At 43.0% G+C, this 288,358-nt stretch overlaps 1 protein-coding gene and 1 long non-coding RNA gene across 3 annotated transcripts; one reads left to right on the top strand and one right to left on the bottom strand.

The window, feature by feature from the left end:
• Nucleotides 1-79,181: 79,181 nt before the first annotated feature.
• On the top strand, nucleotides 79,182-230,329 carry Adamts16 (ADAM metallopeptidase with thrombospondin type 1 motif 16). Its single transcript, XM_074077759.1, has 22 exons — nucleotides 79,182-79,449; nucleotides 84,607-84,932; nucleotides 114,973-115,234; nucleotides 118,306-118,505; nucleotides 120,430-120,513; nucleotides 122,499-122,658; nucleotides 123,936-124,041; nucleotides 130,566-130,703; nucleotides 148,165-148,318; nucleotides 152,534-152,629; nucleotides 158,011-158,159; nucleotides 159,196-159,368; nucleotides 161,219-161,349; nucleotides 162,950-163,073; nucleotides 163,438-163,682; nucleotides 165,483-165,621; nucleotides 178,678-178,804; nucleotides 214,618-214,819; nucleotides 214,955-215,149; nucleotides 217,279-217,503; nucleotides 228,172-228,319; nucleotides 229,085-230,329. Exons 1-22 carry the CDS (start codon nucleotides 79,191-79,193, stop codon nucleotides 229,198-229,200), a joined length of 3,759 nt encoding a protein of 1,252 aa, XP_073933860.1. The 5' UTR covers nucleotides 79,182-79,190; the 3' UTR covers nucleotides 229,201-230,329.
• LOC109679461 (uncharacterized) lies at nucleotides 167,887-173,842 on the bottom strand. Of its 2 annotated transcripts, XR_002211760.2 has the most exons (4): nucleotides 173,791-173,842; nucleotides 173,520-173,693; nucleotides 172,456-172,592; nucleotides 167,887-169,112 (listed from the first exon to the last, which is right to left on the bottom strand). It is a non-coding gene; the product is annotated as an uncharacterized lncRNA (long non-coding RNA). The 2 variants fall into 2 exon arrangements; XR_012448715.1 differs by lacking the exon at nucleotides 167,887-169,112 and having other exon boundaries at nucleotides 172,300-172,592.
• Nucleotides 230,330-288,358: the final 58,029 nt, after the last annotated feature.

The raw sequence follows: 288,358 nt of genomic DNA, 5'->3' as shown, positions 1-288,358 counted from the left end.
GCATTAAATCTTTCCCATACCTGAGGTCATGCTTGAAACATAAGGGTTTCTAGTTTATAAAATAGAAATTACTGGTATCTTCTGGCATTTGTTTTCCTGGACTGGAAAGTTTCAGATTTTCTTTTCTGTTGGGCTGTATGTAGGACTTAAGTCCCCATTGTGATCCCATCCTGAGTTCCTGTCTATCCTTTCAGCATTAAACATGACCTTGTTGTTGAGACATTCAAGGTCTGAGGGTGACTTTTCCTATTATTTTCATGGTATGTAATTTGTCATCTTGTTTCCCATAAATGCCATGTCTGTGTTTTATGGGATTTTAAAAAGGTTTAGGGAAGTATTTTGGACAGAAGACAGCCTACTGGATGAGAGTTGGATGGGCCCAGAGCAATGAGGTGGAGGCTGGAGGCCAAGAGAAAGTCCTGAAATGATTCATGGTGTGTTCGCACCATGTGGGGCTGGCAGATCGGGGGAGACAGCCCTTGCTAGCAGACTGGAACTAAATTCTTAGTCATTCCTCTGTGGCCAAGAAATGTCATCACGGGTTTCCTAAAGAAGTCATGAATTGTATGTCAGTGTCTTTCAGCTGAAAGAAGAGTTTGTGTCAGACCCTAGGAGGCCTCCTTAGATAAATTTTTCTAATTGAGACTCTTTTCTCTTGCCCTGACAAGGAATAGCATTGACGCCGAGTGTCCTGAGAGGGGAGGCTCCTAGGCAGAGTCAGATTCCAAGGGACTTTCGCATGAGGTTTAGATGTAGATTTATCCTGTCTGCCAGCTGGATACCTTCATTCTACGTTTTCAAGGGAAGACGCCGTCCTCTGATTTCCCCTACTCACGGTCTTCCTCATGCACTGTCCTGCGGTCAGCTGATGTGACAATAATTTTCACTGTTCTGGGGGGATTGTACCCTTCACTTCTAGGTATGACTTCATTAGTGGTAGACAGCCACCTTCCTTATGGACTTTACCTTCTGGTCTTTGAACTTTGCCTCCACCAGCTTTTTATCCCAACCCCACTGTATCGAAATCAAAATACCCATGCAACTAAGAGGCAAAAATTAGTTCTGTCCTATAAATGCATTCAAACCTAAAGGAACTCAGCTTCATGCTTTCAGTATTGAGGGAAAGTAATCTGATTAACTGCAAATCATCAGCAATTCTAGAACCTTCACTGTTTGTCATGCACTCAATTCCAAGTTTCTCTCTTTATTTGGATTTTTTTTCCCTTGTAAATAGCAGAGCAGCAACACTGGCTGCCATCCCCACATGCCTTCCCCTGTAGAATATGGACTAATTGATTTTCCCTGGGCATGCCACAGCTGGCAAGGTGGAAGAAGGCCCAGAATTTTTCAAAGAAATTGTAACATGTTGTTGGTTACTAATAAAATTTTAAGCACATCTGAGACATGAACTGAAAAATAGACAAGTGTGAATCCCACTTGAATTCACTTTATAATTTGAATAAAAACATAGCCCATGTTAGACAAAGGAGTACCAAGAGGAGCAAGAGCGGAGGCACAGGTCTGGTTTAACTCGATCGTCCTAAAGAGACTTGTGTGACATAATTGTACCATTATCCCATTTTGAAGGTGACAACACTGTAGACTCCCACAATACCCCACAGAGTAAGCACCAGGGTTAGAACAAAAACAGCAGGGTTCCTAATCCCAAATCTTCCAACTTCAGCACTGATCAGTAAAACTCTGCTGGTGGCCAAAAAGATATTTTGTTGTCCACATAGACATTTATTATAAAAATACTCTTCAGGTGTGTCACACACGAGGGTATTCCTCAGCCTTAGAGATGTCCTGCCACACCTGCTTACATCAACACATTTTCATTAAGCATTTATTAAGCACCTTGTGTGTGCCCAGGATTAGAATGGGTGCTGGGCATACAGCACTTTTCCAACATGGAATCTATGATATGATAAGATGCTGGGGAGGCACGGAGAGGAGGTTGATAAAATTATGTCAGGGAGAATCAAATGTCACAAAGAAACACACACAAAAAAAAGCAGGGACAGGAAGGTGATTGGAAAGAAGAGACAAGGGTGGCTTGGCTTGTGTGAGAAGGACCTCAGAGTAGCAGCGTAGGAACGCTGAGGGTGAACAGGGAGCAGGGACATTGTTGGCTCAGGAGGAGGCTGCAGGGAAGGTTCTGAGCCCATCTGACATCCTAGGGTCAGGAAGATGCAGGTTTATTTAGTTTATTTATTTGCTCAGGGTTGATATGATCTCATTCATGTTACAGAAGGTGACTCTGCTGCTGCAGGGAGCCTGAATCAGAAAGAAGAGGGTGGAGCAGAGTGTGGAACCTTATGACCACAGAGACAAGAGAAGAGAGTATAATTTGTCGTGTACCTGGACGTGGAATGGACTGGACAGCTCAAAGCGTGATCGGTTGTGAGACTTGTAGTCATCTGTGTGTAGTCAGCGTCTTGTATGCAAACAGGGAAGACTTTGGAGGGAGGCTTTGGGGACCAAGGGGAGGAGCTATGCCTGTCATAAACTCCTGGTTATTTTCAGGAGTTAGGAAACTCTAATAAAGGTGAGTCCTGGCTCGTGGGTTTGAAAAACGCGAATGTGAAACCCTCCCCTGCACATCACCCATTTCAGGGCCTTGCAGCTACTCCAGAGCCACTGGTGACAGTTCTCCATCTTTTACTCAGGACTTGAACTTGGAGCTGTACAGAGATAGACCCAGTGCTGTTTCTGTAGATGAATGAGGCAAATCACCAGAAGCATGAGCACAGCCCTTGCTCTTCACCTCTCTGAACAACTGAGGAGCTGTCCCTGCCTGCACCCTCCCTCCTCTGGGCTTTCTCAAGTCCCTCACTCTAGCCATGGTTCCTGGCCATGCTTTGTTTAATACTTTCTAAGTGAGGCTTTCAAAGCTACTATTCTACCCATTCATGGGGCCAGAGAGACAGTAGGTAAAAGCCCTGCCTGCCCTCTTCATCCTGGAGGCTCTAGATCTGTGAGTCTAGCCAGTGGATCTGCCTTCTGGCATTCACCACAGAGCATTGAGGATTCATTTTGACCTCTGTCAACTAAGCCTTTTTTCCATGCATGCCACAGCCAGCAGGACTCCTCAGTTCTGCCCCAGAGTAGTTGGTTTTAGACCTCACACCACCCTCACAACATTTGGATGCTTCTCCAGCAGCTGACATGGCAACTGCCTTTCTGGTTTCACTGGTGACAAGAGCACAATGGACATCTGGCTATCAGCACTAATTAAGGCACATGGCTAAGGTTGTCCCAACTGCACCAGTGATGATGGAGTGCTGAATGGGAGGTCTATGACCCAGCAGGGCGCTGAGCACATTCATGGAGTCAGTGAGTTCTGTACATCTGGTAGAAAATGTACTAACCTGGAGGGAAGCAGGAACCCATGCATTTGTCCTGCCATCTCAGACCATTGGGACAACCTTAAATATTGGACTAAAAAAAGTGCAAACAATTTAAGAGAAGGAGGAAGAGTTTGTTTTCACCTAAAGTTTCAGAGGTTCTAGTCCATGGTTGACTGGTTCCATTGCATTGAGACCTGTGATGAGGCAGAAGCATCGTGGCAGAAGAGGATGGTGAGCAAATCTACTCATCTCATGGTGACCAGGAAGGAGATATAGATAAAGAGAGAGAGAGAGAGAGAGAGAGAGAGAGAGAGATGGGGGAAGGAGTCACAGACAAAATATACAATTGAATGGCATAACCCAAAGGCCCATGTCCTTTGACCAGGGCCCACTTCCTAAGTTTCCCTCACTTCCCATAACCTATCAAACTACAAACCTGTCAATGAATCAGTCCACTGATGAGGTCAGAGCCCTCATGACCAAATCACTATCAAAAGTCCCATCTCTGAACACTGCTGCATTAGGGACAGGGCTTTTAACACGCAAGCCTTTGTGGGACATTTAAGATTCAAACTACAACAGAATGGAGCAGCTAGTTTTATACAAACAAGTTTTTCTGGCTTACTATTGGAGCCAGTACACAGCAGCTTTGTGTGTGTAAAAAGTGAGCATAATAAAATTATCATAGCACAGCATCTTGCTACGCGTGTGGATTTCTGTCTATGGATCAACACATAACTTACTCACATGGCTCAAAACCCTCATCCAGGGCTCACTTGATCATTCCAACCAAGCCCCCAACACTTTGCCTGTTGTTCTGTCTACCCAACACTCTTTTGAAGCAGGCAGACTGGCTTCTGCCTTCCATCAACTCAAATTTCTTCGATTCTGGGAAATGAACGGAATGGGACCAGGCTAGAAAGAACCTAGAACCAGGAAGTTTCACAGGGTCTTTAGTGAGGAGTGGCTGCATCCACCACTTGGCTTGGTGGTCCACTCCGAGCATACCTTGGGAGAGCATCCCTGATTGCACTGCGTAATTATTACCCTGCTGTCTGTTCAGTCATATGGCTGTGGCTTATCCAATAAATGGACTTCGGTTCTTCCATAATGACACTGTTTTATAAAGTCCCAAGATGAAAACAAAACAAACACAGACAAAACCCCTTTGTAAAAATGTTGAGAGAGACATTTGGTACAGATACACCAGACAGACTTTTCCAGAAGACACTTCTTGTCTGTTGTGGATGAAGTCACAGGAATTCTTGTTTGCAGTTGTTCATTCTTCTTGCTGATACCTTCTGATGGGCACTGGAACTCAGTGTTCATGATATGAACTTGCTTCCTTTCGCTATTATAAAGCAACACTGCCATAGACAGGAAATTTAAAAAATAAAGAATTCAAAAGTCTGTGTGCCACCACCTTCAGAACAAAACAGCTTTTCTCAGAACATCAGGCCCTATTGTAAACTATTACTTCACCAAGTCACTGTAGCCAAGCGCTCACTTAAATATGAAAATTTGAGAATGATAGAGTGGAATTCCAAAATAGGGAAGTTATTATCAAATGCTGGTGGTTAGAATTGCCAAACCCAAAAAAGAGAAGACCCAGGAGGAAAGAGCAGAGGCCAGCCTTCTGCAGGTGCCAATCATTTCCCACAAGGGGGACCACAGAGCCTGGAGGCTGGACGAAGTCACTTAGTGACTCACAGACACCTGGCCTTTGTTCATGAACTTGAAAACTTCATCTACTGGGCAAAACTTTAACCAAAGAATCACAGGAACCACAGGGATAGTGTTAAATGGTTTTGCTTCCAAAACTTGTATTTCTTAATGATCTTCTAGATTGTTGGTACAAGATTTTCAAGTTGCTATGAGAGGAGAAAAAGATTACGTTAAGATAAACCATTGCCATGTGTGTGTGTCTAAGGACTTTTGAGACACTGAGATTTCAAGCAGCCCAACAGAAAGTGGCTCAAGTCTCAAGGCTGAAGCATGGGAAGTTCCTGTATGTGTCTGCTGGTCTGATCAGCCCCAAGGGTCAAGTCTGCATATCTTCAATTCTCTGTGCAAGGACAGTAGCCCTGGCTCTGAGCCCAGGGATAGAAAAATTAGCAGAAGCAAGCATGTAATTCATTAATCCATTGCACATATCAATACCTGACCCATATTAGGTTGGGAGTAAAACACTTATTTCAATTTTATACATCATGTCTTTATTGCAGGATATACAATGAATATTTTATATGACTCACTGACATGAATTTTTCATTAATTTTGACAGTCTTTCCCATTGTCACAAATAAATGCCATAAGTCACATGTCGGATGACCACCCCCTTTTTCCCTAGTCACGTGATATCCTATATTGGAGCCAATGCTGCCTTACGTTAGTTGAAAATGGCTTGATTCTTCCAGAATGTTTCCCAAGTTATTTGACATAGTTCCTTGAAAATTCATCCTTAAGGTAAGGTGTCATCAAACGTGCTGTTTTATAACACTTGTGATCATCAATTCAACCTATTGTTTTATAGAACCAATAATACACATTTACAATGAAGCCTCTAGTGAAATTAGTCTTGCTACTACTGACTATTCATCACCTTCCATGTGAAATATAACACACATGAGCCTCAGATACAAGAAGTCATAAAAGCCTGGATTATTTCTCTACCTGTGCCATTTATATGAACCAAAATCCTACAGTATTCCTCTAAAGCACATAAAATAACCTGACATATAAAGTGTTATAAGTAAAACCCTATAATTTCTTTTAGAATGAGAAAAAGGTTTGAATAAATTTAGAATATAATCTGCTATTTAAGAAGGACATGTTAGAGATACTGATTGTCTTCAATAACTATGGAAATTAAAGGCAATTTATATCAAAGTTCCCATAAGGCTTAGAAGTTGATAAAATATCCGAAATCGTTTGGATAATCCAGAATCAGTTGGGGGAATCTTGAATACAAACACTAAGGACAGAGACTTGCCACTGACTGACAAAATGTACACTGCAACAAGAGGAAGTAACAATGCATGCACTCGAGAATGAGCAGAGGGCTGGTCAGTGTAAGAGAGGACAGAGACCAGTCTTGGACCAAAAAACGCAAAGCAGCACAGAACATCATGATAGAACACAATTTGATACAGAACTTCAAACCAAGGAGGAAAAACATGGCATAGATTATTTAATAAGCAATTTAAAGATAATTGCCACAAAGAAAAAGACAACGGGTTAAGATTTTGTTTCTCGCACAAAGAAATGAACACTTTAAAAAAGAACCCTGGGCTGTGAAATTTGCCCCTAAACATGAGTGGTTATATAGATTAAGCAAAATAAGACAATAATTATTGTACTACAAATCACACCATGAACAAAATCAAGAGCCACATAACAATGGGAAAAGTAATGCAATGTGTATGATACAAAAATGAGATCTCAAATAAGCATGCTACATCTCATACTCAAATAAATTAAATGAAAACCTATAGTCACACCATTAGAAAAGCATAGTTCAAATGTCACAAATAACTTCAAGGAGAAAAATAGTAACCCCTCCCCCAAAAAAGTACTAGGAGAATTTCAATGAGAATTAGGTATTTATTTTATGAGAACTATAAATATTTTCTGAAAGATGGACAAGGAGGTTTGAAAAATAAAGAAGTGTAATGAACAAGTTTTGGGAGCTGAAGTTGCAGACAGACTTATTTCACAGACTCAGAATGAGGTGTGGTGACTTGTGGTGACACTTTAGAACTTCTAAGTTGGTGCACACTTCAAAACCATCAATCATGCACCTTCCGTACCACAAGAGGCCGTTTGATGTCTTCCCAACCATTCATCTTACATGGGACAACACAGGGAAGATGCCCTCAAATGCTTTTTTTTCTATTTATGTGTGCATTGGGTGCTTTTAATGACATAAATAGAATGAAAGACGATTTAGTTTTCCTTTTATGCATTGCTCTTGTTGTCTGACAGAGGATCTGACAGGAGTATTTTAATTCATGAAAACCGAGATCAAAATACAATTCTTAGCCAGACACGGAGGCTCACACACCTGAAATCCCAGCTACTTGGGAAACAATACCAGGAGGATCTCAAGCTTAAAGTCAGTCCAGGCAAATTTAATGAGACCCTATGTCAAAAGCAAAATAAAACAAAAGGGCTGGAGGCATGGCTCAAGTGGTAAGTATTTGTCTAGCAAGTATGAGGCCTGGTTTCAACCCCTGGTACTGCAGGAAAAATATGCAATTATTGCTGGGCCCAGGGTAGTTTTTGTCAGGTGACTATCAAAACACAACACTGGCTTAATCAAACTAATCCTTGTGTGTCAGGTTTTCTACTGCACATGGAATTCTTCAGCTCTATACTATGGACACAGGGTGCTTAGCTGGATGAACGAATTCCAATATGCAGACTGACTTATAATTAATGGAGATGTCATTACTGTATGTAACAGGATGGTCTTACTTAAAGAACAGTCCTGTTCTATGAAGGAATCTGATTCTTTTCTGGTTGAAACAACATCTTAGCCCTGTGTTCATGCCACCTTATTTTACTTTTATTTGAAATGGGTTGAATTGTGTTACTGAAGAAAGATCTGCTGAAAGCCTAACCTCCAGGGCCCTTACTTGTAAAGAAGTATTTCCAGATTTCACCAAACTAACGTTGTTTACAAAGTCCCCTCTGTGACTTTGTTTACACAAAGAGAAGAATGTCATCCCTTCATTCATTCTTCCAAATCTGCTATACCCTCAGCCTGCTATCTGGAAACCATGGCAGCCCTCTCACTCTCACTCCCTGGAGCTGTCTTCTGAAACCCAACATAGTGAACCCCACAACTGAGGTATCAAATGGATAAACCAGACCCCAGCTAAGATTGTGGCACCAAGGAGGACACCGTAGATACAAATTATCACATCTGAGAATTTCTGGATCCAAACTGAGAGAGATACCTGTTGCTGTCTTTGCTGTCATTTCTGTCCATTTCTTACTTTGTTTGGAGAGCCTGCATGGTCCGCCCCATGGGATTGTCAAGTCACTGCATTCACTGCTCATGCTGGGCTACATGTGCCACTGAGCCTTCTGATCAAGTTCCAAAAGAGCTAAAATGATTTCAGTCTGGGATTCGGGTGCAGCCTCAGTAGGGTCCCAATCAGCCATGCCTAGGGAGCATACCTTATACCCAGAACCACCCCTAAAAGTGGGAGCATTGGGCTGAGGAGACAGAGCCTTTAGTTTGCCACATTAACCTCATGGTTTGAGGGAGGGAACAGGACTTGGGCTAGGGGCCACTCTCCCAGTCAAGATAACTCCTGAATAGCCAATGACCCAAACTGGTTTTTGCAGCTAGAGAAATAGGGACCTATTTTGAAGACAGTGATAGCCTCTGCTTCTGGAGAGACTCAGCAGAAGAAGGTCCAGGCAGTGAACTACAGCATCGGCCACTGGAACTAAACTTAGATCTATACTCACTCTAGCTGCCTCTACTGTCCATCCTGAGCTCCCCTCACTCTTGGCTAACATCTGCCAGTGTGTCTGGCTCCTCCCCCTGAGCTCTCAGTCTCTGTGTACTGTGCTCATTAGGAACAGTTGCAACCTGTCTTCCACCTAGTGTCCAAACAGGAAGAGAAAGGCCTAAGAAATACCAGTGTGAATAGTGGTGCCAGACTTTTTCCTTCCTGGCTCCACCAGGAGGTGACCAAAGTCAGCTTTCCCTAACTCAGGGTATTTCCTCTTCTGTGCATGTAACAGGCAGCACACCACTGTCATAGCTACCCCTCCATAAGGGGAGCCATGTAGACTTATGTGACATCACAAGCCATGCCATATTGTGGGTCAGGTCCTGTGTGGAAGGACTTCTCTCCTTTGGAAAAGAAGTCTGAACTTCTCAGGACTGGCTGTTGCTTACAGTCCCATGGGACTCTAGGTTTGTCCCCTGGGTCTCTAACCAGCAGAGATCTGAATGGTCACGATGGAACTCACACATTCACAAGTGGTTATAGGAGCAGACAAAGCACTCCAGCCGGAGCCTCACGATTTTATCTGTTGGCGATACAATATGAAATGGCCATTGGTTTGGCACATACACTGTATTTTGAAGGACGACACTACCTCCCGGCAAGGTGTCACCTCTGAACCAGCACGGAAGATGCAACTCCATGGACTGTTCCCTAAGTCTATAGGCTGGAGCTTCTGGTGTGGTGTGCCCTATAACCAGTGCTGTGATATACCCACAGCCTCATGTCCCCTTCTGTAACATGGATCTGATGTGATGTTATGGGGAATGTTCCATCAGACACCGAGCATTCTGTAAGCCACCATTGAGAACAAAACACCGTCCTGCGGCCCCATGGACAGAAAAAAAGTAAGCTCATTCCCAGGATGAATGTCCTTTCTCTGCTGAAATGAACTGCAGCTCTGTCAAGGACAGAGGCTCGAATGTGGTCGAATTGTAACTGAGTCTGGCTAGCCTTTGACCAAAAGCCCAAACTTGTTTTCAAAATCCACCCATATGTTGTAAGGAACACCATCTTTATGGTATGTTAACACCATCCCTGGGATTCTCACTAGGAATTAAATCCTTTATCTTGGAGTTGATCCCACCTCAATAGGATCAAGCAGAGTCCATTCAGACTCTACACAATTTGAACGAGGACTTCCAGCGTAGAGACTTTTTTATTGTTTGTACTCAGGGCCTAACACTTGTTAGACAGGCATCTACCAACTTGAGCCACACCCAGCCCTTTTAGTTTTAGTTATTTTTCAGGTAGAGTTCGAGTTTTTGCCTGGGCCAGCCTGGACCACAGTCCTCCAATGCACACCGTCCATGCAGTGGGGGTGAACTTAGTGCAGCTGGAAACACTTTGGTCATCATACAGGGAGTGATAGATCCTTTATAAATCATTAGAAGATTTTTTGGAGTGACACAAAATTTTGGATGTTTTAGAACTTTCCCTAAGTGTTAACATACTGATGTCAAAAGGTTAATTTTTTAATCATAAAATTATTTAATATACTCCTTATTGTATTTTAAGATAATTACAGTTCCACAAAGGACCATTTTCCATATTTTTCTTTAATAAGCTACTCTAATTAATTTACCATTCTAGTTTTTGGCTGACTCATTCAGATTACCTACTCAGCTAATCTGGAAATAATTGTAGCTCAAGGTTCTCATTGAAGTGTTGTTGAAAACATGAAACATGCTTCCAATTCACTAAAAACTGAAACTTGGGTTATGGACTCATACTGTACTGCAGGCACCTGTAATCAAATTAACTAATAAGGTTTCAACTACTGGTTATTGAGGATGGGGTGTATATAAAGAGCCCCATTTTCCTTTGCTCCTGTTGTGCTTCGCAGCCCTGCTGTGTAGCTGTGGGGTCAAGAATGCACCAGCAATGGGGTGGAGATACAGACCACGCTCAGTTTGTGGGGCAGAGAGGATCTGACCTACCCATGCTGCTCTGTAGCCCCAGCAATTTTAAGGGAATTGTCAGCTTTATTTTCATTACTCTAATTAAGCATCATACTTTCATAATAATGAGAGAAAATAAATGAAATCCCTGTGTTTTCTTATCCAGGGGTAAAATTAGTCCAGGTGAATGACGAAAAGTAACCTCCAATAATGAGTACTTACTAAATCTTCAGAGAGTTGTGCGAAAGAGAAGAAAAGAGCGTGGCAGTCTTTATTCAAGCTACTTTTAAGAGCACCAGCAACAGAGTGAATAGGAGAGTAGGTGATGAGAACTAATGGAGGATCTGTGACATGGGGAGGGACAGGCCTCCAGGAGAAGAAGAAAAGGAAGGTTTTCACCAAGGCAGGGATGTCGTTTTGAGAGGACACTCTAGCTTCTGTGTTTAGAACAGACTCTGAGTGGTGGGCAGGAGTTCAGGGTAGGGAGAAGTAGGGAAGGCAACTGTGAGTCCATTGTAATAATTCAGGCATGAGGTATGATTCTGCTCCCTCAGAACACAATACCAGTTCTAAAAATGAGAAGAAATTATTGGACGGCTGGTCAGGGTTTTAAAATAAAGCAAAATATCTCCTGATCCGAAGGATATAGAACGTAGCACAAAGACGAGGGTTAAAGATGACCCCCTGTCAGAGCTAAGAAGTTGGGAGGCAGAGACGTGCTGCCACCTGAGAAGGAAAGGTGATGAATGGACCCAGTTTTGAACATGGAGTCTCAGCTATCAGATCAGACACCGAGTGAGGATGGAAACGTCGGGCGAATGGAATGAGTGGATGTCAGGAAGCTGCGGTGCAGAAGTGTGAATGGGGGTCACCAGTGTGTGAGTAGCATGTGTAACCATGAGGCTGCACGAGGTCACAGGAGGAATGTGTGTAGACAGGTGGGTGGGCTGAGCGCCTGCACATAAAACGTAAGGAAATGATGAGACCATGCCGAGGTGGAATCTAAGAGAAGACAGGGGTCATGAGAGAAGAGGGGGTTGGCTGGGAAATTTTGACTGGCCCCAGCCCCGTTGGGCTTGGCTTCCAGGAGACCATGAATGACTTGGGTTAACACTGTCCTGGTGGAGTGTGGAAGTGCAGTTAGTACAGGTAAGTCTTGGCAGCTTTATTGCAGAGGGGAGCACAGAGAACTGTGATTGCAGGTCTCAGGCATCCACTGTGGTCTTGGAATATCTCTTTCTCAGATAAGGGGGGGCAGAAATGGGGGAAAGTGAGGTCAAGAGCCCAGAGTAGCAGAGGAGGAGGACTGAAAACCAGTGGCTGAGAAGCCTGTGCTCCTTCCTGCCCCAGGCCTGACACTGTACCAGCCATCAGCGTTGACTGTGGAAGTGCCAGAGGACTGCACAGCTAAAAGTCATTGAAAAGCAAATTAGTGATCTTTATAGTTCTAAGTATTTCAGCCACATTCTTGGTTAAATTTCAGTCACAGTGTTGTTTTGTTTGCTTTACATTTCAATGCACACTGTGAAGAAGTGTAAGGGCACACAGTCACACCTGTTTTAGTAGAAAAACTCGAGGTGGTAAACATGCAAACAGTCCCAAGAAGGAATGTGTGAACCATCCTCTGAACTGTATGATAAGGAAGATGTGGTAAAGGAAGCTTGCTGTAGTGACCCAAAAAAAGATGGATTGGGCGTCCATACTGGAATCTAGAACTTGTCACTCAAATTATTTTTTAAAATACATGAGCTATAAAAAAAAAGAAGACAAAAATGCAGAGATTATTTTTATGTAAGAGAGAATTTTTTGACCTTAAACTAGGCAGGATGAGAGTAAGTAAGAGGAAGTATTACTTTACAGAGCAGAAAATAGAATTATGGGACAAAAAAATGCCAAGATTTTTTATTAGTAAGAAGTACAAAATGTAAAAATTATTTGATTGAAATAATGAAAAACAGCTTCATAAAGGAATTGTGGAGGTCAATAGCCAATAAATAAGCCATTTCCAAGAGCATCCTTGGAAAGTCTTGTTGGCAGCAGAATTGGGGGCTTCCAGGGTCAGGCTCAGACTCAGAAGAGTAACTCCTCTTATGTTAGAAAGTAAGGCTCTGGCTTTTGATATTAATCATGAATATATAGATGCAGCTGATTTTACTACATAAAATTTCTCACCTCTCTCAAAAGTTCTGGGCACTTATACCGAGTTAATGACCGATCTCTTAATCGTCTTTATGGGATTCTCACTCGGCCGAGCTGAAAAACAAGAGCTTGAGAAGTGGATGTCATAAGAGTTATTATAGAATTCCACTTGTGAATGGGAAACTGGATAATCCCAGGTTCCGAGCTTGAACTTCAAACGCTCTTGAAAAAAGTGACCACTCTGAAAAAGAATGTAATATGAATTCCCATGATTCAATGGAAAAATGCCCACTGGGAAAGTTCAGGAAGGACCAACTTGTTTCTTAAATTGAATTTTACTTTGCAAATGCATCCTAAATTTGTCCAGCACCCCAGGGTTTTTATACTCCAAGACAGCTGAACAGCAGGATGCCTTCTGCTGTTATCCTTCGTGGTGGCTCCAAGGGACAACTGTGATCCCTTCCTCTTAATTGTAATCCTGCCAGGCTGGGTCCCAGAAACAGTATTTATGATACAGGAAGTGACCCTAAACTCATCTTCAGTTGGATTTGAACTTTTTTTAAAGTTTGGAATGACAATTATTTTATCAACACTTACACATTTGATAGATATACGTAGATACACAGATTTGAGCACACATAAATTTCAAAAGGACCACTTATTTGTATGTAATTTGTACAATTTGCTGAGAGTACATTTTAATTATTCTTACCACCCTAAAAGAAACACAACTATATATCCTTTAGTTTGGCTATGCTAATCAAATCACTATGTATACTATATCAAGATAATATCAAAACGTTGTTTTCCTTAAATACGCTTTAATAGAAAAAGCATAAAGAGGGAAATATTTTAAACTTTGCATAGTCCAAATAGTTGGTGAAGATTAAGTAGGAATTTCAAATATGGTTGATATCTATTTTAGAACCTGCTAAAAACATAGTTACTTTCAAAGGGCAACTTTCTATTTCACTGTATCAGTTTCTAATTACCTTCTGTGTCTCTTGGGAGCTGGAAACACCATCCTGAAACAGAAGCAACTCAAGTCCTTCACAGAAACGTTTTTGTTCTTTTCAAAGTTTCTCTGTCCTTAGCCTGGGTTCAGAGTTTCCCTCCGTCACTGCATTTAGAATTTCGGAGGTTCTACGTAACCACTGCAATTACTAACATGTGAGCGAACCCTCAGCATCTCACACTGTGAGTAGTAGATTAGGAATTCTCTCTCCACTAAGTACTCAGTCATCTAACCATTCCAGGATCAAGGATCAAGGATATTTATACTATGTGTGTGTGAACCTACACATGTATATTCATATATTTTACATATTGTACATGTGTGTGTGTTTAGCTATTGTTCTGTCTCTCCATCTATCAATTTATTTTGCTTAATAGTCACAAGATAGATGATCAAAAAGTCACTCAATGAAGTTGGGTTATTCAGAAACATACAGGCAGTTGTTCAGCCTAAGGGACGCAGTGGAAAATGTGTGAGGTGGTTTCTGTGCAGGTTGTGGACAGCCCTGCAGCCTGCAGTGAAGCAAAGCAGGTTCTGAGAGGGAGGCAAGAGGCATTACTGAACATCTAATGCCCATTGCCTTCTCCTTTCACCCTCACAAAAGTCTACACTCTAGACCAGGGCGGGGACTGACTCTGTGATACTGAGCCTTTGTTTTCTCATCTAAAACCCAGTGGTAGTGATCACTTCTTGCCAAGATAGGAGACAGGATGAAATGAGGTGACGACTTTGGCTATCTTCTCAGTACTGCCACTAGACATTACTGACACGTACCCTTAATCCACAGCTTTGTGGGTTCACAACCCAGCTAATTCTGCTGAGCCCCATTTTCTCTCTGCAGCTTTCTTTTGGATCCTAGGAATTTCCCTCAGCCTTAGGGTTTGAACTGGAAAGAATCCCTTGGAAGAGTCAAAGCAAAGCCTTCACGGTGAGCTGACCATTGACCCTATAACAAGCGACCAGGCCATGTGGGTGAGAAGTGAGTTGCATTTGGACAGAGCTGAGGCTCAGCAGCATCATGGAGCCAGGCTAGCCCAGCAGGCTTGGTACAATCAGCACAGAGCATGAATCAGTGCTGGTTTCCCAGCAGAACAGTGGGCAGTGAGCATCTCAGAGGATGCAGAGGAACCAAGTCAGGGGCAAGTTTTCCCCAACATTAGTGACAGTTGATCTTCAGTTTCAGACTCTATCTTTTAAAAATGTTTTTTAACAATTTTTATTAGGATATAGTCATTATACAGGGGGATTCATAGTGACAATTCTGATTAGATTTACATTGTACATTAGTTACATCGCCCTCACTGGCTCTCCCCCTCAGCCCCCTCCCCGCCCCACTTAAAACAATTGCAAGAGATGTCTTAGTTCTGTTTTATAGAGGTATAGGAAGTCTATCAACCACATACCATCATCTTCCTTTATCCTCCCCCTCCTGCCAGTACCCCCCCACACTGTACCTATCTTACAGTCCTGTTTTTCATTACGAATATTTAATTTGATGTTCAAAAGGGTGTCTCAATGGATGCCTACTGTGAGTGTGCTTTACTTTGGTCCATTCAACCCTTACCATTACTCTCCCTTACCCCGTTACTTCCCACCCCTGCTTTTCCAACACTTTTCAATACACAGCCTTATTATGATCAGTTCTCATTTAGCTGGGATGGGGTAAGAATTCAGTTCAGAGTACCAGGATGGTGAAGCATTGGTCTCAGTAGGTTCTGGCAGTTCTACTGCTTGGTCAAAGGAGACTCCACCCCATGGCTCCATGCCAGCTGTGGAACTAGCCCTATCACACTGTAGTGAGCGAGCCTTTTCATTCTCCTTGCTCTCCTCCAGGCAGTCAGAGCCTTGAGTTGTCACCTCTCAGTGCATCATGACCTGAGTTCTGCCCTTGGGTCATGGTACAGGATATCTGTACAAAATTCCTTAGAAGGGCCTGGGAAAATACTTGCCTACTTAGTCTCTGCTTTGATGTTAATCAAAGGATTTCTTTTTGCTCTTTTATTGTGTGGACTATCTTTTAGAATGTAAGAAGTTTTGGTGAGTGGTTTCCATTTGTGTTTTGTGCTCTCATTTTCATACTCACACTAATAACAACATTTTAGCCTTTGGAATTTGATAGCAGAAAGCTTCTATGAGAGAGGTGACAAGTGTTGTAGATGGCCTTTGAGGGCTGACTACCTTCACAAATCTAGGGCCCTACCTGACCTGGATTCTGTATTTTCTTTGTACTTCTGCTCTGTCCTTGTTAACATAGAGAAGAACTTCTTGAAGGTGGATGTCTTGTGTTAATAGGGTAATTTCAGCCAAACTCTTGTCAAAAACTCAGGGAACTCCACCATCAGTTTTTACCCTGAGTTTTATTCTTGAAACTGCTGTAGAGTCTCAACTAACTGTCAACTTCCACCTTTGTGTTTTCTGTCCTCCAGCAGGTGATAGCAGCTTCATTCTCAGGAATGTCCCTTGTAAGATGCTGGTTCATACACATGCCTCGTGGCCAACTGCTTGGTTGTGGGTGGTGAATCAAGACAGGCAGGATTTTGACATACCGATGCATTTTTTTCAAGAGTTTTGGTCAAATGTGGAAATTTCCTCCATCAAGCTTTCCTCTTGGGCTTACGGCTGCAAATAGCATTCTGAGCAACAGTGGTCAGGTGAGCTTGGGGATCCTGCTGCACACTAGGACAAGAACTCAGCATCACATAACAACTAGGCCCAGAGGGCACCCACATTTTTCAGCTACCTTCAATCATTGTCACTCCCTTTTACTTAACAATAATCTGCCATGAATTGACAAAAACTCCCCAGTTTTGAATCATTTCTGTTCATCAGGGCTAAGGCATAGCTAGGTAATCATGAAATTCTAATGATGGGGGGAGATTTGCTTAAGTTTCAGTTATGGAATAGAGCTGGGAAGAACTTGGTTTGTATCTTAGTCTAAATGTGTCCTGCTATATTTCTATGATACAGAGTTTTTTTGTCTGAAAAGCTGTTTTTAATAGACTTGGTTTGTGTCTGAAAATCTCAGTGGCCTGTGAACACAGAGGGAGTTGATTCAAAGCCTTTGGAAAGCTTTGCAAAGAGGCTCTCACTGGGGACCGGCTTCTTTTGTCAAGTTCCTGAATCTGATCCTGCTTTGTGAAAGGAGTGTGGGAGACTATGCCTGCCTCTAACCAAGGTCCTCCCCAGCCCTGCCTGCCAGTGACTAGGGACAGAGGATACCTCCTAAGCTCAAATCACAGTTCTTTTCAAAGGAATTTTTCCTGAGATTTCTCTTAAGTCTTTTGTAGGTCAACCTCCCTCACCAGCCAAAGAATGCTGCAAGTTTCACAAAGCTAACTAATTTTCCCTAAGAATATTAAATCTTAATCCAATTTCAAAACTACCTCCATGAAAGTCGTTGCTGAAGTGTTTTCAAGACTTAGTTGTATGTATTCATGTAGCAGGATAGTTGTATGCCCATCAATTTGAAAAGAAAACTTTTCAAATTCCAAAGTAGTAGGAAACATTTCTATTCTTTACATTAAACTTTAATATGAAGCATAAATACACCAGACATCTGAAAATAACATTGAATCAAATCAATGCATTTCAGAAACTCAACTTACCTAAATGAGAAGAGTATATGAATCATAGAAACTGCATTGTAGGCTTAGAAAATAGATGGTGTTACAAAATATAACCTTTGAAACATGATCAATGGACTCTCTCTTCATTACTCCCAGTTGGGAAAAATAGACAATAGAAGTAGCAAGTAGCATACATGCATGTATGTCAGATGCAGAGACTTCTCTGGTAGGAGCTAGAAGGGGAGTTGAGATTATAAAAGAGGAATGCCAAGAGGTGCACACTCCAGGGGAAGCTGTCTCCCATGCACATGTGAGCAGCAGCTCCGAATATCTGCTCCATGCTCACGGGCCCTAGAAGTAGAGATTAGAGAGTAAGCATGGAGGTCTTCTTGGACCTGTTTACCTATCCAGTGCAATATGGCCATTTGGTGCTCAGCTTCCACCACAGAGCTGACGCTGATGGTTCAGGAAAGGAAGTCCCAGGTGATGGTACATGCATTTTATTCTCTTCTTGACACAAGTAGATTGCATTCTCTTGTGTCCCCAAATTTCTAGGAGGTAACCACCATTAGAGAGACCTACTTCATTAACCATGACTCTGACCACACTGTTATGTGAACTTGAACCAACACATCGGCATTATTAAACTCCGTGGTATTTTGGAAACAGCCTTCATGACACACTCTCCATCCTTCTCAACCTCTAGAAGGAACATCTTCCTGCCAAGTTGTCCTTACTTCTAGTCCCAATAGGTCTTCTGCTGGGTTCCCACATCATTGCCCAAAACACCATTCAGTCAGTTGGGCACCCCTCTTCCTGCCCTCCTCACGCCCACCACTCCCTTATTCACTCTTTGCTGAGTGCATCACTTGCCAATAATCCGAGTACAACATATTTGATATATTATAAGAAACTTTGTTAATACCACAATGTACCCCTACCAAGCATAATAATAAAATTAAATTAAAAATGCAAGTTGAGCTTCATGTATAATTTAAAGTGACTAAAATATGACTTTGTTAAAATTTAAAGTGTTGCTAATGATAGATATATGTTTCCTCTAACCCAATAAATAAAAAAGTATTATCACTTCAAAATCTATAAAAATTAAGTGAGATGGTTTACATTTTTGGTACTATTTAAAATCCAAACATGTGTTTTTCACTTACAAGACATCTTAATTCAGACTTGTCTGATTTGGAGTACTCGTTACTATGTGCAGCCAACGTCTCCCACATTGGCATTGAGGAAGCCAGTGGTGCCTGCTCTGCTGCTCACAGAAAGTCACTCTCCTGTCCCATCTATTTAAATTCCCCGTGCCATGGCACATTGAAATGTGCTCCACTTTCTGATGATCTAATCAATGTTTGTCACAATGTCATAAAGACCCTTAATGATATCAGCAAACACACTCCTCATTTCCTTCTCTCTTTCTTCCTAATCTTGAGTCAGATCTTCCTCTGACTACTTAGAACGTTCTACTCTCCACCCACTTGACACCACCTGTCAGACCCCCAGAAAGAAACATGTCAAGACCCTACGACCTACCAAGACCCATGGTGGTTTACATCCATCGTCCTGTCTGCTTTGCACTACCTCCTGTTAATCACCTCTGCATGCACACCCTTGATGACACAGAAGGAAATGTGCATTTCCTCACATTGCAGGTGTTCACCTGCCACCTAATCTCACCATTACAGTATAAGCTAAGTGACACTGTACTTTACGGTGCCTGGCACAGGGCTTGAGCCAAAGCAGACACTAATTTAAAATGTGTCCCTTTTGTTTTTGTTATGCCATGTACACTGCTCCCCAGTCTCCAGACTTTAGTAGGAAATCACCTAGTGAAAACTTGCTGAGTGAGTGAGGACCAACACAGAGGTCATTAGAACTTGTAGTGTTCTAGACCTGTATCCAGACTTGCCTACCAGATGGGCAGTGTGCTGTTGGTCCTGCCCCAAGCACCATGGCTGCCTTTCAGAGACCTGTGCATATCACTAGCCACCAGCACAAAACTGTGCCTTCACTGAATGCCTTGGTTGCCTCTGCTGCCTGAGGCCATGTCAGTAGCAGTCAATCGAATCACTGATAGACACTCACTATTGCGAAATCTCTTGCACGTCTCCAGTGAAATGATGAGTTCTGTGTGTTTGGCAGGAAAAGTTAATAGTTTCTTATTTTGTAGCAAAAGGCTAGGTGATAAGGAGCCCGGCAGGCAGGTGGCACACAGACTTTTGGGAGCAGGGTTCACCAAAGTCACAATGGTGTCTCTTCTTATTGGCCACTGCACATCCTGGCTGTGTGTCCTCTGTATAGTGGGACCCATGACTGCTGGGCCTCCCAGGCTTGGGGGCTGCTGTTCCATGTGATCTTTCTCCTCTGCCTCTTCCTCTGCTTGGAAACTCAATACAGAAATCCCAACCATGCTTCCTGGCCTGCCTCAGGTGCTCCTCTCTGGACAACGCTGGACCACTGTTAGCATTCTTTCCTTTATGGTGTAGATAAGGAAGAGGAATGGAGAGATGCCTCATTGTCCTTTGCAAACCTCACTGGGAACAGATAAAGAGCGATGCTCTGTGCAGAGGACTTGGTTTTCCTGTACGTTGCAGTGATGACTGCTACTCATTCCTGTCCTACCCTGTCTGAATTTTATCCACATTCAGAAAAGAGAGAAAATGGAAGAGCGAGAAATATGTTTTTAGTTTTTATACATTTTTAAATTTTTAAGTTCATTTCTCACCCAAAGTCAAATGATTATCCCTGATTTAAAGCCAAGCATTCTGAATACTTTTTTCAGACAATAAAGAATAGAAGATGGGACTGGGTCAGTGCCAGCCCAACACACAAGCACTCAGAAATTAGTAATTACTGCTGGGTCAGTGGCACAAACCTGTAATCCCAGCTACTCAGGAAGTGAGCTCAGGAGAATCAGGGTTTGAAGCCAGCTGGGCAAAAATTTAGCAAGGTGCCATCTCAACAAGTAAGGCTGTGATCCCAGCTACACGGGAGGCATAGGTAGGAAGACTGCAGTTTAGGGCAGCCCCAGGCAAACACTCAAGACCCTATCTGAAAAATAACTTCAGCAAATAAGGGCTAGGAGCCTAGTGTAAGTGGTAGAGCACTGGCCTAGCAAGCCCAGGCCCAGTACTAAAGCCCCCAGTACTGTCAAAAAAAAAAAAAAGATGTAAAATTCTCTAACTTCAAAAGCAAAATAAGAATTCTATTAAAGACAGTTCATATTTTCTCAAAGTACTTGGTTTATGTTTGCCCTAAAATCATTCAACAAAGTTCCCAAGATGGAAACTTCAAATTGAAGCAAGCTCAATTTGATTGGCTGGCTGGCTGATTGATTGATTGGTTGGTTGTTAACCACAAAGATCATGGAGTTGTTCCTGCCATCAGGACACCTGGTGGGAGGTGGAGGAGTAGTATAAACATTTCACAGCCATCTTACAGTCATGTGCACATGTTCAGGCTCCATAGTGTTTATTCTGGAGCACAGTCCCAGAGGATGGCTGACCCTAGACTCTGTGCCTCCAGGAAGGGAGCTCCCATCCCGGGCCCCTCGTGACTCCCCTTCCCCGAGCATGTGCTCCTCCACCCAGGACAATATCCATGTTCTCTTGGTCCTGTGCTTCATTGGACCTATCAGAGAGTCAGGCAAAAGCTGGTTTCTAGAAGCTGATGACAGCTGCTGGCAAATTCATAAACAGCTTCCCAGGGAAGGAGCTGTGAGCAATTCTAACAGGCACTTAATGCTTGGCCAGCAGCATGAGCTTACCCCAGTGAGCTCCAGCATGTCAGCATGCTCACACAGCCAGTTGTGTGTTATTGCTGAAGAGTGAAGGGCAGGGACCATCCATGCCATCCCTGAAAGCAGAGCAGTGGTAACCACGCATACCTGGAGAGGGGATGCCTTAACCAGGCATCGGGCCAAGTTCTCTGTATGCACAATCTGATTAATTCCTCTTAATAAGCCCAAGGAGAGACATATTGTCATTAAGCCATGTTACAAACAAGGAAACTGAGTCTTCAATGGTTAAGTGACTTGTTAAATTAATAGCCAATAGTCAGTTTCTCTGACTTGCTGATTGCTCCTTATCTTAAAGTTCAGTCATTGTTCACTTTTTCTTATATACTCTGGCTTTGATTTCTCATCAGTTCCTCCAGAGTGTCTTTGATTTTGATTTTGCAAGAGGTGTAGGAGCTTATTGTCTCTCTTCTCACTACTGCCTTAGTGGAGCACTGAGCTTGCTATGGGTAAGGTTGCCCTTAACTCCACCACTCAAGTCCTGGAGGACTTGAGCTAGCTGCTTTGAGGATTACCAGCAACTAGCTCAACACAGAAGAGGACAGGAAGAATAGAAGAAGGAAGGAAGGAAGGAAGGAAGGAAGGAAGGAAGAGGTGAGGGGGGAAGGAGGGAAAAAAGAGATTTTGTCATTTTGGTAAGATTAATAACAGCCATTTATCAAAAATGAATATCAGTTAGTCCTATCATATGTATTGAAAAATAAAAAAAAACAGATTGTGACTTGAATTCTTCATTGTGTAAGATTAGTGGGATATATTATAATAAGACCCTCAGGAAGAATATGTTAATACCACCTGTAGACAAAAGGATGTCAGAGAGATGAGAGTCTATTTTCTATCAGTGCCAATTTCTGGGATTTTATTTCCACCTTTTGAGAGTGACAGCCTAAGACTTACATTATTATTGAAAAGATTATCTTTACTGTGAACAAAGACAACAAAAATATGAAAAGAAAGAATCAGTCTATTTTCCAACCTTGGCACCGGGTGTGGTACCAATAGATATTCCATGGTTCTTGTTGGAAGCATGCATAAATACATGAGCATATATATCTGTGAATAAATAATTTCTCCTGACCTTTGTGATATACAAAATAATAAATGTCAAGGCGGCTGAACTGGAGATGGAGTGGAGAACCAGATAAGAGTTGAGCTCCCAAAATAATCCCCAAGTAATAAAACACCACTGAGTAATACACTAAGAAGGGGTGTTTTAAAGACATGCAATGCTAAGAGGCACATATATAGTCTGAGAGACTCCAACAAACTCTCCATGACATCTCGAGGATAACATAAGAAAGGAAGAACAGATGTGGTAGTTTGAGTTGATGGCTGAGACATTTGCCATCTTAAGTCTTGCACCTCTCATAGGACACTCAGCATGAGTTTGGAGTGAGCTAAGAAGAAAATCCATGTTCTGACACATGATAGTGAGATTTGGAATAGCAAAGCAAAAAGAAAAACAGATAAAAGTTATCAAAGCTGACAGTGGTTCACATCTGTAATCTTAGCAACTTGGGAGGTGGAGATGAGGAGATTATGGTTCCAGACCCGCCTGGGTGCAAAAGTTAGCAAGACCACCTTGGAAAAAAGTGGAACACAGTGGCATGTTCCTGTCAACCCAGTGATGGTTGGAAGTGTAAGCAGTACCATTTACCATCAAGGTCCAGGCTGTCCAGGGCTAAAAGCATGACCTGCTCAAAAATAACCAGAGCTAAAAGGGCTGGAGGCATGGCTCAGGTGGTAGAGCACACGCCTAGCAAGGACAAAGTTCTGAGTCCAAACTCCAGTACCGCCAAAAAAAAAAAAAAAGAAAGAAAAACCTTATCAAAGCTGGGTGCAGTGGCTCATGCCCGTAACCCTGGCTAGTTAGGAATTGGAGCTGGAAGGATTATGGTTCAACGCTGACCTGAGTAGCAAAACCCTATCTCAAAGAACAGGCCAGTGTGGTGGCATGCAGCTATCATCTCACTGCCAGGGAAGTGTAGATAAGAGGATCACTGTCTGAGGCTAGCCCAGGAAAAAAAATTGTAAAATGCTATCTGAAAAATAATTAAAGCACAGCAGGTTCATGGGGTGGAGCACTTGGCTAGCAAGCATGAGGCCCTGAATTCAAACTCCAGGAACCACCAAAAAAATAACAAAAAATTTTTTTAAAAATATATTTTAGGTTAACAGCAGACTTCTTACAGCAAACTTGATGAAGAAATCACTGGAGAAATGTCTTCAGAGTGCTGAGAGTAAAATGAGGTATCAACAGGTGATCAGTCACCATCCATCATGACACACCAAAGACATTGCCAATCTAAATATTTTAAAGGAAAGATATCATGAAAAGAAGAAAAAGGCACTTTAATGTATGGGTGGCATTAAAGAAACCATGCTCCATAAAGATTTGAGTAGCAAGCATGCTTATACCATAAATTGTGTGTGTAAATGTGATTTTTGTGTATCAAAGAGTTGATGTTAAATTCTGGACGACATAAACAGGATGAGCATTCTGTGGAAGAAAGCTGAAGAGTATGGTGCTTCTTCTCCAACTGTGGGAGGGGAGAGGGCCTAAATGATTTCAAAATTTTGGGGAAAATTTAGAACTGGCTATGTTTTAAAAGCATGGATAAACTTAAAGATATAAACAGAGTGAATAGATTGTTTTAATATAGAAGAAAGTAAAAGTGGAAAGAAGAAAGGAAGAGAAGGAGCATTCCCTTCCAGTGGATGGCAAATTCTTCACCTTGAGCTGGTGGTCTGCTCTCACAAAGAAGCAAACTCACTTCCCACACTCCTTTGCGCTAAAGTGCAAGCACGTGACCTTGAATCCCCTACTCCATACATTCGAATGAGCATGAATTATGCTTCTGTTCAGAGATCAGAGCATCCACAAAGTAGATGCCTTTGTGGTAAAGATGGGAGCAGCTATGACAGCCTGTGGTATGCAGTGACTGTGTCTCATGAGCAGTGGTGCCCCTCACAGGAGTGACCCTGCTGTGCTGTCAGTATTGCTTCTGAAGGTACCAGCTCAATGGATGTCTCTCTGTGACACACTTTTAATATCTCTAATGTGTTCTCACAATTAAGTTTTCCTGCTGAAACTATCTAGAGTCGATTTGTAATGTGTAACCAACAACTCCAAATGGCATTAAGCATGGTGAAGAAAATATAACTTCACCATGGTAATGGTTGATTCAGGCAGTAATCTTCAAGGTCTCAAAACCTAATGAGTGAGAGTTTGATAAACAGTAAATACTTTACAGGGATTCAAAATTATTTTTAATTACAAAGGGAATATTAACTTTATGATGGTTAATTTAGCACAATCTTAACAAGTAATGTGAGTTGATTTCCCTAACAATGGGACCAACTGACATCATAGACTACAGATATGAAGCCTTGAGAAGGCTTAATGTTAGTGCTTTAGTATCCATGCCAAAAAATGTAATAACCTGAATTCAATGACAAGGAAGCAACAAACACAAACTGAGGGACATTCATTCTACAAAATGAATTCTACAAAATGATTGGATCGAATTCTCAAATGAAGGAAAAAAGGGGCTTGAAACAAAATTTCTGGACTAAAGGAAACTTGACAACTACATTGAAGGTTAAACTCTGGACTGGATTCTAGTGTTTTAAAAACAGAAATGCAGGAGATTCCAAGATGGCGGCTAGAGGTAGGAAGCAGAAAGCGAGCCTCCTATAGTGAAATCTTGGAGAGACACTGGAGACACACTTTGCAGGCATAATCACCGAGAAAAGGCATAACTTTGACTCCTCCACATCTCCAGCCGGCGCAGAGAATCTCCACCTCACTCAAATGGAGAAACAAGGAGGGCCCCCGGGGCCGCCAGTGGCCGGCGCCCAGACGGCTTGGGAAGACGCAGACCAGGTGAGCTTCACGGTACCGCGGTACCCCCACAGACAAGCCTGGGCCAGAGCAGCATAGCCCCCTGGACAGACTGACCTTCACCCGGGGAAAAAAAGAGAAACTGAGTAATAAGCAGTAAGAACAATTAAGACACACTGGAAAGAGGGTGGGGCGCCCTGAGCGCTGAAGACTGGGAGAAGGGAATCCTTCCCGGGACTGTAAATAAACAAGCCGGGCGGGCCGGAGAGCCTCTGGTGGGAGTGGGGCGCGCACCCAGCAACCAAGAGCGGGGAAGCTTGTGAGAGTGGCAGAGGGAGAAAAACTCCACAGGAGAGGAGGGAAGACCCACTTCCCACATGAACTGTAAATAAACATGGCGGCCAGTAGGAGCAGCAGCACCGCCCAGTAATCAGGAGCAGGAAAGCTTGTGAAAGTGGCAGTGGGAGGAAAACTTCAGAGGAGAGGGGGGAAGACCCACCTCCCACATGAACTGTAAATAAACACGCAGGCCTGACAACGCGGGGGCAGTGTCACCTTTCCCAGTGCTTGGAAAGGGGAAAGCTTGAAGCAGAGGCTCATGCACAGGAGAAATCTGAGCAAACAAAGCCTGCAGGGCCAGGTGAGAGCTAAGTTCACCCCAGAGATCTGCATAAATAATGCCGCCAGCTACAGCAGGCTGAGAGCAGCAGGCAGGCAAGCCACAGCTGCAGATACCACTCTCAGAACAGTCTCCAGACTCTTTTTTTTTAATTTTTCTCCCTACCTTTGATGAGAGAACAACCGAATTATACCTGCAAGCTGAAAAACTTACTGAAACTGTATTGCCTTTGAACTTGGGACACTTGGTGGGGCTTTTGTGTGTGTGTGTGTGTGTGTGTGTGTGTGTGTGTGGTTTTGTTCTACTTTATGCATCCCCTTTGATGAGACAACTACAGAACAACATCTGAGGCACCATCTCCAGGACTGGAGACTGAGACAGACACCCAAATTATTAAGATTGAAACTGCATTGCATGTAAACTTGGAGGTTTTTTGGTTTTTTTTTTTAATTTTCTATTTTCCATTTTATTTTAATTCATTTTTATATACAGATATTTCTTTCATTTACTTATTTTTTATTTTTATTCTTATCTTTTTTTTTTATTTTTGATTTTCAATCCTCTCCCTGTCTCTCTAATGTCTGTTCAGCTTACTGTCTATTAGTACACTAAAGCTCCCTGTTTATACCTTTGAAAACTTCTTCTCTGATACCTTGTTCTGTTTTCTCCTTCCAGTCTGTGTATTTGTTTTCCCCTTTTCTTTAACTTCTTGCTTTCCATCTCAGCTCACCCTTCCATTCTAAATATTACCACTGTTATTATTACACGCTAGAAAATACTTAATTGAACACAGTACAGGAACAATAACAACACCAAAGACAATGACAGGAAGACAGAAAAAACAGGGAAACCAGTTTCCCCACAGCAAAAAATTAGTGCAGGAACCAGAGGGGAATGAAAAGAACAGAAACTCAGATCCAAACTCCAACAAAATGAAGATAAACAAAGAACCTAATGAAGCCCACAAGAATAATTTAAAAGAAGACATACTACAAGTACTCAATGAGAATTTTATAGAGATGATACTGGATAGGGTCAACCAAAATGTACAGGAGACACTCAAGAAATTCCAAGACAACAAATATAGAGAATTTGAAAAAGCAAAAGAAGAAATAAAGGAAACCATAGAAGCACTGTATAAACACCAAAGTGAAACAGAGAACACGATTAATAAACAGATAAATGAACTCCGGACAAAAATAGAAAACATTAAAGAGGAAATGACCTAGGATATGGAAAATCTCAGAAAAAAGAACGAAACAGAACTGCAAAACAAAATGGAAGGCAATGCAGCAGAATAGAACAAACAGAAGACAGAATCTCAGAACTTGAAGATGAAATGGTAATTAAAGGAAAAACTGAAGAACTATTAATTAAACAACTCAAGACCTGTGAAAAGAAAATGCAAGAACTCACTGACTCCATCAAAAGACCAAACTTGAGAATCATGGGCATCGAAGAAGGAGAAGAGGTGCAAGCAAAAGGAATGCGTAATATATTCAACAAAATAATAACAGAAAATTTCCCAAATCTAGAGAAAGATATTCCCATACAGATGCAAGAGGCCTCCAGGACACCAAACAGACCAGATCAAAGTAGAACTACTCCACGACATATCATCATTAAAACAACAAGTTCAGAAACTAAGGAAAGAATATTGAAGGCTGTAAGAGAGAAAAAACAAGTAACATACAAAGGTAAACCCATCAAAATCACAGCAGACTTCTCAACAGAAACATTAAAAGCAAGAAAAGCGTGGGGTGAGATCTTCTGGGCATTGAATGAAAATAACTTCAACCCCAGGATACTCTACCCAGAAAAACTATCATTCAAAATAGATGGAGCAATAAAAGTCTTCCATGATAAGCAGAAACTAAAACAATATGTGACCACAAAGCCACCACTACAAAAGATTCTGCAAGGGATTCTGCACACAGAAAGTGAAACCCAACTTAACCATGAAAAGGCAGGCAGCACCAAACCACAGGAAAAGAAAAAGCAAGACAGTAGAGAGTAACCTCAACTTAGGTACACACAATCAAACCTTCAAACAACTAAGACAACTAAATGACAGGAATCACCACACACCTATCAGTACTGACGCTTAATGTTAACGGACTTAATTCACCCATCAAAAGGCACCGTTTGATGAAATGGATTAAAAAGGAAGATCCAACAATTTGTTGCTTACAGAAGACCCATCTCACCAACAGAAATAAGCATAGGCTTAGGATGAAAGGCTGGAAGAAGATTCACCAAGCCAATGGCCCCTGAAAACAAGCAGGAGTAGCAATACTTATCTCTGACAAAGTAGACTTCAAACCTACATTGATCAAACAAGATAAAGAAGGACATTCCATACTAATAAAAGGGGAAATAGACCAAAAGGAAATAATAATCAAGAACCTGTATGCACCCAATGTCAACACACCCAATTTCATCAAATATACCCTGAAAGACCTAAAAGCATATATAAATGCCAACACAGTGGTTGTGGGAGACTTTAACACCCCATTATCATCAATAGATAGATCATCCAAACAGAAAATCAATAAAGAAATCCAAGATCTAAAATATGCAATAGATCAAATGGACCTAGTTGATGTCTACAGAACATTTCATCCAACCTCTACAAAATATACATTCTTCTCAGCAGCCCATGGAACCTTCTCCAAAATAGATCATACCCTAGGACACAAAGCAAATCTCAGCAAATATAAGAAAATAGAAACTATACTGTGCATTCTATCTGATCACAATGCAGTAAAACTAGAACTCAACAACAAAAGTAAAGACAAAAAACATGCAAACAGCTGGAAACTAAATAACTCATTACTTAATGAAGAATGGATCATTGATGAAATAAAAGAGGAAATTAAAAAGTTCCTGGAAGTCAATGAAAATGAAAACACAACCTACCAGAACCTATGGGACACAGCTAAGGCAGTCCTGAGAGGAAAGTTTATAGCCATGAGTGCATATATTAAAAAGACTGAAAGATCCCAAATCAATGACCTAATGATACATCTCAAACTCCTAGAAAAACAAGAACAAGCAAATCCCAAAACAAATAGAAGGAGAGAAATAATAAAAAATAAGAGCTGAAATCAACGAAATAAAAACCAAAAAAAAATACAAAGAATTAATGAAACAAAAAGTTGGTTCTTTGAAAAAATAAACAAGATTGATAGACCCCTGGCAATCCTGACTAAAATGAGGAGAGAAAAAACCCACATTAGTAGAATTAGGAATGCAAAAGGGGAGATAACAACAAACACCATGGAAGTCCAGGAAATCATCAGAGACTACTTTGAGAACCTATGTTCAAATAAATTTGAAAATCTAAAAGAAATGGACAGATTTCTAGATATATATGATCATCCAAAACTGAACCAAGAGGAAATTAATCACCTGAATAGACCTATAGCACAAAATGAAATTGAAGCAGCAATCAAGAGTCTCCCCAAAAAGAAAAGTCCAGGACCTGATGGATTCTCTGCTAATTCTATCAGACCTTTAAAGAAGAACTGACACCAACCCTCCTTAAACTGTTCCATGAAATAGAAAGGGAAGGAAAACTGCCAAACACATTTTATGAAGCCAGGATTACTCTTATCCCCAAACCAGGCAAAGACACCTCCAAAAAGGAGAACTATAGGACAATCTCCTTAATGAACTTTGACGCAAAAATCCTCAACAAAATAATGGCAAACCAAATTCAACAACACACAAAAAGATTATTCACCACAACCAAGTAGGCTTCATCCCAGGAATGCAGGGGTGGTTCAACATATGAAAATCAATAAATGTAATAAACCACATTAACAGAAGCAAAGACAAAAACCACTTGATCATCTCAATAGATGCAGAAAAAGCCTTTGATAAGATCCAACATCATTTCATGATAAAAGCTCTAAGAAAACTAGGAATAGAAGGAAAGTCTCTCAACATTATAAAAGTTATATATGACAAACCTACAGCCAGCATTATACTTAACGGAGAAAAACTGAAACCATTCCCTCTAAAATCAGGAACCAGACAAGGATGCCCACTATCTCCACTCCTATTCAACATAGTACTGGAATTCCTAGCCAGAGCAATTAGGCAAGAAGAAGGAATAAAAGGAATACAAATAGGTAAAGAAACTGTCAGAATATCCCGATTTGCAGATGACATGATCCTATAACTTAAAGACCCAAAAAACTCTACTCAGAAGCTTCTAGACATCATCAATAGCTATAGCAAGGTAGCAGGATATAAAATCAACATAGAAAAATCATTAACATTTCTATACACTAACAATGAGCAAACTGAAAAAGAATGTATGAAAACAATTCCATTTACAATAGCCTCAAAAAAAATCAAATACCTAGGTGTAAACCTAATAAAAGATGTGAAAGACCTCTACAAGGAAAACTATAAACTTCTGAAGAAAGAGATTGAGGAAGACTATAGAAAGTGCAGAGATCTCCCATGCTCATGGATTGGTAGAATCAACATAGTAAAAATGTCGATACTCCCAAAAGTAATCTACATGTTTAATGCAATTCCCATCAAAATTCCAATGACATTCATTAAAGAGACTGAAAAATCTACCGTGAAATTTATATGGAAACACAAGAGGCCACGGATAGCCAAGGCAATACTCAGTCAAAAGAACAATGCTGGAGGTATCACAATACCTGACTTCAAACTACATTACAAAGCAATAACAATAAAAACAGCATGGTACTGGCACAAAAACAGACATGAGGACCAGTGGAACAGAATAGAAGACCCAGATATGAAGCCACACAACTATAACCAACTTGTCTTTGACAAAGGAGCTAAAAATATATGATGGAGAAAAAGCAGCCTCTTCAACAAAAACTGCTGGGAAAACTGGTTAGCAGTCTGCAAAAAACTGAAACTAGATCCATGTATATCACCCTATACCAAGATTAACTCAAAATGGATCAAGGATCTTAATATCAGACCACAAACTCTAAAGTTGATACAGGAAAGAGCAGGAAATACTCTGGAGTTAGTAGGTATAGGTAAGAATTTCCTCAACAAAACCCCAGCAGCACAGCAACTAAGAGATAGCATAGATAAATGGGACCTCATAAAGCTAAAAAGCTTCTGTTCATCAAAAGAAATGGTCTCTAAACTGAAGAGAACACCCACAGAGTGGGAGAAAATATTTGCCAGCTATACATCAGACAAAGGACTGATAACCAGAATATATAGGGAACTTAAAAAACTAAATTCTCCCCAAACTAATGAACCAATAAAAAATTTGCAAGTGAACTAAACAGAACTTTCTCAAAAGAAGAAATTCAAATGGCCAAAAAAAACACATGAAAAATGCTCACCATCTCTAGCAATAAAGGAAATGCAAATTAAAACTACACTAAGGATATACCCAAAAGACTGTGACACAGGTTACTCCAGAGGCACCTGCACACCCATGTTTATTGCGGCACTATTCACAATAGCCAAGTTATGGAAACAGCCAAGATGCCCCACCACTGACGAATGGATTAAGAAAATGTGGTATCTATACACAATGGAATTTTATGCAGCCATGAAGAAGAACGAAATGTTATCATTCGCTGGTAAATGGATGGAATTGGAGAACATCATTCTGAGTGAGGTTAGCCTGGCCCAAAAGACCAAAAATTGTATGTTCTCCCTCATATGTGGACATTAGATCAAGGGCAAACACAACAAGAGGATTGAACTATGAGCACATGATAAAAGCAAGAGCACACAAGGGAGGGGGGAGGATAGGTAAGACACTTAAAAAATTAGCTAGCATTTGTTGCCCCTAATGCAGAGAAACTAAAGCAGATAGCTTAAAAGCAACTGAGGCCAATAGGAGAAGGGGACCAGGAACTAGAGAAAAGGTGAGATAAAAAAGAATTAACCTAGAAGGTAACACACATGCATAGGAAATCAATGTGAGTCAACGCCCTGTATAGCTATCCTTATCTCAACCAGCAAAACCCCTTGTTCCTTCCTATTATTGCCTATACTCTCTCTACAACAAAATTAGAAATAAGGGAAAAATAGTTTCTGCTGGGTATTGAGGGGGTGGGGGGATGAAGGAGGGGGGGGAGTGGGTGGTAAGGGAGGGGGTGGGGGCAGAGAGGAGAAATGACCCAAGCCTTGTATGCACATATGAATAATAAAAAAAAAAAACAGAAATGCAGCTAAGAGAAATTACTGGAAAAATAGTAAAACGTGAATATTAACTATGGGTTAAATAATAGTATTATGTCAATGTTACATTTCTTAATTTTATTTACTGTGGTACATATAAACATATTGTCCTGCTAAAAAGGTCCACTGAGGTCATCAGAAAAGACCTCACAGACATATTGCTAATCTCTACTCCACACTGAGAATTTTATCTTGAATATCTTCTGTGTGATGGAAATCCTAATGATAAGTTGCCATTTTATATCCCAACACTGATACTCTAGCTCTTCTATCTCCCTCAGAACTCTAGGTGCAGAATACTCCCTTCTTCCCCCAGCATAGCCCTTTCTTTTAATACCTTTTGTCCATAGCCAGTGAAGCCACCCAAACTGGCATTATTGTGCCTCAAGATCCAGTTGTTCCAGTCCAATTAGGCATCGCCCAAGTTACCATACATGATGGTTTACAAACTTTCCCCACTGCTCTGTAACATGGGTCACTGTAATTCCAGACTCCCACAGAATGTCTTCATCTTCTTCCAGCCTTGGACCACCACCTCCATCTAATGAGAGGCATTTTAGGTTTCCATTATCAAACACTAGCAGCCCGCGTCGTTGAACACCTTCTCTGTTAGTTAGCTGCTGTCGTGGCAATGATATTATGTAAACTACTCTAAAACACAGCACCTGAAACATGCACATTTGTGATTGCTCATGTACCAGTGGCCAGCTAGATTGTTTTATTGGTCTCCCCAGGGGTGAGGGTCACTGAAGGTTTGGGAGTGACTTTGCTAGTTGAGGCTGGCTGTCTTATATGTTCGTGACCAGCTGGCTGTGGCCCATCTATATCATGACTTTGGCTAGGATGGCTCCAACAATGGGTCCTCACACATGTGCCCCTGGCATCCCTTCCCCTCTCCACACATGTTATTGCAGCATTATTATAGACCCCTCACCTGGGCACATACAACATGGAAGCCAGTGGAAGAAGTCCCTGTGACCAATTGGGGATAGCTCTTCTTGTACCTACAGTTGGGCATAACCATGACCTTCCTACTGCCCAAGTAGCTGGGCTTGTATCTTAGTAAAAGGCCCTGCCAAAAGTACTGCCTGACAGGAGAAGCAATTCTAGCAGAAGGGAGTCATGTGTATCCTGGAGTGGAAGCCCAGGGAGCCACAGTCAGGCAGAAGACACAGTCTCAACTGTCACCAGGCCAAGGCAGGCTCGGAGAAGGGCAATAGACTGCAAAAAAATCTACCAGGCTCTGAGAGAAAGAGAAAGAGAGTGTGCCTGCCTGCCTGCTTGCCTGCCAGGATCATGTGACACCTACAGACCACAGGCCCTATCTCTCCATTCAGAATGCCCAAGCCCACCTGGAGGAGGAGCAGCGTGCAGTCTTCACCCCCTCACACTCCCACAGTGTACTAGCCTCCTCCACAAGGAAGGATAAATACTTTTTGAATATCATAAGAGTTTGAAGGAATGGTATAAAACAGTCTCAACTTTAAGTCAATAAATATATCCTCCTTCAACTAATGGAAAAGGTAAAACCCAGCTTGAGAAAGTGCCCAGGGATGAGGGCACTTTTGAACAGATAGTGAGGTACAAGAGAGTTGATTTACTGGTTATGACTGGAAGTAAATGTATGTGATATGCATCCCCAAATGTGGGGTAACTAAGGATAGGCATTGTGGATTTGTCTTCCTGGAGTCTTTAATAATGGTCCCTTTCAAATAGAGCTAGAGACACACACTCCAAATGTCTGGGTCATGCCTGGCTGCAGCTTTAACATTCCAGCACTCAGAGCTGGGCACAAGAGAAGATCATCTGAGCCCTAAAGGCTGTGTCTGCAGCACACTCAACGGGTTTGACGGGCTAGGACTCAACTAGACTGCTAGAGAGGTGAAGGGGGAAGATTGAAACCATGAAGGAGGGAGGGGGAGAGCCAACACTTCTGAGCAAGCTGGATGTAGGGGAAGACTGTAGAGAGTGCCGCAGGGTTCCACTGGGGTCACTGGTCCTCATGACATCATTGAGAAGATTAGAAAATCTCTTTCAGGGGCCTCTTATGCATAGTGACTGAGGTGGCGACACCCAGCAGGTGCTCACAGAGGTAAGAGCAAATCCAAGGAACAAGAAGACACAGTTCCACACTCAACTCAGGTGAATGATGACTGTGGACAGTGGCCAGTATCACAGGACAGGGCACCAGGAGGGGGTGCAACCAGCCTGGGACACAGCTGGGGGGAAGGGCCATTAAAGGCAACTGGGGAAAATGCCCAGCTGGAGCCTGAATATTCAGTCACAGGATGCAGAGGTGGAGGGTGAGAAGGACCAGTGAGGGAGGGGGATGGATCTAGGTGAACCCCTGGAACTAGTAAAAGAAGTTAGACAAACAAAGTTTAAATGGCTCTCAGAAAGAGAAGCATCCACGCCTTAGACTTCAGATGGCAGTTCTTACTTCAACAGCAGCCCCGGGAGGGCTCCTTACAGCTCAGAGTGCTGGGCCCACCCCACAGTGTCTCAGCTGGTAGTGCTGGGAGGGGCCCAGGAGACAGACAATGAATCTAGGGACCAAACTTCACAAAGTAAGCCTTAGAAAGAAAATGACAGAGGAAGGACAATGGGGAAAACACTGAAAAGGACCATAATGGAAAGAGCCCCAGACCCCAAGAGGAAAAGAGAAAGCTCAGTCCTTCGTTGACCTGGTCCCAAGTGTCATCCTGGTCCCAAGTAGTGTATTTAAAGCTCTCCAGGGGGTTCTAATGTGCACCCAGGGCTAAAAAACATTAAGGAGATGAAAAAAGCAAATAACTTATTGATTTGGGGGAGAGGATAGGAAGGATAAGACTAAAGTTTGAATTCAGGGCTTCCTAATTGTAAAGCAAGCACTCTACTGCTTGAGCCAAACCTCCAGCCCATCTTACTCTGGTTATTTTGGAGATGGGGTCTCACTATTTCCCCAGTCTGGCCTAAACTGTGATCCTCCTGATCTCATCCTCCCAAGAAGCTAGGATTACAGACATGAGTTGCCAGCACCCAGCTTACTGATTTTTGTTTAAATGAGGCAGACGAGGAGCGCAAGTTTCCTGGCATCAGTCTAATTCTGTCTCTGTCTCTCTGTCTTGGTATGTCTCTCTGGCTCTGGCTCTCTCTGACTCTAGCTCTCTCTCTCTCTCTCTCTCTCTCTCTTTCTCTTTCTCTGTCTCTCTCTTTGCAATAGAAATGCCATTATAGTTAGATCGCCCAAGAGTTGTTGACAGCTGTGAGCAGGAATCACTCACAGTCACAGCATCTCCAAAATGTGAGCAGAGACAATGGCTTCCAGAGCACAGAGCACATCCTCTCGAATCCCCTTTTCCCCAGGAAGAATTCAGAAGAACACTGTGGGAATTGGACCTTAAGCATACCTCATATGACAGTCCCAAGACATTTTACCTTAAGAGTATTCAGCAATTTTGTGAACAGATTTAACCTGGAGTTGAATTTAATTGACTTTAAGAGAAAATATATTTTATACACCTATGATTGTACAGTGAAGATTGACTACTCATAAAATTGTTATGTCTGAGCCTGGAAAAGCCTTTACAGAAGGCTTAGACTCCAATCTCATCATTGTAGAATTAAAATGAATGGCAGCCTAGATGAATTAAGGCTAGCCAAGGTCACCCAGCTGAGAAGCCAGAGCTGGTTCTGACCATACCTTACCCACACCCAAACAGCCCAGCTCCCACGTGTCTAATCTCTCCCTCTGGCATGGGTACTTTTCCTTTCTGTTCATCCTTAGAAAAAACTGGGCAAGTTTTAAGTTAAATACTATGGTGCTAAATTGAACCCAGGAGAACTGCAATAGATCATGTTAGCAGACATCCCAAGTCCTCTCCTCTCAGGTGTTGCTCATCCTCGATTCCCTGAGTGCCCAGGGACCTGCATCTACAGGGTGACGAGTAGATACAAGATGCTGCCATTCAGGAGCAGAGCAGAGCCTGCATTCTCAGCACCCAGCTGTGCTTCTGGATCCATTTGGCCATGTGTCAAACTACACATTTTTGTTAAAAACAAAGAGTCTCTAAGTGCAATCAGGACACAATTCATGCTCCTTCTTCCTAACATGTGGGGACCTGAGAGTAATAACAAAGTGAGCCTGACCTCCTCCCTCCCCTGCAAGCCCCTTCCTGTGGGGAGGGGGTAGAGTCAGGGAGGACCCTCTTCTGACTCCAGTGGACTGGGAGGTTGAGGCATAGTCTACACCTGATGTCTATAGACTGACTCAATGAGTTTTGATTTGGAAGAAGGATCCAATCTGAGGAAAGTCTGATAAGAGAAGGCACAGGAAAAGGTGGTAGAGACTGCTACAGATCCTGTCAGATACTCTGCAGAGAACTCTTAGGTAACCAGGCCACACCAAAGGCCTGTCTTCAAATCACATCTTCAGTGTGAGGTCATCCACTGTTCCACATAGGCCACACCCGAGTTAATAATGACAGGGGCCACGGTCAAGGAGCAGATAGGTGGAGAGTAACGCTCTGGGCCTCTGTGTCATTAGTTTGTAGACCTGAATCTGCTCTACGAAATAAAGTCTATTCATAAAAAAACACACTAAACTACACCATCCATCCTGAGGAAATGCTATATAAAACTCATCTAGTTACTTCTTCAAATGTGCTGACCCTCACTGAAAGCCTTTTCTTCCTTTTGAACTTTCTTTCATTCCCTAAATTCCAAGATTTCCCAGAAATCCAGTTTGTAATATATATCCACCATTCCCCACATCAACAAAACTCAAAACTTTAGAATGGGATCCAGGCCAACTAACCAACCAACCAACCCAACAAAATGCCTGCTTGACACCAAACATAGTATACACACACAATACTGTCAACCACCTCAAAGACAAGTAAATGGAAAATCTCAACACATAGCAAAAGGAGAGATTTTAGGAGATGTACTGCAAAAATCAGTGTTGAAAATTGTGTCTGTAATAATTTAACAATTAAATGGCTAACATAGAATTGGAAGGGCAAACCAGGCACATAGGCTCATGCCTGTAATCTCAGCTACCAGAAGGGCAGAAATCAAGAGGATCAAAGTTGAGACCAGCCAAGGCAAAAGGTTAGTCAGACCCCATCTCAACAAAAAAACCCAGTCATGATGGTGCATGCCTTGTAATCCCAGCTTGTGGGAGGCATTAATAGGAGGATGGAAGTCCAGGCTAGCCCAGGTAACAAAATAAGAGGCCTATGCAAAAGTACAGGGGGCTGGGATGTGGTCTAGCAAGCACAAGACCCTGAGTTTAAACCATGGTCCCACCAAAAAAAAAAAAAGAAAGAAAGAATTAGAGGGGCATAAAAGCAGAGACGGAATTTTGTAAGTCCACCAATATATGTATTTTGTTTAACCTTAACACAATGAAGATAGTGTGTGAATTTCCAGAGATTCCAGAGTTCACACATAATAGCAAAATTCTTAGAAGCAAAGTAGGGGCTCTGTGGCGTCAGTTCTCTCTTCCAAGACAGAATTTCTCTGCTCAGCATGTCCTTGCATCTGAAGTTGATCCATGAAGACAAGGACATCTAAGAAGCTCCCTCCCATAATGTCTCTGCCCTCACTTGGCTCCCTCAGACACACCCCGCAACCAGCCAGACCCAAGGACTCAGTGGTAGGCTGCAGAAGCAAATTGCAGGGTTTGTCCTCTGGCAGAGAAGACCTGGGGTGTTGGTGAGAGACAGAAAATTCTGTGAGTCAACGTGTCATGGGTATCAGATAGGAATATCCAGAGTAGGAGCTGGGTGGATAAGCAATCTGATTAAGAAACGGACCTAAAAGTTAAAGCAGAAAGGGCTGGATAGATTGCAGTCTGATGTTCTGTGAGAGGAAAGTCAGATAGCCAGGTCAAAGTGCGCTGGAAGACCATTAAAATATTTCAGAACAGCTGCAAACCTTTTCAGAAGGTGAAGGACTCTTGCAAGCAATGTCTAGGACTGAGGAAGGGCAGTTCAAAGCACCCCAGCCTGTTCTAAATTATCTCGGGCCTCCAAGAACCATCATTCTGCCTGCCCTTAAGACTGCTGCTTGTTGACGTTCAGTGTTTCCAAAGATCCATTGTCTGTAGAAAAGCCTCACCCAGACAAGAAACCAGGGCGGAAGGGATTGTCCTTGAGAATAAAGGCACTGAGAGGGAAAGGAATTCCACCAGAGGCAAGGAACCCCCATCAATGGCTCAATATCGCCTATGTCTATCTTGAAAGCCACCAGGGAACCCGGGCTGGGGGAGGGGGACAACACAATGGCTTGCATTGTAAGTCCCTTTTTTCAGACACATTTTTTTTCTGAAAGCATAAACTCTGCTGCCTAGGATTGTATAAACCCAGTGAGATTTTTTTCACTTTTTCTTGGAAGGTATTTGTCTCCCAGTATCACAAAACTTTACAGTGTGACCTTTCTTCCATTCCCAGTTCCTAAGGGTGTATATTTGCGGTGTGTAACTTCCATTCTTTCCTCTGAATGCTCCTCCCTCCTCCACTGTCTATCTGAATGCTGTTCTCCAGTTTCCTGATTTATCTTCTCCAACCATGCTGTAATTTTGTTTCTTGATTTACACTGTGCTTGATTTCAATGTTGCCACTTTAATTTTAGTATAAAATTGAGATTTATGAGACCATAAGGTAACTGGGTTGTTCACCTTACCTGGGGACCCCGTGTTACTTTGCTGTCTGCTGTGTTTGTGACTTTCTGTTGTACCAAAGGGTTCCAGAACCTTTCCCTTTAAAGCCAGTGGCTATGGCGAGTAAATAAGGACACAGAGAGAAATATCTAGCCAAAAGCTATTATTAAACCGAAACACCCTGTCTCCCAAACCAGGCAATGTACACTGAGGCACTCAGGTGACTTACCGACATGGTCCTCAGCACACTTACATCATCTCACTCTGAGGCTGCGAGGCTGGAAAGAGCAGTTTCCACATCAGAACTGACAATGTCATTGCCATTGGTCACGACACATGTTCTCCTTACCAAGTCCTATTTTCCCCACTGTTTTTCCCACTGGTCCCTTGCTGCCTCCTCTGCAATTTGCATCTCTTTCACTAACACATGGGAAATAATGGTTTTACTTCCCAGTGCCCCTTAAAATTTAGCCAAGTTCAAGACATTTTTTAAAATGTCAAAGATGAGCCAAATAAAACACTTAATGGGGCCCCTTTGGGACACAAACCCTGGGATCCTCCTAGACCTCCTTCCACCCCTTCCTTCTTCCTTCCTTGGGCTCCGTGCTCTGCCTGTGCCTGGTCATGGTTCCTTCCAGACCCAAATGCAATTCCAGCTCCAGGTGTGGACCTGAATTCCTGCTGCCCAGGCAGGAAAGGCCAAGTGTGGAAACACAGGGGAGGCTGGTCTCCTGAAGAGATGGGAAGTAAAAGAAGCTCCTTGCTTTATCTCTTGAGCTACCTGGGGGATTCCCTTCTTTCAGTTCTTCTTGAGATACCTTTGGGGCTCCTGAGGTGCCTATGAAGAAATTGTGTGCATCTACTAGGGGCTTGGTGTGAAGCTGGAGCTTTGAAGACTCCAAGCCATCAATCAGTTATGCTCTGTGTATCCCCTTGCTTCACCTTCTTTTCTCCATTTGCACCATCCTTAAGGACCAGCTCCCCACTTCTCACCTTGTGCTCTGCTTTCTGGTGGACCCAGGTTAAGGCCAATGCTGGTTAAGAAGTCCTTCCTGGATTATTCAAAGGTCACTCTCAGCCTTGGATGCTCTAGAGGCACCCATGCTAGCTGATCCATGCTTTGGAAAAGTGCCTGCTGCTTTGATAAGCCCATGTGCCCAGCCAGCAGTAGAGACTGACCAGAACCAAGATGAAGACAAGGTAGGCACTTCAGAGCCTCCCAGGTACCAGGAGGCCTGGGGAGCAGAGAGGCAGGGCTGTCTGCATGCCCTTTTCCACAGGTTTACCCTATTGGAATAAGGCTTATTTGAGACCTGAGAAATGTAAGTCCTGACCACTGAAAGGCAGCATTTTTAGAACCAAAGCCAGCAACCCTAGTCTCAGCTTCCATCTCCTGCACAGCCGCAGCAGAAAGGAGCATAGGTGGGACAGAGACCTCTCTGGCTATGAGTATCCACCCAGGCACTGAGGCTCAATCAAGTCACAGGTATGGCCATGCCCACGGGCCCTGGTAGACTCTGTTCCAAGTGCTATGTGACACACAAAGAAATGTAGATAGATATATCTGTAGAAAATCGTAGTCCGATTGTGTTCCCGACCTGAGCTCTCTGGAGTCACTGTTTCCACAGCTCTTCATATTCCTTGTCTTTCTCCAAACACTGTGAGCATCCATGCAGCTTGTTTGAGCCTCCATGTTCAGTTCCTGTGGGTGTGAGGTTTCTGGGTCATGTGTTAAATCTAAATTGGGAGACTTTAAACTTTATGCTTTCCGTGAAGAGATGTCACAGAGTCCACCAACATTACAATCATGTCAGTCACCTGACTTCTTTTTTAGCATGCAGAAAAAGAGGAACTAAAGGGCTTTGGAAGGGTTAGAAACAGAACAGTACAAACTCCATCATCAGACCTCACAGGAGCTCAGTTTGGTGGCTCCTGTCTGTGGTTCCAGGACCTCAGGAGGTAGAGGCAGGAGGATTTCGAGTTCAAGGCCAGGCCAGGCAAAGTTAGTGAGACCCCATCTCAAAAAATAAAACACAAACGAAAGGGATGGATGTGGCTTCAGTGATAAAGTGCTTGCCTAGCATGTGTGAAGCCCTCAGCGCAATCTTCAGTATCACGAAAACAAAGCAAAAACTACCTTCTAAAGCCCTGTTCCCTAAAAAAAAGGTGAGCAGGTGAGTCCTGGCTGCTTCTCTGTGCCTGTGTTTGTCCTCACACATGACCCGCAATGAACCTGGGTCTACTGGAAAAGCCACCACACCATGGAGATAAACCCTTTTACTCTATTCTAGTCAAGAGGAAGAAAGACAAAAGACAGCATCAAGGTGTAATAGTGGCTATTTGTACAGAATCCATAGAAAACATTCACTGACCAATGGGACACAGGCCTGCCCGAGACCTACTTGCTCACCACTCGTTAAGTCAGCTTTCTCTATGCCTTCGCATCAGAGAAGGGTGTTGCTGTATGTGTAGGAGTTCACGGTGCTCTTTCTGGAGCACCTATCAAATTGTTTGTATTGCGAAGGTGATACAAAATGAAGGATCATGTTGAAAGGAAACCAGGTTCAAAGAGATAATGGAACAATTCAAATTACATTCAGTTTATGAAGTAATTTCCAGTTTATAAAGTCGATGGACAGAATACATGGGAGAACAAGTCAGGAGCCAAACCGATATCAAAGTACAGCATTTAGTTACTTACTCTTTTCCTCATACAAGGCACCCTTTATGTCTCAGCACCACCAAAAAAACTCACCCTCCCTTCTTAGATGAATATTTTGGTGACCACCAAAGTGAAATGCCAGATTTGACAGCCTGCAGGCAGAAAGCTCACCTGCCATTCATGTGCACAGAACCTTGCGCCCCAAGAGGAAGCACATCGCTTACCCACAGGGCAATATGAAAGGATTTGGTAATGACGGGCTGGGTGGGTGCCAGGCGCTTACCTCATGTATACACCCCCAGGTGTCCAGACCTTCCCCTATGTAAACACATGGTGTCATTCATTCACTTAATTTTTCACTTTGCCTTTTATCTCTAACTAGAATTCAGGAAGCTTTGAGAGCAGGATCCATGGTCATTGCCATTACAACCTTAACCCAGCACATTCTTTCCTAAGTGCTGAGTTAGCAGAGGGAAGCTGTTCCCGTCAACCAAGCCAGAGGCTGCCCACTGCTAGATTTTCCCTACAGCAGCCTGTAGTCTGCCTCACAGGGGAGAGGCTCTGTCAATCTGCACCAGGACCCCAGCTGGCTGGGTCCAGCCCTGCATTGCTGGAATTTATTTGATCAGGGATTGCTTCAATCAAGAAATGACTCCCAGGCACACACCTGGGGAGCCCTGAGCCTGAAAATCTCTTATGCAGCATGGATGATGTCATAATGACGAAGAACCCCAATAACACTCTTTTAATCTAAAAGAAACAAATCCAACCAGACATATGAAGCACATACAAAAGCAGGCACACCCCAAAGCTCGTGGACAGATAGAGCTAAACCCAAGGGCGGCTCAGGAACAAAGTCAGGGTATATGCCATGCGCGTTCCTGCAACTCCGATAGCCTTAAGCAAATCACCATTGCTCACTTCCAAGTCAGCCCTAGACAGCTGTGAGCCTTTCTTGGAAATGATAGGGAAGAAGTTAGGGTTCTGCCTGAAAGAAATGTACAGACATGAACAAGTATTTGGTGACTGCCAGTATGTTCATTGGCAACCTCAGTCACATTAATGAACTAAAAGGAAGCTAGATTTTCTATGTGGTATTTCCTCATTTCTTAGTAGAAAACAACCCCAGCAAGTTAAGCCTTGTGTTTGACATACCATCCATTGCTAGGAGTCTACTCATCAAAAGGCCTGCCTTCCAGAAATGGTTCCTGGGAAGAGTAGAATAGTCATTCACAGAAAGCTGATGTTCTAGAACCATAAGAGTTGGCTGATCACCACAGAAGCTTCAAATCCTGACAAGCCACTCTTCACAGGACATCTCTTGACACACAGAGGTGTGTGGGCATTGCTTGCAAGAGTGTCCTCCACACCTGGGTCAACCAGACCACTGCAATCAACTGGGCCACAATATCCAGATAGCCCCAAGTGGTCCCAGAGAAGGCGATACGCTCCAAAGTCAGGAGGCTTAGCCAAGTCCAGTCAGGGCTGGTGCTTTTCAGCTGCGGCCTTGACCTCGCCTACTTTATAGGTAAATAGATCCAGCAGTGTCCATGTCAAGAGTGACTGGTGGTGACTAATAGTTAATAACCAGTGTCTGGCACAGAGCCTCAGCTTCTCCTTGGAAGTTTATCTTCACATAGAGGAGGCTGTCCCCTGCCTCCTGAGGAGTGGTGTGGCCAGCACCAAGGTTGCTCTTCACCTGCTGGTAGCAATCTGAGGGGCCAGGAGGACACAGCAGGAGGGACCTTGTGGGAAAGAGGAGAACTGGAAACTCCCACAGCGGTGATACCCTACTCACTGCTATCACCTCACCTTTCTTCAGGGCCTACTGAGGCCAAATTTCAAACCTGAAGTGCCTGGTGTCCACAGGCATGTGGCCTGGCTGGCTTTGGGATAGAGAGATGCTAGAGTCATGCTGGGAGCCCTGTGAACAGGTATTTCTGCCCTTGAAGCCTGCGAACAGCTGGATACACATCAAGGCAGCAGCGGCCGCTGACTTTGAGTCACCCAACAGGCAGATCCACGCGAAGCCTAACCAAGTTCATCCCTCCTGTTTATTTTTCAGTATTAATTTAAAACGTTGGCTTTGGGAAATCTGCTTGAGTATTATCATATTTGAAATAGCTAACTAGGTGCTTTACAAAGTTGTGTTCAAAAGCCAGAGCATCAGAGGCACCCCCAACATAGCATTCTAAAAGACAGCTATAATCTCAACAGCATGGAGAGGACCTGGGCACCAGTTTCTCTGCCTCTCTCTATTTGTCCCTCTGCTCTGTCTCTGTCCATCACTCTGTCTCTCTCTGATGCTCTGCTTTCTCTCTCTGTTTCCAACTCCCTGCCTCTCTGTTGATCCCTTTGCTCTTCCCTGCCCTCTATCTGTCTTTCTCCTTCCCACCCCCCGACCCCATGCAGAGGTGTCTTCTGAGGGTGTTTGCACAGGGGCAGCTGCATCTCTCCAGACAGGTAGTCAAGATCCTCCATTTGAGCCCCTGCCACTCCTTGCAGAGGAGGAGCTGGCTTGTTCTGACTGCTCAGTGCTGGGCCACCTCCCTGCCAGCTGAGTGCCTACTCTGCTTGGTAAGGTGTGTATCTCTCGGCTAAGGAGAAATTGGGTCCCAGCCTGATACGTGCAAGGAGGCCTGGGAAGCACTGGAAGGACCCAGTGTGGGCTTTTGTTATGCTGCAGTTACTCAGTGACCAGGGTAGTCACTGGAACACTAGGAAACACCATGCAAGGTCAGAAATAACTTGTGTAAAGAGTGAACAATTAACCCAGGTTTTGAGCAGCACCTGCCTCCATGGTGTCTTCATATTCATAAACAGAAGTCAGCTCTGGTCAGGGAGGAAGCCCTTTCCCATGGTCTGTTGCTGACCGCCAGGTGAAGGGAGCCTCCGTGTGCTCTGCCACACATTGCTTCTCTCACATCCTTGGAGGAGTCTCTTCCTTCACCGGAAAGCTTCATGCAAGGCACAGTATGAAAAATAATGACGCACAAATTGAATCCATTTAAGATCTGAAATCTCAAAGCAGAGAGTGCTGGTTCTGGCCTGAAGCGTCGTAACCAAGAGAAAGTGGCTGTAGGATAGTGACACTGAGCAAAGTATAAACACTCAAAGCTGCCACCCTAATAAGACAACAGACAAAGAAACATCCGCAAATGACGCAAATGACGGCTGACAGGAGGGAAGAGAAAAACACTGTGCTTATTTCAACTTTTAACTAGGGCTCAAAAAGTAACACGAATTCTTTCTCATCCCATTTCAGAAGATCACTGTTCTGTTTGTTTCCTAAAATGTCTGCCCTTTCTTCATTTTCATCTCTTTCTCTACAGATAGCTGTTAGTGGCATTGGAGCTGAGTTTTTCTCCTAACCTGGGAGCGACATAGAAAATAGTCAATCATTAATCACTTCTATCCCTGGAAGAAGCAGATCGGTGTGAAGCAAGACAGACGTGCTCCTGAGTCGTGACAGAGCAGCCCTGGTGGTGGTGGGTGGTGGGGGAAGGGCTGTGCTTGATGCCCTTCCATGGAGGCAGCAGCCTCTGTACACAGCTGTCACCTCATTGTCCAAGCTTATCACCACAGCTCCAGCTTTTGTGTCCATTCTCCAGCCAGAAGAAAGGAGAGACGAAAAGTGAGCACACCTACTAGCTAGAACTGTTCTCTTGACCCTAACAACCTTCAGAAAAACTCTGGGCAATGTAGTTTTATTCAGGGTAGCAAAATGTCCAAAGAAGAATAAAAGTCAAAAGAAAGGAGGTTCGCTAATGCAAGAAAGATGTCCTGCTTGGTCATATTTGTTCTCTTCATGACATGAGATTATTCGAGTGGTAGCATTAATGACACCCATCATGGAATGCAAGTTTCTTTTATATTTCTGTTACTTGGAATGAGGACTGAATACGTCTTTCTTTTCTGATATCTGAACCCATGAAAATACCACTCCTCATCTGCAATGAAGTCTGCCTTTCCAACATTAGTTTTCTCTAAACAAGTCAGCATTCTGTGTGTTTGTCTTACAATGGCAACCCTGGGTAGCATCCTGTTGGGAACCTCTGTACAGGAACAGACCTCCCACGAGTAACACGGAATCACAATTCGGCCTTGGACTGCTCAGGCCCATGGGCCAAGGGACTTGCTCCTCTCTGCCAAGCTCCAGAGGCTGGCAGTCTCTGCATGCTCTTGTCTTATCAGGGAACAGAATGGCCATAGAATGGCCACTGTGGGGTTTTCCATAGGTTTCCAAGTCACAATAACCACTCTGGGCAGTTCCCATTACCACAGACATATGGTACAGGACTGTGCTTCTCATGGATTTTTTTAAAAACTCCATAACTATTTTCCCAACTTCATTTTATAGGTGGGGAAACTGAGGCTGTTATCTGAATGAATAATATCTGAAGGCTGTGGGAAACTGATTATTCAATGTGGACAAGTGGTCTCTGACACACAATTTTAGCACTGTTCACTGTGCAGCTGGGAAGCCCAGGTGGGACCCCACACTACATCCCAGAAACTTACTTAAAGTAAAATGTACTTCTAGATGAGTCAGGAGCAAGATGACTTAGGTCTTGCTTGTGATAAATTCCTTGAAGACATGATCAAATCAAGTTATCATGGCTTGAAACTGAACTGACTTACCACTTTTCTTGTTGCCAATGATGTCTCAGAGTCAATGGTGAATTGGTTAAAATGATTTTTATGAGCTTAGTCTCCCATCAATTTTCTCCCCAGAGATGGATTTTTATTCTGGAAGCTTCAGGCCTTGTAGGAAGCACATTTACTGAATTAGTATTATTACCTATTGGCTTTCCACTTACAGCTCCTGGGACACTGCTCTGGAACTGTCCCAGGAGCAGAGCAGCCCTCCCCGCTTGTGATCTGTCTTGTTTGGATAAAAACTCTCATAATGCACTATGTTGTAAAGGAGTCTTAGGATAAAGACAATTGGTAGAGGAGACACTAGCAATGTGAAGAGAAAATATTTCTGTGTCTTCCTTTCTATCCCTGCCTCATCTTTTTCTTTTTTGTTTTATTTTTTCTGTTACTGATAAGGTCTCACCTACATTTCTAGGCAATGGCAATATAAAACTCTACCTTTGGTCTTGGGAAGGCTGAAGTTACAAATACCATCATGAACTCACTTAACTATGCCATGATGCTGCACTGTTGGACACACATCATCTCATATGATTTTCACAATCAACAAGTGAAGTGACCAGGAAAGTGACTAGGAAATGGATTGAAATAAATTACATAATTTACCCAAGTTCCTGTATGAAACAACTCAAAATAGCTTCATCTCTACCCCACTCTTCTCTCGATGTACAACACAGAACCTCAGCCCATGACCTTGGCCTTCACAGCCCATGACCTTGGCCTTCACATCCATGCGCCTCACTTCATCACCAGGTCAGTTACTTTTGAGAGACTCAAAGAGGAAATGGGAAGATTTTCCGAAATTCTAATGACAGTATTTTGTTCATTTATTTGTTCTAATGAGTGAAACATGTCCCTGAAGTTTTAATGATGGCAGGAGTAATTTCAATTGAACTTCTAAATATCCTTAAAAAGGAATGAATAATACCTTGAAGAAAAATTGCACCAGTGTTTCCTGCCAGACACAGGTATATTAAGATCCCAACACCAGTTTTGCAATTCCACATGCAAATTCTCAAAAGAATAGGACATTGTTTATTTACATATTCATAGAAAAGTATACAAATAAATAATTGTTATATGTATGGTGTGATATTTGTAGCACATTTAATGAATAAACTAAATCTCTAAGTGTAAATGTGGATTATACTAATAATAAAATATTGGAATGCTAAGAGAAAAATGATGGTCCTCAAAATTCATTTGACAAGCAAAATGAATGGTACAAGGTCTTCATTTTGCTAATCAAGAATCCAGAGGTTGTGTCTTACCCAAGATGTGCAACAGGCCCCCACACACAGATGTCCAGGGCTGCTGACAAAGTGATAACCATTTCAGACAGATTAGCATTCTGTCCAATGATGCCCCATAGAGCAAAGCAAAAGATTCGGTAAACCAAAACATTCACAAGGACTTCTGATAAAGGGGAAAGATGTTCTGCTACTAGAAATGATGGATTTTGTGTTGCATAAATCTATGAAGTTCTGTGCTTAGCACCAATGGTTGAGTGACCAGGATTAAATCTGTGTTTGAAGCCATCTCAAGCAGGCATGCATCTGGGTAGAGCTGATTGGCATGGCTCCCGTGGACAGCCAAAGTGCTTCAGGCACATCCTGCAGCAGACTGACATCTTTAGTGGGAGAGACCCTGTTATGCTGGTTACAGCTACACACATAGGTGTTTTCTGTTGGGATCTCCACAAAACAAACCTCATAACAAGAATTCACACCAAATAGTTATGGGAAACACCAGTAGAGAAGAGTGGAACACAGAAAACAAGGCTAAAAAAGTATGATGTTGCTGGGTGCTGGTGACTCATGCCTGTAATCCTAGCTACTCAGGAGGCAGAGATCAAGAGGATCACAGTTCAAAGCCAGCCCAGGTAAATATTTCTATGACACTCTATCTTGACAAAACCCTTCACAAAAATAGAGCTAGTGGAGTGTCTCAGGGAGAAGGCCCTGAGTTCATGCCCCAGTACTGAAAATTAAAAAGGTGTGATGTTTGTCAATAAGCTGCCAGTTGAGTGACTGAGGCTTATTTATCCCACAGGGAGTTCTGAGAGGGAGAGGGAGCCCAAGCCTCAGAGCAACCTCTTCTCCGAAAAGGTGAGGAACAGAGCTGACTCCTCACCAATTCCTCAGTGAATAATTTCCCAGCATTTCTGCCTCCCGTATGCTCTGAAGAAGCAGCCTGGGCAGGGGGAGAGCCCTCAGTGGAAGAAAACTGTCCTCTAACACAATGGTGCCCAGGGAACAGGTGTGGATAGAAACAGCATCTGAGCCCACCAGGTGCTGTCATGAAGCTCTCTCCACCTTGTGCAGCAGCAGCAATTCTGGTACCTAAGAGGCCAGCAGCCTGTTCTCTTCATCCATCACATGATAGGCCAGTGCTCTGCACTTTCAAATTGTGAAAGGATTCCAGCATTTTCTACACTTTTATCATATTTCTTTTGTGTATATGGAGTTTGGGTTAATGTTGTTTGTCAGTTTATATTGCATTTCTCTTCTTTTTTCCTTCCATGGATTCATAAGAAACTTTCAGAAATTAATTAATTGACCCTTAGCTATTCATGATGTGCCCATGTTATGTAAGTTGGTAAATTTGTCTCTTGAACTTGTTATTACTTTACTGTGGAAGTTTTTCACTTATATGTAGTCAAAATTATGACATTTTTCACTACTTCAATGTTAGACTTTGGGGGGTAATAGTAAGAGTAAAGTAGAAGCAGCAAGAATAATATTTTTCATTTTTATAATTGTATGGGGGGGTGCATTGTGACATTTCTGAATAGTGTTACCTTGAACATTGGTTAAGTTCATAATATTAACATTTTTAGTTAGAAGCATATACTATGTTGTATTTTGCCAGAAGTCAATCCATGCACTTGCCCTCCATTCCTTTTGATATCATCTCAGAAATGAGATGTCTCCCAGACAACTTTCTCCTCACAGTTTTCTATGGAGGAAATGCACATGAAGGCAAAATACAATTCAATGCGAATTCTGCAGGAATAAGTAGGAGATTTAAATTGTATCCACAGTAAAAATAGATGTCCTAATCTGTCCCAATGAATGTATGAGACCTTTAGTTTAAAAACTCACTGCACTATTGTTAAATTAGAAGACAGTTTAGTCAGGGTGAATGATACTATGAAATACGTATTTGGTCTTTGTTTTCTTTCCAAGCTTAAGGTTTCTAAAATCCTCAGAATCTCACGGGTAATAAGTGTGCCTTCTATATACCAATAAGATGACTGGGGTGAGGATGGGGACTGGTAACTGGAAAGACCAAGGTATGATTGATTAAAGATTTGGAGCTTTCAATACCAACCTCACCTCTGTGGAAAGGAAAATTGATTGCCAATAGCCAATGGTATAGTCAGTTGTGCTTACATAATGAAGCCACCATAAAAACTCAAAAGGAGGGCATTTAAAAATAACTGAGTAGAGGCACCCAGCACTCACCCAATGCCCCACAAGGAAGAGCAGAAGCAGCAGCTTCAAGACTACATTTTGAGATCAGTGATCATGGGAGAACACTGAAAATCATCAGGATTCAAACCCACTGAGTGCCCTGTACTATAGAGGGCAAACATTGTTACATGAAGGAGAATTGGAGGGTACCAACCTCCAAGAACTAAGAAAGTGAGGAACTGGACCTCCTAGATCAGAGGTATGGTCAGTTGCATCTAGATTCATGCTAGTGATAAGACTGTGGGCAGTTGCACAGATGGTTCCCGCCACCCCTCTTCTGCCAAGTGCTGCACACAAATGCTTGTCACTAACAGTGCAAGGAAAGGCCTCCTTGATATGAATGAGAAATTCATTGAAGAGACAGAAATTTGAAAAAGAACCAGATAAAAGTCAAAATCAAAGTGCTCAGTAAGTCAAATAAAGTATACTGTTGAAAGCCTTAACAACAGACTAGATCAAGAAGAAGAAAGATATCAAAGTTTGAAAATAGGTATTTGAAATAGACAGAAAAAAGAAAACAATACAAAAAGAAGAGACCATACAAGATACTTGACCATTAAATGATCATACATCTGCATCACTGGAATAGGTGAAAGCAAGGAAATAAAATCTGAGCATAGCAACCAATCCAATGGAACAATAGCAAAAACAAACAACAACAACAACAAAAACCTTCCCTACTCTTGGAAAGGATGTGGACATCTATTTATAGGAAGCTAAAAAGCACTGCACATGGACATGGCCATGAAGATCAGAAAAGACCATCACTATGATGTATTATCATCAAACCATTAAGTGATAAGACCTGAAATGACAGCAGGACAACATAAAAGAATCACCTGAAGACATAAATATATGCAAGTGTTTCTGAACAGAACTCAAATAGGCCAGGAGAGAAGAGCAAGAATTGTCAAATGGTTTTGCATCAAATTAAAAAGCTTCTGCATGTTAAAGGAAACAGTTATCAGAATGATGGGACAACCCACAGAATGGGAAAAATATCTTTGCAAGCTATCCTTTGGATAAAAGATTAATATTCAGAATATGTAAATAGCTCAAAAAATTAAATGCTGAAAAAACAAATAGCCCAATTAATAAGTGGGCATATTCATTGAATAGATGATTATCTGAAGACAAAGTACAAATGTCTGATAAACACATGAAGAAATGTTCAACATTCTTAGCCAAAAAATAAATTAAAATCAAAACATCATTGAACTGGGTAATGACTCAGGTGGTTGAATGCCTGTTTAGCAAGTTCAAGGCACAGAGTTCAAATCCCATAACTGCAAAAAAAAAAAAACATTGAGATGCCAACTCATCCCAGTAAGGATGACAATAGTCAAGAAACAAATGATAACAAATGTTCTGGTAAAGATATAAGAGGAAAAGGAACCCTTATATAGTATTGGTGACAATGTAAATTAGCACAACCACTATGGAAACCAGTAAGGAGGGTCATTAAAAACTAAAACTGGTCCTACATTAAGACCCTGCTATACCACTCTCAGGAATGTATCTGGAGGAGTGTAAGTCAACATGCAAGAGCAACACCTGCACACCCATATTGCTAGCAGCACTATTCACAATAATCAAGCTATGGAATCAGCCTAGGTGCCCAATAACTAATGGAAAAAATATGGTGTACATATACACAATAGAATATTATAAATATAGTGTGTATGTACACAATAGAGTATTATTTAACTACAAAGAATAAAATTATATAATCATGTTGAGCAAGATAAGCCAAGCTCAAAAAGCCAAACATTGTGTGTTCTTACTCCCATGAGAAATCCTGACCTAAAATGATAATAATAGACATGAGCATAAAAGAGACTGTCTGAGAAGGGAGATGGTCATTGGGGGATGGAGAAAAGGAGAGGGTACTGGGGGTGACACTGAAGTATATTGCACATATATGGAAGACAGCATAATGAACTTCGCTTAATACTGTTGACAAAAAGGAAAGGAGAGGGGGTTCAGGGAGTCTAATAAAGGAGTTGAATTTATTTGATTGAAGTATGTAGCAAGCATTTATGGAAGTATCACAATGATGCCACTTTGTGCAATTAATGTATGCTAATAAAAATAATCTGTAAGAGAAAAGTGCACAAATTTAAAGGTAACCCCATTAACTAATGGCAGATTTCTCAGCAGAAATCCTACAGACCAAGAGAGAAATGAATGCCATCTTCCAAGTCCTGAAAGAAGATAACTACCAACAAAGATTTTTATCAGCAAGGCCATCCTTCAGAAATGAAGGAGAAACAAAGATCTTCCAAGATAAGCAAAATTTGAAGGAATTCATGACAACCAGATAAGCTTTAGAAAAGATGCTTAAGGGAGATCTATATCTAGAAATGACTGAAAGATAAGTACCATCTTGATGGTATGTGAAAGTATAAATCCCAATAAAATATAGACAAACCAGGGAGAAATAGAAAACAGTCAAATATCACCAACACAGTAAATCATCAAACCACAAAGATGATTATGATAGAAATATGATAGCAAAAAACAATCAAAACAGCTTGAAGAAAACCAACAAAATGCCATGCCATAATTTTCACTAATCTCAGCTGTAAATGGAACCAATTATCTAATTAAAATATTTTGATTGGCTGAATGGATAAAAACACAGCAACCTGCTGCCTGTAAGAAACTCACTTTACAAGTAAAACCACACATAGACTGAAAGTGAAAAGAAGGAAAATGATCTCCCAAGTAAACAGATTCCTAAAGTGAACTGGAATAGTGAGGCTTATACCTGACAAAATAGAATTTAGAACAAAAATTGTAAGAAGAGATATAGTCACTATATAATGACCAAGGAATTAACTCATCAAGAAGATATAATATTTGTAAATCTATACACATCTGCTGCCGAGGCACTCAGTTTTATGAAACAAATGTTATTAGACCTAAAGGCAGAGGTAGGTACCAATGCAGTAACAGTGGAATATTTGAATACTTCACTTTCACCCATGAGTAGCTCATCCAGACAAAAAATTAATAAACACTAAGTTAAACTATACTATACATCAACTGCACTTAACATACATTTATAGAAAAGTCCACCCAATAAGCTACAGAATACACATCATTGCCATCAGCACACGACAGTTGGTTATAATAGATGACATAGAAGGCCACAAGCAAGTCCTAACAAATTCAAAAAATCAAAGTCATATTCTGTATCTTTTCTGATCACAAAGAATGAAACTAGTAGTCTATAAAAAGAGAAACTTTAGAAATCAATACAAATACATGAAGACCAACAACACTTTTGAATGAATGATGGGTTATTAAGGAAGTCAGAAGGGAAATTAAACAATTTATTGAAACAAATGAAAATGGAATTTATACCCAAACCTGCAGGATATAGCAAATGCCATATTAAGAGGGGGTAAATAAATAGCAATGCCTGCCTAAATAAAAAAAATTTCAAATAAACAGTCAAGTGATGTGTCCCAACAACTTAGGAAAGGAAAAATAAAGTAAATCCAAAATGAGCAGAGAGAAAGAAAAATAAAGATCAGAGGAGATAAATGAAATATGGTCTGTAAAACTTCCAATGATCAAATATGGTCTATAAAACAGTGAGTTGGTACCTTGAAAACTTATACAAAATTGACAAATGTTCAGCTAGACTAACAAAGTAAAAAAGAGAGAAGACCATATTGTATAAAATTAGAAATGAGAAAGGAGACAGAACCACTCAGATAACAGAAATTTAAAGGACAACTAGAGGTTGATTTGAAAAACTACATGCTAGCAAATTGGTAATGTAGAAGTGGACAAACTTCTAGACTTATATAACCTAACAAAACTGAACCACGATGACATTAGAAGGCTTAAATGGACTAATAACAAATAATGAGTAACTTAATGAGTAATAAAAACAAAACAAAAAAAGCTCCCAACGAAGGAAATTCAGGACTAGGTGACTTCATTGATTAATTTTACCAAACTTTTTAATAAGAATTAACACCAGTGCTTCTTAGGTAGTCTCAAGAATTGAAAAGGATGAAACCCTTCTAAACTTATTCTGAATCAAGCATTATCCTGTTGCCAAAAACAAGGATATAACAACAAAATATACACCAACATCCCTGATGAGCAAAGATGCAAAAACCCTCAAAGAAATACTAGCAAATGAAATTCAAGAGCGCATTGAAGTGATCACACACTCCAGTACACCACAAGCTGGGTGACATTCCATGGGGTATCTGTGCATTGATTTCTTTATCCATTCGTTCACTGATGGATACTTAGGCTGCCTCCATATCTGGTAGAGGGTTCTGGTGAAGTACTGTAGTACACAACACGTGGGAGAGCAGATATCTCTTCAACACACTGGTTGCAAGTCCTCTGGACAAATGCCCACAAGTGGGATCTATTGGGTCATACAGGAACTCTTCTAAAGTTTTTGAGAAATCTCCATTCTATTTTCCAGAATAGGTGCAGTAGTCTACATTCGCCAAACTGTGTGTAAGGGCTTCCTTTTCTCTACATCCTAACATCAATTATCTTTTGACTTCTTTGTAATACCCATCCTAACAGGGTGGTGATATCTCATTGTGATTTTGAGTAGAAATTCTCAGATGATTAGTGTTGTTGAGCATTTTTTGTATACCTGTTGACTACATGCATGCTTTAAGTGGAGAAATGTGTATTTGTTCCATTTGCCTATTTTAATTGGGCTACGGGATTCTTGCTATTGAATTGTAGCAGTTTCTTATATTTTTGGAAATTAACCTTTTATCAGTTAAAGGATTTTGAAATATCTTTTCTCACTCCAAAGGGTTCCTTTTCATTTTGTTGATGATTTCCTTAGATGTGAAAAAGGATTTTAGTTTTATAAATTTCTACTTGTTTATTTTTGCTTTTATTGCCATGTCCAAGAAATCATGGACAAAGACAATGTAAAGAAACTTTCTCCCTGTGTTTCCTTCCGGGATTTTTGTTTCAGATCTTAAATATCAGTCTCTAAACCGTTTTGAGTTGGTTTTGGTGCATGGTGTCGGATGGGGAGCAAATTTCATTTCTTTGCCTGTGGATAGTCAGGTTCCTAGCATCTTTTATTGAGGACCCTACTCTTTCCCCATTGTGGATTCTTGGCATACTTTAATGGATGAGTTTATTTCTTGGATTCTCTATTCTGTTCCATTGGTTTATGCTTCCATTTTTATGCTGACACCACAGGATCTTGATTTCTGTAACTTTGTTGTATATTTTGAAATCAAGAAATGTGATGCCTTTAGATTTGTTCTTTTTGCTAAAATTTGCATAAATTCTGCTTTAAAATCAACACATGCACACATGTATATAAATGCAAAAATGATACCTGTTGAAACTGTTCCAGTAATCAGAGGAAAGGGAATGAAGGAGAGCAGTGGAGGGAGGAGAATTCAAGTATGATATATTTGATACATTGTAAGAACCTTTGTAAATGCTACAATGTACCCCCATCCAGCACAACAATAAAAAACAACATGTGGAAATGTTTTTGTTTAATGCTTTATTCTCTAAAATTTTTAATTTCTGATTCATTTATATAAGTTTCATCTATTTCATTATATAAATTTCTATCACTTGGTATATTAAAAGTCCTCATTAAATATGTTTGTTATTGTTGCTTGCAGAGTTTTTCTCCCTTATAACCTTGAATGGAGACAGGTATTGGAGATACATGGTTTGTTCCTTCAAATGGGAGGGCAGAAGGCTTTGGGTTTCCACAACATTGAGGGAGAAGGGAGAGGAGAAAGCCTGTGGTTTGGGGGATAACCTGAAAATACCAAGACCACTTATCCAGGTTATCCCATGTTTTACCTAGAGAGGTGCCATTACTCCACAAGCAGTACTTCATTCTCATTAGGATCACTGGCAGGACAATGGGTAGGACAGAACGGCCTGAGCTGGAGACAGCCAGCAGCTGTCCTGCAAAGATCAGGATGTACAACATCCACTTATTTTTCTTCCACTGAATTTGTTTCTTTATTTTTAATCTCTTCTTTTGTAATCCCTGAGATAATGAAATTCTTCCTGTCAGTGAATTATAATAAAAGAAATTAGACCAAAAAGCTCTGAGTTTAGGTACTATATTTTCTACTCACTAAATCACAAATTGTTATCTGGTTTTGGTTTCATTATTTTTTCCAATTTGTGAATAGAAAAAATATCTGCCTAACAGAATTGATGTGTAACTCACATGAACTTACGTGAAATAGCCCCACGTATATGAATGTCCATGAGTGTTAACCAAGTCTGAAGCCTCTGGCCTACAACTCATGATCGTCCTTGTGACCTCCCAAGTAGCTGGGATTATGAGCAAGTACCACCATGCCTGGGTCAGAAGACCATTTTTATGGGAGGTAAGAACTGAGTGTGCTGTTAGAAGAAATAGAGTTGCAAAGAAGAAAATATGGAGGAAAGAAGGAAGGCTGAGATACCGGATAGAGCAAGAATCTAGATGGACTGGAACAAAGGAGGAAGGGTCCAGATCATGGGTGGAAGGCATGGCATTGACCAGGTGGAAGAGCAATTGTCCATCTAAGAAGGAACCATTAGAGTAGGCTAGAACCAGTGACCACTGGCAATACTTCCCTGATCCAAGGTCACCAACAAGGTGAACATTCCATGACACTCACCTGTGCAGAAACACTTACATTGAGTTCATTGTGTTGCTTATATTTTCTGGACAGTTCTACTGAAAGACTTTGCTGTTCTTGTTTCTAAAATCCTGTGTACAAATGGGAAAATTAAAAGGGATTTCTCTAGATGATATTCCACACCAGAACAGGGACAATCAGTTTCCAAAAGCTTTTTCTTCTTGCTGTCTTTTTTTTGGGGAGGGGAAGGGGGTGGTTAGAGCTGAGTATTCAAATTGTCTGGTCAGCTTTGTCTCATATGCAGGTCCTAATGAGCATCTTGTGTTTATGATGCTTTGAAGTTGTTAAGTGGAGATTGATCATTAGATTAACACATACTGTACAAGCATTCCATTATCCTCCAACTTCCCCACTGAGCAAAAGAGGCCTCTGCAAATCTAATTGGAAAGCTAGGTTTGAAGCAAAGCTATGGCAAGCTTCCCAGTCTTGTGGCTTTCTGGGTCCATGACCCTGCATTCATCTCCTGAAATCACTTACCTCATCAGGGTTTGCAGTGTCACCAAGCCCAAGCCACAGGGAAGCAGCTGAGGAACATCTTTCAATTCCTCAAATGACCCAAAGAAAACGAAATATGTAAGTATTCATATTCACACCCACACCTGTGAAATAGACCCAACCTGTCTAACTAGAAAATGCCTATGTGCCGTGGAGTCATCTACGTGATAGCGAACTTTCCGGGATATGCTAGAAATGAAGACATGGGATTACATACCTGCTCAAGAGAAGGCAAGAGCAAAGTATATCCTTAGGTTCTTTTATGAGAGACTAGCACTTTGTGTTTTTTGAGGTTTTCTTTAGAGATGAAATATGCTACATAGAATACAGCACATTTGACGGAATTTGATAAGATAGAAACATTGCATGACTTTTTTTAAGAAGCAGAGGGTGAAAGAAAGAAAAACAAAGAGGGTTAAGTTACTAATGGATGATCCATTTACTGGTTGTGAGTGCTGTATAGACAAAGTCTGCATGTTCTAATTTCGTTTGTTAGTCACCACTAAGAACGAATGGCCGAATTTAAGTGACAAGATAAAAGCGAGTACTAAGCATGCCTGTTTATATCCTGTATTTTGATGCTTAGACATCTAGGTCTGGCTAATCCTGAAAGCCCTTCCTAGAGCTAGTAATTTCAAGCCACAGTAAATAACTTATATGCAAGTGCACTTATCATGTGCACACTAAACCATCCAGAGTCCATTCTCTTGACTGTCCCCTTTATTAGGCACTTACATTCAGAATCACCACTTCCCTCTCTAGTCATCCTGGCACCAGGTACCAGGCAAAAGGTAGATCTGCCTGCCATTTGCACTCTACAACCTCCAAAGGAAGATCACATTCTTTCATTTCTGATCAGATTTGACCTTGTACAAGTTATAATATCTAAATGTGGTAGATTCACCTTTAAAATTAATGGTAAAAGTTCTTTGATATTTGTGGATTTTGCAGCAAATCAGTGAAAAAACAACAAAAAGTATAAAATATGGCAATGAGGATATGCTCAAAGACAAACTTAGAGGCAGATTCATAGCCTTAGCTTGTTTTAATTGTTAAATAAGCACTACAGAACTATGAATGTAATTGATGCTACATCAAGGAATATTGAATATGGCTAATATTGCTTAAAACCAGTTGAACTTAAAGTAGGAATAAGGAATAAAAAAAAAACAAAATCAGAAAGATATGCTTTATAAAAGGCCTGTATTTAAAATAAATGGAAAAACTGAAACTCAAAGAAAGATTCAAGGACAAAATGATTTTACCACTAGTTATTTAAGTTCCAAACAGTAAATTCCCACATTATAACAAAATTTAAACATGACATGAAGGTTGTATATGACATGTTTACAAAGAGATTCATAGAAAGCCCTTAAATTATCCAAACAATCTTTACACCCCTAAAGAATAAACTCAAGGGCAATACCTAATTTATTAAAGATCTGAGTGGCCAATAAAATATAAAAATTTCCCCTTGAAATGGGATCCACATTTAAGAAAACACTATTTCCTCCCCCCTCCATAGCCCTGTCTTATTAGTGACCTAATGATGCAAAGGTCCACAGAGTGGGTCAGTCCTTGCTATCCACATGTCTCCATCTTGGCCATCAATGAAGGACCGTCCATCTCTTCATACAAAAAGGATGCTTTGTGAGGGACTCTGTTCCATCTCTCTGTTGTCTTGCTCTTGTGGTGCTTCTGATAGGTGATACTGTGGGAAAGAAGGAGGCATTCATTAGGCCTTGTTTCCCATCAGGGGACTCTGTTAAGATGAGGGCCCCATGTGTGCCCTGGTCAGATGTTCTTGCTTCTTCCGGACTTTCCTATGCTCAGGCTCAGTAATCTGAGAGCCCTAACAAGAACTCAGTCACCTTGACTCACTTTCTCCTACTGCTAGTCATCACCTGCATGCCCTGTGTACATCAGAGTGTGTGGTTTCACCCCCCAGTTCCCAAGAAGTCTTAACAGAAGTCAGTACTGTTCATAGCATCCATCTGGTACGTTCCACACATGTATTTTTTAATGCATTCTGCTTGAAAATACTACAGTTGTCCCAGAAATCATCCGTTAAGTATTGCTATTTTATACTTTGTTTGTAAAATTGCTATTATGCATTCCCTGGAACTTCTGGACTGAACTCCATAGCTCTCCATTCTCACTTACATTTTTAAAGCTTTATGTTTTGGTGATGCAGGTTGAGAGACTCCTCAGATAGCAATTTATTGATTCACTTACTCACTGGTGCTGTATGTCACTTTCTCTCACCATTTTGCTTCTTCTCAATAACAGTATTTTTCATTTCTAAGATTTTAAAATGTTTTTGTAAGTGCATACCTTGTATGTTCTATAACACATTTCTTGTTTCATAACTTCTTGATTCATGATCACTTTTACTGTGTTATTGTTTCCAGTACATTTAAATAAATTTAATGGTCGGTATTTTTCTGTTACCTTTCTTTTTTTTTATTGTTGTTGTGCTGGGAGTATGTTGTGACATTTACAAAAGTTCATACAATATATCAAAATTAAATTCACCTCTCCATCATTCTCTTTTATGCTCCTGCCCCCATTCTGGAATTGTTTCAGCATGTCTCATTTTTCCATTTTCATACATGTGTACACAGTATTTCCATTGCGTTCACCCTCCTACACCCTTTCCTTACATTCTCCCCCTTTCCACTGATACCAGCCCCCTAGACAGGATCTGTTCTGCCCTCCTGTTTTCCAATTTTGTGAAAGAAAAAAATGCTATTTTTGTTTGTTTAGATAGCTACATAGGGAGTTTCCTTGTGACATTTGCATGTATTGATGGATTATAACCCATTCTGGTTCACCCCCTCTATTTTCAGCTTTAGTCTTGCATAGATCATTCAGTTTTATCAGTTGTTTTGTTATTTTTTCAGCTATTACTTTGCATGAAACTATTTGTGATTGATTCTTGTTTATTACTCATCTTCTATGAAAAATTTCTACTATTCAAAACAACTCACCCTCCTCCATTGAAAACTTCCAACCATCTCCGTGCTTCACCCCCTGGGAGCTCTTTCTTCCAGATGAGTCAGGGAAAAAGGAAGTGCCCCCATTCACTCCTGCTTCACTTAAATCCTCTAAAACCTTCTGATTTAAAATGAGAGTGCCACAGCTAGTATCAGCTAGCTCACTACGGCCCACTGCTGCCATGTACAGTAGGAACTAATTACATCTTAATTGAGTGAAGTATTGATAAAGAAATGCATCAGATATAATCTCTAGTTCCCAATACTTTAAAACAAAAACTATTATAACTTTAACATTAGCAATTTATTCAAATTAAGGTATGTAGGATAGTCATATTTAAATTATATAACACAGCTATTTCATGGTTACTTTATAAGTTTGCTAGGGTTGCCAAGAAAAGCATTTGGGCAGCTTAAACTAGAAATGTATCGTCTCCCCGTTCTGCAGGCCTGAGGCCAGGTGTCCGCAGGTTGGCCCCTTCCAAAACAATGAAGGAGAGCCTGGCACAGGCCTCTCTTCCAGCTTCTGGAGATCCATTGCCTGTCCTTAGTGGTCCTTGGCTTGTAAATCCCACTCCTGTCTCTGCCTTCATCTTCACCTGGTGTTCTCCTTCTGTCTGTATGGGTCCAGACTTCCTCTTTCTATAAGGACAGCAGTCATGCATGACCCATGCTCTTGACCTCATTTTGCTTTGGTCACCTCTGTGAAAAGCTTGCCTGCAAACAGCCTCACATTCTGAGGCACAAGGGCGAGGACTTCAGTATATGAATTTTAGGAGATCATAATTCAACCCATGAAAGCCACCATACGTTTTCCATCTTGTGTCCTAGTCCACATCACAGTTTCAAGGCTCTAAGATGTAGCATCCTAACCTAAACACCACCTCTGCCAAAGGAATGTTGAGAATCACAAGGATGAAAGGAATGTGGAACAAGTGACAGTCACCATCCACCTTCCCTGGTGCTACAGTGTTGGGGGCTCACTGTGTGGGCTCGTAGATTTGTTTGTTCTGGTTACTAGCAGAGGTGTGTCCCTTTTGCTCAAAGTTGATACAGTGAGATGTCATTCCATGGGGTTTCAGTGGGAAAAGGGGGTAATAGAGCAATGGAGAGGTAAACCTAACCAAGGTACATTATCAGCAGATATGGAAATGTCACAATGAACCCCCTGTACAACTAGGGGGCTTAGAAAGACCATTCATGGCACTCAGTCTTTCAAAAGACATTGCACATGTGACTGTCGTCTTTACTTGTTCTCTATGCTAATACTTACGAGCACTTTTGCAATAATTGTTGCCCCAAAGCTCTCCCAGGCTCGGATAGAGGTGTTCATGCTTTACAGGCTTTTGAGATTTTATTAAAGATAAACTATGTACTGACCAGGTGGAACAAGCCATTCCTTAGATCTTCTGGGACTTTGAAAAGAATTTTATAAAACCTGAATTTGGACAGTATCCACGGTTTGTGTCTATAATTATGAGAAGGACATCAATTTTGACACTAGTTCTTGATGCGTAGAAAGGAGCGAAGAGATTTTTCTTTTTTTCTTTTTTCTTTTTTTTGAGGTACTGGGCTTTGAATTCAGGGCCTACACCTTGTGCCATTCCAGAAGCTCTTGTTTCTGATGGATTTTTTTCAAGATTGGGTCTTGCAAACTATTTGCCCTGGCTGGGTCTGAACCTCACTTCTCCTGATCTCTGCCTCCGGAGTATCTAGGATTACAGGCATGAGCCACCAGCACCCAACTAGATTTTGTTTTCTGAAGGTTCTGCCACACCTAGAATGCTGTGAATTCCCCCAAGAAAACCAATCCTGATTGGTCCAGCCTTTCTATATGAGAAAAAGTATGCAACATTCATTGACTGTTTAACACATCCACTGTAGAAGTCCAAGAAAATTGCTGATGTTAACCATGCTGGCGAGTTGAAACGCTAGGCAAGTTCTCTTGCCTGGGTTTCCGAGTTTACCGGGGTCTGGTGTAATCCTATTTCATAACTCTGCATTTGTCTTCTTAGACTGCCATAACAAATTACCACGGTCTGTACAGATTAAACAGCAGAATTAATTTCTCAGGGCTCAGGGTCCAAAGTCCCAGACCAAGCCCCAGTGGGGTTCAATGTCTGCTGAGGGCTCTTTTCCTGGTCTGCCATGATGTCCTCACATCACGTAATGGGAATCGGATGCTTCTTCCGATTCTACAAGGGCCCCAGCTCTGTCAGTTTAGGGTCCACTCTTACCTCATTCCACCTTTATCATCTCCCAAGCCCTATCTCCAAATAGAGTCAGATTAGCAGTTAGGACTAAATATGAATTTTGGAGGTACACAAACTTAGACAACAGCATTCCACCCTGGGCTTCCCAAAATACAAACTACATTCCTTCCATCCCAATAGCCCCAGACCTAACTCAGTCCACTTCAGATCTGAAGTCTGAAGTGAAACATCTCCCTTGAAAGTGATGGAAATCAGATGTGGACGAGGTTTAGGGTACGATCGCCGGAAGCCACCATTCCTCCCAGCAAGCCTGGGGACCAAGCAAGTTACTCCTGAAGACAGCAGCAGGGCTGGCACAGGACACAACCCCATGCCCGAAAGAAGCAACAGGAAAGGGGTGTCAGGCCCCACGCAAGTCCAGCCTAGCGAGTGAAGTTCCACTGAGTCTCAAAGCTCCAGAGGAAGCTTCTAAGGTCCTATACTATGTTCTCCAGGCCTACCTACACCCCTTACCAAAAATACCCGGTCGCCTTTCAGGTATCTCTCCAGGACTGTTTGCTTTTACTTGAAGACTGAAGGGCCCCAGCTTGTTTTATTTTCAATAAAATTGAAAGACAAGAGCTTCTTATATTCTATACATGTATATATATGTTTATACAGATACATACACACACAAACACATAAATGAAGGGAGCATAGGGGAGAAGGGTTAAAGGCATAAAATAGAGGAGCTGACTTTGTTCATACTGTACTGTATGCATTTATAAAATTTTTTACAATTAATCTCCCTTCTACTATTAAAGAACCCTAATTATAAAAAGAACTCCTCCATCGCCTTCACTCCACCCACACTCCAGGAAGTCACACCTCTGCCCAGGTTGACGCCCAAGTCTCCATTGACCTGGGAGAGGGAATGAAACTCAAGGATAGACAGAGGAGAACATGGCCAGAAGGAAGAGGTCTAGACCATCCCAGAAATTTTCTCCATCCCAAGAGCAGAGAGCCTCAATCAGGAACCCCAGGACTGTTCTGTCCAGAGCCCAGCTGGCGCACTAGTGGTTTGCTGTACACAGTCTACACAACCACAGGGGTGAATGATGGGAAGTTTTGCTGTAGTTAGAGTCAATTAATTCCAGCTGAAGTGAGGACTTGACCACCTGGGTTAAAGTAACCCTCCACCTTTGTTCTCCACAGATCTCCAGGATGCTTCGAAAAACAAGTACCATTGCCTCAAACAGTCAGCACTCTAAGCTTACTGTTGCCTGCAGTGCTTCACATTACAAAAACGACACCAAATCCCACACTTTTAATGAATTTTTTCAAATGGTATAGGACATTTTAAGTGATTTCACATCCATGGGAAATTTATTAGCTTAGGCCACAACTTAAAATAATTCACAAAGAAACTACATCAAAGATGGAAGACCACAAAACACTAGTAACTAGTCTAGGTGGGGGCATGAGAGCTCAGTGTGGGAATCTAGTTATTGCACATGGGGTTATGACTCCTTATGGTGAGTAATGTGCACTTCATTTTACTCCAGAACGACAACAATGACGTGTTAAAAAGACAGCGAGCGACTGAGCACAGGAACAAAACAAGGCAACTCAGAAGGTAGAATCTGTAGTGAGGATTTTGCCAAGTAGGACACTGGAGGATGAGAGAAAAGAGAATGTTTATCGAGGTCTCCAAGTTTGAAGGATACCACACTACCTACGCTGCTATAGAAGCAGGTTACAAAGTTCTAGAAAAGACATACTGAAATACACCAAGTGGTACACCAGCGAGGACTTAGTCCTGATGGATGAACCACAGCACAGCACAGCACACTGCAGAGCCGGGATTGCAGGGTGGCTCTGCCGACTGTGCAGGAAGGAAGATCAGCTGCCCCAGAACCAGACTCTGAGAAGAAAGGTTGCTCCATGGCCCCAGGAGTCCTGGGAACATCCACTGAGAAATGATGAAATATGATGAAAAACGAGGGAGATTTGTTTTTCAAGTATATTCTGCGGGAAATCAACACGGGTCAGAAATAGGAGATAATATTCAAGAGAAAAATATTCAGTGAGTAGAAAAATTGGACACACCCCATCATGTCTTTTCATCCAAAGATACAGAACATTTTAGAGAAAATGACTCGTAGGCACTGTGTAGACAGCAATGGAGAACATAATCTCCCATGCTTCCTCATCGAGGCCCACATCAGTTAAAGCAAATGTTCTCCCCTTCCTTACCTGTCCACAGGTGTGCATCCACACCTGCCCCACGTGAAGGGACCTCGAGTGAGATGTACCCACTGCACAGCATGCACCGCCCACCTGTCAGTCGCTGATGCCTGGCCTGTCAGCTAGCCCTTTTGTAGCAGATGCGAGACGAAGAGCAACTCTCACAAGGACCAGAAGACTGTTCCTTTCCTTATGCTCTACATTGAATCCTATGTCTGCCCTCATTTTCCTTAGTTAGGCACAATAACAAAAGCAAACAAAAACAGCAGTTAATTCTAGCCCTGCACTGTAAGTGCATTATTTAAGTGAAATGAAATTTCCACTTCCCATAGGACATTTCATTCCACATGCTCCCCAGTGGATGGCATCTGTGGAGGCCTGGAGGCATTTGTGAGGCAGCATCACTGAGCGCTTCCTTGGGAGCCCAGGGCCTCCTTTCCTCTGGATTTGTGGCCTCCAGGGGTGCTCTTATTTCTCTAGCCCTCACAGCACTGACTCCAAAGTACAATGATCCCCTAGGGGACCTCCCTGGAGCTCAGGGCAATAGGAGCAATAGGAGCTCTTTCTGTTTAATCCCTGAATCTTTCCTGCTCCAGGCTTCTTCAGCCTTTAAGTGGAGCCCGGACACACTGCACCTGACTTTCACTTTCTCCAGAATTGCATTCCACCTTCCACTCTGAATTGTGCTGAGCAGGAATGCTGTGGCCTAGGTCAGTTCTCAGCAGAGCTGCATAACTGATTCATCCAGGCACTTTCAATTCCAACACCTGGGTTCTCCCAGCCCATCAACAGCCTCAGAGTCAGTCCTAGTTGTGGGGGCAGAGGCTAGATCCCGGATGGCGGCTCAGTTCTGATTCTGTTCATGTGGCTTTGAATGATCTTCAAAGCCATATGAACTGTCAGGCTTTCTTCCTCTGCCTACAGGAACCATGTGTTACCAGCAGGTGCTGTCTACCAATTCCCATAACTGAAAAGTGGTTTTCAATTACAACAAGGATACTCATGACCCCTGCAGGGCTGCCTGGGTCACCAACTCACAAACAGTGCCACCATGAGGTTCTCTCAAGAGCAGGAGCAGGGATAGGATTCAGCTCCCTAGCAGGCCACCTCCTTTCCCCTCTCAAAGCCCTCCTTGCTTGCTCATTACTGAGGACAACAGCCTCTTCCTTGCAGCCAAAGGCCACGCCCTTCACAGGGCCAACTCACTCTCTGTCCCACTTGCCTCACACCTTCTCTTCCTCTTGGTTGGAGGCCACTTTACTACTGACAGGCTGCAGAGAGCGTCTCTGTGTGTTCCTTTCCCAATTCTCTATAGGAAGCGTGTTCTTTAATGGGGCATATTCTGCCCCTGTTGGGGATACCTGTGGTCTTCTAACACAACTATGGCCATCAGAGTGTATGTGTGACAGCAAGTCAGATTTTTGAAATAAGTGTGAATGAGGACTGATTGTGAGTACTAATTGATACCTACCAGGTTTTGCCTATGAACAAATTATCTCTAGATCTTCATCTATCTAGTCTGTTCTAAGTTGGAGCTTAGGAGAAAAAGAGGAAGCCTGATGCATGGCCCCTTAGATCCCTGGCCTTCTGTGTGGGGCTGTGCTCCTGAAGATACAGCTCACGTAAGCAGCTCATGTGAGGAGAAGACCCCAGGCCTACATTGGCCTCACAGGTAAGCTGTTGGCCTGTAAGTAACCAGCATGGATCACGTGCAGCTATGGTAGATGGATGGCCCACATCCAGGCTTCAGATGCAGCTGACATTGGCATGAAAGAGGCAGGCACAGTGTCATTGAAACAGGTGCTGGTTCAAAAATTATATTATTGGTAAAGAATATTGGTGCAACAGTGAAAGCTTGCCTGGAAAACAGGCAAATTTTTAGCCATCTGCAAGACCTTGGAGGTCTACCATGTTTCCCCACTCAGAGCTCCTGTAAGACAAGTAATAAAAGGAATTATAACACATTTATTCCTTCCTGCTTGTGGTGGGGTGAATAATGGCTCTGAGAGATCAGATCCTCGTCCTTGGAATGTATGAATATTATCTTTTATGGAAAAAGTCTCTGCTGATAAGTCAAAGATCATTAGCTAGATGATGATCATAGGTTATTTTTGTGCATCCTAAGTACAATCACCCAAATTATTTAGGAAGGGAAGCAGAGGGAGATTGGGTTACATGTGGAAGAGAGAAGCTTAAGAAGACTGCAGGAGCGGAGGGTGGGAGGATACAGCCCCAAGCCAAGTAAGAACAGCAGCAAAGGAAGCTATGAGAGGCAAGAAACAGATGTCACCTTCATTTCATTCTCATGACAGTGCTTTTGGACCTCCAGCTTCCAGAGCTCTTAGGGAATGACTGTGTGTTGTTCCAAACCACCAAGTCTGTGGTCATTTGTTGCAGCAGCCTCAGGAAGCAAATTCACTTCTCTGAGTGTTTATAGATAGGACCTCGTGGAATCCTCACAGTGACCAGTGGTCACATTGTTATCATCCCCTCGAGCTTAGTGAGATGGAAACTGAAGCACGAGAGGCAAAGTCACTTGTCCATAGCCACTAGGGAGTCCCAGAGCCGTCTCCAACAGAGCCTCAGAGCCCAAGGAGTTGGGAGCAGCCTCAGAGGCCAGCACCAAGCTGGTGGCTCCATTCTGTTCTGTCCGTATGACTTGGAACCCTGTTCAGAGCTACTGAGAAAACTGTGGAAGAGCTAAGTTCAGATAAGGTCATGGATACTCCCCTTCCCCCAGCCCCAACCAAGGTCTCATGTTGAGGCTAGGTATTTATCATTTCTGCTCATAGGAAGGACTGGTATGTGAAGGGTATTTGGTGAAAGGATATTTTAAAAATCATACATTATGGCTTCAGTTTACAGCCTACAGCTTCCCCCACAGAGGCAGAGGTGTTGATGAATATACCCACAAGAATGGGCATTTTATTTAACTTGTAGGGCCAGAGCTTTTGCCTGTGCCAAGCAGCAGACCCTCCCCCTCCTAGTGGGCTGCAACCAGGTCATCTGCAAGGAAGTCACAATCCTTTCCCTCTTGTCTGTTCTTCTGTGGTCTCCCCTTAGCACAAGACTGATAAGTGGAGTTTTCTTCACATCTCTACATTTTCACCATCAGAAGGTGATAATTCCTTATATCAAACTTCCTCTATTCAAATCACTGTGTGGTTTCTGCCTCCTGATAGGACCCTGACTGATCCGCAGGGAATTTAATTAACTGACACTCCTGGCCAGTACTAGAGCCCTTCTGAAGGCATCAGCCTTGATGCCCACTGGTGTCTCAGAGGGACACAAAGAGCAGTGGTGGACATCAGCGACAGCTTCATGCAATGGATGGAGAACCATCGTCATGAGGGCAGGCATGTGCTTAGTGGTCATAAATCCAATCTGAAATCTCACTGAGTCAGGAGAAGATGAGCTAACTTCTTGTTCCTTGGGGGCCCTTAGATGATATTCCTCATGTCTGAAGAGCAGGCAAGCTTCCAATCTCCTCCCAGACTGGGCTGGGTCAGTCTGTGTAGGCATGTCAGAGTGTGAACTCAGTGATATTCACTCACTTACGATTTTCAAGACCAGTTCTGAGGACCTCGGCTATGACTAGCACCTAGTGGTGTGGGGGTCATTAAGACCTTTCCCAATTCCATGCAGTGGGTAAGACAAGTATTGATTTTAGATTTATCTATACTAATTTGAAGTCCTGGATGCCTTTCAAGCTAAATCATGACCTGTTTATATCCTGAACTTGATCCATTGTGGTGTCCTAGACTTCTAGAATATTCTATAGGTACCATCTTAAGCTGGGGCAGTGTTGACAGAAGCATGGACGACATTGATGTTGACAGAGAGATGCAGCCTTGAGTGGAAGTGGGGGAGTTCCCCTATGGGAAAGGCAAGTTGTGTCCTGCAGTGTGTTCTACAGTTCTTGTCAAGTCCCTTGCATTGCTTCAAAGAGTGACCAGAAGCTAGATCATGTTTGCCTGAAGGCAGTAGCAGGGGTGAAACAAGGTGCTGTCTGTGGCCATGAAGGATGCACTTAAGAATTGATACAGTTGTCAGGAAAACAATGGAAACTGCTGCACCTTAGCAGACAAAGCCAAGTAGCGCCCCTCGAGACTTAACATAGAGCACTGGACATGTAAGGGTAGCTGCACTGGCACCTGTAGAACACAGCTGGATGCCCTGCTAACTCCTGAGTACTTGAAGGTCAAGGTTGTAAGATACACACACAGTCTAGAAGCCTGAGGATGACAAATGCAAAATAATATCCTGATACAACGTGGATCAAATTTCAACGTGGATGAAATGTCTCTAATGTAGAAAAGGTTGCAAAACCCTTTGACAAGGAAGGTGAAAAAGAGGAAATGAAACAACAAGAGAGCTAAAGGTCCCTGAGTCAAGGATGTGTTTCTTTGTTCTAAAGTTCACAAGGTCAGGCTACCTGATATGGAGCTAGTGAGTAAGGGCTAGAATGAACCCTGAGACAGAGAAGAGGTGTGTCAGTCCAGGGCAGATTTGAAGTGTTGTCTGGGTCTTTGTTCAGGGGAGGACACAGATGGGCACCAGTGAAGACAGCTAAGGAAGGCCAGTCTCACAGGGTAGATTCTGCAACCATGGGACAGTTCCCCGGCCAGATGACAGCAGCAATGGAGGAGGCTGAAAACATGGTGAGAACTCAGGTAAGGTTATTCAGGATTGAGCCTGGGGTCTGTCAAGTGGCAGAAGCCTGGTCTTTTAGATGGTAGCAATGTGTGCAGGGACCGTTGAGCAACCAGGACCTTCTGGCGAAGACCGGGACATCCTCTGCCTTTTGTTTCTTGGACTTCCTTCAGAGAGTGGGTTTCTCTGGCTTAACTGCCTGGTTCTTCCCTTTTTACTGCCTCTCTGTCAACCAACAGTTCATCAGACACACATTTCTCCCTTGTGAAAGCCCAGTGTGTACAGAGGGGCAGCCCACCTCGTACATCCGGGGCTCTTGGGGAAACACATTAACCTGGTCAGTGTCACCATTAGACACTGACCTACACTGAATGCTCATGGACTGGTCAGGGGTTACTGCCAATGCATCTTCCTGTTGTACCACGGATGGACGCAGACAATGGCAGGAGGAGAGGTTGCTGGTTATAGAAACAATCTAGCTATTGCTCTGCCTCAAAGGGCAGAAGCTCCCCTACCCAGCTGTCATCGCTACCAACCAGCCACCTCTCATGTTTTAAATCTCCCCTTTGTTTCCCTTGTCTGGTGGCCTTCGTTCTCAGCATGTGCTCTGTGCCTTCCCAGGCTTTGAACTCCTCCTGTCCCTTGCCTTTGTCCCACCACTGTGCAAAGTTCTTTTGCACCTGTGGCTGAGTTCTGCTTGCTGGAGCCCCAGCTCATTGCCAGGTGCCCGCTGAGGTCTGTGAGCTTCTTGTGGGCCTCCCCTGGCTTACATCCTTTTCTTGAAGCTCATCAACCTTTCCTTCCTTTTAGTCAGTCCATCTTGAAGTTCAAACAATGTAGAAGACGTGGACATACTGTGAGTAGAGCCCAAAATCTGCTTCAAGTTCTAGAGCACAAAAGTCCAAACTCCCTTCTTCTCTGAGCTAACTGCTGAGGTCATGGACGAGGGGAAGGGCACAGGGATTAAATGTCCACAGTTAACAAGCATTCCACCAGGAAGACAATGTTTTCCATCCTGGCCCCTCTGTCTCTGGGCATAAAAACAAAGTCACTTTTGCAACAATTTGCACACTGAAACACATGGTAATGGCTCCTGCTTTCTGTCTGTCTGTGTTGGGAGGTTTTGAGGACAAGGTAAAAGGCTGCTCCACGAAGGCAAGAACCGTGGGTTTTTCTGAATATCATAAAAGGTGAAAGGAACTTAGATTCAGACCTGTCCTTTCATCCAGGTGACCTACATGTGCTGAGTGTCTCTGCATACAAGAGATACAGCAGTGACATTCGGGTGGGTGGGGGACAGCAATGAACAAACGATCAGACAATGACGTGATGCAATTACAGGTGGTGGAAGAGTAATGAAGAAAATAAGTCAGGATAAGTGAGTAAGGCAGGGATATCCAGTCTAAGAAAGGTATATCTGGTCAGATCTATAACTCCAAAAGGATAGGGAAAAATCAAGAATGTCATCGCCCAGGACAGTCTGATGGGTGGTGCTTTTTCATATGCATATGATTTTGAATGTTTTAATTAATGATTAAGTTAATTCACAATCAGAGTGTCTGCCCCCACTGAGAGGTTTATGGCACATGTTTGGATGAGATGACATTTTTAAAAAGCAAAAGCTACATTTCAAGTGATTTCTATATTTGTAACTATTATATATTGAGTTTATTTTCAAACCCAAGTTGTATTACAGGACATCATCAGGTTTATACATTTATCAAGCTAGATTTGGTGTAAAGATGTTTCAAAAAATGCTAACCCAATTCATCAGTTCTTTGATCAAAGGCAGAGGAAGCTAGAGAGTCTGGGAAGTTTTTATTCCAGTTAATAGGATGTGAAAATTGGGCTTTCAAATTTCTCAGCAATTATGACTCAGTTTTCAAGGGTCAATGAAAACTTTTGTATTCTGGTGATTTTATAGAAAAACAATTTTGTTCATGAAAAGAAACATGAATAATGTGACTAGCAATAGTCCAGTTTTGGTTTGTAAAATGGTATCCTATGGCTATCAATTTGACAACTTGAATTTTTTCATATTTTGATGACAGAACAAGACAGCTGAATTATACTGCGCAAAGATGGAGCCATGGTACGAATTAGCTGTCTGCGTCAAGGTTTCCATTTGCATCTATCTCACATCATTAAGCACAGCACAACTGGGGTTTCAACATCACAGATGACCGTCTTCTTCCCTTTCCACCTTTGCAGAGAGCAAGATGGGCTTCTCTTCTCCCATAGTTTTTGTGAATCTGATGGGAGGTGTTTCTACCTGCTCAAGGTATTTAGGAAGAAGATGTGATTTGGGAAAATGAATCAGATTTGTCACAACAGATCTGTTGTGCAGTTCTTGGTCTTTAGCTGCAGGAAAGCTATACTCTATTGGAAAGATACAATCTTTATTCTTGAAGAATCTCTGGCTCTATTTCCCATGTATATCATCAGGATTTGGAAGCAACATTTAGAGCAAAGGAAATGGTAATGTTTGTGCTGAATATGGCCTTTACTGATCTAATTTGACCAGCTGTTCTCCCCATTTGCTTAATTTATTTTTAAATAACATGTAATATTTTCATTCAAAAGTATTAAATTTTATTTAAATTAAAGTTGTTTTAAAATCAGATAGCAATTTCTACATTCTAGACACTGTTGCAAGTCCATTATAAATATTAACTTAATCCATCCTCATCACAGCCCAATGAGGAGGATTCTATTTTCATCATGTCTACATACAGATGGGAAAGCGAAGACTCCCAGGGATTAACAGATGTGCCTAGTGTCATATCTGGTCCTGCACTTTATTATGTTTGCCTAACAAATATTTTTAACTTTATATTCATTGAACAGTTGACTTAATATTTCAGTTTTCCTTTGCAGTAGATGTGTATTCAGAATATATGATTATGTTTTATTTTTTAAACAAAATCTAAGATCTTATTTTGTGATGACACCTTTAATCTTTTGCATGTGATAGATTCAATGGTGTTTACACATCTTCTGTTCACACCTATGCTTTCTGATTTTCATTGTTTTCTTTTTGCTTTCTGCTTTTTTCTCCCAAAATAGTCAAGATGCTTCTACTTTTCTCTTTCCTAATGTTCTGCTTATTTCCATCATCAGTATTTACTTTTAACTTTTAAAAACAATTTTAGCCAATTTCTACAATTCTCAAAGTTATAAGTGCAGCAGTATTATTTAGATGGTCTCATGTGTATAATACAGAATTTTAGTAGAATTTGACTTTGATTTTTGGACTCTTCCCTTTTTGATCCTTGAGAATGCATGGGAAATATGAAGCATGCTATTTTATTAAACTCCTTTAGTTATACATACATGTGCAAATATAATATTTTTCCAATAATTGCCCTCATCATTTTAGATTTTCAGCAGTTACCTAAACTCTCAGTTTATCCATTTTAATGCTAAATAATGCTAAAAACTACTCATGTAATATGACTCCTCAACAATAGGAATATAAATACATAGACCTTTCCAAAGTTGGGGGGAAATTTGAATATAGAGGATTAGAGATGTAGCTCAGTGGTAGAGCACTTCCCTAACATGAACTAAGTCCTGAGTTCAATTCCTAGCACACACGCACACACACACGCACGCGCACACACGCGCGCACACACACACACACACAAAAGAGTTAAGTATAGGGTTTAGAGGAGTTCATAGTGTTTCGGGAAATTTAATGACAAAATGCACAGCCAGCCCCATCCTGAAAAACACAAGGCCAAAAACATTCAGAAATCCTATGAGGGTCTCCAGTTTGGCGAGTAAAATGGGCTTTCCAATGGAATAATAAAAACCAGACTTTCCTCCAGACTTCCCCTCCACCAAAGCAAACGCCAGACCAAACGATGCCATCTCGAGGGAAAAGTGCCGTGGCTCGAAATTTTCATCCTAAGTTGACTCTTTGGTAAAGTCGGGGACAGAAATAAATTTTCCAATATGCAGCATCTGTCTCCAGGGTCTCTTCCCAGTGCCAGTTTGACGAGCTCAGTCTTCCATCCTATCCTGGGAACCACCCCACTCCAAGGTGGCCTCCATCACTTATGGTCAGAGAGGGGACAGGGAAGAGGCACAGTGGGTGACTTCTTCATCTCTATACATTTAAGTAATTGAAACAAATACATGAAGTAATGAGGAAGTATGAGATTGAAAATAGAGAGAACGATTTACTCATTTAACAAATACTGATCCTGAAATCTAAATATACAGAGGCAATGTAATAAGCATGGTCAAGGAAATTACAAAGAGATGAGTGCTCTGGAACATCAGGAAGTCATATTCAAGGGAAGTGAAACAATGTTGACAACAAAAGAGGAGAAAGACCAAATTGATGCCAGAAAATGATGGCCATTGAAAACTGAGGATACCCAGCCAAGCACAGGACAAGTGTCTTCCCTCCCAAATGAAACCATATCAAGACTCAGGCAGAGGCCAAGCAAACTGCAGATGACACCAGTGTGGAACCAACATCAAATGCAGGGTTTTATTGGGGATTGGAGTAGAGAGGGAGAAGGGTAGGGAATAGGTATGGAGAGATATTCCATCATGTTCTATATGCATTTAAGTTGTAAGATATAATCCCACTTTAAGAAATATTAAATTGGAAATATTAATTTCACAAGGGAGGAAATGAAGACAAGAATGAAAACTTTACTGATGAAAACTAGAGGCAAAAAAAGACATCTACAAACATGGATAGGCAGCACCTATTTATTTACATTAACATATATTAACATATGTTGATAAAGTCACTCTAAAGAACTTCAACAAATAGATGTGCTCTTGAAACCTATAAAATCCATGGGTAGTAGGGCACTGGTGTGTCATGCCTGTAATCCTAGTTACTTGGGAAGCTGAGATCAGGAGGATTTCACTTCAAGGCCAGTCCAGACAAATAGTTCATGAGACCCTATCTCAGAAATAACCAGAGCAAAATGGACTGGAAGTGTGGCTCAAGTGTTAGAGCACCTGCTTTGCAAGTTCAAACCCTACTCTCTCTCTCTCTCTCTCTCTCTCTCTCACACACACACACACACACACACACACAATCCAAAGATAATGAAATATATAGTAACAATTCACATGTGTGAAGTGTATACTAAAAATCCACACATCCTGCTATTATTTTATAATCTATCACTGCAAAAACACTAAAAATAATTTTTCAAAGTTTGTCTTCCCTTTGAATTATAGGCCAAGTGAGGACAGGACTTCATGGTAGACTATGAATAAAGTAGATAACTATTCACAATTTATCATGATTATTGAATGACCAACAGCAAGAGTTAGCATGTAAAATAAGCTATTCTAAAATGACTGAAAATCACTATGAAAGAAATTCTTAACTAAGAAATATAAATTGGAAAAGTGTTTCAAGAAAAAGGTGGATGTCAACTGTGGTCATGCATGCCTGTAATCCTAGCACTCAGGAGACTGAGACAGTAGGATTGTGAGTTTGAGGCCAGTCAGGGGTATACAGTGAGACTCTGTCCCAGAAGATCAAAACAGAAAAAAAGGAGTGAAAGAAATAGAAAAATAAAATATTGATTAGGCAAAAAAAAATTACTTCCAAATAACAAATCACACCAACTTACTTACATTTACAAGTGAATTTTATCTAGCCTTGAAGGGAACAGATAATTGACATTGTTTAAAATCTTCCAGAGCACAGAAAGGTTCTAGAAAGATTTTCCATTGACTGTGTAATGTTTGGGGTTGTCTGTAGAATACGAAGCAAAAAAATGCTGAGCACAGCAAAGCTGCCAGGTGGGAAATGAACTTATAGTGAATTCCCATTCAATGGGGAACAATGACCTATGTGGCTCTAGCAGGTTCAGTACAGAGATGGAGACTTCCACCCCAGGACCTCATGGGGAAGCAGAGGCCAGAATGGGCTCCCAGGACCCCTCAGGGAGTGAGTAGAACACCAGCTAGGCCCCCTCCTGGAAGCAGGACCCCATGCTCTCATGCACTTCCTTCCAACAGCCCTAAGACTATTCGTGATTTTCCTCCACAGTTTTTCCTGACTGATAGAAACCTTACTGTGTCTGACTATTTTAGCTCATTAGGCTACTGAGACATATACCACAGGCTGGCTGCTTTAAACCACAGAAATACATTGTCCAGTCCTAGAAGCTGGAAGTTCGATGTGAAGGTGGTGCTGGGGTCGGTTTTTTCTCAGTTTGTGATGTGCATCTGTCCCTGGCCTTTCTCCCAGCTTTGGGGAACTTTCTGGCTGTTCTGCTGTTCCTTGGTTTATACATGCATCACCCCAAGCTCTTTCTCATCTTCATGGGCCTTTTCCTTGTGTGCATATGTTTGTAGACTTTGGCTTTTATAAGGACACAGGTTATGTTAGATTAGGGCCCTCCTGTTTTAATTTCATTAACACTTGAAGACTCTCTCTCCAAACAGGGTCACATTCTGGCATGCCTGGTGTTAGAACTTACACATAAGAGTTAGGGAGGGGTTCAATCAAACCCATACACTAACCTATCACATTCCAACAAGTGGAGGAAAGTAAGGTCCTTGTCCACCCTGGAAAGCATGATCGGGGGTGAGCCCAAAGCCTGATCTCTAATTCAGCCACAACATTCCTGATGCAACACCACCACACTTGTGCTCAGCCTTCCTGCCCAAAGTGCTGGTGGTCCTGGAAGACCTGACCCAGCAAACACCATCTGAGTCCAGTTCATGTCTCAGGTCACTGAGACATCCTGGGAAGGATGTCACAAGTGCTCAATTTTGGATCCAGGCACTTGGTGCTGTCTGTCCTCCTTGGCTCCAATTCTCCTTTCTTCTTTTATCTAAGAACAGCAAAGTTTCTAAGATGAGGAGGACTGCAGATTCCACAACGTGGTCAATGACAGGGTCATCGTACAAATCCCAAGGGAAGCTGTAGCCTTGTCATTCAGGCATTAGAGGGACATTTCTGGCCCATAGATCCAAGGCATGTAATCCTATTAGCATTGACGAGTTGAGCTGCTCAAATACACTTTGGACTTGGGTTAGGGACCATGACAGGACATAGGGGCTGGGCTAGGTCTTGTCAGCTGGTCTGGAAATGTAGCTGTTCTCTGGTTTCCAGTTATCCTCCATCAGTCTTCATACAGTCCACAAGACACAGAGCCCCATCTTTAGGTTCCACCCAGAATAAGAACTTCAGTTTCTTACACAAAACAGTCCTTTTTCTTGTTTCTTACTAGGCTCTTTTTTCCATTGTAGGGGAATTTTCTCTACTTCTCGGGCTATTAACCACCCTCTGGGGGCAGGGGCATGAGTTGTCACAGCAAAAGAAAAGTCAGGTGGGGTCGGGTGGGGTCAGCTGCTCTGCTTCACCTACTCTGAGGCTTGGCTTCTCCACCGTACTCCAGTAGGAATTCCCCACAGAACTCCAGGCTGGAAAGTTACTTGGCAGTGATGTTTTCATGTGCCCTTAATCTTCCAGAAAAGAACATGAACGACAGGCATTTGTCATCAGGTGCTTGTGATGGCTTTGCCCTGATGTGTTCATGGCCAAGGTAATCCCAGCTAGTGTGTCCCTACCTGACTGGCTCAGCTGAACACAATGGACCAGGAGCAAGCACACAGCTGGACAGCTAACAACATCCTCATGCTTCCTCTACACCAGCTGGGCAAGTGGTGGTTTTAGGTTCAAGATAATGGGCCTGTTTTCCTTGCTTTGGTTTTGAGTTTATACAATTCAGAAAAAGGCTGGGATGAAACTGACTCCTTCTGATCTAAAATGCTGTTTCTACCTGAGCAATGTTTCTGGCTTCTTTGATCTTGCATGGGCATGGGGCATGGTTGAACATCCAGCCCTTTGTAGCCTGATCTATCCCACCTTTGGTGAGCACATTGGTTTTATTCTCTATCAAACAAGTGCTTGCTAGTAACAACGTTTCTTAAATGAGAGCCTGCTGTCAGAAAGAGAGGAGTGTTGATTACAATTGGAGTAAACAATGTATCAGCAACATTTTTCTATAAGGGGCCAGACACTAAGTTGTTTAGGTTTTACAGACCACACAATGCTGTTTGCAACAACTCAACTCTGCCATGGTGAAGACAGTCATAGACAATCTATAAACAAATGGGCTGTGTCCCAATAAAACTTTATTTACAAAACAGGCAGCATGACAGATTCAGTCCAGGCTGTAGTGTACCAAAATAATTTCCCTAAACTTTGAACTCAAGCTTTGAGTGCTAAATTCTCAAAAGGTTGCAAGTTGAAGGATTTTCAGATTCACTGTTTGGGTCCTGGGAACATTTACCCCACACTGGAGGGACATTTGTAAATTGAGGGAATTTCCAAGTTTGGATTTCTGTCTTTTGAAAAATGTAAGCAGATCTGCACCCCACTGCTACCAGGCTACACCGCATGGACTGACTACTCAGTGCTAATTATCTCTTTTATGGAGGACCCAGGTGCTCCACTTTTCCCTCTTCACCACCCTTCCCACTCACCCCCTCCCAAGACTGAGAAGCAGCTGTGAGTTCCTTCAGGGCTCTATGATATTTCACTCAGCTCAGTTCCCAAGCTGCCCCACAGGCTGAGTCTGCTGACCCTCTGTGTTATCCCAGGACACCCTTTTCCAGGATAAAGTCTGGATTACATGCATGGTTAAAGGAAATAGAAAACGTCCATCATTGTAAAGAACATTTCTTCTTTCCTTGCAATGAAAGAAGACTTATTAAGCATTGTGTTGGTTTTACTGTTTTTAAAAAAGTCCTAAGCGTGAACACTTTTATGTTAGTCACTCTTCTTCCATTGCTTCAGCTTAACTTCTAAAAGAAAGCCCTGGACATCTCCACAGAACAGCTCCACTTGGCAAGTCTGATCCCCTTTCATGTTAGGCTAGACCCTAGAAAACTCATTTACCAAACGTGATGCCCTGTGCTCAAGAGAAAGGGAAGCGCTGCCTCCACCTGCAGGCCATTTTGGACACTGACCTTCCCATGTGAGTGTCAGCACAGTGAGATGCAAACCAGGGCACTCTTGCAGGGCACTGGGGGAGAAGGGTGACAGGTGTTTTGAGGCCACTTCTAATTTAGGTCTTCATGTAAAAATGTTTCTTCTTTTTGAATAGCGTTTGCAAATAAATGAGTGTGTGTGTGTGTGTGTGTGTGTGTGTGTGTGTGTGTGAGGGCATTTCAGGCCTGCCTGAGACAGTTGCTTACTGGGAACTCTTCTGGAGCAGGTTCAAGGCCAGCTGAGCGGAGACCACTGCCACTGGTCCCCGTGCATCCCCTCTTCAAAATGTGCCAACCGGACAAGGTCAGGCCATACAGAAAGTGAGGGAACCTAGAACCACAGCAGCAGAGGGAGCCTGGGCCCCAGGACCTACAGAAGATAAGTGTCAAGGAAGTGGGAGGACAGCCAGTGGAGAGAAGCGGGTCACACACTCACGCGCGTGTGCGAACATGTTTTCATGCGCGAGCTGTCATGTGGTTGCATTACACTTGCACCAGCGCACTCGCTCTCAGCCTCTGAAGTTCACACTCAGAGTTCAGACGCAAGCACGCAGGCAATCAAGGAAGGCAGAAAGCGGGTCAGGAGCTGAGTTAGCTGGAACTGGCCATGAACCCGGCCACAGCCCCTAGACTGTGTCCTTGACCCTAGCCGCTGGACACTTGCAGCCAGGCCAGTCAAAGGCGACAATGGACCTGGACAGGCGCAGGGGACAGAGCTTTCTCACAGCCTTGCCGCCCATCACTTTGCAAGCCCTAGGAGAGGGCGCAGATCTGTGCGACCCGTTTTTTCCCCCACCGGAGGGAGGCAGGGCCCAGACATGAGGATGACAGTCACGTCCCCTACAATTCATAGGGACTGCAGGTGCTGGAGCCTAAGCTATGCAGGTCGGGCCTCAGGAGTGGGAAGAGAGCAGAGCCACAAAGGAGGCAGTAGACAAATTCAGAGTGGGTTGGCCAGATCAGGGGCGATCAGGCGGCCAAACAGACCTGCTCAGCGCCCTGCACCGCATCGGGGTCACCTCTTCACCTAGTGCTTGAATGCCAGGCAGCGTGACTGCAGGTCCTGCCCTGTCCTCCTCTAGTGTCGCCCGCCCCCGCGTCTCCTGCCTCTTCCCTCCTTCTATTTGCTCCGATCCTCCCTGTCCTATGTCCTCCTCTCCTCCCTCCCCTGTCCGCTCCTCCCCGCCCCTACTTAGCTCTGTCCTCCCACCCGATCTGCCCTCCCTCTCCCCTTCCTTTCCCTCCTCCCCAGCTCTCCCACGGTTCGGGCGGGCGCTCCGCCGCCCCCGCCGCCGGCTGCCACTCCGCCCCCCGCGCTGCGCGGAGCCGCAGTAATAACCGCGGCGCGGGCGGTGGAGTCACTGCGGGGAGTCCTGCGCTCCAGCCCGGGCCGCTTCGTCTGCGCGCTTTCCCAGTGCCTGACCCTCAGCCAGCCGGTGGCCCGTCGGCCCCGGCCCAGCGCCCCGGGATGAAGCCCTGTGAGCCCCACTCCGGGGCGCAGCGCCGGCGGAGGGCGCGGGTGGTCCCCGCCATGCGAGCCCGGGGCTGCGCTGCGCTCTGGGCGCTGCTGCTGGCACAGGTCGGCCCCGCGCAGGTGAGTCCCGTGCCTCCGACCCCGCGTCCCTCCCGCCGCTCCCCTCCCGCGCTCCCCGCCTCTCACCGAGGTGTCGCCGCTGTTTTCCAGCAGGCACCTGCGTGCGCCCCGGGACCCGCAGCCGCAGCGCCTGGGAGCCCCCGCGTCCCGCACCCTCTCTCTCCCGCGGAGCAGCCCGGCTGGCTGGAAAAGGGCGGTAAGTCCGGGAAGTGCGGGCTCCTAATCCGGCAGTTTAGCAGCTCGTAAAACACCTCCCGCTGGCTGTCCAGGACGCACACGGCTTTGTGAAACTCTGCTTTTAAGAGCTTTCTTGCTTTTTCCTTACAGTCTGAGCGCGCACTCATGAGAGCACTTCCACCAGTGTGTGTGTTGTATTTCCAGGTAAAACACTAACGGTTTGCCAGGGCTACGCTAGGGAAAAGGTGAGGAAATGTGTGTACACACGTTATGAATTTATTTAAGGCGTGTGGGAAGGATCTAGAGTATTGTGTACATCCGCTTACCGTTATTAATGTGTACATCAAAGTCATTATAAAAGCACATCACCCCTTTTCCAACTCTCTTCTCCTCCCCCTTCTCCTTCCCTTCCTTTTACATTGAGCTATCAAAGCAGGAGACAGAAGGTGGCAAGTTTTCTTCAGGGCTTATCATTTTAGTGTCCAAGTTAATTCCCTTCAGTGTTTAGGGCGTAACGGACACGTAACGATGCATAGAACGGTTCGTCATCTCATAAGTAATGTCCCCGTCCCGTGCCTCGATCTGGCATGAACATGAATCTGATCCTTCTTCAGTGTATAGCCACCTCTGCTCACAAGGGGCATGTGTACATGTGGTGTCATTTGTGTCCTGCTACTGTGTCAGGTGGCCGAGAAAGCAGGTGTGTGACATCTGTTGCTAGGCGGTTTTAATCTGAGCCTAGTCTGGTGCCCTGCATCGCTCCCTCAATAAATTGCTCAAATATCAACAGGATTGACCTTAAGAGGATGAACTGGATTTGATTATCTCAATGTATTTTTGGAAGTCTAGAAGATTAAAGAGCTAATAATTCAAAGTTCTTCATCTTGATAAACTTACAAAAGTGTTTAATATAAGCATTAATTGCCTAAATTCTCGCCTGCTGAAGGAATATGTAGTATATGAAGCGATAAACAGCAGATTGATGACCTTTCTGAGCACCACCAGAGGGCGCTAGAAGCAAATAGTATAAAATGTTTAAACCGTCCTTTCCACTGTATTTGCAAGAGAAAGTTAATTACCCATGTGTTTAAACTCCCCTTCTTGTGGCCGTCCTCATCGCCTTTACTGTTTCCTTTACTATGCAGTCTAACACTTAATAACTCATCTTAGAAAGCAACAGCCACTTTGTAAAAAGTTCTGACTTTAGAATAAAATAACTTCCACAGGGACTTAGGACACATGAGAGTACTTTACAGCATTTTGGAGTTGTATTTATGATATTATAGACAGAACCACTGAGGAAGAACAACCACAGCTTTCTGCCTGCAACCATGCGCCTCCTTACCTGTCCCCTGTGAGCAGGCTGCTGGACAATGTCCTCACCTGGCACCTGGGCTGGTCCCATAGTGCTTTGTTTCCATGACGGCCTCTTACCTGGCCTAATCAAAACCTGAAGTGGGAAGTGTGAGCCATCACCAGGGAAGTTCTAGCTTAGGGGACACAACACCCTTGCATTCCCCACCCCCAAGTGATTTGCTTTTTTACTGTACAAGACTGCGTGGAGCCAGTGGGCATCAGGAGGAAAGGGCCACACGACAGCAGAAAGATTGTGTGGCAGTGCTGCCTGCTGGATCTGGAGGAGCAGAGCTAGGAAGCACTGTGTGTGACCTTGGGTCAGCTTGGTGCTGCATGTCTAGGTAGCCATGAAATATGTTGGTTTTGAAATAGCTATTTTTAGCCATAAGTTTTATCAAAAGCAACATGTCCAGTTGTTATTGCAAGTTGTTCTGGTTGTCTGAAGCACTTGCACAATAGGAAAAAGAACTCCTTGTCTTCCTGGAAGTGATGGTAGACACCCAGTTAAGATAAACTCTATTGTGAGGGATGACGTGTATTGACTCCCTTTTTGCGGATTGAACATTTTTCTTCCTTAATGGGAGGCTTGCATGCTTTTCCTACAGATTTTCCTTTGTAATAGAAGCTGTGACGCCCATGAAGACCAAAAACATATCACAGATTGTTAGCTTTTTAAATTCCGAAGTAAGTTCAGTTTCCAGGGTAAAGTTTAGAAGTTCTTTAGAACTTTATTTAATGGAATGAAAGAGACATGTATGTATGTTTTCAAAGTTTATAATGATTTACATCCAGACATCCCATACTGTGCAGCAGGCAGACTCAGAGCTGTGCTTGTGAATGTTTAACAGGGCACCTTGGGGGAAGTGGCAGGGGTGTGGGGCACCGATTTATATCTTTTCTGATTCCAGTGCTGTAAACACCCTCATCACCACTGGTTTCCTGCCACTGAACACCGAGTGAGGAAACAGTGGGCACAGTCAGCCCTTGGAGGCTGCTACCCACTGGCCCAGTGCACTCACTGGTGGGTCTGTGCCTGCTGTGATTGTCTCTAAGCCAGAGTCTTCTGAGACTTCTTGCTCTAGGCAAGAAAACCTGCTGAAACCAAGTAGTTCAGGACACTGAGTCGAGACACCAGCTCTGCATTGTTTCTCATTGACATCTGCATGGACTGTGTGGATTTTGTCTTTCTTTCTCTCTCTCTCTTTCTTTCTTCCTTCTTTCTTTCTCTCTCCCTTCTTTCTTTCTCTCTCCCTTCCTTCCTTCCTTCTTCCTTTCCTTCCTTTCTTTTTTTGAAATAGTAAGCCATTGTTTTTGGAGATGGTTATCTTAAAACATAAGCATCAAGTTAGGTTAAAATTCTTAGCTTTCTATGGTTATACTTTGACTTTCCTCCAAATAATGAGCATGTGGTGAGATGCTGTGCTTAGTTCGTTCACTCATTGCATTCTTTAGCTGTGACCCCTTCCCATTCATTTGCACATATTTGATCCTAAGGATGGCTTTCTTGAAGACCCAGGGTTTCTCAGCTTTGGCCACAGTGATATTTTGTTCCTGGATTCTGCCCACCAGATGCCAGGAGCATCATTCTGCCTTTTTACTTTGTGACAACCAAAAACAACTCCAGACAGTGCATGTACCCCCAGAGGGGAGAGGAAGTTACTCTCAGCGGAGAACCACTAGGCAGAATTGAGTGACAAGACATCCTTCTCGCCACCCTCGGGAGGGACTGTGGCCTGGTGCAGTGAAGGCTGTCACAGGGTTGTGACCAGCATGTTCCATCTCTCAAGAGCTGGTGGTGACATTTCCAGGGATTTTTCTAGCTCTTTGTTAGAAATTGAAATATAATGAAATGACTTGTACTAAGATGATTGAAATACTAAAACCCATCACTTTCTTGTTTTCTCTTCCTTGTGTTCTCAAGGTCACTATATATCCCCCAGGTGTCTGTGTGGTAGACATACTACACAGTGGTGTCTCCTGCACATGTCTTCCCAGATCCATGCTCAGCAGTGTCACCTTGGTCATTAAATCCAGTTGTGAAAAGAATCTTTACGCCAGGGAAATGGGCAAACGGTACAAGCCAAGCCATTTTCCTCGGGTGGCTGCTTGTCAATCATTTATCTGCACAGTACTGTGTGTTTATATAAAAGAGGCTTGTCAGTAGTTATTGTGTAAGAAATATTATTTGCTTCTTTCCCCAAATAAAGGATAAATGTCTGCCCTCCAAAATAAAGGTCAGAAGAATGTGGCTTACACCATTGGGAAGCAATTTGCTTTCTTAAAGATAGGAATTGCTTTTTATGTGTAATAAATTTTACTAACTCACCACTGTTTGAAATAACTCCATGTGCCTCTTCCCATTACCCCACTCACTGCCCAGAAGGAGTGGTAAGAGGCTGAGGGTGGCATGGAGGACTCTCCCCTGACAGGCCAGATGGGTGCCAGGGGCTATCAGACTTTCCTGTCAGTGCAGAAAACAGGGAGGAGAGGGGCTAAGTCTCACCATAAGGAAAGATCTTTGGGGACACATAGACCAAATTGGTCTTTCCTCCTCATGAGTGATACCGGGGACAGACTGAGCACTGATATCCTCCAAACACCTCAGTACTGATGCGTTCCCCTTTCTTCTATTACTGTGTACAATTCTGTCAGATTTGTCTGATTTTCCTAGTTTCCTAAGTAAAATATCACATAATTCCAATGCATTTTACCCCATCATGCACCGTTATTTGTTTCCATACAGATTACAGAGGTTAGTTGTCAACTTGTGTGCCACAGCCTCTGCCTCTCTTACTGCCCACTGCTGCCCAGCCAGTTGGGTGGACTCAGAGTTCCTAGTCACACCTGTATGGCAGGGCCAGTCTGGCAGGACGAGATCTATGGGACCCAGCAGTACTCACCTGGCTTTAGGCTCAAAAGAGTTGCACCAAAGTCCCTGATCTGAGGAAGATAGAAGCCCTGGTGGCAGAGGGCTGGCCATGTCCTCAGGCCCCTACCTGCTCCATGGGACTGCTTTTCTGACCTCATTAATCATTATGCTATTGGGTCATGGCATGGGTGATGCACCAGGCTCTCTAGGCAGTGCCCTGCCACCTATCCCTGGCCTTCCATGCTTCTGGTATTCCACCATCTGCCACCTACCCTGTTCCTGTGTCACCACTGAATAGCCCACTAGGATGAGTCAGGAACATATGGAGGAGTATCCGCACTGAGTTTTAGTTGGGAAGGAAATCCTCCCCCGACTCACTCCATAATAATAATAATATGTCTGCAGCCTACATTTTCTCCTGTGTGCTCAGTTCAATGATTTAATAACTAACTAAGCAAGCAGTAAAGGATGCCCACTTCATTTTTATTTTCAACTGTGTTCTGAGAATTCATGGTACATTAGACTAAAATTTCTTTCAGTTCAGGGAATATGTTTATAAAAAACAGAAAGAGTATGACTAAAGGAATGTTTCAAATTATAAAAGTCATCACATATGATAGTTACTCTGTCAGGACAATTTCTGAAGTATAATACTTGTAGATCAGCTTTGGTTTTATTTGGTCTGCAATCTGTTTTCTCTTTTAAGCATCATAGACTTTTCTGGATTGGTAATAAGATAATTTGAGGACAGCAGTGACTTATCTAAAGTATTTTCCCTTTTAACTCCAATGTTACGTGTCTACCTGTTGTGTTTGAGAATGGGTAGGTGTTGAATTTGCCTCCATGATTTCTTGCTGAGTGAAAGTGGTAAGGTGGTCTTATGTTCTGAGACTTTTTGATTCTTTTCAGAATCTTAAAATTACTCAGCCACCCCCACTCTTTTGATTTCAGAGTATGACCTGGTGTCTGCCTACGAGGTTGACCACAGGGGAGATTTTGTGTCCCACGAAATAATGCATCACCAGCGACGGAGGAGAGCGGTGGCCCAGCTGGGGCGCGACACATTGCACCTCAGACTGAAGGGCTTCAGGCACGACTTCCACCTGGATTTGAAAGCTGCCAGCAACCTGGTGGCTCCTGGATTTATGGTGCAGACACTGGGGAAGAGAGGCACTAAATCAGTGCAGAGGCTTCCACCAGAGGACTTTTGCTTCTATCAGGGCTCCTTGAGGTCTCAGAAGAATTCCTCAGTGGCACTTTCCACCTGCCAAGGATTGGTGAGTATGGGCAGCTCTCCCCACACTGGGAGTGAGGTGCATGGGGTGATGGTGAAAAGAGAGGCAAAACCGAGCTTTCCCTTGGAATATCATCACTTGCTCTCCTAGTATTGTGCTGCATGTTTCTATGGTCTGTAGAAGGCAGAAGATTGCCAAGTAACACTTTCCAAAATATGCAGTGCTGCCTTCTGGAGTCCAATTGGGAACAGTGTCCCCATCCACCCTTTTATTATTCTAAAATAACTGTGGGAGAGCCCTACTGTTTGAAAACCATGCAGAAGAACTAGCAGCATGTCTGAATGAATTAACTTCAAAGGGAATGTTTTTATTTAGTTGAAGGGCCCATCATCAAAACTGGCGAAATGTCTTCATTTCACATTAAACCACAGATTCAGTAGCCTGGCTGTGGAGATGCCTGAGACTTTGAATTCTTTACATCTGTCACTCTGATGATGGTGACATTCTTACAGATCAGGGCATCCATCCGTGCCTGGGCAGTGCTGCCTGGTTGGATATGGTGCTGTCAGTGCACTCTGCACTTCGTGAATATCTAATTTCAACACTCCATGCAGCGGAATTGTTTCAGGTGTCCACTTTGTGGGGACCCTAGGGCAAGGAGCTTGTGGCCACCAGTGTAGTCCACTCGCAACCCTCAGACCTCAAGCTGAAAACTCAAGGGATTATCTTTTACTTTTCTTAATATATTTCCATATTTTAGAGAAAAAAGGCTTACGAATTTTTTGGATTATTGACCACGAGTTTATCTTGAACCCAAATTAGCAAAAAGTGACTTAGCAGAGTGAAAATATGTGCTCAGAACACTTTCAGTTCTTGACGGTGTTAAAATAGGTTTTTGGACTCTGATCACACCTCTAGAAAATGCTGTCTCACATTTCCTCCCCTCTTTGAGAAGAGGGATTTCAGGGTCCACATCTCATAGGGAATGAGTGTGTGCTTGTGAGTACTGGAAGCTGACATGCACAAGCAGTGCCTTAAAATAATTAAACCTGCAAATGCTAAATCCTGCAAAATATTTTTAAAATATTAACATCTTACTTTTTAAAGGAATTTGATATGAGTCGATCTCATTTCTACTTTCATTTGAAAAAGGCTTTTGGTTCAAGAATGGACACAGAAGATTGCCAGACACAGGGTGGTGCTCATTTGGCAATCTTGTTAAACATGAAGACATGTGGTTGAGTTTTTCCCATACTCTCCCAAGAAAAATAGGTCTTCTCTCTAATTAAAGATTAAAATCCTTCATGTAATGCACAAAATTCAGACATCTCCTCCTTGGCTTTCTTCCATACACACTTCAACCAGAAATGGAAGTCATCTGTATGGTAGGAAGATATGTCAGGCCCTTTTGATAACCTTGGATTTGTCTCTAGAGATGGGACAAGGTACGTCCATTAACCATAGGAATGCTGGCCCACTGACAACCCTGGCTCTCCCAGAGGCAGGACCCTCCCCTGGTAGCTGAGTTATGCCCTGGAATCTGTCCCATGAATCAAGTTGGCTGACAGTTTAAGATTTCTGGCTCTCTTTGAACATGATGGTAGTTGACAGCAACAGTTGTAAGCATACAATTACACGAAAGATAGAGAAGTGAAAAAGCCCAGAAAAAGGCTCTTCTGGGCAATAAACAATGGAATCTGATATTGTGGTCACGGGAATAGAAATTTGTAAGCCTTCACCATTAATCTTCCAGATACATAAATTCCAGCTCCTCTGGTATTTTGTCTGCATGTGGTCATTACAAACATGACCTCAACTAGCCTTAAGCATGAGAGATTTGGGGTCATTTGTCATAAGATAGGACAAAACAAAGACATTTGAAAGAAAATGGAAGAATGAAAAAACCCTCTATCTGTAGGCATGCAGTAATAGCATTGAACAGGACCTTCATGTCGCCATCAAGTCTTTCTTTCCTGATGATGGTTACCCATCCCTCAATTTTCCAATCTGCTGTCATGCGATGATGACTTCTTTGGTGTCATTTTTGGCTCTTGCAGATGCTGTTTGAAGTCTTAGGTAGATCTCAGTTCTCAGCTGGGTTTGGGGTTTGTTTGGCAGTCCAGGATCAAATGCAGGGCTAGGCGATGTTGTACCACTGAGCCGGACTCTCAGCCCTCAGTTGAGCTTTTTATACAGTTTCTAGCAAGATTCCATTGACTCAGTTGGCTAATGGGAGTCAGGAATTGGTAGGACTTACTGCCCTGTCTTTCTGTTTTATTCCGTTTCATTTTTTCCAGTTGTAGATTATAGTTTATGTTGAGTGTATAGCATTATTCACAAATGATAATGCATATTAATTTATCATTCATTGATCACTCAAGAGAAGAAATACATACATTTGTAGGATGGATGCCGTGTGTAGCAATGCTCAAATTAGTGGACACAGTTGTCCTGTTCTTGATATTCAGCAAGGGCTCATTGCCTGATGCCCACAGAAGCTATTACTATAGCATGAGATCTTTGCAGAAAGAAAAAGCTTACTGCAGTCAATCAGTCAGGAGAAAGGAGAGATGTAATCCCAGTTCTGCCTCACAGACAAGATTGGTTACAGGAATCTACAGGAGGGGAAAGGGGCACAGGTGTTTGTTTGTGGATGGTGAGAGAAGTTTTAGGCATCCTTTGCACAGGCATAAATGGCCAGCATGCCTCTCCAAGGTTCCACATTTCTGTTCCTGGGAGTCCTGTGTTCTGCATGGGAGATTTTGAGCTCGTGACATCAAAATGTCATTGCTGAAAGAGTCACTTTCTTCTGGGCATGTCCATTGTTGAAAAGCAGATTCTATATTGTCTGTGAATAGATTCTGGAGGGTTGCCCTGAAAGACAATTTAAGAACTTTGCTAGTTAGGGAATTTATGTCCAGATCTTTCATGGGGGAGATTTCATTCTCCCCCATGCACTTTGGCAAAGCCCAGTGGGGAGCACAGAGAAGACAGGATGCTGTCTAGCGGGAAATGTTCCCTATTGTCCTTATTTAATCTACTTTTTAAAAACATATTGCTTATAAGGAGAGTATCTTGCATTATTTAACTAGAGAGAATGTTTATTGTAAGATAACACAATTTCCCAAGCCACATATAGAGTTTTCTGCTGATCTGCAGAATTTGGATTTGGGAACATTTTGCTAACAGCCCTCCAATGATCACATTGAGTAATGCTGTGAAAGTTAGTTGATGGTGTTGTTCTATTCATAATAAATAAGTGTTCATAAAGACAAGGAAAGCTAAAGCAACCATTGCACTTTAAATTTTATTTTCACAATAATGATGTCATTTATGAATGACCTTCAGAATGAAGTGCTACTGGAGCTTTCCAGATCTGGTCCCAGGGAAACACTGCCAGATGAGAGAGACAGAAGATAGACAATCTCACTACAGGGTACCAAAGGAAATAGAAGCATGGGCAGTAGCAGAACCTGGAGGAGGGTGTCTCAGTCTGCCTTGGTAGAGGTGGGAAGTGTCTAAAAACCAAGGCAAGCCCAGTCCTCATGGAAAAGTCAGGATGCGATGGCCCTAGCTGGAGGCATAGCAAGCAGTCTTGGGGACTGCTGATATCACTTGCTAAAATCTGGAATCCTGGGTAGCAACACCTATATGTTAAGAGATTGACATTTGTATACTAAAACCAAGCATATACACTAAACAAGATCTGTAAACACTAAAAGTATTGCTAAAGTTAGCCTGAGATTGCCACCAAGTGTCTTGACTCAAAATATTTCTCATGTTGTTAAGTAATAATACATTTTTAGAAAAAAAGTATTTATTATATTTATGTCTCTACAAGATTGATTAGACATATCTGTTGTAATAACCTACCATGGACATATAATGTGTGTCACTCAGTAGGTGCTTTATACTACTTAGACAAAATAAAAAGGCGTCTGGAAGGAGAAAAGGCAGGATAAAATAGGCCTTCGTCTCTGGTAATATGATAAAAAAAATGCTGAATGGATGGAATTCCCAGGCTAGAGGCAATGATGATTGATTGGAGCAGAGTGATATTAACTCATTGAATGCAAGCAACAGATAATTTGCTAATAGTTTCATGTTTTACCTCAATTTTATCTCAGTTAAAGATACATACTATCTTCTTTTAAAAAATGTTTATTTAGATGTAATTCACATGACATATAGTTTAGTCTAATCACAGTTATGTAGCTATCATCAAAGTTCAACTGGAGACATTTAAAAATCACCTCAAAAAAAAAAAACCCTTCATTGTCCATCTGCATTTCCCTTAACTCCCCCCACCCTTGAAACTCCTAGACACCTACTAATCTATTTTCTACCTCTGCAGACCTGCAGTGTCTAGTCATTTATTATAGTCAGATACAATCTATGGTCTTTGTGACTAGCTTTGGTCACTTGGCATAATGTCTTCCAGGTTGATTCATGTTGTAGAACATATCACTACTTCAGTCAGTTACTTTTATTGCCAAATAATAATTATAACACATATTTAATTTGTTCTTTATCATTGATGGGTGTGACTATTGTTCATTTTTTTGCTATTGTGAATAACATTACCATGAACACTTGTGTTCATGTTTTTGTGTAGACATGTTTTTATTTCTCTTGGGTATATGCCTGAAAGTCTAACTATTGGATATTATGGAATCTCTATACATAACATTTGAGGAACTACTAAATTGTTTTCTACAGTAGCTGTACCATGTTATACCCATCCCCAGAAATCAATGATATGAGGGCTTTAATTTCTCCATGTTCTTCCCAGAACTTGTTACTATCTATCTTTCCTGTTTTAGACATCCTAGTAAGTGCAGAGTTGCAAGGTGGTTTCTCAATGTGGTTTTGATTAACAAGATGGAGATTAGAAATTACTGATTTGTTAGGCAGGTTCCCCATATTTTGGTTAGCAACAAACTGGAGTCTGGTGAGGAAAAACACCCATATGATGAACAGAGCTACATTAAGTGGGTACTTCATGTACCCAGAGATTGTCAGCAAAGAACAACAGAAATCTAAAAGCCAACAGGAGCTGGAAGGGCCCCAAGGCTCAGCAGAACTGCCAGGGAGAATGGAGTCCTGATCTTGATTGTGCATGCCTGACTTGTACCACAGCTGGGGGACTCTGGAAATCCAACCTGTGCTTTATGCTCTGGGGAGCACAGTGCACTGGATGGAAGCATACCCTGTTTCAGGAGGGGACGTGGAGCAGAGGTAGTCTGTTCCCACCACTTCATCTTTATATAAGAATATTATGTTCCCAGCACATTCTACAGATATTTTGGGGAACTACAAAGAATAAAGTGAGAACTAGATTGATCCAATCTAGTTCTTTCCTTCATTGGCTGACAGTTTTTGTCACCCAGAGACCTTTCCTTCATTGGCTGACAGTTTTTGTTACTCTTCTGTATTTCCAGCACTTTGAATATGTCATTCCACTGCCTTCTGTCTTTCATTGTTACCAGTGATATGTCAACTGTTCATCTCATTGTGATGTCCTTGTACATAAAAAGTCATTTTTCTCTTATGCATTCAAGATTTTTCTCTTTTTCAACAGCTTTAGGATGATGTGTACAGGTGTGGGTATCTTTGTGTTTTTTTCCTCCTTTATGTTATCTGAACTTCCTGAATGTGTAGATTTGTGTTTTGTCAATTGAGAAAGTATTCAGCCATTATTTCTTCAATATTTTTTCTTCTTTCTATCTGTCTTAACCTTTGAGTCTTCTCATATGCATATATTAATGATGTCTCACATTTCTCTGAGGCTCTGTGCATTTTTCTTCATTTCTATCTATGTTCTTCAGATTGCATAATACTTATTAAATTACAATCAAGTATGATTTTTCTCCTGAAAATCTAAACCTAGTATCAAGCCACTGTAATATCTAAAATTCATCATTTGAGATATTTTACTTTTCAACCTCAGAATTTTAATGTAGTTTTAAAAAAATATTTTCTCTTTATTTGTATTCTCTATTTCATGAAACACTGTCATCATGGTTTTCTTCCTTTACTTATTCTGTAATTTTTAAATCAGTTTTATTGTATACATTTAAGATATATAGCATGATGCTTTGATACACATAGACATAGTGAGGTGGTTCACTCAGGCAAGCAAATAAACCTATCCATTTTCACATAGGTATTTTTCCCTGTCTGTAGGGGAAGGAAAGTACCTGGATTTACTCTTTTGGCAAATTTTCTGAATACAATACAATATTATTAACAATAGCCATCCCTCATGCTGTGTGTTAGATCCCAGATTTACACATTTATGTAACTGTAGGTTTGCATCCTTTGATCCAATTCTCCCCATTTTCTACCTCCCTGCCTCTGGTAGTCAGAGTTCTGCTTCTGTTTCAATGGATTAAACTTTTAATTTTTAAGATTCCACATTTAAGTTAAATCATGCAGTATTTCTTTCTATGTCTGTATATTTCATTATGTGTAATGTCCCCCATGTTGTTGCAAATGTCAGATTCTCTTTTTTGGCTCACAACCAAGATGCCCATTATTTTTTACAATGCCCTGAGGTGCATACTTTCCTACTTTCTGTTACCCTGTAAGTGAGCTCCTTGCTCTTACAGCCTGTCTTTCTCTCTTCACAAAAACCTCTGTGACACTAAACTCCACCTGGAACTCACAAGTGGCCTGTTCCCCCACTCCAACACCTGCTCTCTCTGAGGGGAGCTCTACCAGGCATGGTAGTCCCATGTCTTCTCTGCTGTTGCCTCCTGGCCTGATGTCATCTCCCTACAAGTGAGATGGAATCAGAGCATTTAAGGGGCCATTATTCTTAGCCTATTGAGCCTGGAATACAGTTTCCATCTTATGAATATGGGCTCTTGACTGAAAGAGAATCTGTTCTTATGCCCATGCATGCATAGAATTGAATTTCTGCAATATGGAACTCAGGCAATGGCAGGTGCAGAGAATCTGCCATCCTGAGGTAAAAACAAGGCCCTAGAAGGGAAGGCAGGGGAAGTAGGGGTCCCTTTATCTTCTTGGCTACAGATGCCTGGAGTAGCACTTTAGTCCACTGTGCGGGGTGAGAATGTGAATTAACCGTGGCCAAAGACGGCCGAGTTTCACTAGTCCTTTCAAGATTTACTATTTTTTATTCAATAGTTATTTCTCCATTTTTTAACACTCTGAGATATTTAAATGGTTAAGGAAGGTGTGTGTGAGTGTGTGTGATTCGCAGCAGTTAAATGACAGTTTCATTGTTGTAAGGAGCTAGTGCACTCCTCACACGACCCTTTTGGCATCGTCTCCACCAGGTGTGACTGTTAACACATTTCACATATTATTACTCAAGACGGCTGTAGGGATTATTCCCAAACTCATTTTTAAAACAGTGGGTTGTGTGCTGAGGTAGACTGATTCCATGACCAGCATTTGAAACCACACGTTATTTTGTTTCTTTTAATCATGAGGCTGTGGTTGCCTTATGGGACTGGCAAGTTTGTGTGGGGGGGCTCCTGCTGGGTCTTTACTGAGTGCTCTCTCATACTTGGTTTCCACTTCAGTGCCACTTGCCTCAGCATCTAGCCATTTCTGCACTTAGTGTCACCATTTTACTGTATCAGGGACTTATATTAAGTTACATATGGCTTCATTCTTTAATTATTTGTTTATAGGTTTGATTTTTTTTATATCAGACTATGCACTCTTCAAGAGATCTTGCTTACTCACCTTTGTGTCCCTAAGTTCTTGTTATACTCTAACTACCTTGCTTTTCTTGCAATGAGTGATTGTATTTCAAATTTACAAGCAAAAATATTGACTGTTCTTGATCTCTATTTTGGGCCATATTAGTATTACAATCCATTTCACCTGATTTCTTTATATGAATAATTCTATACACCCTAAACTTTCTTTTGATTTTAGTTGATTTAAAATTTTTAATGTAGCTAATTTTAATGTAGCTAATTTTAGAATTTAATTTTAGAAGTATTGAGTAAGATTACTCAATACTTTCAAATTATGTCTGTTTAGAAATTTTTTTCTGTTGCATGTGACAGGAATAGATTTTCTTAGATTTCACAGAAGTTCTGTGCCTGATTAATATTTTAACAAAAAAGAGTGAATGCGATTTATTAGCTATCCTTAACATAAAATTTACATGAAATTTGGTTCCTCGTGCATTAAGTGCAATGTTTGTTCAGATATATATTAATGTATAGGGTAGGTATCACTTCTCTTAAAATTAAATTATTTTCTTACTTTCGAAAACATTGAAAACTTATATGAACTACAAATCTCAATTTATTTAAGAATTCCCTTATTTGATTAGAGACTTTCTCAGAGAACTGGTTTGAATTGTACTGGGTTTTATTTCCAGACACAAACTCCAGGGATTCCCGGGAAACTCTTGTCATCAAGAGATTTCTCCGAAGCACCCAATAAATCCTAGAAAGCTGTCTGAAAGACTGCCAAATTTTCAACTGACTCTGCAAAGCATTCTTCAGCCAGGAAAATAAAACAGTGGTAGAAAATGAAGACTCAGCATTAGGAATGCAAAGAAGAATTGATACACGTTTTATATCACTATCTGATGAGTGACAATGACATAGTTGGGTATCAACGTCACACTGGCAACTGTGCTCCATTCTCAAAGATGGTTGGGATACAAGTTTTGTATCACTATCTTAACTTAAAATGCACTATATGATATTTTTTCATTATAAGGAAAGTCAACTGAAAGGGTTGTGAACTATTTGCCCAGGATGGTTTCAAAATATGATCTTCTTGATCTTTCCTACTGAGTAGTAGAATGGCAGGCGTGAGCCACCAGCACCCACTAGTACAGAGACTTTAAAGTGAAACAGCTGTACCCTTGTTCTGGAGGTCTGTGCCAAGTAGCAAGGGAGAGAGAATAGAAAGACAGGCTTCCTTTGTGACTATTGCTTGGTGCTCCTGATGTACATTGGTCAGGAGGCAGATGATGTCCCATCATCACTAAGGACTGAATCACATGGACTCCTATAGCAAGTATTTGCCATAGCTGTCATATGGAAGGGTGCTAATCTCCAAAGCCAGTATGCCAGGAGGTTCTTCATGACCAAGATCTGTCTGAAAATAGCCACAGAGATCCCCTGAGAGGAGGGGAGCACAGACATTGTGGTCAATGACCTCGGGGGATGACTCAGTCTGTTTAAAGCACAATGATGCCTGAAACCTACTTTTGAAGTCCATCCAAAAGACAGTGAAAGAGGCCAAATGAAACCAAGACCTGCCTTGCTGGAGTGTCACTCACAGTAGCCTGATTGTGACTGTATAACACACATGTTTTTCTTTCTTAAGCGTCATTTTCACCATGAGGACCTCCCTGGATCACCCATCTAAACTTGCCTAAGACACATCACACACACACACACACACACACACACACACACACACACACACACCCTTACCTCTGTTTTACTTTTCTATTTGGCATCCATCATTAATTGTAACAACCATATTCCAGTTGGGACTATATTTTATGAACAAATGATTTTAATGGAGAAATAAGGATTCACTTGCATTACAAAATCATGTGCACATCCATGATTTGTAGGGTGCAGAGGAGACTCCAAAAGTTAATGTGGGGACATCTACTCCTGCCTAGAGAAAGAGGAACTTATATGAAGGACTAGGCCTTGGTAGGATTGGTGACAGGCTGATCATTATGTGGGGACAGAGTGGTCAGACCCAGGGTGTGCAGACCTTTCTCCCCAAAGGTGGCTGTTCCGCCCTCTTTCACTGCTTTGACTAAAGTCAAGCCTCCTGTGCAGTTTTCAGTGGACTTGGGGGCTGCATTTTATGACATATAGGAATAAATTGGTGCTCAGGAGCTAATGTGCACAATTACGTGTGTGTGTGTGTGTGTGTGTTCTCAGTGTGTGAGTTTGGCTACCGTAAGTCACTCCCAAAGGAGACACTGCGGCATCATTAGTTATTTACCAAAGGCCAGACTCCAAATCAAAGTGACTTTATACACTTAGTGGAGACCTGTCCTTCCTCATTGTGGACACAGCTGTGTGAAAACTTTCAAGTGCCCCGAGCCCAAAACTGGATCAGAAACTGGCAGTTGACTTTGCTTTTCTATTGATCCCTCTTCTAGATACAAGTCTTTTGTACTGAGTTCGATTCCTTGTGAAATAGCATCAGTCATCTCTAGTCACTTATTGCACGTTCTTTTTACTACTCAAGAGTTTGTTTTAGATCTGGCAGAGTGGCTCAAGTGGCAGGACACCTGTCTAGCAGGTGCAAGACCCTGAGTCCAACCCCCAAGACCACCACAAAAAAGAAAGTTTCAGATCAGCTTGAAAAAGAAAGGAATAATTAAAAACAGGTTTTGTCTTAATATTTTGAGGAAGAATACCATGAGTTTTAAAAGCATTAAATAAATTTTTTAAAACCCAGCATTTTAAATCCATAGCAGTATCAATGCTAATTTTATATCTTATTCTTAATAATCTCAGGAAATTATAGGAAAATAAAATAAAAATGTTTATGTGAAAAATTATGATCAACAGAAGTCAAATTATATTTCTATTTTTTTCTCAAAAATCATTTTACAACAAGCAGACATAATAAGGCATGGTGTCAAAACAAAAATTTAACTAATTTATGGCAGAACTAAAAATTCCCCATGCCAATTACTTGTCACCTGTCTATGGATGATAGAATGAGTCATTGCTGTTAGCTTAAAAATGACTTTAATACGATAGGAAGGTAATGACATGATATGTTCCATGACACCAATTTTCTATCACTGAATAGTTATATGTCCACCACCAAGACATTAAAAGTGTGCACTTTATAAAATTTATAAAGTGACATATGGTTTAAGAAACTGATAATTTATTGTGTTCTAGAAAATAAATTGATTTATTTTAGTTTGTGAAAAATGTTAGCCTCAGTAACCTTAAGATCATTTCATGCAATCACAGTTTAAATTTTCCTGTGAGTCTATTATATCATTTCTTAGCTGAAAAAGCAAGTGCTGTCCCTTCAATGTGGCAAATTCTTATTAAAACCCACAGTTGTTTGGAATGTCTTCAAAGTTATATAGCTTTGATTTGTCTGCTGGTTCAAGTTCTGCCCTGTGTAATTGTGAGCCGAAGCAGGGAGAAGGACTGAAGACTGATCCAAGAAGGCCAAAGCAACCTGCCTGTGTCCCTGCCCTCCTCCTCCTTCCTTCCAGACAGCAGCCCCAGCGAAGGCTGGAAAGCACAACGTCGATCTACTCCATGTGTCCCCATTACACTCTGGGAAAACCCCACACCTTCGAGATGGCTGACAATGCCCTGGAAATCTGAACTTGCCTGCTTCTCCAACCTCTTAGGGGAAAGTCTTTAGGTTCTGTCAACTTTCTGTAAATTTTGTAAATGCTATTGCCTTTTCCTGGAATGCATTCCCATCCATCTTCCTTTCCTCTAGTGGCAGGTAAATTTCTTTTCTTTAGGTCTCAGCTGGAAAGTGACTCCTGTTAGTAATACTTCTCTGATGTTCTAAGCCAAGGGGGGTTCTCTTCTAACAAATCCGCACCTCACTTTATTATTCTCCTTAGAAAGACTTGTCCCAGTTTACTTCTTATTTTAGTTGCTAATTGTCCATGTCAATAACAGTTAACGTCTTAGGGCAACCATGAATGTCATAAATTCCAAGAGTGCCAGGAGCACCTGGAAGGGACCGGATCAATGTGGGAAGGGAGTGAAGGGGAGAATGGATATGTCTCTGGGTGGGTACATGAATGGATGGGTAAATGGATGGATGAAAGGTGTTAGCTTCAGATATCAGTTCAATCTATTCTAGAAAAGTCTGTATCTACAGGGAGGGTTCAGCAACTGTGAAAAGGCCAGTTAAGAAGTAGCTCTAAGTGGACTCTGGAAAAGATGCATTCTCAGTCAATCTCTGCACAGTGTCGAGCTGGTCCGTGAGCCCTGGGAGCAGTTTCCAAAGCAGGGAGGCAAAGACAGCAGGCGCTGTCCAGATTCCAGTGATCTCAGGGAAGGACACTGGGAAGCAAACACACTTTCCAGTCTTAATCATATGACTAATTTTTCTAGTGACAGATAAGCTCTAGACAAATCCTAAATAGCAAGTGCTGCAATGGACTTTGAATAACATACATAATAGAATTTAAGAGCAATTTGAAAAACTAAGTGGCATTGTCCACTTCTTAGCTTTTTGTACCTGCATCATTGCTGTGCCTTGGCCTCTCACGTGTGTCTTCTTCAATCACCAAACTCTTGAGAGTCCTGAGAACAGGCATTACCACACTGAGTCCTCTTCAGAGGTGCCATCCCAAATGTGTTTTTACTAACGTTCAAGGATGAAAAGCTGGCACTTAGCGTACAATTAAAAAAATGCTAGATATTTAGCATGTTTTGTTAGTTAAGGCAAACTATATCAAACAGTTCTTTAATCAACATCCAGAACCAACTGAGGACAAAAGCATTTTAAAACACCTATAATTTAAAGCCTGAGCTCTGTGTAGGCAAAGAGAGTGATTCAGCAGACACTCAAGCAGGAAACAGAATAAAAGTGCTTCCTACTATAAGCAAATGGGAAGTAGGGTGAAAAAGCATGGCCTCTGGAGTCAGATGGTCTCAGTCAATGCTCATCTCCCTCACCAGCTCTGTGGCTCACTGCTCTGAGCTAGAGCTTCCATAATTTGTGGTTAACATGGGCCTCAGAGGATCACATGAGGATTGAGTGATAGTGCATTTGAAAGCCTGTAGCATGGGACTTGGTACACAGTAGGAGATGTGCAAGTGTTTCTCCCTTCAGCTTCCCCCTCCCGTTACTATCTGATGCAATACAGGTAAGACCTAATCATAAAATCAGTGCACACTTTGTACCACAAGTGAGTTCAGAGTACAGAACTGACAGGTGACATTTTACTGACCTTTAGAGAAGGCCCACAGATGAGAAGGAGATAGGATTAGATATTTTATCTGTGCAGAACCATTACAGGGATTTATTGAAAGCAATTAGGACAATAAAAGGTGTATCATTCAACAACCTATTTAAAAGTAGAAGGAATTGTCTATGCAAGTCTTAGAGCCACTGCTTATGCCTACAGTTGTGGAAGGAAGTTGTCTGTTCCCAACACCTGAGAGATCACGTTGTACTTAACAAGGAACCATAAATGAGGCAGATGACAGAACAGCTCACACTGGGGCCTTGTTTCCATTGCAGCTGCCAAAGAAGCTATAAACTTTATTTTTATTCTCTGAGATTATCTTCCTGAAGCGGGGGAGTTTGGAATATTCCCGTTGCAGGTCATCGCTAGGCAATAAAGAGTGATAGATAGCCACAAGCCATAAGAGAAGCCAACATCTTTATATACAGCATGGTTCTATTTCTAGCCAGAACGCACAAGGATGTGTGCAAGAGTTGGGACACCAAGTAGTGAATGTTTTAATAAAAGGACTGTGCCAAGTTAGCACGCCGTGGTTCCCAGCAAGTCGTTACCTGTTTCTTAAGAAGGCCAATAATTTAGCCTTCTCTGAACCATTCAGCATCATTATTCCGAATTTATAATATAGCTTGGATACGTAGCATAATTTCATGTTTACCAGTTAAAAACTTTTTTTGATCTAAGGTCAATAGTGATTTCCTACCTTCTGCCTCCTGCAGTCTAGTATGTCGTCCATTGGGACATAGTTTATGGGCTTATGCAGCGTAATAAAATTCAGCTTACTGATTCCCAATGCTTTGAAGTCTCCCCACCCAAGGCAGCACAAGAACTTTTTGGTTCATGACATTGTAGAAGCATTTCTTATACCCATGTGTTTGAAACAGGCTCAGTCTAGCCTGGATATAGGTTTCTGTGGGATAACAGTTTCCTCTGGATTTTGTGTCTAAAATACTGACTGGAACACGCAAATATACATTCACTTAAATTAGTGCAAGTACTCCTTACATTGACTGAATGCATTAAAAACTTAAAAAGCAAACGGATGAGATCCCTCCAGCCTCACCTCTGCTGAGTGCTACGCTTGCACCGGCAGCTGAGAACTCGTGAGTCCAATCTTGGCCCCATCAGGAAGGCAAGAGCTCTGAGAGCATGTGCCCAGTACGCAGAAGAGCTAAGGGTTTCAGAGGATTTGGGCACTTTGTCTTTAATCTTAAAGTATATTAATGGGAACAATTCACTGACGTCACAGATTGCAATTGAAATGTAAACACATCTCAAAAGCTCACATCTTAACGATTACATTATTGAGTGGTATCCTTCAGAAACGCATACAGAAGCTAAGTGCATATATTATGATATACCCATGGCATGGAATTATCTACACTATAATAAAACCAGGAGTGAACATACATTCTATCCAACAGTCATGTCCAGCCATGAAAGCCAAACATATTACTTACGTTTTGATGTTGTATCACATTGTGTTGTATAGTTAGCAAATTAAATCTCTTTGTTGTCAATTATTCACAGTTTAAATTTCATCTTCATCTCATGCATTCCATAATGGATTTGATTTGGAGTATTCCAAGAGGTCGTTTTTGATTGTTCTTGGTTTCAAATTCAACCCCAACCTACTTCTTCTTTCTCTGATTTCAGCCTTTTCATCCACCCTGTCAAAGGTGTGGCCGCCACTGCAGCCTCTGTCATGGGTTAGAGTGGCTGTGACACAGCTGTCGTAGATACAGTGCACATGTGGGTGAAGTTACAGAGACCTAATGTAGTAGAGATACTGTTCTTGAACTCAGCCCAACATTGATAGAGCAGGGCTGTGTCTGAGGAGTCTGGTGACTGTTGCCATCATGTCTAGGTGGACATTGGTTGAAGAATTCCTTTTGTGATTTGCTAAATGTCCTAGTCTCCACAATGTCTGAATTCCTTTCACCCCATGTTCTTTCCACTGTTCCTCTGATTACATGAATACCTTTTGCAGCCCACATTTACAGTCCTTGCCTAGCAGGGCAGCCTCTACTGAACAGGGTACAGTTTTTTTCCCATCATACAAAGAGCAAACACATCTTCAGGCTTCAGCCTGCATCAGGTAGGGTGGCTCTTCTGGTCCCTGTGACTATACAGTGAAGAGGACTGCAGAGATCCATGTAAAGGGCAGTTACCCCCTTTGCTGTTCTTTCAATCTGCGCAAACTTTTTCTCCAAGTTCTAAATATCTAAACCTTCAATCTTTCTCTGCCAATGCTAGTACCATTGTGTCACCATTTTGAAGACTTCCTTACAGTCTGATGTCAATGTTTGGTTGTTATGGAGCAAACTTATAATACATGCTATTCCATTACCATGTGAAGGAGTGGGTATATTTATTATATTGTGTGCCAGTGATAGAATGTGAATAGTTTAAATAAAATCTGAGCATGCACCCATTAAAAGAAGGAGAATACTGATACATGAAAAACTATGTACTGTATGCCAGACATTGTGGGGGGGTGAATTTATTACATGAATTAGTATAGCACTTACTTATATTGATGTTGTAAGAAAAGTTTCAGTATGAAAGAAATTAAGTCTGCCAAAAGCTGACCTCTAACAAGGAGAACCCAAATTCCAAACCATGCCCATGGGATCCAAAACTAGTGAGGACCTCTTCATCCAGCTCCCATAACTCCTCTCAGGGACATTTTGCATTAATTCCTTCAGAGCATAAATGGATCTTGTTAATGAAAGAACTTAGAAGTAAAAAACCTGTGCTTTGAAGCATTTTTGTGCATGAATCAGGGGCAACTCTGAAATTCTGCACAGTCTTTCTCAGATAGCCATAATTCCTTGAGCAAACTCAAGAGGGCTTCTGTGACTTTTACAACTCTGGTAGTTGCCACCTCTCAGTGGTATATTATTTAGTAATGAGAAAGGTAGAGGTACAGACGAGATGTGTGTCTGTGAGAGAGAGAGAGAGAGAGAGAGAGAGAGAGAGAGAGAGAGAGAGAGAGAGAAGGAATGATTAAAGTATTTTTAAATCTAATCAGGGAAGACACAGAAATTCAAATCCTTATCAGTAGGTAACCTCCTTAATTCAGCCTGCTCCACAGCTGTCTAGAGCTGCCCATTCCAGATGGACAGGACAGCAGTGTCTCTAATATTATTTCCGTCCAATCAGCAGAACCAATAATGCTTGGGGAGAATTGGCAGAAAGGCCACTGGGGGCACAGCATGGTAACAGCACCCAGTAGGTGACAAGAGAAGCAAGTGCTTCACCTGGAAACTGCTAAATGAATTGGTTCTGGAGCACTTTTACTTGTTTTATGCGGAAATAAAATATCTAATCTGCCAGGAGTCATCCTTTGCAATGAATTACACACATACACAAAATCTCTCCTTTCTAAGACCTTTCATGTGCTAAATTATTTTTTAGAATAACTTGAACATGAAGAATTTTGATAGCTCAAAAACTGCCCTAGGCGATGATCTAGCCAGGGACCCAGAGCTCTTGTCTGTTGACCATATACTGTGTTCTGAGATCTTACTTCTATATTGACCATGGTATTCAACCTTAAGATTTGGGGGTAGCTCAAACTTCTGCAGGACTGGCTTGTGGACTATGCTCACAAGCTTCAGCAGGTTGGCAGTGAACTGCAAGAGAGCAAGCACTCTGAGGGCCAGGTCTTGGGTATCAGCACACTCTGCCTTACTGTGTGAACTCTACTGAAATGCACAAGAGGATGAGAGGACAATGTTTGGGACACTTACATGTCTCCTTTTAAACCCCACCCTCCATTGCCTGAGACTCACTGTCCCCATTCAACAAAGACATTGAAAATAGACTATTTGATAAGCTCTTTGAAAGAAAAATCTGTAAGAACTCCCAAGCTCTTCAAGGTTGAACTGGATCAGGGTTATCCACTTGTGAGTTCTTTGCAGAAGGTGCTGACTAGTGTAGGATTAGTATCAAAGTCACCAAATATTTATTGAGCACAAACGATTATAGGAAAGATTATGTAGATGACTCTTGACTGTTGGAGGGCATTTTGTGGCTGGCAGAATTGCAAATATTACAATCAACAGAGAAGGCTTTTTAGCAGTATCAGTTGGTTAATAGAAAACAATTATTCATGTGGTTCAGAATAGCTGTCATGGCACTTTCTCGTACACATGATTGTTTGCTTTTACTGGGAATGTTTTCCTGAGTACAGGGTAGGAGAAGGAAGCTGTTTCTAAGGCTTTTTTTTTTTTTTGCATGGGAGTTGTTTTGAGTCCAGGAATGGCATCTCTCCTCACTGCTTAGTGAAGGTAACTGCAGACTGCATCGTGATGGTTTAGAGAGAGGGCATAAATCATAGAGAGAGACTCACCTAGGCCTGGGGTTTTCTATTATTATTTGTTGGCCATTTTTCATTTGCTTTTTCTTCTTTTGTTTTATTTTTTCCTTTTAGTTCCTCTGGAAGTGGTAGGTCTGCCTGGGCTTTCTAGCAGGAAGCTGACATGCCATTTGGAAGATGTAGAGAGTTATATCCCAGAGTCTCACGGCTAATCTGGCCGGAGAGTTATCAATGCTTAATTTCTGGAGTGGAAAAAAGGTGGTATCTGCACAGAAAATTCTTGATTTGAGCTCAATATTGGGTAGATATTCTACAAAAGAACATTTTGATTGGCATTGCCCGATCATATGAAGATCATACAGTTCGACCTCAGCAGTGTGGAAACAGAATCAGTCATAACTTTTACAATGCCCTAGGCATTCATGGGCCAATTTTGGTATCTGTAGTAACAGATGTTTAAAATAACTTTACATGCGAATCAGAAGTCCTGTTGAACAGTGTTGGTACAGATGCACCCTATGTAGCAAAAGCCTTCAGTGGGTCATGTGTTTCATCTATTCTAGTGATAATACTAGAATGTTGGTAGTTTTCAATTTGACATCAGAAAATTTAGGTGCTAAAATGTTAATTAGCTTGAAGATAAGGTAACATCAGTTATATCAAACTCCACATGCAATCAAATTATTTCCTAGCAAGTCCTTCATCCATGATGGACATCCCAGGAAATCACATTTTCCCTCATTGGTAATATCTGTCCTGCCTCCCTACTGCAGGGGTGGGCAAATAAAGATGGCGGAGCCCAAGGCGTGCAGGCCTTTGCCTCCATGACACAAATGGCGTGGCTTGGCATCAGGTGTGTGAAAGTCACTAAACACACACATTCTCACGTGGCGCCCCATACCTGCGGAATCAGAATGTCGAGGGAGGGAGGATCTTCATGGTCCTTACACACAGAAAGGCTGGAGCCGTGGATGGGCATGCAGAAGGTGTGGACTCCATAAATCAGATCCTTAACCCATCATCATCATCTCAAGTGAAGGCATGTTTTGGGCCTGCCCTGTGCCACAGCCGGGAACCCCAGTAAAAACATCACTCCCAGCCTTTGGGCTGCCCAGTCAAGGGGCAGCGTAGAAAAAGAAACTGCTTTAAAATATTAGCTGCCTTTCAGAGTGACTGAGCTGGAAAGGAAACCAGAGGGATTCTCCTCTCTTGCCAGGGGAAAGGGATGTAAGCATTCACCTCACCCCCAGGGTTGGCCATGACAGAGCCTGCTGCGTTTCTTCTACTCCATCACATCTTCCTCTGGTCCTTTGTTAGGAATGTAATCTCTCCATGGCCTTCAAGTCTCTATGGGGACATGTTTGTTAGCCTGACTGTCTAGTATTCTTTCCAATGTGACTTGATCACAGCTCCCCTGGGTTTGGAGGATGGGGCCGATGTAGCCAAGAGTTCCTGGATCTATCCCATGCTCCTGGTCACACTCACAGAGCCTCGCTTTGCTTCATTTTCTAAATGATTTTTTGGGTTATAATGTACATAAAAAGATCCCACCACTTTAAATGCACAAGTTCGTAGTTTTTGACTATTACATGGTTTTGTAACCATCTCCACACTGTGATTCTAGATATTTTCATTATCCTAGAATGAACCAGAGTCTCCATTAGCACTCACTCTGCCTTCCCCTCCCCCACCCACCCAAGCCTGCCAACCACTCTCACGCCTCCTGCCTCTACCGCCTGCTCTGGACATTTCACACACATGGAGCCATTTCACACACTGTGGGGGCTTTTGCTCTGGCTGCTTCACTTGGCATAGTGTATCTGGGGCATTCGTGCAGTAGTTCTCAGCGCTTCATTCTCTTCTGTTGCCACGTGGTGTTCTTTGTGTGCGAATATCATGTTTTACTTCTCAACTCACCAGCTGACAGACATTCACATTGTCCAAGCTTCAGTTTCTTCGTCCACAAAGCATAGCTGCTAATCCCTGCGGTGGACGTCTCTTCCAGGGGCTGTGGATGGGGTGTGTGAAGAGAGAGGAGTGTAGTAGGTTATCAATAAGTGAAGGCAATCATTCTTGGTAAGATCTGTAGAAATGTGATGTGTCTGTCCTAGAATGAGGAGCTTAAAGAGCTCTGTTATGAGAGTTGTGACACCACAACTGGTGGAAGGAGAAATGCCTCTAGGGACAGAATTCACAGGGAAATCAGCTGACTCCTGAGCTAAGTGTCAGCTCCATGAGCTCATCAAAGAAGTGCCTCCTGTTGGCAGAGCGTCCCAGCCAGAGGACTGCACACAGATGGATCGGGAAAGCAGGCATGATTCCAACCATGGCCTGTAGGTCCAGGTCCACAACACCCCAGGGTCCTATGTCTTCTGACGAAAAACACATGTGTCTTCCTAGCTTCCTCTTGTGTCTACCTCACCACAGTGGCCAACGGTTGCCAGGATGTCCCAGGCATTTGCTGTCCCATGCTTCTGTGACTTTCCCACACTGCCCTCGGCCTTCTGGTCATTGTCCAACCTGCAGTGAGTTCTACACAGGCTGCCTCTCTCTTCTGCAGGTTCCCTGCAATGGTTTACTCTTTTAAAAATCTATCTTGTGGTCTCAGCCAATAACTTTAAAATGTTTTCTTCCCACCATCTTCAAAGCATGCAAGTTAAACAGACACAGTTGCTCAGTACAACAGATAGACATCTGTCATTTACTTGCAAACATAGAAACTAGGTCTGAGGGCACAAACATGTGCCTCACACATAAACACACACTCACACACACACTCACACACACACACACACACACACACACACACACACACATGAACATATGCAGAGCTCCTTCCTGAAGAAGTGCAAAGTCAGGAATGGATCCATCTTTGTCTTGGGAGTCATCACTGACTTGGAAGTCATGGCATGGCCCCTAAGTAAAACCCAAGGCTTGGGTTTGACATCCGACCTGCTAGTAAGAGCAACATGGCAGAACGCAAGATGAGAAAGTTCCAGGCAAGTGGAAGTCTTGGGGAGGAGTGTGCCAGGAAGACTGGCAAGTGGGACAGAAGGTTTTGAGGCCAAAGAACCCAGGTGCTCCAGGAATGGAAGTAGGAGCCAGCACAGCTGGAGTGTCCTGGGGTTTGGGTGAAGCAGCTGAGCAGGAGCCTGTGAGGAATCTACAAACACCCAGTGCAGGCTCCTGGAAGCCATGCCTGGGAGCCTGCAGGGAGTCGTGTCCTCTTCAGGGATGTGACTGCAATGCTATAAGCAAGTAAGGCATAATCTGGCTTGCACTTTTCCCCCCAGAAAATGTAGAGAAAAAAGTTGTAATGTGGATAAAGTGGCAAAGGACAGGTACAGCCCCTGGGAGAGGAGATAGAGGTGGTCTGGATGACAGGGCAGCCCAAAAAGCTTAAATTATCCCTTTTTCCTGGTGAGCTGGAAAACTGTTTCCAGTCTGAACAATTTGATGACTTACTAATATTACTATCACAGTGTGGTAAGTGTAACACATGTGGGTATTTTTCAAAGAAGACAAATACCAGCTCCTGTCACATGAGGCCAGAGGGTCCTTGGGGTGGCTGATGGCCCAGGCCCCTCTCTCTCATACACTCACAGCCAACTCTTCACCTTTATGAAGGCTTTGCTGAAAAGTCACCACCTTCAGGAGGCCTGCCAGACTATCTTGCTTAAAACTGAAACCTTTTCCTAAATACTGGTATCCTCTCCATCCTGAGTTATTCCTTTTGAAAATAGCACTCCTTGGCTTTTAAGTTCATATAATTCACATTTTCTTATGTCTCCCACCCAAAACTAAAATGTGAGCTGCATGAGAACAGGGATATTTGTCTGTTCTGTGTGTTATGGTGTCTGGATACTTCAGTGGTCACCTGGTCCCCCTGGGCAATTCATACTAGCCATGGGATGAGGAAATGGACAGGTAGGCCCACACACTTTGGATAAACACTGTGAGATTCTTCCACAGCATGAAGTTCAATCCATGTCTGAATGTCACACACCTCCGTGAAGACATGGGTTACAGCATTCCGTCCATGACATTTTGGTTAGGTTGTCTCTGGTATCAGTTGCCATTTTCAGTGCCTGAGTAGATGGGCTTTTGCTTAGCTATTTCTCTTTGTGCTTTGAGAATATGTAGACATAGGATCTGAGAAGCTAAGTTTGAGTTATTATTTGTTCATATATTTTTGCGTGAAATCACAGCATCCATGTGCTAAGATAGCATGTTCTAAATATGTTAGGGACAATTTTTCATAAAGGTGATCGAGGATATAATTTAGAAGATTGATCCTGGGCTGGGGCTATAGCTTAGCATGTGTGAGGCCCTGGGTTCTATTATCGCCCCCAAGGAAAAAAATTGTTCTTAGTTATGCAAGTTCTTAAATACACTATTTATTACAGATAAATGCCTAGAAGACTAGTCTCAAGAAGAAAGCTGTCTGAGATTTGTTTATTGCCAGTCTCTAGAGCAATGCTCTCTGACACAACTTTGTACCGTGGTAGAGAATGTATGCTGTCCAATATGGTAGCCACACGTGGTGACTGAGCAATTGAAAGACTAAATGTCATTTTAGTTTATTTAAAGTTGAATTTGAAAACCCATTGCATCTATTGAGCTGAATTTTTAATTCCATTCAATTTCACACTGTTTTTACTATTTACTGATTCACTTATTCTGAATTATTTTTACTAACCCTTTCTGGTTTCTGATGGCTATTCACTGTATGTTTTAAAAACTCTCAGTTACTACATATTTTATTTTTATGAAGAGAATATCCAAGGCTTTGAATTTCTCTAAGTTCAGAGTGAGAACATCTCACCATTTACTACTAGACTGTCCTCCTTTTCCCTTTAGCTTCTTATTATAATTTTCTTTTTTATACAGTACTTAGTGATTAGCAAGGGGCTCTGTTTTCTGTGTCGGTTGCTCTCTTTGTTCCCTTTCATGGCAACATTCCCTGTGTAGTTCACAATGGGGCTCACTGCCGGCCTGTGCCTTTTCACGTGCCTTCCTTATCTTTTTCTTTTCTATCATGGTCTGGCAGAGCTGTGCATGTCACTCTTCTGCAGGGGTGACCCTCCTCTTCACTGTTCCCAACGAACATGTAAGTGCACCATTTCTCTCCAAGGGTCTTCACTGCATTTTCGCAGACTGCAGGTTGACCTCCTTGTTTTGGCTCCTCTTTGAATGAGGAGGCTGTTGTTTATGTCCAGTGTCCACTGAGAGTGGTGCTTTCTGGGCACCCATCCTTGTCTGCTCTGGTACAGCAGGGTGCAGTGTGGGCTTGGACGGATGGCAGACATTAGCACCTCTGCTCCTTAGTGAAGGGTGCTGTCCTCCTGTTTCTTAGATGCTGAGTCACTGACTTCAAGGGACTGTCAAGATCAGTGCTTGGGGACCTGTCCTCAAAACCCACTCTACTTGCTGTTTATATCCCCCAAAAGTTACACTTAAGCACAGCTTTTTTTTCTTTTCTGTATTAAACTTTATTTTAGAATTTACATGTATTAATGATACAAGGAGGTCTCATTGTGATAATTCATGTATGCGTACAGTGTGCTTTGAACAGGTGCACCCCTCCGTTATATTCCCATCCCCTCTGCCCTCCCCCCTTTTGCAAACAGTGCTTGGTGGGTTTCATTATGCTGTCTTCACATTTATTCATGAAGCATACTTCTCTACTCTTTACCCCTCAGTATCCTTTTCTTTCCTCCCCCCTCCTGCTGATCTACTTGTCCCCACAGCCCCGCATTTGCATTCATACCCCATGAGCATCATTGTAGGTGTGTGTTCCACAGACAAGTGAGATCATGCAGTATCTGGCTTTTTGAGCTTAACTTATCTTGCTTAATATAATGATCTCCAGTTCCATTCACTTTCCTACGCATGATATAATTTCTTTTTTTTTTTTTTATGTCTGGGTAATGTTGCTTTTGTCCTTAAGGCAGCCATACTTCTAGGGAATTATGGACCACACCCACCCTTCTCCTGTCTGTCACTGGCCAATTTTATTATATGTAATAGGTTGGTGGAGAGTATTTGATCGGGGGACAGCCACCGTGGCCACACCAGAAAAGATATCCTGCGATGTAGCCAATCTGTTTCTCTCACTCTGGTCTGGCCAGCCTTGAACAATGAGCAGAGGTGACAGGAGAAGCAGGCTTCGTTATGCTAGTGACTCTAGTCTCTTTTGCTTCTCCTCTTCAGAGGACAGAGGGGCCAGTTAACTATATCTCTCAGTCCATGTCCTCAGTGCAGTGATCAGGGAAACTGCTCTCCTGTTGGGACAGAAACTGTTCTCAACTGCAGTACTGCAGTGTCCAAGCCTTCAACTTCTTCTACTCTATTTTCAATCCTTCGTTTGCACATTTTTACAGGGCAAGAAATGATTCGACAGTACTGCTAACACACTGCTATGATTTTCTGCATGTATAAAGTGAAATTTAAGAAATATAATTAACATATAAGTAGGACTGAGGTTCCAAAGGATGGCTGTGAAAAAGTTGGTGGCTTTATGATTGTTCAGCCCCTGGGCAGATAGAAAATCTCACATCACAGTACTTGACCCAGTCCATGTTTGGAAAACCACGTCCAAAAACACTGACAATCAAGATTTTGGACCTAGAAGAATCGCAGAAGCAGGAGGACCAATGTTCACATCAAAAACTTTGAATGATGCCCGTTTGGTGTGGAAGGAAGAAAACTTAATAGGATGTGACTAAATGAGTATATTAAAAAGTTTCTCACTGAACAGTGATTGCACTTTTCCTGTGTTGTACCAAAGATAAGGATAAGTAGAAAACAGACTTTTCTCCCTCTTCAGAGAGAGCTGGAGATCTAGCTCAGTGGTAAAGCTACATTGCTAGGCCCTGGGTTCTATACCCAGCACACACACACAGAGAGAAAGAGAGAGAGAAAGAGAGAGAGAGAGAGAGAGAGAGAGATTGTTGCTCAACAATGTAATGTTGCTCAGAAACAACATCAGCCACACTGTGATCTTACAGAGGAAAATACCTTAGTCTCCAATATTGGACCTTTGTTGGACAGGATGCTGGGTTCCAGGTCTTTTCAGGGCTATTCAGTGCCACCCAGTCAGTCCTGTGACATAGTCATGCAGCTCAGTGACCACCATGACAGTTTGGCTTTAGACTTGGTTCCTAATTCAGTCACTTCCTGGCTTGTGCGCATGGATGGATTATTTTACTATCATGGGCATCAGTTTTGACAGCTTCTTCCCAAGTCTACGACAAGACTTACACATTCGTATCTAGGAAATGCCATCCTAGCATAGATGATAGATAGGCTCAGTAAACTGAAGTTACATTGTGATTATTTTGTTATATTGCCTTCAGTGTGGGAGGAAATAGTAGTTTTGGGGAAGTCTCCATATTTCGCTGCTGTGGTTCTCTTGATTTGCAACGGCCTCATGAAGGCCAAGGAGGGACTTAGAAGAGCTCCATTCATTCCCCATGCACGGTACACTCGATCTTCTTGGACAATCTTAGTCTTAAGCATATTTTGGCAACATATTATATTTAGAGATTTTATGGTGATCTTGGATAATTCTTAAATAAAATTTGCTTTTTCAAAATGATTTTGATAGATGGCAAACCCAAATTAGATTCTGAGCGGGTTCTTGCTTCAACTCCCACTTGCTGATTCATCTGGCTCTCCCCTGATACGTCTTACTTTTCTGTTCCACTGTCTCCCTGCCACACATTTGGACGTTTGTTAAACCAGCCACTTTCCTAAGCTTTCACCTTTGTTTTCCCCTTTTGCTTTGCTGCTTCATTTGATTTGTCCCTGGACAATCTTGTTGGTCCTCTGTGAGCCTTTTCTTTTCCCATTCCACTGCCTATCCCATGGTCTAAGCCCCCATCACTGGATCCTATGGGTAACTCACTGTCCCCCTGGACAGGAAGAGCTAGGATGGCATGGGAAGGGCATGGTGTTGGAGCTATACACACCTGAGCTGGAACCTTAGCTGCTATAACTTATTCTACAATGTTAGGAACATCTCTGAGTTTAATATTTGTTTCCTTAAATGGGAATATTAATTCTCAACTTTTAAGTTTGTTATGAACAAATGGATCAAAATCCTTAGCACATTTCCTGGAACATAGCAAGTGCCGAAGACAAAGTGACTTACTTTGTATTTATTTATCTGAATAACAGTACATGTAATAAATGTTTTATCAATTAATGACCCACCTGAGAGTAGATAAAGGAGAATTTTGGAGTTTTTGGAGGGCCCAACTGTTATCTTTTTCATCACCTGTATTCTGAATGAATTGAAAAATATGAACTCAAAAAGAATGGCTCCAATGACTGACTCATTTATGGGTGACTATTTTTGGAGAAAGTGGAATATTTTGCAAGTGAGTGAATTTCCAAAAACTTGGCCCCAAATTTTGACCCATGCCCTGAGTTTTAGGGAGTACTGTTAGTCACCCAACTTAGGGGATTTCTCAACTGGGGTCCCCCACCTCATGAATAAGCTTATCCTGCAACCAAGATCTATTGAAGATATGAGCTTCCTCGGGAGACCCTGTTCCTGAGAGTAGAAGGCTGTGCTGTGAGTGTCCAGTTCCAAGCCCAAACTCACACAGACCAGTCTCTCCCTCCCTGGAGAGGAGAAACAGAGGTGTACTGTGGCTGGATTTGGCCAGGTCAAAAGATCCACACAGAGCACATCAAGACCAACAGATTTGTTTGAGTCATGCCCTGGGGCTGGGCTCACTGGAAGTCTCCTCCTCTAGAGGCATACGTCTGTGTCCCCTATCACTTGGCCCCAGCTGGCTCCCTGCAGTCCTGCTTGACCAGCCCTGCCGCTCATTCTCCTTCTTCATGTGCAGCAGGTGCTTGAGTGCTGAGGAAATGGCCTGGTGTCACTCTGGTGGGAAGAGGGGTTTGTGAGAAACCAAGGTTGAGATTAATAAAAAATACAACTTTGAACTACTTTGAAGCTTCGGTGCTTTACTTACACATCTCAGCATTTGCATGGCATTGAATCCTTCCCTTCCCTATGAAGGCAGTGAGTGATACGGCAGTGATGTATAGCACTGGCCGTAAGGTGCAGGCTCTGCGAGAGCTCCTGTGCAGAGCTGAGAGGCCACTGGCCTCTGATGAAGCCAGGTTACTGATCCACCCATTAGTGGTGGTGATTGTAGGCAAGTATGTGCTAGACATTTTATGAGTTTCCCAATAAGTACTCTTGGTTCAGTAAAGAAACACTTCCATAAGAAGAAAACATGAATGCTCCATGAGTTACCTAGTCTTTTAAATAAGCTGGCAAGGACATAACACACTAATGCAATAACTTTTAAAACATTTTTCATCAGCCATCACTCATCAAAGCTTATTATCACTTATATCTTCTAATGAAATTGGAAATTACTTAAATATAAACTATTATAATTCAGCCTAAATTAATAATGAAATGAGTGTAATGCCTGAGTACTTTGTTAATGAAAACTGGTAACTTGACCAGCTGCAGGAGGATGCTTTTGCCAGAGTCTCAGGTCCTCTCAGTTCCAGCCATCAAAGAGCAGCTTGACCTGGGAAGCAGGAAATGTTTTTGAATCTGCACAACTATCATGGGTTATAGATGAGGAACCTAGGAATCGTGTAGAAAGTAAGAGAGTAGGCCCAAAGCAAAGGTATGTGTGGGATGCATTCAGTGTTTCAGAGGGAGTTCAAAAATCTCCAGTGTCCCTCTGTGACCAGGTGAGAATCAGAGGTCACCAGGGGTGAAGAGTGATGTTTTATGTTCTGGGTTTCATTAATTCAGTAAATCTTTTCTTTGAATGTTAACTATAGGTCATGTGTTTTAAAGATATTATTAAGTCTTACAAACTTTTGGCGAGTAGCTAGCCTCCTATCTACATACTAGATGACAGAGTAGGCAGAGAGGCTGAGCAAAGTCAAACAACTAGTGAGTGTTAGAACTCCATGCTGAGTGCTGGAGAGGCTGACTTTCACACTGGAGATGCTGGGTCACATTATTCCAGGTTTTGAAGGAACTGATGGTCCTCTACTGAGAGTGGTTTGGAAAGCAAGGACTTATTTACATCTCAGAAAATATTTTTTAAGCAAAACAAAATTTGTTCAATTTTAGTTTAATACTTCCAATGCTCACCTTCAGTAATGTGGAAAAACTCTTTGGGCAGAACACAGGGTTAACACCTTGGGGATTGTTTATGACACTACTGGGTCAGTAAAAGTACTGAAAGGATAACCACAAGTGCTTTCCCATTACTGCATTCCATACCTGGCTATTCCCAGGTAGGACTACAAACTCTTACAGAATCATATCCTCCTTTAGTTAAGAAAGTTAAGAAAGTTCTGAAACGCCAGAATGGTTAGCGAGTCACTTATGGTCAGCACTGCGTGGAAGGCCACCTCTGCCTCCTCCACCTGGTTCAGGGCATGAATTCTAAGTATTTCTCCTTTCCAGTGCTGGGTGGCTTTTGGTCCCCAGGAGGTCTACCCCCCGTGGTGCTGATGGCTTCCTTGATAGTTTACCAACTTTTCCATATTTTTCCCTCCCTCACCAACAGGAATGCTATCTCCTCCTGTGTGACAGGCTGGGCTCTCCTCTCTTTACATCTCGCACCCTCTAACCCTGTCCCTAGAGCCATATTTGATCTTGTCCCAAGACCCGGGAAATGCTTCTCTGTGCCTGTCTTCCCACAGCGTGTTCGGACTCCCTCAGGAATTCGCATGCTGGGTGGGCATTGACCTGAGGAAGGCCTCCGCTCCTCCAAACTCCCCAGTGAGAATCAAACCCCACTCCTGCAGTCACAGGCAAACTGAGAACAGGCACCTGTGTGTCTGCATCTTCCTCAGTGTTATCCAAGTAGCTGAAGAATATCAGGACAATAATACAGGCAGCTCAACATTAGAAGTTACAAATGACATATGTTACAAAATTTATGTCAATATTTAATACCAGTTATAAGAATTTTAAAACTTTAGGTGTAATAAAATGATCGAACAATGTCATTCAGGGGTCCTCTGAAATTCCTTTTGTCAGTGTTTTATAACTTTAAATGCAAAAATGTTTTTAAAAATCACTGGTTAAACTTATTTCTACTTTTTGTAGTTATTGTAACTATTACTGCTTTCTTGATTTATCAAACAATTTGCTAAATGTTACTGATTTTGTATGTAGATTTTGTATCTTACAACTTTGCTGAACTCTTTTATTCTGATATTTTGGGTAGAATCTTTGGGATTTTCTGTATATAAGATCATGTCATCTGCACACAGTGATAATTTGACTTTCTCCTATGCAAGTTGGATGCTATTTCTTTCCATTGCCTGGTGACTCTGGCTAGGATTCCCAATGCCATGTTAAATAAAGGTGGGGAAAGTGGGGATCTTTGCCTTGTTCCTGATCTTAGAGAAAAAGCTTTCAGCTCTTCCCCATTTAGAATAGCATTAGGTGTGGGCTTATTGTCTGTGGTCCTTATTTTATTGAGGTTATGCTCTTCTTTACCTGTTTGTCAGTGTTTCCATCATGAAAGGATGTTGAACTTTGTCACATGCCTGCATCTATTGGAAAATCACAGGGATTTTGTCAGTTGCTCTGTTGATGTGACACACAGGGTTTATGAATTCGTGTGGTCTGAGCCATCCTTGCATCTCTGGGGTTGACCTCATCAAGTCATGTTGAATACTCTTTTTAATGTGCCACATTTTCCATTATAGAGGAATTACTAACAAGAAATATTTGACAAGACTTCTAAATGTTTAAATCCTAGAATTGAATTTTGTGTTTAAATGTTGATGTGTTGTGTAGCTATGGCGCTAGCCTCCTGAGGGTGACATCAGTTTCCACTTCGGCCTGTTATTCCTCATTTTCACCAACAGTTGTATTATCAGACTTTTAAAAAATTGTCACTCAAAAAGGTAAAACTGCAGTCACTCAATTTTATCTCCTTAGGATATTTTATTTATTTATGTATGTATTTATGTGGTACTGGGGTTTGAATTCAGGGCCTCAGGTTTGCTAGGCAGGCACCCTCCCATTTGAGCAATTCTGCCAGCCCTTTTGCCAGCCCTTTCTTGTATTGGGTATTTTTGAAATAGAGTCTTGTAAACTATTTGTCCTGGGCCAGCTTTGAGCCTTGACCCTCCTGAGTAGCTAGAATTACAGGAGTGAGTCACTGGAGCCTGGCACCTTACGATATATTAAAATGTTGCTTATTTATCTTATTGGTTTGCTATATAGACTTTTTTAGTTTTATTAAGTCACTTATTTCTTATTTCCTCTAATAGCTCATTTAGGAAGATCTTCCTGATGTCCTAAGTAAATTCTTTCATGATTTATTCTGGGTTAATTTTTTAAGTTACACTCTTCTGGAAAGCATCACAAGTTTTAAAATTCATTTGATGAGTTTTGCAAATTGCTCTATCAGGATAGTTTTCTCTAAGACGGCTCACCAATATTAACATCTAACTCTGTGCATATGTTTTCTTAAAACTCTAATAATTTTGGTTCAACTTACCTGCCTTTGGTGTCTTCTGAGCCCTCTCTCTGTGCGTTGTGAGCTCTCTCTCTGTGTCTGAGTCAAGTCACAAATGTGCTCTGCACCCATTCTCTGGAAGGACATAGAGGAAAGAAAGAGCCAAGGCAGTGGGGACCGACCTTCCCATTCCTCATTCTCCATCCATGTTTTTGAGTCCTTCCTACATGTGCTCCCACTGGAGAGTGCAGCATGCTTATAAAAGATTGATAAGAAAGGAGACTAGGCCATGTCTCAACTAGAGTATAATTGCATTTTCTCTCTCCCTCCTTGCTTTTCTAGTCAGGCATGATAAGGACAGAGGACGCAGACTACTTCCTAAAGCCAATTCCTGCACACCAAGCAGGGAAACTGAGTGGCTCTGCCCAGGGTGGCCCTCCCTCCCATGTGCTGTACAAGAGATCCACAGAGCCCCAGGCTCCCAGGGTGAACGAGGTCCTGATGGTCACCAGGAAGCAGGAGCTGGTGAGCCAAAACCTACATGATGGCGGCTCCAACCTCAGGCTCCCACAAAAGCAGCATTTCTGTGGAAGACGCAAGAAATGTATGTATGGGTGATTCATACTGTGTATTTAATGATTTGGATATTTATGTAAGCCAATGGGCATTTTATACTGTTCCTCAAAGTATGTCTTCTCCCAAGGTGAAATGTTTTGACTCTCATTGCTCCTCTGAAGCAGTGATCCAGGTTGGTGAGGATATCACACCATGGAAGATGGATAGATAATGGTAGTTGATTTATTTTTAGAACTGTGCCCTGGGCAGATTAAATGACACACTTTTCAAAAGTATAAAACATACCAGACATCTTCAAAAAAACCCTGGCATCCTCCTCAGTAATTCTATATTTTTGGGGTTTAGCGTTATCAAAGCCAGCATAATTTTCCTGCTGAGGTAATTTATTTATATACATATTTATATGCTTTACTTCACCACATCAAAAAGGCAGACAATGCAGGATGTAATCTACCTGCAATTTGTTATCAAGACTTTATGAAAGTCTTTTTCATCGTGACCAGAAGGTGATCTGTTATTTATGTTTTGTTTAGAAAGCTCTCAAAATTCAGGAGTCACAATTCTGTGTAGCTCCCCTCACACACCTCACTGAAGCATCACCTGGTTGTCCTTCCCCCCATGAGCATTTGGAAGCTGGGCTCCCCCATCCCCACCCTTCTCTGCTTTTGTTGGTTTATTCAGCACCCCAAAACAGAGATGAGCACACAGCAGGAGGCCAGTGAATCTTGGTGAAGAAGGGAAAGAATGAAAATTACTTCAACAAGTAAAGATTGCTAGACTCTCTGTGCCTCTATGGCATGAGAACCCATTCCTATAAATAAGATCCATGTGCTATGTTCAAATGAACTTGGGAAACCCAAACCCAAGTGGACACAGAGAGCTTGGTCTTTTGCCATTTGGACTTCCCTGGGTGTCCTAGCCGTCTGTCTTGGAAGAGTTCATACTTACAAGGAGTCTTCCCTGTCACTCTTCACTTCAGGAAGTGAGAGTGTGTCCCTGGTGTGCACTGAGTCATCTGTCTGTGCAAAAGTCCCACAAAGACAGGTGGATTTGTGAAAATCTACAGTGGGGCTCGGGCTGACAGGGAACATTCAGCATCTCAGCTGCAGGCATCAGCTGATACAGGGAAGAGTTGGGGCTCAAGTGATTTAGGGACACTGCTCCAAGTCCTATCCTCAAGGGTGAGCAGTTTGTGAGAGCCCTAGCCAGTGAGATCATGGAGCACCTGCCCCTGCACCCAGTCCTGAGCCCTGCAGCTGCTTTGCCCTATTCTGTACCCTGTCTTCATCTACTCACATTTTCCCATCAATGGCTCTTAGGCCATTCCACCCAGACCTGAAACCCTTTCCAACACCCTCTAAGGAAGGGTGTGAGCAAGTTGTTCTTTCCTTCTGACTCCATGGTCCCACACCCACCATCCCACACAGGGGCTGGGGTAGACTGGGGAGTGACACAGAGGCAGCTCCCGACATGGCGTTCACACCTGCTAAGCTTACATCAATGTGTATGGTGGGTGATAAGTGCTCCATCCACGCTGGCCATGGTTTGTTATTCTTCAAAAGTTTTGTTCAGGTTTTAAGGTACAGTCTGGGTATCTCTCATATGAAATGCTTAGAACCAGAATTGTTTCCATTTTCAAAATTTTTAAAAATTTTATAATATTTTCATATCCATAATAGGCTATCTTGAGTATAGGACCCAAGACGGGACACAAAATTCATTGTTTCATATACAGTTTAAACACATAGCCTGAAAACAATTTTATGCACTGTGTTGACTCACCTGTGTTTCACCTGTGACCCTTAGAAAGAGATAAGGTGCAGACTTTTCCACTGCTCCCTTCATGTCAACACTCAAAAAGTCTCAGGTTTTGGAACACTTCTGAGCTCAGAGGTTTGGATTAGGGATGCCCAACCTGTATTTTGACAAAGAGAGATAAAATGGAGTAGATATGAGTACCAGTTGGACAAAAAGTACCCTGAAGTATCATCTACCTCCACTGTACCTCATGGTCCAGTTTGCATACCTGTCACCTGGCTGTGGGGGCTTTTGAAGTCTGTTTTCACATGAAAAAATTCTGACTGCATTTTTGAAGCATCCACTAAATCTGGTTGTTTTTAATGTAGTGCAAACTATTATAAATGTCAAAAATGTTTCAAAGGCATCACCCCACAAGGGCAGCAGTTACTGTGCCCTAATTACATAAAGAAAGTCCTCATGGCACCTTCCATTGAGATCTGAGTGGACCTGCCATGAACAGTTTATGTCCAGTGTCTCCACTGGACAGAAAATCAGAAAACCAGCCATGTGTCCAGATGTTGTCATCAGCGCTAACAACTGCCAGGTCACCAGAAGTATCCATAAAGGACAGGAATGTAAGCCTGTGTAATTTTCTGTAGCTGTGAGTTACATTTCTTAGTCAATTACTGCTGTTCAAGAGTCCTGTTCCACAAATGTCCTGGTAGTCTTTGGACACTGCTTCCAGCTGCTAGGACTTGGAACCCCCCTCTTGCTTTAAATCAGGCTAAAATAATGTAAAGGTAATTTCAACCATGGTATCCATGACACCTAGATTATACAAACTGTGCTTACATCTGGTGTTCCAAATTTAACATAAGTTTTACATCACAGAGTTTTAAAGATTTTTTTCGTGGGACTGAGGTTTGAACTCAGGGCTTCACGCTTGCAAAGCAGGCACTCCACCCCTTCAAGCCACACCTCCAGTCTATCTTGCTCTGGTTATTGTGGAGATGGGGTCTCGAGAACTATTTGCCTGGGTTTGCCCAGAACCATGATCCTCCTGATATTAGCCTTCCAAATAGCTAGGATTACAGGCATGACTCACCAGAGCACAGCCATAAGGTTTTTTGCTTGTTCATTTGCTTGTTTTTTTAAGAGACAGGGTCTCACTATGCACCCCAATGGTAGTGAGCATAGACTGCTACCTCCGCTTCCTGAGTGCAGATTACAAATCAGAGGGATGGGCCACCACACCCAGCATCTCTTCATTTTTAAGAAGAAATTTCTGTAGGACCATTTACACCTCTGGTTCTGTGCAATGACGTTTGCCTTCCTTTGCTCATCCGTGTTCCTCCGTAGACTTGCCCCTGCCTCCTGGGGAAGACCTTTTCATCCTGCCTGATGAGTATAAGTCTTGCCTGAGACCCAAGCGCTCCCTGCTGAAGTCCCATAGAAATGAAGAACTGAACGTGGAGACACTGGTGGTGGTGGACAAGAAGATGATGCAAAACCACGGCCATGGAAATGTCACCACCTATGTCCTGACAGTGCTCAACATGGTGGGCCACCTCCGTGAGCCTGCATTGGGTTTGCTCTGTGCTCTCCCCTTCCTACCCTGTACTTGGGGTTTGGGTCTCAGACGTAAGAAATATTCTGTGTGATAACTCTCAGTCTTTCTATCCAAAGAACCATTTTCAGAATTCAGGAATCAACAAAGAGGAAAAATAATTTGACTGTCTCTACAAGTCCATCAGCCTGTGATGTGTCGGGTTGATTTATAGATGTTTCTTGTAGTAGAAATCTCTAATAGGATAAGACATTGTCATGCAAGAAATCTATTTTTCAGCATTAATGTGTGATTGTAGATGACCACAGAGAAATGCCTATCTTTTGGGGGAGTTGCTTACATGTTAAATATAAAATATCTTATCTACACGAACTGAAAAACAGCACGACCTTTCCAAATATCATCTTCCCAGATGAAGGGTGCCTTTGTCTCGAACTGGCGGCAGGGGTAATTATTGTGGGGTGATGAGAGGTAGACTAAACCCAGCTGCCTGTGACTGAAACCTAGATCACAGAAGACAAAATCCAGGGTCACCAAGTGTTTGTAAAACAGCTTAATGACAGTTTTTAAAGATGTTTTACATTAGTTACTTCAGTAAACTCAGTGCTCCCAAATGTGTCTCTTGGCCCTGGAGTCATGCAGTTAGTACACTTTGATAGGCTGAATTCTGGGGACGGAGGAAAATAGTGAGATGGACCCATCCTGCCCCACCCTACAGGTGAGGTGATGCTTGGTTGAGGACCTCAGGGTCCAGCCCTGAGGTTGGTAAAAGTACCTGCCTCCATTTTGTAGAGTTGCTCCAATATCTCTACACCTCAGTACCTAATGGGCTCTCTGTGGCATCCATTACTGTCACGTTGTCCCAGCCACTCTAGTCCCTCATTTCTAATTCTGTGTCCCATCGTCCTATTTGCGATTTTCTTCCGTCATCTCACTGCATTTGCCTCTCTCTTTCCCGTGTCTTCTCGGTCTTAGATCCTAAGCATTTCTTTTGCATGTGGGATTCCTTGCCAGGAGAGCTTGGAGTGTGTTTGGTGTGTTTTGTCATCATGCAATCCCAGCACTGGCAGGAGGATAGAGGGTTCAAGGCCAGCCTGGGCTATGACGCAAGACCCTGTCTCAAAAAACAAAAAAGGTGTCTTACCTATCCTCATATCTCCCTGTGTGCTCTCGCTTTTATCTTGTGATCAAAGTCCAATCTACTAAGAAACTAGATAGCATTTGTTGCCCTCAATGCAGAGAAACTAAAGCAGATACCTTAAAGCAACTGAGGCCAATAAGAAAAGGGGAACAGGTACTAGAGAAAAGGTGAGATCAAAAAGAATTAACCTAGAAGGTGACACACACGCACAGGAAATCAATGTGAGTCAATGCCCTGTATAGCTATCCTTATCTCAACCAGCAAAAACTCTTGTTCCTTCCTATTATTGCTTATACTCTCTCTTCAACAAAACTAGAAATAAGGGCAAAATAGTATCTGCTGGGTGTTGAGGGGGTGGGGGGGAGAGGGAGGGGGCGGAGTGGGTGGTAAGGGAGGGGGTGGGGCAGGGGGGGAGTAATGACCCAAGCATTGTATGCACATATGAATAATAATAATAAAAAAAGTCCCTGTCTTCCCCATATTCTAACGAGGACACTGACCAACTCAGGGGCCTTGTAACCCTCTCATTAGTATTTGCTGATGGTGAATCCTGCTCCCCAAACTTTACTTCCAGCATTTGCTTCCAGGCACCCACGATAAATCTTCAACAACTGGTGGTTCAGGGTGTTCACACCTGTCTCGCAACACGTGACAATTAAAGCTGCTCCGTCCCTGCAGCCCAGGGGCTCCACCTCAGCAGCAGGACTCCAGCCTGTCCTTGCCTGGAAGAAGCCTGCCGTTGGTGGGGCTGCAGTGACTTTTCTGTCTGTTTCAGGTGTCTGCCTTGTTCAAGGATGGAACGATAGGAGGAAACATCAACATTGCAATTGTAGGTCTCCTTCTTCTAGAAGATGAGCAGGTATTCTGTCTTTGAAACCAGCAGCTCTCTTTTAGTCCCAGAAAAATAAGTCCAAAGTAATAGTTTTTTAAAGTAAGTGCTGTATGGATTCTTTACTTCTCTTTCACTGGGGGAAAATTCTTTAATACCTTGGGTCTAAAGCAAGTTTCTTTTCAGTTCTTTTAAGAGACTTTTTGCTGGTTTTGTGCCTGGACGCTATGGAATGCTCTTTTAACTGTGCAGGAAAAACAAGTAGAAAAGCTGTCTTATGCCAGTGGGTGCGAAACACACAGGGATACAAAGGACAAAATGTGTCTTCACCAGCTTTAGGGAAGCCAGCTGGAATTGGTCCCTTTCTGTGTTTTGTGAGAAGACTCAAAGTGTTTTCCAGCCTACAGTGGAACTGCACTGTGTGACACCTCACTGCTTTATTCTGCTGCTTCGTAACCCTGGAGACCTTCGTCTTCAGATCTCCATTCTCCTAGACAGGGTGGGATGTGGAGCTCAGTGCTCTTGCTCAATGCCGCAGATTTTATGCTGGGCCTCAGTGGCAGGGTGCCACTTCCTCTGTGTCCATTCCCACCCCCTGTAACTGCACAGAGGTGCCTTCTGTACCCAGCCAGCACTTCATGGCATCAGTAATGAGGAGACTTAGTCATGAGGGCTTACTTCTATTTTCTCCGAGCTGGCACTGACTTGGCAAAGGAGAGTGGGCACTGGACCCAAGTTAGGCACCCAGCATTCACTTCCACCCTTGGTGACACCGTCGGAATCTCCCGGGAGTCTCAGTGTTCTGGTTTATAAGGAGAAAGTTTTTTAGATGGAATCTGAGATTATTCGTAAGATCTTTGGGATGCTGACCTTTCGGTTGCAGAGTGGGGGCGGCCATGTCTAGCTGACTAGTCAGGGAAGATACAGCCCGTTGTCTTTTGTGGGAGTGTATGGTTAGGGAAGCTGAGCTAGCGGGGCTTCTCAGGTGACAGGTTAATTATTCCTTGTATTAAACCGTTTTCACCTTGGAATTCATCCAAGCTGCAGAGAATAGCGAGGTTATCGTTTGATCATCCACCTGTGTTAACTTTAATTAGCGCGGTTCCCGCGGAAATGCCAGCTGAGGAATGCCAGGCATGCCTGAGTTCTTATCCACAGCGTTTGCCCTAGGTACACTTGACTCTCAGAGAAAACAATACTCAATGACTGAAAGACAAATTTTTCAACAGCAGTTAAAACTTTTAACAAGATGGTGCACTGAAATTGAGGTATTCAACCTGATGTTCTCCGGCCACCCATTGGGACTATAGCATCCCTACAAATGGGCTCAAATAACTCAGTGCAGCCTGCTCTGATCAGGTTTCTCCTCCCCCCCCAACCAACTCACACACACACACCAAACTTCTCCACTCCCAAGGGTTTGGATATCCTAACTGATATTTCACTGTTGCTCTATCAGTTGTAGATCCAATTGAATGTCTTCTGTAATGTCCCCTTCTGTTTGAAGGGGTATCTCTTTTGGTAACCATGTTGCCTCTATATGAAAGTTACGTACTTTAGACTCCAGTAATAAATATCAGAAGAGGCATAACTGGGAAATGCTATTTGCTCAACATGGTTAAGACATGAATATGTAGCCAGCTAGGTGTGTTCTGTGTATGCATGTGCAAGGCCTTATGTAAATGGTTCTGTTGACTTACATAATTTTGCAAAGTGATTTTCAAAGATTTTGAATGCAAAAAGAATTATGTTCAGATGTTCTCTTTTTTGGTTTAGTGAAAGTGCTTTGAGTCAGACAAATTCCAATTGTTTCGGTATACAAAGATACACAAGTATACTGAGTCTGTTCAGGGTTTATATAACTCACCCACCTTGGGATTTTCAGTGTTAGTTAATGTACTATTCAGATCCAACTATGTATTTAAAGTCCAGGTTCATGACAGTTTGCTGTGGTGACAATGACTTGTAACATGCTTTCTCTTCATTTTCATGGGGTCTTGGCTCATCTTGCACAGCCAGGGCTGGTAATAAGTCACCATGCAGACCACACCTTAAGTAGCTTCTGCCAGTGGCAATCTGGACTGATGGGGAAAGATGGAACTCGGCATGACCACGCCATCTTACTGACAGGTCTGGATATTTGTTCCTGGAAGAATGAGCCCTGTGATACGTTGGGTAAGATCCTCCAATAGAAATCAGAGGAATATATGTGTGTGGTGTCCCTTTTTGGTGCGTGGTCTAGGACTTTGAGTATTTTTATTCCTCTTCCATATCCCTCAGAGCAGCTGCTGTGAAATACAGTTGTACTTCCTCTATAAACTTTATCTAAATATAAAACTATGCTTTTATTCATCAAAAGTGATTATAGAAGGAAGAGTCCTCACAGATTCAAGAGTCCCTACCTGTTCTAAAGTAAGAAATAATATCTTCCATGTCTCCCAGCACTTGTGAGAAGGGAGTCAGAGGATTGGAGTGTGACAGAAATGGTAATTTATGATACTGATAGAGATACTACAGTAACCTTGTATTCACCACTTCCCGTTTTTCTATAAATATCTCAGCAATAGCAATTTAGCAGTCTTCAGATGTCCCCGCACAGGTGTGCCTCCTTTCCAAATGGCCTTTGTACACGAGCGTGCCACTAACTGGTACACCACAAAACATTATTTTCTTACCGTCTACTTCTTCCCCAAGTTGACAGGGAGGAAGAAGTTTTAAATAGAAATGCTTTCAGATAGGACCCAGTCAAAAAGATGTTTTGTGTACGAAAGGGTTAGTTAGCATCTAGGTTGGATTGTTGTCTTTAGCAAGGCCTGCTTACAAGGCTGGCCCTTAGCTGGCCTCAGAGAACTTACTTCTCACTACCCTAGCTGGTAAGAGTGGCTCAGTGTGTTTAAATTCTGACCCTTTCCTCACCTGTGTTGTCACACTTCATTGCTCTGGTGACCGGTTCCTTGTCCCTCAAGACTTCTCCCCACGTGCTTTTTCCGTAGGCTGGTTTTGCTCTTACCTTTTGCCGTACCAAATCATAGCTGGGAGACACAGGTGAATCAGTGAACCTGGGTTATGGGGCTCCTCCCAACACACCCGTTCTCTACAGACTTCTCCCCTCCTGCTTTTCAGAACAGATGTTTGTAGAAAAAGTCAGAACGTATTCTCCATCTGAAATAAATCTCCTTTTCTATTTTGCCCCAGCTATAGTCTGTGTCAGGAGCATTGCACGGAACTGTGAACTGTCTTCCAGGAGGCCAAGAGTCCTGGTGCTCCTGGGAGGCTCCCCTCTCCCACAAGACCTCACGCCCTTGTAGGGTTGTCCAAGGGTGGTTCATCTCATCTCACCTTCCCCAAACTAAAGAAAACAGATACATTTTATCCAAAGACATAAAATTAGTATACAATTATTAATTTGATTATAAAAATGCTTTCTCATCCTAAATCTTTATGCCCTGCAGGATTTGCACCCATAAGTGGAATGTGTAGTAAGTACCGCAGCTGTACGATTAATGAAGACACAGGACTTGGACTGGCCTTCACCATTGCCCATGAGTCTGGACACAGGTAAGTCCATCTCCGTGGTGGGGTGGCGCCCAGGGTCCTTTCCTAAGTGGAGCATCACCATAGAAATGTCCATGCTGCTGGTCAAGTCTGTGAAGAGAATGGACACAGATGGACATGATTGTCACTATACAATGTGGTCACTTAGCTACTTTCCACTTTAGCACCTGTTGTGCATGGCCTGGCACTGCTCATACGTCCCTCCGATTTTCTCTTATGCTCTATTAACCTGCTGCCTAAGATTGAAGAGAATTGTCTCTGTTCTTCTGTCCTATGTTTTGAACTTGGTTCTGTGGGTTAATCTTATCTTACAATTGGCTGCTCTCAGAGGGCTCCAAATGACTGAGGACAGTAGCCAGCCATCTCAAAGTCATGGATGTTACTTTGTTACTTTTGAGTTTGAGTATATATCGGTATATAACATTTGTAAAGATACTTCTTTTCGGTGGTACTGGGCTTTGAACTCAGTGCCTCATGCTTGGGATACTCTCCCCCTTGAGCTACACCTCTAGCCCTCTTTGCTCTGGCAGTTCTGGAGACAGGGTCTTGTGTTTTGTCCAGGCCTGCTTGGACCACAAGTCTCCTCTTTTACCCTTTTCACTTTAACTGTGATTACAGTGCACACCACTGTGCCCAGCTTTTTCCCATTGAAATGGGGTGTCACAAACATTTTTTGCCCTACAACCTCCATCCTCCCCCATCTCAGCATCCCACATAGCTAGATTATAAGTGTGGGACACAGGTGCCCAGAGGTACATGTTTTGATAGGAGTGTGCACACAGTGTGGGAACATGGGTACAGACAAAAGGCAGGATCTGGAAGAACTTCTCACATTCTGCCTCTGACTTCTGCGTTGTGGGTTTTGAAATGAGGTAGCATCAGGCAGCACTGTGAGTCCGGAGGCTCAGCCAGGGTGGACAGCCATGGGCAAACGGCTCACAAGACACGTGCTATGCTGTCCTAGGCATGCTCTCTCTCCATGAAAAATCTTCCGTCACTTCCTATAGAATGAAAAAAACCCAATTGATTAGATAAGATTCCTTACGCTGCCCCTTCCATTCACTGACTTACCTTGAGGTGTTGTCTATTAAAAAAAGAATTTTCAGGACCCCACTGCTTCCCACACAGCTCTGTGCTTTGTGCAGTGTCCTGTGAGCATGAAGGCCAGGCCAGCAGTGGTAATATGAGTATTTTCTTGATGAGGCTTGAAATTTCTCTTAGAAAATAGAATTTTTATATGATTTTTTAAAATTTTACTTTCAACCTGATTGAACTGGCAATAGGAAAACAAAGGCAGTGCTTTGTGATTTGTGTTTTTGCAAAGCCACTTTCTCCATTCCCTACTGGAAAACGGACTGAGGTCAGTGACTCAAGTCACCCAGACCTGTTCAGAGCATCAGGATGTTTGTGTGTGCACATGGGTGTGCACACATGCACACATGTGCATATGTGTACATATGTGTGTGCCTTTGTTCAGAGGAACCTCACAGAGGCCCTGCAGGCTTTGGTTCAGTGTAAACCAAAAGTCTGAAAATGAACCTGTAAATCTCATTACTGATCCTTTCATCACTCAGGTAATGATTGACTATTTCATTGCTTAGAAAATTGCACCTACACTGTACAAGGCTTTCAGTTAAATCATAATTGTATTTTTAATAGTCTGCTAGAGTTAAAACTTCAAAAACTTTCATTATTGTAATGACATGAGGCTCTTGCTGTCCTCTGAACCATACCTGAACTTAATTAAGCAATCAAGGCAAGGAATATTGAAGTCACCAAGGGTTGAGCCCATCGGCATTTGATAAGCAGTTGAGATACAGGCGTTGGCATTGCTCGCCTTTGCAGGTGGTGAAGTTAACCCAAGTTAAACTTGAGATATCCAAAATTCAGCTTGCATTCATTATCCTTAGAAATCAGTCAATATTTCCTTTCCTTGCTCAGCCTGGGCCTAGTTGGTGAGAGAATTTCTTCTAAATGGGAAAAGTATTTTCCTTTGGAAATGGGACTGTTGATGAAGCTAAAGAGGAGCTACATGTGTGGAAGAAGGAGAGTCCCTTGCTAACAGAGTTGACCTCCATATGCTTACCAGATCCTTCTTGAATACCTGATGTTTACAGGATGTGTGAAAGTAGCAGAGACCCTGGAGCCTTGAAGAGGCGATGTGAATGCAGTAGCTTCTGACCTCGCTGGTAAAATAGGAAACACATATTCAGCTGTACTAAAGGCCAAAACGTGTCACAATAATGGCGATGCTTATGACAGCAGTACTTGTTTTTTTGTAGAGCACTTTTGGAAAATTCATGTGGCAATTTTATAGGTAAACTAAACTGAGCCTTCAGTACTGCCTTCCCTAGCAAGGGAGACGGGCCGAGTGTCCATCAAATGTGTATGAATGGAATGGAGGAAATGAGTGGAGCCAGTGGCCAAATGAAGAGTGAGAATCTCAAACAAGATGTTGGGTGTGACAACTTCAAGTGAGAAACGCTGTGGCACACAGAGTCCCTAATAAAGCCCTTCATGAATTTTAATTGAAATGAATTGAAGTCAAACCCATTTATTCCTGACTTATTAAATATTTTTTGAAGGAGGAATTAAAGGTTTGGATCAAACATCATAACCAATATTGTGCCTTAATCTTGTCTTTGGCAGTGAGCTCCAAGGAGAGTCAAGTTTTTGAGTTTTGTATTTTAACAATTGAAAAATAAGTTTTCACCTACCTGGACTTTTATTATGGAAGACATTAAACCTCCTGTACCAAAGGTGAACTGTACTTCAGATTTTACATACTTGTGTCCACATTCAGAGGTCATTATTGACTGGAAGAGTGCTTCTTCAAGTCTGGAAGCTGGAGATTTTCTAACCTTTAGCTCAAAGGAAGATTTCAGCTGATATCCATCCAATTTCTTCTACTCTGTTCAGTTGTTGTCTTGTAGTTTATACTGAGGAATCTGATCTAAAAATTGAACTTGCTGAGGACAGTGGTTTGAATTTGTGTTGGAATGGAGAGGAATCCAGAATCCAGTGATCTCCCTTAGTACACAGTGATCTCAGATTGCTACAGAGCTGGTGGTCCCAGGAGACTTTCCTGGTTTTATTAAATCCCTTAGCACAGAACATGTGGTTTGCCAGACGCAGGTATTGAAGGATTGGCACAGACATACCAAGGGCTGAGCTGTGCATTTTGGAGAACATGTCATCTGGGAATCCTAAACTCCCATCTGCTAAGAGAAGCCAGGGCATTTGGTAGGGCCAGGAGACTCAGGCTGCAGATGCACTGAGGCTTTATTGTACATGGCAGCATCCAGGGATCATCCCCTGATCAACTCTGAGTTAGTCTTCCCATCTACCAAACCAACAGAGCTCTGTGAGCTCCCTCGCACATGTGTGCTCTTTCCAGTAAATAGAGTAGACTTACACAGTCAGTCTGCATTACCACCTCAGAACACTACGACACTGAGAAACAAGTTGACTGTGCTTGAAGCACTCACAACCAGCATTGTTTTTCTTGTCTTTCCCTAAGTCTTTTGACCTATGCATGGACACAATTTACATTCTGCCAGCAAGGCATTGAGTAGGATTTTATTAAAGACTGTTGATCGATGCCCTCAAAAAGTCTAAGACAGGAGAAGACATAGACATGTTATGCAAATGACCCAGCAATGAGGGCTATGAGCATTGCAAGAGACCACCCAGGCACTATCAGGAAGGTCACCTTCGAAGAAGCAGAATGAAGATTGCAACCAGTTAGGTGATAACCTCACTTGGCTCACCACTACTTCCCTGGTCCAGTTCATGACTGTGCTCTGTCATCATCCTGAGTTCTTTAATTACCATCTGGTCAGGAGCCAAGCTCCTGACCAAGGCCCCACCTGCACAACCCCTGCTCCCTCTGGTTGACCCCACTGGTGACTCCATTTTAGTTTCTGCCTCTCAAGGAGGATGAGCTGTGCCTCTCAGGACCCTGGGTGTCCCAGTCCTACCTGAAGTTGTCAGTGTCCTTCCAACATCCAGATGAAGTTGGACCATTGTTATTTTGAAGGGTGTCTCATTTCCTTAACCACACTGTCCACACAGCCTGAAATAATTGATACAATGTCTAAAAATGTCTGCTTACCACTCTGCAGTTATTCATTAGTAATGAATAATAAATGCTTCCTGATGGTAGTAGATTTATTCAGAAAGCTGTGGCAGACACTAAAATCATCTAATATCAAATATAATTCTCACATCTGAAATTAGGCTTACATTTCGGTAAATGTGTTAACCAGAGGGGTCCTTTATTCCGTCAATGAACAGGAATGGAGAGCCTGCTATAGGCTGGTTCTCCAGTCCACCGGACTTCACTGGCTGTGGGGTTGTAGGCATGGATGAGAGGAGTCTTACTCCTTTGGAAACTTACAAACTACTATGCATAAGGAGAGAAGATGTATTTATTAATTTAGTATACAGCCTGATAACTATTGTAAATAAATTGCTGTTGTGCACAGGAACAAAAAACGATCTGGCCTGTATAGCTTGAGTAGTAATTATATTTCTTGGTTAGCAAATACCAACCTTATCATCAAGATGTGTTCTACTAGTTCTCCCATGACTTCAATGTTAAAATCAAATGTCATTGCATGGTACTTTTTTCTCTAATGGGCACATTCTTCACAGCACAATCTGTGAGTCGTGCTGATGGGAAATGACTTACGACATGGTGGTGCTGAGGAATCACAAGGGGTGTGTGAAAATGCAGACAAATGCTGGATCTGAACTCTCAACCTATGGCTAGCCCAGAAATCTTTCAGGACAGGCTTCAGGTAGTCACCTTGTGTGGTGTCTTTCTCAGATGTCCTAGTGCATAGCAGAGTTTGAAATTAGATGCCAGGAGGAATCACGGAAAATACCTGAGATGAGAGTTGAAAAGCAAGATCTCCCTAGACTTGGGGCACGGTTACTTGAGTTCTTTATAAACTCAGCGGCAGTACACATATCTAGGCCAGCTGCCAGACCAGAGTGCACCTCCCGGGTCACTCCAGGAAGCGTGATTCAGCAGCTGGTTTTCCTTGCTTCCTCCCCGGGGCAGCCTCCCTTCTGGGATTTCACCCCGAAACATTTTTGCAGTCATGACACACTTCCTCTGCCGTATGGTTGCCTTGATCTTGATTAATTGCTTTTAGCAGAACATCCGAGGGTGGGTGGAGGTTAAAATGACCACATGCATGTCATCCTTGGTACTGATCAGAAGTTTTGCAGAAACTCGACAATATTTGTCTGCCGGATCTTGGATACACCCTTCAGTCATGTTCGGGTTTCCCTATTGCGCCCGTCCTGCCTGGCCCTGACCTGAACTTCAGGTCTCTCTCTGCAACCTTGCACGAGGTTCCCCTCCAGCCCTCAGTCTTGTCATTATGATCCTATGGCTACCTGAAGGGGATATTGAGATGTAAAGTTAGAAAATACAACTCGTGTTTAACACCGTGCCTGCAAAACACTGATGCTTACAAATGTTACTTTTTGCCTGTATCTTCATGTAGTTCTAAGCAAAAAAGTGCACAGATGTGTTCAACCTCAGCAACAAGTACAGATTCTCTTGTTCTCTTTGCAGTCCACTCCCCCCAAGTGGGAGTCTCCCAACCCCTGCTGCCTGCTCTCCACTCATGGGACTTGTGGCTGCAGTATGACCCCAGAACTGTAACATCCTGTTCTTCTTGGTGTCCTGCTTTCTTCTGTGTCTTACTCACTCAGATCTCTGTACTCCATGCCATGACTGAGAACCAAACAGTAGTGGCTAAAAAGGAATGGCTCCCCAAGAATGTACTTCCCATAACTGAGCCCTTCAGGAGCTATCTGGGAGACCTGAAGATGGAAGGAGGGGGCATCTCGGGCACTGTGGCTTTCACAGGTGCAGCACTGCAGTGTTCACAAGGGTGGGTTAAGGGGATGCTGATTGGCGTCGTGGGGTGTAGACATCTCTGTCAACTCCTATTAACATGTCTACACTATGGCAGTCATCTGGACACTGGCTTTGGTTTGATTTCAGTGTTCCCTTTCAACAGCTGAAGGAATGATTCAATCTTCAGACAAGGTCTGTGACCACAGAAATATTCTCACCAATTTGACTTTTAGTTTTGCCTTCTTTTTTATTTCATCATTTTTACATTAACTCACATGTATATACATTGTTTGGGCCACCTCTCCTTTCCCACCCCTCGCTTCCAGGCAGAACCTGTTCTGCCTTCTTGTTCTCCAATTTTGTTGAAGAGAAGACCTAAGAGATAAGAAGAAAAACAGCATTTTTGCTAGTTTGAGATAAAGATAGCCATACAGAGGTTCCTAGCATTGCTTCCATGCACCTGTGTGTTACACCCACATTGGTTCAGCCCTCCCAGACCTCTTCACTACTTCCTAGTCCCCTCCCCGTAGTGGTCTCGGCCAGTTTACAAAGAGAGGAGGAAGGATTTCCATGTTTTGTACTTGTTCAGCCTGTGAGGTCCTTGAAGCTGCTCTGTGTTCTGAATGAGCCATCTCTCTCTCTCGTGCAGCTTTGGAATGGTCCATGACGGGGAAGGGAACACGTGCAGAAGATCTGAAGGTAGCATCATGTCCCCCACATTGGCAGGACGGAACGGGGTCTTCTCCTGGTCACCCTGCAGCCGCCAGTACCTGCACAAATTTTTAAGGTACGCACACCTTGTGCTCCATCTGTGATCTCTCTGTGCTTTTGATGGTGGCTGCCTACTCATCCTCATCCTGTGCAGGCAGCTTCAGCTGGGCCTCCCGGATGGGTCTCCTCTGAAGGTGCCAAGACCCTCAGTGAACAAGGACTTTGCTGAACACCTCCTTGGAACTTCCAGTCCTGCCGGCTTAATCTCAAACTGATCTTTAGGCTCAAATAAAGCCCATGCAGCACTTACCAAACCAAAGGATTGCAACTATCGTTTAATCTTTTAAAAAATATTTGTCACTTTTATTAGCTAGGCATCTCTAGTTAATTAATGGGAAGATCTAGCATGTATACATCTGTGTGCACAATGATAAAGAAAATTTAATGCTTTCTGTCAAAATACATTTCTCACTAGGTAGGAAACCTTACTCTGCCTTTAAAATCCTTAATTTTAGGAAATGTTTTCAGAAATTTTTATTATACCCCTAATTCATTTGGAGTATAAAACGCTGGGGAGGTAAAAAGTAGTTGGAAGATTTTAAAATTTCAAACAAAATGGGTCTTAAGAAATACTTTTAGATCTGGTAGTTAAATGTACTATCCCCCAAATCTCACTGGCTGTGAATTAAAAGTTTAATCCTTCAGGCAAAACAGATTTTTCTGATCAGTGATACACTGCAGTGCCAGCCAGCAAAATCTCTGCTCCAAGCAACCATTCAAAGACCCACACTTCTTCCACCCTATCCTCTCTCTTCCAGGACTCAGTTCTCCATGCAGGTCTGGGGGAAGAGAGAACATTGGGGCAGGGTGAGGTTTTTGCAGGAAGAACCCAGAGAATACCCGAGTGGGTGGGGAGGGCTTCAAAATATCGTCTATCATGAACTCTGAGTGAAAGGACATGGTGGTTGGTAAAGACAGCCATCTGTGCTGTGTCACCCACCTAACATGGTGCTGCAGGAAAACACCTAGAACCTTCAGGGAACAGCTAGTGTTGGCAAATTTGAGGGTAGACCCCAGGCATTCTGGATCTTGGACATGACCTCTCTCCACTGATCCCAAAAAAACATTGTTTATATTGTTTTATCTGTAAGCACTGTTATGGTGTCAATGTTAAATGTCCCCCAAAGGCTCCTGTTGAACACCTGATCCCCAACTGGTGGTGCTATTTTGGGAGATTCTCTAAACTTTATGAGGTGAGGCCTGATTGAAGGAAGTAGGTTGTTTTGGGTGTGCTTTTGAATGTTATACCTGTCCCCAGTCCCTTCCTCTGTCACTGCTTCCTGGCTGTCACAGGGTAGGCAGCATCTACCATCTCCTACCACCATGATGCAGTGTCCACTACAGGGCTAGAGACATGGAGTCAAGTAAGTGACCATGAACTGAGACTTCTGACATTGTGAGCCAAAATAAATCTTTCCTCCCTTAAGTTGTTTCTTTGACTAAAAGTCTAACTAACACAAGTATTAAGAGTACTTAAAGGCTCTTTCTAAACAAGAGCCTTTGTTTAGAAAACACATCTTATTTTTTGAAGGGGACAGATTTGTGGGAAATGGCACACACAGGGCATGTACTGGACCTGCTGGTGTGGGCTCCTTGTGCCACATACCCTCAATCCCCCACCATCCCTGCCCTTCCACCTGAACACGCTCTTCTGGACCGAATGGCAGCCCCTGGAACAACTACAGTTTGTCGTTTTTGTTCCTCATAGAAGACACATGAATTTCTACCTTTGCTGTTTAGAGAGCAGTATTGTTTCTTTGACCGCAGAAGGGACATCTGTTATTTAGGATGAAGGGCAGTTTTATACACTAGACATAAATGTCTTTCTGCAGACACATCGCTCTTCTATCAGATGTACTGACTCACCATAGCCAATTGATTCCCATACAAAGAATGGGCTTCCTTAAGTTCAAAACACACTAATGCCAGCAAGAAATAAAAGGCAAGGGGCTTCCTGTACTTGGTTCTCAATTAAATTCATTCTCAATATTTTTTGAAAAATCCTATTTCTGAGATCTATGTCAGAAAGTGTGGAAATTATCTCTCTTATTTCAATGGTATGTAGTCTGAGAAAAAGCTCACAAACATAACCACTCTAAGAATTTGAAGATTTCACAAAAACCACAGAGTAACTCATGAAATTAAAAGTTAGATGAAGTTGAAAAGCAAAGGAAAGTTACAAATGAAGATCAAAGGAGAGGATACAAAAAACTACCCCGTTGTGATATGGGAGTTTGTAATTTGGAAAGAAAGGAAATATAGTCTGCTCGTATTGCTAGAAAGTAGAACAAATACCAATACTTTAAGGAAAACAAAGCTGAAACAGCAGCATTATTGAGCTAGAATTGTTCTACAAAAGTCAACATGTATTTACTGAATGCAGTGGGTTTAGACACTGTGTATACCAATGGAGCAGTTTCCATGGGATCCACCCAAGTCAGTGAAAGAAAAAAATAGGTTGGCAGCCAGACATATACCTTCCAAGGCTTGGCCACCTGTATGTTCTTATAGTCAAAACTAGAAAGTGGTTACTCCAAAGTAAGAATTAAGAACTTAGTCTTCACATCCATTTACACTGTGTCCCCCTGGCCTCTCTCTCTCTCTCTCTCTCTCTCCCCCTCTTTGCTCTTTGTCTCTCTCTCTTCCCCCCCTTCCCTTCCTGTACTTCTTACTTGTTTACTAAGGCTCTTTAGCTCTTTTTTTCTTTTTTTCTTTTTCTGTTGCACAAGGCAAGTCATCAAATTTCTAGAACAGTATCTGAGCAGGATCAGCCTGCACTTCTATTAGTTTTTTTTTCCATGATTGTAAACTGCTTCCCCAGTGCCTACCTGTATGGTGGGGGAATATCTGCTAGCTGCTTCCCTGTCCTCTTCTCTAGAACATCCCATAGCCATCTTCTGAGCGAGTCTCTTGGCCATCATCCTCCAGGACTTCTGAGCTTTCAAGCTGGTCCTTCCCTGTGCTCTTATTCTAAGACTTCAGTCAAGATGCTATACCCCCTAAAGGATGGTGACTGCTTCCAGAGTTTATACCACACAGGATGGGTGAGAATTTTGTGGATAATACCTATATATTGATAATCTAAACTTATATTCTAGGAATATACACTTGGTCATTATTGCTCTCTATCTTACTGAAAAATACATTGCTAATAAATAGTAAGCTAGCATGCACAGGACATTCTAGCTCACATTTAACATTTGTCATTCTGCGTACAATCTCATGGAGTCACATGCACATAATAGAACTTTCCGTGCTATTTTTTTATCTTTTTTTAAACTGTTGTTCACATTGTTTTCAATATGGGGGAAGAAATCTGACTTTGGTAATAAGAAGGTCACCCCCTTTAAATTCACTGTGCTCTTATTTGTATTAACAAGGAAAATTTAGAGTTTTCTATTACCAATTTTTTTCCATAATTCTAGGGGATTTTTTCCAGAATTTTAAAAATCTCTCTTTCATCCCAGTGGCTATGAGGAAAGTATATCAACATTTTTAATATTTTGAATCATGTTCTGACAGCTTAGAGAATGAGAGGATGCGAATTTGGGTGTGCAGTGAGAAGTAAATCATGAAAGAGTCTAAAAAATGTTTGATAGTGTCAAAAAGTATAGGAAGAAAATAGTGACATAGTCAGAGAAGAATTATTTGAGGATATTAAAAGTGGGTTTTGATCTTCAAATCAGAATGTTTTACATCCTCACAAATTTTTTGAAGGATTAAAATTTCCAACGGAACTTTTCCTTGTCAGATTCACCATGAAGGTTTATTTTACTTGAAAAGCAGTTGCAAATTGGACACTCCTATAGCATGCTAACCCTCAATTTTTCAATGATTTAATGAATCCCAGACTGCCTGCTTTCTTTGGCATGTTGGCTGACTTTCTAATTTCCAAGCAATCATGATTGTGTCATATCCTCTACCAGTTAGGTAGCTGTTGGGATCTGATCCCAACAGTGAGTAAGGACGGATGGTGAGCTCTTAGGGACGACTCTGCTCCTCTTTATGAGCAAGCTGGCATCTGTTAGATGGAAAATATGTATACTAAGAACTGGCCTAAAGTTGTCAGCTCAACTTTTCTCCATTCTTGGTAGAGTCACGAAGGTTAGCTACTTGGGGAAACTCATCAGTGTCAATAAAGCCATGTGTCATTTCCTACTAAAAGACACAAACCTCGTAACAGTTACTCACGTCTGCCTCTGGGAGGTCTGTGACATAGGGAACTTCTAGCCCATCGTTTTTCACTTCATGACAACGGGGCTTCCTCTTCTATCTACTTTTTTAAAAATTGCATCATCCAATAGATTAGTGAACATGCCTTCCCTCTGGCTGCATGGGTTACCATGCGTCAGTTCATGAGATGATGGCCACCACAGTGAACTAGGACCTTGAGGAGTGCCTGCATCCCCTGCCATGCCCTGTGCCACCTCTGTGGGTGAGAAAATGTGACTCAACCCAAGATCCCATTGGACTTGTGTCCCTAATGAAAATAATATGTTCAGTTCTCATCTTGCTCCGCTATGTAATTTTTAAGGAAAACAAGCAAGCCATGGCTGGAGTTTCCGCAGAACCCTTGAGACTGTAAGAGGAAGAAGAGACAGTACTAGGTGGTGGGCGGAAGGTGGCGAGCTCAGAGATGATGTGACCATCAGTCTGTATTGCTCACATCTTGGAAAGTCTCCAGTAACCTTTCTTGAGAGTCCCCATTTTCTTTCTTGGGAAACGGTTCAATACAACTAAATGATCTGTCAAGCTCTTTAACATTTTTGGTTCATTAATTAGAGTGGGAAAATGATAGTGAAATGTGCTATTTCTGACCTTGTCTCATTATTTTCATTAACGTTATTTTTGTCTTGGTGCAGCATATATAAAGAAAAGGACAAGATAAGAAGGGTATGGCTCAATGACTTTTCACACAGTGATCACAGAAGTCTAATTTCTTCACAGGTCACAATATAGAGTCTTACAAGCAGTTTGAACCCCTCACCCCTTTCTCCACTCAACACCTACATTGTCCTTCCTGGTGGTGACCAGGGTCCTAATGTAGACCACTGTGGATTAGTTCTGCATGGTTTTGAACTTTCTGAGAAAGGACTCACAATTGCATGCTTATTTATGAGTAAAGATTCATGGTTTTAATTGCATTACCACACTCATTGTTACTGTACACTACAATAAAGGCCACTCTGTTGTTGGTAGACATTGGATTTTCGGTGGTTGGATACGACGAGGAGTATTCAGTGAATCTTCTTTCAGTTTACTGGACTTATCTAGAGATAGGTAGTGTAAATATCTTCTCTTACTCTCTGATTTGCTATCTATATCTTTTTTGGCAGTACTGGGGTTTGAACTCAGGGCTTTCTAAGTAGGTGCTCCAGGACTTGAGCCATTGTCCAGCCCTCTTCGTTCTGATTATTTTGGGTATATGGTCTTGCTTTTTGCTTAGGCTGGTCTATTTTAGGTTTCCTGCCATAGCTGGTATGACAGAAACATGCTGCCATGGCCCAGCTGTTTTCTATTGATATTGTTCTTATGAACTACCCCCCTTCCCTGGACTAGAACAGTGATCTTCCCCATCTCAGCCTCCATGTATCTTGGGATGACAGGCTTGTGCCACTGGGCCTAGTTATTGGTTGAGATGGAGTTTGGTGAACATTTTGCCAAACTGGCTTTGAACCACAATTCTCCTGATTTCAGCCTCCCAAATAAGTGAGGTTACAGCAGCAAGACACAGTGGCTACCTTGCTGCTTGTACTTTCAATGCTGTCTTTTGATAAACAGAAGTGTTTGCTTTTAAAATTCAGTCTCATTTATCTATATTTTCCTTTTGGGCTGGTGTTGTTTCTGCACTACTAGGAAAAGAAAAATAAAAAGCTCTGCTTAATCCAAAGATGGGAAGATCTTCTTTAAGTTCTCTCCTCTAAGCTTTATTCTTTGCTTACTGACCACTTGATTTTTGTGTATGACATCGAAACAAGTCAAACTTTATTTTTCCCACAGGTATGTTGTGGTAGGTGGTTTGTAAAATGTCTGTGATGATTTTCTTCTGGTACCTGCACCTTCAGGGCTTACACCACTCTGCATCTTCACCAGCAATAAATGTGAGTTCCTTTTGTTCCACCTCTCACCAGCAGCTGATGGTGTCAGTGTTTTGGATTTTAGTCATGGCAGTAGGTATGTGGACCTATCTCATTGACAGTACAGACTCATCTCCAATCTGCGTTTCAGATATCTTCACATTGGGTCATGTCTGTCCTTCACCTTTGTTCTTGCCCTTAAATTCTGTGCAGATTACTCTGGATCTTTTGCCTCTCGATATAAACTTTTGAGTCAGTTTGTATAGCCACAAAATAACTTGCTTGAATTTTGGTTGAGACTGTATTGAACCTGTAAATCAAGGTGGAAATAACTGACATCTTAACAGCATTGAGTCTTCCTGTCCATGGAATCAATTTATTGATTGATTGATATCTTTCATCAGAGTGCTGTAGTTTTACTCATACCAGGTCTTGCCCCAGTTTTGCTGGACTCAATCGTATGTGTGTAATTGGTGGAGTGCCAATATAAATAGCATTGGATTTATAATTTTAAATATATTCTACTTTTTTATTGCTAATACATAGAAAAGCATTGACATTTGATTATTAACATTTCTTTCTTTTTTTTTTTACAAGTTGGTTATAGTTGTGTGGCTTCATATCTGGGCCCTCTATTCTGTTCCACTGGCCTTCATGTCTGTTTTTGGGCCAGTACCATGCTGTTTTTATTGTTATTGCTTTGTAATATAGTTTGAAGTAAGGTATCGTGATACCTCCAGCATTGTTCTTTTGACTGAGTATTGCCTTGGCTATTTGTGGCCTCTTGTGTTTCCATATAAATTTCACAGTAGATTTTTCGATCTCTTTGATGAATGTCATTGGAATTTTGATGGGAATTGCACTAAACATGTAGATTACTGTTAGGAGTACAGACATTTTTACTATGTTGATTCTACCAATCCATGAGCATGGGAGATCTCTCCACTTTCTATAGTCTTCCTCACTCTCTTTCTCAGAAGTTTATAGTTTTCCTTGTAGAGGTCGTTCACATCTTTTGTTAGGTTTACACCTAGTATTTGATTTTTTTTTTTGAGGCTATTGTAAATGGAATTGTTTTCATATATTCTTTCTCAGTTTGTTCATTATTAGTGTATAGAAATGCTAATGATTTTTCTATGTTGATTTTATATCCTGCTACCTTGCTATAGCTATTGATGATGTCAAGGAGCTTCTGAGTAGAGTTTTTTGGGTCTTTAAGGTATAGGATCATGTCGTCTGCAAATAGGGATATTTTGACAGTTTCTTTACCTATTTGTGTTCCTTTTATTCCTTCTTCTTGCCTAATTGCTCTGGCTAGGAATTCCAGTACTATGTTGAATAGGAGTGGAGATAGTGGGCATCCTTGTCTGGTTCCTGATTTTAGAGGGAATGGTTTCAGTTTTTCTCTGTTAAGTATAATGCTGGCTGTAGGTTTGTCATATGTAGCTTTTATAATGTTGAGGTACTTTCCTTCTATTCCTAGTTTTCTTAGAGCTTTTATCATGAAATGGTGTTGGATCTTATCAAAGGCTTTTTCTGCATCTATTGAGATGATCGAGTGGTTTTTGTCTTTGCTTCTGTTAATGTGGTTTATTACGTTTATTGATTTTCGTATGTTGAACCACCCCTGCATCCCTGGGATGAAGCCTACTTGGTTGTGGTGAATAATCTTTTTGATGTGTTGCTGAATTCGGTTTGCCATTATTTTGTTGAGGATTTTTGCATCAATGTTCACTGAGGAGATTGGCCTATTGTTCTCGTTTTTGGAGGTGTCTTTGCCTGGTTTTGGGATAAGTGTAATACTGGCTTCATAAAATGTGTTAGGCAGTTTTCCTTCCCTTTCTATTTCATGGAACAATTTAAGGAGGGTTGGTGTCAGTTCTTCTTTAAAGGTCTGATAGAATTCAGCAGAGAATCCATCAGGTCCTGGACTTTTCTTTTTGGGGAGACTTGATTGCTGCTTCAATTTCATTTTGTGTTATAGATCTATTCAGGTGATTAATTTCTTCTTGGTTCAGTGTTGGATGATCATATGTATCTAGAAATCTGTCCATTTCTTTAAGATTTTCGAATTTATTTGAATATAGGTTGGTTGGAATTAATATATGCTTTTAGGTCCTTCAGGGTATGTTTGATGAAATTGGATGCATTGACATTGGGTGCATATAGGTTGATAATTGTTATTTCCTTTTGGTCTATTTCCCCACTTATTAGTATGGAATGTCCTTCTTTATCTCTTTTGCTCAATGTAGGTTTGTAGTCTACTTTGTCAGAGATAAGTATTGCAACTCCTGCCTGTTTTCGGGGGCCATTGGCTTGGTAAATCTTCTTCCAGCCTTTCATCCTGAGTCTATGCTTATTTCTGTCGGTGAGAATGGGTCTCCTGTAAGCAACAAATTGTTGGATCTTCCTTTTTAATCCATTTCATCAAAAGGTGCCTTTTGATGGGTGAATTAAGTCTGTTAACATTAAGCGTTAGTACTGATAGCTATGTGGTGATTCCTGTCATGTAGTTGTCTTAGTTGTTTGAAGGTTTGATTGTGTGTACCTAACTTGATGTTACTCTCTACTGTCTTGCTTTTTCTTTTCCTGTGGTTTGGTGCTGCCTGTCTTTTCATGGTTAAGTTGGGTTTCACTTTCTGTGTGCAGAATCCCTTGAAGAATCTTTTGTAGTGGTGGCTTTGTGGCCACATATTATTTTAGTTTCTGCTTATCATGGAAGACTTTTATTGCTCCATCTATTTTGAATGATAGTTTTGCTGGGTAGAGTACCCTGGGGTTGAAGTTATTTTCATTCGGTGCCTGGAAGATCTCACCCCAAGCTCTTCTTGCTTTTAATGTTTCTGTTGAGAAGTCTGCTGTGATTTTGATGGGTTTACCTTTGTGTGTTACTTGTTTTTTCTCTCTTACAGCCTTCAATATTCTTTCCTTAGTTTCTGAACTTGTTGTTTTAATGACGATATGTCGTGGGGTAGTTCTATTTTGGTCTGGTCTGTTTGGTGTCCTGGAGGCCTCTTGCATCTGTATAGGAATATCTTTCTCTAGATTTGGGAAATTTTCCGTTATTATTTTGTTGAATATATTATGCATTCCCTTCGCTTGCACCTCTTCTTCTTCGATGCCCATGATTCTCATGTTTGTTCTTTTGATGGAGCTGGTGAGTTCTTGCATTTTCTTTTCACAGGTCTTGAGTTGTTTAATTAGTAGTTCTTCGGTTTTTCCTTTAATTACCATTTCATCTTCAAGTTCTGAGATTCTGTCTTCTGTTTGTTCTATTCTGCTGGATTGGCCTTCCATTTTGTTTTGCAGTTCTGTTTCGTTCTTTTTTCTGAGGTTATCCCCTGAGTTTCTTCCTCTTTTATGTTGTCTGTTTTTGTCCTGAGTTCATTTCTCCTTATTAATCATGTTCTCTGTTTCACTTTGGTGTTTATACAGTGCTTCTATGGTTTCTTTTATTTCTTCTTGTGATTTTTCAAATTCTCTATTTTTGTTGTCTTGGAATTTCTTGAGTGTCTCCTGTACATTTTGGTTGACCCTATCCAGTATCATCTCTATAAAATTCTCATTGAGTACCTGTAGTATGTCTTCTTTTAAATTATTCCTGTGGGCTTCATTGGGTCCTTTGGCATAGTTTATCTTCATTTTGTTGGAGTCTGGATCTGAGTATCTGTTTTCTTCATTTCCCTCTGGTCCCTGTACTAATTTTTTGCTGTGGGGAAACTGGTTTCTCTGTTTTTTCTATCTTTCCGTCATTGTTTTTGGTGTTGTTACTGTCCCTGTACTGTGTGCAATTAAGTATTTTCTAGCCTGTAATAATAACAATGGTGATATTTAGAATGGAAGGGTGAGAGCAGATGGAAAGCAAAGAAGTTAAAGAAAAAAGGGAAAAACAAATAAACAAGTAGAATAAAGCAAAACAAACAAACAAAAGTTTCAAAGATATAAACAGGGAGAGATAGTGCACTAATCAACAGTAAGCTGAACAGGCATTAGAGAGACAGAGAGAGGATTGAAAAAAATTAAAAATTAAAAATAAATAAATAAATAAATAAAAATCTCCAAGTTCAAATGCAATGAAGTTTCAGTCTTAATAATTTTGGTGTTCGTCCCACAGCCTCCAATCCTGGAGATGGTGTCTCAGAAGTAGTTCTGTCATTGTCTCATCAAAGGGGAAAAAAACAAAACAAAATAACACAAAACAAAAAAACACACCACAAAGTGTTCCAAGTTCAAATGCAATACAGTTTCAATAAGTTTTTCAGCATGCAGGTATAGTTTGGTTGTTGTCTCATCAAAGGAAGAGAAAAAAAAAAGAGTCTGGAGATAGTTCTGTGAATGGCTATCTGAGGCTGTGGTCACCTGCCCACTGCTGTCAGCCTGCTGTTGCTGGAGGCTTTATTTATGCAGATCTCAGGGGTGAGCTTAGCACTCACCTGGCCCCACAGGCTTTGTTTACTCAGAGTTCTTCTGGGCACAACCGCCACTGCTACAAGCTTTCCCCTTTCCAAGCACACTGGGGGAGGTGACACTGCACCTGCTTTCTCAGGCCTGTGTGTTTATTTACAGTTCACGTGGGAAGTGGGTCTTCCCCCCTCTCCTGTGGAGTTTTCCTCCCACCGCTGCTTTTACAAGCTTTCCCGCTCCTGGTTGCTGGGCATGTGCTGCCGCTCCTGCCTTTGCCAGCCGGCTTGTTGTGAGGGATTCCCCTCCCCCCTCTTCAGCACTCAGGGTGCCCCGCTCTCTTTGCTACAAGTCTTTTTTGTTGTTATTGCTTATTATTCAGTTTTTTTTCCCTTGGATGGGGGTCAGTCTGTCCAGGGGGCTATGCTGATCTGGCCCAGGGTTGTCTGTAGGAGTACTGCGTGCCACTTAGCTCACCTTGTGGTCCACGTCTTCCCAAGCCTTCTGGTCACTGCCATTTGGCGGCAGCATGGGAGCCCTCCTGGTTTCTCCATTCAACGTGAAGTAGAGATGCTATGCACAGGCTGGAAGTGTGGAAGAGTCACAGTTTTGCCTCTTCTCGGTGGTTTTTCCTGTGTCTCTCCAAGATTTTACCTTAGGAAGCATGCTTTCTGTTTCCTCCCCCTAGCCGCCATCTTGAAATCTCTCCAATTATTAACATTTCATCTTGCAACCTTGCTATATTCACCATTAGTTCATGATGTTTTATTTTTAATTACTGTTGATTCTCTCAAATTTTCTACATGGATAATGATAACATCTGAAAACAAAGACAGTTTAATTTCCTATTTATCATTCAGCACGCTTTTATTTCTTTTCTATTCCTATTGCACTAGCTAGGACTTGCAGTACGGTGTTGAAAGGAGGTGTTGAGAAGGGTAGCTATGCTTTGTTCCAGATACAGAGGGAAAGCTTTAAGTTTGCCTGGTTTCATTACAATTTTAGGTGTAGTCTTTCAGTAGATGTTCCTTATCAAGTTGAGGGAGTTCGCTTTTATCCCTACTTTGCTAGTACTGGATATTGGATTTGTGTCAAATACATTTTCTGTATATATTGATATGATCATGTGATTTTTCTTCTTTAGCCAGCTGATGAAACAGGTTACATTAATTGACCTTTGCATGTTGAAATTAATCCCACTTGATTATAGTATATAATTTAGGTTATGTATTGCTGGATTTGATTTGTTAATATTGTGTTGAAGTTTTTGCACCTATCTTTAGGAGATACATCAGTCTATAGTTTTGTATGCTATCTTTCTCTGACTTTGTTATTAGGAAAATATCATTTTCATAGAATGATGTAGGAAGTATGTGCTCTGGTCATCTTTTTTGAAAGAGATTGTAGAGAACTGCTATAACTTTTTCCCTCAGTGTTTGGTGGAATTGACAGCTATCTTTGCTGATTTTTATGTACAGGCTCTTGAGCTTCAAAGCATGGTATCTGGGACTGAGGTTCTGAAGATTGGAACCAAAGATCTTCCAGCCCATTTGGATAGCCATTTAAAGCAAAGTTTGGAGGACGATTTGCCAGTATTCAATTTATTGTGGCTATAGATTTTTGGTTTTAAGAGGTTTTTCTTTGAGGGTTATAGGATATTGAAATTTGTGTTAAAGATTTAATTGCTACTAGTAAACATAAAAAAATTCTGGCTGTATAGTATAATGTAAAGTCAGATATTGACTCCAGCATTGATCCTTTTGCTCAGGATTTCTTTGCCTATTTGTAGTCTTTCAATATGAATCTTGCATTGCTTTTTGTACAGCTGTGAAAATGACATTGGAATTTTGGTGGGGATTGCATTGAATCTGTAGATTATTTTCCATAGAGTAGCCAATTTCAAAATATTAATTCTGCCAATCCATGAACATGGGAGGTCTTTCCATCTTCTAGTGTCATCATCAATCTCTTTTTTCAGCTTCATAGTTTTCACTGTAAATATCTTTCACCTCTTTACTTAATTCCTTGGTAATTTTTGAAGGTAGTTTGAAGGGGATTGTTTTCTTGATTTCTTTCTCTGCCTATTTGTTGTTGTATATAAAAAGCTACTGATTTTTGTAAACGCAATTTGTATCCTTTTAATTTGCCAAAAAGTGTTTTTCAGATCTAAGAGTTTTTGGTGGAGTTCTTAGAGTCTTCATATCATCTGCAAGTAGTGATAATTTTACTTCTCCCTCTCTTATTTGTATTCCTTTTCTTTCTTTCTCTTGCCTTTTTTTCTCTGGCTAGGAATTCAAATACTATATTGAAGAAGAGTGGAGACAATGGAGACCCTTGTCTCTTACTGACTTTAGAGAAAATTATTTCGATTTTTCCCTCCTTTTAGTATGATATTATTGGCTGTTGGTTGAACATAGATAGCCTTTATTATATTGAGACACATTCCTTCTATTTCTACTTTGTTCAGAATATTTATCATAAAGAGACATTGAATTTTGTCTAGTGAGATGTGTGTGTTGCTCTTGTCTTTTTTTTCTGTTAATATGGTCTATTATATTTGTTGATTTGTGTCACTTGAACTATTCTTGTATGCCTAGAATGAAACCAACTTCATCATGGTGTCTGATCTTTGTACTGTGTTGTTGAATTCAGTTTTCAAGTATTTTATTGAGAATTTTTACATCCATGTGCATCAGGGGAATTGGTTTACTTTTCTTTTTTAGTTGTGTCTTTATCCAATTTGGGTGTCAGGGTAATACTCGCTTCATAGAATGATTTTCACAACATTCCTTCCTTTTCTATTTATGAGACAGTTTGGGGACTGTTGATTAATGTCCATCCTGAAAGGTCTGGAGGAATCTGGCAGTGAATCCCTCTACTCCTGGGCCCTTCTTTGCTGGCAAACTCTTGATTTCTGCTTCAATGTCATTGCCTATTTCAGATCTTAAATGTTAATATCCTTTGGGTCAATTTAGGTTGGTCATGTGTGTCTAGAAATGTATCCATTTCGTCTAGATTTTACAGTTTATTAGAATATAAGTTTTTGAAACATTCTAATGATCCTCTAAATTTCATTGGTATTTGTTGTACTATCACCTTTCACTTCAAATTTTGTTAATTTGTGTCTTTCACATCCTTTTTTGTTTAGTTCCACTAAGGAGTTGTCAATCTTGCTTATCTTTTCAAAGAACCAAGCTTTGTCTCAGTAATTTTTTTGTCTCAATTTAATAAATTTCTACTCTGATATTTATATTTAGTTCTACCTATGAATTTTGGGTTTGGCTGATTCTTATTTTTCTAAGAGCTAACGGTTATCTATTTGAGCTCTCACTGGCTTCTTAATGTAGTGCTCATAGCTATAAACTTTCCTCTTAGCACTCCTTCTTGTGTCCCAAAGGTTCTGGTAAATTATGTTTTCATCTTCATTTGATTCTAAGAATTTTTGTCCCTGCCCCTATTTCTTCAATGGCTTTTCTGCTGTCAATTTCTAGTTTTATTACATGGTGGTCTGATAAAGTACAGAGGGCTATTTCTATTTTTAATATTTCTTAAGACTCACTTTGTGTCCTAAAATATGATCTATTTTGGAGAAAGATCCATGGACTTCTGAGAAAAAAATGTATATCTTGTAGATGTTGAGTGGAATGTTCTGTACATGGCTGTGAAGTCTTTTTGATCTATAGCGTTGCCTAGTTTTGAAATTTCTTTATGGATTTTTTGACCTATCTTTTTTTGAGAGTGGGATATTGAAGTCACCTACTATTATTGTGTTGGGTTTCTCTGTCCTTTTATGTCCAGCAGGATTTCCTTTATGATATCAAATGTGGTGATATTCAGTGTGTATAAATTTACAACTGTTGTCTCCTCTTGAAGTATTGTTCTCTTTATCAGTATGAAGTGGCTTTCTTTTTCTCTTCTGACTAATTTTGTTTGAAGTCTGCTTGTTCAGATATGAGTATAGCTACTCATGCTTTATTTTGGGCTCCATTTGAATGGAAAGTCTTTTTCCATCCTTCACTGTGTTTGTCTTTGTGCATTTCTGGAAGGCAACAAATGGTTGTGTCTTATTTTTTTAATCAAACCTGTCAGTCTGTGTGTTTTGGTTGGAAAAAATTGAAGCCATTAATATTTAGAGTTATTTTTTAAGTTTTTCCAGTAACTCCTGGCATTTTTGTAATGTTTGGCTCTTTCCTAATCCTCATTTGCTTGGCTAGTCATCTGATGGAGTTTATTCTTTCCCATATTTTCATGGTTCTGTCTATCTTTCTGTTCTGTGGATAGGATTCCTTTAAGGATCTTCTTCAGTGCTGGCTTAGTGGTCACAAACTGCATTAGCTTTTGTTTATCATAGAAGGTTTTTATTTCTCTTCAGTTATGAAGGATACTTTTCCTGGGTTCAGTAATCTACGTTGGTAGTTACTTTTTGTTTAGGGCTTGAAACACATCATGCCATGCCCTCTTGCTTTTATAATTTCTGTGAGAAATCTGGTGTAATTTTGATGGTCTTCCTTTACATGTTGCTTGGCACACCTCTCTTGCAGATTTCAATATTATTTTCTTGTTCTGTATATTTAACAAATTTAATAGTATGTTTTGGTGAGGTTTGTTTTCTGGTTTTGTCTGGTATCCTAAAAGCCTCCTATTCATGTATAGCTGATTCTTTATCAAGATTTGGTAGATTTTTCTCCTGTTATTTTATTGAATGTTTTCTATCCCTTTGGCTTGCACCCCTTATCCTTCTAGGCCTATGATTTGTAGGTTTGGTCTTTTAATGTTGTTCCAGAAGGCTTTCACTTTCCATTCTGACTTCTTTGTTTCTTTTTCTTTATCTGATAGTTGTCATAGATCTACCTTGTCTTCAAGCCTTGTTATTCTGTTTTCAGTTTGATCCACTCTCCTGGACCAGCTCTCAACTGAGTAACTTATTTTACTTATTGAGGCTTTTCATTTCTGGAATGTTAGTCTAATTTCTTCAGGATTCCTGTATCTTTATTGAATGCCTCTTTCATACCCTACATTGTCTTCCTTATTTTGCTCAGATGTTAATCTGTACTCTCAGAATTCCATCAGGTGTTTATAAATGTCTCTGTTGATTTTGTTGATCATTCTCACAATCACTCTTGAGTTCTTTGAGCTTTCATCCTCTTCACTATCCTTAATGTCTGCTACAGTAGGATTTTTGACTTTTAGATGTGTTGTGTTGCCTTGTTTTTTTTCATAGTTCTTATGTTTCTGCATTCTTGGGATTTGCACAACTGAGAACAAATTCTTGATTGGAAGTTTTAATCACCAAAACATTGAGTGTTCTCAATGTTCAGGCAGGACTGTGTAGTTTTAGGATTTCAGTGTAGTTTATTACTACTGAACTGTGTATGGAGGGGGATTATAACTCAGTAGCCAAACTTTTGCATGCATACTGAAGGCACAATGTCTGATCCCCAGTGCCACACAAATAGAGACAAATTAGGTGGAGTCTCTTGTAGTTCCTTATATATATGTGTTGGCGTTATAGGCGGGTTGAGGGCAAGGCCATTCCAGGGTCTGTTGTCCACTTCTGTGCTGCTTTCACATTAGAAGCTTCCCTTTTTTGTGTACTGGAAATCAATGCTGGTCACACAGTGCTTTGCAGTCTTTGGATCAAGCAGGTTTTCACTTGCTGCATGGGCCCCCAGTTTGTGCCATATGGTTAGTATGCATACAAGCCTAGTAGTATCCCCCAAATCCCTCTGATAATGAGGGTACCAAATACAGCATTGAGTTCTGCACTACTTGTGGAGAACTGAGGCACTTGGGTGCTCTGCCTGAAGGTCTCTGTACTTTTGGACCCCACCCAATAGTTCATCACCCTAAGGGAGGGAGGATGCTGGAGGACATGATATAATGCCTGGGTCCTGTGCTCAGAGCTCTCTGCTGCACCTGGCAGGACACAGCTGAAGTCAGCAAATAGCTCCTGGATTTTAAGCACTCTAAAACTTCTCCAGTCATGGGCATGGTGCCTAGAGTGTCAGGCAATTGGGCTTGCTATAGCCCTGAAGGGCAGGACCTCTCCTCATCACAGCCTTCACTTCCCTAGTCTCCAGCTTCTTAAACTTCTCAGCTTGTCCATGTCAGACTCTCTTCCTCTCCATGACTGCCTCATAACCATCACATTCCCAGACACTATGGCTGGGTGTCAAAACTTCCTGAACTGTGGATTGTTCCTTGTTTTCAAGTCCTCTAAGTAGCTCAGTATTGATTAGTAGGCCCTCTGTCAAGATGGCACCTTTCCACACATCTTCAACATATGGGGAGCAAAAGAATGTCTTTCTTCTCTGAAGTTAGCCCGTAACACTGGGGAAGTCACTGTCCCACCAAATTCCTGCATTGTGCTTAAGGTTTGCAGAATGTGTGGGTTTGTCCTGCATCTAAGTCTGTTAGTATGTCATGAAGGCTGCCTAGCTTCCCTAAGGGTGGAGGCTTCGGCTTTCTCTCCCATTAGAGTTGCTGGGGCTGGAGCCGCATATGGTTTCCTAATATACTGTGTCCTCTTTCTGTTTCTCTGTGCTTTTCAGCTGTCCTGTCCCTCTCTCACAGTTACTGGTACTCTTCCTCTTTTCCTCTCTTCCAAATATATTATCTTCTTTGTAACCTGGACTCTTCTCATTCGTGGAGTCAGATGGAGAGAGCCTCTGCTCCACATAAAAGTTTTCTGTAATAGGAACTTCTCACATTGAACATCTGGTTGTAATTATTCAGTCTCACTTTCCCCCATGATAAGTTTGAGATATCTAATGAAACACAATTTGTCTCCTTGGAAAAGGTGAAATATTTTTTGAATAATTTCAGAAAATGTGGCAACTGGATTTAGATATAATTAAGACAAATGTTATATTGGATCTCAAGAGAAAAATGTCCTTTCTTTCTAAACAAAATATGTCCTAAAGTGCACAAGAAAAAGAGATATAATTAATTATTCATCCTTTGGCCATTGCTCGTAGCCGTATCTCCTCTTTGTTTCAGCACTGCCCAAGCTATATGCCTTGCGGATCCACCGAAGCCCGTGGCAGAATACAAGTTCCCCGAGAAGCTGCCAGGACAGTTATATGATGCCAACACACAGTGCAAGTGGCAATTTGGAGAGAAAGCCAAGCTTTGCATGCTGGACTTTAAAAAGGCAAGAGATTATTGGCAAATGCTCAATGCAACATGATTCATAAAATTGTTTTATTTAGTGTAACTGACATTGATATATTCTGCATTTCTTGGGCACCTACCAAATGTCAAATCCTGTATGTTAGGGCTGGTCCTGTGTAACAGAAAACACATGTTTTACTGGCAAAGTAGATAGCAGGAGATACTGCTGTGGGTATCGGTTTCCATTTGAGAACTGACTTGGCCTGTTAGGTTAGATCTTTCTTTCTGATTTATCATGTGGGAGCCCAGCAATAACTTTCAGTCAGTTTAAGTTGGCAAATTAATACTCTGCTTTTTTTTTTTCAAACATTATTAAGAAAACAATGTTCTGCTACCCCACCCCAATATAAGCATAATTTATTAGAAAACAGCAGCCTATCTGGGGCTTCTGACTATTGAATTCCCAAATAAAGTATTTATAAAGTAGTTTCTCATAGAAGGTGATATTACCCTCAGCCCCAGGGACATCTCCACAGTGATTTCCTGTATACATTCCTCGTAGAACACAGAGATGTAGGCTCTTGCATGACAAGGAAAATCAAGATTTAGGAACCTGCTCTACTGAACCACAAAGAAAGCTACTCGTAAATTAAATGAAAGTAACTAGTTTTGAGGTTTCTTTTATTTTAGTTTATTATAAAATCAAGAGTAAAGTAGACAAAAACAAAACAAAGCCCCTAGCCCTTCACAAATCTGCCAGCATTTCAGCATGTACTGGGAATACTCTCAAGTTAAACCCAGTGTGGTAATCGTCTTCCTTCTGACCTCAAAGGGGGGCTCCCCCAAAGATCAACTGCAGCATGTGCCAGGACTGGGTTCTTATCTCTTTGGCTGGGTGATCTCAGCTTGGAACAAGGATAATAAATCAGTCGGCAGTAGCATACAGCCCCAATGTTACCCTTTCTGTGGGGAGAAGATAGAAATTTTCCAAGAATTCTTTTTCTTTTCAAATATTGCTCTTGTATTTGTCAAAGAAAGGAGGCACAAAACTGATGTTTTCCTTTAAAGATGGGGTTTTCCAGATTTTGCTGCTGTTATCCACATTCTCCCACATGGACCTTCTCATTCATGGTATCCTAATGCATTCACAAAATATAAGCATTCATCATGTTTAATGCAAAATGCCCTTTTATTACTGAGGTAATGTTTAAATGTTGTGAAATGAAATCATCCTAAGTAGAAAATTTAAATGTTCACAAACATGTGCACCCCCATTACCTTCACCCCCAGCAAGCTGTAGCCCGTGTCCACAAAGCTGTGGACACCGGAACATGAATTTTCCAGTGGCCAGGTGCATTGTTCCAGAAATACGTATTTCTGTTTCATAATCTTGCTTATATTCTCTGTAGCATCCTTGATATTTGCTACCTAAGTTTCATAGAGATGGTGTTAAAATCTCCGGCCAGGCTTTTGCATGTTTCTGTTTCTCCATTTAGTTTCTTCTTTTAACATTTGTTTTGTATATTCTGAGCCTCCGTAAATAGGTGTGTACACATTCAGGATAGTTATATCCTCCTGACTATTTAACTGTTATGAAAATAACTTTATTTTTGGTCATGTTGCTTTTTTTTAATTCTATTTTATCTGATATTAATATAACTAGATAAACTTATTTAGGAATGCATGATAAATATTTTATCTTTCCACTTTCAATTTATTTGGGGTTTAATATAAAATATGTCTGTTGTAACCATTCTTCTGTTTTGTTACTTTTCTGTCCAGTTGAACAATCTGTAATCTTTCATTATAGTGTTTAATCAGTTAATATTTAATGTAATTATCGATATGATGAAATTAAATTGACCATTTCACTCTTTGTTTTCTATACTTTTGTGTCTTTTTTTGTTTGTGTTTGCTTTTTCTCTTTCTTTTGGATTAAACTACTTGTTAACAATTCTACCTTTTACCTCTACTTAGCTTTTTAGATCAAGTTCTACTGTTATTTCTCAGTTACTCTAGAGATGGCTGCAGACATCTTCATTAGTGTCTATGTAGAAATATGCCAATTTTGTGTGAAATGCAAAATGCATACAACAAATAAGTGATTGTTTTGCTCTTTTATCCTTCATATTATCTCTGATATATCTGATATTTCTATGCATTTTATAAGCCACATGGTGCAATGCTATTATCTTGTTTAAATAGTTGCTTTAAAAAATATAACAAGAAATAAAAGAACACCTTTTGTATTTGCCCACACGTTGACCATTTAGTATTTACATATTCCTGAAGATCTTTGTTTCATATCGGCATCACTTTCCTATGACATGCATAACTTCCTCTAGATTTTCAGTTGCATAGATCTGTTAGCCACAAATTATCTCAAGTTGTTCTCGTGTTTATCTGAAAATGTCATTACTTTTTAAAATGGCATTAGTTCACTCTAAATTTTGAAGACTATTTTTGTTGGTTAAAGACTTCTAAATAGGCTTCTTTTTTTCTTTTTTCAAAATATAGTTTAATTTTTTTCTAGACCACTGAATTGTTTCCTAAGCTTTGGTCATCATTTCCAGCTTCCTTCTACCACTTTTAGTCATGTGTTTGTACCATCAGTGAAATCTGCATTTGGGTTGTTGGAATTTCCAGTTCCACTGTTGCCCTGTCATCTTCTATTTCTCTTCTGAAATTTCTTTTGTGTTCACTCTATGTCTGCTTCTTCCTTTTTTGCCTAGAATATATATTATTTTGTTATATATATATTCATATTATACTATATTATAAAAGGAAGAATCCTTTCCGGCCTCATCTACTTTGCTTTTTCTCAGCCCTACAGCACAGCCTGTGCCCTAGCATGTGATTATTGCAAACAGGCCTGGACCTTTTGGCTCTCCACTAAAAACTGCCCAGATGCTCACTGAAGTCTGTCCACTTCGGTGGGCAAAGACCTTGTGTCTAGCATTGTGCTGCTTTAGACTTCTTCCCCAATTAGCTTCCAGCATGCAGCTACATCCTTTGCTAGGCTACCTCGGGTCTCATCCTTTGCCTCAATGCCTGCCCCTTAGATAAGAACCCATAGAAAATCCTAATGCAGGCATTAAGTTTCTCGGAAAATCATACAGCACTTTCTTAAATATTCAAAAGAGTTTTGTAGGCAATTTCAAAACTGCTCTCATCATGTGTAATCAAAGGCACCACCAGCATCCAGGAGGTTCTGTCATTCCATAGGCCTCACTTTTCCCTGTCACTGGGAAGAACTCAAAGAACAGGGAAGTAAAAACCAATCCCTTCACCCTAGAGAGCCATGTATGGTGTATAAATCTCAGGCCCTGTTTTACTTTACTGACAGAGCAGCCCTGTGGGTCTTCTTCCCTTTGCACACACTCTTTGTTCTTGAATCTTTCATCCACACATTCTCCTCCCCTCCATGCCATCTCCTTTCCTCCTGAAAGCTCCTCTAAATCAAGAGTCAGATCATACATCATGTTTTATCTGATGCTTTCCCTGAATCCTCCACACAAAACCCTTTTCTGCTCCTGGAAGTTTCACCCTATAACCTGGTTTTCTATCATTGGCCCTCTTTACAAGGCCAACCTCAAGATTATAGTAGGAATCCTATTCATTATGGAACTTCTTATCTAGCAAGACACTTCATATATTTTAAGCTTTCATCAAAGGTTTGGTGACGGTGCATACATGGATGGATGCAGACATGGATGGAAGATCCACCAGTGTTTTAATCATCCTTAATTTAAAACTTAGGAAGCCAGTCATGGTGACAAGTGCCTGTAATTCTAGCTACTCAGGAGGCTGAGACAAGAGGATCACAAGAGACCAGGAGTTTGAGGTCAGCCGAGACAGCATTGCAAGGCTGTCTCAAAATAAAAATCTAAATAATAAAAATTAAGATTTAGGTATGGTGAGTTTAGTGAGAGGTGTGGTTGAGAAGAATAATGATAAAATGTTTATATGGGTTTTCTAAATTGTAGTTTTTTTCTGTATTTTCCATAATGTCCAGATTAAGCATATTCAATAATTAATGTAGAATATATAACTTGTTTGAATGTATAAAAAGTAAATATAAATGAATAAAGTTTCAGGGATAGAAATTAGTGGAAACTGGGGGTCGTCTGCCTCCTCATTTCTCAGATCCACTGTTGCTGAGCGGACATCCCCCTCCCTTTCCCTGCAATGGTTCAGTGATGTTTTGTCACAGATGTTGAGGCAGTCTGTAATGCCAGTGGTCTTTTTCCTCTAGGACATCTGTAAAGCCTTGTGGTGCCATCTCATCGGGAGGAAATGTGAGACCAAATTCATGCCAGCAGCAGAGGGCACCCTGTGTGGGCAGGACATGGTAAGACACTGGTGCCAGGTGTAGCATCTCATCAGATCTCAGTCCTTCAACCCATGCATCTTTCTTCCTCTTGGACTGGTATTTTTATATCAGTATTTCCTGTATACCTGTGTGTCCCTGTGTACCTGTTTGACCCATGTCAAAATGTGTTTTATATGGATACTATGAACAGGACACCTCTCTTGTGAAAATATAATTGATGGGCTCTCTGGGATTAACAGCAATAGAAGTCAAGCCATAGGCAATGGTGGAATGGATTTAATAGGGCAAAAGATTAATCCATCGACCCCCTGTCAACCAGCAAAGGACCAGCAGTAGCGTTGTTTAGGCCTGCATTGATGAGAAGATGAAGAATAGCCATGTTGACCCACTGCTGCTCCTGTGCAACAGACAGAGCCATGGCAAGAGAAGAGAAGAAGCATATAAGACAGCAAATTCATTACCAAGGGATAGATAGTGACAACTTTGTCATTAAAGCTTAAGAACAAGTAATCTAAGCACTCAGGAATAATATTTTAATTTAACTTTGCCGGCATTGTTTTTTAAGAATATAAAAGGCTATGGATAAAATAGAAATAGATTTTGTCCAAATTGTCACTTCACTGTAAACACACATTTTCCTTTATGTGTATCTGACCCTTTCAGTGATGTCAATGTGTTGAAAGAGTTATGTATGCCTAATGCCTAAACATACCACTGATCTATCCTGCTTATGTTCCAAATTACATCACATCCTAAACGTACTTAAATATGGCTGCAGACAGAAAGCTTTAAATTGCTCACAAGCAAACCTAAATTTGAAGTATTGCAATGCAGACTGACAAATTTCTCTGCAACAACCCCTGGCACTTACGCAGCCTGGGACCTTGTTAAAATGCTTTAGTTTTCATTGCCTTGATGGGGGTAAGCTTGATAGTTAAATTCTTCTAGCAACACAGGTACAATTAATCCATAGTACAAATGCAACAAATGCTTTTAGTTTCTTGATAGAAAAAATGGTTACAATGTGGCACTGGATTTGGCAGTTCAGATTTTCAAAGAAAGTTAGGTAATTCCCTGAGCTGCAAATAACCATGACAGTTCTGCTGAAAATTGGTAGCTATTGATTCTTCAGGAAATAACTTGAACAATTATGCTTGTCTCTGCAAAGTCTGACCTCTCTTTGTGGTCCTTGAATTGTTATCCTCAGAAGGCATAAGATATGTCTTCAGATGTGCTGTGATCTTTATAACCAAATACTTTTTTTTTTTCTGGGTAACACAGTTGTGATGTTCCCTCTAAAAACCCTGTATGTTCTTGTTATATTTTATTTGCCTTGGAAGTACTGTTAAATTAGTTTTTGATATTAGTTTGAATTACTTCCCTGATATTTCAAGTACAGATTTTCTCTTCAGACTGAGAATAACTAGAGCATGTTAAGGCAGAGGGGTTCCTCCCAGTTACACTGGAAGCATCAGATGGCCACTCCTGGTCACATGGCTGCTCTGTGGCTGAGCTTCGTATCACACGTCACAGTGCCTTTGGGGATGGCCGTGTATTCTGCGCGTCATTGGCTCTCATGGAGAAGCAGATGGGTGCATTGGCAAATGCCTCAATCTTTGGGGTAGCTCTGGAGTAGCTGGTGAGTTCTAGATAAGAAGGTCCCCCTTGCTGTGTTCCTTTCCAAGCACTTTTGCTCCCCAGCGGAGGCCCAATTCCCCCATCGCTTCTGCTACTGAGCAGCATGGGGGTTGTGCATGGGCGAAAGTTAACTAATAGTTATTTCATGTCTTAGTGCCAAACTCTGCACTTAGTGCATGGTGTGCATTCCTTCTTCACCACAGCCCTCAGAGATGACCCAGTGCAATTCCCCTAGCCCTCAGAGAGCATTGCAGCAAAGTTATGCAATGCTCCCTCACTAGGAAGCCTCCACTGCAGTCTGGGGCTGCACCTACACAGGTGCTAGTTCTTCCGTTGTGGGGGGTCCCTGATGTGGAATTAATCCAGCTCTCATTTTGTGATTGCACTTGGTACTCGGGAGAACACATGGCCTGTGTGATTACATGGCTTACTTGGACAGCTCAATCTGGTTGTTTCTCTTATCCCTGAGTTCAGAAGAGCTCAGAACTCTGAAGGAACTGGCTGGAGGTCACAGAGCTCTTGGACCTGATGGATGACCTTCAAATTTTGCTCCACTGCATCAGTTTTTCTACTATGTTACTTGCTTTCCTCTATATATTGGGTTTATATGTGGTGTGCTGAGCCTGTGAACAGTGATCACAACGGAAGTAGACACATTGTGGTGACATCTTACTTTCTCAGATAATTCTGACTCTCGTTAAGCACACTATCCGACTGTTAAATATGAAGTTGTGATGACCATGGGGCATTCCTCAAGCCTCACTCGTGTTTCAGTGGAAATCTTGTGTGTATATTGTAGTCAGCTCATCAGTCCAAGGCCCTCAGTGGAGACCAGAAACCACAGAGAGTATCAAACCCTGCCTGACACTATGTTGTCTTCTGGACACACATACAAATGATAAAGTTTAATACAAAAACTAGACACAGTAAGAAATGAACCATGGGAAATAATAGCAAAATAAACCACTTATAATACCATCCTGTAATATAAGTTATGTGAATGGCCCACTCTCCTTGCTCTCTCCCTCGCTCTAACTGCCTGATCGCACTGCACTCACCCTTCCACTTGGATGCAGTGGAATGATGCAAGGCTCCTCTGATGAGAGGAGGTGACATAGGCCTGTGCCACAGCATCAGGCTGAACACAACATGGCAGTTGTCACAAGTGTGCTGTCACAACTCTGTAACCCAGTGGCTATGGAGCTGATGGCCCATATGGCTGCTGACTAAGGGAGGACAGGGTGTCCAGGGTGGGACAGACAGATGGGTGATGTGTGTCCTGGGCTGCATGGACATTACTCAAAATAATGGACTATTCCTCAGAGTTTCCATTTAATGATTTCACACCACCATTGACCTTGAGTAACTGAAACTTGAAACCCATGGAAAGCAAAGCTGTGCATGAGGAAGAACCAGGTATTTTTTAAACACAAATGAACCCTAACCTGCTGGTGCCTTAGGTCTGTGATATGCCTAAAATTACATCTAAATTGTGAGTATGTGTGCCTAAGTGTTCTCCTCCCAACTTCCTTGGAGAAGATATGGTGCTTTCTCAACAGTCTCTGAAAGTTTTTTATAATAGTTAATAGCTGTTTGACAATACTCCAGTGAGAAAACCAAAATGTGTTTTTGCAATAAAATTAATTGCAGCCAATCATCCTAGCAAAAGACTATAAATGATACATATGGCCTCTAAGAGTGAACTAGCTGAAAAAAAAACTAGTGGAGTGTTACATATCTATGAAAAAGGAGATGGGAAGATGTCCATATCCTTCTGTGGAACAACTTTTAGAACATATCCTTAAATGGAAAAGCAGAGTGGAAGAATATTTGTATCACGTGCCAGCATTTGTCAAAGACAAAAAAATGCTAATGTATGTAATCATCCACTTAAAAAAAAAAGGATACGTTGGGTGTGGTAGCACACACATATAACCCAAGGTGCTTAGGAGGCTGAGGCAGAAGGATCATGAGTTTGAAGCCAGCCTGAGCAATTTAGCAAGAACTTGTCTCAAAATAAAATAAAAAGCCAGGGTATACTTCAGTAGCAGAGTTGCTTCCTAGAAAGTGTGAGGACCAGGGTTCAATTCTCAGTACTAGGAAAATAAATGGATAGATTATAGATGGATGGGTAGATGAACAACTTGGTTACAATGCCCACCCATACAACAGACTGTAGTCTCTTAACCCAGTTTCCAAATAAAAGCAATCAGGTCTTCTTGTGCAATGGATGGTTCCAGGTCTAGAACAAGAGCAGTTAAGGACAGGCTTGGGGCACCTTGTTAAGTCACAAGCTAGAAACCCCCAAAGACCCCTGGGTCCTGTCAGAAAGACTCCAGAGCCAATATCTCCAAAAGAAACAAGCAACCTTAGCATGACTTGCTTTAACATACAGACAAAGCATCATGCTTCTTTCTCTTAAGAGAACTCAAACTCAGGGAATCCAGGCATTTGATGGAGTACTATTTTTGAGAAAAAAAATACCCTCATCTAATAATGAAAAAGAATAAAAGAAAAAAATAATCCAAGTGCCAAAGATGCTCAAAGATATAAAGGGGCAAGGAAATGAATGTGAATGACTGCTGAAAACCTCAGGTGGGATGCTATTGACAATGTCTACAGTCTGCAAGTCAATCAACAAGTCCTGAACCACTAAAGCTCCTGAATGTGAAAGTCCTAGGCATTAAGAGGCATTCTGCATACATACACAAGTGTTGGCTTGCCAAAAATCCAGCCCTCAACCTGGCAAGCCACTAGATCCGCGGCCTGATTGCAGCAAACCCAGGAGACAAACGAACATGTCTGAGGACTTCCTGGAGACACAGGCAACAAGATCCAGAATATGGAAGGCTACCACATAGATGAGGTGAGCAGAGAGAAGATCCAGAGAGGAACAGACTTCGAAAGAGACTTGAGAGGCTTGCCAGCCAAATGCAAGACATGGACCTCGTTTCAGCTGAGGCTGTAAATTTTTCTCTGAGATAAACAATGTGGTAGATGGAATTTGAACACTGACTGGATATTTGATGCTGCTAAGGAATTCTTGTAAGTCTCTAGGTATGATAATCGTATTGAGTTCATGTCTGTGAAACCTTTAATTTTGGGAGGCATGGTCAAGTTGTTTGGGAGACGCAAAGCCCGGGATTCGGTGTTGGGGAGAGGACAGGTGGAAGTGTACAGATGAGGTACTGTCGGACTCCAGTGTTGATGTGCGGATGGGTGGGAGCCTGTGCAATTGCTTCGTTGCTGTGGAAAGCTGGCTGGCCCCCCGCAGGCCCTCAGTGGATGAGCTCAGGACTGGAGCCCAGGTGCTTTGCAGTGAAGCCCAGATGCCACACAGAAATGACAAGGTGCTGAGTCCCATGTCACCTCCAGTTAGACTCCTCCCCCGGGGCCGCACTCTGTTCTGAACCTGAGCAGTGAAAAGCACCTTCTTTCAGGAGAGGTCAGAGTTCATTGACTTGGTAGTTGAACAAACAGACCCAGTGTCACTCACGTAACCGTCCCCAGTTAAGCCTAAGATCCAGGAGCATGTATGGGGATTCAGAGGAGGGTGCTAGGCTTCAAGAGACAAAAGAAGCAACATTAGATTTGTCTTTTTAATAGATGCTGCTTCAATGTATGTATGTTAGTGTCGATGTCCATGTCTGTGTATTTACAGAACTCCCCAGCGCTTTGTGCTCCAACAGTGATGAAATGAACCTTCAGTGTATTCATAACTCATAATATATTTTATATTTATTTCACTCTAAAACGTTTAGTGGTGCCGTGGAGGACAGTGTGTGAAGTATGGTGATGAAGGCCCCAAGCCCACCCATGGCCACTGGTCAGACTGGTCCCCGTGGTCCCCTTGCTCCAGGACCTGTGGGGGAGGAGTGTCTCACAGAGACCGGCTCTGCACCAACCCCAGGTACAGGTCTGCTCCCTCTGCCTTCCCAGCCCACCTCTGCCCGAGCCAGGGACTGTCAGCAGTGTGCTTTACACTGTCCTGCAGCAAGTAGGAAGGGCATTTGTACAACATTTCTGAAGCAACCATCTCCCTTGGATATGATTTAAGATGCTTATAACTTCCAGTCCCCAGCAAGAAGTAACCAACCGCAGAGTGATATTCAGAAACTGGGTTTTCACCAAATGCATTTGTACTAGGAGGGGTCTGTTTAAATAGCTAAGTCATGAGATGAAAATATGAAACACAAGTGAGTAAAGAAATAAGAACAATTCTTTGAGCAAAATGTTTTTCTATCGAACATATTCACCTTTATAACAGGCAGTGGAATTGTGATCTTCTATAAGGAAACCAGACGGTGCAGTCATCATATGGGGAGGTGACAGACCTTTCCAACCTTCCTTTGGCTCTTCTGCCTGATTCAAACCTAAGTCAAGTCATGTCACTCCCGTCTGTGACACTTGAGGCCCAAAAGGATCCCTGCTCCACCTGTCCACTCAGGTGCCCTCACGCAGGTGCGCATGAGAATTCCAGAGGGGGAGGAGGAGGAGGGGTGCCAGCCAGGTGGTGCTCTGACTCAGTCCTCCGTCCTCCCACCTGCCTGTCGTAGGAAGCTGGTTGTACATCTGGAAAGAGAAGCCTTGACTGTCAGTGTCAGCTCTGCACTCTCTCAGTTATGCCATCCTGGGAAAGTCCCCCTCCTCACAGCTCCTCCCTGTGGAACATGGAGACCAGCAGGTCCTCCTACCTCCTCTAGAGGATGCTGGGCAGCCTATCCTGTCCTGCAGGGGTGCAGGTGACATACTTTACAGGACAGGAAACCATGGCCCACTTCACTGACATGGGAAAGTGTCCACTCCTGCTGAGAAACACGCTTTTCCCAACTACCCCTGCTAAGTAAATTAATGTTGTCTGCTCCACTCCCCACTAACTCTAATTTCCAGGAAGAGCAAAGTAGCTACGAAACATGAAGTCTCTAACTTTGAGATATGTGTTCCAGACCATCGCATGGAGGGAAGTTTTGCGAGGGCTCCATGCGCACCCTGAAGCTGTGCAACAGTCAGAAATGTCCCCAGGACAGTGTGGACTTCCGCGCTGCCCAGTGTGCTGAGTACAACAGCAAACGCTTTCGGGGATGGCATTACAAGTGGAAGCCGTACACTCAGGTGGAAGGTAAATCTCAGATCCCACATCCCAGCTTAGACTTTGTCATCTGTGCATTTAGGGATGGTGTGATTTGTAGTGTGATGCTCAGGTGGACCAGATATCACAGCTCTGTGAGGGCACAACAGCACACTTTTTTTTAGGGGACTCGTTTGTTTCAGCTTGTCCAAATGCCATGTCATCTTATCTGTACTTGACCAGCTGAGTGGTCAGAAATCCACAGATCAGATAGAGAGTGTGTGAAAGTACTGAGATTCACTGGAGAAGTGATTAAAAATGAGAAGTCCACATTGGATTGCTTGCTTTTAAGAAGTTAAGACTCTGAATAGTTGATGGTGACAGTACTGTAAACATGTTACCCATTGCACACATAATTATTGCAGACTGAAGGAAAAATTTTAGTGTTTTTAGTGTCAACTATATTCAGGAAATTTTGTTTAGAAACTATACACCAAGAAGTTTCTTTGTGGCATGGATGAAATTCTGTTGCCAGTGGGAGGGATATGTATTGTTCTGGTGATAATGGTGATTACAATCATAAAAAGTTGGTGACTCGGGTCATAGTTAAGGAGTACCTAATTAATTGACAGAGACTCTTAGGAACAATCATAAGTTGAGATATCCCATCTCAAATTTGCTTTTATTATTTCAGTATAAATAATCTTCTCCATGGTGGCAGGTTGCAAACCATCTCACACAAGCATATAGGGTTGTGCTTTTACCCCTAACCTGCAAAAATGAAGCCAGTGAGAAGCAGAGCAGTAGGCAGCACTAGACCACTGGACAGGAGCAATGGTAGAGCCACCTTTGAGACTGGGACCAAAAATGTGTGTCCTGATGAGAGTGGAGGTCATGCCTGTAATCACAGCTACACACAAAATAGAGGCAGGAGGATTGGGAGTTGTAGGCCAGCCCAGGTAAAAAGGTAGTACCGTTTCTCAAAACTAATGAAAAACCAAAGGCCTATGAGTGTGGGCCAAGTGGTAGAGTTTTTGCCTAGCATGTGGGAGGCCCTGGGTTCAGTCCCTAGTACCACCAATAAATAAATAAAATAAAATAAAAGGTATATGTGCTATTCTTGACTTTGCTATTCTTCAGTAACTAAATTAGTTAATCATGGAAGCACATACTAACTTTGGTTCTTAGAGTTACTCAGTAGAGTCTCATATCTTGAGCAAAATGGAAAATATCTGTGGGTGAGTTTCAAGCCGATGGAAACTCCCAACCGTTTCTCCTTTACCAAGAAGAGAAGAAAAGCACAGCAGTTCCTATAAAAGTTCCAGTTAACTAGAGGAAGCATAGGACCTTGAAGTGCGTTGCTGAGGGAAGACAGAGGTCCTGCTATTCCTTAGGTGTGGGATTCTTATTTGTAGAAAGCGTGGCCCCCCTGGGAGTTTTCATCTAAAAGTTATCTTGTCGGTTTGAAATGTTTATGTATTTCATCAAATGCATTAAGAAATGTGGTGAATATTTGTGTTCTTTTACTGCATTTTACTCATAAGAACTTTGCATTGCTAGTGATGCTGGTGACCTTTTCACATTTCCACAAAACAGTAGTGAATTATGGTGCCACATGCTAAGGTTGTAGTGAAGTCAACAAATCTTTACTGAATGCCTACTATGTGCCAACCATGGTGTAGAGATCAGTGAGGAACACGGGAGGAAAAGCATCAAAAACAATAATAAATTTAAGGGGAAACCAACGGCCAATAGGCAGCCATGAACAGTGTCTTTGCAATGTACTTTTGTGGGGGAGTATTTTTACGGGGGGCAAAAAGAAAATCTAAAATTCGGAACAAAAAATGATCCGAGCTGAAGTATCTTTCTTATTTGTGTTTGTGTGTGTATTTCTTTTTAAGATCAGGACTTATGCAAACTCTACTGTATCGCAGAAGGATTTGATTTCTTCTTTTCTTTGTCAAATAAAGTGAAAGATGGGACTCCATGCTCGGAGGATAGCCGTAATGTTTGTATAGATGGGATGTGTGAGGTAATAATAATCACTTATTCATTCGACAAATGTCTCCAGACAGTTTGCTTTGTGCCAGGCATCCTGTGGGGGCTAGAAAGACCAGACATAAGAGGAGCCCTTCCCTCCAAGTCACAGCCCAGTGGGGGAGAAAGCCAGAAGAGCACAGATTGATGAGTCTGCCCTGTTGCTGTGGAGGTGTGTACAGACCGTGAGCAGAGGGCACTGGGCTTGGGGACCACAAACCCAGAGAAGCTACAGGGCTGCATGCAGTATCTGGGCAGTAGCGTGGACAGTCAGCAAAGGCAGGGATGGCCAGGAGCCCAGGGGCCAGTTTGCAGCCACCATAGCCATCCCCTCAAAAGCCTTAACCCAGACCCCTGCTGAGGCAGTGCAGGAGGAAAGGGGTGTGGGAGGTGACCCAGGAGAGAGTTGGCAGGCAGAGGGACAGACAGTGACAGCCTGCCACCATTCATAAAGATGAGGAGTGGAGAGAATTTTGCTACACACAGCAAAGGTGCTGCCAGATCAGCGCCATGGCAGGTGAAGTGCTAGTTTCCCCATGGAAGGTAGCATGGAGGTGCTGGGAAGCGTAGAACTCAGGTCTAGCTCCGGTCTCCTCCAGGCTGGGGGTCACGACACCTGGGGTCATCCTCTGAGGTCCTCAGTGCAGTCCTCCCACATGGACGAAGGCGAGGGAAGAGGCTCCCTGAGGTCTCTTAGGTTTTGTCTGATTATTAGTCGATTTGCTAAATATTTCATTGTTTCTCCATACTTACTAAGAACACTTAAAATACCTACAGTGTCACACTCCCTTCTTTGTAGCTTTGAAATCCAAAGACTTGGGGGACCTGAATTCATCTGGTGGGAAAATCTGCCATGAACTACTGTGTTACTATAAGGCCTTTCTGTACCCCACTTTGTGTGAGTGTTTTGCTATGGAAACATTAATGTGTTAGTTATGGGGTGTGACCCCTGCCCTACTGGGATTCTCCTATACCCAATATGTATGCCCAGTTCACTCAACCTTTCTAAAATCATACACCTTTGACTTCTGAGATCCATCTGGCTCTGAGGATTTCAAGCAAGGGAGAGTGAAGAATAATTTTTTTGTTTCCAAATGGATTTTATTTTTATACACAGAGCTTATCCTCTTTGAGAAGGAACATAAAGTAAGCACTCAAAATTATATGGAGTCTACTAAAATTTTGAGACATTGCCTAGATCCACCCTTTACAATTTACTAGCAGGGAGAAATTCCACGTGGCAACTGTGTCACCTCCCTGCCATTGATCAGGTAGCTCAGAAGCCCTGGTGGCTTGTTTCAGGACAACCTCCTGGGAACACCTTGCTGGTCATCGTACTAAGCTCCTTATGGATCTGAAATCCACCTGTCTCCAGCATGACTACCCACCTCGGGGCTCCCCATACCCACTTTGGGTAGCAATGATGCGGAGGCTTCTGAAGAGCAGCAGGAAAGGCTCACTGTGCACATACTGGGTTATCCAATAAATATTTGTTCAACTATGTGGGGAGGAGGTTTCTTGCATGAGGTTAGTGACCTTGTCCCTTTTGCTGTCCTTTCTTACATGAATGCCGTGTGATCCTGTGGGTCCTGTAGAGAGTCGGCTGTGACAATGTCCTTGGGTCCGATGCTGCTGAGGACTCCTGTGGGGTGTGCCAGGGCAATAACTCAGACTGCACTGTGCACAGGGGCCTCTACAGCAGACAGCACCACACCAACCGTGAGTGTCGCATTGCCACCTGCAGGCCTGAGCAGGAATGACTGGAACTGGAGCTTCAGAGGGGAGGGGCCAGAGAGGGAGTGAAAACAGCAGGTGCTCAGAGCGCTGATGGCTCCCACCTTGGCTTTCCTTGGGGAGCCCTTTGCTTCTCCAGCTTTTGGGTTTTACTGGACGTGGGTCTTAGTCTACCTGAGTTAAAGTGTTTTTTACAAAGAGCAAGAAGTATAAGAGCTCTGCTCCAATTGATAAAAACAAGTCCCATACAGCTGTAATGTTCCCGGGAGCCGGAACAGACCTACCCATTCCAGATGTTATAAAGAAGCCACATTAAATGAAAAACTGTGCTCTCATCTCCCTTCTCCAGAGTATTACCACATGGTCACCATTCCCTCAGGAGCCCGCAGTATTCACATCCATGAAACGAACATGTCTACCTCCTACATTTCTGTGCGTAATACCCTCAAAAGATATTACCTGAATGGACACTGGACAGTGGACTGGCCTGGGCGGTACAAGTTTTCAGGCACTGCCTTCAACTACAGACGGTCCTTTAAGGAGCCCGAGAGCTTAACTTCTCCTGGACCAACCAATGAAACGCTGTTTGTGGAGGTAGAGGCTAGCCCCTTTGGCTCCAGGGTTTGGGTTTGGTAATCGTCTGGTGTCTGTGCCCTCATTGTAAGCGTGCAAAGAATGTGTAGCCATTAATACAAGAGACATTCATCCAGCAGGCTGAAGGGGGCAATGGACTTGTTCGTATCACTGCTTGCTTGGTGTATGATCAAGCGTGTGTTTATGTACTTAACTGTGCTCCCATCATTGGGTCTTCATCAGTTGGTTTTTACACTCTTTCTGTCCGGTGAGTTCAATGGTCATGGAGGGACGCCCTTGAGGAGGTGAGATGGAGGCACTCTGTGACTGTGCTCTGTCCTGTAAAAGTAGGGGCAAGAGCTAAAGCCCATGCTACATGATAAACTGTTTTTGTCACAGCATTGACCCTCACTGCAAGCCATGTGATCCCATCAGCCCCCATGCCCAGCAAGTGAGCCACCTCTCAACCTAAGTCCCTCTGTTTTCCACCATAGATGCATAAGCTCACAAAATACCATCAGGCTTCTTCTTGACAACACTATTTATCCCAGAGTCCTGGCCAGATGGCAGCAACAGGGAATCAATTGCTACCTCCCTATGTTTTCTATTTTTGTGCATGGTTCAAGGAAAGCTATTGGTTCAAAATTTGCCCCATCAACTTATACCTTGCTGGGAAGATAGCAGTCATCTGGATGACTGCTCCTGCTCTCTGGGACAGGCAGCTCCTTCCCATCCTCTGTGTCTGCTGGAAGATGCTTCCCCAGGTGGTCTGGGCATGGCTGGAGGCAAGGCAGCTGGCACATCTCCACAGGTTCACCTCCATCTTCCCCTCCTGACCTTGAACTGTTCCCTTCCACTGCACCATAAACTTATCCTGAATTACTTTTTGTTTCTTATTTATCTCTTGCCTTCTAGTGCTTTGAGCTTGAAAAATCATAGAGAAAAAGACATTAGTCAGGGTTGAAAATGTGTGGGGCTTCCTGAAAAGCTGTTCTTGATGGCAAAGGGGTCTGGAAAGCATCTCCGTGGCCTTGACGTGCAGCCACCTATGGTCACCTGACCCTGTCCCAGCATCTACACTGGCAGTGTGCTGCGTCATAGGGGAGGAAGGTGTTGCCAGTGTTACCCACATCAGTGTCACATCAGGGACAAAAAAGGTTTCAACATCTTAATGTTGAGGTTTCTGGTATAGCCTTCCCAGTGAGATCTAGGATCTGGGATCTGCTACATTTTGAGGGAAATTGTTACTGGCTCATGGCACCAAGTTTCAAGCTGAGAAGTGTAGGGTCCAAATGCAGTTCCATGCACTAAGCCCCAGCTCTCAGGGATGCTCAGCCTGAGTGCCCTTCTTTCTTCATAAGGCGTCTTCTCTTCCTGAACTGAAGGGAGCTGCTGGTAGGCAAAAATCTCCTGCATCCATTCACAGGAGACATTGCTCTCACTTGACTTTGGGCATGTGTGACGTCAGTTGGAGTGTTCTGCTTACCTGAAACTCATGAGGTGGCACTTTTTGGTCTCACTTTCTGATTCACTCAATTTCGTGGATTTCTAGGGAGATGGCTGGCTGGTGCTCTGAAGATGACTATGGGGGAAGTGCTACAAGGAAGAGTAGAAAGTCTAGACATTTTTCTAGATGTGCATGAGTCTAGTTGAGCATGTCAACCCTCAACTAGGGTGGACAGTGTTTATTTTAATCATCCTGACAAGCTTCTGGTAGATATGATTGATGTTTTACATCATATAAAGCAAAGTACTTTAATTAGTGGATAGTTGCTTATTTCACTTTAGTTTCCTTTATTTTTCTCCTTTCTTCTTTCGCAGCTTCTGTTCCAGGGAAGGAACCCAGGTGTGGCCTGGGAGTACTCACTGCCTCGGTTGGGTGCCGAGAAGAAGCCCACTGACCAGCCCAGCTACACGTGGGCCATCGTGCGCTCCGAGTGCTCTGTCTCCTGTGGAGGAGGTAGGTTGTGACCTGCTGCCCCTAGAAACAGCACATTGGTGCTGGTGCAGTCAGGCCATGGGGTGCACTTCAGTGGTCCTTGTTGTGTCCTAGCAGGAGCTAGGGCCTCTCCATGAGGTCCTGAGCATCTTCTGCAGCTGAAGCTGCCTTTTCCACTTCATTTATGTCTATGGTGGCTTTGAGGAAGTTGATTGGGGCATTTCTTCTTGTTTTGTCACGTTTAAGACTTTTTAATGATAATTTTGTGATTTAATATTATTAAATACAAGTTGCACTTATTATTAGAACCCCCAAGAAAAGCAGAGGAGAATTAAAAATGGGGTTTTGTTCAGGGACACTTACCTTAGTGGTCCTGAGCTGTGTGGTGTCCTTCTATCCAGCTCTTCAAGCACACTTTGAGGTGAATGCTAAAATGAGGACGCCCTCTTTCCAAGAAGCAGGTGTCCTCCCCCATTCCTAGAGCTTCTCCAGCCACAGGAAAAGGCCTCTCCGAATGACGAGGAGGATCAAGTGTCTGTCCTGTCCTCCATGCCCTGTGCTCCAATGGTGGCCATAGCCAGCTCCTCTCCATGCCTCCATGCATGTACTTGTGCTCTCAGGGTTTCAAATCTGCAAACCCAGAAACTGAAATATGGGTCATAAGTGCTTGTGTCAGAAGGAACTGCTGAACTGCTATGGTTTGAATCTCCTGGGGGAATTTAATCCACAAAGTCTTATGTTAATGCAATTAGGAGAGTGGAAACTTAATCCCACTGTGGTGCTCAGAGGAGGGGCCCATAAGTAGATATTAGATGGGGTCAGATCTCCATGGCTTTGTAAGAGAGGGAAAGAAACCAGAGCTACACAGGTATTCCCGCCATGATGGGATGCACCCAAGGGGCCTTTGCCAGAGGCTGCACCATGCTGTTTGGACTTCCAGCTTCTAAAATGGTGAGCTAAACACAAACCTCTTTTATCTATAAAGCAACTTGCCTTATGTATTTCATTATAATGACCAAAAAGCTGACTAATACCATACTTCTCTGCCATTTTTGATAAGTAGATGCTGTCAGGGAAGTTGGGGAGTTGATCCAGTTCTCTGTTAATTAGAGTCTCCTTCTGTGACCCAGAAAGCTGCCACCAGTCATCCATAAATGGCCATTGTCACCACCATCTGTACTGTGGTGCAGACTAGAATCCCCTATGCTCAGAGTAATTGTGCCTGGCAAAGCTGTCACTTAAATAGATGCAGAGTCATTCAGCATCTGAACACCTCCCAGGAAGGTGCCATTCTGGGTTCTTAGATGTGTCTTTCTTTCCTCATCTGATTCAGAGATTCTGGAAGGTTTATTTGCTCAGAACCCTTCGATCATTTATCTACCACTTACTATAGAAATGGTGCATGTTTCTCAGGAGATTTACACAATCATTTGTGGAATATTTTCTAGATTTTTGCTCAGTTTTTCTTACAGAATTGGTCGACTTCCTTGTTTTTCTTTATAAAAGAAAGATAAAGCTGTTGGCAACAGCTGGAATTCATTCTATAGTTAGAATTATTGAACTTAGAGATTCTTTGATAAAAGCTTACTCTTTAAAGATGAATATACCTTTTCAGGTACTTTGGCAAGATATGATGAGTTCTAAGTGATTCTAAGGACTGCTCTGAGCTGGTTTCTGTAAAAAGATAAGTGAATTTCCTGAGCACATTGCTCACTAAACTCATCACCTCTGAGGCCAGGACAGTGAATGGATTGTTCTTTCTGAATTTCTGACTTTAGTCTTTGAATTTTGTGCTCTTCCCTTCTCTTATTTATTAATATAGGTCATGTCAGAAAACTGGCCAGCATGACTCTGGCATCCTAAGTATTATGTGTTTTCTTTGTGACAAAGTCAAATGATTATAAACAATGCCAAGCAACTGTTTCATGGATGTGCCATTAGTCAGAGAAACTGAGCCTGAGTCTCCAAAAATGTCCAGCCAAATGGTTGAGGAGATCCCGTTGTATCATGCATGACTGGTCTCCCAACACAATTATCCACAACCTGGTGTAAAAACAGACCTTGGAAAACCCAAGTACCAATGGACGGATGGATGTCCGCTTACATTTTTATCTTCTCAGAATATTTAGAAAGTTTAAAACAGTCAGGAAAAAAGAAGCATTGAAGTTCACTTTTATGTTTACTAGTGTTTACATGTTGTGGAAGTCAGAATTGTCCAAATGAACCAAAAGCAGAAATATGTACACATACATATATATACATACATCATCATCTGTGTCTTCATATAGATTTATAGGTGTGTGACTCTTATATGGGTGATTGGCTCCAATAGCTATGGAGGATGTGGGGTCCCACAGTCTGCTGTTCACAGGTCTGGGGACCAGGGGAGCCATGGTATAATTCAGTGCCAGTAAAGGTGGAGGTCTGGGGAGAAGAGCGGAAGTCCTGGTGCCAATGGGAACTGCAAAAGCTGCTTCTTTCAGTCGAGGTGACACAGAATCTAGGAGGTTGAATGTGTTCATCACATGCATAATGTGAGAAAACCCTCTGAGTAAGAACCCAGGAAAAATCTTTCCACAAAAAGACAGACATTGGGCAAAGACAGACAGAGTGTGGCTTCTTTTGCTGGATTTTCAGTCCATTCAGAAAACTGCAGGTGAAGAGATTGAACCGTTGGCACATGAGCAAGCACAGTCTTGTGGACAGACCACAGAAAAGCAGAGAAGCAGGAGAAGACTTGGACAGAAATCCTGAGGGAGACCTGGTCGTGGTAGGAGTCAGAAACTGAGGGACAAAATTGGGGTGGGGAATAAGGAATTTGAGCGCTCCTGTCTGTGCCTGTGAGCTCGGAGGTCCTTGCATCAAGCCAAGCCCCTCTGATCTCCTGTGATTCCCCTTTTCTCTGGATTAACTGAACAGTTAACCCAAACTTACTCCCTGATGGCTGAATCATGTGACATCTGGGGACTCCCTAGTGTGCAGGTGTGGACTCTGGCCCAGACAGAGAGTGGGACTGGATATGGTGGGTGATTTGGAGAGGATGCAGTCTGGAGTCTGCCTTCTGCTGAAGGAGGGCTTTGACAGCCTCTCCACTACTCTGTCTCTTCGCTGTGATGTGGCACATGTTTCAGGCTCACAGAATTGTGTTTTAAGGGGGTCTTTGTGGTCCTGTCTAGTTTTGTTTTCTGTGGTCTTTGTTAATCAACACTACATAGGATGAGTCAAAGGAAAAACGAAAATCAGTTCTTCCCCATCCCCCTGGCCTGTCCTCCTCCCCTCACTCCTTAGGTCTCCAATGCTGAGCCTCCTGGCAGCCCATGAGCAGTCAGGAGTGCAGAGGTCAGAGCAGGTGGGTAGAGGATGCAGAGGCTGAGGGCCCCACGGGGAGATCAGAGCACCTGGAGCAGTGGAGCTCCTGGAACCACACCTGTCCAGGGTGCCAGATGTCAGCAAATCCACTTTCACGAGGGAACTTTGCATATGCTGGGATTCCATTCAAATGCCATAAATACCTAAAAAGTAAAGAGGACAAATGTTCTCCATACCCCCCTCCTTGACCGATGTCCCACTCTGTCTCACTCCACACACAGCATCCGGTACATGTGCCCCCTTCAGAGAACCCTCAGTGATGACCCTTTCCCACAGCATCACGTAATTTGTGTCTTTCCTTTGCAAAGTCTGTCCCTGTGTTTGCTGGGGATGCCCCATTTCCAATGTGCCAGTCCACACGTGGGGCCAAATATGTTCAAGTGCAATTCTCACTTTCAATGGACTGTAAGTGGCTTCCATATTCCACTCATTTCTTAGAAATTGCAAAAATAAGCTCCATTTTTGGAGAGAGTGTTTCAAAGGAAATCTTCTCCAAACTCTAAAATCTTTTCTCATGGGAAAACCTGCCTATGCATGTGCAGACACACACACACACACACACACTCACTGTGTGTGCCATGGACACAGTGATTGAAGAGTAGCACGAGACCTGAGTGATGGAGTTGTAAAGACTTTGCTCACACTTTCCTAATGTCAGGGTCTACCAGCCTGAGATTACTTAGGAACAATCCTGTGGAAAGTAACTGAGATGCTCTTGGCATCAGAGTGCCCCATCCCAGCTTCCTCGTCGCTGGGCACAATTAGAAATGCAGGTTCTTGCAGCCCAGACCTGCTGCACTCCTTCAGGCAAGGCCTGATGGCTGCTGAGCAGGAACCCCCAGTGTTCCTGATGCACTGTAGAGAAGCTCTGGTGTGTGTAGGGGGTCACTTTCCACTGTGACTGTGCAGCAGGACTGCTCTCCAAACATATTGTATGCAAAGCCCACTTCGTTGTGCTCTACCTGTCCCCCAAAGCCTCCAGACGTTTCTAGAGTCACAGGTGTTCAGGAATCACCTTGGGAAAGCTATCGCCCTGGGGGAAAAATGGTTCCAAAAGAAGAGCAATAAACTTCACTGAACACAAATGAACTGTCAAGATTGCCTCCCAAGGGTGTGACAGTAAACTTCACCTCATTATCTGTGGCAGGTGAGAGTGAAGATGGCTTCACAGGGAGTTAGTGAGAATTGAAGACAGGAGCTTCCCTGGGAAACTCCCAGGACTCCAGTCTGGGGAGCATTAGAAGAACACTCCCCCTGCAAAAAATTAGTTAATCAGGGTAATTTTGTCAAAGGAGGAAAACAATTTCCATTAACAAAACCCCAAACCCTACTGATCTTTATAGATTAAAGCTAACCCTTTAACAACCCTTGGAAGCAGACTGGAAGCCAGACTCGTCATGCAGCATGGCCACAATAGGTTCCATATGTTATTCTCTGCGAACACAACAGGCAGCTCCTGTACCCTGTCCGGGGAGGGCTATGCCGAATGTGAACATGGGCTTGCTCCTCCCCAGGCTCCTCAAAACTCCCCTGTTTCTAGTCTGTCCTGTGTCTTGCTACCCCAAAGGAGATGCTTCATGCCTGCTCCAAGTCTCATTATCTATGGGCACTCCTGATCTCCTCACCACCAAATACACCTTTCTCTCTTTCCTCACGTTACCCTCTCCCGTCCTTTTATTTCCTAACTGGATTCCTTGGTCTTAAAATGAATTCTTGCTTCCTTCTTCTACCCCTTCATTTTATGTTTTGCCTTTCAGTGTGAAACTTTTCAGGAAAATCATCTGTACTTCCTGCTTCCTTCCCCACTCTGGGACCACCTTCTGAAACCCAACTCCATAGGCTTCCTTTCTGCCTGCCAAAACCTCACACAGTCACCACATCCAAAGCTCTTCCCTTTGCATTTGCCTTGAAATCTCCCAGCAATCTTACTGGCCATTGTTTGAAAGTGATTCTTCCCTTATCTCCTAAGACCTCTTCATCTTCGTGTATAACTGGTATATAACAAAATCAATGTCCCTTTCTTCTGCACTCTCCTCAGAGGCCTGGTTTGTTCTCATGTTTCCCTCATCCTCACTGCCCATGAGGGGCCTTGGGTCTTTCCTTGCCTATCTCTACCTCCATGTTTGTCTTCTTGTCATCACCATGGCCTGATGGACACCTTCACCTGGATTGTACTCTCACACCAAAGCCATACCGAAGACCACTCAGTCTTCTCAAATTTTGGATTGAGCTTTTAGTTGCTACCAAAGAATTTCTAAAAGTCCACTTTGCTCTCTGTCTGTAGCTTTTGTTTCTCTACTCCTCCAAATCAGTTAACTAACAGACCTGTATTAATAGCTCTTGCATTTCCTAAATTCCCTTGTGATTTTCATGTCACTTGTATTATTCATTCTATCTAATTATGTAAACCAGTGCCCCTAAGATAGTGTTAACTGATGGTGATAATAAGTACATTATTTTCTTATTACTGAACTTAATGAAACATTTCTAGTTTTCCTGTAATGCTAGATTCTAGCCTTAAATAAACATAAATATCTATTTCTATCTATGTAGACACTGATATATAAACACACACATATCACACAAGCACACAGACACAGATTTATAATATATTGATGTGAGGAAATTCTTATCTGTTGTATGTTCCATGTTTTTATCAGAAATGGAGGCTGAATTAATCACATGATGAAATTTATTACATTTGTGGTGAAGCTCATGTTTGTTCTTTGATTCGTTAAGTGGTGAAATATGTTTTTAGATTTTCCTAATATTCAGCCATGCTTGCTATGAATTGTTATCTAGTGATATATTTTTTCACTGTGTTACTTGATTCTATTGTCTATGAATTTATTTAGCACTTTCCATATTAAAACATTACTGAGAGTTATTAAGCTGTACTTTTCTATTGTGTGCTAAAATGTACAAAATTTATTTCTTTCCGTGTGGAAACCTTGTTTATTTTTTATGCTCTGGAGTAGTGTAAATAGTTCTGGAATTATCTGTTTTTCCACACTTGGAATAATTGAAGCATGTCAATCTGTTGCCTCTGTAGTCTTAAGTCTCTATAAAATTTTATATTCTGGATGGTAATTGTACTACTTTATTTTGTTTATCCTTTTGGAGTTGGTTTTGTTCTCATTGAGACAACTATCTTTTTCTATAGGATTTAATATTTTTATATATTTAATCTGAGTACCTCACTAGATTATTTTTAATTCTTCCGTATGTGAATTTTTAAATTCTCCTTTCTTATCATGTCCATTTTTGCTCATTACTTATTTTCACTAAGTCAGTATATTGATGACAGTTATCCAAGAAATCAGAAACAGGTGTAGATATGCAAACACAAGTTATTGAATACAAGGGATTGGTTGCTTACAAAATAGCCAGAGAGGACAAAAGGACAAAGGTCACAGGCAGGCACCTGTAGCTCTTGGAGTCATTCTCACTCAAGACCCAGGAAGCCACAGAAACTCTAGAACTCACTGGTGAAGATTAAGGCTAAGCCTCAGAAAGCAGATGATTGTCAGGCAAATGCCTCGAGAGCACTACAAGCATGGTGACATGGCTTCTCTCTCCTCCTTCCCACCAAATCTTGTGCTGGTGCCTCACACTAGCAGAATCTAGATGAAAGTGGATAGATAAGGGAGTTATAAAAGAGAGAATAATGGAAGGGATGAGGGTTCATAGGATCAAAAATATGCCATGCATGCGTGAAAGTGTCATAACAAAACCCATTATTTTATGCAATTAATATGCACTAATTTTTAAAAAAATGCAGTGATAACTTCTGCCCCTCTGATCCATGAAGCGGAGGAGTAGCCAGAGTTGTATTTTATCATGCTATTTTCTGATATATTGATTTCTGTTTCTAATACACTGATGTCTGTTTCTTTATCAATTCTCTCTTTCTGTTTCCTTGGGCTAACCTTTTTTCTAACATCCTAATTAGATATTTGGGTCACTTATTTCTATTCTTATTTATTAATCTAAGTATTTATGACCATGAGTTGTCCTCTTAGTTTTACTTAAGCTACTTCCCAAAGATTATTTTATAGAATTTTCATCATTATCTTCTTAAGAAAAGTTTGTTTCAAACCTGTTAACAACCCTCCTTTCTCTTTGTCTTGATTAATTCCTAAAACTCCCAAGGGTACACTTTCTTTCATAATCATATATAGTAAGCTTATTTGAGGATTTATTACACATGGTTTTTACCAAGTAGTCAAAAAATAATAAAAAAAATCAAAGGAAATTTTGATGCAGAACCATATCCCTGCTATAAAGGGTCTACTGTAGCTCTTAACTGAAAACTGTATTACCCCTCTTATAGAGCATGGGGAAGCCTGTGGATGTCAGGATGATTGAGGGGTGGGCTGCTTTAGACATTAACAGATAGGATCCAGGGACACTAAAACCTAACACTTTTTGCAACTGTGCCTTGCAACTAAGGATGTTATTGCCTGAAAAACCAGTAGAGTCTTATTAAGAAAAATGAAAGTGCTTAAAAGCCAAAGGTAAACAGTTACTCACAGAGTCAACTTGCTCACCTGTTGGACAAATCCCAGATCTTTTCTTATAGCTGTAGATTGTTGTTTAATTATCATATAATTACTAGGTCTGGATTTCCTCCCTCCCCAATTGACAGGAAAAATTTGGGGGATCTTGGACATAGAAATTGACTGACACATAGGCAGCTCAAGAGTGAAGCCAAATAAATGTCTCTATTAAGAAAGAAAAATAATTGCATTAATAAAGTCAACTTCTGTTCCTATCCCAAAGCAAAACAAAATTCTCAATTGTTTAGTTAGGGGACTGTACCTTGCTCAGACTCATCTGTGATCTTGAAGCCACGATGCTTTGCTGAGACTTGAGCAGATTTGAATTTCACCTATTTTTAGTTTCACAACAGGAAGCTAAATTTAGTCATTGTTTACAGAATCACATCTCCTCAAACACCACAAGAGTAGAATTAAAAAATAAAATCAGACTTTGAACTTGAAATATAAGTAGAGGAAAAGATTAATTTTTCTGCAGTACTCATTAGGAAGACCTCAACCATATTTAGAAAATTGTACAATTTCTTAGTATGTTACTCGTTTAAATTGTGTCATTATGATTATTAATTTAAGAAAGTAAGATTCTTGGCAGAATGGTTTTAAATAGACACTTGCTTCTTTTTTTCTAATTTAGAGGTCTCTCATTCCTAGTTAGCAAGTAGAAAAATTAGTTCATAAAACACCAATTCAAGTTGTGTCTCGGTGTGGGTATAAAACTTATCCTAAATATGTATAAAAAATATAAACTTGATTTTGACTAAGTATTACTTAATTCCTCTTAACTGTGTGAACTCAGAAGTTACTGAACCTAAAAGGTTGCCAGTGGGTCAGAGAGCACTGACTAATGAGAGAACAAATTAATACATGCAAGCTACTGGAATTTCAGAAATGAGTAACACATACCCGATGTCCTCTACAAATTTGGCCCAACAGATGGCACGTATGTGTTCTCCAGGTCTTTAATAAGAGCCACCATGTGACACATTGCCCCAACGAGGGTGTTTTGAGAAGGAAAGATGACTATTGTCGTTTCACAGAACAAATAAGCATAAGCCTGAGCTACACTGATGTCAACTGCTTTTACTCAACACTTACGACACCAAGCCTATGGGTTTTTTCATAATGACAGGCTGTCTCCACTCTCTGGACACCAGCTGGGTGTTGTACAGTTGAATTCAGTTCACAATGACTTCCCAGAGTCAACCTCAGCCTCTGTAGTTGAGGGTTAGTCCCTGAATATTTCTTCTACTTGGAAACCAAGCAGTGAGTCCCCATGTGTGTAAGTCTATTTTCTGGTACTATGACTGAATACTACAGACTGAGTGATTTATAAAGAATGAAGGTTTATTCGGCTCCTGGTGGTGAAGATTGGATCTGAGGTCCTTGCTGGTAGCTACTGCAGAATCCCAAGGCAGCAAAAGACCTCACATGATACCAAAGAACACCAAACCCAGTTCTTTCCTCCTCTTCCTACCATGCCACCTCCATTATTGACCCACCTCTGTGTTCTCCTGTAACCTTCATTACCCCCCAAAGATCCCACCTCCAAATACCTTCATCAGATTGAGTTTCCACCCTCACAAATTTAATGCTTACAAAGAAGATCAAGTTTCTCCTTGAGTTACGGCAAAGACATTCAAACCACAGACCAGGGTACCAACACTTGTGTCCAACATAGCTACAAAGTTGGGAGTTTTACAGCCCTGAGCTATCAGGTTCTATCACTAGCTAGAATGGCTCAAAGGAGTCAGGAAGCCTTCATTTACTATCACAGGGCTATTGTAAAGGATACAAATGAATGGCCAGGTGAACAGATCCATATGCTTAAGGACGTGAAGGGCCCCAAGCACAGGACCTCCTGTTCCCATGTTGCTGGAATGTGCCACCTTCCCACACTCGTAGAACTGAGTCCTCATGTAGGACTCTGTGCAGACTAAAAGTTGTGGGTGCAACTGCCCACTGGAGATAACTCAGTGTCAAGTCCCCACCCCCTCTGGATGCTGGGGAGGGCAGGCGAGGTGTGAGGACTGAAAGTCCCAGCCTTCTGCTCATTCCTTGGTCTTTGTGGTTACCAGAATCTCCTGGAGTTCTGTGGGACCACAGTCCCCACTTCAGTATACGAAGATTCTCCTGCATGACAGAGGGTCCCAGGGGTTAGGAGCTCTGTGCCCTATTTCACACTTGGGGACACTGGAACATGAAAGTCATGGCTCCAATGTTTTCGGCATCAGTGCTTCTCCAGGTGGGTCTAGCAACCTTGACAGAAGCTGAGCACTTGTCACACATGTAAATCCTCCTGCATTGAAACTGCAGGTGGGCCTAGCGTGATGGGTTTTCACCAGCAAGCCCTCCAGTGAATGCGAGCCCCTCTCTGCTTTGGGAATCTTGACCAAGGAAGGAATTCAGAGAAGAGTGGTGGGATCTGATTTACAAGGTTAAGAGAAACCATCTAGGTAAGCCCAGAGGCAAGGCAGTAGAGAATAGCATTCTAGGTACAGAGGAGAGCAGATAGGCAGGCTGGGACATGAGAGGACAAAGAAAAAGCCACAGGACAAGGTACAGCAACAAACAGCGAGAAGTGCAAGGCCAAAAAGTCCAGAATTTAAGCAAATGAATATAAGCATTTAATCTGGGAGTACAGGAGTGTGTGTGTGTGTGTGTGTGTGTCAGTATGCTCACACATGGAAGGAATTTGAAAATAAATCTACTTTAAAGACATTGTAGAAAAATGGAAGCTGATTTCCCACAGAGCCATATCTTCCCTCCTGAGGGGACAAACCTAAAAGGCCGTGAATACCCAGCATTTGGGGGATCCCCCTCAGTGCTTGTGTTTGTGATGCAACAGATCACATGGAGATCCATTACAGTGGTTCTGAGTGATGAATCTTTGGGAGTTCACTTTTTTCCACAGTGGATCCTATTATGAAGCCATCTAGGCTGTCCACACTTCTCTGTCAATCCTTCCTTCCTGAACTTGCTGTAGCTTTGGCAAGCTAAGACACCTGAGTAGAATCCTGTGACCCCTGGGGCCTGCTGATCCATCTCCAGTGTTCATCTGTCTCCCACACAAGGATCTGCCATGTGTGTAGATATGAAGTTTGGCACCTGAATTATATTATTGCACCCACTGTGTTTACAGGTGCCCTGGTGATACCACTGAGCTGTGCTAAGCATCCTCCTCTCCACCTGGATCACACGTGCCCACTGGGAAGTTGGGGCCTTGAAGGCTGGCCAGGAAACCCCTCTTTGGCTTCTTGATTGTATCTGTTAGAGCAAATGTCAGGGATATGAACTAACCAGAGGGTTGAATTGTTCATTTTTATTATCTTACTATTGTCTTAAGAAATAGAGTTTCATCTTTGACTGATGTCAACTTGACCTTGTCCTCGTTAGTCCTTAGTGGTATGATCACTGTCTTTTTCTCTCATAGAAATACTCTTCAAGTGACTCAGTTTCCAGAAATTTTCTTATGCTTCTATAGAGTGTTTTGTGACCTTTTCCAAAGTCATGTTTTTAAATAAAACCCTCCTGATCTGAGATCTTTAAATCAGGAAGAAGTAATTGCAAAATTCACATGAGAAGAACACCAAATGGAAACCACTTGCGTTGGTTTAATATAGTGTTTTATCAAATCATCAGAGAGCTGAATAGTTTCACAAAACCGAAAGGGTCCTAGGTGACCACAGTTCTTCCTCAGTAGCTCCAGGAAACAGGTACTTAGGAGCTCAGACCTAGGAGTTTGCCCTGTTGCCCCTGACTTTGAACTTGGGAGAGCTGCTGTACCTTGGCCCATTGAGAAAACTGATCTTTAAAAAGTGTACCATTCCTGCTGATGACCTCATTTCTTTACACAAGACAGTGGCAAAATGCCAGACTTGGTTCCAATGTGCATTTTAGAAACTTTGCTTTCTTTTAAAAATGGCTTGGCTTCCAGGGAGCAGTGTATTTAAGGAATTATTGTGATGCTTTGCTTCTCTGAGACCATCTCTTTGGTGCATTCCCTCATGAGCAAGCTCTGGTGAGCTGGTGGTGATAGCTGCCAAGTTGGATGGGTGCATGGCGGAAAGCCAGGTTGAGTCCCACCAAAGTGGAGCTGCAGAGGGAGACCAGGCGATCCACACAAGCAGGACCTCTCTGTTCTCAGTTCTTCAGAGCATGGCAATTAAATTGTTCTTCTATCTTAACATATCCAATTGTGTTCATCTTAAACCAACACTAATTTGGTTTTCTTATTCATCTCTACTGAATAAACTGTTCAATCATATAAAATGATCACATAAATACCACATAAGTCTATTTTTGTATCATGTTCATATTTATATCATGGCAAAATATACATAGCATGAAATTTACCATTTTTGAGTACAATTCGATGGCCTTCTAACATTTTTACATTATTGTACAACCATCACCACCATCCACCTCCAGAACGAATTCATCTTCCCACATGTTCTGTACTCATTAAACAATAACGAGTACATTACTCCCATTCTCCCTCCTCTGTGGCCCCTGGCAACCACCATTCTGCTTATCTCACATAATAGTTCTTTGGGAATGAAGTTAATTAATGGAAATATTGAACATATTAGGGGATATTTGTAAAACCTTAAGTAGGATATGGAGGCTGAGAATCAAGCCAACCTTCAGTTCCATTGAGCTCACTTGAAATGGTTCCTGGGTCATGATGGTGAGAAGTTTGACATTTAGGTTGTGACCATGGCAATATTTAGCTGTGTGAATGTGCAGATAGACTGCCTATTGTTTGTTGTCTATGTTCCTTGCTGATGTATAACTAATTATTTCCTCTTGTCCCCTGTCAAGTGGAAACATGAGCTGGGTATGTTTGATATTGGTGTTTCTTTTGAAAATGACTGGTATTACCAGCTATGGAAAAGAACTAGTATATTTCATCAAATATATAACAGTTTCAGTCGCAAGACATACGTTGAATTAAAGATGCAAAAATGCAGGGGGAGTATGATAATTAAAAATCATTACGAAGACAGGTCAGAAAATGGAATATTAATAGCTGTCAGTTGGACAATAACATACAAGTACACTTAAGATTTTTTAAAAGATTTTGTGAGCTCTTCATCTGCCGTTTACCTACTATTTCAAGACTTTATTGCACGCCTCTCCTTTTCCACAGGACAGATGACCACAAAAGAAGTCTGCTATAGAGACCTGAGGTTCCAAGTGAATGTGTCCTTCTGCAATCCCAAGACCCGACCTGTCACTGGATTGGTGTCTTGCAAGGTGTCCACCTGTCCTCCCAGGTAAGACGCATCATGTCCATCTTAGCATGTTCACATTTGGCCGATGTGCTCTGTGAGTCCTTGGAACTCCTGAGCCTGGAAAATGAGAAGCACTAACGACCATCAGGTAACTCATAAGAGCAAAGAGGCAGCAAGAGCAGCCTGAACGGAGGACCTAAAAGAGGATGCTCGAGTGAGAGATGGTCTAGAGATTCTTTCATACTAAGTGGACATTCTTACATGGTTGAATTCTATTTTAAAATAAAATAAGATTTTTGGTTTTAGTTTTCCTTTACTTAATCTCAGGCCAGCACATTCTGTGGTGACAGTGACATGTTCTCTCTTAGCCGCTAGTCCCATGCTTAGCTTTTCCCTTGCTGCATGAAATGTGGTGGAAGAACCAATCTCACAGTCTGCCCAGGTTGGTAGGGTCTTAATGCTGTGCCCTCCACAGGGCGTAAATGTGTGACAGAGAGAGAGCCTTGGAGAACCAGGGTTCTGTCAGCCTCTGTATATTTCTAGTTGCAAGCTGGAGTTCTCTGAGACATGGAGTCCCTGAGAGGCAGTGTGGTCCTGCTGTGCCCCAGGAGGCATCTTGCTGTCTTCATCTCTAAGTGGGGACAGATGGTGGGGAAAATGACTAAAGAGTAGGTATTTTTGGATGGCATTCTAGCTTCAACAAGACCCTTCAGAATGCCCAAAGCGCTCATATATTTTGATTGTAAAGAACCATCAAAGCTGGTGGGTTGGGAAAATGTGACTCAACAACATGAAGCTGGATGTTCTTCCCTGGATAATCAAATACAGAAGATTCCAGGCACTTTTCAGAGCTCCCTGGCACCCCTTGCTCTCTCTCAGTATAGAGATAGAGGCCATTTCCCAGGACTTGAAGAGCTGGGAATGGTGTCTCCCTGAAGATCCAGGCTTTTCTGCACAGCTGCCCCAGTGCAGCTAGGATCCACCATCTTTCTGCGCCAGCAGCCCCTCCTCAAGTCTTGGTTCCTTGACCCCCATGTCCTACAGGTACTGAGGGAGATGCTCGTGAGAAGTTAAACAAGAGTTTTAGTGCTTCTAGTCCATTAGTCAGATCTGAGATGTCAGATGCCTCCCTGGGATTCTTTTTTCCAGGGTCAAAAGATGACCTTGGAATCCATGAATTCAGGAGTCATAGCAGTATTGCAGCCTGCCAATGCTCTCCTACAGGGCCTCCCTGCACTGATAGTCCCAAAGGCTGGGCTCAGTTTGCCAGCAAAATCTCAGCCCACCATGGACTCCTTCTGGGCCTGCAATCGTGTCCCAGTGCGGGGCCTGCAGGAGCATTTAGAAGTGAACCCTATGGCCAGCTGAGGCAGAAGAAACAGGCCACTGCTGTCTGCAAGAAGGATTGCTCTGTCTGGAGGAAACAGACCCCTAAGATAAATGAAGCTATACCAGAGCTATTACAGAAGGGAAGACAGTCTAGTGTGAACTGACTCAATGGTAATCTGTACAGAGGTCCTGGGTGTGCAAAGGGAGAATGAGCCACAGGGTGGGATGAGCAGAACTTGGTTGAGTCAAGGGAGGAAAATAATACAGTTCAGGTGGAGAATGAGAAGGTGGTCAGGTCCTTGTGAAGCCCACCTGGGTTTCTCCCCTCCCACAGAGAAGGACAGGGCCCTGTCTGCAGGTGGTGGCTGGATCAAGCAGAAAATGCTTTCTGGCAGCCTTGGGTTTTCTCAGGCAGGTGCCCAGTGGGTATGGGGTAATCTAGGGACATGGTCTTGAGCTGGGGTTCAGGTCTAGTCTGAAGATGGCTCAGGGGAGCCTCATGCAGGCTGCTTAGCCAGGTTTAGAAAGCCCAGAATCTTTCTCATTTATTGCACCAACTTGATCCTGTCTCCTTGGACCATTGGTCTGCACCTGTGCTCTAGTTAATGTCACCAGGTGAGAGGAATTGCTTAGCACCTTTGCAATCTGTTGTTTGTTTGTTTTATGGTACTGGCGATTGCAAGGCAAAGCACTCTAACACTTGAGTCACGCCCCCAGTTCTTTTTTGCATTCAGTTTGTTTTTCAGATCTGGTCTCATGCTAGCTTTTGCTTGGACTGGCCTTGAACCATGGTCCTCTAACTTCTGCCTTCTGAGTAGCTGGAATTACAGCTGTGAGCCACCACACCTAGTTTGTTTTTAAGATAGGGTCTCTAGCTATCTCAAAATTTCCCCGTCGGCCTAAAACGGTGATTCTCCTTCCTCTACCTCCCAAGTAGCTGGAATTACAGACATTTCCCACCATACTGGACCCAAACTTCTGTGTCATCTTGTGGACTCACCAAAGTATGTGCAATGTTATCAACCAGTAAGTCATTAAGAAGCGCACAACTGTGCATGTACTTAGGTATTCACGTATGTTTATTAGTGCATTGTTGTTTTTCCTTATAAGTCACCCATTTGTAATGACTGATTTTTCTCATTGGGTTTCCTCTGTCTTTTTTCCTGTCATGGAGCTATCTAGTGCCAAAGACACTTCTGTATCCTTCTGTGCCCTATATTCTACGTTTAACTCATTTTGATACAGTTTAATAAATGAATTCTGTCAAGAGCATTGTATGCTGAAAGAGAAGCCACAGTTCAGTGACTGAAGGGTCAGTTTAGGGTACAGCTGACTGCACATGGAAACAATTAGACTTGCAGGACCTCACATTCACCTAGGAAAGCCCAGTGACCTCCACCTTTTCAAACTCCTTCCTGTACATAGCCTGTAGTTTGGAATCTCTGGATTGTCCTCAGAGAGAAAACATTCAGAGACAACACCTCACTGCAAAGCCCAAGTCATACATTCCTGGCCGAGATGTTCTTTTGGAGTTCAAGGTGGCACCTGTCCCATTCCTGCCTTGCCCCCACAAGTCCGCAGGGGACTGGTACTACATGGGTCTCTATTTACCTGTGAAACAGGAGGCCCAGACTCCCATCCCACAGCTCTGCTGTGTGGACACTTGTGATGTTGGGGCTTCAGCTGTGGATAATGTCACTGAGCTGTAGGGAGAGCAGGACCCAGGGCTCCCTGCCCCAGTGCCTGGGCTCTACCTGCCTTCACCCACCTCAGACGCTATCCAGATCACAGTGATACCTGCCTTGTCATAGGGTAAGGTGAGGACTTGGTGAGGCCATACAGGTGTTAAGGTCTTATATATGGGAATCACAAAATGTTGGGAATTTTCATTTTTACTGTAGAAGGAGAAACAAATTCCTATCTGTTATTTACTGAGCCTGTAAAACAAAATTATCAAGGACAAAACCAGAAAAATGAATTTAGACTACATGTCAGTCTTTATGGATTATTTTATTTTAGCAATTGGGTTGGGAAAAATAGGTTTTACTTGAAAATGTTGTCTTTTTTTCTCTGAAATGTAAGAAACATTTCTCCCTTTTCCAGGAGATGGACATTTTTGCTCCTGATCAAATTCCAATCCTCTTTGCTGACCACGAAGGCACATGTCCTTCCTTTGTCCCCATGGGGCTGCTCTGGCCTCTCCCAGCCTTTGGTGCCCTGTGGCTGGGCTCTGATCAGCCTGGAGGCCGGAGCCCCTGCTCTGCATAAATACAAACACGTCCCTCCTCCCTCCGCTGCACTGCTCTGGCCAACTGGAATGGCAGGTGCAGGCACAGCGGGTGGTAGCTCCTGCTTCACCTTCAGCTTGAAGGACGTCCCCGAAGAATGGGAAGTAGGACCTTCAAACATCTTAATCCACAGCCTTCTCATTTGTAACTTTGATAGTAAAGGAGACTGGTTCAGCTGCTCAGAGCCCCGGCCTCCTGGTCAGCATCCAGAGCCTGCCGGCGCAGGGTCTGTGTTCACAGTTGAATTACTCCCAGCCATGGGGTCGTCAACCAGATGGGATCCCCCAAAGTCATCAGTCTCTGCAGGGGGTGGGGTGTTGGGGTCCAGGGGACTCCTTGCCAGGAAGGATGTTCTTAACATATCAGCAGGAGCATCGTGGCTCAGTAAGGGTGTCATCAATTGCTCTGGTATGGAAGGGAGCCAAACCGGTCCCCTGATCCTCCCCTCTCACCGAGACTGTCCTTAACCCTGGCATTGTAGGGAATGAGTAGTCCACAGCCTTCCTGTGACTCCCCTACTTCTGCCTCCACTCCAGTGTGAATCAGGAGTTTTTATCACTTGTTTTTGAAACAGTAATTACAAATTGCACAACTGTTTCCTTCATGTCGGCTTATCTAAATGGAGGCTCTTGTGTCGTTTATCTTAAGTGTCTAGTGTGCTAAGTGCCTGCCTTCCAGGAGGATGGATTGAAGACTAGAGGAAATGCTTTGCAGGTGCTGGTGGGGTCTCCTCCTTCTTGACATTCTTCTAAGCGTACAGAATAAGAGATTTTGTGATGCTTTTTTGTTCTCAGGAATCTACAAATGTGGCTGCACGTCCACTTCGCATTTAGTTGATCATATTATTTTGGCCTATGCCTTTGTGACGTCTTACAAACCCATAAGCAGAACCATCCCTTTTACAGCCAACATGCATAGTTCAGAAACCATCTACTTGCTTGCACCCTGTGGAAATGAGAGATAAGATTCAAAAAGAGTAATTTCATTAGTGATGTTGTTTTACAGCAAGCTCTCAGTAATAGGAAAGGGACGATGTGATTTCTTTCTTTCTTTTTTATCTCTCTTCTTGTTTAAGTACAAGCCCTGCAAACACTAGCCGCCCAGTAGTGTTTCAGTTACCAAGGAAAAGAATCCTGATCACTCAGGCATATCTGTGCAGGAGAGAGCTCTGCTCAGAAGGATGCCAGCAAAGCAAGCAGCAAGGCTCATTTGATCATCTGTGTAGACATTTTACCTGCCACAGGGTAAGGCTGCACCACCGCTGAGGGCTCCACACTTGCTTTTGTTCTCTCTGTTGCTGACATGAAGTTCTGAGTGATTTTGAAGAAGGACCCACCGTTTTTATTTCACACTGGGTTCCATGAACGACAGGGGCAGCCCTGCCCACCCATCATCACTTCTGTTTCAGCAGTGTTTTCTGGAACTCTTGGGAACTGTGCTGGAATGTGTCTTGCTTTTGCTTTTGTGAGTGCGTTGCTCTGGAGTCTGGAAGCTGTTCCACAGTGACATCAGCTTATGGATTTCTCTTGTGACACCACGGTGGTAGACATGAGCAAAGAGACACAGGTGGCAGCTGTCTTCTGTGACCTGCTTTTCATTTACAGGATGAGCGAACTGTGCCACTCTCAGAGCCCTCAGAGAGTGAAGTAGCGTGAGAACCTTCCACAGGGGCTCTTGTGACTTTTGTTATGTTTGGCGTGTGTGTTATTTTGTTTATTTATTTGTTTACATGGGAAGACTGATTTGCAGCAGTTGTAGACACACAGCAAAATTATGAGGTAGGCACAGAAATTTGCAATGTACTCCCTGCCCCAACAGCATCCCCACTATCAACATCATATATATTTATATGGTGTATAGATGTTTGTATATGTGTATTTATTATATTGTGTGTAAGAGTGTGTATGTGAGAGAGAGAGAGAACAGAACTGTAGCTTATAAACTTAAGGATATTTGTATTTTTCAGGGAACTTCACTAATTCCTTACATTAAATATCTAAATATATCATAATATTTTCACTATTCTGGTCCCCAGGCCTCTGTATGATTCACACAGTCTCTCCCCACTACCTGTTCTCTAGTAATTCAAACCATGGTGTATGTTTCAAATATTTCAGAATAAAAATAGAAGCCAAACTGATAAAGATTGACTGGTAGCCATATAGAATAGATAATAGATAGATAAGTTCATGGATAGATGATAGATTCGTAGACATATGGAGGATAGATGAAGGATAGGTAGATGTTAGATTCTTAGATACCTAGATAAATAAATTGATAGATTCATAGGTACATAGATAGATGATAGAGTCATAGATGCACAGAGATAGATAGGTGCTAGATAAGTGATAGATGTATAGATACACACATGACAGGTAGATAGATAGGCAGACAGACAGACAGGCTACAAAACCAACCTGTACCTATATCCACACAGCCACTGCAGGTGTACTGATCAGTGCTTCTGAAAATGACTGTTGAGAAGGAGAAGCGTCACTCTGATTCAGGATTTTTAGGAGGAGAGCACAGTATGTTGTAAGATTTTTAGATACAATTGCTTTATTCTCTGATCCATGAGTTATTTGGAATGGTGGTTCTGCATTTCCAAATTTACGGAAACTTGAAGGTAGGTTTTTCTATCTCAAGTGTTCTTACATCAGGATGAAAGAGACCTAAAATTATTTCATTTTGGCATTTTTTGAGACTTCTTTTATAGCTTAGGAATGGGAGTCTTTATAAATCAGTTCTGTGGGGATGAAGGAATGTGCGTTCTGTGCCTCAGTGGGGTTATTTATATGACAACTAAGTCAAACTCCTTGGCTATTTATTTAAATGTTAGGTTCTAATTTTTATCTACTTTGTATAACACGTTTCTGAGTGAACTGTATTGAAATCTCACATTATTTCTGACTATTTTTTCAAAGTCTATTAATTTTCCTTCTTAATCAACTTTAAAATTCCCTCCTGTTGTGAGGTGGTTATAGATTCTGCGTGGATTACCCACTTGTCACTCATTTATGGCCATTGTCTCCAATCCTGCTTTCTAACTTGCAGTCTGTTTTGTCTGAAGTTGACAAGTGTCACTAACTTCCATTTACTTTGAGGTTTTTTTTTCCATAATTCATTTTATTTTTGAAATACCTGCTTAGGATTTTCAGTTCGTTGAGTAAATAATATTCAGCTGGATTCTATTTTTATGCAGTGAAGAATGTCTTTTATACATAAGCTTAATCTGCCTGTATGTACTGTGGTTGCTGCTGTATTTGGTTTGAACCTGCCAGTTTGTTGTATGTCTTGTTTTCCATTACTCTTCTTTGCATCCGCCATTTCCTGCCTCTAGTAGTGCCTGATATGCTTGTAGGATTTCTTGACTCTTCATACCCAGGACTGCTGGAAGTTCAAATGCTGTGTCTTCTTGGACACAACAGCAACTCAGATACACACACACGCACACTTACACACACGTACACATAAACACACAGACACATACACACATGCACACACACATACACTCACACAGATACATACACACACAAATAATAAGTGAAACAGACCCCATGACAGATTTCTGTAACTTTTAATATATTCAGGACTACTCATCCATAACTATAAGCTCTCAGAAATAAAGAGCTACTTTCAAAGCTGGCAGGGTGTGCACATAGACTTACACTATTGGACGAGATGCAAACGGTTGCTGAGAGAGTAGTACCTGGTCGCACCTGTGCTTGCACAGGGCACCGGATTGGGAGGGAGCAAGACAGAAGTTGAGGACATTTCTTTTTTCTGTGGAAAAAAAGCAAAGTCATCCTTGAGAGTGCTTTGAGGAGGAAGAAAAATGCTTAGGGTGGGGTAGTGACCCGACCACAGTTGTGAGTTGTTAATGCTGGGGTCTCAATTGTCCTAAAGGTCCTAAATTGAGCCTAGACACCAGACCTTGGGCAATATAGATTTGGTTTAGGCAGAAGTAGAAATTAAATTGAGCTGGGTGTGATGACTCAAGTCTGTAATCCTAGCTACTTGGGAGGCGGAGATTGGAAAGATTGTAGTTTGAAGCCAGCCCAGGCAAAAAGTTGGTGAGACATCTTCTCAACCAATCAAAGCTGGATGGTGATGATCAACTGTCATTCCGGCTGCTTGGAAAGTATACATAGGAGGATCCTTGTGTATGCCATCTGGGCATAAACAGGGGACCCTATTAGAAAAATAACACAAAAAGGACTGGAGGCATGGCTCAAGTGCTATTCCTAGCAAGTTCAAGGGCCTGAGTTCAAATACCAGTATTGCAAAAAGAAAAAAAAAATGGCTACAGTGCATCTCATTTCAGTGATTGGCCAATAAACCTATGTCTATCCAGGTACCAACTGGCAGGTACGAGAGTCTTCTGTGGCTGCCTGTGCATCCCACCAAAGCACGTGCTTGGTGTGTTTCTGATATTGGTGGGTACTTGATTCATTAAAGAAGGAAAGAAAGGCCAATTCAATTTTGGAAAAGGGATAAACTCTTCTGTTCTCAAGGAGGTTTTGGTGTTGCCTCCCATCCAACGGCTAGATTGTTGTCTTGTGTTGAAGCAGGTGCTTTTTTCCTAGCCTGGAGAGAGAAGCTGGGCAAAGGAGGGCCTGGTTTGTGCCTCAGCAGAAGAACTAGCCATACACCCTTGCAGGAGGCACTTGCTTCTGGCCCACTGGCCCTGCCTTGCAGGTTCCTCAGGTCATAGGTCCCTTCTTTCTGGAAGCACCTAGAAGCAGGCGTGTTGTGTTCCAGAGGGCTTTGTTTGGGCCATCACTGGTTATATGACTCGGAATAATCACACATGCATGGCTGTGTGATGAGGTGCTCTGTCAGCATTTTACCCAACCCATGATAAGGAGCCCAATTTCAGGAGAAACATGCAACCAAGGACACTCATTCTGTGGACAAAACTTAACAGTTTGTCACACACACACACACATTTCTTTTATATTTTCAGAAGAGCAAGACCTAGGGAAAGGAAGGAGGCGTATTGTGTATTGGACAGATAGTTTTAATCACCCTCTCAGTTCAAAATTGGCTATTGAAAATCCTTTATGACTCTGGGTACCTCCTAAAAAAGACATTTATTTGCCAGCCAGTGTGTGACAAGTTCACACCTAGGACTGGTGTACACATGCCAGTTGGGGCCCACTCGGGCTGACATCAAATCCTTGGTGTCCTTTCTGATTATCCCTGCCTAGCCATGCTCTTGGAGCTAAATATTCTAAACATCAGCGTTGGGAGAATTACTTCCTCATCCTACAGTGCCACTCAAGAAATAAAAACTGTGTGGCCAAATGCAAAAAAGAAAGCATAGAAGAAGAAGGAAATAGGACTTCAAACTGCTGAGGGTCCCATATTGTTGAAATGTTATATTGACATCCTTTGAGCATATCTGAGTAATACATTTTGCATATTTTGACTTATCTAAAAATCATTTGATGACATTTAACAGGAACACAGCACTTTTATCTATGAAGTGCTATTTTTGGAGAATGTTTAGATTTGATGAGAAAATTAACAAATTTTATAGTTTATGAATTTGGGTTGTATAACAGGTGATATTTTGTGTGATTTACCTGTATTTATAGCCAGAAATCAGTCATATTTGAATGCTGGAAAACAATAGACAAATATCAAGCTCATCCATGGTCAACTTGACATGATGTGTTATTGCAACAAATGGTTTTTAAAGGAAGACATTTTAAGAGCCCCTCTTTTTTCTATTCATTTTTCTTTTTTACTTTCAGTGTCAGGGATGGAACCCAGGGTGCTGTACATGTAGGCAAGTGCTCCACCATTGAGACACATGCCCAGCCCTCTTTCTCTTCCTCCATTTTTTCTTCTTCTTTTCCTCCTTTTTCTTTTACTCCTCCACTCCCTCCTCCTCCTTTTGTAAATTATGTGGAAATTACAAGGATATACCATTGTATCAGATAAAACTCCTATACTTCCTCTTCAAAGTAAAGGGATCCATGTCCCATCTTTCCTAGAGCCCAGAAGATAACTTGAACTTGGGAAGTCAGGAGGTGCCCCATTCTTCAGGGCTCCTTGCAGGTGAAGGAGCATGTCTGAACTGACCTGCAGAGCGCGGGGGGAGAATGAAGACGATAGAGTGGCCCATTTCTGTATCACGACTAACTCTTCTGAGCACTGCACTTCTCCAGCACCTAGAAAATTTTGCACACTGCACCAGTAAGATTGCCAGCCATGTATCTGTTGCCATAGCAATGGATGCCAAGGAGTAGGCACTTGACTTGCACAGTCTTCAGAGATTTCTTTAAGGTTATAGCTCAGGGGTTGCCTTGAACTTTGTGAAATGGTACTTCCTCGGTTTTGTCTGAAAAGCTTCCTGAATCATTTTGGAAATAAGTTGTTTGCCTACCATAATCATCTCTTATGTCAGCACCTCCACCACCATAAAAAAATTTCACTAACGTAAAAGTAAAAAGTTTGATGACATCACAGGACTAAGTGATTATAGTGAGCTCCCTAAGTTGAACAAGCTATATCTTAGTAGCTGTTATCTTAAGACCTATGTCTTAAATAAAACTAATGGTTCTTAGAATGTGGAACACAAACTTAATGACTGCTTTACAAATGTTAGGCTTGTTGTGTTGTCATTCTAAATCACCTGTAAACAAACCATGCTTTTGGCAAGCATATTCTCTAGTTAGAGTGACTCAAACATCTCCCCCTTATGAAGTTATCAAGGTCCAGAAGGAGACTTATCAACTAATGGTATCAGATGACCTAGAAATTTTTCAGGAGGTATGAGTGAGATTACTGACTCTTAGATTTTGTTCATCCTTTTACCTGCTTGGGTTTCTAATTAAGCAGTCCTTATTTTATTTGTAAACTTTCCAATAAATGATAAATAACATTTCATTACCATTTAAAAAGGCATATGTACATTTTGTATAATATTCCCAGAATCAAAGAGATCCTCAAATTAATTTTGTTTAGATAAGTTGCATTTTCCATTAAAACATATCTTCATAAATAAGTGTTATAGGGTAAAAAAAATAAAATAGGGCCACATGACGGCACTAAACATTGTGATGACAAACGAATTATTTTTCTGCAGATTTCACTTAAGCGCAAAGAATTCTGAAACAGAAAACAGATTCTTGATATGCTTCTGACTGTGGTCACTAAGAACATAGCCATGAACGACGACCACAGTCTCCTGGAGTGTTTAGATTTGTCTGGATCCAGTGCAAGGCGAGAATCCACCCAACTGTTCCCTCTTATCACGTCTCCCACTTTGTCTCAGAGTCTGATTTTACTTTTATAGCAGATGAAATCCCAACCCTAAGGACTTTTCAGTTACTCTGATAAGTTCATTATACATTTCCTTAATTTAAAAAAGAGTATGAAAGAGAAGAATCCATTAAAATTCTCCAAATTTAGTATGCATACCAAACTCAAGTTTTGCTTCTTGTATTCATTAATATTTTCGAAGTTTTACTTAGTAACCACAAGCACATGGTTTTAAAAGCCATATTTTACTTTAAAGCTGACAAGTCACAGTCCCCTGTCCTCCCTCCCAACCTATCCCCAACTCCAAGGTAATTTCTGTTGCTTTGTCTCTCTTCTGATATCTATCCAAGTATTTCTAAATGCATGTGACAACCATTTTCCTACTTGTCTGTTCCACAGATTATCCTATGATTCATCACAGGTGAGGACATAGCCTTCTGGGGTCCTCTTTTATTGTTTCACTTCCCTTCCCTTCATCCTGCCACGGGATCCTGCTGTATTGAGATGTCACTGTTTTTATCATCATTTGTTATCCCATGCCGGATAAGTTCAGCATCCTACGTCCCTTTCCTTTCATTGTCTTAAAGTTAATAATTGCCTGACTGACTGTCCTTAGGTTTCTTTACACAAACTCCAAAAGACATACTAATTTCATTGATCAATTCAGTAAATATAAATCGTACCAGGCACATGGAACACTTCAGTGAACAAACAGACAAAGGTCCCTGGCCTCAAGGACTTTGGGTTTAAGTTGAGGAGACACATCACCAAATATATTGCATATTTGGGCTTTTAATATATTTTGTCCATAAATATAGCTTATTTCTAAATGATAGCATAGTTTAGAACATGATAAAGGCTGTAGATAGAAAGAAAAACAGACAATAGAGCAAGCAGAGAAGATGGGAGGAATGAGGGAGTGACCTCACAGAGAAAGCACCATTTGAGTGAGGACGGGGAAGAGGTAGGGACGTCAGTGCTGTTCACTGTAGTTCCCTCACCGTCAAGAACATCAGAGACTCTCGCTCACCCTTGTGCCCTGGATCCTCATTCTTGGCACTGCCATTTCTTGCTCCAAACTGTACTTCCGGTGCTGTCTCCACCATGTCTCATTTCCTCTTCTTGGATGTCAGGCCACTGTCTGTCTTGTTTACACCACCTTATTGGGCAACAGCCACCCAGGACAGTTTCAAGTGAAGTGAGTTTTCAGAGGCCTTGAGGATGACAGGCAGTCTGAGAACAGAATTCTGGGGGAGAATGAGCTCTCCCTGGGCATTTTGTGGACATGCCATGCCCCCTATTGGGACTTTAAGAAGACCACTGCTGTTCTGCTTCCCAGTCTTTTATTAGGGATGATTTCTTGTGTTTCCTTCTCCTGCTTGTGGGGTCTTTCATTTATTACCGTGTTTCTGATGTGTTTTAGATTGCTTTAACTATATTGTATTTTCAGTCATTTGATGAGTTTCATAGCGATTCCTTTTAATTGGAGAAAAATAGTTTTTTCCCCTGCATTTCCATATTCTTACCTTCTGAACTCCTGTGGACAGTGGATGATGAAAAGCCTATGAGAAGTGGACACAAGCAAGGTGAGATGCGCTTAATTGCATTTGCCTGTAGGCAGGTAATGCAGGAATGCAGGTTTCTCCTGTTATGGTGTCAGGCCCCTCTGCTCCACCCTGTTTGCCGCTGTTTATAAAAGGCCCTGAAGGAGGAAGGGGGGGCGGGGCTTTTGCTTTGGGCTTTGGCTTTTTGGTGTGGGAAGCTTTTAGATGGGGGGGGTAATTACTGATGGGAAAAGATTGCTAAAGGGAAAAGAATGGCTAAAGAGTGGTTGATAGAAAGTCTGCACTGAGAACTCTAACACAGACTATTTTTTTTTATTTATTCATATGTGCATACAATGTTTGGGTCATTTCTCCCCCTTTCCCCCCACCCCCTCTCTCTCCCCCCCTACCCCCTCACCTCCAGGCAGAAACTATTTTGCCCTTATCTCTAATTTTGTTGTAGAGAGAGAATAAGCAATAATAGGAAGGACCAAGGGTTTTTGCTAGTTGAGATAAGGATAGCTATACAGGGAGTTGACTTGTATTGATTTCCTGTGCATGTGTGTTACCTTCTAGGTTAATTCTTTTTGATCTAACCTTTTCTCTAGTTCCTGGTCCCCTTTCTCCTATTGGCCTCAGTCACTTTAAAATATCTGCTTTAGTTTCTCTGCATTGAGGGCAACAAATGCTATCTAGTTTTTTGGGAGTCTTACCTATCCTCATAACTCTAGAAAGAACTTTATACATGGACTTTAGAAGCTAAAGAAAAGCCAAAGAGAACATGGGACAGTGCAAGATAAAGGACCCAGACTTTGCAAGGCTGAGCACTGAGGCTTTAAGGAAACAAAAGAAAGAATGCTAAAGAAAAGCTGCAAGCCTGGAGGCAAAAGATTTTAAGAGCATTTAGACTAAAGATAAGCTAAGGGAAAACATGGGACAGTGTGAGCCTAAGGAAAGAGGTTTTAAGCAAGGTTTTAAAGAGCTGCAAGGAGCAAGGCCTTAAAGAATATAGAGAAAAGAAGCAATGAGTATTGGGCATCTCCACCTGAGTGCCCAACATACCTGACCCCACTTCCTGTCTATCCTGTGTCTTTTCTGAATCTCCAGTCACCCCCAGTTAAGCACAGTTAGGTTCAGTAATAACCGGGAGCGAGAGAGAAAGCTCGCTCTAACAAGGGAGGGAGTGAGAAAACAGCGCCCCCTTCAATCTCTCACCCATTAAACTCATGTGTTACTATTCTTACGTTACTTTCTTTTTACTGAGATATAATATTTGTGCATTTTGGGTCCATTATGGTAATTTGGCATACATATACGATGTGCAATAATCAAATCAGGGCATTAAGCATTGCCATCTCTTCAAACATTGATTATTTTTGTGTTTGTAATTTTGTACTCTTCCAGTCATTTTTAAATGTATCATGGATTGTTTTATCCAATAGTTACCCAACACTGCTAAAGAAGAGCCAGAAATGACTCCTCCACTCTGACTTCTTATTATTGTTTCTGTTTCACACCACTTCCCCTCCCTCCATCCCGATCCTCATTTAACAGCTTTCTGTCTCTGCTCACCCCAGTCGCTAGTGACCACTCCTCCAATTGAAGGGGGCAGTTTTTTCACTCCCTCCCTTATTAGAGCGAGCTTTTTCTTGCTCGCTCCTGGTTATTAATGGACCTAACTGGGCTTCACTGGGGGTGACTGGAGATTTCAGAAAAGACACAGAATAGACAGATAGATACACAGTGGGGTCAGGTGTTTTGTACGCTTGGCTGGAGATGCCCAACCTTCATTGCTTCTTTTCTCTATCTTGATTTTTTAAGGCTTTACTCCTTGCAGTTCTTTAAAACCTTGCTTAGAACCTCTTTCATTAGGCTCACTCTGTCCCATGTTTGCTCTTAGCTTATCTTTAGCTTAATTGCTCTTGAAGTCTTTTGCCCCCAGACTTGCACTGTCCCATCTCTCTTTAGCTTTCTTAAAGCCTCCGTGCTCAACCTTGCAAACAGCCGCACCTCAACCTGCATATGCCTAACTCTTAAGGTCTCCATCCTTCGACTTGCACTGTGCACTGTCCCTCGTTCTCTTTGGCTTTTCTTTAGCTTTAGCTTTCCTAAGGACTATGTATGAAGTTCTTTCTCAGCTTTGCTTTCTGAAGTCTGTGTTAAAGTTCTCAGTGCAGACTTCCTATCAACCCCTCTTAACAATTCTTTTCCCTTTAGCAATCCTTTTCCCTTCAGCAATCTTTTCCCTTCAACAGTTCTTTTCCCTTCCAAAAGCTTCCCACACCAACCAAAGTAAAATCTTCTTCCCCAAAGCCAAAAGCCCAAAAAACAAAAAGCCAAACAAAAGCCCCTCTTCTTCCTTCAGGGGTCTTTTATAAACAGTAGCAAACAGGGTGGAGCAGGGAAGGGGCGTGACATTGTAACAGGAGAAACCTGCATTCCTGCTTCTCTGAACACAACTTAGAAGATGCAGCTGGTCTGCCTTTCCCAATCTAGGCCTACAGGTAAAAGCAATTAATTGCATCTCACCTTGCTTATGTCCAGTTCTCATAGGCTTTAATCCACTCCCCACACTCCATTCCACTCTTCTTCAAAATTGACTTATTCGTTTCCTCAAACGAGTGAGACCTGTGCTACTTGTCTTTCCATATCTGGCTATTTCACTTAATGCCCACCCCTTTATAGGTTTTGTCTACATTTCATTTTATCTTCCAGGTTCTGTGCTGTGTCTCTTCTAGTTTGTTTGTTTCATACCTGACTAGCCCCCTTTATATTTCCAAATGCTCCTTTTATTTTTTGTCTTTGATTATTTTTCCCTCTTTTTCTCTCTTTTTGTTTTTATTATATCATTGTTGTACTGGGGATAAATTGTGACATTTACAAAAGTTCTTACAATGTATCATAGTTGAATTCACCCCTTCCATCATTCTCCTTTATCCCCCCCTACCCCATTCCTGGAACAGTTTCAACAGGTCTCATTTTTCCATGTTCATACATGAGTACATAATATTCCACCACATTCACCCTCCTACACGCTGTCCTTATGCCTCCCCCCCCACCACTGGTTCCAACCTCCAGACAGGACCTGTTTTACCTTCATGTTCTCCCTTTTAGAAAAAGGGCATTTTTGTTTGTTTAAAATAGCTATATAGGGAGTTTCCTTATGATATTTCCATGTATATATGTATCATAACTTGAATTGGTCTCTTTCAAAGCATCTTGCTCTACTCTTAAATCACTATTTAGTCTTTCTTTCCTTCCTTCCTCTCTTCCTCTCTTTCCTTTCTTCCCTCCCTTCCTCCTTCCTACCTACCTTCCTCCTTTTCTTCTTTCCCTCCTCCTTTCTACCTTCTAGTACATGTAGACTCTCTACCTTCCCAATGCGTTCCAGTGGTTGGATAGCAGACTGCAGTGGCCAGTGTGTAAGCAGCACTATGGACACAAAGAGAAGGTGCTCAAGCTCCCCGTGCTATCATTCCAACTCTGTCACTGGTGTTCTCAGTCAGTCCCTTCAGAGGGAACGTCCTCCAGGCCTTCAGTGGAACTGAGTGTTATGTGACACTGAGTGGAGGTGTTACATCTGCCTTGGATAATTAAAAGGCCTCTCCTTGGTGCTTAACATAACCACTACATAGTCAGGTGACCATGCTAAAAGGTGAGCACTGCTGGATACCCATTGTAATAATTAACAGTAATAAATAGAATCTAAGGACATAGAAATGTGGACAAAATTGATTGGAAATCTGTATAAAGTCAAAGAATAAATCAATTGACGATAAGAGAAAGTGAAATACCTCTAGAATCAACTCATCCCAGATTGCATGGAACCTTCCTGGTTTAAAGACTTGAGTTCCAATAAAATTGGAGCTTCTTAGTCCAAGGCAGACCAGTGCTTGGTCACTCCACCCTCTTTCTCTCCATGTTTGATATTTAGATACACAGTAGAATCTACAGTAGAAAATGACAATCTAGCTATTTTCCATCTAGCCAATTATACTCACAATTCTTTTTTCTTTTATCTTATCATTTTTACATTTACTTACATGTATATACATTGTTTGGGCCACCTTCCCCCCCAACACCCCGCCCTTGCTTCCAGGCAGACCCTATTCTGCCCTCTTGTTCTCTGATTTTGTTGAAGAGAAAACATAAGATACTCACAGTTTTGATCCTAAAGAATCATTCCCCTTTGAAAAGAGAATTAGAATTGTCCAGGGATAGCACAGGATATGTCAGTGCAGAGGTGTTAATATTGGGGAGGCATCACAAAAAGCCAACAAAATGGAAACAATGAACTCCTCCAATTTAATTCCTAATTTCGATAGTATTATCCTTACAGAGTTGGCCAAGAATTACAAAAACTCTGGCCCCATTAAGTAGATAGTGCTATTATCCCTGTGATACAGATAAGGAAACTGAGGCAGGTGAACATTTGAGATGTCTAGTGAGAAAAATACCAAGGAAAGGCTTATTGCATCTCTTTAAATGTCTGTGTTGGCTTTGAGTGAGTCCACATAAAAGTACATTTCACAGCTCCTTATTTTACCCTGTTGATTTTCCATGCCTGAGGATACACTAAGAAATGCACACCCAATACCATGTACAATAAAAATTAATAGTATATGTTCGTGGGCATGTGTATAGAAAGCACAGATAAAGGAAGCTCTCATAGTGAGGCTCAAATTTGTCCTGGTTTGCTCAGAAGGACTGCAGTTATGGCCTGCTGTGCCATGACCTACTAGTGCTCCCTCCCTCCAAAGCCCCTGATCTAGATTGCAAGCTCTTTGGTCCCTCTCTGTGGATTACCCATGACAGTGGGTTGTAGCATTTGCAGGCACATTGTGTTTTCAATACAGAATGCTGTTGTTATGTAATAAGGTTTAATAAATTCTTCTTTATATGGCATACTTGAAAGCTCTTTATACTCTAACATAAAATATTTACTCATTCTCCTGAAACATTTTGGTTGCTTAAACATTTGACTTTGACCAATATGTGATTTGTTTTGATTTAAAAAATGAAAGGTAAGAGTCCTTCTTTCCCCAATGCCTAACACCATTTACTGAAGTCTCCACCTTCTCCACACTGACTCAGAAGGGCAGCTTTTCCATGACTGAAAGCCATCTGCAGGACAGCCTGGCTGTCCCTGGGGCTGTGCTGGCTTCCCTGATTTATTCTCCTGTTCACACTCGCCGTTTATTGAGGCAGCGTTTTTGCACGTTTACTCCCTGGAGGAAAGTTCACCTTTCACCACTTGTGTTGCTTGGAATTTTCCAGGCTCTTTTTTGAATGTTTCTTCCAGATGAATTTCATATTCATGAGAATGGTAAGAGTGGACACCCCTGACTTCTTCCTGCCTGCTCTTAGAGGAAATGCTTTCGGCTTTTCCACTTTCAGTGTGATGTTAGCTGTGGGTTTATCTGGATGGCCTTTATTACATTGAGGTGCTATCCTATACCTAATTTGTTTAGGGCTTTTATCATGAAGTGATGCTGAATTCTACCAAATATCATTTCTCGATTACTTAGCTAATTACATGTTTTTGTTCTTTATGATGTTGACATTTTGTATTATGTCTATTGATTAAGGCATGTAGAATTATCCTGGCATGCCAGGGGCGAAACCAGCTTGGTCATGGTAAATGATCTTTTGGATGTGCAGTTGAATTTTAATTACTAGTATTTTGATGAGAACTTTTACATCTATGTTCAGCCACATCTCTAGTGTTCTTTTATTGTTGTTGTTCTTTGCTTATCTGGTTTTGGTTAGCAGGGTTATACTGGCCTTATAGAGTAAGTTTGCCAGGATTCCTTTTTGTTCAATTCTTTGGAATGGTTTCAGAAGAATTGGCATGAGTTCTTTAAAAGTTTTTGGTTAAATTCATCAGGGAAGCCATTTCATTTCATTGCATTTTCAGATTAATCTAAGCAAAATTGAATCTTGAAAACATGTAAGCAGTCTATCAAAGACTTTTTTTCTTTCTTACTCCACCTGTTATTGAGTTCAGGAACCATTGCCTGCAGATTCATTCACATAACTGAGTGTAAGTACATATGTATTTTCCTGAATACTTTATAGTCTTCAATATTGTGAATGAAATCTTATACCAGGATATTTTAATTAGCTATTTTATGAGTAAAATATTAATTTTGTGCACAAACACTAAATTTTCATTTTTCCAATCCATACTGTTTTTCGTTTCAAATGTCAATAATGGTAATTTTGGCTTCCTTCTCTAGTGTTTATCACTCTTTCCATCCCTGTTCAATTGCAATGGCAAATAATTCCAAAGAAATGACAAAATGTATGTGTTCTGGTTTCTGATTACATTTAGAATGTGAAATGTTGCCTCTTCATTGGACAGAATTGCCCATTGCATTTTGTTCTATCTCAATATGGAAACATCGACCTATTTCCGCTTCCTCAAAAGTGACTATAATTTAGCTATTGACTTTTCTATAGTGGACTTGGAGAATATTTAAGAAAAGTAGTTGACAAGTATGTTTTAAAAGATCATGATGCTCTGCACAGAGCACACGTTAAAGACAGCAAACCCCCTGCCCACACCCACACCAGGAAGCCAGATAGACACTGTCACCTCAGACTCTGGAGCTGCAGCACTATGATTGATCCTTTGATCAAGAACACTAGCTCCTCCAGTCTCACAGGGACCTGAGCTCTGGAGGCAAAAGATGGGACCTCATGGGAATCAGGGCCACAGAGAACACTGGTGTCCATGCAATATCATGGGCCTGTGATATTGTGTCAGCACCAAGTTAATGGAGAGCACATAAACCTCGTGGTATGTCCATTGTTTGAAACAGTGAGCACTAGTGACTTCAATTTATGAATCAGAAAAGCAAAGTACAGCCTTGTTCTGCAGCCCAAGGTCTGTGTGACCTGGGACTGTGGTGAATCACCATCTTTGAATTCCTATAATGAACATCGGTTGATTATTATGTATTTTTTAATGTACTGGTGACTTAATTTTTGTAATTTCCTTATGTTTTGCCTGTATTTCATAAGAGCAGTCTGTGATTTTGTGTGCTGTCTTTCAACAGATAAGTCTTTTATTGGTGATTGCATCTGCTTCCTTCTTGCTTTTAATCATTTTATGTCATTATAATGTTACTTTCTGTTTATAACCTTTGCTTTAATGATTTTTTTCTCACTTTCACCCCTCTGGCTATTCCGAATATATAATATAGTCCTAACACTACTATAGTAACCTCTATGGTGTAAAACCATATGCCAAGTCATTCTTTCTTGATTTATCAACTTCACAAATGAAACTAGAGCCATGAAAGCCACATGGGGCAGAGTGAAGCAAGGGACTCATCTCTGCTTCTCCTCTTCTCCACTCCACTCACCACATTTCAGGACTCAACCTTCATCATAGTTGCTTGCAGGGTTCTCATTCCAGTCCAGTTTTAGTATTACTATTTTTATGGTGTGTCCCTTTATTGCTTCCATAATTGTAGCTTGTCAATGCTGTTTTATGATCCTGACCACAGCTGTGTAGTTTTGGTGGTCTGTTCAAATGGACCTGGAGACCAAGTCAGTCCTCTGACACTGGGGCTTTCTTGTTCCTCAGTTTAGAAGTGCAAGCCTTTCCCTGGCTCAATGGCCTGGGTCTCAGGGAGGTTTGTTAGAAGGATGGTGGCATCCTGAATTCATAGTTGCTCTGACCTTCCGTTGCTTCTCCCAGCTTCTGTCACTGCTGCTCCTTCATCATCTTTCTTAGTATCCTGGGTCATAGAATTGTCACTCTCCCTTACATTTCCTGACATTACAGTCTATTTTTGTGAAATCATGCTTGTTGAATATTTTTTTCACTTTCTCAATTTTTGAGTATTGTGTGCATTTTTATGGAGGTGGTTGCCATGTAGTCTGCACAGAGGTTCCATGGGAAGAGTCTTTTCCTAACCCATTCTGACCTAGACATTTCTTCCCAAGTCACTTAGAGACTGCAGATGGGACTCTGCCCCTTGGTTGTGCTTCTCCAAGGGTGCCGTGGAGCCAGCATAGATAGTTTGCAATGTGATTGGTGCTTCCATTTTGTTTATTTTAATATATTCACTGTTTCTTGGCCATTTACCTGACTTTTGGAAAAGGGAATCTGTACTGCCTCACTTGCACTATATTTCACAAAAATCTCTACCATAATTTTTAAGGAAAAAGAACTGACTCAGAGAGATGTGTTTTCTCTGTAAAGCTATCAGCATGGCCACTAAGCATCAAAGCACATATGACCTTATCATTTCCAGAGACATTACTTAGACTTTGGTCTGTGGAATGCTAGCAGCACTGTTTTTCTTTGAATACAATGCTATCCTCCAGCCTGAGGTGAAAGGCACTGATGAGGGACTTCCCCAGAACTGGCAGCTGACCACACTCTCCCAGTGGGCATTATAACCACATTTGTGATATGTTTCTGGAGACAAGACTCACAGTGGTCCAAAGAGCAGTTCCTAGGCCCAGGATGTGTGCTGGGGTCTGGCTCTGTCACCTGCTTCTACATACCTCTGGGCACATGTCTAAGTATTTCTGCACCTCAGCTTAACTCTCTCTGCAGAGGGCAAAATAATTGTATTTTTCACATGATCCGTTGTGAGGACTGTAGTTTTTACAGATTAAACACCTTATTAAACATTAGCTGACACTTCTGACATTATTGAAATTCAACAAACTAGGTGCATTGAGGCATTGCATTCACCATTGTTTGTGGGTTGTTCAGAGTCTTGAGATGTGTTTTGGTTCCTTGAGGACATTGAGATGCTGTACACCCTGTTGCATGTTAGACCATAATATGCAAAGATACAAGCAGCAATCCAACCATCTCCAGCATTCAGCCTACCCTCACTCCCTCTGCTTGTTCAGGAGGGCCTTTTAGTCAGTCCAGAGCACCATGTCTCCCAGTTGTCTCCCCATGCCTGTGAATGCTGATGCAATTCTCTCATGGCTACTTGTGTGTACACAGACCTTATGTCATACAGGCAGTTAGAGACACCACAGTTTTACCTAAAATACCCGGACAGTGTTTCTATGTTCTGAATATGAGCCTTTCAAATGAATTATCGTAACTGCTACACTGGTTGGCTGCTGTCCCAATTTGAGTCATTTAAACAAGCTGAGGTAGATAATGAGGTCTTAAAACATGGGGTTTTCCAGCCCCGACTCATTGGAAGAATGTTGAACATCTGTGAAACTATTTAAATATAAAATAAAGTATTTTCTGATGTCTCTCTATATAAAAAAGTAAATGCTAGTGAGTCATTAGGGTCTTTTGTAACTGACTACTAAATTATACCAATTATAATGCAGCTAAGTCATTAATGAGATATCCATATGGTACATTCCTCCTCATTCCCCTATTTCTCTGCACTGATATTTTTAAGAGCCATAGATAAATGTGACATTTGCAGTATGATTCATTTAATAACTTTTGTGATGCAAGGACTGGAGCTTTTCATAGGAAGTTGATGCCAAAGAATGAAATAGTAGCTATAGCTGAATTATTTACTTGACTAAATACTTAAACTATTACTTAATTAGCTACTTTGTAAGTTTTATAACCCTCCAATATCTATCAATACATAGGACCCACTTGATGGGAAAATTCAACCAATGGGCACCTAAGATTTGATAAGAAAAAGAAAATAACCAATCTACAGGTACCTTAAGCAAGAATGAAGGCATTTGAAGTGTAGCTTCACAGGGATGGAGGCAGGAGGTTACATAAATATTGTTCTGCATACTCTATGGGTTCATTTCCTGGACCCAATTAATCTCTTCAAAGAACCACAGTGACAACTCCTCCCTGCAGAGAGTGGAATTGTCCCAGCCTTATGGAGAAACAGGACTTCAACATCAAATATTAACCATATCCCCCTGGCAGAGGTCCAGCCTGACAGCATCTATTGGCCAGAAGAACCGTCCATGGAATGTGGTGCCTTCATACCTGGAGCTCAGCTTGGCAGCTGTTTAAAAGCTTTAAAGATAAGACTTACAAATTCTCAGAAATTATTGTAAAAATCAAATCTTACTGACATTTTGTGGAAACCACAGTAAGTATTCCTGAGTGCGCTGTCATTTTTGCTCCTTACTTTTGACTTCTTTGCCTTGACCATAAATGGATGCTCATACAACATACATCCCACCACTCAGTCAAAATTGAAGTGCTTTTATAATTGTTTAGAAGAGCAGGGAAATTAAACTCTCAGATTTATTTTTATCAAGCTGACCTCTCAGAATGTGACAAAGGAAGAAGCTCTTGCTTCTGATGCTGTGACTGATGCCTACTATCTCTTTCTGTTGTTGTCACCTGACAACAAAAAATGTGACTGAGATTTGGGGAAAGATACTAACATTGACTTCACACAGTCCTGACTTTCTTGAGAATTGGGTTTGTGAAAATATGGATTCAATCTACTCTCGTTTTCTCTCTTAAAATCTACTGGATTTATAATTCCTGGTGTCACTGTCACAATAGACTGTCACATAAAACTTATGCATATTCTTAACTGACCAATCCCACTGGGCTAATTCCTTCAAATGTCCCCCACTGGAAGAGTTTCGATCCTCAGGAACAGAGCGGCTGTGCTCCAGGTGCCCACAGAACAGACCCACTGGACAAGGACTCCTAGAAGGCATACTTAGAAAATTTTCTCAGAAGCCTGGGAAAAATTCTTTTTAAGTATTTATTTCTCTCAAAGTGAAGAAACATTCAAGAAACCCCAAGGTGGAGAGGCCAGGAAAAGCTGGCACTGGAGGAGGAGAGAGACCCTAGCATTTAAATCTTTGTTATAAAAAGAAGACACCATCATAGAGAGGTCTCAACTTCTGCAATAGAATGGGAAACTGGTATTTGTTTCCAAGGACACCAAAATCCAAAAAAAGGGAGCCAGAATGGGTTGTTGATGAATCTTACATGATTTAAGCTGCATCTGCACGTTGAGAGAGTAATAAGTTGTTCCTGTGGGAAGATCATACATCTCAAAGAAAGAAGAATGAGCTGGAGTCTTCCCAAGAATGTTTAACCTCATATTAGACCTGGGGGCTTTCTTTACAGTATAGCATTGTTGGACCCTTGAGAGGTAGGACAAAATCTCATAGGTTAGAGGAAATCCAGACGCTTGTGGTGACTGGAGGGAAACCCTTTGGAAAGAGCATTTTAAAGCTATGCTACATTAAATTACTGTCTCCCACTAGACTTTCTCCAGATTACAGGCTAGCCTTGTGGAAGTCTTATTTTTATGGAAGCAGAATAGGTAAGAACCAGGATCACTGGGTCTCCTCCTGACCCTGCCACTTCCATCTGTATAAACTTGGCCATCAGGACATGGATAGCAGCAGCCAAAGTTGTCACTATTTCTGGGCCTCATCTGTAAAATGGGACTCCAGTGGCCCTGGAGCTTTGCCTGGCATTTGGTGCACCCTCCAGAGTCCTGCAGGGCTTGGTTTTATTTGACTGAATTTTTCCTACCTGTAAGATGCTTCTTTCTCCTTGGCTGCAGTATTTGAAGCCATCTACATAAGCCTTGCGTTTTTCTCTTTAATAGTTGCAAATATGTCTCAGGAACTTGAGGACTTAGTATGTGGGCCTTATTTGCTTCTGGGTTTTTTAATTTTTTTTAAAAAGTGTGTTAACATGTAATAGTTGTACAGGGGATACATTGTGATATTTACATACATGCTTACAATGTATCTTCACTCTCCCTTCTTTTCCCCCCCTCCTTCTTAGAACAATTTCAACGGGTTCCACGCTTCTGTTTTCATACATAGATACAAGACACATCCACCATCTTCATCCTCATCCCCTTTCCTTCTGCTCACCCCCTCCTACTAGTACCCACCCCTGGAAAAAACCTGTTTTCCCCCCACTCTTCATTTTTTAAGTGTATATTCATAGCCCAAGGAGGGCTTCATCTTGGTACTTCACACCTGTATATATAACTTTAATCAAATTCCCCCCTTTGTTGCTATTTCATTGCTAATATCTTCCACAGAGGTGTTCTTTGCTCTATTGTCCCAGGAATCAAATACTACACTCAAAATAGGTATGAGACTCCATGTCTCTCTTGTAAGGGGTCTTGGCTGCTGGCTTCTGCAGAAATGTTCAATCCTATTATTTATAAATGAAATTGATTAAATCAGAAGAGGGCAGACTATGGCCAAATGTCACTGCCCCTGAGTGTGTGTTTCATGGGGACACAAGTCACCCCAATTGACTGTGTGGTGGATCCAGCTCCTCTTCTCTGCCACTAGGGACTGCATCCTTACAGCAGAGGGCATGGTTCACCAGCCTGAACCTATGTGGCCCTTTTATAGGATATTTGCTACTCCAGGGCAGGTGAAAGCATCTTCCTGCAAAATGAGTGTCTTAATGGAAAGCAGTGTCTCTGTGTCACCTTCTATTCAGAACAACATGCCCTGAATGACACTACAGGCACAGACACCAGGTAACTGAGAAAACATAAACCAAGCTTCAGGCTACAGTCCTCCCATCACTGTCTGAGTACTGTTCGAGTGATTTGCGTAATGTGCTTACCAACAGATACATCTTCTCAATTATTTAAGCCATGTATTTCCCTTCCCAGTTAGGATCATGGTGTATCTTCAGGACAGTCAAGTTTCCCTAAGAAGCAGGTTAAATGGAATCATCCCATCTATGTAGCCTGCAAACTCACATTTGTGCAGCTGCTTTTCACCAAACATAAACTGGCCAGCTACTAAAATGTCGGGGCAAAGTCAATGGTCTCACGGTCATGTACCATGAATGTGGTGGGAGAAGGGCCACTTCTTCTTTGGGAACATTAATAAGGCGTTGCCCAAGAGTACCTTGAGAAGCCTAATGATTCCCCTCACTCCCAAGACTCAATAGACTGCAGCAGCTTCTCCTGGGAGCCATTGGTATTTAATTAGGGTTTCTCTTTGAAAGACAAGGTTTGCAAGAAGAGCTTCCCTGACCTCCCTGGTCTCCCCTGAGTGACCATCTGGTTTGTTCTTCCCTCAGGTGAGATAGAGGATACCTGTGCATGCCTTTTGGAGTCTCTGATCAGTTTAGTGCCTCCTTCCCTTCCTTCAGATAGGAATAAATTGATGTTTATTCCTTGGGGGCCTTGCTTTCCACATCCTTTCATCCTCTCTCCTCTCATTTGTAGATTTTGTTCTAGAATTTCCCAATAGTTCTCATAAGAGTGAATATCCTAAAAGCGTAATTTTAACACCATACTTCCTTTTTACATAATTTTCAACTGTGACAGAGAATCACTAAGAGACAATACAATTAAATTGATGTTCATGTCTCTAGGGTTGGTTCATTTATTTGTTTTTTTTTTTTTGCTATTTAAAAAGTCATACTTACCAGTCATGTCTTTAGTGGCTTTTCTTTGATTTTCAAAAGGCACATGTAATTAAAGTTAGTGCAATAAGAAAATGTGATTTTTCCCCTTCACGTGCATGTTGAGTCGATAGACTGAGGACTAACTGCCTTAAGTCCTGTGGACTCTGAATGAACTTGTGTCCCAGATGGGGACCAAGGAATAGAAGGGTGAGGGGCAGGGTGGGAAGAGGTAAAGGAATAAGCCTGGGATAGCCAAAGCTCACAGCTGTTCATTAGTCCTGCACTGTTCCCCACACTGCGTGGAGTGGGCATGGTCTCCACTCCACAAATGATGAAAAGAAGACATAACTGTTTGATAATTTCCCAAATGCCACCCAGCTGGTGAGTCTGGAGCTAAGATTAGAACCCAGGCACCCTGATCCAGAGCCACCTGTCCACTTCCATGCCACTCCATCTTGAACACTCAGATTCCAGGAAGGCAGTGTGGGGAACCCATGCAGCCAGCATCGCTGGCCAAGACACCCATCATAAAGAACTTTGGTTTGGGTGCCCCTGTTGGCTCATGGTGATGACTTCATAGATTTCTGAATCCACAGGCAAAAGGGAAGGCTCTGAAGCACAGACTCGTTGTGGTGAATCCCAGATATTGGGATCAGCACAGTATTTAACAAGTAACAGCTTCATATCTGTAACTGGGGAACTGGCGATGTCCCTTGATGACTAGGTGAAGTAGTCTGCATGTTTGTAGGCCTGTGAGTTTCACAGAGTTTCACAAAAGGCAGTGAGGAAATGTCCATTGTTCTGTGGCTAGTTAGCCTGAGCTCCCCATGGCCACAATCCAGCCACCAGCATCTCACTCTACAGCCACGGCAGCATCCAGTGGCATGGCCATCTCCAGCGGTGTGCTCTTTCCTCTTATCCCTCTTGCAGTAGCAGTGATCCACCTAAAGCTTGAACCCAGTGTAGCTGCTCCCTACAACATGCCTTCCCTTCTCCTGTACTACCTCCGGCCTCATAAGCCTTGCCACTGTGTCTGCCAGTTCCATAAGGGCTCCTTTATGCCTTCGTTCCTACCATGCCAAATTCCTTCCTGCCTTGGCCTCACCAACCCTCACACCTTGGGCTCCTGCACAGCCTATCTTAATGCTTGCCTTTCTGGACATGACCTGCCTGGTCAGTGAAGGTGTTGAATGGGAGGAGGGACTCCGAGACGCTTTGGAGCTGGAATGGGGATGCAGAGGCAGTGGGCACCAGGTGTGGAAGGCTGTGAAAAGAGCCTCCTTATGTCTCTGTTGTCTGGCTAGTTCTTATTTATAAGATGAAATTCCCTTCAGTTTTTTTATCATGGTGGTAGCCAACCCATTCTTAGCTTGAGGAGTGTAAACTTAATCTGAAGACAATTGGGAAGGACTCCCTGGTGTGGCAGTTTGTTTCCACCTTCTCTTTTCTCCCTGGAGTCCTTGATGTGAGGGGAAGTCAGTGGAGGTGGTGGAGGCCTCCACTAGAACAATGCCTGCAGGTCTCTGTCTTGCTGTTTCCTGTATCCATAAAAGTGTCACTCTCACATCTTTACAACATGATTTGAACCTCACCACACTAGAGCTATGATCTCCCCTTAAGTCCTGTGAGGACAGAACCGACCACAGGGAAGCCAGTCTGGGGGGTGAGTCAAGCACCATTTCAGCTGCCCTGCAAGGGCAGAGCTGTGACCCTGGGTTTCTTTAGGTCCTGAAATGAAGCAGATTTGTTTTTTTCCTTCCCTGATGCTCCAATGTAACTTTTCAGAAGCTGGTATTCCTTTCCAGGAGTCGAGATGGTAAGAAACTACCCAAGCAAAGTACACTACACGTATAGAGCAGTTTCTAAAATTGAGCACATGATAGAGAGAAACCAGTGTTATGCTAATTAGGCACTACAAGTAACCAAATAAATCATTAAGTATAGAACTCTGAGTAAAGATGCAATGTTAAGAGTTGGCCTTTTTACCTTGGCTGGAAATTCCCAGTCATATGGCTCCTTCCTCTGGCCTGGCTCTAAACCACTGCTTACCTGAGTCGCTGCACTCAGTGAGCCCTAGGCAGGAACAAATGGATGTCATAGGCTCAAGTGGGTGAACCATGTGCCCAAGGAAGCTGGAGCCAACAAAGAGTTCATAAGTAATGGAGCACATTCTTTTAACAGAGTGGAGAATGGTTTGTCAGGGCATGCCCGGAAGCAAAAGAGGCAATTAACAGGCGGTTTGTACAAGAAATGACAAGGACCTGATATTAATCAGGACTCTCCAGGAAACAGAACCACTTGCATGTGTGTGTGTGTGCGAGTTGTGTATGTGTGCTCGTATGTGTGTGTATGTGTGTAGAAAAAGATTTATTTTAAGGAGCTGGCTCATGGGTTTGGGGTACAGGCAAGTCTGAACCCTTCCAGGTGGGCCACCTCACTGGAAACCCATGGAAGAGCTAGTTCTGCAGATCACATCCAAATTCCAAATGTGGGTGCAATTCCCTCCTTCTTGGGTGACTTCAATGTTGTCTATCAAGGCCTTTAACTAATTGGGGAAGACCAACCACGCTACAGGAAAAAGTCTGCTTTACTCACGGTCTAATGATTTAAATGTTAATCTCATCTAAAAAGCACTTTCACAGTGACATGAACCATGTTGGGCCAAAATCTAGTGCCATGGCCCAGCCCAGGTGGCACACAAAAGTATCCAGTCAATGTGAGTGCCACGTGTCCAGAGGAGAGCAGCTTTGCTGAGTAAGGAGTCGGAAACAGACCTGTGATTTGCTGGGACACTGAGGCGACTTGCTTCTGGTGCAGATGCAGGTGCAGAAAGGGCAGTGGTAGCTCAGGGGAGGCCTACCGCCCTCAGACTGGTCATCAGGTAATGCTGCTGGAATCGGTGTTCTGTCAGGTGTGGGGCTCCACAAACAGGTTACCACCTGCTGATAGAGAAGCTCTCTCTGCCCTCTGAGGAAGAAGAAGAAGGAGGGAGAGAGAAAGTCATTTACAACATACGCAGATTCCTGGAACATGTATTTCCACTTAAACATAAATGTTTGTCCACTGACCAATTCATTTTATGAATGACCTACGCCTTGCTGATTTTGTGAGTAAAGATCTGCCCCCTGCAGGTCTAGGTCAATCATTTGCATGAAATATTTTCCAGGCCCTTGATTTCCCATCTTGAGTTTCTTTAAAGCAGGGTGAAACTGGTCCTGTTCATTCCAGTGCAAAATCATTTCAATTTTAAAAATGTTTCCTCCACATTGTACTTTTGTCTCAGCCACACCTAATTGGACAGCACTTCATTTAATGACTGGTCTCAGTCATTCCCACGCCTCAACCACGTTTTCTTAGAAACAAGTCTCTCTTTTTTCATGCTCTGTATCATGGAGCTACACCAAATCTAATTATATGACATAATTCCAGTGACATGTTCAGTTGGCATAAACAGATTTGAAGGCAGACTCAGCAGGGTACGTGGGAGCCCAAAAGTTGCTGGTGGCAGCAAAAGACAGTTGACATCCAGGGGCAAGGCTGACGCCACCCGGATGATGGCCCCGCATGATGGGTGTGGCCGCTGTGCTCTTCCAGGGGCATGGACAGGCACAGCTAGCGGATGCGTCAGTTCAGTGAATGCTTATGAGCTTATAAGGGAGTCAGAAGCCACTGAGCAGGGGGAGCGCATCAAGGTCACATGTCTGATGGCCAGAGAAGAGTGGAATAGGCACAGGGCAGGAGCTTATCTGAGCACTGTCCCATGGCTTCGCCCTCTTGAGAGCAGAAAATGGGGGCTGGGGGACCTAAACTGTGGCCCTGCCACCAGGGAACTTCTTATGTACTCAAGTGGACTCTGTAACCTTGGTGGTGTCCCCCAGTTGTGAATGTGTCCATAATTACAGACTTCCATGTCCCAATGCAGGTGAGTTTAAGAAGTCCTTGCACCTGCCATTGTTGGACAGGAGTGTCCCCAGCTCTTAAGGTGGACAGTTTGGGAGACATGGAAGAGGGAAATCCCAGAGGCAACTGCCCAACTGCTTCATTTCAATATCAGAAGGCCCAGGGCAGAAGGAAGCAGCAGTTAGGCCACTTGGCTCTGGATGGGCTGCTTTGGTTAGGAATTCCTGCTTCAGGTCTTTGCACTACCAGCAGCTAAGTGGCTGACTCTACGCGGGGCCTGTAGCATATCTTTAAAACCAGGAGGCTGTGCAGGACCCTGGAGGTGGCCCATGGAAGAGCTTTGCTGGACTTTTCTGATGGGCTTACTACAGGGAATGAGGGCATCTGTCTCTCTCTGGAAGAACCTATCCATCAGACTTGCCTGGCTTTTTTTTATCGATACAACTTAGCTCCCATCATGATTAAAAAGTAAAAATCAGCATGCTAATACAAGGCACTGAAGCCAAAAAGTGGAAAGAGTGTATTTCAGAACTGCAGGGACCCGTTCCTGGCCATTCCACAAAGTTGCATGCTGCATTTCTTAAAGTTGTGTCCCTCTCCCCCCAGGGTTTGGGAAGACAGGGCCTCTTAAGACTTTAGATTCCTGACCTCTGACCCTTGACCCCTAGAAAGCCAGGTCCATCAGATTTCTGACTCATGTCCATCAGAGAGACCAGGCATGTGTCAATCAATGTTTTCGAGCCCCTCCAGCCAACAAGGGTTTTGAAAACACTGTCTTGGTCACAGGCTCATAGACCAGGGTCCTCCCAGCTCTTATGCTCTGTCCTTAGGCATGAGAATTTCAGATGTAAACCTGGTACAGTGAAGGGAGTCTCCTCTTAGTCAGTACCCAGTTTCAGTTGTCATCTGGTCTGGATTACCAGTTCCACTATCTATGCATGGTTGCCAGTCCAGTATTTTTCAGTTCATAGCAAAGGTGTAATATGAGCAGTTGAGTCAGTGTTTGCGTATAGAAGAGACGCCAGGTGGGGTTTCCCTCCAAACACTGAAATCTGAACAGTGGGAGCCCATAATCCTCTCCAAAAGAGTAGAAAGGAATGCTGACCACCCTACTGGGCTGGCTGGGGTTAATATCCACCCCCCTTCTAGTACATCTCCACCAACTCAGTGACCATCCTGGCTTCTCCGGCTCAGTTTTCCCATGCAAAAGGCAAGGCTGTTAAACATTGTTATTTCTGCCATCCCGTCCAGCTCAAACCCTCTGCCTTCTTTCCCTTGTCTGCCATGGGAATTGGATGAAGATGGAATCTCCCAAAGAGCCATAGTTTCATCTTTATCCAAGTTTATGAGGCAAAGTTTCTCATTTAAGTGAACAGACTAGAATGCCCCAGTGTTCTGCAGAAAGAAAGCCCTCAGATGGAGGATTTCAGTTGAAACGGACTTATTGAACACTGAGGTCAATTTATTCTGTCTGTATATCTCCCACAAGTCCGTTTTTCCTGCTTTCCCCAATGGAAATGATGCTCTGTAGGTATCACTGATTCTTTTTAAGATAAGATCTGATGACAAGACAGCAAGACAGGAAAACCTGGTAAAAATAGCTCATTGGCTTCTGAGTAGTAAAACCGTACATACCTTTGACTTCTCACAGGTCATAAAAATCAGTGCCCATGGTGGGTCCTTTGGAGAGAATGTTTGATGTCTTACAGCTGGGCTGTGCATTTTTTAGCAAAGAAATCCTACATTTAGAGATGAAAACAATTCTGCATCTGTGTCAGGTTCATTATAAATCTTTCCTTCAATTTCACATGGCAAAGAAAATTATTTGACTTTTTGAGGCCAAAGAAAATGAAGTGAGTGTCAGGTTGCGAGCCTCAAGTTGCCAGCGAAGGCCTGGTTTCCAGGTCCTGCTCCTTGCTCAGCTGTTGTCAGTAGTGGGCTTTCTGTTCTGAGGTGAAAGCAGAGCTAGACTGTGTCCTAGCCACTAGAAAGATACATCCTAGGAGCCACCGAAGTCCCTGAGCTGTGTCCAGCACATCTGCGCCAATGGACTGGAGAAAGAGGTAGGAGAGCATGCTTGCGTGCTGTCATTTCTGAGGGTTGGAAGACTTTGAAAACATTACCTCAGAACTTAGCATAAGCAAGCAGCATGCCCCTGTTTACCGATGCTTGCTCTCTTGTGCACATTTGGTTCCCAGGGTCCCTAGCTCCTGCAGAGCAACTCTGAACTCACTTGGAGTGTAGCTGGCACCATGTAATACTGATCAAATGTCCTTCCCAGCCCAATGACGACCTCCCAAGTCAGCCAATGAGGGGCACCCTGGCAGATGAGCAGAGAGGAAACCTGCTCCTTTCCACCCCATTCTCCTGAGTTCTGCTGACCACAGCCACTGTGCTTTCTGCCTCTAGCCTAACTGCACTCGCTAAGTTAACTTGTTAACTTATTTTTATGAGAGAAGCACATGTTTATTGTTGAATGTGAACTGTTATGTTTAAAGCATTTCATTTAGAAGCGTGGTGGATCTCAAATCACTTACACATGTGAAAATGGTATTGTTTCTCGTCTGAAGAACAGGTCCTTGTGGTGTCACAGCTCAGCCTTTTCCCTTCCTGTGAGGCCATGTTAGCAGCTGCCTGACCTCTGGGCTGCTGAGTACTGACCATGTAAATGCCTATGGGGTAGTCTTATTGGTCATTAGAGCTCATGTAGAAAGTAAAGTGAATGGTTTGATTTATTAGACATAGCCTACCTGAGTGTTGTGCCCTAAGGTGTGAGGGGCCACATGTACCCACGTCAGACAGAGATGTACAAGCGCCTGGTTGTAAATGCTAACCTAGCTTTTCAGGTCTTTCTGTGCTCCCCACACTCCCCTGTCCATTACTGAGTCCAGCTGCAAGTGCCTTACACTCATCACAGCTTCTTCGTGTGTGTTGTGACAGGGCACAGAGGTGTGCCTCAAGAGGAAACCCTCTGCAGTGGAGGACACCCATACTGATGGGTGCTGAATCCTGCCATGTCCTGCCTTGGGATCCTGACTTGCTTTGTTCCAATTGGTAGATTTAGGAAACAAAATGATTACTGCATGACCCCTGGACTACTAAACACAGCTGGCTCCCACACCCAGAACCCTTAGACATCCGCACAGGAGCTGGCAGAAAGTATGACTTTCATGAGCTGAAATGAAGGCGTTTCCTCAGAGCTCTGATGTGAAGCAAAGCAGACGCTTGGCACTTGCACATGAGGCCTCGATGATCTTTGTTCGGGAGGATTTCTTAATGACTTGCGATTCAGAGGAAGGGTAGAGAATGGATCACCCCAGCATGAACGGCTTAAAGTGGTGGAGACAGAAGACTTAGCAAGGCCGCATGGAAAGCATTTGAGCAGCCAAAATGTTTTTCACAGCCCCAGTGTGGACAGACTGAGTATAATTTATAAGGTTGAAGACTGAGGGAGCAAAATGTAAGACTTGGGAGGAGAAGTGAAACAACACAAAGTGCACAGAGATGGCAAAAACAGCAACCAGGAGGCTCCAAATGCCAAATCCTTGTTTTGGTCATGAGACCAAAGCCAGCCCTGCACAGTGAAGATATGCCATTTAGTTTGTTTAACATGCAAATAAAACACTTGTCAATACTGAAAGCGTGGGCACTGAACTGAGGACAATCCCTACAACCCTTTCATACTTTCTTGTTATGTGTATAAAAATTGCTTTACAGTCTTTTCACAATTTCCTTTAAACCACAATGAAATTTTTACAGGACAAGCACTTGCTATAAAGCTGTTCGAGGCTTCTCCAAACTACAGTGCAATTAAAATACCGTGGTACAACTGAGTTTACCGCACTGCACAGTTAAGGCCAGGCACCCTAAGTTCTGTACGGCTGGTAGAGCATCTGTTTCTCATCCAGGAAGTGCCATCCACTTCTCTTTCCTTCAAGGTTCACCACCGGAGTTAGTCTCAGGACCTTCAAAAGAGTCCAAAATATGACTCTGAAATTGTTTGGATACAGACTTTTTCTGAGAACTTGAGAGAAGATATCAGTCATTTGGCTTAGAAGACTTAGCTGGCAAGGCACACATGGATCCAGATAACTTCGAGAGAACCTCTTCCTTTTTGTCTTACTTACTTATTTTGATACTTTGGTCCATGCTTTGAAGTATTAGAGGCACTGAAAATATATTTACAAAGACTTTTCCCTGTAAGAAAGAAAATGCTTGATTCAGGTACTGAATATTTAAAATGCTGAGTAAAAAGTTGTATATGCTATCTGTCCTCAGTAATGTTAGAAGTATATTCTCACACACACACATGCACACACACACCGGAAGCATAAGCAGCCAGTGTGAGGAAGCAATGAGCCGTTCATCCCTGGTGCTGGAGTGTATACTTAGGTACTATCTTTTCCTTGCCATTACTCTTGGGTAGGAGGTTCCCACCTTCAGTCTGTGTTGCTCTGGGTGTTTCTCTGGACACCTCCTGACCTCCTGACCATGTGTTCTTGATTGTCGCTTTTACTCCTCAACCCTAATGTGTCTGTCAGGGTGTGGGGTGGAGGACAGGGAGGGTCACAAAGTCAACAGGAGCAGTACCTTCACAGACCCTCAGTTTTACCTCAGGATTCAGGAGAAACGCACTGCTGCTCTGACTCATACTCAAAAATTCTATGGGATAGAGGACAGTGTGAACCGGCTCTGGGCTCCCATCACAGACCATCAGAAGAAGAATCTCCCAGGCAGCTTCCCAGGTCTCTGCTGCCCCCTCATCATCATGACTGCCTTGGACACTCACCAGAAAAAGAAGCCTGCTCGGACATGTGTGCGCCCACCCCACCTGCACCATTGCCTGCATCCTTCTCCTCTCCCATCAGTATTGGTTTTCCACAGCTGCTGAGGTAGCCCCAAAATTTTCTACAGTCTCCAGTTTTGGGGTTAACATTCCACCTTAGCCCTCGAGGGCTTGATTGGAAGATGAGTGAGTGAAAATCAAATCCTCTTAGAGTTCACGTGGCCAGCTCCCCGCTAGGTAGTTCAGGATCTTCAGGCAAAAGTGTCCTTGTTACTGGGTCTCCTGTGTCTCCTCCCCTGGCTGAGCCTAGCCCCCATGTGCGTGAAGTCCTCCTGCAGATGACAAAGCATTAGGCCAGCTGAAGGTTTTGCAGGTAGCCTTAGACTTTTCAGACCCAGTGAGGGGTCTGCACCAACACACCTGTGCATAGGAATGCTTTTAAAACCAGAAAGGAAAAAACAAAATGTGGCTTTGAGAGAACACATTACTGAGCATCAACAGCTGCTAACAAGTGGGAAAAAAGATGAACAGACGTTATGAGCGTGTTGGAAGAGTGCATCACCCCTAAAGAGACAGTCTTAAAAAAAACAAATTGAGCCTGAGTTGAATGAAGCCTCCTGCTAATTGATGGGAAGTCTACAGGATGGACAAACATGTTAAAGGATTCTATGTTCACAAAACCCTATAACCAATAGGAGAGCTGCGGGAGACTCAGGTAATCAAGCTAGCTCCTGTCACATATGAACAGAAAACTAAAAAAGAAGAAAGAGGTATGGACCAGTGCAAAGTATAGGCTTTGGATTTTGCCTTATCAAGTGCATTAAATTGAGAAATTTATAACACCACTGGCAATTCAAACACTGAATATGTAGTGATGTTAAAAAATCATCCTTGTTTTTTGGGTGGCATAATAGTACTGCACTATGTTTTAAAACAAATAATTTTTACCTTTTATAGATGCACATTGAGATATTTACATCTGGAATTTGCATCAAAATGCTACATGAGTTAAGAGTGGGAGTGAACTGATAATTGTTGAAGTTGGTTTAGTTTGTATGTATTTGAGGTTTCCTGTTTATAAGAGAGAGACCAAGAGAGAGAACAGACACCCTGCTCTGAGGTGGATTATTTCCCCTGAAACCAGGGGAAGAACAGTATGGCCGACCCCTTACGAAGGATCTGAGAAGCCACCAGGCCCAGGGAGAGATTTCTGGGCAGGAACGGCTCCTTTGTGAGAACTGTTGACCATCACTGGAGTAACTACATGTGTGTAGACTCCAGGTGGCAAATCATGCCAGCTGCTGCCACCAGAGACATGACCCACCCTCTCCTCTCTTAGAGCCAGGTCCCCGTCAGCTCTCCTCATTGTGAGTTTCTTTGTCCCCTCTCAGCTGGTCCGTGGGGAACTGGAGCACCTGCAGCCGGACATGCGGTGGGGGCACTCAGAGCCGGCCCGTGCAGTGCACACAGCAGGCACACTACCATGCACAGCCAGTCTCCACCAGCCTGTGTCCACAGCCTGCACCCTCTGGCCGCCAGACCTGCAACTCTCAGAGCTGCCCACCAGCTTGGAGTGCCGGGCCCTGGGCAGAGGTAACTGGGTGGGGTGGGATTGACAAAAGGTGCTGGGTCCCTGTCCTTGTAATGCAGGGCCTAGGGCCTGGAACCTCAGCGTGGTCTGAATCCTCTGCAGTCTTTTCTGGAAGGTGACCTGTCTCTCTCTGACAGTGCTCACGGACCTGTGGGAAGGGGTGGAAGAAGAGGACCGTGGCCTGCAAGAGCACCAACCCCTCAGCCAGAGCACAACTGCTGCCCAACGCTGCCTGCACCTCAGAGCCCAAGCCCAGGACTCATGAAGCCTGTCTTCTTAGGCGCTGTCACAAGCACAGGAAGCTGCAGTGGCTTGTGTCTGCCTGGTCCCAGGTCAGTGCACTGGGTTCCCAGAGAACAGGGTCCATAAGCAGCCCCCTCAGCTGCTTCTTCTGTCCCATTTCCTTGCTTCCTGAGCCTCTTCTTCCATCGTGTCTTATCACACTGCTCAAGTTTCTGGGTCTCTCTGCTTTGAGCCACCCCTCCAGTCAACCTCTTTGAATCATGTCCTCTCAGCATCTCCCCAGTGACCTCTGAATGGTCCCCACTCAGTCGTGTCCAGCAGTGGATAGATGGGTGAACAGGACATGAGGAGTGGGAGAGTAGGGGTCCTTGCCTCATGATGACAGTGGGATCCCAGGGACTCAACTAACTCCAGATAATTGTAGCTACTTGCAAGACATGCTTCTTCAGTGCACAGCAGGAAGAAGCTGGATTGTGTTGGCAAAAGCAGAACCCATGTCCTGGGACAGTTTCCATGGGTGGCCTCTGCGTCTGTAGATGAAACCACTCCTGTTGTGTGTGCAAAATAGATCCCTGTGCTGGTGAAGGCTGGGCTCTTTGGTTTTCACTGCTCAGGGGCTGCCCGGACCCCATACAGTGGGACTAACAGAGGAAACAAGCGTTTGAGTGCCAAAGAGTTCCTGGCTAGCTTTGGCCAATGAGCATAAAGGGCCTCAGGAATCTAAACCCACAGAGTGTCAGCCACACCCAGCCCCGTGCGTGTCGATTGCATGGAGGACCCAGACACCTCTGTGCCCCAGGACTGTGTCTCTGCATTCCCACATCAGTCACAGAAAAAAGTCCCTAGCTGTCCCTGCCCATTCTCCTGAGCACAGGATCTCATTAGGACTGATGCCTTGTTTAGAAAGGACTGTGACCAGCAGGACACTGAATCCTGGTGAAACACTGTTTGTCACTGAGATGACCTAAGCATTTCTAGCTCACCGAGGTGAGTTTGCCCTTGATATAGAAGGACTTGGGGTTCTCTTCCCTCCCACCCCCAGGGCACAGGTGTCTCTCATAGGACTGGATCACCCTGTCACTAGAAAAGTTTCATCTTCTGGGCAAATCCCTGGAGATGCAAGTGTAGACACAGAACAACTTGGGCTGCAGTCTACAGGCTCTGCCCAGGGAGAAAGCTCTCATCCTGAAGTTCTCGTGTAGACACACACACCAGCGCCTCTCTCTGAGGCCCAGCCCAGGAAGCAGTCCTAGAGAAATCTTCCAGTCAGGTATCCTCTGGCATCAGCACACACAGAGGCACACCTTAAACACCAAGGATGAAAGTGAGGTCAGAAGCAAGCAGGCATTGCTTCCTGGGCCTCTCAGCTTAGGTCACATGAATGCACTTCAGCCCAGGGGTCCTGAGGGCTGGTCAGCACCACCCTCTCCCCTGCACAAGTCAGCAGCACTTGGACCAGGCTCCCTCCCGAGACCTGGGTGTCCTGGGCTGTGGTACCATTATATGCCTGGCTCTTGTGTATTATCCCCACTGCAGACATCATTGGCACACTGGGGCCTCTTTTATATACAGAGGGAGCTGGCAAGAGGGTGGCTGTAGTTCAGCGCATGACTTTCAGGCAGAAAATAGGCTTTCTCCCTCTGTGCTTGCTTCCTGGGCAGCACTTGACTTTCTGGGAAAGTTCTGTGAGCCTTGGGTTGCCTCTACCCATCTCTGCTTTGGGGTGCACATCACACCTACAGGTGAGCAGGCGGATCCATGGAGCTATGTTGTTTAACACATGTCTTTGTGTGTGAACTTTCTCTGATGCTGATACCCATGACAGTCCAACATTTTAGTTTTCCAGTGAAATGGTAGCCTTAGAATTACACCCTTCGTACTTTCTGGCTGCCTTTCCTTACTTACGCCCATAATGCTGTGTTACCTCAGGGGCATCCTTTTTGTATGGTTTGATCTTTTGTTTGTTTTGTTTTAACACAGGGTATTGATTCTTATCCCAGGCTAGCCTAGAACTCATGATCCTACTGCCTTAGCCTCTGAGTGCTGGGATTATAGGCATGTGTCATCACTCCAGGCCCAAGATCCTCCTTTTTTATATGATAATGCCTTTATGAAATGCCAAAACCCAAGAAATGTCACCAAATGTTTCTATATGTGTAGATATTCAGCTGACACCATCAGGAGATACTTGACTACTGATGTCCTTTGTCTTTTCCAGTGCTCTGTGACCTGTGAAAGAGGAACACAGAAAAGATTCCTAAGATGTGCTGAGAAGTATGCTTCTGGGAAGTACCGAGAACTGCCCTACAAGAAATGCGGACACCTGCTGAAGCCCGATCTGGAGCTGGAACGCGCCTGCACCCTGCTTCCATGCACCAGGATCCCCCACTATGCTGCCACAGGACCCCCAAGGGGCAGCTGGTTTGCCTCACCCTGGTCCCAGGTAAGAAGCTCTAAGTTTTCACAGGCTAGATGGGTAGCATTTCCTGCCCTAGGGGCTGATGGCTGACTGATGTGGGGGTCCTTGTGGGGGTGTATTTCCCACAGCCCATCAAGCTCCCCCAGGATCCTTCTCTCCAGCATATGTGGTGACCCCATTTGTAGGTGTGGATGTGGTATTCCGTTGATGGACTCCACGTGTTACTTAAAGGATGTATGTGCATCATTCTAAATCTTTATCCCATTAAGTGTAAGGAAATGGGATGTTCTTGATAAAAATCTGTGCAGAATTCCCCAGACATGGCCGTGAAAGTGAAGAAATATGAATCCAGAATGCACCTGCAAATGCCAGTTTAAAGGCTAACCGCAGGCTGTGAAATGAGAAAGGGTGTGGATACGCTGGAGTTGTGTGTCCTTTCCCGCCCTTTGGACCAGGGCAGCTCAGGTTGATGGTCTGCAGGATTCCTCCTGGAGCTTTCTTCATCCCCCACCATCCTCAGCCTTCCACACATTCTTCAGTGCTAAAGATGAATTCTACATGACATGTTTAGCACACCTTCTGTCCTGGTTCTGTTTCCTGCCTGAGTTCCTAACAGCCTCAGCAGTCTACACCTGTGGTTCTACCCTGCAGAACCTTGGTTTCTGGATTCCTCCTATTCCGAGCTCCTGCCTTGCGTCCTCTTGACCTGGTGGTGGTGCTGCTTTCAGGTAGAAGGGCCCAGTACTAGGAATGCTGGAGACCTGCGTGCAAATCCTATAGTTTTGGCCAGCTGTGTGGTCCTGTGTCTTCTGAGGAGAGGGTCCCATCTGCCACATAGGCCCCATCACTGATTCTCAACTTTGCAGAGAGACGTAAGGTAGTAGGAAAGAGGGGGGAGAGCAGAGTGTGCAGGGTGACCAGCCTCTGTGTGCCCATCTCCGTGAGGTCCTCGCACACTCTCCCCCTCCCCCCCCCCGTGTTCTCAAAGTTTGCAGCTGTGTGCAGCAGGACAGTGCATACAAATCAGAGCAACGACAGCAGCTAAGGCTTGTGGAGGGTCCCAAATGCAACATTGCTCTGTGCTAACTCGTTTATTCTTCTCAGCAGCTCTCAAAGGGGAGGCAGCCTTATAGTGATCATTTCACAGATGAGGAACCTGAGGCACAGAATATCAGTCCCCATAGTCAGCGAGAGCACAGCGGGGCCACTCACATCACGTGATTTCAGTGCATGGCCACCATATTGTTGCCCTCTAGTCTTAAGGATGGCCTTGCCTCAGGGTACCCTGCTCTGCACCTTCCCTTCATCCACCCCCAGCAACTGGGCAACAGAAAGATGTCACCCTTTTGAGTGGGGGTGGTAGCACAAAGACTCGCTCAGAGCTCACTGTCACCAGGGGCTGAGTGTCAGTTGTCTGTGTATCTCATATATGCAGATTCTCTTGTGTGCGCACATAGATATGAACACACTCATATACACATCTGTACAGACCATTACATACTATGTCATGCTTTTCCCAACATGTGTACCTTGCTCAAGAGATGGTTCCCGTGGATGAACTTTCAAGGAAAAAACTCAGTGACTGAGTCACAGCAGCTACTTGTAGTCCTTACTTAGAAAGCTTGCCTGCCACAAGTCATGGCGGGTCTTTGTTTCCATTGTTCATTGTGTAGTGCACACCATGCTGAGGGACCTGCTTGGAGCACACCATCTTTACAAAACAAAGCACTACCGTCCTGCTTCCCAGGACTGAACTAGAAACAAACATGCCCATTGCACATGGCTGGCTCACTGAGGGACCATAAGTGTGGGTCAGGATCTCCAGGTCTGTCCTTACTACATGTATGTGGTCAGAGGAGGAGGGGTTCTCCCACAGAAAGTCAATCAAATGCTGCCAGACCAGCTCATCAAGAGGGGCCATCCATGCACAGCCTAGTCACATGACCCCTTCCCCAGCCCTACAGGCCCTAGTAACTAATTTGATTAGGATTGAAGAATTGTGATTAAGATAATATGGTCTTCTGACCACTCCAAGGCAGAGCAGTGCATGTTTACACAACCTGCCCTGGAAAGGAATTCATTTCCATAGGACATGTTCAATGGGTAGCCAGTGTCAAGGCTGAGCCCCAAGAACTGGACAGGTCATGGAGCTAGGTGACCAGTGTGTCTCATGTACTTAGCCAGCTTGGACCCTCAGTCCTGACAGTGCCCAGCTGTCCCCGTCCTGGGTCTTCCTTAAGTGTTTTTTTTTCCTCCACGGAATGGGATGTACCCATCTGTACAGCCCACTTTTAATCCCTCCTGGCCACAAGTCCCTTTCAGTGTCTCTCCAGCTTACCATTGAATGGTATCCCCCAAAACCAAGTTCACCCAGAACCTCAAAAGTGATCTCATTTGCAAATAGATGCAAGTGAGCTTAGTCAGGATGAGGTTTTCCTGGATGAGTGTGGCCTTGACAATAGATGCTGTCATGAGACCATCTGGAGACACAGGGACTCAGAGGGGAGAGGATTCCTGATGGGGGTACAGGCAGGGACAGGAGTGATGCACAACAAGGATAGCGAGTAGCACCAGACTCTGGACAAGGCATGAACAGTTCTTCCTTTGAACTCTAGAAGGAACCACCTCTGCTGCTGACACTGGTTTTTGGACTTCAGTCCTCCAGAGGCAAAACCAAAATTCTGTTGTGTGCAACCGCCACTCTGTGGTGATTTATCACAGCAGCTGAGGCTGCTCAGACAAGAGGGACATGTGTCCTTTCTAGCCCCACCTGCAGGCAAGGGCTGTGTCTTACTCACCTTTGTGTCCTTTGTGGGCCCAGCCCCAGCTGTGAGGGCCATGGGCACTTGAGCAGGAAATGGTCTGAGTACTCACACTTGGACTTCCCTAACGGGAGGAGGTGAGCATCAAGGTCCTGTGCACTTCAGTCTCAGCTACCACATCAGCTGAGAAGGGCAGAGATCACTGACCCTTTCCCTCTGACTTTCCTGATTGCCCCCCTCCCAATATCAGGTATCTTCCATACACCAACCCACCCCCATGTGTGCCTTCCATGGACTTCCAGTAATTACTAGTCCTCTAACTTAAACACAGCCCTGAATGGGAAACTGAAATGTGCCAACAAGTTTGACAGAAGCAAAAGCATAAGTTATTATTTTTATTGAAGTCAAAAGAAAACAAACTCTTTATTTATTTATTTATGTTGAGCTGCTGGAGATTGAAGTCAGGGCTTCATGTTAGGCAAGCACTGTACACTTGAGCCACATCTCAGTCCTTTTGCTTTAGTTTTTCACATCAGGTCTGTGCCTGGGCTGGCCTCAGACTGTGTTCCTCCTACCTCTGCTTCGTGAGTGGTTAGGATTATAGGTATGCACCACTAAACCTGGCCAAAAAAGTTCAAAATAACTTCAAATGAGGTCATATTGCATTCTATTTAAGCTCGGTCTAGGTAGATGTGACCTGGGGGCTAGCAATTTATCAGTAAGTGTCTTTGAAAACCATGACATCTGAACCCTGCTGCCCTCCATCCCTGCAGTCACCATGTAGTTCTTGGCCCCAGGCTCTGAGATCTGCAGAAGGAAACTAGCAGAGGAGAGAGAGGGCCTTCCACTAATGCTCCTCACTGCCTCCAGATACGTTCCCACTCCGCTTTGTGTTCCGGTTTTCTTCAAGTTCTGGGTAGTCTTTTTTTATTTAGACATCATAGCCCTTCTCTTGTTAGGATTTGGATTTTAAGTATCCCTCAAAAAAAAGCATATGTTGGGTTTGGTCCCCAGTGCAGCAGTGTTCAGAGTTGGAGCCTTTGGGTGGTGAGTGGATCAGGATGGCTATGACCTCATCGATGGGTGAGTCCTTTGATGGATTCTCAGCTCCATGGGCTATGAGGAACTCTTGGAAACTTTAGGCAGTGAGTCTTCCATGTAGGAAGTAGCTGCTGAGGACACACACACCCGTGAAGGGTCTGTTTTGTTTCCGGTTCCTTTCTTGCTCCCTCTGCTTCCTGGCCACCATGAGGTGAGCAGCTCTGGCTCACCATGTGCTCCTCACCATGACATTCTGCCTTGCACAGGCTCCACAGTGATGGAGTTAGCCAACCATGGACTGACCCTGTGATCCAAAATAAAACTGCCCCCCTTTAAGTTGATTTTCTCAGCTGCTTTGTTGCAGTGACAGAAAGCTGGCTAACGCATCCACAAAGGTATTTGAAGTGGAAATAATTTAAACGATTTTAGCAGGGGGCATGTGAATACGCCCTTTGCAAATATTTCCTATTTTAAATTGACAAAAATATCAACACTGCTTCTCCCAGGTGACCTCCCTTTATTTCCCCATAGTACACAGCCTTTCTGGCAACATGAGGCAAGAGCCGAGAAGAGGAACAGAGCCGTTTTTGAGCAGACACTTAGCTTCCTCTGTCCTGTGACAGACAGGTAGAGGAAACAGAGCCCATTAAATGAATCTCATCCCCAGCCTCTGGCTGCCAAGCCAGTGCTCACCCAACTCTGCTCAATGTAGAAACTACAGTCAGCTTTACAAAGCAGAAATCAAGGTTTATCAATATTTAATTTCAATCCAAACCTAAAACTTAACATCTATCTTCAGTAGCTTTTGCCCATCTAAAGTATTCAATCTGTCTGTCTTATTCATTTTCATTATAACTCACTGAAGTTTTTATCCACTGTGATTCATGACCTTTTTTTGGATGGGGTAATATCTCACGGGCTATATTTGCCGTGAGTGCTTGTGATCACGACTGTGCCCTCAGACTGTGGGAAATTGTCGGGTGGTAACTAATGGCCATTGCCTGACCTTTGCCACCAGACAGGTTTATTCTTATAAACCTGTCATTCCTATGGTTGCTGTGCGGGATTCTGCTGATTTAGGTGGCTTTACTTATCGTCACATCTCATGATGCACCATGCAAAAGACAGACTTAAATCATTTCCGTCATGCAGGCTTCTTACCAGGTGGTTCCCACACAGTTTGGTCTGGAAATGGCTTAAGAACCATCACCTGCTGGACTCTGCATCTCATCTTCACAGCAAAGATGGTTGTGTTAGTGCTGGGCAGTGTGGAGGCCCAGCTCGCTTGGGGGCTCTTTACCCAGACAGTACACAGATTGACCTAGAAACCCAGGGGGTATGAGGAGCAAGCATCTGTGTCACAGCAGCCCATGTGCTTTCCATCATGGCCACTGCGACTGCAGTACCCTGCTGCTTGCACATGTGCACAGGCATGCAAATGTGGGTGCACACAGAATGCTTAAATACTTAGCAGATGCAGACCGGGTGGGGCCCTGTATCCTCAAGTGGTGTTACCCACCTCTGGTAACTGCTCTACTCGCTCCATCTTCAAGTGGAGCTCAGGAAAAGAAGAATGAGTTCAACACCATTGATGGATAACGCCACCGAATGCAAGAGAGTTTGTAACCAATTGGATTTACATAAGAAGGTACAACCCCATTCAGGTTTACAGCAGAAGGGTTGGCATGGGTCAGGCCGTTGAGGTTTGTTCAGGCCCATTCTGAGTTGTGTGACATTTGGGGACATTTACAGTGGGCAACTCTAGACTTGGAGGGAAGAGAACAACTGAGGCCCACAGGAAATAATAAATTAAAGCAGGAACTTAATGTGGCCTCTCAGTAGCGACTTCATAGCATGGAAATGAAAGTGTAAGTCTTTGGCCCTCACACTTACTGTCCCTTGTGTTTGAGGGATGAAGTTCACCCTGCAGGACCCGTGTCTAAATGGTCCTGTGAGAGCGATGCAATAGGCGACCAGAACACCTGTCACCACCAAGACCAGCAACCAGCATGTTCCTCAAAGACCAGTGACACAGAAAAGAGGAGCCCTCATTTATGGCAGCACTATTCACAATGAATCAGTCTAAAAGCCCATCAATGGATGAACAAATAAAGAAGATGTAGCATATATACACGATGGAGTATTGTTCTGCCATTAAGAAGAATGAAATCATGTCATTTGCAGGAAAATGGATGGAACTGGAGACCATCCATCATGTTATAAGCCAGAGTCAGAAAGACAAGTATCACCTCTTTTTCGCTCATAGATAGAATCTAGAAAGATATAAGGAAGTAGAAAGGGGACTATAATTAGGGCATAGGAAGGGGACCAGAAAGAGAGAGATAAGTGTGGCTATTATGGGAATTAAACACATTCAAAGAACCCTGGGTACATGTACGAGAACGTCCTAATGAAACCACTAGTGATATACACTAAAACCCCCCACAGACACTGCCTTGGCTTTACCACTGGCTCAGAGTAGTCCTCTCTCCCAGTCACCTGGTGTCGTAGCGCCTCCTCTATGTGAGCTCCTGACCTCTTCAAAACCATGCAGCTCTACTGACACTCAGGCCTGAGAAGCTGGGAAGGGAGAGGTTTGAGAGCACTTCAGCACCCTGGGAAATCTACGCCTGGTAGATATTTTGGTGTAGACTAACTGGACGCTGGAAATAACATTGTCTGAAGAGTCTCCCAAGAGTGTGGGCTCAGCAAGGCAGCTTTCAAGCTGAGGAGAACATAAGGTCCTACCAGGTCAGTCTTTTCAGCCCAGAACTGCCAAAGGACTCACATGCTGGGCCTCAGGGTAAACCACCCCCTGGACACTGTGGTGACCACTTTCTGCATCCACCTGCTGAGTTGAGCAGCAACTTGACCAAGGCCACGGCCTCCCCAGAAATGTCTTCACGAGGAGCTGTGGGAGGAGCCAGACAATGTTGTGGCCAACAAGAGCAAAGGAGGCAAGTGAGAGACTTCCTGAGGTGCAAGGAGGCCTGGAGTCTAGGAGTGTCCCTGTTTCACACTCTGCACCCCAACACGAGGCTGAGCTGACTGCTGTCATCACTCAGTAAAACATAGAATGTCACCATGGGCTCACCCACCCATCAACCGCCTGCCCTTGCCCTTAACAGTCTCTACACAAATCGAAGGGCAGACCTCAGGAACATCCAGGTGGGTACTGCAGAGACAGGCTCATCTGGACTAGGAGCTGTAATGGGGTAGGGCTGAGGGCTATCCAGACTGAGGGACAGGGACTGGAGGTGTGGCTCAATGGTGGAGCGACTGCTTTGCAGGTATGAAGCTCAAACCCCAGTCTTGCCAAAGGAAAAGAAAACGAAAGCAGACTGAGGGCCAACAGTGTCTGCCAAGACCACACTGGGACAAGAGTTTTACTCTTTTTACACGGTACTGTTTGTTGGTGTTTACAGCCAGACCACATCTCATTTGTGAGATTTCGATGTAGCTGAAGTCAATTCTGAAAACTAAAACAGACAAAAACATGACAATATAATAAATAGGGCAATGCCAACTTAATTTGAAAGCCCAGGGCCAGGGTGTGCCCAGTGTGTCCCCACCTGGAACAGCAGCAGCATGGCCAGAGTGCAGGTTCTCAGGTTCTGCCCACAGCTGCTCAAGCTTGGACTTTTGAGGTGGCCCAGCAGTCTGGTTTACATCCTTCTCTAGGTGACACTAATGCTAACTCAAGTGTGAGAGCCACCAGTCTAGAGGAGAAGCCAAGGTCCAAGGAGTTTGGAGAGTTGGCAGAAGCAGGTGATGCTGTGTGGGGGGTCAGCTGACAGGTGAGGGTACAGGTCACTGTCACTGAGTTTCAGGAGGCCTGTGTGTGTCATCAGTAAGATACACAGGGCAAAGCCCAGGAAGCTGGAGGACAAAGCCACAGCTCTGACTACCAGATCCACATTCCAGACTCTTCCCTATGCATCCTTTTTCCCAAAGGTGCTGTCCTATGACTTGCCCACCACATCTGTCCAGCCTCAGCCCCTGGCCCCTTCCTGGCCCCTGCTGACTCCCAGGTCTCCACCCCGGGATCTGTGTGGTCATCAAGGTTTCCAGGTGCTTTTTAGCACTAGTCTTTTTAAAATCTCTACTGTGAATCCTAAACACGGTGCTGAGTTTTAAGATGTCATGTTTACTGTTTACTATTCATAAACAATTTGCATTTTTCCCTCCTGGAAAGAGAAACAAATACACATTTTCGAGTGACACCTTTTCTGTATCAATTCAAAATATTTTAGTATCTTAATGCTGGAGTCAACATCTTTGTTCTTTCAGTTTACATGAAGAAATGCAAATCTTGGGCAATTTAGAAGCTGTTTTTGCACAAATGTTTTTTCATGAGGAATTTTAAAGCTCTCCAGACCAATGCTTCTCAAAGTTACTGTGCTTCTGAGTCATCAGAGGTTGTGGTAGACGGGGATGCCAACAGTCAGCACGACTGACACAGTCCGCTCTTTGAGTAGTGGATTCTGTAAGTGCCCTGAGACTAGGGGCTGAGTTGTGTGTTCATCATTGGGTGTCTGGTGCACACAACAATACCTGCTACAGGAGAAGTGAGTGACTAACAGTTTTTGAATAATGAAGTCAACAAAAATAAGACTAAGCAAACATTAGTTATTTTGGAACTTTTGGAGAGATGAAAAACTCTGGTGAGATCTCTTGATTTCTAAGGGAGATATAATACCCTTAGCAAGAGTAGGACTCTTCTTCAAATGTTGGTCACGAAAGACTTTCAGCCTGAAGGGTGGAAGACACTGTGGACACAGCAGGGTGGATGTGACCAGTGAGACAATAGGAACTGCTGCCTCCGTATGGGGCACCCACACCCCAAGGACACTCAGCACCCCTGTGAACTGAGGGGGGGACCTGACATCAAGAGCACAAAGAGCAAAGGGCAGATCTGTGGTTCTGTGGAATGTTCAAAAGGATGTAATGTGCAGGGGGAAGCATCTGCCTGTATCCGTGTGACCCTGATAATTCAGAAATCAGACGTGCATCTGTCCACATCATCATTTGTTCTGGTTGCCATGGTCACATAGTGGCACTGAAAGATTGGTGACTTTTGCTGAAACTGGTTTAGAAGTGAAGGAATAAGCCTCTCAGGTATGTTCCAGGTTCCAGAGGAGCCTAGCCATCCTCTACCCAAACAGGAGAGAATAAAGAACATTCTTTCAGCTGAGGATCCCCAGCACTCTCTTTGTTTTTGTGGGATACCAGAAGACATTTTGCTTAATGCATCACTGGATCCCTGTCCCAGGTTCTTGAGGTAACTTTAAAAGCTCTTTTTGCAGCAGGTTTTGGAAAGAAGCACGAAAGGGTTCGGCATATGGTTGGCTGTTCACACGCAGACTGGTTTTGGGGTCAGAGAGGCTTGGCACACTGCCTTGTAAATTCAGGCAAGCAATGAGTCATGCATGTCTCCAACTTGTCACAAGTGCTTGGCTTGCAGGGATAATGAGGTACTTGTGGTTTATCTGTGGCACACTAGGACATCCAAACTGCCATCTGACCCCATCTTCTTGCAGGCTTTCCTTTAAGTGCATACATTCTTAATGTTTTTGAGCCTGCAGCCTTATCTAAGCATAATTTACCGATTTTAGACTTGGGTAGTTTTCTTTCTCGGGTGCATGATTCACCACGGGATCAGTTTCTGTCTCTAGTGCTTTTCTCCTGATGTCTCTGCCCACAGTTAATCTCGGATGGGTCCTGCTCATGTGTCCTGCTGTGCACCTGGCCAGCTGGGGAAATATGACCTGCTGAGCTCATGTCCTCGTTCTCTAACTTGTGCTGCTGCTCAGAGTGTGGGACGTAAATGTCCCACTCCAAAGAGCCCCCAGTGGTACCACCCTAGCGTCGGAGCCATGAGTGTGGGGTCAAGTAGGAGCTTGGTTTTGTTGCCCATGTAGGGATTAGCCTTTTCCGGTGATGACAGCACAGGCAAGTGTAATGAGACCATTCTCTGAAGACACTGGTCCTCCATGCCAGGCTCAGACAGCAGCCCTGGCGTTCCCAGGTGGGCACCAGATTCTTTGTGCATCAGGCCTTCAATGACTCATCCAAGAGCACTGCAGATTTCTGAGACCTTCTCTGTGCATACCTGGGGTAGATCCATAATCTAGTCCCTTCGAGGTGGCACTTGGGAGGGGCAGGGAGAAAAAACAGGGGTTCCACAACCAGCATGTCAAGGCCTGGCTCAGGCCACATGCGTTAGGGAAGAGCCCAGCACAGGTGAGGAAGTACCTTTGCCCTGGTCCTAGGTATAAAGTCAGCAACTTATGAACCCAAATACCTTAAATAGAAACCACAATTGAAAGACCCTTCTTGCTTAATAGTGAGAAGAATAACTTAAGGGTAACTTTGGAGATCTACTTCTTTTTTCCACACTGTGCATAATTTGAGCAGATAATAGGCTAATCCATGGATATCTGGTTTTTATTCAATACCCTTAATTTTTTTTAACAAGTGTGCCTGATCTCAGAAGCCCTCCATGAAGGTTGCTGCATCAGACTGACTCAATTAGGGTCCCTACCTGAGCACGAGCACATCCCTGTCACACCATCACACCAAAGCTTCTCTCCTTGGACCTCGGGAAGGGCGATAGCAGCCATGCCTCAGAGTGGTTCAGAATGCCCCTGGAGGGACCTGGCCTGCAGCCAGTGTGACTCAGGCTTTAGGAAGGGGCTCCCAGAGACTGCTTTGTCTGCATCATGATGGAGCATTTCTTCATCTTTTTTTTTGTCTGTGGCAGGGAGGAGCAGTACTAGGGATTGGTTCTGGTCTGCAGAGCTGCCCTGTTTGATGGGTGGGCACGTGGACGGCTGGTGTTGTGCTGAGAACCAGGCAACCCAGTGACTGTTGTTTGTTTGTTTTGCAGTGCACAGCGAGCTGTGGGGGTGGCGTGAAGAGCAGGTCTGTGCAGTGCCTGGCAGGGGGGCAGCCAGCCTCCAACTGCTCCCCAAACCAGAGGCCTGAGGCCTCCCTGGCATGCAACACCCACTTTTGTCCAATCACAATGAAGAAAGGTGAGTGCCAGAGCTCCTGGGATGCACCTGGGCATTGGAGGGTGGGGAGGTCAAGTTTCTAGAGCAGTTCTTTAGAAAGTCTGAGGAAGTGGGGGCTCCCAGTGGTTAAAGAGACCTAGAGTTGGGGCCTTGTGTCTGCTGCACCTTTTAATCCCTCTCTGCCTTCTCCTCCAGTTTTACAATGAAATGGTCACAGAGCAGAAGCTAGTCATCTTTGCACCATCCCAGAAAGGACAGTGGTATTTGTGATGTAAAGCTAACTTCAAGAAAGCATGTAATTTCTGTGCCAATGATATTTGTGGTACTTAAAAAAGACAATTTTAATGAAAGCAGTTTTTCTCCTGCATTACACAAAGCTTCTTTATTCATCAGGTGGTCCCTAATGCCCACCTATTAACACACAAAATACCCAGGCAGCAACAGAGATGGTCTCTCTGCCTGTCAGACTTCTCTGAGAGCAAATGCAGCTGAGGACAGCAGAGGCTGGGCTCACCCAGAGAACTGAGCAATTGGTCCACAGAGGGTCCATCACCCTGGGAGGACAACTGGTTGGATGGATGAATTTAGCACAGGAAGATCCCAGTTTGTGGGAACCGTCCAAGAGTAGTTTTGTAAAAAGAATAAATTGTGAGGGCCCCTCTTAGACCCTAAAAGCATCCGTTCCTCAGCAGCTTTGAAGCAATGACAGTCTTTTTGCCTAACAGATGCTGACTGGGGGAGTGTGGTGCTGCTAGTGGCACTTATGTGGAGTGTGCTTGTTTTCAGACACCTTCTGCAAAGACTACTTTCCCTGGTGCTACCTGGTGCCACAGCACGGGATGTGCAGCCACAAGTTCTATGGCAAACAGTGCTGTAAGACCTGCTCCAAGTCCAACCTGTGAGTTCGGATCAGTCCCTGCAGTAGAAAAGATGCCCATGTGGCAGAGAAACTCCAGCACAAAAGAGCTATGCAGTACACATTGAAATGAGTTCAAGGAAGATGGGAGCTGGAAGAGGAAAGACTGTGTCAGGCTCTTTGACCTGGAGTGTATGTGTGTGTCCTGGGGTGTGATGAATGCACACCTGGGCCCACACAAGCACACGGTCTCCTGTTGGGTGGAAACGTGGGGCTGTGAGGGCTGACCTCCAGTGCGTCAGGCAGGAGGGCTCCTGCTGCAGAGCCAGAGAAGCAGTTTCCGCCCACATTGGTTTTCAGCTAAATCAAATCCAAAAGGCAGAGCTGAACTAGCCAAATACTAAATGTCTGGTGCTTTGTAAAAAGAAAGAAATGTCATGAAATACAGAAAATTTGCAAAATACCTGCTGCTAAATTTGCCAGCCTCTTCTCCACCTAGAGACCCCTCCACCATCAGGAAGGACCCACGTCTGAGGAGAGAAATGGTGCTGGGGAGCTCCTGGCTCTGCTCCAGGCTTCCCCTCCTGCTTCAGTGATCACAAGGACCGTTGATGTCACTAAGGGGCACCAGCTAGGGCTCTGCCTTCTGGTTTGGGACTTTGCATATGGAAACAGGAAAAACAAAATCCTTGAGGAGTTTCCTTCCTCTTTACAATCCTAAACCGGAAGAGAAGTGGCTCATACTTGTTTTATCTTTCTCAGTTATTTACAGTGAGTGCTCCTATTTAAACCCACTTCTTAATGCTTTTCTGTTTTAAGTGATGGATCAGAAGTTCAGAAAGAGTTGCAGTCTCACCACAATGCATGTCAGCCAAGAATCTGACATGATAATTTGCTTCTGTGTGTTGTAGGGTTTTAAATTTATTCCTAAGTTTGGCTGTAATGTCGTAAGTTGGTCTGTAACACCTTGAGAACCAAAGTCAATGACCTTCACATTGGGGGCTGCAGAGCAGGCCCACCAACCTCCCCCCTGCCATCATTGGTGCTTATTTCTGGTCAATACCATCTGGGGTGTGGCTGGATATTCATATCTGCACCTGGGTGGGCACCTGGATATTTATATTTGCTGAAGTTTTATAATAAATTTTATATTCTATGGCGTGCTTCTGAAGTGTACTATGATTCTTCATGAGGTTTGCTTCCGAAATGGAGGGATGGCAAAGATACTGGGGAGAAAGAAGAAGGGTTCTAGAATGTCATAGGAAGAGCTGGAGACAGGCTAGGAGGAAGCACCCCCTACTCTGTGAGGCGAGTGCTGAAGGGGAGATGGTAGGCGGCAGGTGATGGTGGCTCAGTGCCATGTTGGATTTGAAGGCGGCTCCCTGGGACCACGTGATCTTTTCTTGTAGAGTCGGGGCTGTCAAGAAACATGGAGAAAGGGGAGTGAGGATGTTAAGGAATTAACTTAGCTGATTATAGAGCCTGGCATTTTTGAAGTTGGTAAAGCAGCCAGCAGTCTAAAAACTTGGAGAAGAGTGGGTGCTAGCTACCATGTTGAGTCTGAATTCTGCAGCACAGCAGGCTGGAAACTCAGGCAAGATTCCCATGTTGCCAACTTGAGGCAGAATTTCTTTTCTCATGGAATCACCATGTCTGCCATTAAGACTCTCGGCTGATCTGGCCAGACAAGGCCCTCATACATGACAGAGGGCAATCAGCTTGTCTTTAAAATCGAATGATTTACGTGGTCATCACATCTAAAAAGCATTTCCTTACAACATCTAGTCTAGTATTTGACCATCCTATAGCCTAGCCAAGTTGACACATGAAGTTGACTGTCACACCCTGGGTTAGATTTAGCCAGTTCTGACTGGAACCCCCGAAGCACTGCTGCCTCTGTGATTGAGGCAGACCCCGGAACCTCCAGCTTCTGAAGCTCTTGCAAGATTGGCCTCACTCATCCACAAAGCCTGCTGGCTCCTTACTGACACACACTGCTGAAGCACCATACACCCTGTGGGAAGAGAGGATCCTCGTCCTTTTACCAAAAGGGAATGGGGACAGAAACCTATGCAGCCTTCACTGGAGTCGCAAGCTAAAAAAGAAATTCTGAAGGATTTGGTGGAATGTTAGGGAGCTAGAGGCAACATATTCTAAAGCTCAAAGCCACTGCACCACAGTCCCAAGACTCCAGGGCAGCTCTCCAAGGCCTCTGTCCGCAGAGGGGACTTTGTTCTTTCCAATAGCCTTTCAGCAGACACAGGCTAGCATGGGTGTTGTGTTCCATCAGGGAGAGGATGTACAGTCACAGATCGATGTAGTTCAAAGCCAACTAGGTTCCAGAAGAAGGGGGTCAAGCAGAGGGAGAGCTTTGCTTCTGTTCTGGAGGGAAACAGTAGATCAGAGAAGGGGCAGTCTTCGACCTTGCACTTAAAATAGGGAGAAAACTAAGCAGGTAGAGAAAGGGGAATGGAGTAGCTGTGGTCAGTATGTGACACTGTACTCTGGGAAGACACTGGGTAGGGGAAGGTGAGTCCAGCGCCTCCTCAGCATCCCTTACCTGGCCCATCATGCCCTTCCTCCTGACCTGCCTGCCCCTCCACCTGGCCACACATATCACTCAGACTGGGCCGTGTCTGGAAATGTCTGACTGTATCTGAAATCCAAGTAGAGAGAGGGGTTCTACACCCACTCTCTGTGGTGTGGAATGTCTTGAGTTGTCAACACCAGAGGGTCCATGGTGCCTCCCTTCTCACTCAGGCACAGCTGTGCATGCCTTGCAACTGGAGCTGCCAGGAAGCAGATCTGCAGTTCTGAGACCCAGGGGGCTTTGGTGACCCTCATCCTGAGGAGTCCTGTCCTGGGAGAATGAGGGAGGGAAGGAAACACTGGGGTGACACAGAGAGAGAGACAGCTTTACATCCTCAGGACCCCTGCTGATTTACGTGTTCAAAGCACTCCAGCTTTGAGACCCAGGCTGCCCATTATCAGGGGCTTTTTATGAGGCTTTTCTCAGTTGCCTTCAGAGGCCAAGACAGAGCCACAGACAGCTTTTGTTCTGTCTCAAGGGCCTCCCGGGAATCCTGCCAGGTGCTGCTTTGTAGAACCCAGGGGCATGGAGCTGGGGAAGTCCTACCCCAGGAACCGCAGAGTCTGGATTCACCACAGCCCCCAGGAATTCCAGGCTGCTTGAGGGAGTCAGACAAAACAAAGCTGTGGTGAGGAGGGGCTGGAGGAATAGGCACCAGCCAGACAAAGCCACCCTCCTCCCTGTCTGCCTGTCCATCTCAATCCGACCCTGCATAAGCTGCTCCAGCTGAGGACACCTTGCTCCCTGCCCAGCCAGGAACGCTGTCAAGGAGAGAATGGAGGCTTTGAAGAGAAGGGTTCTCTTGAAACAACCCAGAGCTCTGTCTGCACCTCTCCTATGACAAAGACTCACCTCACTTCACCTCCAATGCCTGTGTACTGCTAAGTATTGTAATTCTGAGCCGAGGCTGGGAACCCAGACCAGCCCTCGGTGCAGGACTTTATTAAATGAAGGCACTCACTTCTGAGTCAAACAGGACAGCAGGCATTTTCCTCTCTGTGCCTCTGATAGGGAGGCCTCATGTCACCTTCCAGCCTCTGCTTCATACTTTGCACCCCACCGCTGGTGTTCACACTCTTACCTAGCCTTTTGACCCCTCCCAGCGCTGTGGTGTGTAGTGGTTCCTGTTGTGGTTGTGTCTGCTTTCTCACTGCTTTCAGGAGGATGGGGTTAGGCAGCCCCCCAAGTATTGCCCTTGGCCCAGGGGGAACCATGGCCCAGACAATGACTCTGGTTCCTGTGCTCTGACCCAATCAGCCACATCCTCCAAGTGCAGAACCTCAGATGGCAGGAGGCAGATGTCAGTATTATCTGGACATTGCCTGGAACAGTGAGCAAAGAACATTTCAAAGGTCGTCATCAGTCCCTCTCTGTCTTGGTGTGTCATTGTAGCATAAGGAATCAAGTGTTCTAGAGAGGACCAAGTCAAATTTGGTCTGACCCCTGAAGTGCCTCCCTTTTGCCAGAGGAAGCTCTGGCTCATGTCCTAATCGCTATAGTATTGGTGGCTGTCATCAGAGCCACCAATAGCCTCCTAGTCGCCAAACCACGGGCCCCTGATTATTGCTTTTCTCACGGCTCTAACAGGCATCTGCGACAATGGACACTGTCCCCAGCATGAATTTGTTCTTCCTCAGCTTTGCACTGTGCATTCTCCTGTCTCCTGCCAGGACCTCAGATGTGCCCAGGCACTTTAGCACAACTACACCAAGCCAGACTCATTTCCTGCCCTCCAGCCTCCAGAGTCATTCCTCTTACCTGTTCTATCTTGGGGGCCAAACCTACACCATGTCCTAAACTGTAATCCCTAGAGTTGTCATTGAATGGCTGTCTTGCTAGGACTCCACCCTGAGTCTTCCCAACCCCAAATCACTCACCAGGTGGTTATTGTTCCTCCACCCTAAAACCCTTCCATTCTACTCTCTATCCTTGATTGTTGCAATGGTGTCTAAAATAGGCCCCATTAAAGTGTGTGCTTTCAACCTATCTCCCCATCCACCTGCACAGAACAGCCTTTCACCAGAAATCTCACTTCAGAGAGGGTGACTCCCCATTACCAGAAGTCAACCCTCAGCTCGCGATGTCTTTCTTTTTCTAATTTAGCTGGAAAATTCAGCTCATCCTTTAAAGACTCCTCCTTCTCAAACTTTGGCCCCTTTAGGAGATTTTCCTCAGTCTCCAAGTCCATCTAGCCCCAGCAATGACGTTGTGGGCCCTTGTCACAGCAGCACTTGCCTCTGCCTTGTATGGGGATTTCTTCAGGGGCAGGGGCATTGCTCTTAGCCAAATGTGCATTTCCTCAGATCAGTAAGGGTCTGGCATCTAGTTAGCCTCAATACATACATATTACTTCCGCTAAAGTTAGAGAATATGGTTCAGAAATAAAAGACTTTCTTTGTACAAGTAGGCAAAACCCCACAGCCTGGATATGGTCCTGGGGGTACCATGAGCTAGGCTGTGAATTATCTATACCAGACACTCTTTGGGAATGGCTGTGAATGCTTTGAATTGCATGAGAACAAGAGAAACTTAGGGATGCTGTAGTCTAGACCCTGGACTAATGGCGGGGCACACAGAAGACCAACACCTTTGCCAAGATTTCACAGATCTCTGAAAGACCTCTCTTTTTCTCCTTGTTTTACACATGGGAAACTAAAACCTTAGAAAAAAAAGCAGCTGTCATTGAGGAAAAAGAAAAGTGCCTTATCTGGCAATCCTGATACCACTCCAGGTATTGCAAGCACACTTTCCTCTGTTACTAAATCATCATTGATTTCAGCATGAATTATGACTTAATGCTTTCTTTCTTTTTTTTTTTTTTCTGGTGGAACTGGGGTTTGAACTCAGGGCTTCACACTTGCAAAGCAGGTGTTCTACCACTTGAGCCATACCTCCAATCCATGAATTATCATTTGAAAAGATCAACAGTCTGCACTTTGCATGCATACTTTCATTCGTAAGAAGTCAAAGAGCATTCCAATAGGCTCCAATTTCCTCTGCTGAGTTATAGAACTGATTGGCACCTCATCCCAAGCTCAAGGCCACAAAATTCACCTGTTCTCCTTCCCCTGGAAGACTCTACTCTTTATAAGCCCATTTTCATGAAGGCGTGAGGTGTTGTAATACAATGAAGCTTGAATTGCAAATGGCAGTCCACCAACAATGTCATAAGTCACACGCTTAGAAGCTGATGCCTTTGGACATAGACATCCTGAGGGTGGACTGAGGTGGTGGAGCAGCCATTCTGGAAAATGGATGAGTCTGCTCTGTCAGCCTTAGATAGACTGCCACTAAGTCATCTGGTCATCAGAAGTCAGCACCCATCTAAATTCAATCAGTTCTCTTTGTGATGGCTGATCATAGGTGCCAACTTGACTGGGCTGAGTGCCCAGATAGCTAGTAAAACATTATTTCTGTGTGTCTGTGGGAACGTATCTGGAAGAGATTGGCATGTTAATCAGGAGACTGAGTAAAGACCTAACCCCACTAACGTGTGGGGTTCTTCATGGAACAAAGAAGCAGAGAAATCCAAATTGGTTCTCTCTATTAGAGCTGGAACACCCCTTTCTCCATCCCTCACTCAGACACTAGAGCCCCTCTGCATTTCAGGCCTTCACATTTACACCAGCAGCTCGCCAGCTCTTGGGCCATCAGCCTTTCACTAAATTACACTGTGTGCTTTCTTGGTATTGTAGCTTGCAGAGTTATATACTATGGGACTTCTCAGCCTCCATAACAATTTCAGCCAGTTCTAATAGCAGATGTCCTCCTAACTGTCTATCTACCTCTCTATATCTGTCTGCCTATCATCTATTTATCTATCTCTCTATCATCTATCTATCTATCTATCTCTCATCTATCATCATATATCTATCATCTATCAATCTATCATCTTTCTTCCTTTCTCTCTCTCTCTCTCTCTTTACTTATCTCTCTCTCTCTCTCTTTACTTATCTATCTCTCTGCCCCACTGGTTTTGTTTCTCTGAAGAACCATGATTCATGTACCTATGAGTTAGCAGAGTATACTGGTTTTCTTCTATGGCTGAGTGACTCTCCATCCTTATACCATGACCTCTGACTTGAAGGAGCTTGTGCTCTTCTAGGGAGAAAAGCTGTCCTGACCCACCCAGGTTAGACATCACTCAGGTAAGCAGTCACAGGACCAAACAGAGGTCAAAAAGGAATGCTTGTTTGCCATGGAACAAAACCCAACTTTGCTTGGTCACTTAGAAATGAGGACTGGGTCAGAAATACAAACTAATAAATCCAAAATCCTGTTTTGTTCCTACACATAAATTTGGATATGCAAACTCAGTATTTAAGTGATTCAAAATCAGTTATTTTCATGCTAATTAATTTTATTGTTTTCATCCAAAACCATAAAAAGACTTTTTACAGACATAGGACTTATATAATTAGTCTTATTTTCTAATTTCCAGATTAACTGCTGTTGCATTTGGTTCTGGGTCAAACCTAGGGTGATCATGTCTTTCATAACCCTATCACTTCCAAGAGTAAGAAAGGACACATTAAATACAATGTCAGGACAGCAGAGAAACACAAGACTCACCTACACACACACACACCCCACACACTATAAAACCTCACTGGAAAGACTTTTGGTATCCTCCTGATGAGGTAATGGCTGTACTTCTCACCCCTACCATGTGCCTCCACACTTGCAGAAGTGACAGTCATGGGAGCTCCTGCCCTTCGTGGGCCCCTGAGGCTGCTCTTCTGCACAGCTGTGCGACATGCACACTTTAGGCAGCTATACCAGGTTTGTCACACACGCACCTCAGGTTGTAGCTTCAAGAACACTGCTCATCTCTCACCCTCATCCATGTTCAGAGTCCTCTCATGCAGTTTCATTTGTCTCATCACCAACTTGCAGAAGTGGTGGCCCAGTGTGAATGGAAACTACAGCATTCACAGGGATTTATCCAATTGTCCTTCGTTTCCACCACACACCAACTGAACACCTATCACACCAGTCATCCCAGTCACTCTCACGACCCCCTCTGACTCTCAGTGGTCCACAACTGCAGAGGTTTATTTCTTGACCATACCATGTCACATGTTGGCTGCACATTGCCTGTGGGTCTGTTTTTCACAGTCCAAAATGCAAGCTAAATAATAGTTCCCATCTAGGATGACTGCTCCATTGGCCCAGGGAAGAGAGTAAGAGGCTACTGGAAATGCCTGCTGTCTCTTAGGCTTCTGCCCAGCATGGGGACATTGTCACTTGAACTTGCCTCCTGCTGGCTAGAGCAAGGACTAATATCCTGTAACAAGGTGATGAACTCCTGTAGGGGTCCCCTGCCTGGTCAACGGCACAGTGAGATATATAATGCACTAACACAAAAAGGACATAAAAATGCAAATCAATACCAGCAGTTGCCCCTACTAGGTGCAGGTTCCAAAGCAAATCAGGCAGGGTTATACTGACTACCTATGTAAACTCCCAAAAGTCATTTCAACTCTCTGGCTAATAGATTTATTACCCTTTATTATTTATTATTTGTAAAATGAAGTGTCCCTCTGGTTCCTCAAATTTTCTGAGAAGTTAATCTTTTCATTTTACCTATTATTATTGACTTGATCATTTACTTAAAATCATATACCAGCCTTGAAAACAGGACCTTGCCCCTGTGGTAGGTAATGAAGAAGGGCTGGTCTGCATGAGAAGGCAGATACACAGGGTTTGGGAGAATTTTAAGACTCATTTGGCAATGCTTGTTGAAACCCTTATACCTGCAGTCAGAACCTAGGTCATGGACACAGCAGAAACCACCTATACTACATGCAGAATCCAGGTGAGTGGAATCCAGGTAAGAGTCCCGGGCTACCTGACAACCGGCAAGGGAGGAGACCATATCCATCTGCTGTCTCACCCTGACAGCAACCTGGCTCCCTTCTGGAGCCTCCTGCAGCTCCTGCCTGGTGCCAGTATCTAGATCATGACTCACAGTGGCAGAGATTTCTCCCTTTGACCTTGGTGTCTTTTGATGACTAGCCCAGGCAGCTGACTCCCCAGCTGGGGACTAAAAACCACAAAAGATCTGTGGTGGATTTGCAAATCACAAGAGCTAATCTGTAGTGTAGAAAGAGAGCCAGAAACACCCATGCACCCTGGGGCTAAGAAACTAGCAAGTGCTGCATCCCTCAGCTAAGCAAGCTCCACTAGGCAGGCAGCCTGGGGTGTGGGGAGCTGGGCAGTGTCTGCCCGCTGGGCTTGCAAAACTAGTCATCACCTTCCTCTTTTCAAGGCCAAGGGAGGATTACTGCTGTCCCTAGGATAGCCAGGCTCAAAACCAGCAGGATAGACGGAAGGCATGTCACATGTATCTCCACAAAACTCCTGGAGAACATCGTGCCATGTGACTGCACCATGGTGTGCTGCTAGCTCCCAATTCTCATGCAGGCTGAAAGCCTGTCTTCCCATGGGGTATTTGAAGGTCACAGAACTGTCCTACCAGTGCAGATGGGGTTACCTAGGTCTATTTGTCTTCAGTAGCAGGGGTACACTTAAACATTTCCTCACTACTCTGGGGACCATTGCCTGAGAGGAAATGGACCAAATATTTGTTCAGCTTTAACTCCACCTCCTCACTTTTGAGTGAGTGCAATTGTTCAGGAATGCGCAGCATTTTGTCACACTTCTGTACCCATTAATCTTACTTCCAGACCCTTGGGAACCCTAAAATCCCCTCCACCAGCACTACACTTCACTGATTGAATTGTGTTGCTCCAATTTCATATGCCAAAGCCCTAACCTCCAGTGCAGCTGGGTTTGCAGACAGAGCCTTTAAAGAAGTAACCGAGGTTAAACAGGGTTATGAGGATGGGACCCTAATTCAAGGTGCAGTCCTTCTAAAAAGAGACAACACAGAGAAAAGGCCATGTGACTGCAGAGTGAGCAGGTGGCATCTGCAAGCCAGGAAGTGGGTCCTCTCCTGAAACCAACCCTATCAACACCCTGATCTTGGTCTTCTGTTCCTCAGAACTACGAGAAGACCAAGTTCTGTTCTTCAGAACACCCAATGTATAGTGTGTCTCTTTTTCTGTCCCCTTTCTACAGTGTGCTGTTTATTCCTCAATACCTCAGTCAGTTCTTGCAAATGTAAATGAATATAGGAGAAAAGGTAGAAAGAAAAAAATAGCTTGTGCAGTTCTTAGAAATTTTCAGTCAAATAGAGTTTAAGATCCTTGGTATAATCATTCATTTTGTGAAGTTTTATCCAACTAGAACAACCTGCATGATATGATTGGAAAGCAAACACACCCACCCTAGTTTCAGATCTGCTGAAATCTGCACAGAGGGTACTGCATGTGAAAACGGCTTGTGAGAAGTGTCATTCTTTGCAATTTTGACACATGTGAAGCCATAGCAAGTAAAGGAAAGGGACCACCTCAGCACCTCTGCTTCCTTTCCCTATGCCTCTCAACAGCAGTGGAGAATTCCTAACACCCAGGTCAATTTTTACGCTGATCGGTTCTGCACACAGGCGTCAATAGCCAGAGTCCCCGGTGACATGGTGATTTTTCCATAAGTTCACATTTCAGACCTCATTTCATGTATCAGTCTTTCCTTTACACTCTCCACTCTCTGGGCTCTGGGAGGAAGTTTCAGTTTGGGTTAGGGTTGAGATGCAGATTAGGGACAAAGGTGTGAAAAGGCCATGTGTGGACAATGTCACCGTCTGTGTTTGATGAGTGTGGTATTGCAAGGGCCTCTGTCAAGCTCCATTCTTGGGCTGCACAGGAGAGCATCTATTCCTGTGCAGTCTGGGAGGACTTTGTAGAGGATGAAGACCCTTCCTAACTTTGAGGTAAAGGAAGTATTTCAATGATCTTCAATAGTTTTCCAATCTGCTCTTCAAGTTTTCGCCTTGGTAACATGGAAGCTGAACTCTCAGTAATAACTTTCTGTTTTAGAGCCTATGTACTCAAAGATGAGGAAAAACAAAAGTCCCATTCTGATTCTGTGTGGCTTTTCCCTGAGGATTCTCCCTACCTCATTTGTTTGTCAGCAAGCCTCTCCAAATCAGACCTGGTTCTGCTTGTTGGTTTTGTAACTGAGGTCACTTTACTCAATTTCTTGTGCCTCAGTCTCCTCACCTAGAGTAGACTAGAAAACATTTGTGGGGAATAAGGGCCATGTGCTGTGGGTACCTTGTGGGGAATCAGAAAACATGACCTCCCTTTGTCTAGGGCTTCCCACCGAAGTGTGGTGTCTAGAGACATCTGATCCCCACACAAAAGAATTGGAAAGAAATCTTAGCAGAATCAGGGACACTTTCCATAGTCCTTCAGGAGAGAGGACAAAAGGAATTTTACATAGCAGTTCAGAGGCAGAGTGGGGATAACTTCCACCAGTCAAAAGATGCACCCTTCCCTGCACGGTTTGCAAGGGAAAGTGTGTTTGAGTACCAGGCTGGCAGGCAGGGTTTCCAGCATGAAGAACCAAACTTTTTAGCTGTGGCCTCCAGGATCCACAGCAGAACGGCTGGGCAGCAATTGCAGGTCAACCTCTCCTTGCCCAGGTGCTCACTCTTCCCCATCAACAACTGGTCTACCATAGCTGGCTGGCCAAAGTCACAGACACCAATAAGCTTCCAAAGCTTGGGCTGTAACAGTGAGGCACCTTCATGTTTAATGCTTTCCCAGAGATGCATGGGTCTCACAGCATTGATGTGCCACAAACATGGCATCTGGGACAAGAACCAGTGTCCTAGTCATGGCATGAAAGGGATACCACCTCATCCCCATCTCAGCTCCTCTCCACTGCTGGTCTGTCCTCCTGACCCCTGAATCCTGGGACAGTCCCTAACCAAGAGAGCATGGTCACCACTGAAGTTACCATGGCTTGGCTCTTACTCTGGCTGCCCGCAGATTACCAAGATCTCCCAGAAGATTTCAGTGACGTTGTACTTCTGACAATCTATGTGGCAGGAAGGTCCTGCTTCTGGAGACTTCTGTGAGTCTGCACAGGGGCCTGAAGAAATGTGCATGTCCCCTTTACGTGCTCTCATCTTCGTTCTGGGTCCCTCAAGGACAGGACCTCAGGGTGGCCTCTCCAGGCTCTCCCACTTCCATTTCACCACAGAGAGAAGGTTACGGGCTAGAGCCACTCAGCCTGAAGTCTCAAAATGGCAGCCTGGGAGTTCTTCCCAGTTAAAGCATTGCTTTATGTGCTTTCCATTTATCTAGAAAATGTGAGGCCCTAAGTGCAATCCCCAGTACCATGCCCCAAAATCATTGATTCCATATTTAAATCTTCACATCAATCTTTAGATATTTGCGGTTTGACATCTCTAGGTGCCTATTCCAATGTGACAAAACGGGCTACACGTGCACGTGAACATATATACCTGCTCACCTGTGTGCACACGTGTGTACTCACACACACACCGGCACTCCACTTGGTCACAGTCCCACCTGGCTCACTTGGTCTGAGCAAAAGTGGGATTCGTGTCTGAGATCAAAGCCCCAGAAACCATCTAAAGCTCAGAAAGGTGCCAGGCAACTCTGGAACACAATGTGTGACATGCTGTGCTCAAAGCCCACCCCAAGGGAGCTGTGGGCTGAGGGCCACTCTGGAGAGATCAGGACTCAGTGTGTGTCCTGAATTGTCAAAGGTAACTGGATAAGACACTACCACCCAGTTCAAGGGACCATCTCTGTCCTCTAGCACTTGGTACCTGGAAGGATGACCAAGTACGTATGAGTAAAGGGCCACTTCCAGACATTCAGGTTGGGGAGGAAGGAGAAAAGGAGAATGACCCTGATGGCTTTCACTTCAGGGTTGGCTGTCTCTGTCCCTAACTCACATGCGGAACAAAAGGGATCCAGGTTGGGGAGATGAGACTGTGCTGTGCTCCCTCCATTCTGCTGCTGGTGCTGAGAGGTTGGATCCAGAGCTGCTTTTTGTGCTCACCCAGCACTCAGCCTCATCCTTGTTTTGTTCACCAGAGAAGACATTGCCGACGCAGACTGTGACTTCCAGGCTCTTCCCTCCCCTTTCCCCTTTGCACACTACCCCGTTGGCATCCAGTTCTCTTCTGATGTCCCCATACATCAAAGTCACAATCAACTTCGAAGCTCCCAGTCCTCCCTGTGAAAGTGCAGGAGATGGAGAACTGGGTGGAGTGGGAGCTTGAGAAGCAGAAGGGTGTTATGGGGCTTGCCAAGCCCCAGCGTTCCTCCCTCAAATCGAAGGCAGGCAAAGGGAAGCTGAGTATGCCCTGCTTGGATGACCGCTATGCCAGCCATGAGGGCCTCTGCAACTCACTGTGGGATCTCCTGCAGGTGGCAAGAGCTCAGCTGAGAATGACCTTCCTGACCCAAGGCCTACAGGGCTGAGACTGAGCCATGTAGGCAGTGCTTAGGGCTAGTTCAGGGCCCCAGTGGACCACTGCAAGGCTTCCTGTAGTGTCCCCAAATCAAAGCTGTGTGTGATGACACAGAAGAGGCACCCCAAAAAGACAGAGGAAATGAAGGTCAGACTGTTACTTTAAGGAAAGGCAACTGAGGCCAAACAGCTGGGGAGGCCAGGGGTTGAGTTAATCATTTTTGCATCTTCTAAAAAGCACTCTAAGGTGGAGAGTACCAGGCAAGTGGGCCCTGGGCTCTCTGTGCTGATGTGGCCCTCTGTTTTATGCTGATGAATTAAGTTGAGTAAATTGTCTAAGCCGTCTGGGAAAAAGCAAACATATACTAAGCCTTTTATAAAGATTGCTTGAAATGACATGACCAAATTACATGTCTGTGCCAACAAAGCTGTGGTGAGGGAGAAGACGGTGTGCTAATTCCAGCTTCCTCTTGAAAAGTAGATAGATAAACAACACAAAAATGTTTGGAAAGTCAAAGCTGTATAAAATGCGAGATATTATTAAGGTAGGGTACTCTATGACTCAGTGGCGATTAGTCACCGTTGTAAAAGAAACTCTTTGCACATATTTCAGGTCTCCTTACATGCCTCCTCAGTTGCTATCTTCAGACAAAGAAAGCACAACTAATCATCCCAGAGACCTTTTCTTTTCTTCTCCTTGACCATGACATCCTACAAGCCAGGCTGACTTGAGTGATGAGTATGAAAGAAAACACTGGCTGCACATTCCTCCTTCATATAGGGTTGGTTTCAAACATAGAGGAAAACACACTTTCCCTGGAGTTGCTGTGAGCCCCTGGGTGCCAGGAATCTCCGTCCTGGAGATCATGCTCTGGTTAGTCACATGAGACATTCTTTGCAGATGCTCTCAGATCTCTGCATGCGCTCAGGGGCAAATGTGCACACATTCCTAGGGGCTCAGCAGTTCTCTCCTGAACACCAGGCCACAAAGCTTGTGGTTTCTAGGGCCACAAACCTCAAGAAACTTTACATTCCAGGAATCTCTTGGGAATCTCCTCTGATTCCTGCTTCTCTTTGTTTTTCTCCCACCCTAAGGCATTTGAGACAGCAAAACATTCAAATGTCTACTAACACCACGTGGTTGCAAAATACTGTCCCCAAAGTCACAAAGGTTTGGTAAGCATTTAGTTTATCAGTCAGTCCAATTCATCAATAGTTCCATTTTCTCCTAGTGTGTGTGCAGTAAGTTGCTCCAAAGACCAAAGAACTAGAGGTGCATGGTCCAGGCCTGAACTTGAGCTGCTTTCTCACTTATCCTGCAAGGATCATCTAACACAAGAGCATGAATAACTGACATAGAAATGGACATGTTGAGGTTAAAGCATGGTATGAGCACTGAATTCTGGGTGAGGGCAGGTAGAAGAGCCCCTTTTCAGTTCTAGTGGAAGATACTGAGTCTGCAGGGACAGGAGACTCTCCAGCTAATGCCACCACATGAGTGAAAGGAGCTAAGACCAAAAGTGTGTGTAGACTTTGTGATCTGTGCTCACTGCCAAGCATAGGGCAGAAAGGGACGCCAGCAGATGGACTGGACAGGAAAGCTGCCTTCTCACCTAAGCCCTGGAAGCAGGGCTAGAGCCAATCTTAAGGAAGAAAACTGAGTGTTGTATCAAGGGTAAGACTTGGGCTGCAACAGAGTCCATCCTCCATGATGTGGTGAGTCTGAATTAGAGGAGACACAAGGAGCAGATCACTGGAGGTGGAGTACATAGCAGGACAACTTGAGTCACTAACTTATTCCTGGGAATGCAGTACCAAGGAGAGGGGAAAGAATGGTGAGGGGATAGGAGGCATGCCTCACCCTTTATAGAGGACGGAAGACCATGCTGGACCAACCACAGATCTGACTCTTTTCCTTCTGGAATCTCAATGCTCTTCTATCAATCATATGACTGATGGCGTCTCAAGGACTTTCACTTAGAAACTTTCATTTCAAAATGGAAGTTTGAGATTTTTCTTAAAGCTAGTAAGTTTTCCTTCAGGAATAAGAGTTTCCAACACAGGCTCCATTTTGGGGGGAACAGATGGTTCTTTGCTGTGAACAATCTTTTTGCCTCTGTGGCTAGTGCTGTGTGCCCTTTATCCCAAAGGGAACACAAGGTATGCCCTCTAAGAATGCCCCCTGCAAACCCAATGCTCTCTGGGTGGGTACAATGCCCTGTGGAGAGCCATGCCAGGTCATTCTGCTGAGAGAACATACACACATTGCTAACATGTTTGGCCTAAGCCTTGAGTGTCCCTCTTCCACCTGAGTGGCTTGATTTTTATCTGTTCAGAAGAAAAGAGGAGAGGAGGACAAGGCGCTAACAAATAGTGATAATGCAATGGCAAAAAATCTGCTAGGTAACAGAAACATCTAAATACCAAGTCCAGAGCCCAATGTGTGAGCTTCTGCACACACAGAGACTTTGGATGATGGGGCCAGAGGCAGAGAGGTGAGAATTGAAGCTTAAATGGTAAAAGGAGGCCAGAGTTCTTCAGGAATGGTACTGCATGCAGGGAGGCCTGGGGTCACTGAAAACTTGTTTCCATAGAGTGCAGAGCAGGCATTGAAAGTTTTCCTACTGTCATCTTTTGTCTCTATTCTCAGATCCTTTGGGATGTGATAGTTGAAATGAACAATAATTGAGAGATATAGTCCAGTAGAAACTGTCAGAACTGAATCTAAAGGAACCATGAAATTAAAAAAAAAAATCAGCTTTCATTTTTTATTTACTGTAAAGGCTGACCCAAGATAATTCAATGGGAAATAATATTTTCAACAAATGGTGACTTAGCATAGTACATTCAGAAGAAGGTACTGTGGCAGACACTGATGTGTTTTGGATCTAGAGGTCCCCCAAAGGCTCGTAAGTTAAAGACTTGACCACCAGCCTGTGGCAATGTTGCAATTTGGTGGAACTTTCAAGAGGTAGGGCCTGGAAGAAGGAAGTGAGCTCCAGGGTGTGCCCTTGAAGGGGCTACTGGGATCCTTGCCCTTTTGTCTCTCCCTTTGCTTCCTGGCTGCCCTGAGGTGAGCAGCATCGCTCTACCATGTGCCCCCCACCAAGATGTTCTGCCTCACCACAGGCCAAAAAAGCAATGGGCCAAACAACCATGGACTGAAACCTCCAAAGCCATGAGCTAACGTCTTCTCAGGTATTTTATCATAGTGACAGAAAACTGACGAACACAGATCCCCCCATATTCAAAATTAACTAACAAATGGAGCAAGTTTCTAAATGTAAGCATTAACACCATAAACCTTGTGAAGTATAGATCTTTGTGGCTTTGGGTTTGGCTACAGTCAGCTATCACAATGAAAGCACAAGCAACATCAACAACTAAATAGATACATTTGACTTTGTCAGAAGTATAAATTTTGAGCATCAAATTACACTAAAGAAAGTGTAAAGAAAACACACAGAATGGGAGAATTTTTTTTAATGGCCTGGAGTTTAAGCTCCAGGCTTTGTGCATGCTTGGAAGGCACCCTGACACTTGAGCCATGCCACCAGCCCCTTTTGTTCTGCTTATTTTGGAGATAGGGTCTTGCTTTTTTCCCCCAGGTCAAGTTTGACTGAGAGCCTCTTATTCACACTTCCTGCCATAGCTAGAATGACAGAAACATGCCACCATACCCACCTTTTCCTCTTGAGATGGGGTCTCTCAAACTTTTTTGCCTGAGCTGGCTTGGAATGGTGATTCTCCCTCTCTCAGCCTCCTGGATAGCTTGGATGACAGGCACGCACCCTTTGCCCAGCTGAGAAATTATTTTTAAATCTATTATCTGACGAGGGTCAGCTTTTTCTGAAGGATGGTGTACTCTCTAAATTCATACTTTGGAAACTGATATCCACTGTGATATAGTAAGACCTGGGGTCTTTGGGAGGTGAGGAGCCCACACAAATTGTATTAGACCCCTTACAAAAGAGCGGCACACAAGTTTCCTTGGCCCCTTCTGCTCCATGAGGACATAGCATGGGGCTTGAAGCAAAGAGCAAGCCCTCACCAAACGTGGGATCTTCTCCTACCTTGACCTTGAATTTCCCATTCTCCAAGGCTGTGAGCAATAAAAATCTGTTGTTCTGAATTACTGAGGTTAAGGTAGAAATGAGTTCTGACTTACAATGACTTGACCTATAATTTTTTGGTTTTGGGGACTTTTTTGTTATAAATTTTTTATTAGAACCTACAATTTTTTTATTTTACAATGGTGCAAAACTGTATGTATACACCTTCAGTTTTTTCAATGCAGACTCTAATAAACTACATGAGCTATTCAACACTTTGTTGTACAATGAGTTTTGTGTTAGATGATTTTCCCTACCTGTAGGCTATTGGGAGCATTCTGAACACATTTAAGGTAGACTGGGCTAAGCTAAGATATGGTGTTTGGTTGGTTAGTTTTGTTAAATGCATTTTCAAGTTAAGGGTGTTTTCAACTTAATGGGTTTATCAGCCCAAACAGACTAAGATGGCGTCTAATATCCAAAATATACAAAAACTATTATAATTCAACACAAAAGGGCAAATGGTCTTAATAAGGAAAGGTTAAAAGAATTTTTTAAATGTTCTTCCAAAGAAGATATACAGATGGCCAACAAGAACATGAAAAGATGCTAAATGTTACGAGGCATTAGGGACCTGCAGATGCAAACCACAGTGGGCTAGCACTGCACCCCTCACACGCTAGAGCGAGAACAAGAAAGAGTGTGGAGGCCAAGGGTTAATGCAAAATGTGGCCACTGTGGAAGACAGCCTGGCATCTCCTCAAAGTTAAACATAACATTACCATATGAAACAGCAATTCCACTCTTAGGTATAAACCCAAGAAAATTGAGAACATATTCATTGGAAAGCTTATGAATATTCATAACGGCATTATTGAGAACAGCCACCTCCAGACTCAAGGAGAAGCCACACAAGAGACTTGGTGAGAATGAATTTTAACTCTCTCTGTTCACGAGTTATCTACTAGAAAACCCATAGTCATCACCCTTTTCTAAGAACTCAAGGAGAGTCTGTTCCATCAGGCAGAGAAGTCCTCATCACTCAAGTCAGCCTGGAGGCCTGGGGCACGGCCACAGCCTCTCCTGGTCCTGCTCAGATCTGCCCAGGTGAGGCAGCGCCTGGAGATGCGCTTTTCAGTGCTCCCTGGCTATCTCTGTGCCTTGGACAGCCTTGGCACCAGGTCTCAGTGGCAGCTGCACTCCTACGTTCCCCCTTGGATTCAGTTGATTCAAGTCCTAGAGGAAATAACCCCAAATTCCCATGGACTTTTCCTGGCATGTTTTTGTAAGCCACTTCCCAGAGTTAAGCCTAAACCTCACAGGCAAACCTGTGTCACAATTTTCTTTACTTAAGAATATTAAACCATTTTTGGTTTCATATGACTTATTGTTTTAATTACTGTATTTTATGATGAATCGCAAACTGTTCACACATTTATGAAACTCTGTTCATTTTGATTCTTTGACTTGCATGGCTATGATTTGTAGGGATGTGCATGGATCTTGGCAGCATCATCTGGGTACCTCCCTTTCTTCTAGCTGGATCAGAAGCCAGAGGAAAGCTGCGGGAGTCTCCAGAGAGCCAAATCCTTGGTGAGGGAGGTGAGCGAGGTAGGACAGAATCTCAAAGGCCTATAAGTGACCAGCCCACTCAGGCAAAACTTACTGTGATGAGACATAGCGCAGAGGCTGTAATTAGTGATGCGGGAAAACCAGGGAAGGGGGTCCTAAACACGCCAACCCACTCCCCACTGTTGGGTCCCTTTGGGCCTGGCTGGCCTGCTCTTGGTGGAACTCTACATTTGTTTCCTCTTAGCAGGACGGCTCAGCTTTTACACGGCATGGGATCGTTTATTTCCCCAGAAGGCTGACAGACCACCCTTCTCTGACTCCTCTTCTTCATGGATTCTCATTGATTTATCGTGAAATATCTGTACAATCAGTTGCAGATGGAACTCTATAGCTACGCACCATCTTTCCCATAGCCTGCCTGGGGATTTTTTCAGACCTAAATGCCCATGGCTGGTCCAGGACTGGGACCAGAGACATACCTTCCAACCTTTAGCATCATCCTCACAGGGAGCCCCTCAAATTGATGGAGGAGTTTTTTGAGGGAAGTCTAGCCATTCAAAAGAACTGAGCACTGAATTTGAAGTCACAGAGGCACTTTGTGAATCAAATGTTTCAGATAGTCAGCCTATGCCTCTGAGTATCCCTGCAGTGAAAGGGTTAGCAGGCCCCTCAAACACCACCAAGCGTGCATACAGCCAGCCCCCAGGACAGAGACCACTAATGGAATACTAATTGCTGAGGAGGACAATGTGTTAACTACATATTCTTGCTTTCTGCACTGCTCATTCTTTGACATTTATGCCTTCCTGACCAGAGCAGCTGCCTCTCTCAAGGCTGGTAAATTCTTAGAGATAGCAAAGGCTTCCACTGGAGCAAACAGGCCTCCCTCAGTAACTCACACACCAGGCCAATATCTGCCCTTCCCTAATCATGCAGGGCCAGGTACAGCAACTGGTAACTACCCCTGTAGCCCAGAGCCCTGGAATTACACAATTCTCCCACCCTTCTTTCTCCATGGAAACATGATAAGAGAGCAAGTCCTGAGCTCCCCTTACTTTTCCTTTCTGTCTCCTGACCCCACTGGCGCTTCCCTTCTGTATGTGGCCCTACCTGGTATGGTGTGACCCTTCTCTTAAGAAGCCTAAATAATAAAAATTTTATTTCTGTGTCATTTTCTGTGACTAATCCTCTCTGTGTCACTGTTCAGTCATCTTCATAAATTAAAACCCTTGGGTAGTAATGAGGCCCCCTATTGCACTGTGAAGGTGACTAATAGCAGGCATGGGAGACCCAGTCTGAGGCTGGATCTGTTACTGGCAGCTGGATGGCTATCTTGGTCCTGGGCTTGGATTCCAGGAGAACTAGGCCAGGCCCCCTTCACTGTCTGACTACCTCACTAAATTGCTTGTCCCGGAAGGTTACTGGAGATGCTGGAGTGGCAGAGCTGGCCACACATGTCCACCCACCACCCAGGACACTGCTGGAAATGCACATGTATCTAAGGCTGAAATATTCATGCTGACCTACAGCTGTGTTCCCTAAACAGAGCTCCCACGGGCCCATTTACAAATGCCAATGGATGCACAAAGCCTTCCTTCTCTCTGCTTATGTATTTTGAATTAAGATACAACTCACATACAAAAATGTACAAGTCAGTGGTTTTTTTTTAGTGAATTCCCACCACCACCTAATTCCAGAACATTTTCATCATCCCCCAAGACATGCCACAGTGTTAGCACTCAGGTTCTCAGCCTCTGTAACCACTCATTTACCTTCAGTCCTTATGATTTTGCCAACTCCAGGCACTTCCTGTAAGCAGACTCATACAATATGCGGCCATCATACGTGATTTTGCACTTAGCACAATAAAAAGATGAGCTTCTAAAAATATATAGATAATAAAAGCACCACATTTTTTTTATCCCTCCATCACTTGATGGGCACTGAGGCTTTCCCATGTTTGGCTGTTAGGAGCAGTGCTGCTCTGGATAATTGTGTGCAAGTGTTTGTGAGAACATATGCTTTCATTTCTCTTGGGTTTACAACTAGTAGAATAGCTGCATCGTGTGGTAACCTTAGCTTTTTGAGGCACTGCCAAACCTGGTTCCCAAAGGAGCTACACCATTTGCAGTAGTACCATCAGCAGTAGATGAAGACTCTGTTGTCACTCCATCCTCACCTGCACGTGCTGGTGTCCATCCTTTGATCATAGCCAGGTACAGAGACATACCTCATGGCAGTTTTGATTTGCATTTCCTGAATAACTAGTGATATTAACATCTTACATATGCTAATGAAACATTTATATATTTTATTTGGATAAATCTCTATATAACAGCTTTGCCAATTTTTATTGAATTACATGATTTTTCATTGCTGAGTAGTAAGAATACTTTATATATTATCAATGCAAGGCCCCTATCAGATATGATTTGAAAATAATTTTCTCCCTTTCTGTGGGTATTTTTTTCATTTTCTTGATATTGTCCTTGGTGAAGTCTAGTTTGTCTGTGTTTTTCTTTCATTGATTGTGCTTTTGGTGTTATCTCTAAGAAAGAAATGACCACCTTATCCAAGGTCATGAAGATTTATGCCTGTGTTTTCTTCTAGGATTTAATCCTCCTTTGCTTTCTCTCCAGGTTGTACTAGTTCTGAGGCTTTGAACTCTGCAGGGCTTCAGCCCTTGAGCCATGCCTCTAACCCTTTTTCTTTAGTTTACTTTGCAGATCAGTTCTTGAGTTTCTGTCCAGGGCTGGCATCCTGTTGCTACCTCCCGCATAGCTGGGATTACAGTGGTGTGCCACCATCTCTGCCAAATGCTCCTTTGCTTTTGATGAATCCAGAAATGACCTACACACTTCAAGAAGGACAGAAAATGAGTCAGTTCACTTCTTCTTGTCTAATAATCCTAAGATCTGACCTGATAGAGAAGACTAATACTTAAGGCCAAATGGAAGTAGATTAATTAATGGGTGTCTGGAGAAACTCTTGATCCTTTCTGCAGAGCTCCTTCTGTCTCCAGCACTGATGTCCCTGGGTGAGCATTTGTAATTTAACTGACATGGTATTGACTACGGGTACTGAAGGCCTTTGAGGCCTTCGGATGCCTATCTTACTCCATCATTCCTTTGCAACTGAGCTTCTTCCGTCTTTTGTTTGCCAGCAGCTCTGCCCCTCATCAGTGTGGCCTGCACCATGACCCCTGCGACATTACAAGTGTGAACCACAAGACCCTCCACGAGTGTGCTTCCCAGGATCAGATCAGACTAACCGCCATTATTGCTGAGCTTAATGTGTGTGTTACACTCTGAACTCTCTCTACAACAACCCTTCCACATCTATAGCGCAGATCCCCAGGCCCTGCCTTTCTAGAATGTGCTGTACAAATGTAAAAACTTAAGTTTGCATCATTCCCTCAAGATGAAGGCCTTCCAGCTTAGGTCTATCCCTGGTGGCAGATGGCAAGTGTGTCCAGCCACCACCTGGATATTCTGTGCCACAATGGCTAAATTTGGAATAACCTGACCTTCCCTCTCCTCCAAACACCAAGACTCATTTCTCAAAATGAACTCCAAGCTTCTGCCTAAGAGCACCCTCATGCTTCCCTTCCCTCCATTCTGTGGTCTCAGAATGAGTCAGACATGACTGCAGCTCTGCCCCCAGCCCAGGCCTTTAGGGCTCACAACTATGGCTTACATAGTCAGGAAATTAAGAAAAAGTGAAATAACAAGTCATTCAACCCACGCATCCTGCCCAGGAAAAAACCAGCCATTGTTCTTTTCAAGGCAACATCCTTAAAAACTCCCATTTTCACAGATTTTATCCTATCTTCCCCTGGGGCCCAGAGTTTCTCATTAATAAACAACGATTTGATTCCTGGAGTGTGTTTGGTTTGGTTTTCTAATGCCAAGCCTGAGGAGGTTGGAAGTTAAATTCAACTCTTGGTATTTAATCACATTGTACATTTCACCCATCCATCCTCCCATCCTTTACCATTTCTGATGGGAAAGAGAAGAGAGTTTCTACACATACATCAGAAACTGTATCTCTAGTGTCTTCAGGCATTAGCACAGAAATTAATTTTCAAGTACTGCATTAGTTCACTTTGCACACTGGGACTTAAAAGATTAGATAGTCCTTGTCTTCCACCATTCCTCTCTACCCATGAAATGCTCTAAGACGAACACCCGCAGGCATTACCTGGCAGATTCAAGTAGCATAAATGATAAACTACTTTCTGGAAGCTGGTGTATGCCCACATTCTCCACACTTTGACCAAAATCAATCAAATAATTTGAAAGTAAAATGAGCTAGGTGACCTTTGTGCAGCTTAGACAGTAGTCAAGAACTCTGCTCAGAATGTGCAAGTGTCAGCTTGCAAAAGCTCTTTTACAAAATATCTGACAAGAAACTTCTTTCTGAGAAACAAAGAATTCAAGGAAATTTGCTATACACATATTTTTTTCTCCTGTTTGAATAATACTCTCCAGTTTGATTTGATATTTAGGGCACATGAACTGTCAGAGAAATAATTAGGTTCTAACAGTGTGTACTGATAACACATCACTAACTACGAACCAGGCAGACTTGTAAGTGCTCACACACTGGAACCCAAAATTCAGTGAGCCCAAGGCCAAGAACCCACACAGGTCCACCTAACTTCTAGGACAGGTTTGTGATCACCAAATGCAATTTTGACAGTCTGTGTAACTGTGTGTACATCTGTAATTCACCATGTTCATCCCCCAACAGAATGGAAGCTTCTAAAAGGAAGGAAGGTTCACAGACTCACTGCTGCATAGTCAACTACTAAAACAGAGCAGGAGTCATGGGAACACCCGACAAATCTGGATTGAATGAAAGATTTATTTTGAATTCAAAAGATGTAATGAGGTCATGCCACCACCATCTGGTCATTTAGGAGAGGATAGCTTCAAATGCAAAGACATTCAAAAGAATCCCTGGACTTAATATAAAAGGCTTAGACTCAAAGCTTGTGATACTAAAGAAAGATGTAAAATGAATGCTACTCTTTATTTTTTATTATTATTAATGTATACATGTTGACCTCTTTCAACATCTCCAGTCCAGTAATTCCCTCAGCCAAAGCTGCCATTGACTTCACAGTTTCACAGTTGTGCCTTTTAAATACACAAAAGTAGAGAGATCATTGTTGGCTCCCTGGTTCTGACCCTACTTCTCGACTGTTCCACAGCAGACGATCTCTAATGCATCTGCAGATTCTTTTGGCAACCCCTGAACTTGTGCATCTCCTTCAGTTCCCATGTGCCTGGCTGTCATATCATCTATTGCTCTGCTGTATTATGGTCCCTGTGCAGCCAGGCTGGAGTCATCCTTCCCATCCAGCACCACACACGATTGCACCTGCAGATCTGCATACAGTGCAGGCTCATTAAATCAGAAGTCATTACACCTGCCTCATTTGCATACACTGTAGGTGCATCCAATCAGGCCTCAGCCTAGCTCCAAGAAATACTCTGTGGGATGGGAGGGCTGGAAATTCTGGAAAAGAAAGTGTTGCCCCTCACGATGTGTTGATAAATAAAGGTTGCAAGAAATAATGATAAAAATAACCTCAGAAGTCAGTCATTTAAGTTACATTCAAATTTCTCTCTGCTAGTCCCCGGTTCTTTCGAAAGAAAAATCAGGAGTCCAGGTACTCTTGGAACATCTCTTCCAGTTTCAAAAACCTCTTAATTTAGTAAAATTTTGTTCTTAGGTAAACACATACGAAACTTGTACCAAACCAAAACAAAGCTCTCTAAATATTTAAACTCAGCTATCTCACATCAAGGTTGATCATTTAAGGGTTGTCAGTGATCAACAAACAATGCGTTGTTTCAACACATGATTCTCTATGTGCAGTTTATAAACCATGACAGCACCTCAGGCTCCCAGGTTTCTTTAACAGAAAAAAGTGGCCATTTTGAGTGAACAGATTTTGCACAGTATGTCACACTCAACCATCTGTAGGAGCCCAGTAAATTACAAATGCAGAGTGGGCAGGGTGGAAGAGAATCAGTCAGCAGCTAGAAATACTGGCAAATCAAGGCTTGTGTAGTTTAATGAAAGTCACTCAGAAACATCTTCTAAAAGTAAATCTTGTGCAGGCCAAACAAAGAAGTCTTCTATTGTGGTTTCTGTAGACGTAATGTGTCCTTTCCAAATTCATTTTGCATCCTAATGCCCATGGTGAAGGTATAGGAGGAGATTAGATCAGGAAGAGTAGAGTCTCCATGGTGGGGTTGGTGTCCTCATAAAAGGGAGTTCAGAGAGCCGCATCCGTTCTCCCACCATGTGAGGGCACAGCAAGATCTGTGATCCCAGGAAACAGGCCCTCCCCAGCTACTGAATGTGCTGGCACCTTGATCTTGGACTTTCTGGTCTCCAGAACTGTGAGAAATAAGTGATTATTGCTAGCCACTTCATTTATGGCTTTGTTTAAGCAGCCTGAATGGAGCAACACATCTGTGTGTGTGATATAACCCCAGATCTATCACTTTGCACGTCTTAGATGCAGAGGGAAACCACTCACTCACTCATTACTTGTGGATACTAAGCTACAAAATTTATACCAATTAGTAGAACTTTTCAGAAATGTGTTGAGTGACACCTTTTTTAGGCATATGAGCTAGCCAATTAGTGGATATTCCCTCCTCTTTGAGTGCTACAGAACTGAGGTTTAGTATGCAGCCTCAGGCTTCCTATGCTGCTTTAGACATAGAGTCTTTCAATACAACAGATAAGGACCTTCTGCTTCAGCAGATCCCTTGGCAAGGATTGCAATGTCCACTGTTGCCTCCCACAGGATGGGGTGGTTCCAGGCTCGCTAAGACATCATTGAGTGTCTTTACCTCTTCTGCAACCATCATTAGAGGCAATAGCACAAAAGGCCACAGGGCCACGAAAGAAAGTTGACTGCTAAAGGAGCCCAGTCTTCCAGTTCTATCACCCTCAGGCTCATAAGTGAAGGAACTAATGGAGCATCCTGCAAGGGGCCCCACAGGGGCACATCAAACCTTTGTCTGCAGGTCTGCAAGGCAAGGAAAGGGATTGCACCTTGGAAAGCAGCCCCTGCAAAAGAATGCACTGGAGAAATGGGCATTTTCTCCAGCACCTAGAATCTGTGATGTTTATTTTTTTCACTTCCTGTCTATTCGTGTCCTGTGGGTCATCTCAATAACACGATTAATACAAATGCATCTTAAATATTTTGATTTGATATCAGCATTAGCGTGATCATCTGTGTTTTCCAGGCTGTGCTTGGACACCAAGCATGCAGTAGCCAATTCCCATCTTCATCTCCCATGACAAGGACCCAGCAGTGAATCCCTCCTGTGTTGGTTTTCTGTGGCTATTAAATAGATGTTCATTGACTTCATGACCTAGGAGAACACTCTTTTATTCTCCCGCTGTTCTGGAGGCTAAAAGTGGCCATTACTCATCTACACTTCTCCGGCCAACATTGTTGAGGAAAGATGGGATGTAGGAGAGGGCTGTACACCCTAAGTTCACTGAAAAGAAAGAGCTAGATGAGCTGCCCTTGCTGTGGCTGCCTAGCTTGGCAGCAGGCGATATGTGACCTGGGAGCTGCAGTTCAAGCTAATCTGGACCTGGCTCCACAGCTCAGAAGACGAGATGGACTCTAAGGAGCACCCAATCCAGTTCACACCCAGTCTTGCTGCAGTGACTCTGACTAGAGGGCAGGTCATTTTCTTCTGAAACTTCCCAGTCCACCCTTTCCAAAATAAAACTCATGGCATCCCCCAGGCCCCCATGAGAACACGTTAGTGGATCCTCAACCTCTAAGGGGTGGTGCTGGATCTGCCTTCCCTGCTTTTAAAGCCCTTTGTGGTATCCAGAACAGCCTAGTCTGCCAACACCTCCCTGAGTGGCAATCTCAGCTGTTTCAGCATTTACTGTCATTCTGCTTTATGTGGAGGTGACCTGGAACAAGCTGAATTCACCTTCCTCTCTTTTCATATCACGTTTTGGCAGCCATGTTATTTTGGCACCTGTTATTTTGGCATTTTGTTTTATGTATTTTGAGGCTCTGTTATTAGGTATATACCAATTTATAACCAGTATGTCTTCCTAGTCAATGTTCCACTCATCACTAGGAAGTGCCCTTTTGTCCCCAGTACCTTTTGCCTTGAGATCCATCTTGTTGGAAGGTGATGAAGCTGTGTCAGCTGTTGCTGCTCCAAATGTCCTGGTTGTAGCTTTTCCCATTTTTCTATGTGCAGTTTTCTGTACCTTTGTGTTATAGGTGTGTTGCAAGTGACAGAATATAACCAGATGACAGCTCCTGGCTGGTTGTAGAAACCTCTCTTGTGTTGGGGAATTCAAATTTCTCAAGCTCACATCTTCCAAGAAAGTCTTCCATGACCCTTAATTCTCTCCAAGGCTCTCTAATATCATGCACTTAACACATATACATATCGTGTTTACTTAAACTTGACCCAACTTAATTTTTTTGGGTTCTTTTCCCCATGCCTGGGATGGATACCAGGGCCTTACACCTGCTAGACAAGTGTAATACCTCTGAGAGACATCCCCAGCATTTTAAAAGTTGAAGTAGGTACTATTTCAGCCTTGCTTAATTAAGACCAGTTGTAAGGCATAGGTTTAATTAAACATGAGCATATATGTGAATTCAAATGTGTTCTAAAATATATTAAAATAAAAGTGCTGTAGTTAAGAATATGTTTCTCCATGTATCACTAGAAATATTTTAGAGACCCTTTAGGTTGCATAGTATTCTTTAAGAAGCTCCAGCAAAACTAATAATCTTTTCTGAAGTAAAGTACTGTCTACTTACATAAGGCCATTTAGACCAGCAAAGGCTTTGAAGATTTTTGTAAAAATACAGGAAGATGATATTAACTCCAGGTAGATGTGGACAAAAAAGTAATGCATCCAGGACTGTGATGCACGCTACTGATGTGGGAGACACAGCCCTGCATTCATTTTGTAGGAAAATTAGCAGAAGCATAACTGATTTCTATAAAATAAAACAAGCTAGTTGTTCAGAAAGGTCTGGTGTGCTCACAGTAATGCATGGAGAAGTCTCCTGCTCGGGTCCCCACAAACGGCATACCATGTAATGCTTGTTTCAACAGCAGCCTGGGATATCACTGAGTTCTCCCATGTATTTCCTACACAGCTTTGTCCCGGTTGATGGGGTGAGGGCAAAGCCTGGGATGATCTGAGCAGCCTCCAGAGGCTGGAAATAGCTCAGCTTGACGGTGTGAGAAGACAGCTTGGTGCCTTTTCCAGTTACTACTGAGCCCAGGCAGGCCAAAAGGGTGTTTATGGGGACAGTTCTGTTCATGAAAATGATCAAATAAGCCCTGGAGTGGTGGCAGAGAGCATGGAAATGAAATTGGGGAGGTTCTTCAGAGAGCCCTTCTGACTCCAGCCCCGAGTTGGTTTGCAATTCATCTGAAAAATCTGAGAAAATTGACAAGGTTTTGGACTTGAATCAAAGGCAAATAGGGAAAACTAGATTGGGACAGAAGAAGACTGAAAAGCAAGACTTGACATTGAAACCTTGTTCTTAGTCAAAGGCACGGAACCCTGTCCTATTCCCATTTCTTCTACCTCCTTTCCTGAAATTAGCCCAGAGAAATGCTTAAATGTCCTGGTTGTGATGCTTACCTTTTGCAAAAAGTTATACAAGTAATATATGAGTAAGTATATTCATATATTCATATATGACAGGATATTCCCATTTATCTCTCAGAAATAATGCCTCCTCAGCTTCCACCAGTCCTCTTTATTATGCATTTATACACACACCACACATGCACATGACATATGAGACACATACACAAACCCACAAACACTCAATATTCTCCCACACGCACCCACATGTATACCCCATCCATTGCACACTCACTCTTTCCCATTCATATCTGCACTTTATCTTTTAAAATATAAAATATGTACACATTTGTATGCCTGCCTTACCTTCTCCACATTGTCATGTCCGTGAGGAGACTTCTGCGCTGCCTTTGTCAGCACCTAGCCAACACGAGTTTAGTTCCTGTTTTGTTTGGTTTGGCTTTGTTCTAGGTTGGTTCTTAAATTGTTATGGGTGGATTGTGTCCCCCTGAATATATATGTGCCTCAGAATGTGACACTTTAATAGGGTCTTTAAAGGGTAATCCTGTTAAATTGAGGTCATGAGGTAGACCCTAATTCACTATGACAGGTGTCCTTATAAAAAGGGGAAATTTGGACAGAGACAGACACAGGAAAACAATGTCAGCAAGACAGTGGAGGTCAGGGTGAAGCTTTATAACCAAAGATTGTCAATGTTTGCAACAGAACACATACTCAGGGAAATGCCTTGTCAGCTAGAGTCTGCCTGGCGACTTCATAAGGAACCAAACCTGCCCACACCTAACCTTGAACCTCCAGCCTCCAGAACTGAGACAATAAATTTCTCTTGTCCAAGCCACCCTGGTTATGAACTAAAATACACACGTATACACACACACACACACACACACACACACACACACACACACACAAGCCAAAAGGTTCTGAGTGCTATGGATAAACACAATAAAACAGCAAGTGCAAAGGAGAGCAGGACGAAGACAAAGGAGAAGGAGTACCACTGTTCTCCAGGAGAGCCTCATGGTTAGAGGCATTTGAGAGCTGAAGGAGAGGAGGATGGGCACCAGGATGCACCAGAGGAGCCTGCTGCTCAGAGGAGCTGCAGGGCCAAGAGTCTGAAGCCAAGTCCAGCTTGGTAAGACATAGCAAGGTCAGTGAGGGGTTGGGGCAGTGAGTCTCCTAGACCACTGACCTGTGTTACAGGATGCTGAGGAATGGAGGGTGGAGCATGGGGTAATGGGGAGGGAGGGCTGTGCTTGATAGGACCATCTGGTTGCCATGAGCAGAATAAGTGAGGAGGAGAAGTACCAACCAAGAGGCAATCACAGTAATCCAGACGGGGATGGTAACTCCAAAGTGGTAGAGGCAGACATTATGGAAAAGAGGCCAGGCCTGGATGCATTCAGCAGATGGACACGAGAAGGTATGCTGATTGATGGGATGCGGTATGAATAGAAGAAAGGAGCCAAGGACTCCAAGGTTTGTTGAGGCACATATAGGCAGATGGCCTGGGCTCCTGTGGTGACTGCACAGGGATGAAAGATGGAACTGACAGGCTAAGAGCCCAGCATAGCAGCTGGACACTATGGGTTTAAAGCATTTTAAGAATACCAGGGTTTCATTTATCCCTCTTATTTGGTAGACCATATCTCCCCTTACACTGCTTAGTTCGGGAGGTTAAACAGCACCTCTGTATTGCCTGCTAGAAGGGCTTTGATAAATCAATGCTTCTACCCACTTGTTCTCTTTTCTGGGCCTCAACCATCTCCTTCAGGAGACTTGGCTGTTTTCTCACTGGCACTTTCCATCAAACTGTCATGATGGGCAGTCACCCAGGAGCACACACATCTTCCTTCTCCAAGCTCCAACACAGCCAGTTGCTTTTAGGACAACTTAAGCAACAATTAGGCATTCAAGTGTCTAAGTTTAAATCCATCTGTGAGAGTAGCTGCCAGGGCTACTAGGACTACAACTGGATGAACAGATGTCTTTGGTTCAAACACATAATGATAATAATAAACATAGAAAATGAAGCCACGAGAACTCTGATGGCTTGTGAGTTATAAGTGAGTTGGCTTTGTGGTGTGCAATTTACTTTATTTAAAGTTGAAACAGAATTACTGGGTTGAGAAGGACCAGTGTTCTGTGAAAGAATCTTAAAATTGAGAGCTTACAAGCTCCAACTCATTAAGAGCCAAAGATGTAAACAGCTTACCCAAGGTCACATAAGGGGATAGCAAAGCAGCAGAAGCTCCTTACTGTCTTGGGTCTATGTCTTCACTGCCACTTGTTCTGCCCATGTCTCACATAACTATCAGGGACCCCAGTACTTTGTTGTCAACAGACACCATGATGACAAGACAGACTGGGGCATAGGCTTGAGGGCCTAAGGACTCTTGCATCAGCTTCATCTAAGGCTGATCCCTATCTCCCTAAAATCCTGGAAGACCCATAAAATCTCCACAGATGAGCTCTTGCTGTGTTCACAAGCAACTTCAGCATTATGAAGAGGCACCTGGAGAAAACATTAAGAAAGAAAAGAATGTACAGGGAAGTTCTGCCATAAGTAAGAGGTTGAAAAGGAAACCATTAGACAGAAATCAGGGGTTGATGGATCATCCTGGGAGTCCTATTGGGGCCACAGAGTACCTGAATTTGGGGTGAGGGCAAGACAGGAGTGGGAAGTAAGGCTGCAGAAGGGCATGCAGTGGTGCTATCAGATTCACGTCAGGAAGGCAGGGTTCTTCAGGTTTCTTGGCATCTCAGAGGAAAAGCTACTTTTCCCCAAGCTTTACAGTTGGTTTTAGAGTTTCCAGGGGAAACAGTAGACACATTACTGTGTCCAAGAAGCCCACCACTGTGTTAATGGTAGGTTATTTTTCTTCTCTATTTGTGCCCATGTTCAGACTCCCAGATCTTGTAAACGTTCTCAGGCACTTTGTCCTAAGATCCTAGCTACGATCATTAATGGTTGTCAGAATAAATGACAAATGGACTTGCCAGGCTGATGTGATATTTATAAATCAGCACTAAATATCCATCTGGGCTATAAATGTTTGGGTCTCTTTCATTCTGCAGAGCAATGTAAATAGCATTTATGTGCTTATCTGACCTCTGCGCAGCTCTGCTGATTCTGGGCTGGCATTCGTGCCTGGAGAATGGGGGAGGGACCACAGAGCAATGGACTGCTTGGTTTGTTATTCTTCTCTACTACCCAGACAGTGTCCCAATGACTCATCTCTTACTGGAGCTCAGGGGGCATTTTTCCCCTAGGTCCTCGAACACTCCTTTTTCCTAGGGAACCATAGTGTCAGGCAGACAGATGCACAACACTTGCTCTGCAGAATTCCCCAGTGACTAAGACCTTCCCTCCTAAAAATGGGGCCAGTACATCTCCATGGCTAGAAAGAGCACTCCATGGTCCAATCCTTCTTGTTGCTTAAATATGATCATTTTCGCTTTCCCTCTTCAGGAATCCCAAGCCAGGAAACCTCCTGATGGAATTAAATAGAAAGTCACTGTCTACTCCAAACCCACCAGTGACTTTTAATGTTTTCTGTGAATTCCAGCAGTGGCTTAAGGTTTTGCCTATTCACATCTGGAGGTTTTCCAGGATTAGACTTTCCCTCTCCTGTTTCTCTTCTTCTGGAAGCTTCTCTTGTCCTCATCTGACCTGCAGGTCTTCTGACATCTCCTGAGCTCCTGAGCCTGTCGACAGTCTAGTCATCAATGCCCCTGCCACCTCCATCTCAAAGCTTGATGGGCTCAGCTAGCCCTCTTCTCTGCTCCTGTTTCTGATTTTCTTTGGCTCATTTTTTTATTTTAATTGTGAGATAGTTCAGACACATAAGAATAACATAACAGCCCCTGTGAACTCTCCTCAGTGCATAGCAGAGGACACAGTCCTGCAGAATGTCCTAGGGTGCCTCCTCCTGCTGCACCTGTGGCACATGCCTCCATCACAAGTAAAACCTTGTGACCTGGACAATGCCTTTAGTCCATATTTCACTGATCATAAGCAAAATCCAAACATGTAATAGGGCAGGGTCCTGTTGCTCAAAATCCAGACATTTCTCTCAAAATTCATGACCTTTTCCCATTTTTCAAGACCTTCCCCCAGTGGAGGACTAGCTTGGCCACTAGATATCACACCTGCAGTCACCACTTGATTTCATTTGCAGTGCACCATTATGACATCAGAAACAGCCAGTAGGTCAAACTCTAATTATGTTTCTGGGTGACTTCATTTTTCTTTTGGTTACATATTTGCCAATCATTCCTTAATGCTATCCATTTTCTTTCCTTTCTTTCTGATTGGGATCGCCAACTGTGACCCACCCTGCAGAATTGACCTGAGTTTTCTTTCTGGCAATGAGTCAGACCCCTTTCCTTCCTGTAGTCATGGCTGCCTGTCCAACAAGGACCACCCAACAAGGCTCACCTGGTCCTGGACAAGCCTCTGTACACTGAAGAATGGCCATGGGAGGGTGTCCCACAGCCTGTCTTCATCCTGCAGCATCCCACTCCCACTTGCCTCCCCCTCAGTGCTGTTCTGGGGAAAGGGAGACCTGGGGAAGCTCCTTTCAGGGTCTGTGTTGGTTCAGGCCTACAACTTGCATATGCTGAGCCAGGTACAGAGGGCATTTTCTGTCTATCAAGAAATTCCCAAACTGAGATGCCACACTGGAAAAGAAGTGAACTCCCCAAAGGAAAATTAGGGTTCACTTTCTTAATTGTTTGTAAATAAGTATTTGTTCAAGTTTGAAAGCTGGAGCAATTTGTGTGTGCACTGAGAAGAAGCAGAGTGGTAAGCAGACTGAACAGTAGGACACTGTGGCAACTTTGAGTGACAGGTGACAGGACCCAAGCCTATCAAGACTCTTCAATCACTGTGCAAGCAGAAGAGGATGAAGAAGGAGAGACAGGAAGACTGAGTGCAAAAATGAGATGGGAGAAAGAGCTAAAAATACAGAGATGGACAGATAGAAACTCAGAGAGAGAAACATTTTCAACTCACACTCTCTTGACTTAGCAATCTATAGACAGGGGACACCAGCTACTCTGGAACAGGTTTGAAATGGCAAACTGAACAGTGTTTATGAAGTCTGTTCTTTCAAAGATGCATGCTGTTGGCAAGTAAATAAGAATCAAAAGTAAAATTGTCCCATCTACTACTTCAAACTGAGGATACTGGACTCATAAAATCTCCATCAGGACCTAAGATCAGTGATAAGATTGAGAAAATACAGTTCTAGTTGTAGGCAGATAGGTAGATAGAAAGGTGATAGACAGATAGATACATAAATAGATAGATAGATAGATAGATTTTTCCTAGGGAGGGAGGATAAAAATAAGTGGCTTTGAACTCAGTGGATGATAAAATGTAGTAAGCAGAGCTGGATGGTTTCCATGAGCCCAGATCCTCCTGTTGACCTGGATCTGCAGGTCACAATAGACTACCAGGCACCTACAGCTCTGACAGGTAGGAAGGAAACCAGTCAAGTGCTCCACACAGCATGAATCTTCTAAAAACTCTCACACTCATCTCACCTGTCCACAGAGGAACCTTCCTAAAGTATCCTCAGGATACAAAAGCATTCTGTGTCTTCATAGCCCTCCAGGGCCACAGAGGCCACAGCACATGGCTGAGAAGCATGTGGTATTTGTGACTTGGGAGAGTTTGGATGCAACTGGAAGATTGTTTTGCTCTCCCTGCTTTCTTGACATCATTGTGTGCCAAGAGGGGCCTTGTTAAGGCCTCACCCTAGAGCTGCTGTGACACACACCTTTTCATAGCCTGGTCCTTTCCTGTTCTCAGAGGGACCTAGTTAGCACCTTGGATCTAAGAGGGGCACCAGGGAACTCCCCCGAATTCCCTTCCATCGTGGGCCAACCAGACCTTCCAAGGCTCCAGCATCCCCCTGTCATGGACAGATGACTTCAACCCTCCCTACCTCCTCTTAAGCAGCAGAGTGTTATTTTAGCCAGGGTTTTTGCGAAAACCTGGCCACCATGGGTGCAAATCTGTCATTAGGACACATTTTAGATTATTTTCTTATACCAACACCTTACCAAAATGTTATAGATTATTGTGCTAGGCTCCTGATTATGCTTTTCAGAATACAGAAATACTGGTTAATGTTTTGTGAACCAAAGAAACAGACTAAGATAAACAGATAATAAATAGGTAGATAGATATGGAGACACAGATACAGATTCAGAGGGAGAAAGAGATGATAGATACAGACACATGATAGAGATAGATAAATGCATAGATGGAGCAGAATGGGGGAAGGGAGCCAGCTGGCACGCAGCCTATGAAATCCTGGCCCCATAAGATGGATAGCAGATCTGGGGAGAATGAAGAAATACATGCGCCTACTGTATGAAGTGGGCATGAAAATAGTGCCCTCCCCAAGGGGTTGCTATGAGAAGTTGGGGGTTAATCCATGTGGTGTGCTCCCAGTTGCACCTGAGATACAGGATGTGCCATTGGTCATGACTTTCTGTGGTCTTTGGGCACAGAAGTTCAAGTTGCTCCTTTAGCAAGGCCCAGCATAGAAGTTCAAGTTGCCTAGAAATGAGTGGGACACATTGCCTTTCTTTTGTTGTTCTTTTGACATAAAAACATCTTCACCAGATGCTTCTACACATCTAAATTTGCTTTGGTTTAAACTGATTTGGCCATGGAATGCCAAGAAAGCTAGTTCTTATTAATATCTTAGTGGTGTGGGCTTTGGGAATATTGAGTCATAGAAGCATTGAACATTTCTTGCTACTTGTCATTCACCTGTGGAAGAACCCCCCTCCTTGGTTTCTAAGGAAATCAAAAGATTAGCTTGGTGTGAGAGAGAGGCCAACATGCTCTCTAGGCCATGGCAAATCTCCTCTTTGATAAACACACAATAAAATTCACAGGGAACATAGTGGATTTAGAGAAGTGTTAGGTTGGAAGCCCGGTGCATAAAGTGTCATTGCTCTACTCTGAGGTCTCTCCATGTGCATTAAAAATCAGCCCTTACATTCTTAAGCATAAAGAGATGAAACAGCTCATGAATTCAAATTTCATCCCACCACACACTTTCCTGTAATTACAGGTATATATGTATTTCAGAACATGAAAAGGATTGTACTTACACTCTCATGTGAGCCTCAGAGACACCCCAATTACATCTGTTATCAGACATGGGTATTGCAAACGTTTCTTCGCTCTCTGTGTCCTGACTCTTGATACATCTTTCAAAGATCAGAACTTTACAATTTCCAGTAAGTCAATTTATCATTTTTTAAAATTTTATGACTTGCACTTTTGGTATATCTGAGAGATCTTTGCCTAACCCAAGGTCACAGATAATTTCCCCTGTTTTCTTCTAGAAGTTTTATGGTGTCGAGTTATACATCTCGGTCTCTGACCCATTCTGAGACACTTTTTGTGTAAGATGTGAGGTGCATTTTCCCAGCACCATTTGTTGAATTACTTTTACTTTTCATATTATATATTATGGCTACACAGCTCTGAACACAGTTCCTTATATGATCTTCAAACCATCCCTTTGAGAAATGGGGTGGGATAGTCATCTCCATCTGTGACAGGCAAGGAAACAAGCAGCCAGTGTGTGCATACTTGCCCAAGATCACACGAGCACTAAAAGGCAGAGCTGGGACCTGAATAGTGCTTGCTATCCCCAAATCTAGGACTCTTGTGCATATCATTCTCCTCCTTGAGAAGTAAAGAAATGTGGTCAGCCCAAGGCAGTCTCTCTGGTCTATGAGTAGTAGGCACTCCAAGACTTGGGCAGCATTGGGAATGTCAGGCTCAATATAGAGCTAAACATGACTCACACCTCGATGTATACTTATGCTTATAAACCCATTAGTCACAACTGGCACCTGGCCACTCAGCTGGCTGGATGACGAAGTGGAAGGGGTAGGAGCCAGGGGCTTCCCGTAGAGGCCAACAAACATTTGATTTGAAGTTAAGAGACCAAAAGAAAGGTGACCTCTTCTAATGCCAGGGCTTTGCTTTCAAAAGAAAGGAAACCCAGTCCCACGAGGATGACCATCTTAATGTGGTCCCACCCGTATAAACAGGTTAATGAAAGAACCAAGGGACTTGTGTTTTGTTGCATTTTTGGGCTTCTTTTATCCTATTTTAAACATTGGTTTTGGACAGCATGCTAAAGCCCCACTCCTATTTGATCTAATCCTTTGTAAGATCATGACCATCCCAGAGGTCTTGTACTCCTTTTAAGTTTTCAACAAATAAACACACTCCAGCCTGGTTACCCCCTGTGGTGCGACACACCAGCACCCCGAAAAGTCTGTCATCAATCATAAGATGAGGAAACACCACTGATTTGAAAATGGTTTTATAATTCTAAGTATTTCTGATATTTCTTTATTTAAGAAAACCACAGACTCAACTATTCAAAAAATACTTTTCATCTTAGGTTACTCTAGAGAAATGCTTGCCCAATGAAGCCTAGAAATATGTGAGACCTTTAATTTTAGATCTTTGATTCATGGAAAGAAGCCATAACTAACATTAACCACTAATATCCTATGTACAATAAAAGTGTGTATTTAATGTTGCACTTAGCTCATGGAGTGATTTGTTTATGGTTTTTCTTGGGAAAATAATTAGCTTTATGTGATTGCTACAGTTTTCTTATAATGTTAATGGCAAAGTTTTGTCAATGTACTATACTATTGTTCTCCATTCTGACTTCAGTTATATGTAACTTTCCATACTCTCTTGTCATCCATAACAATCAGTTCCTCCATGAAAACCCCAGGCCTCCATTATAGCCCAGGTTGCTCTTACTGACCTGTTGTAGGCTACAGGGACTACAAATTGTCCTTCACAACCGTGGTGCAGTGAGAACCTGCCAGTTGTTCCAGCAAGCATCAGTCCTTCTTTACAGGTTGTTTTTTTTTATTTCAAGATTCCAACTGTTAGAAACTCTGGTTGGCCCACCTACCCCTATATCCACAGTTGTCCCCAAATTCTGTCCCAAGGCCCCATGGTGACTTCAGGCAATTCCCTAAAACTCCCTTCATGCTTCTAACTCTAGATTCTTCTCAAAAGTCACTCAAATTAATTAACTTTGACCTTAGAGAAATAAAGAAGGTACGATGTGTGAGGTATGTCTCAGGCTAGGTAATTCCCTGCGTAATATCCACAGCAACTCAGCAATGTGAGAACATAGAATCATAGATGCATCAACAGGTGGATGGATGGATGGTGGTATCCAAGTTGGCTGCCAAATTTGATGTTGCTAGCAAAATGATTTTATTTTAAGATGGCCACAATATTTGGAAGTTAAGGTCACAGAGATCTAAATTACTCCATAAGCAGAAATTTGAAGCCAAAAATTGGGTGGCACTTTGCTTTGAAAATCATTCCATGGTCATTCCTGTAACGATAAATTAAATTCATTGTTACCAAATTCTAGAAAATATAACAATACACAGGCATTGGAAATTACTCAAAAATCCTCTGGATTAAATAAAAAAACAATGCTTCAACAATGAAGGAGGAATCACAGTGATAAATATACTTGTACATGGGGATGTTTCTATAGCACTCTTAGAAATAATCTAAGATCATCACTTCCTGCTCAATCAGCAGAGAATACAAGTCACAGTGAGTCATCAAGCATGCTAAATCCACACACTTAAGACATTACCTTCAGAAAACTGTGAGGGTTGTTACCTTATGCTTGCACTTCCTAAGAATATCTGTCAAAGAAAGCCTTCAGACTTTTCTCAAGCTAGAGACCTTAGAACAAAGAGGGTAGACTTCTTTGAGAAGCTGGTGTGAACTATTCTTACCAATATTCTTTAAAGTGTAAATAGAGAATCGTTTTGGTTGTGGATTTCCTCACACCTAAAAGCAAAATATATAGTCCAACTACATAGACATAAAGTACAGTGTGACCGAGGAGGAACACTTGAAAGTTATTTCATCCTGCTGCAGATCAGGAAAGCAATAGAACTGAGACAACCTTATCTATAGCTGGGGACCTCTGCTGAGGTCTGAGCAGCTGAAGATTCCCAGGAAACATCTCTATTCCGACAGAGATAGAGAACTTGGAGATTCCAACTGTCCAGACAAAATAAAAATTTTTGATTATTCTAACTAATGAAATTAATTTCTTTCATGAGACATTAAGATGAGCTATCCACATTTTCTGGGATTGCCAAGAAAAGATAAATGTATCACGTGCTATGGAAAGAATATTCCAGAATTTTTTTTTTTTATTATTACTTTGAGCTGAAGTTTTAAAAACCATTGCAACTCAAGAAAGGCAATTGTGACAGTGGACTCTCTTCAAGTGTGTCTCAACGCAGCCTGAGTGAGCATCCTCGCAACAACTATTTTCCAAGGGGAACCCACAGATGCGTAGGTGGGTGTGTAGTTTTGGTGTATGTTGAGCATGATTGAGCTTGTCAACTTGTCTGCTTTATAGCATGCAGCATTGGAGGGACAATATGGATGTAATGAGGAATTATTTTAAACCTGAGCTTTATATAAATTTGGTCCAAGTATATCCAACCCTCCTGTAGGTGCTGGGGAGGGACCAACAGACTCTGAAATCACAAGCACTGCTTGGAAGTTTTGGTTAAGAGCCAAAAGTGCAGAGAAAAATGTTCAGGTAAACCAAGACTGACTTGATGTCATTGGGGAATTCTGAAGAACCGACCCAATCCATCAGTTAGTCTTCAATCCTCAGTTCTTTATCATTAGCAGGCAGCACTTCACTCTTAAGAATGCCTTGGGTTATTGTAATATTAGGTAGCAATATAATTTATCACTAGCATGAAATGATGGCAAAAAGATTCATAAGAGTGTACTTAGCCTTTGCTATTTTTCTTTGGAAAGACATACTACTTCTCATTCACTTTCTTACCAAGACCAAGTACATGGACAGTGAAAACTTGAGATCAAGTAGCAGATTTGCTGCCTGCCTAGAAAGGGGAATTACAATGGTTTGTGCAAGAAAATTAGTGTCTGTCAGGCCACCTGTCCCTGGCCTGGCTGAGCTCTCAGCCAAGGCCTAGCAGAGGTCACTAGTCCAGCTGGCTATCATCCCTCAGAACCATAACCTCAATCCCCAACCTGAAATAAAGCACAAATGGGACCTGCACCTCCTGTTGGGAGCTCTCCTCCCACATTTTGTTCTATGTAATGGAAGTCAGAGGGTTGGGGAAAGAATGAGATTTTGCAGGAACATGACAAGCAGGGATGAGAGGTCCTATGCCAGCGACACCTCCAGATCAGGTACTCATCACCTGACATCAGCCTCCTCTCCCAACACTTGAGTCCTCTAAAGGGCTAGTGACAAGCTCCACAGTCACACAGAGGAGATGCTCTGATGTGCTCCCATCGCACTGATTGTTTTCCAGAATGGTTGGTGGACTTTGAGTTGAGTGGTGGTGTTGTTTCTTTCTTTCTTTCTTTTATGACTATTTGTGAGTCAGCTGGACTCTTTGGGAGACTCCATAGACAGACTTTGGAACTGTCACAACTGAGTGCTGATGGATATCTCCCTTCATGTCTATAAAATAGCACATGGTACTAAGAGGGAGTCACTGTGGGAATTTGGTGTGAGGTGTAAGCAGATAATTATCTGCAGGGTCATAGCATACCCTTAGGATGCAGGTGCTTCTGTTCCATTCAGAGATTAGGAATGCCCAAAGTGGAAATCCTTCTGCAAGGCCACAAAGTATGAAACAGAGATGGGGAGCTGGGATTCAAAGGCAGATATACCTGGCCCAACCATTCAACCTGCTACTAGCCACTTCATTAGTCAAGTGGATATTTTGGGCTCAGGGTTTGTGCTTAGGCTGCTGCCAGCAGGAGGGGGGAAGCCAGGCAGCAGCTCAGAAGCAGTTCCGAATGCAGGATGCATTTTGATGACTACCTCAACCAGGTCTCTGAGGACAGAAATGGGCTTGGGAAAGGGCACATTTGTGGACAGTAGAAGGGCCTGAGTGCCCAGGAGGAGGTGGACAGACAACACGGAGAAAAAGGAAGGGAGGGCAAAGGAAGAGGTGAGAAAGCCCTCCAACCACAGATGAACTCACCTCTCCTCCAAGGTACCTCACTGATATGGCAGATCAAGATGCCTAGGCTCTTAATAGCAGCAAGCATGCCCAAAAATCAGGGAAAAGGGTTTGCAGGAGGCTGTGAAGATGAGACATACAGGAGAGGGGCCTGAGCATAAGTTGAGAATAGCCTCAAAGAGGGACAGTGTGGACTCCTTCCAGGAGGCAGAGGGCAGAGAGCGCAATGTGCATATGGTTACATTGAGGCTATGAATCCAACAAGCCTGGTCTGCTGTGCCTTGGTTCTTTACACTTGAGTTTGTTGTTGTATTGTGGAGTTCACATCAAATTTTGCATAGTCTCACCAGCAAACACTGATTTCATAAGCCTGGTCACAGCATGCCTCCTGAAGGGGCTGTCTGAAATACCCAAGACCCCAGGAGGAGCCAGTGCACAGAATGTCTTTCCTTGTGTTTCTGCACACCTGAACTTTTAAGAGGTCAACGTAGGACAGGCTGCTGTATTGGAGAACAGCTAATGGGCTTACAGATTGCCTGACAAGCACACCCCACATCTTTGTTTGACATCTTTATTAAACATTATGTTGCGGTTTTAAGTTTAAAACACAACATTTAGCCAGCTGCCTGTGACTCACGCCTGTAATCCTAGCTACTTGGGAGCTGAGATAGGGACAATTGTGGTTTGAGGTCAGCCCCGGCAAAAAGTTCATGAGACTCCATCTTAGCTAAAGTGGTGGCACATGCCTGACATCCCAAATTATGCAAGAGGCTGAGATCAGGAAGACTGCTATATCAGGCCAGCCCTAGCAAAAGAAATCTTGAAAGACCCCATCTCAGTGGAAAAAGCTGGGCATGGTGGCATATACTTGGCATCCTAACAATGGTGGGAAACTTAAAATAGAATCATGGTGGTCCAGGTTAGTTTGAGCAAAAAGCAAGATCTCAAGTCCAAAATAACAAGGCAAAAAGGGCTAAAGTCGTGGCTCAAGCAGGAGAGCACCTGCTTAGCAATTGTGAAGCCATGAGTTCAAGTCCCAGTACAAACGAAATAAAAAATAAAGCACAACTTTTTTTCACTATTTTTATTAGCATTCACTTGAGAAGGGTTCATTGCGATAATCCCATAAATGCATAAAGAGTACAAGTGAACAAGTAGTGAACAGGTTCACCCCTCTAGTAAATAAGTGTTTCTTGTAGTTTTGCCTAAATCAAGAGATAAGCATCTGAACAGAGTTACAAAGCTAAAAGCAATAACAACAACAAAGCCAAATGAAGTCATTTCTCTCCTCTAAGATGAAGAACATGAGGTGTAGCCTCTAACACACTGGCCTCTTTGAACTCTGAATATTTAAGGCTCAGAGCCTGGGAACGTCTACCAACCAGTGGCCCGGGAATCCATCCTGAAAGACTGACTACCAAAGCTCTTTCCATCTGTGCAGAAGACAAAGCCATCACCTGGGGCACCAGACGCATTTGGACAGCATAGCAGCTGCGCACACAAGGCACTGTTCCCAAAGCTCCTTTTACTCTTGATCTTCCCACAGTGACAAGTATAAATATCCATCTATGAAAGTGGCTCAGAGGTGGGGTAGCCCCAGGGCTAAGGCTGGAGGCAGGTCTTTTGGGGGTATTGGCAGGAAATGGGGAGTCTTCATGTCTGCTTTGCTCAATTTTGTTGCCACCACTGAATCAGGGACAGATTCAGTCCTGGGGAATAAAGAGCCACCATCGGGGGAGATTCATTTCTGTATAAGATCTCAAACTCAGAGTGAAACTGAACCAATGCATTCCATAAATTGGAAGCAGCTGAGGCTGAGACCGTCCTTGTGAGCACCTTCACCTACACAGGCATAAATAACCTCTTCCCGAATGAAGGGAAAGGAAATCACCTTCTCTTGGAGTCTCATGAGTTGGTTCTGTTTTAAAGTCCTTGTCTTTGTGACAATGTGACAGGATGATGGTTGTTTATCACAGCAAAAGGATAAAGAATACTAAATTCTCCTTTAAATAAAAAAAAATCTATAAATTGCTCTCTTTTCTATAAGCATATCACTAAGACTATTTACTTAGGTTTTGTCTAAAAAAAAAGATGTATACGTTTACATTCAATCTCATTGTATTCCTTTCTGATGTATACAAACAATAATAAGTGAAAACTCTATAGCCCTTTTTGTATGCAAAGTGAGCTCCTAAATGTAATGGGGCTTTGCTGGCTGCAGGATTTCATTTTTCCTCAAGCAGGTAGAATCAGAAAACCCTAGTTGGTCCACACCTGGGACCAAACATTAAAATAATGATCCTATATCCTCCTTATGGAGCTCACTCCTTCCTCATCTATAGATCATGCATGCATCTTGAGTGCATAGTGACCACTGTACGACCTTCCATGGGCTTCCCTAAACCAGAAAGGGCAAAGAGGACCTAATGCTGTGCAGGTGCCTGCCCTCACCTTCTCAAAGGGCAGGTGCATGATTTCCCACATCCAGGCAGCCTCTGTGCATTCTCAAACTATTTGGAAGGGGCCACAGTGGAGGGCCTCAATTTTACACCACCTAGTAACCCATCCAAATCAGGTAACAAACCCCGGGTTTAGACAGCTTTGGAGCAATCAGTCCTTATCCTAACTACCTGCTTCATGCTTTCTGGTGTACTTCAGCATTGTTCATAAATCACTCCTTCCTACCCTCCTACTCTTTGTGGCTCTTTCACTGAGTCTAGGTCAGTGTCTTAATATTAGATGTTGCACCCAAAGAACCGAGGTCCACCCACCCCATTCACAATTTTGAAACTGCTAGTTTCTATCTAGAGTCCAGGGGGGAGAATTGAGGTTCTGATTCCTCTCATGGTAGAAGTATGGGATACACCCTTCAAAAGGGTGCCCTTTAGGAAGGAAATTGCATCCCTGGGCTATGAACAGTGGGCTGATGACTCCCTCACCCACACCAAGGTCCCCATTGATTTTCCAAGCTCCCATCCACAGGTGTTTGCAGTGGGCATCACAGTCCAGCCCAGGTGCTGGAGATCATTGGTGCTCCTGTTCACCTCCAAAGCATACTGGACTTCCCACCCTCTGGGCTGGGTATGGCCTAGCCATGAGCCAAAAAGCCAACTTCTCTCTGTAAACACAGTCCCTGCCAGACCTTCTGTTTTCTTGTCCCTGTCCACATGCCCTTTACTAGGAAGTCTGGCATGCTCAGCCATTCATGCTTACTTATACTTTAAAGAAGGAATGAACCCTCAGTATACTATTGTACAGCAAGGTTAAGAATGCCTTTAAATTAGATAAATCCAGTTGGACATAATTTTGAATAAATAATAAGAAATGGAAAATGATAAATCTTTTGATCCGATGCCTTGATTTACTTATAAGGCCCAATCATTTTATTTGATTCACTCAAAGTCACATGAGTGATACAGCTGGACCACACTCTTTCTCCTGGAGCACTTGACATTGCAATGGGGAATCACTCTCAGGCCTTGTTAAAACACTAAGAATTCTGATGCAACTTGTCTGAGTGGGGCCAATCATCTGTGGTCCCACAATTGCTCTGGGTGGTTCTGATGCTTCTGGTCTAGAGTCCCTGCTTTGAGCACCATTAATGCCATCCTTCAGCCTGGCCTGTGGCAATCCCCAGCTCCGCTTGAGTGCTGCATGTTGCATGAGAAGATCAAATGGTAAATGCAGAAGGAGCGTCCTTCAGTCACAAGCACCCCAAGATTTTCAAATATATGTCAATTTCAATGGTGCTCACTTGAAAACAAGGAATATTGAAGCCTTTAGGTCCAAGACCTTGGATATTTTTTATTTTTCCTCTTACATTTGGGGCTTTGGCTTTTTGCTGTGATTTCCTTACAATTAATGTCAGGTAATACTGGCCAGAATTACACCCTCCTGATCACTTTTTAAGGCCTCTGTAGTATTTAAAATAGCTTTTGTTTTCAACATCCTGGAATAGTTAACTAACCTCTTCCAGATCAGATAAAATTCCCTGAATTTTTTTGTTTGTTTGTAGTGTTTCTGAGGTCACCTGAGAGCTTAGCCCTATTGTTGGCACACAGCTGGATGGTTTTCACCCTCTGCTACCTGGGGGTTAATTGAAATGAACATCCTGGAAAGAAGAAAGTAACCAAATACAAGGAAAGTGGAAAAGTGTGCAACCTCAGGCCAGCCTGCTGCACCACTGATGAATGTAAATTGTAAAAATGGGAAACTCAAAGACTGCCCAGCCTGATGCCAGGCATTAGGGAGCTAAGCAGATAGCCAGGAATAGGGCCACTCATGTGGTGTGTTCTTTGAGGATGCCTGTCAAGGGGAAATCGAAATGGCACATTTTAAATGGAGATAAGAGGCCATCAGCTCTGGCACGCAGCTGAGTGGGCTGCAGACACACCCATCCCCTCTGACCCTTGCAGCATTGCTAACCTTGGCTGAGATCACTTCAAAGGGTCCCTACCCCCAACTTCCCAGAGACTAAGATGGGACACAGCTCCTTTCTTTCCCATAGCTTAATTTTTGCCAGCACCATAATTCCTGACTAACAAGTGATCTCATTTTCAACCCTTTGTGGTTTAAAGCTATACATACAGCCTCCATTTTGTAAAACCTCAAAGCACATTTTCAAGACTGCTTGAATCTGTTTTCTCAGAATGCAAACCTAATTAGCCCCCAAATTAATGTAATTTTCTTTGCTGTCAATTAGGTTGACTTTATTCTAGGTTGACACATGGCTTTTGTTGTTGTATTTTTTCAAATATTTTATTTGGAAATAATTTCAAAATTAGAGGAGAGTTGTATGATTATAACATCTGTGTGCCTTTTATTATGAGTCTTCCATTGCTATCTTTTCTCTTTTGCTTTTCCGTGAATGAAAAGATAACAATAACGATAAATGCTGTGTATGGTTTTTGCAATATTATATATACAAATCTACAAGAGCCGAGGAGTCCTAGCCTTATCCATAGATAATATGCTCCAAACCCCCTGTGGAGACCTGAAACCTTACTTACTACTGCTCCCTATAGATACTGCTTTTCTTATGCATATATATAATTACAATAAAATTCAGCTATTAAGGTAGACATAATAAGCAATTGACAATAATAACCAATGACAAAACAGATCAATTGCAAAACTGTGCTGTTATAGAAATTATGTGTATCTGGTTTGTCTCTCTTGAAAGAGTTTTCAGATCGTACTAGAGCACAGGTAACTGAAAATAAGGACAGTAAAACTGCAGACTTGGGAGTACTGCTTTATGAGTGTTTGTGCATGTTTCCATGCAACTGTGTGTGTGACTATAGGCATGTATTATGTAATTATGTGTGGGTGTATGTATTTTCAAACCATTTGAAGATAGCTTGGACACATCATATCTCTCTACTCCTAGATGGGCATTCTTTTCCGTACCCACAGAGTACTGCTTAGCACCAGCAAATCTCACATCAATACCTTTATCTAACCTATCACCTGGATTCCTGTTTTGTCATGTGACCCAGTAAGGTGTTTTGTGGCATTTCCCCAATATATGAATGAAATCATATTTTACCTTCAATTATGGCACCATGTCCAATTTCTGTACTCTCTAGCTACTAGACGTTCCCTATCTTCTAATAAGAAACCCATAAAGACCCACTTTAGGCATGCCACCATCCGGTTCCCAAGTCCATTCCACCCCGGAATGAACTCAGCTTCCATTGATGATTCTGGCCTGAGCCACTGTTCATTGTGATGGCTGCAGAATGAGACTTTCTGCACCCTACACACCCAACACTGATAAGCCACCAGTCATTCTACCATAGCAAGAGCTGTTCCTTCTCCCACCACGCTTTGTGTGTATCTAACTATTATTCAAATGAATGTTACCATCCTTAATTATTTTAAAATGCAAATAGTCCAAAATTTGGCTAGTGGAAGCCCCTTCTTTTGGCTCTATGTGCTTGTGACATGCCCCAATGTTTCTTTCTGTAGCATTTCCTTATTTCCATGTTTCAAACTGACAGGTTCTTTCCTTGAACAAACTTTACTTGGCCTCTTTTGAGATCTTTTTCAAGCAGAGCTTGGCCTTTGGGCTTTGGTGTTTATCTCTGCATCATCTAAGTTTAGCAAGAATTCTGCTCAGTTTAGACAGAACCCACCCTTTCCTATATTTGATCACCCTCAATACCTAACCATGTTCCTCATCTTTCATCTTTCTAGCTTTGGGGGAGGGGGTGAGGAATGCTGATTGCTGTGGCCTGTCTTCAGAGAGAATCCTGTTAGGCTGGTTTAGCCAGAACCCTCCTGTCTCCTCAAGTTCCCCTTCAGAAAATTTCTATCCACTTCCCCGCACCCTGTTCCTTGGCACTTTTCCTCATAGTAAGCAGAATTGAGCCTTGTTTTATACTAAGGGATTTTTTTCCCCTTTTACAATAGCTTTTTTCATAATAATTATCTGTTTTACCACTTTAACTAACTGTCCAACTCTGCTTTTTCTTTTGTCAAAATTCATCTTCTACATTCCCCAACCCATCCATAGGATATGTCATTTTTATGCCTAAGACCAGGCAACTGACCTCTGGTTGGTTTTCTTTAGTGCTATAAAGACTTTTCTTTAATAAGTACCTAGAGCTCTAGAATAAAAGGCAACTGGTCAAATAGGACTCCTTGGGTGGCAAGAGACAGAAATTTTAACTTGAATGTGCATACAGAAAATGTCAGTCAGTTGATAGAATCCAGGGGACAGCTGAAAACTCAACCTGAAAGAGGAGGTATGTCTCTGAACCACAGTGGTGCTGACCCTGGATGTAGGTGCTTTCAGGCATCCTCAGTTTCGGATCATCTTTGCTTCAATGAGCCACTATGTCCTCCCATGCAGGGAGCATGGCATAGTACCCCTGGCTTACATTGGTCAGCTTTTACCACCAGGGAGCTCCTATCAGATACCATGGAGAAGATCAGGTTCTTGACTTGGACCAGGTTTTCATCCCTGGATTAACCAAAGGGCGGTGGATATAGGCTCATAAAAGAACAGGACAGTTTTTGACCTGACCAGTGGAAGGTAGAGGACCAGGGCCAAGGAGCCTGAGTTGACCATCCAGGGCCTATGTGCCACAGACACAATGATGGTGTGTTGACTCCCTGCTCACTGTTCTAACATGACACAAATTATTTATAAGTTAATGTTGTTTGAATGTAAACTTTTCAACAAGCTCAAATCTGTATGATGCCTCTGACAAAGTGTCTTGAGTAACAGCAGCGAAGTTTTTAAAGTACCAACTAGCAGCACTTCATTATCTCCCATGTACCTGTCTTCCCTGTGGCCACAGGATGGAGAGGACTTGGAGATGGGTCCTGAATCTCTGTGACCTCAGACCAAGGAGCCCAATCTCTGGGGTCCTAGGCTGGCTTGAAAGTCACTTTCTGCTCTAACATTGTGAGTCTCTGTTCAAGCAGACTTATTGTTTTGACAACTTTGGCCTTACCTTCACGCACAGTTCAGCCAAGCCATGACTATTCGTGACCACATGTGGACAGAGATCCCAGTCATGGACTAGCTTCTTCCCTCCCTATTACCTAATCCCTAACTTTCTATGGCTTGTCTGACATTCTTCTGGTTTGGACTCAATCTATGGGTCCAGTTTCATCCATTGTATTCAAAATTAGGTATGTGCATTGCCACAGAAGAAGCTAACGCAAGGTTGCCAGGGTCCTCCACCCCAAAGTGGAAGCCATGGCTCTCATCACCCAAGATCTGCCCCATCACACAGAGCTAACACTGTGTCCTCAGACCTCACCCTTACCAGTCATGGTGGTCATTGCAGCTGCAACTCCCACCACCAACTAGGAGGAACTGATGAGGCTAGGGCCTCCACCAGACTAATGGAACCCACAGAAATGCGTTTGGAAGTAGATACTGGGTTACATTCAGAGTTAGGTAACTGTGTTTTGACTTTATTATGGATTGGTCATGTTTCTAGGAGTATGAGCATGCCTGGAAAGTGGATTTGAGACTAAACTCTTGGTTCCACATTGAGGAATGGGATTAGTGGTTCCTGGGCCCTGCCAGAAACACAGCTGTGTAGACAAGCCTCAGTGACCTAATCTCCTCAAATATGAGCTGGCTCGTCCAGCTGCAATGGGGAGTTAGCTGTAGCTTGAGGTATGAGAGGGAGTATGCATGGAGTAGGATGGCCTGTTGAGGGGTTGAGGAACAGGGATAACTGCTTTTAGGGAGAAGAGAGATAGCTGTGTGTCACAACTCCACAGGGACAGTGGTGAGTATTCCTGTCCTCAGAAAGAGAAGAGAAAGTAGAGAAGAAAATGTGAGAACTCAACCAAATAGAAAGAAGACAGTGCCTCCAAAGAAACACACACAGCAGAAAAGGAATGAACAACTTTTGACCAAAGGAAGTGAGTCACATTCCATTTCCAGACAGTGGCTAACAGAAAGGAACAGCTAGTAAAGTCTGTAAGTCCTAAAATATTGGTTATTTTCAAGAAGGAATTAGAGCGATGTCTAACCGCCCCCCTTGACCATTCTTTTCCTGGTGGTGAGTGAGGACTAGCACACATGACTCCCACCACAGGATTCCCCAAGAATTAGTGAGTACCATTCTCCAGGAAATGTCTTCCACTTCTTGAGTTCGTGAATCCTGAGCACAGTATATTCCAATTGTAGTTAAATCATCAGTTGTGCAGTTAGTTGATGGCCTAGGTTCCCTCTCCTTTTTTCTTTTCCTCCTGCCATTCTTTTCTCTCCTCCATAGTCTTGCAGAATTGAGATCTAAAAACAAAGAAGGCTGATCAACTCTTCAGTTCATTTTAAATGATGCTTTCTATTTATTTTTGGACAGTAGGAAATTTAATACGGCAGTATTGAAAAGATTTATTTTCCAGTTCTTTTGAGACAAAAATTAAAAGCAATATCCCAAGAAAAAGACACAATTGAAAATTACAGACAATGAACTTTAAATACTTATATTTTCTTATGCTTCTTTATTTCAAAACCAGGCTGAACATTCAAACTAGAATGATAAGTCATGTAATTTTGACAAATTGCATATCAATCACTCTAAAACAAACATATGATTCAACCAAAAGTTGACATAAAAAGTTATGGAATGAATTATGATAATTTCTAAACAACTCAAATTAACTGGTTTAGAAAGTCCAAGATTTAGTCCAAAAACTAGAAACTAATTCCTGTAAAATTATACAAATGTAAATATAGCACACATATTAAGCCTGCTGTTCTCAGATGGAACCCATTCTACCTTTGTGCCCATATTACACAGTAGTGTGGTTGAGATACACAAAAGTCACAGTGATTTGGCAAAGTGCACGACTGTCTTTCCAACACTCCTCCGTGTACACTGGCCTCTTCAGGTGAGCCTGGAGTGAGTGGAGTAGACAGACAGGATCTTGCAGTCTGGATTTGACTTGAAAGTCACTTGTCTCAGTGACAGCGTATCAAATTGTTTCATGTACCTTTCTAAAGGAACTTTATGAACCGCAAGGAAGTCACCAGACCAAATTCCACGGTGAAAAGCAAAGCCCACAAAAACCTCTCACAAGACTGACTCATTGTCTACAATTCCTATATCAATTTCAAAAGTGTACAGTCACGAATAAAGCCCAGGCGAATGTCTTTTCATTGCATGCTAAACTGCAATAGTGTGCAAGTCACTATATAGCAAAGTTGATCTAAATGATTAATATTGACTTTAATTCAATTCCATTGCCTGGATTAGCACGATAACTACACCCTACATTTTCCTCAAAGTCCCAGTGTTTAAATTATTTATTGTCTCAAAATGTAGTGTCATTTTCATTTCGCACTCAAGCAAATCACTTATTATGGTTTCCATCATAACAAAGTATGCCTTAACGAAAATTCCCTTTTGATTGTAAGAACTACCCTAAGGGCACATCAGTTCATTAAGAGAGTGATCTTGGATTCTGCCTACAAGTGTGACTAACCAACCACCTGTTTGATAAGACAGAATATTATGTTCTATTTTACTCACAAATCTAATGGTAATAAATAGTATTTTCAAAAGTAAGGAGTTTGGAAGTAGCAGCATTTAGTTTGTACTCTAAATGTACATTGAATTCAGGTGTCTGAGATAGTAGTTTTGAGACACACTGGAGCCCAAGAAAGGGGAATCAGGGAGCATTGAGTTATGGCAGAGCTCAGCAACCACCCTGTCTTTCTAATGCAGAATTTAGGGAGGGAGTCACCACCCCTGTGATGTTTTCCTCACTACCACCCAGTGAAATTTAAACACAGGATGGAAGGAGTCAATGGGTTTGGGGGATGTAAGAAAACACTACTGAGAAAAACATTGATTACAACTCTGCAGTAGAAATTCTTTGAGCAGCTGAGCATATTCTAAAACTCCACTCTTGTCCCCTTGTGAATTGGTGCTGTGTACAGTCACTCCCCCTTATTCTAGCATAATGTGTTCCAAGACCCCCATGACACCATGGATGGTATCAAACCCTGTATGTACTGTGCTTCCCCGACATGTATATCACAACTTAATGCTTTTATACCTCAGCTAAGTACCTACCACTATGGTGGTTGGAACTTCTGTAACTCGAGGTGTGAAGCAAACTCGAACATGAACTTCTTTTTTGTTTCATCACAACTTCACAGACAGAAGGTTCATTCTTACCATGGATCTCAGAAATCTCAGCAGATGGTTTTTTCTTACCTTATTAGGTCTAGAACTTTTACCTTTTCACTTAAGGAAGCACTTTCTGGCTTCTCTCAATCATATCTGAATTGCTAGGATCAAACAGCACTAGTCTTGTGCTTTGAGGCTACTCTTAGGTAAAATAAAGGTTGCTTGAACACAAATACTGAGACACCAAGATAGCAGATCTGATAACCAAGCCAGCTATTACCAGACCATCAGCTGGGTAATGTATAGGTGCAAATTTGCCAGGCCCAGGGATGATTCATGTCCCTGGGGGGACACAGCAGATGGCATAGGATTTCACCATGCTTCTCAGAATGGTACACAATTTAAGACTTATGACTTGTTTCTGGAATTTTCCATTTAACATTTTTGTACTGTGAGGCCATGGGGAACTGGAGTCTATGGATAAGGGAGGACTACTGTATATAAGTCTGCTTCCAAGAAAACTTACTGAATTGTACTTCTATTAGAACTTGACTTCTGAGGTAGGAATGCAGGGCTAAGGAATCCTTGTGACATTATAGATGGCCCAGGAGAGCGTCAAAGCTTACAGAGCTGAGAAGTATCGTCTCTTAGCCTTCGAATTTACCAACCTTGAAATAAAATAAAAAATAATTATTTTATTTCCTGTCAGCTTTTAGGCTTTATGGTAAGGTAATGAATTACTCTGCTGGTTAAATTTGCTCAAAACAGAACAACCCAAGGCTCTTTAATGAACACACTGGGAAAAAGCTAAAAGAAAGAAAATCTAGAAATTCTAGAAAAATCTAAAAGATAAGACTAAAAATCTGTATGTAGTTGAGATGGTGGGAGCTGATCACAAATTCCTGTTGGAAACCCGGGGACTTCAGTCATAACAGTGCTTTATCCTGAGCAAGTGAGACAAGAACAGAAAGGGTCTTTGCTCAACAAAGCCATTTTCCTTAGTTTTCTACCTAGCCTGCCTTATAGGTGAAATCCCACACTCTAAAGAGATAGACTTAAGGAAACAAAAAGATAAGACTACTTGCCCAGAGTGAGATCAAACCTGAAACTGGACTCCATTCAATTGGTGTTATTAATACAGAGAATGCACAGGAATCTGAGACTGAACCGTCACAGGCTGCTCCCTTTCCATCCCTTGCTCTTCCATCCCACAGTTCAGGGTCTTAAGAAGGATCCAAATTCAATAGGGACAGATATTTAAGGAGAAAAACTCATTTGATTTAAAAGTTCATTTTATTAAACTCCAGGAATTTGTCTCTAGTTGATCTGATGACTCAAGGTTTTCATGTTGGCCTCCTCTGAGGACTTCAGAAAGCCTCATATGCCCACAGAGGACACAGCTGATCAAACAGAGACAGCCAGGGACAGCGGCTTATCCCAACATCAATGGGCCCGTTCAGTTGATTCAGATGGAATTGAAATGGCCCATTTGCATTGAGTTCCCAGGGCAGAAAACGGAGCATGAAGCATCAGCCTAGCCCCAGCTTATGAACAGTGATCTAGTTTTGATCAGTTACATCTTATAACTGTTTCTAAATTTGAGAAAATTATTTGGCCACCAAAGTGTACGGATCTCCTTTTATCTTCAATATCCACCCTACAGCAGATGATAAAAGCCAACATCATAAATGGAAGTAATAGACCGCCAACAGAGAGCAACCTGCAGCAAAAGGTGAAGTCTTCAGGCAGAAAAGAAGCCATTACTCCTGGGGCAGAGCCTACAAGGTACCCCTCTCCAACCCCTCATCCCACAACTTATTCCACAGCTATGTATTTGCAGTCACCAGGAGAAACATGTTCCCCAAAACAAGCTCAAAACAGTCACGTATGTATAGAACAATTAAGTGCAGATGTTGACTGCTGCACAAAATGTTTTACAACGGATCCAGTTATTGAGATTTTTGTCAGCCTAATCACATATAGCATCCGTGAAAAATATATATGCTTCTTTTCAACCTGGCAAATGTTGCCCAATACTTGTATTAGAGGGGTGGATAGGACCTTATGCTTCCGTAGAATGGGGAAAAGAAACTCATTTTTTCCTAAAATGACTCCATAGTTAGATATGTCTGGGAGTCATTTTATTACAAAGTTTAGTGTGAAACAGGCAAAACTCTTAAGCTAAAACACACACACACTCTATGCAAATATCCATGCCTTTAATTAGTGTAATTAATTAGGAGAATGGATTTTACTAAGAAGAGCATAGTTGGGAGATTTGCTTATTGTTGAGCATTTTCCCCTCTGTGGAACTAGAAATATCTCTATCTGCAGCTCAGAAAGTGTTGACACAGATGTTTGGTTAATCACTCATAGCCAATAGTTATTCCCATAAAGGCTAAGATTAGTTGGAATTGGCATGCATTTCTTTCTTCTGTGAGTCTTGTTTGATTATAGATGATGTTTTGTTAGAGTGTATCCACGCAACCTCATAAATGATGTAAAACCCAAGAAAAACACAGACCCTCTGCCAAAACCAAATTAAATATGCATCTGAAAAATGTGAGTTTGATTTGGGTTCAGGTACCATGCAACTTGCCTTGGTCTATTGTTGTTCAAAACTTGAGGAAAACTATAAAAAGAAACCCTGACATTAATTTAAACCCCAGGTGGCTGCCAACACTTATTCAACATGACGCTCAGCTGGCTGTGTCGTTTCCAGCAGGCCATATGGCAGCAGCAATTGCATCCTCCAGCAGCTATGAAAAATGGCCATGCGGCCTGGGCAAGGAGAACTGTCTTATCTCCATAAATGCAATGCAACTGTCACCATTTTTCTTGTGATTCCCGCAGACATGTCTGGGAGTTGGCCATGGAGATGGTTGCTCTCCACCCTTGCTGTGTGGAGGGGCAGTTTCTGAGTGTGTTACCTATGCCATGCTCACCTTTCTTCTCCCATCAGCTGATCCAATACATTCAGCATGCCTTCTCTTCTTTGACATCTCCTCCTCACACAAATTCCTGGAAATCCAGGTAGAATCACCCAAAATGTTGCTTCTGGAGATTCTCATGGAGTCTGGAAATCCTCTGTCTTATTTCTCTACCACCTACAGTCCTTAGGAAGGGAATGGAGTTTAGCAGCACAAGGGCAAGACCAAACCCCAGGAGAGTACTGGGTTCTCAACTAGGTAAGCTGCTGGGCAGGATTCTACCAGGGATTAAAGGATGAAGGAAGACATGGACGTGAGACAGTTGCAGAGAATTCCTTGGCCAGCCCAGGAACTGAATCACTCATGGACACCAGGAGGCAAAGTCACAGAGGGAAAGCAGATGAATAGCTTGGATATGAAATTCCTGAGCATCAAGTGTGCCAATAAAAACTCACCCTTCGAAGAAAATAGGTGACATTAGGCGAGTGGGAGAGAAAGTTGACTTGGCTCCCTGCAGGGAAGGAGGCTAAGCTGGTAACAGTGGGTGTGCCTGGAGCACCTAAGTTTGTAGGATGGGACCTGCCTAACCCTGAAATCACTGCCCATCACAGGCGCTCCTGCGGCAGAGGGACAACTCCACCTGCCTTTCTAGAGTTTGCTCTCATGCCTGATGATATTGCTGCTGCTATCATTTGACTGTGATGCTTCCAGAATTCTTGTGGGAACCTAATCTCCATTGTGGTGGTATTAAGAGATAGGATTAAATTACATGAATGAATTAGTACCTTGTCAAAGGGCTGGAGGGGACTAGTTTAGGTACTTCGCCCTTCCATCCCTTCCAACACGTGGGGGTCACAGCTTCCTTTCCTACAGAGGACACATCAGCAAATCACCATCTTGGATACAAACCTTGATCTAGGACCTCCCAGCCTCTACAGCTGTGAGAAAATATAAATTTCTGTTCTTTATAAATTACTCAATCCTTAAGTATTTTGTTATAGCAGCACAAATGACTAACACAGCACCCCCAGGCAGTCTTATACTACCCCTATTCAGTGAATTTTATTTAAGCTGAGCAACTTGGCCCAGTGCACCTTGCTGTAGTATACCTCTCCAGATACAATCTCACCAAGGAATGGAAATGACAAAGTTTTTTTCTTTTAAAGAATGTGTGCAAGGATGAGAAGAGAGAATGAATGAACAAACATATTCTTTGGGGCTTTACATCTTCTGCTAAGGGCTTCTCACATGCGTGTTAGTTTCAGGACACTTGCTAGGGTGGGTCCCTGAGCACCCGTACTCTTTATCTGAGAATTCTTGCTTGTCATTGAAGACAGGGCTCAGGGATCAGCAGCTGCATGGACCCTTGTCCTCTGCACATCTTTATACCTATGCATTCCTCTTCTGTCCTTCCCAGCAGACTTGAACTCCTTAGGGAAGGAAGGGGGACGTGTCTAGCACATCATTTCCTGACACCTCTGTACAATAGCACTTTTGGCAAGGACAAAAGTGCTGTACATCTGCACTGCCCAAAAGGCAGTCCCTCTCCACATGGACCCATGTAGGGTACTTGACATGTGGGTGGTGTGACTGACAAGTTCAACATTTTAACTGCGTTTTATTTTAATTAACTTACATTTATCTCTCAAGAGCTGCGTGTGCCACAGCAAAGCTGTGGAAACTCCTGCTGCTTAGAATAGCGTCTCTGGTGACCCAGAATTGAGATGAACTGGTCGTCAGCACTAAAACTTATCTTAGTTCTTGGTTAATAGTTAGATCTTTTGAAATACTAGTGAAGTTACACATGTCATCTCACTCATTCATTTTCCAAACAGTTGAGGGGCTTCCTTATGCTAACCCAATGGTGTCTTGGGGACTGGTGCCCTGGGGACTGCCATCCATGGAGCTTTCCATGGAACTAGGGCAGTTACTCTGGAGAAGTGCATTTGAACAGGTACCTGCCCACCAATGGATGGTCTGGACGATAGTAGGCTTAGAACCTGAGAGATCCCTTGGTAGGAAGGGGCCTGATGTGCTCTCAAACAAAATGGGGAGCAGTGCTCTGACCAGCAGCAGTAAGAAGAGGAGGCAACTGAAAATACAGAGCTCTATGGACATTAGAACATTGACACTGTAAAAAGTACTTAGAAATTGCTTTTGCTGAAAAGCATGCCTTCTCACTTGAACCTGCAAATGTCCAAAGAATAATGAAAAACAGAATAAAAGTGTGACATTCCTGACTCCATTTTGAATCTGTTTTTGCTCTATGCTGGTCTCTCTGCAATCATCTCATATTCACCTTGGTACTCAGGAAGGACAGAACCAATCGATAACACTTGTGACAAGAGTGAAGCTACCCCATAGGCAACAATGACTTACTTATCATGACCAAGCCCCATCAGTCCAATCCTGAGATAATGATCAACGGGACCATGCCTCTGACCACCCGTGATGAGTCTAACAGTTATGTATACCTCTCGTCTCCATCCCAGTTCTTCCTCTATTTAAACTTAACGCTCATGTCTGTACCCTGAAAATGGACTGAAATGCTAACTTTGCCTCTTCCTGTGGGACACCCATGTGGTGTAATAAACCTCCTTTCCCTGTTGTTCATCCCTACTTATCTCTATATTTGGTGCATTGGGGCAAGTGGGTGGGCCTGAGATGTGGAGCCCCTGAAGTTGGGGCTCTGGCCTAGAATTATTAGCACTTCATTGTAAGCATAATGGGAAGCCAGCAGAGGGCTTTGAGCAGGGATTAATATGATGCTTCTTAGGTTTCAAACTCTTTCCTCTAGCACCTGTGAGAATCTAAGGCATTAGGACAGAAGAAGGCTGGGGAGGCCAGGGCTGCCAGTAGCTTGGGGGGGAGAAAGTAGCCTGGTTAGGAGGATGGAGGCAGTTAATATGTTGGACTGGAGCTCTGGGGACATGAGAGAGGCATGACACCTCCCAAAGTGAGGTCGCAGGGGAAGGTGGAGTGACTTAGGAGCAGGGCACAGTTTGAGGAATGCTCAGGTAGATGCTGGGGAGACATGTCCCAAGAGGCCTCTATGTGGGGACGGTGCAGGTTGAAGCAGGCAGGGAAATGGCCAGAAAAGCTGACCTCAACAGCCAACATCCCTTGCCCTGAGATTCAAGGTCTGTCAACACAAAGTAGATAGTGTAAATAGAAGCAGAGCAGAAATATGTCTGCTTTCTCTCTCTCTTTCTCTCTCTCTCTCTCTCTCTCTCTCTCTCTCTCTCTCTCTCTCTCTCTCCCTCAGAATACAGGAGGGGTCCAGATTAGGGACTGAGCTAGAGCCTAGCAGCCTGTTACTGGGCCAGCATACTTACTGGAGGGATGGAAGACCACTGAAGCACCTTCGATTACCCCACTTTCTGCTTTCCATATACTGAACCATTAGATAAGTTGCTGGGAAATACTGGAATGCCCTCCAGATCTTCTTAGATTTTATTTCTCACAGTGGATTATCAACGAGATAAATTTAGATTCCCTCTTAAGCAAGCCACACCATGGTAATTGTACAAGTATGATGTTTTAAATTATACTTTTATTATCTTTCCATTCTCTTCCAACTTATAATCCTTCTTTCTCATCACTTTCTGGTCATTGCTGATCTGTACCCCCTTCTCCTCCTCACAGGACACTCATTAAACTGCTCCAATCTCTAGCAAATGGTGGAAAGAATGAATGGATTTGGCTATAAGTTCTCCTAAATAGACAATTGGGAAGTGGCTGAAAATTAAAATCAGGCGGCTTAATGATATTAATATGGCCTGCTTGAGAAAATGAGTCTCGGCCCTGTGTCCCTGGGCTTGGTTTTATCTATGACATCAGAGCTCCAAGGGGACATCTGGATAGGGGAGCCTGCTGGTGACCGACCTAGAGCACAACGATGTCACAGTGGGCCTCCTTTTTCAACCCTGGAGTCGCTCAACTTGTGTCATATGGAAATAGGAAATCACAGCTTCCTCCAATCCACGTGGAAAACTGAGTGGTCCAGCAGAGAAGAGTTTGGGTGCAGGCCGAGTAGGGGGTAGATTTTAGCATTACTCTAGCATTTTCTCCCCAATGCTGCCTGAAAACAGAGAGCTGCATCCAGCCAATCAACAACCCCAGGGAGCCTGGTTTGGCTAGTGCTTCTTACTGGCTAGAATCTCACTGAAAACTGTATAAACCACGTGACTTTTATACATTTGTAATTAGGAACTCAGAATGTGAAACCAAGGTGGCCTGGGAAATAAAATGGCATGGTGGGAGGATGAGAAATCCATGTCAAAAATGTCTCAGTTTGGGGGCTTGGGGTTGGTAATTGCTTTTGATTTACATGATGGGGGAAGAAAAGGTAAACTGTATTAATCTCATAAAAAACAGCAGTGCCATGGTTGTTAGTTATTTAATTGTCCTATCTGTACTGAGCATTACATAAACTATAGAGAACAGTAAAGTTTAAAGCATACTCTTTTTAATCTGTTCATAAAGGTCAACTTCTAACCCCATACTGATTCTTCCTGTCCCTAGGGCAGAAGGGGGCGGACAGTGAGGAAAGCATGGAAGAGAATTTCCCAGGTTGTCTGCATTGGGATCTGGAGCTTCTGTGAGATTCAGATTCATTCTACAAATTCTACAAAGCTGAGATCAGTCAATCACGCAAGGGCCATCTCAAGAGCATAGGAAAGCTCTAGAACAAGTGCAATCCTGGTACACTTCTCATGAAGTGAATGTGGAGGCAAAGCTCTAAGATGACTCCACACCCACTCCTCCCAGTCACTCAGTCAAACACTATGTAGGGAGCATGCAGAAGAATGAAGGTGCAAAAGATGACTTAGAAAGAAATTATTCTGGTTGAGCCTGACTTTGTCGAGTGAGCCCCTAAAAATGACAGGGCTTTTTCTGAAAAGAGAGATTTCATATGAGAGGAGTGAATGTGAGAGATATTCACTATGGCTGGCTTTGAAGGAGGGGACCTCATGGCAAGGAACATGGGTGTTTTCTGGTAGTTGGAGTCCTCATCTCTAACACTACAAAGAAGGAACTGAATTCTATCAGCACTTGCAGGAGGCAGAAGCAGATTCTCTTTCTGAACCTCCAAAAAGGAAGGAAGCCTGGCCAATACCTTGATTTCACTGTGTGAGACCCTGAGCAGAGGCCCCAGCCTGGCTGTCCCCTGACATCTGACCTACAGAATGTAGAGGAGCTGATAAAGGGTCATTGGTGTAATCTGTAAGATTGGTAGTAACTTCTCCACAGCAGAAGAAGACTAACAAGATCTGGTTTGGAATCAACAGATGTAGATTCTGGAGCAGATCTCACCTTCCCACGGCCACATGCCATCAACATCTCAGCCTCCATCTGGCCTCCTGATTCAGTCTAG

Source organism: Castor canadensis, chromosome 6, assembly GCF_047511655.1.
Source record: "Castor canadensis chromosome 6, mCasCan1.hap1v2, whole genome shotgun sequence".
Classification (NCBI taxonomy): Eukaryota; Metazoa; Chordata; class Mammalia; order Rodentia; family Castoridae; genus Castor; species Castor canadensis.
Note: the sequence above shows the minus strand (reverse complement) of the source record. Positions and strands in the feature narration are given on the sequence as shown.

Bases quoted from the DNA above. Each gene is read 5' to 3' on its own strand.
- Adamts16 (XM_074077759.1), top strand. From the start codon at position 79,191: ATGCGAGCCCGGGGCTGCGCTGCGCTCTGGGCGCTGCTGCTGGCACAG. The intron at 158,160-159,195 runs GTACAGGTCTGC...TATGTGTTCCAG, and splicing joins CGGCTCTGCACCAACCCCAG to ACCATCGCATGGAGGGAAGT. The intron at 159,369-161,218 runs GTAAATCTCAGA...TTTCTTTTTAAG, and splicing joins GCCGTACACTCAGGTGGAAG to ATCAGGACTTATGCAAACTC.